Raw genomic sequence first — 276994 nt, 5'->3', positions numbered from 1 at the left:
CTGCTTTTATTATTTTTATAACCTAGTGTTTATATTACAGTGTGTAATATGAAAAGAAGAATGTACAGCCAAAGTTGATGACTCTTAAATTTCCTATTTGAAATACATGCTTCGACAGAAAACAAACACAGTGCTCAACTTGCTGTACATAATTCTCTAGATCTTACACAAACTTGACTAGAGTAACTAAGTGATATTCTTATCTGAAACTTTTCAATGAACTCATTGATCCATACACATTGTCATATCTCTGTAAACTAGTGTTTTTATACAGCGTGTATCCTAATAACTTGTCTCAAAACAGCTGTGCAAATTAATTGTCATTCCCAGACAGTCTCACCTCGTCCCACTTGACAAACTTCTCGCCATCCTGCAGCTGCTGTGATATTTCCACAGGCCTGGTCTGGACGGCATTTTCCGCTGACTTGGTGCCTGCCATTGCTCCGGAGGATTCTATTGGCACGCGGTGGAAAATCCAGAAGCATGAAGTTCACTAGTTGTCGATGGGGAGTCAGTTGCCTGCCCAAGTCCTAGATGAATCCCAGCTTGCCCAGTTGCAGCTCCTTGGCTGCTGGGAAGCAAGCACTGGACTCTTCCTCGCAGAACATGGACCGAACTCTAAAAAGCAGCACACTTTGCAATATCCCAAAGCAGCCAAACAACTTGGAGCACAAGATGAATACTCGAAATTTATGGATTTGAAATCTCTCTCTCTTTTTCTCTTTCTTATCGGTGCACTCTACTCTCCCAATTGTTTATCCCCAACAGTGATTCGTCTCGAGCCAGCATCAGCCAGAGAGATATATTCCAAAAGCCGTAAATCTCGAGAGTTTATCCCCAGCATCCCCGTGGGTGCGTGCAGAGCCAAGTATATAAAGCCGTCTAAAATAAAACGTAAGAGTGTAGGTATGTAATATATGTACGAGAGAGAGAGAGAGAGAGAGAGAGAGAGAGAGAGAGAGAGAGAGAGAGAGAAAGAGCCAGCAGTGGCAGCAGCAGTAGCCAGGCACGATTATAATTCGCGAGCTAGAGCCCTGGCGCGCGTAAATCAGCCTCTCCTGAGGGAGCGTTAAATGGACGATCAGGTGCTGCAGGTCAGTCGCAACAACGGAGCACTGACGTGACGTCCACTCCCTCCTGCTCCAAAATGATGGCAAAACCGGACGGAACCAGCCTCGCGCACGCACTGTCTCCCGGGAAAAAAAGCACGACCTGGTAATCAGGTGTTGCTTCCTTCTCTCTCCTTCGCTCACGTCGCTCGTTCAGCCGCAGCTTCTCCTGTCCCCCGCGCGCACTGTCAGACTATATTACTTATAGCGAGGGACACCGCTGCTGATGGCTGGACGGTGTTTTTCTCTCGCGCGCAGAGACACAGCCGTCACTGTGCGCGAATATATAGGTATACATATATACACAGACGATCTGCGCGCGCGAGCTCCTCCCCGAAAAAAAAAACACAGAGTCGCCGCAGGTGCGGGTGTATCCGCGATCGAACGGCTGCTGCTGCTGCGCGAGACTGATACAAGCTGCACGTAGGTATATAAGAAGGAAGGCGACACCACTGCTGCTATATCGCGTGTCTTGTGTGTTATGCCATACGTGTAATATACGAGACGGGTATACGTTATAAGTACACTCTGGTCCACAGCGCCCGTGTTGTTTTTTTCCTTTCCCGCTTCCGTGAACACCAGGAGGCGCGACGACGGCCGCCGCTGCTACTGCCGTGCCTACGTCGAGACCAGTAGACCACTGCGAGGCGCGAGCTCTCCCGTTTCGCAGCTCGGCGCAGTCTTCTGCTGTCGCCGCCGCCGCCGCCGATGTATATAGATATACGTGGAGCGTGTTATAGGACAATGTACGTGAGGCGCGAGTCCGACGCGTGCGCGCAGGGACGACGGACGGGAGTAGAAGAAGTCGAGAGAGGAAGATATAAACAGCGAGAGAGCTCCTACTGCTCTCGGGGCATCGCAGGATATGAGGGGGAGAAGGTAATAAGCAGCAAAGGCGGAATATTATCAGTGGGATAGAAGAGCTGCGTGTGTGTGCGTATACGTAGGTATACACGGAGTGTGCCAGCTGGAACTATACCTATACATCAGGATATGAAAGTCGAACGCGCGCGCGGGCGGATTAGCGCCCGGCTGCAATGGGAGGGTGTGTCGGAGGCGAGACACCTGCTGATCGTATATACGCACGAAGATTAGACATACGTGTCCGAATCGAGGTGTGTGCACGATCTGATCAGTATATGGAGAAACAATGACATGATGATGGATACAGCGGAAATCTGCGGACTCGAATTGAATTAAATTAATGAAGACGAGTCAGGGGGAAGGTGTATTAGAGTATTAGACAGACTGTATCTATACGCTACTGACGTGCGTTGCAGATCGAGCTGGAGATGCCCGGGTTTACGCACGCGGAAGTAGCGCGCGCGAGGTATGCGGGTGGGAGGGGTGAGAGAGCTGAGGGCTGGCGGCGAGAGAGAGAGAGAGAGAGAGAGAGAGAGAGAGAGAGAGATGCGGACTGACAGTCGGAAAATCTTTCTGGGGTGGATGGCGTTTTTGAATTTAATTTAGTGGAAACGCAGAGTTTTACTGCGCCCGAGGGGATGACAATATCGGTTTTGGGATCAGACCTATATAATAATACGTGCGGGTTATCGTCGGCCTGATGCGTATGCGAGGGAGAATTGTGTATTATGCGGTTTACTTCCTTGCTTTATCGTTATTACTTTTTTTTTACAATTTATCATTATATTATTGCACTTACCGTGTGAGCTGCGTCGAAAAAAATCACGTGTTCTGCTGATTCGAAAAAAAATTCTCTATTGCAGTAAAAAGACGCGCGAGCGCGAGCTTTATTATTGGAAATCGCAGGCCTACATTACAAGCGAAAAATGAAATTGGAAAAAAACGCACACACGCTCTATCCCGAGTAAAAATATAAAAGGTATACAACGGATGAAAAATAGGCGATCGAGCGTTACATTGACGGCGCGTATACGAATTGATGGGGAATCCCGTGTGGCCAGCATAAATTATTCGCAGAGAAGAATCCGAGGATTAGGTGAGAAGAAAATTCATCGATACTCTTCTATTGTATACATCCGAGCCAGTAGTACTGTACTGTGATCTTGGAAAGTTTTGTATTTCTTCCTATATTGGAACTTCTCGAAAGAGTGGCATTAAAGTTTGCGAGTTGAGACGTATAAGATATCTGTTCTGTTCCCTCGAAGAAACTGATGTGTAGTTTTTACGTAACGCGCGCGCGCTCGGATATAACTCTCGGATATAATTTGAAACTTGTTATTATATTCGACAACAATAACATTAGCTGCTGCTGCCTCTCCGAGTTATCCGTTGGGATTATATAATCGTAAACATCACGAGCGAATATACTCTACTTCGCGTGTAATAATTAGAAGCGCCTAAAGATAATTCACACCAATGTCAAAGTCATTCTTTTGGAAAAAGTAAAGATCACCTAAAAATACGCAGTTTTTTGCGACATTGCTTTTTATTCAAGCTCGCTTCAAATCGTTCGCTCAATTTTTTGTGATGCTATATATATATATATATATAGAGAGAGAGAGAGAGAGAGAGAGAGAGAGAGAGAGAGCATCACAAAAAATTGAGCGAACGATTTGAATATTTCGCGAGTTCGCTCTGTTATATATATATATATATATATATATATATATATATATATATAAAACAGAGCGAACTCGCGTTTTATTGCAGGCCGATGTATTATTAAAACTTACGCTTGCCTGATTGCAATTAAGAGATAATGATATAAATAAGACTCGCTAATTATGCGTTCGCATTTGAGCGTAGCTTCAAGCCAACTCTCGATTCCAATAATCTCGACTGATTCAAATCTGTAAATGAGCCGCTCGCTTAGACGCAATCGCCGAGGGGGAAGAAAGCCGAAATTAAAAATTCCCAAGTCACGAGGACCCTCGTTCATGCTCGTTATTTGTAATTTTTTATAGCCTATATAATACTTCTTCGAGCCGAGTATAAAAGAGAGAACCGAGATTAATTCCACCTTATAATACCTAGAGAGGAAAGTAGGCGATAAATCACGAACGATAATAACAACGGTTAATTTTCAGACAAAAAGAGCAGAAATCCGCGGGCCTGGAGTACGATTTAAAAATATATAGATATTGGTATAGCTCGCGTTCCACGAGAGAAAGAGAGAGAAAAACGAGATAATGAAAAAAAAAACAACAAGGGTGGAAATGAATGAGAAGATTAAAAAGAATAAGAGCGCGCTCGCCAGGGACAGAGAAAAAAGGAGCACACACAGAGCGCCGGCATTTACTCTTAAAAAATGTACGTACAAGTGTACCTTGTACAGCACGCGCATTACGCGGCATCAGAGCAGTCGAGGCATAACGCGAGAGTATATTCTATAGTAGACATCGTAGAAGAGAAGAAAACGCTTACAGGTGTACGTACGTGCGATTATACCTATATAGCACACACACGCACACACGCGTAGAGACGCGCGCAAGCGAGAGAGAGAGAGAGAGAGAGAGAGAGAGAGAGAGAGAGAGAGAGAGAGAGAGAGAGAGAGAGAGAGAGAGAGATTCATCGTATGTGAGCAGCGCAGCAGGTCGACTTGCGTACGTCGCTCCGGATTGATTTTATACGCTATACTATATAGCTGCTACAGTAGCGCGCGCCGTTCGAAAACACACTTGGCAAGCCTAAGAAAATATAATGAGTTCGCGAAGGTGCTAACCCGCCTTGGACCTATATACCCGCGCGTTTATTTATATATACAGGCCGACGGAGCGTCAAGAGGACTTTTCGCGCGCGCTTATTTAAATTTTTTATTTCCAGTACAGCCCCCCCCCCTCTCCGGTCTAAGTAATTATATTCCGATTCGGTTAGGCGGCAATCGCGCGCGCGCGAGAGGGTTTACGCTTTAATCGAGTGCGCGCTTTCACGAGTCGTTCTCTTATCGATCTCCACGGCTTCGCCTTGGAATGCTATTTTTTGAGGCGAGACGAGCTGCGAGTGCGAGAAAATTGGGCTTTAATGCGCGCTTTTGGACGTTACGCTCATTCTTCGCGTTGCGTTATACTATAGGTTTACAGTTGGTCGACACGGAACTCGAGTATTTGGAATTTTCGAAGAAATTTAATCACGCGCTGTGGCTTGAGTTATTTAATTAAAATGTGTTGCCGTGCGTACACGCCGAGATTTCTCCGCTCACTAAAACCGAATTAACGCGCAAGATGTATATAGGTAAAGTAATTACATAAATTAGCGAAAAATGCGTGCGGTAAACTTCAATTAACGCTGCTTGCGTAAAGTTAAAACATTAAAAATTAATTTGTTCATAACATTCAAACGTACGCAGCGTTAAATTTACGAGAGATATAAACCTCTTTCTGTGTATTACTACGATGTTTGATGTTCAACGTTTACACGTTCTGTAAAGTGCCGAAATTCATATATCGGTTGAAAGCAGGCCAATTTCGCCCCTCCTTTGCTCTCCGCCCGGTGTCTCGATTCCTATCTACCCCCTCTTATATATTAAGTTTTTATCAAATCACCCGCATCATTTCTTAGCCAAAATTTGTTCCCTCTTCGATCAGATTTATGGAAGAACAAGATTTCCGATAACGAAAAGTAATTATTGAAATAGTCTAGAGATCCGCACTTAGTATCCACGTAGTTGGATTCCTCATATCAAGATAAACCACGGCTCGCGTGTAACGAAATTTGGTGAGAGTATAATAAGTATATAAATAATAAAAAAGGTATATATGGGTGACCCCACAAACAATACACGAAGTATGTTTCAGTCGTAAAAAATGTCATCCCCGAGGAGAAGTTGAGCAAAATGCGGTCAAAGTCGACGAAATAATAATATGAGACATGAAAGACGCACATGCACGTCGCGCTCGAGCATTGTACGAGTAGTAACGGATGGAACTATTCAGACATTCACATTAAATTCTCATCTTGCTGTGAACGGGTGAATTTTTATTTTTAAATTAAACTTTTTTCTACGCTCTCGCAATACATGTAGCCATAGCCCGTTCGTCGCGCACACACATATATATAGATACAAGGTTTACTTTGAAAGTCAGAAACGTCCTGCTTCGTCATCGTTGTATTATACCTACACGTCTATGCGGTCTGATGGAAGAGCAATACTTATTAATATTTTATGTATCGGTTTTTCGATTGAAAATTTATTTTTCCTTTGTGAAAAACTTATTTAAATAAATCGATCATCGTAGACGGCCGATAGCGAAAGGAAACAAATAAATCATTTTCTAATATGTACAAAAAACTTTTTTGATTTAGAGATATCTATCTCTAAATTGAGTGATCCATTTTTAAACTAAAAATAAATGCCGTATGAGAGTATATTTTAAGAACTCGGATTATTGTAGATTTCTTCGAGTTAATCCGTAATCCTTTGAACTATCAAACTGAATATAAAAGTAAAACTAAAAATCTTTTAAAAATCGGGAAATACATTTCAAGTATTATATGTAGGAATTAAAGTGTTTGAAACGTCGGCATATTTTATAATAAAATAGTTTTATTATAATTTTTTGTGTATTCACATATTACATTACATTCGCATTACCAATGCCCGAAGTAAGCATGTAACTTGAGCTCATCTTAGAATTCTTAAATAGTCGAACAATAATTTTTGGCAGTTTAATTTTACTCTTATAATAATTCGTTCGCAGAGCTCATTATCGTTATTTACACGGTATTATGCTTGCTCGTTTGTTTAACGAAAGTAAGTTGCAATATTGATGTCCGAATGCACTGCCGTACATTATCAGATAGAAAAAAAAAGTTTTCGTGAGAGTAGGAGCATACGTGTTGCTGAAAGAAAAACGTATCTAGCAAGTATCTCTCCTGCTTTGATGCCCGTGAGCAAGAAAAAATGAATAAGCAATGAAGTCAAGCAGAAAAGAGAACTCAACAAGGTAAAGATAGCACAAAAGGTTCAAAAGTACCTGCGAGCATTTTTTCTCGTTTGAATTTCCGTTGTTAACTGAACAATAGCAGCGAGCTTCGTGTAACTTTGCTGTACTTGCAGTCGTCTATTTTTTTTTCATACATTTCAATTAATTTAATGGTTCGTTGATTTTTAAGCAACAATAGAATATTTTATTATGACTACAAAAAATATTGTTTAGCTGTAGAAACGCAATTGCAGTTCCATATAAAATAACTTGCAATATGCTAAATAGTAAATTCATTAATTGTTAAAGAAGATACCTGGACTAGAAACCAAATAAATTATAAGAATAATGTTAAGTGTTTCAGCCTTGTTAAATACGAAAAATATCTCAAGTTGATAGTTTTTCGTTTGCTTGTTTCAGAAATGAAGTTCTGCTTGAAATAAATAACTTAATGCAAAAATCACACCTTACATACCGACATACAAAATAGATGCACATACAAAATCACTGCATATAGTAATACGGTTCTTATTTCTTAGTAAGTCTAAAATTCCACATTATCATCTTCGTGTCGATTGATTGGATCTCCTTTGAGTAGTGAAACAATCAAACTGAAAAGAGAAAGTTAAAATTAATTTATAAGTACTCTTTCAATTTGATATATAGCAAATGATCCCATTATTCTTACCAATACAAGTAAATAAAGAAAAACACGAGATAATATCCAAGATAAATCATGCAATCTCTCATGTGCCTTTTCAATTGTCCTCGATTATGAATTTCTGTAGGATCATACACACCCATGTTGCCTCTGGGAGTTGTGAATATTTCATACAAAAGCCACATAGTCATTGGTGCGTTAACAAGACTTAATATCCACTGAGCGTTAATAAGTAAAAGTATTAATAGGATTGTATGTGCCAGCATCTTTGGAATGACCCACTGTTGAGAGTAAAAAAAAACATTGGCATTGAACTGAAGGAAATAAATAACAATGACAGTATATTTATAAAATATCAATCAATATCAATACAATACCGCATTCAGTCTTGAGCAGCATTGCTGAGCATTTAAATAATCACACTCCAAGTCTGAGAGCGTTATTACCTACAAATTACTAAAGTCAAGGTTGATACGCAGCTTTAAAAATAAAATCTTTAATTCAATAATTCAATGATATTAAAATTGATGTATCAAACATTTTTCTCATTCAGGCAAACAAATATGTTTAGAAATTCGTGGATAAGAATTCAAAACATACAAATTGTATTGATTTTTTTTTTCATATAGCTACTTAAATATTTATATTATATATTGAAAGCATATCTCTGATTAATCAAGTACAAGATATTCCGTGCATAACAAAAGTTCTCGATAATCAATGGGAAAAAATATGCTAATAAGAGAATGATTCACGTAAACTCAAAGACAAAAAGAACTTGCGTCATGTATATATACAAAACTTCATTCGAACATCCCGCGATCCACCAAACCTAACCTAACACTGCGCGTATACTTTCCAATCGAAATCCCCCAGACAGCACATATAGTTGCATTCCACTGCAAAAGAACAATCAACGCTATCTTCACAATAAAAAGATAACAAACACCCGCTCATTATCGCTCTTTCCAAGCAACAATAAAAAATCGATATTCAAAAGGATACAAAGTACACGAGCAGAAACAAAAGAGCGCCGGTGTCAAGCAGCGCGAACGCGAACAACAGCTCCGGTATGATATACGTCATCTTGGCGAATAAATTTTGAGATTTCTGGTCCTCTTAAAGCCGGTCGATTGTCCTGGGAAAATTTCACGGCATCTTCTTCTTATCACCTTTTGTGCTATCGTGCTGACGCAGTGTAGAGCTCGGAAAACGCAACAAATTATAGGTACGCCGAATATAAAAAAAAACACAACAATGATCGATAAGATTACGCAGACTTCAAGCCACTGCCAACATCTGCAACACTCGCAAAGCTCATCTACTTATATAGCCTTTCTGGCGAAGTCATTGAGCTCTACCTATCGACTGTATCGGATCTGGGGAGTTGGGAACGAATTGTTACTATAGAGATCGATGCTGCCAACAAAAGAAAGCGCCGTAAGAAGGGTAGACAATTTTTTTCCAAACCCAAAGCAAAACGTAAAATGATGAAAATAAATTTACCGTGTACTGAATTGTTTTTAAAAGTACGAACTTATCGTAGAAAATTTAGATTTATTACTTTCTTTCAACGAACGTTCTGCATTCGTTAAAAATTCTGTGCTCGGACATCACTTGGAAAATTCTCTAGGTTTGTTGTTGTCACGACGGCATAGCAGACGGCAACGGACAGTACATACGTATAGGCGCAGGTGGCCGCATAGTCGGCATACATCGACATACCCCTATCGGCAAACAAATTGATTTTACAATTTACTCCCACGCGTCAACAATAGGTTAGACCATTCGAATGTAAGTAAGAGACGGCGAGAGGAAATGTAAATCTAGTCCTTCAGTATAGCAGTATGTGCGCACACGCAGAGACTAGAGAGCAAATTCGATCCCATCGACTTGGCCGCAAGCAGATTGAATGAGAGGCAAGTTCTGAACATTATCCACTCTTTTTATTCCGTTTCTCGTGGCGCGCGACAATAGCCGGGCTTATCGCTGCCCCAGTTGTAAACTCCAGTCGTGAGAGCAAGAGACGAATAAACGTCAGAACGCTGAGCGGGTAACCTTTTCATTAATGTTGCGATTCACGTCGAGCTGCAGCCAGGGTATATAGAGAGGCAGTCACAGGAACAATCGACGCGGTCGGATAATGGATTTTCCCGCTAGCTGCTGCAGCTGAGAGGGTGAGTAGTAAATCTCCTTTCTAACGTCGCTACTAACCTTTGAATCTGATATAACTGGATGGATGCTTTTTATCGATCTTGGAAAAAGGAGCGTATATGCTCTCGCGGAACGCATGATGCCGTGTAAACAAACATTTTAGAACCGCTGAATTTCGAGTTTTCTGATTTTTATTTCAAGTTAAAAATACAGTAATAAAGTCGTGAAACAACGATCAAGTAAATTATGCATGTATAAATTTGTTTCAGATTTTCACACTTGAGGCAGTAAAATTTGAGAAATACAAGAATGTTTAGGGATACACAAAAAATTATTATTGAGGATGCGGCAGCTCCTTCTGCAGCCTTTGCTGCAAATATTCAGATGGAAGATTTGTTGGAAAAATTAAAAATACTCAATTATGACATTGAATTTGTGCAGGAATTAAAAATGAAGTATATAAGCAGGTAAATTTGTTATATCTCATTATAATATCATCAATCAGGTTAAATTTGTTATAATTGATATTCTTTGAACAGGCATTATTTTATGGTTCCAACAAATCCTGGAGATCAATTTTACATGTTTACATCATTAGCTGCATGGTTGATAAGAAAATCAGGAAAAAATTTTCCCCCACCGCAAGAATCAGATGATCCAAACTCAACAGTATCAGAAATATTAGAATACTTGAAAGAGATTGAGGTTCCTGTAGAATTTTCTCCAAATAAATTAAAGCAAGGGGTTGGCGAACATGCTGTGTATGTACTCGATAAATTTGCAGACTATGCTCTTAAGGTTTCAAAATTCAAATGGAAGAAGTAAGCTAATTATAACTGTAATCACACTATGTAAAACTGAGTCTGTACTTAAAAAATATAAATTTATCATTGTAGAGTTCAAATTCCACCAGATGAGACAGTACTTGAACCAGAAATAGAGGAAGATGATGCTGAATTAATTTTAGAAAAAGTTGAAGAAGAAATGTTAGCCGAGTATGATGACGATGACGATGATGTTATTCACGTTGATGATATTACAAAATTGTACAAAGAAGTTTCAGTAAGTTTAACTAAAAATAAATCGAGATAATTTTCACAAATAGTACAAACTAACTCAACAATGTGTCTTGCAGAGCAGTAGTCAAAAACCAGATAAAATCTTGGAATCTACTGTCGATGCTGAGGAATGGAAATTGGAGTTAGAACGTGTGGAGCCAATGTTGAAACTTAACACTAATGCAGGTTATTATGTCAAATATTTTAATAGTAATATATCTTTTATTGATCTAGGGAAGGTTGTTAATTAATAAATATATTTTATAAATAAAAAGATGATCGAGATTGGAGAGAACATCTAAATCAAATGAAAACCTTGCATTCAAGTATGACAGAAAACCTTTCTGGGACAAAAGGTCAACTGGCTAAACTATACACCGACATTGGAAGAGCACTAGATAAAATAAGTACAAGAGAGATTCACTTGAACCGTCAGTTGGACCCTCAACTTCAAGAATTAAGAGGTCTTCAGGTAAATTAAAAACAATGAATGTTGCTATTTTAGTTTAATTAATTAGATGACTTCTACTATGTGAAATTATAACTTTATCATCTAGGAAGAACTTTCTAAGGTCAAAGAACAGTACAGAGATATCAGTGGAGGAGTCACAGAGAGAACTAGAACTTTAAATAAACTTACAGAAGAATTAGAACAAGTCAAAAAGGAAATGGATGAAAGAGGTTCAAGTATGACAGATGGAAGTAAGTATTAAGTATTGATTCAAAGAAATATTTTAAAAAGCAATTCATAAATATTATGTTGAAACTGCTTTCAAGTGAACAATAACCATTTCATTCATCCTTGAATATGATAACACATTTCGCCATAGTCACCTTGAAATTCTTTCTGTGCAGAAGACATAAATATAGCTATAAAAGTTTCATAAAAAATCATCATTGTTATTATTATTTTAGCGCCACTGATAAACATTAAGAAGACTATTTCCAAGATGAAAAGTGAAATTTCCGAAATGAGCATAAGAATAGGCGTTTTGGAGTACAGCCTGATGTGCTCAAGAGTTCGAGACAGCGCCCAATTACAAGAAGACATGAACAGCACGACCAGTACCGTCTCGATTTAATAAGTAACTAGTGCAATTGTTTGTTGGGAGTGTGTTAAATTTGTGCTTTTCTAAGCCTCAAGTTCTAGTCAATACTTGTACACACGATTAAGTATTTTCATATCGAGATGATTCGCTAGCTGCGGCCTCGCTCAGATAAATCGCAGTATTATTCATTAGACAAAGTGAATCATAGTCCATGATTTTTGCATCGAATCCATATCGCGAGATATTTCATCGAGGCACAAGTCAGAGGTCGAAGATATATTGATAAAAAAAAAAAATAGCCGTTCGTTACGGACCCTGTAAATACAGCTGTCTATAAGCCTTTGAAATAGGCTTGGTCCACAAGCTTAAATAAAAAAAAAACGACTCTGCACTGAAAAAACAACTCTCTCAAAGGATGCTCGGCTTTATACAACGCGTTAATTATGCTCCTTTTCCACCTGCAGCTTTTGAAACGTACAAGAGCGTTTGCTCCCTGCAGCTCCGGGCGGGGTCGCCTAAAATACTCGCTTGGCATTATTTTTTGCGTCGCCCGCAGCTGCAGCCCGTCGAACTTGAACTCTGCATGCAGAGAGCGTGTCGTTTATAAAAACTCGCTGAATATTTAATAGTTTGCGTAATGAAAACAACGTCTTAAGAAATAAGTAATGTGTAGCGGACGTTCGAGCGTTATGTATACATGTAACAGACGTATACACGCGCACAGCAAAATGTCGAAACCAGTTTTATAATGCTGCGCCCGCCAAATCCGGAGAAAAAGAAGCGAATCTTCGTCATATAGGTATAGTGCGTACGTATAAACTGTCGATGTCCCCTTCCAGGCGTCCAAGTAGTTTACAACGCCTGCGAGAGAGGAAAGAACGCGCTGAACGGCGAATAGCGCGCCAATTGTAGCTCGAGAGAACAGTCTGTGCCCGCATACGCTGGCTTTCGCCAATAATTCTGACGCTCGTTCGATCGAGCATTCCTCGATCATCCTTGCCTGCTCTTAACGTACGTTGAATGTTTTTCTTTTGTTTTTAAGTAGTTTAAACGTTGAGGATTTGGCAATAGCCGGTGTAGCTTTAGTTTACGAATAGTTGTGCGATCGAGGTGCAGAATATAACGGAAATTTTTTACGGTGTTGATAGAAGACGCTCAGCAGTTCTCTCGCCGACAATCGTTCTATTTATAGCGAGTTTTATCTGGTACCAAGTGCGCAAAACACGATAAGAATTTTAGAAAATGTAAACATATTTGTTATTATCGCTATTTTTATTTTTATTTAATTTCTATTAGATCATATTTTTAGAAAGAATTGGTCACAAGCATTTATACTGTGCATATTAGGCGCAATATAATGTAACAACTGAAAAATGAGTTTCATTGCACGTAATACGCAGCGAAACCGGAAAAAGATACAAAATTGTCAATAAGTGTACCTTATCGCAAACTAAGTGCAATACTGTGTATAGTTAATTAGGATGGAACCAGTCTTCGACAATTTCTAACCACCAGTTTATATGAGCGTTGAAAAATGCAAAAGAGAAAAGTGTCTATGCATCAATAAAATTATTAAAAAACTTAACTGCAAACTTTCCTTTATTCAAATGCAAGTATTTATCGCGCATTGATTATCAATGAGCGCGAATGGATAACGCTTGCCACATATTATGCATGAATCAGCGACAATTGTGACAACGCGAAAAACTTGCTAGATAAAAATAAAGTATTTGTAATTCCTTTAAACTTTGCGTCGCAAAAAACCGCATTTTTGGCTTTATATTTTTCACGTTGCAAGAGCGCCACAACCTGCTCGACGGCTAGTAATCAAATTACGATATTGAAATTATTTTCCCTGAATAACAAAACGTTTTTTCTCCAGAACCATGTGACAACTCGGTCGACGCAAAAGTGAACACAGCGCAAGGCTTGCACGACTAATTCCTTGTATAAATCAGCCGCTGCATCGGTCGAGAATCAAGCGTTCGCACAAGCCTTGCAGTCAGTACATCTCCATCAGCAGAGTTTCCGCATATCAGCATCAGCACATAAACTCTCAGGTAATTCGCGCGCATAAGCATCTTAAAGCGCGCTCACCCGACTTTCCTTTTCCCGGATGGGATGAAAGCATCTAACGAGCCGTGCAGCTGGTTCCGTTTCGAGCGCCCGCGGACTTTCACCGCGGGTATAAGCACACAATATCAACGATACTTATACTTGCGTATATAGAAGCGAATTTCCTGCGCGCGAGTGATAAACGGGCTGCTAAAGACGATATCGCGCGCACAGCTGCGCGTTACTATAGATATCGTGCCGCGACAATGTCAGTACGCGCTGACGCGGCCATATAATATATCACGAGGGGAACACACAGGGAAGCAGCCAAAAATTTGCAAGCGCAATATAATATTGCGCGTGAAGGTAAGTGGGGTACCTGACGGATGATTGGGCATATGCGATTATAGCTATTAATTTTATTTTGGCGAATCGAGAGGTCTGCACACACAGATAAACATTGAAATCTCATTTCGGGCAATACAGGGTATACTGCTTACTTTGGCGAGCCGTATTTTCACGTAACCGTGTGCGAAATTGACAAATTACGTTGACAGTTTTTTCATATAAAAATACCAAGTGATTTGCCTGTGCTACGGTTATGAGTTCAGATTACCGGGCAGCGAAGCATCAATTATGAAAATATATAATTTTGCTTACATTAATGTACTGTGCATTTATTTTCTTCGGAATTCTTACTTTGTCGTGCCTCGATGTTTGTACAATTGTATACTATTTTATTAATTAATTTATTTTATTTTATTTATTAATTAATTTATTATGACTATAATGAAATAATATTCTATAACGAGTATAATATGCAAGCGTATTTCAAACTTGAGATGCGACTGTCAGTCGCTGATTCATGTGTGTTTTATTAATTTTTGTTGCAATAGCAAAAAAATCATTGTTTTACTAAGATTAATGTATCGAACTATGACTCAACGACAGTAAGAACATATCACGTGCATTTTTCTTCTACTTCAGTAAAATATATTTATTTATTTATTTATATATACGCCATTGCTTCTTATAATTGAATCGTTCAAGTTATCTGTAAGTGCGGCGTCAAAGCGCAAAATAATATAAGTATAGCAACTGTTGTAAACACCTTGCGTTATTACAATATGCCCACGATGGTTTGTGGGGATCGCAAAGACAAATAAGGCACTGTTCATGTCTGCATCTTTTGTTACTGTTAAAAACTCAATACATTTACGCTCATATCATAAGTGGCCTCTGATTTTTCATCGCGATATTCGGGTCAGACTGATTGGACTCCAAGACAGAAAAAGGCGAATCGTAATAACGATTTTTCTTTTTGATACCGAAGATTGGAGAATGAATCGACAGTCGGTTATTTGTTGCTGTAAGTAACGCTTGTGTATACGCGCAATACTGTTAAATGGTTGTGAATATACTTAAACAAACATAAGCTATACTGCTCGCGACGTAGTGACTGTAGATATACGTATAACGAGTTCGGTAAGCGGTGCGTTATAAGGACATTATATAATATAGAAAACACTCCATCGTAGGTTTAAATTGCAGAACAAGCACATGAATAAGAAAGAATCAATAAATTTTCTATGGCTTTTATGAAAAGTAACCGTACACATAGGAATAATTTTTAATCATTATGAGTACCTGATATAGAAGGAACTGAGAACAGGAATTCACATATGATTAAGATTGTTATTATAATGAAGAAAAGAAAGCTATTTCATCTTTACTAAGTAGCATATGGTTTAATCGCAATTGTAGATCAACATAAGTATAAATCTGATTTTATTTTGTTAGACAACTACAATAGATTTTTGTTCTACTTTCGGTATAATTATATAATTAAAATTCACCTAGATACATACACTAACACCCTAGCACGTCACAGTTTAAAATTCAAAGCAGTTTTTAGGCACGACCGCGACACGGAAGTGCCTTATATTTTCGTGTGCGAAAAATGTGTGAGATGCGATATCTCACGCAATTTTCGACCGATCGGGCTGAAATTTTAGGAAAAGTCTCCTTTTGCAAAAGCTAAAAAACTATTTTTTTTTGTATCCCGATCCTCTACGTCGATTTGAAATGCGGACACAATTTGTTCGATTTTTAGGCGTTTTTTTAATAACAATTTTCCTGTGATGCGATTATCTCGGAAAGACTTTAATCAATGGGGCTAAAAATTTGTGCGCGAACTCCCCTCGTAATACTAAGCTGACAGATTTATTTTGAGCTTGATCCTGCACGTGTCCGCAGAATGCGGTCACCTCCAAAAATCGCTAAAAAGGTTTTTTAGCTCTAAGTCGAATTCTAAGCATTCTACAAAAAAAGTTAAAAGGAAAAGTTATAGATCTTTGAAAAATACAACTTTTTCCCATTAACATCAAATCATGAAAATGCTGAGAACTCGAGTTTACAGCCCAAAATCGATTTTTTACAGCTAAAAAAACAATTATTTGCCATGAAACATTACGGATTTACGTTTTACATAAAAATATTAAATATAAAAGTTGTAGACATTTTTAAAATACAACTTTTTTCTATTGACATCAAATCATGAAAATGCTTATAACTCGAGTTTACAGCCCAAAATAGATTTTTTACAGCTAAAAACCAATTATTTGCCATAAAACATTATGGATTTACATTTTACATGAAAATGTTAAATATAAAAGTTGTAAACATTTTCAAAATACCACTTTTTACCGTATCAAACATTTTTTTTTAACACTTTTTGACATACACAACCCTAAAAGCGATTTTTTGATACATAAATTCAATAATAACTTCGGTGCAACATGCCCTATCCAACCCAATTATTTTCAGCAATTTTCCTATATTATTAAAAGCTGAAAGTTATATTTTTGCCTTTATCTCATACATATATACAAAATTAAACCACTTTTTTAATTAAATTATAAAAAATGCATAATTTAGGAAATACGTAATCGCCGAATACAATCCCTGTAACTTGGCATCATATAACGACGTACGTTATATTAATTAAATCTTTTAAGCTGAATCAGTACAATTCACTTTCAAAATTCAAGTGTATATACTGAACTAGAAAAACCTAAACTCAATAAAGAAAATTGCTTAGATTGAAGAAAAGCTCCAAGTAGCTTACTACATCCCTCTAAACTATGCTAAATACCTAAACAATCAATTTTCTAATATTCTAATTGAAATCCTACAAACGAAAACTGCGATACAAAAGTGTTGTATTATTTATCTGAAATTACAATAGAATAACATTAAAATAAGATATATTTTAAGAATATCTACAAACAAAAATAAATAATTGATACAAATACAAATAAGTTACTAATTTTCCAGTAGTTTTGATGATAGTGTCGATGACCCCCAGAAGAATACCAATCAAAACTTTGACAACAATATTGAAAAAAAAACAGGATAATACTGTATAAGCACCGACAGGCATTACGAACGCGAAGCGCGAGCGTCAGCGGTTGTGCCTTATGCGCCGTAAGGCCGCGCGTGGCGCGCTAGTTTCCTATACGCGTAAGACGCTACCAAAATTAGCATAAGCTGACACTTTACCAATTTTCACGTCTCATCATATCATTGGAAAAAAAAACTGAAATGACGAACTTAGAGTGCAATGATTCATCAACGCAGTTTGAGATGAATAATCAGGGATCGTAATTTCATTGATATTATAAATGCACATTTTTTTGTTTACTTCTTAGAAGCATTCGTATACATATATTTTTCTTGCCATTTATCTAATACTATGAATGGAAATCGTTTCAGAGAAGAACAATTTCTTCAATATAAGAAATCACAATATATAATCGTATTATATTGTTGAATGTTATTTTCGTTTATTTCTTTTAATATAACCTTCATTTATTTGTATGGGAAATAATAGCATCATAGGTTTATTTATGAGTATTTTCTTGGTTTTTTTTTCGTTACAAAAAAGCATGGACGATTTATTTTCCGTGCGCTTTCTGGAGAATTCCCTAACATTTTGAAACGTAGTTCCGAAGTGTTAACAACAGAAAAGAGGTAGAAATTGTTCTAAAAACTTTAGAGGTCTAGGCCAAACTTCATTCACGCGTTGACCGAGATAGACGTGTAAAATGAAGCAGTCTCTAACAATACGCGTTATAAGATCTATAGATATAGCGGAGTGTCGCTTCATTCCGAAAAGCATTATACAGTTCGTAATGTATTAATTTGTTGATATTTATAATTGCAACGATTTTGAATAATAATTCTCTAATATATTCTGTTTTCCACTCGTGTAACCGAATAATTCAGCTATGTCGACGCGTTATGAAGAAGTAATATTTATTATGCAATGGTCTTTACGTAATTATTCTGTAAATGGTAAATTCTGGCCAACGCTGATAAATATACAGTAGTCTTTTCATGAATTCTCAAAATACAGGAAATAATTTACTTTATTTCTTTATACTTGCAAATCTCTTATAAAACTTTCCCAGTCCTAACTTTCGCTATTTTTTTTTTTTATTTATCTCATTCAAGCATAACACTCGCCGCTATCTAATAAAGTTCCATCCGCATCACGATAGGTTATTCAATCACCCGAATAAAGTATACAAGCCTAAAAAGCTCGGAAACAACGTCAGTCAACGCTTTAAGAATTTGGTAACACTCAACGCTTTGCATGTTCGAATTCATAAATATGTATTCTCTTATTATAGCCCATAACAATAACACTTCCTGCTCGGCTTCAAAAGCCCCGTTGCTTTCCCTCCTGCAAATAATGTGTACACAAACACACTACTGTATCTCATAAAAATGATTTCCCTCCCACTCCATATCTGCCAGTGCAATCGACTTGACGATTTTATTTCCATCTACTTCGCTTCATTCATCATGTAAACACAGAAGATGTTTTGCCCTCCACGATGCGCTGCTGCTGCTGCTCCGTAGCGCATCAAAGAATACGTGCTCTCGGGATTATACGAAGCGGCTATCCGCCGATTCGTCATTTTTCGCGCGATTCTCTTTGTGTACTCGCAGCGTCGCCACTCGAAAACACTAACTTGGCGATTCTTCGGAGAATAGCAGAAAAAAAAGAAGCGACCGACGACACTTGCATTAGTCATTTCTTCTTCCGAAAAGCCACAATCTCTCAGCGAAGCCTCTCGGTATAGTACATCATACGTGAAATTCGTACAAGTAGCGACCGTTGCCTCAATCGAGACACATGCTCGAAAAACGTGGCCTGTCTCTCTCTCCCTCTTTCTCCTTCCGCCCGTCGCGCACTCCTCTCTTCTTCATTATCGAGAGCCTCGTCATTCACGGCGCTTCTTCATGCTGCGTGTATAGTTAGTATCAGTCGAATGCGCGCCGCCGCGAAATTTCCTCGTTCCTAGACGAGCGATAACCGCCGGCAGCGCTGGCGCATCAGTTTTATTGGCTCTTCTTCGGATTGCGCTTCACTTGTCGCGTTTGTGCTCCGTGCGTCGTACACACGTATATATAATACAACTTGTTCGCTTGCGGCGGGATCATGGCATCGGCAAACGAGGGTGTGGAACTGGAGAAGATCGAGAGGGACGAGTCGTCGAAGACGCCGGCCGGTACCAAAGAACACCTGTGAGAATATAACTATATGTCGCATTAAGATATAAGATATATATAAAGTGCGGGGGCCTTCATCGGTTTCAGCTGTGTTGCGCCGCTATGGTATATAATGTACAGTTTCTCGAAGTATATAGATGTACGTGCGCGGTATTATTTCAAACTTGTCGATCCGCGCGCGGCGTGATATTATGGCGCTTGAATTATTCAAGGGGCTTTAAAGCCACGTGCGCACAAATCAGCGAGCAAACAGGGGTATATTCAACATTTCAAGGGAATGAAATCGTACAGTGCGACGCCGGTTTTTATTCTACAGAGCTGATTATTTATCCGAGCCGAGAGAGATAATGATGCTTTTATAAATTGTTTGGACTGCCGCATAATTATTATGCGTATAGGGAAGAGAATTAATGAAATCGCCCGTTAAACTTATTTCGGTTTTCATGCCTAGATGGAAACTGCTCCGAGCCATTTTAAACATGCAAATCGTATTCAAGAAGTTAGTCCGCAAGCTACGTTAACTTGCTGCAAAGTGAGCGTCCACGCTCTGTTTTGCCAGGGATTTAAAAAGACGCCAAATTCATTGACAGTTTCCGATGTAAAATTCATGTCATTTCGCATGTATAACTGCATCATCTGTGCGGGTCGCGCGCGCGGCAGTTTATTACTTTCTCAAACAATGAATTGTAATCGGTTTACTACCGCGAGCATCTAATAATATTAACAAATTTATAAGTATGCAGAATATTCTTTTATTCGTTTTATGGAAGATGCCTCTTGTGAAACCTGTAGCAATGTACTCGATTAGACGTTGACACGGCTATTGGGTGCGCTCTTGAACTTCGTTAAGTTAAGATACTCAAATCACGATCAAAACGACAATAGTTAATTTTATCTTGAAAATTTGATTACCTGCATTATACACTGCGTGCACTTTAATTATGCATATTACATATTTCATTCACAAACATTTTAACACTCATGTTTGCTTACCTAATAATTTAACATGGAGATGGAAAGTTCAATGCCACCTTTTATACTTTACATTATTTCATTTAAGAATAATAATTTATGATTCGTCACCAACTCGCAAGAAACGAAAGAGGGACTAAAATAAAGTTATATCCACTTTATATTATAATCTATAAAAGCTCAAATCATATTCTACTATCGAACATCGAGATGTAGATAATCAAATTTGTGGAATAGATAAATTTCTTCTCATTGCATAATAAATTATTCTCAAACTTCACATTTTTGGAGGTATCACGACACGGCTCTGGCACATGCATATTGCATAAATCATATTACGTAAAGATATTATTTTAATCTGATTTATATAGTGAAAAATGTTAATCCTGCAATTAAACTATTACTTTTATGTATGTATCACGCTCTACCGCCCAGCCACTTGAACACAAGAGATTACCTCCACAAAGCTTTTCGATAAAGAATCTATATTCTTTTTCATTATAGTTGCAAAGTCAGTGCTTAATTAAAAAACACTTATATAAAACGCTAGCAATCTATTGATCTCTTATTGTATCACCATAATTATATAAAATGGAATTTTTTATGCTATTTTTAATGTCTGAAATAAAATCAGTTAAGGTGTATAAGTATATTGATAAAAATTTATATACATTGTCACCTGCCCACTCGTGTATGATATACAATGTGATTAAGACAAAACATTTAGATTCCAAGCATTTGTGACAATAAAAGATTTAATTTAATTAACACATTAAATTATAACCATGATATGACTTGCTTGATAGCGCACAGGTGGTTAGGATAAAGATAATATAAATCGTTTTCGCTTTTCAAGTTAAAATAAAATAAGACGTACGAAGTAATTTAACATTCTCGATTATTTCAATAATACAAATAGCGATATAGCATCTGAATCCATAAGGATGCCCGAAAAGGTTGCACCAGTTGACGATATTACAGTGCCAGATCCATACACAATGCCAGCAAATCCAAATGGGTAAGGATATAGAAGGTATCTCTATAGTGTACAAAGGCCATCTTTTAACGCGTTTGTAATTTCCCGCCACTGGTAGTATGCGCGCGCACCAATAAGATTCCCAAGAATCTAGAGCATCTCTAGTATGAGAGTCTACTAGCGCGCACCGCCATGTTCAGCACGGTTTCGCGTATGCAACATTGCAAATATATGGCTAAATCCTGGGAACTTGGTCTCTAGCAGACGATAATAAACAAGTCAGCTGGTATGCCTCCGCCAGGCCGACTGCTCGCAGACGAGTCTTTAGTTAATTATAATTAAAGCAGCCTACGGTTTTGCGAATTAAGTAGTGTCTTCGTCATCGTTGTACAAGAGATTTCAATGTTTCGAGACTCTGTGTGTATGTGTTTGTACCTACCTGTAAACTGTGCGAATTGAAAATACACTAATTGTAACCGTGCAAAGCCTAGCTTTTTTCAACGTGTATCCAAAGATATAAGAGTAGCTCAGAAATAAATTATTTAGTCACGCGTGCACACGATGCAGTAAAGGCTGTAAGATTCGCAATAATGGCAGAGCATCGCAAGGTTCTTTGTCTTGCTCAACTAGAGACTGGACGAATCAATCTCTTCGTTTGTTCTTCTTGAGGTTTAAATGAAATATCTTTTTCTATATTTTGCAACCTTGATCATGAATTGTTGCTTTTTGGAATAAAGTATGATTTTTTATCCATCAGAAGCAGTTGTTTATCGAACATTTTTCTTTTCAGATTTCGCAAGAAGAAGGAATCAGAAAAGATGGTTAGGCTAAAGAAGAAAATTGGGATTATGGTCCTAGTGGCTTTCTTTGCCATTGTTCTAGGAGGTACGGCAGGTTTTCTTTGGCCTTCTTTCTTTATGGATATTTTAAAGAAGGTAAGGAACGAATCAATCTTTTCGATTACTTAGATTATTAGTCTTATTGATTCTTCAAATTGCAGGAATTGATTTTAAGTCCGACTTCAACGAGTTTTAAAATGTGGCAACAAACTCCAGTACCAATGCATTTGAAAATTTACATGTATAATTGGACAAATTATGATCAGGTAGCAGAGTATCCGAGGATAAAACCAAATTTTGTTCAGATGGGGCCTTATGTCTTTAGGTAAGAACAAACACTTTTGTAAAGATTATAAAAGTTTACAAAATTCCGTAACTTACATAGCTTATCTTTCAACAGGGAGGTTGATACCAAAGTAAATAAAAAATGGAATGATAATGGCACTGTTACTTTCCAACAAAGACGTGTATGGCATTTTCTACCAGAACTGTCAAATGGTGCTTTAACAGACAAAGTTACAAATCTTAATCCTGTTGCTGCTGTAGGAAATTAATTGCATTTCATTTTCAAAACAGACACCATAGATTAGATTGTATTAACTAATTTTTCTAATTGTTTCAGACTGTTGCTTATACCTTTAGAAATTCGGGGAGCTTTAAGAGAACACTCATAGACAAAGTTCTCAAGAGAATGGAACAAATAGCGATAACTAAGACAGTAAATGAATTATTGTTTACTGGTTACGATGATCTGTTATTGAAATTGGCTGTGGAATTTAAATTAACTGATCTCCCTTATGAAAAGTTTGCCTTTTTTTATGCTGTAAATATTATTTTTACTTTATAACAATTTGCTAATATCAGAAACAGTATACGCATAACAATACTTTTTCCTTCACAGCGCAATGGCTCAGATTCCTATGATGGAACTTTCAATATGTTGACTGGTTCAAAAAATATTTATGATTTGGGAATGCTTAAGGAATGGAAATTTTCAGATACTTCAAAATATTATTCCAAAAGTTGTGGAGAGATAAAGGGTACTAATGGAGATTTGTGGCCTCCATTGAATAATAATAAAACTGTTTCAGTATTTTCTCCTGATGTATGCACGTAAGTTCACAGCTATACAAAATCGGTTGATATTATATTTATTTTATTTTTCTGTCAATTTATTTAATAACCTATTATTTTACGTCAGAACACTGTCTTTGAAAGCTGCTGGTACCGGCGAATGGATGGGTTTAACAGGAAGTAAATTTGTATCTGACGAAGATATGTTTGATAATGGAACAAATGTTGAAGCAAATAAGTGCCGATGTGAAGGAGTCGAATGCCAACCCAGCGGAACATTAAATGTTTCTTCATGTAAATACGGTGCACCCGCTTTTGTCAGTTTACCACACTTTTACTTGGCGGACGAAAGTTATAGACAAAATATTACTGGAATGAAACCAAACAAAGAAGATCATGAATTTTTATTAATCTTGGAGCCGGTAAAAATAATTCATATTAATTCCTAAAGTTAAATTTTAATCTGAACATAATAATTTATTTATCATGTGTTCATTTCAGAGCTCTGGTATTCCAATGCAGGTTCGAGCTTCTTTGCAAATCAATTTCTTAGTGCAACAAGAAAAAAAACTCCCGTACGTATTAACTTATCTATTAAAAGTTATCAGATTCATTTGAACTACTGATGAATAAATATAAATATCTTTCCAGTTACTTCAAAGATCTTCCAGGAATGTATGTACCGATGTTATGGTTTACACAAGAAGTCAATTTAACGGCTGAATATGCAAAGCAAGTCAAGCTCTTAATACTACTGCCTCCACTTGGAAGTGGAATCACGTTTGGTATTGCAGCCATCGGGGTACTTCTAGTTATTATTGCTATATTCTTGTTCGTTCGACAAAAGTTAGAAGATGGCGAAACCGAACTCTTAGTACCAAAAGACAACGTAAATGGAAACAAAGATACAGTGGTAATTAATAGTACTGACGAGTGATATCTGAAATATTTGCCATACTAATTAAACTTTTGCTGCCAATCGCTGCTTTGAGTTTACAATACAAGTTCAAAAGATTCATTGTAGCCTTTCAGAAGGTTTAAAAAAAAAAAACTTAAGTGCCTAGAGATTTATTTTACATGTACTTATGTATGTAGTTCTAAAATCTAAGGTATTGAAAAACAAACAGATTCAGATTTGTACAAAATTATACAGAAATTATATTTTTTAACGTCATCAAATCGGTTGCCTTTCCAGTCAATCACAAACCTTTTAAAATATTCGTCACATAACAACTTGTAAATTTCAAGAAATGTTTGTAATTTCATGTACCCAAGATTTTCAGAATTATATTAAACAACAGAACGTAAAATCATCTCAACATATAAAATAAAACAGATTTTTATAGATTGAAAGAAGCGCAATAAGCACTTATTTACATTGAACGATTAAAAGTTTAAGAAGAAAAGCGCCTCAAATGATATATTTATTAGTGCAGCGAAAGACAATTTAAAATGTATTGTCAGATGTGCATTCCCAAATTGTTCTTGCATACTTTTATTGTCAATGTACTATATCTTTTACACATATAGAGTATATATAATGTAAAAATATTATGGTTCATTATAGTCAAAAAGAAAAAGTAACTTAAATAATGCAGTCGTTTAGATATTGCTGAGAATCAAGTTAGGTAAGAGAAAACTGTGATAATGATACTATCTTTGTTGACAAAGGGAATATGCGGTATTTTATTTTAATATTACTTGTTTTCCAAATGAACTTCCACAGACTTTTTGTTAAACGTTGTTGTACTGCAGGTGTATCGAATAGTTTTACTAAATCGTTTTATTGCGAAACGGTAAATAGATTTTACTCGCCTTGTTATATCACATTTATTTTATACTTATAACAAGTGCTAGTACCGAAAACTGACTTAATATTGAAGTAATTTATTTGTAAATCACAAAAAAAGAGTTTTAAAAGTAATAAATTTACAAACTTAGGTTCCATTTTTTTTATTTTAGATATAAATAGTATATTCTAATATATAATTTCTTTTATTATAATAACGTACGTTTTCGATGATTTTTCTACCAGCTTCTATTCATTAATCCTAAAATTTTGTACTGCGTTAGCGTGTTACTCGTATATAATACAAAGGGTATATATTGTTAAAAATATTTTTCCAATAGAAATAAATGAAGCAAGACAAATGTAAATATTTTCATCTAATAAATAATTAATACGAAATAACGACTATTTATTTCATATGAATATACTCTGCTAAATTTATATAATTCAAGTTTTAAAGGACTATTAATGTGTGTACATGAATATTATACCAGGTAAAAATACATGAATGTACACTCAGCCGATTGAAAATTTTGCCTCACAAAAACCTAACTCCCAGCACACTATATAGCTGTGCATGTATCATTAATTTACACCACGAAAATACGCCTAATTCCCGTAACACGTGTTTCGCGCATGATGCAAGTCAGGAAATGCGCACTTTGTCTTGATACACATCAGGAATAGCTTGCAAATTTGCTTGACTCCAATATAATTTCCTATCTCTGTTCCGGGACTGGTGTGATGGATCATCGTGCACACGCTGAAGATTTGCCCCCGTCGTATGGGCGCGAGCTACTATACACTCCTCTCGAGTTCTCAACTTTCTAAAGTATGCCGGCGTAGATTAAAGTCAGCGAAAACCTCATATGATTGCTGTGCTTGCTGGCCGAGGCAAAATGATGTAACTATATGTATAAGTAGCTGCTCTTGAACGCTTTCATGCCAGATAGTTTCAATAGAAAACCATACGACGCTTATAGTGCGTATGTATAAAGAATTTTATACAAGTTTTAATTAGCATGATCATCCATTTCATCGAGCATGCATAATAATCTCGAGAATAAAAATATAAATATATGGTGCACACTTAAGGCTCTTGTTTTTTAAGGATGGTAGAATTAAGCGAGGATGGAATTTAATTTTAACGTGGCTTCCTGTCGATCCCCTTCTATATTATTTCCCCTCTCAAAGATGCTTAAAATTTAATACACGCGACGTGAATTAGAATTTCCAAGTACAAATTCTTTATTTATTTGCCGAAGGAATTATTAGAGACATATTTATCGTAATGAACGGACTAATGCTGATTATACTTATACAGGGAAACTGTCAAAGGACTACTATAAATCAAAATTTAATTAATTATGTATATCTCTATGTGAATAATTGTATCTTCATGATTATTATTGGAATTATTACCGTAAAATTTTGCTACACAATGAAATTGCGAGAACTGAACAAATGAAGTGGGACACGAAACGTTTCTTATGTAATATGTTTGAATCGAAGTCATTCTAAGTAGAAAATGTCGATTGCGGTCAGACGCGCCCATTTATCCTACAAGAGTCCCAACTGACGGGCTTATCATCTTCGAGCACAAATTACATCTGCTTATTGAAAGCCACGGAGCGCTTCTCTCATTTAATACCCGGATATTGCTTTTGAACGATCGATTTACAAAATAAGCTATCCGAAGCAAACGCTTCCAATAATAGACGAAATCAGTAGAATTTTTACCCGAGCGTTTGTTAAACCGTTGATGGCCAGCGTGATCCCATTTGGCTTATCAATGAAGGCAAACGGTTGACTTACGTTTCTATCAGGGAGTTGCGGTCTATTTTGCTCTTTGTCCAGAAAATCAAATAGTTGTGATTCGACGACGCAAGAATACTTACTTATACATAAAGCTCTTGAAGCTCATGAGGCTCGTCGCTTTGAAGAGCACATGCAGAACTGTTCTTAATCGCATTATCGTTTTGGATTAAAGCGATTTCGGGAGTTAAACGTATGAGAATCTCAAAGGACGCAAGCAGTATAACATATACAGATCGACAAACCTCAATAAGCACCGCACCGTCAATCAGTAATTTATCATCGTATGTACGAGGTTCGAATTGACAGGTTCAGTGCAGTGTGTACTGTGTATAATACATTACAAATTAGAACGGTTCGAAAGCGAATATTGAACGCTTCCAAATTCAAATGACCATTTTATCATTATTATTAATTAAATAGGTCGTTATATCATTTTAATAGATACAATTGTTATTCTTAAATTCATTTGATCAACACAGCGAGCAAGTAAAATATTTAAAGTGCAGAGCAGCAAATGTACAGCAATTTGATTTTATTTTCCCTGCTATCAGAAATTGCATCATTTCGTTGGTGAACGTGTGTTAATCAAGTTGAATTATTTTTAATAAAAGTGAAGATTTTAATTGTTTAAATGTTCAGTTATGTGTAATACATGTATGCTTACATTTTTGGTTGATTGTATTTTTCTGAATAAAAATCGAATAAATACGCTGTAACGTTAATTAACTTTGAAACTTCCGCGTTAATTTCCCAACCGATGACGAACATTTCTACCAGGGTTTCACTATATAACATATAGTCGGTGTATGATGCTGTTATGCAATCGTCGGTGTATGATGCTGTTTTTTCGTAATAAAACGTATACTACAACTGCTATCGAGGTATGTAAAGGATAATTATATAAAACTTTAAATTTAAATAATAAGGCTTTCCAAAGAGACAATGCAAGGGTTAAATTCGTTTTAAGAAGATAAAAAGGACTCAACCCACGCCTTTGCCACTACAATAAACTACAATTCAATTATCAAACTTCCGCAGTCTTTTTATTTTCCGTCGACTCTCACCTCCGCGGCAGTACTTATATAACTCCACGCGCAACTTCACTCTCGAAACTAACGAAATTACGTAATTATATGACAATAAAAAGATGCCAAATCAATAAACTCTCCGCAGCAGCCATCAAAACAACTTTCATTCCCGAGACGGTAAAAAAAAAGAGATAGCAGACAGAAGCACTCCGTGATCCTAGACCTTGTCTGTGTGTATATATGGCCACACATTAGCTCTATATACAATATATCTAGATACATCGCACGCTATAAAAGCGAGTCGAGTGCAGCACTCATCGATTTCCGCTGCACACACAGCAGCGGTATAGTGCATCATCGGCCGGCAGAAAAGAGAGAAAAGCGCGCTGTTATTGCTTGCGCCGCACGTACGCAAAGGAGTCGCGCTAATCCGTCATCGTGTGTATACACACACTCGCACATATATACGTATACCTGCGCAGAGAGTTATACGCTTTATATATTATATATTGTATATAGCTGGAAACGCGTCGAGCATGCGATACATGTATTAATATGAAAATGACGACGACAACGAATAAGGGATATCGATTGCTCGAGAGGTGAACTACTCCCTTGCGTGCAAGTTGGCTCGCGTGGCCGCGCGCATTGTTTTCTCGACTTATTCACTCTCGGCCATATAACAGCTTATCTCGAAGCAGTTTTCGACTTCGAGTTTACGACAGCGAGCGATCTGCTGCTCTTTTATATAGACACGCGCGGCCGCACCGATGCACCTGGAGATTCGAAGATTTTTACGAGGGCAGCCACACTACGAACGAGTTCTGTGAAGGGAATGCAAATTTCTGCGTGAAACTCGAAGAAAAAGAAAGAGGCAGAAAATTTAAACTGGTTTTATTAGCAGGGATGATAAGCGGAGCCTCGAGCGGAGAGAAGCTTGCATTTTTAATTTCAATTATGGCGCCAAGTACGCGTGTCGCCGCTACCCGCCGTATGTCAAATGTTTGAACTGGAGTTATGTGAACTTTCAGACTAATTTTGCGCTGTAATAACTCTATGTAACTCCTTAAAGCGAGCTGAAATTCTAATTTTTTTTAAAAGGTTCCTGCGCTTTGCGAATACCTTATAGATTTTTATTAAAAATGTAGATCAAACTTTCTCGCACGAATATACAATAAAAATATTTCATGGAACGTTGCAGTGCGCTGCTAAATTTGAAAAAGCCACAGTGATTTGAATCTCTTCTGCGAATACTAATTACAACGAATTTTTTGTTTTTGCTTAATACCAACACGAGGCGCTAGGAATATTGAAACAGATCATATAGAGCCGCCGTGACTTGAATATATTATGAATTGCCTCGCCTAGCAGCGAAATGCTTCGGTATCATTCTTATCAAAAAATTGAAATTGCATTTTTTCACAACAAAATCAATCTAATATACTAAACTCTTTTCAAGCCGAATCGCAGCGTTAATCGACTTCGTACAAAGTTTTGCATATGTATTGCACGAAGAATAATGAACATAAAAGACAAAATATTTCACGATTGAACTTAACTGCACACATGCAACTTCGTGTATTATAATTAAATAAAATAACTCAATAAGGAAAATTTACAAACAATTATATATGAAGGCGCAGAATATAAGCAAAATTACTTTATGCTTTATAATAGCAAAATTTATCATGTCAAATCCAGTTTTCTCTTAAGCTCCTGCTTTCGTGTAGCTTTTGAAACGAGCATTTAAACTTCTAAATTATTAAACTGCGCGCATAAAAAGTTTTGAATCTTGCGCTCACGCCCACCTCCAGCAAAGTCGCGACCTTGACTCACTGGGCGAAAAATCAATCATAAGAAAATCCATCAGGGACGCAAATGTTCCCCCGCTGCTCTCATAGCTCAATTATCGTCTCAATCTACTTTGCTCTCGAAATGAAATTCTCGAAACTATATATATATAGGGCCGCAAAGAATCGGCGGCGACCGCTTTGTAACCACTTATGCTTTATATTCCGTGAGTAAATTTTTGTCTCTTCTCCCCGGGTCATCACACGAGCGATAAATAACAGCCGCAGCCAGTCGTGTATGAGTGTGTTTTATTATTTCTCATCATCTTGGTGTAGATGAGGCGCGTCTCTGACGCAGCGGAGAGTATACGGCAGAGGAATGCCGGTGTCGCGATTGCGATAATAGGGCGCGTAGGGTGTCGGTACGTGACGCCAGATGATGTATTGTTAGACGCTACACACTTGCGATGAGCGATCGCCGCTTATATTGTGATGTTTGTATACCTTAGGAGTGCGTGGCGCGCTATGAACGATTCGTCTTGAGTGGGCCGGAGTCTTTTTCACTGTGTTACGCTCGTATTTAATTAAATTTCCTCGCTCGATTTATCGACGAGATTAGGAGGGTCACGGCTATTTCAATCCGGATGGAGCAGTTTCGCTCTTGATCGCGCCGTGTGCAATTTTGGCTTTGCGTGTTATTGTGGTATTGATTTTAAAAGGAAAAAATAGTACGTGCGGGATTCATATAGAAACTTTTGTATCAACTATACATGAATATTTGACATGTTTACCAAGCAGATTTTGAGTTTCCAGTTGCCACATGAAAAAAATTCACAAAAATAGCTGAAATGCGAGGATAATTTTTTTGGAAAATCGTTTGCTGAAACCATTAGTGATTCCTTGGGAAAATTCAGCTCAGCTGATGAACCGGGAAATATTTTTCTAAGACTTATTCATAATAGAATTATTATAACTTTTGAAATTAATTTCCTGCAGACGTCTCGTGTCAGGGATTGTCAATAATTAGTCTTCGATTCGCGATAATGATGGGTCCGTCAGTTATTATTGCTTCACTTGTAAAAGTTCCCTGTGCCATGGGCGTAACGTATATGATGAAGTTTGCATTTATCATCTCTAATCTTTAAAAATAGGATTCAACCTTCTCTCTTCCATTATTCCTTGAAGTTTCATCAACATCTTAATAAAAGATCCCGTACGCTATTGTGAGTATTTTCAACAGCAGAACAAAATCTCTCGCGTTCCATGTGTTCAGTGTTTGCATGATTTATTGGCGGAGCGGAAGATTCAAAGCTAAAAGCCTTTCCGTGTTCGGGTCAATTTTTATGCCATCTAAGCATCGTAATTATGTAAGTATCGAAAACGCATAAAACTTCGCGCTTTAGCAATGCTTTATATTTTAGAAAAAAAATATTCAGCTAACAGCTCACCTCTCGCGTCGGTATGCTTAAACATTGCATTGAGAGGCGTTTTCCCAAGTATTCAATGGCCCAGATTCCCCCTCACATTACACACACACACACACACACACACACACACACACACACACACACACAAGAGAAGAATAACAATATATACGCATTAAAGCTTCTCTTTCCAAAGACTTGATGACCCAGCCCGAACCTGCGTATATCTCCCCTGGACACGGGTCATCATCAAGTCAGTCCGAAGTCGCGCATAAAGAACGCGCGCGCGAGATTCCGTTCTTTTTTTCTCTCTCGCGCTGCATGCATACAACTGGCAATTTCGCCGGATTCATTGGACTTGCTAATACGCAGTCCGCGCTCCGCTAGGCTCATCGTTTATATCCTTTTTCTTTCATCTTGATAGCGCCGTTCGCTGTCTCGTGCATGACAAAAGCTCAGTGTGTCCGAGCCCGCGCGCGTTAAAAAAAGACGCGTTAAAGAAAGAATAGACTCAAGTCTATTTCTCGTCTCTGCGACAATGTGATTCCGCTTGGGAATCTCGGATCTCGTCCGCGCGAAGGATATTGTAGTAGGGCGAGCAACTTTTGTGCTTGGCGTATCCTCTCTGTCTTTCTCTCTCTCTCTCTCTCTCTCGCAGCGGTTAATGGGAAAATGAGAATGATCAGGCCCGCGCGTCCGTGTGTGAGTGTGTGTTTGTGCGAAGCTCGCGACTACCAATGTATTTCTCGGGTTCGAAAGAGCGGTGGATTTTTTGTCACTCTTCTCGTCGGGCGGCTTCTTCTGGCGTGCTCGGCGCCTAATGTAATTTGTTTTGGCACGAAACTCTCTCAGCGAGAAACTGACAAAAAGTCTAATTTAGACGACTTCCAGACAAGTTCAAGATTCATATTTAGCGCGTAATTTACGGTGTTAACGTGCCCGAATAGCCGATGGGGACACGAATCCACGGTGATCTTTATCGAATTCATCATAGTCACGCGTTGATTTCCCGGTGTGCAGAGTTATATATACATCTCACGTGAGAAATATTTCAACTGATATATTGCAACGATTTGCATTTCTATACTTCGTTGATATAAAAGCGAAGCTAATCGAGAAATTATCGATAGAATGCCACCAGATGTGAATTTTTGCTATATAACAACGTTGAAGGTCGGTATTTACAAATTCTGAATAGCAGCACGCAGTGCTTTTTGTGCACAACAGTTGGCGCAAGTTCAACTCTCCGCGAATGCTGAACTATTATCTAAGCCAAGAGCCGTCGAAACTTTTTTGCACAAAGACTATACCGCAACTTGTGCGAGAAAACCATAGGAGTATAAAGCCTGCGTTTTTTGCCTTGTTTGTTCATCGAATCGTCGACGCATAATGCTACAACGCTTCTTATATAAAATAAAGTAGGATAATGGAAAAGAAGTATTTTTGGAGAATTTTGGAGCTGCAGAGATTAAAGCAAGCATGAATGTGAACTAGTTCATAAATACATGAAAAAAATTTCCAGTTAACACCTTCGCGCTCATCCATTTGAGTCGATTAATTGTTTCATAAATCTACTAGAATGTAGCTCTGCACACCATGGTGTGTAAGTCATAATAAACCCTATCAATTTCATTAATTCGAATTCCTTTCAAGGATGCTCTAGATCAAGCTATATATCTTCTACGTCGCGGTACGGTCGTTTATATTGCACGTTAAAATGATACTGTTGGAGGACCCGTTTCCTCGTGACTGCAAAGTGACGTACTGCTGCTATCAAGTGCAGATATATAATAAAGGTTGAAGTTGTAACAGTATATTTGAAATTTGCCACTTCCCACGGCTTTCGTAAAACATAAAACCAATTTCATTGCGAAAATTTATCGTTTTTTGTCTTTATAAAATATTTGAGAGAAAACAAATGACCTAATTGCAATGTAAAGCCCTCTAAAATCAACTTTCTCATTTAGAGTATTGAAACACGCGAAATATTACGTCTATCATTCTTTAGTCTTTTATTATTTGCTTTTGAAACCGCATATATGACCGTAACGTACATTTATCCAAAATAAGCTGGCTTTACCTGCCGATATAAATAATAATACATCATAATGCGCGTTATATTTCTAGTGACCTTATACATAAAAGCTTTAAAAAAAGTCCGAGTCGATTGTATATGTTTATTGCTAAAAAGATATTTACTACGAAGTTAAATAAGGTAACTGATAAAAGTTTACATCCATGTAAATTCGAATTCGAATATTACACCTCACACGCAACATTATTACAAAATCGATATGTTTCGGGTGTTACATATACGTATATACCTAATATACTTATCCACCTATGGTGCAAATGTATCTATTCACGCTACTTCGATTTATATAGCTTCCACGGCGACTCAAGCACGCGCATGAATATAATATATACAGACGCTTCCAGCTGAGCACTTGCTCACTTGACGTATATCAGACGTGTCGCCGTTTAAAATTGGTATTGTATATAATAGAGCAAGTGCGCGGGCCGAACATAGAAGCGGAAATTCAAAATCAAGTATTAATGGAAAAACTCGCTCTCACGCGGTTCCGACGGCAAGCCAGAGCACAATGGTTACATGTAACCGCGTTCCCTTGAAAAAACAGCAGAGGAACATATGAATTATTCCCGGCGCGCCTTTGGCATCAGAAAACTAGAAGGGCGCCAATCTCGCGTTTTTTTTCCACCTACGTGAGCGCGCTAAATAAGCCACTCTAGCTCACCGCTGCGAACATTCTTTTTCATCCTGAGAACGACAGTTCCGAAATAATTGAATTTCCAGCGAAAATGATTTTGCTGCGTATAGAAAAGTGCGGCACTACGCGAGCTTCCGTTTGCTTGCAAAGTACAGTCGTTATACGCTGGAAAACGTGTTTAAAAGCCGCACGAGATTTAATTGGGTTACGAGTCGTGTGCGCGCCACTGTAATTTAATTTGGAATATCTCGCACTGCGCTCTTTTCGCACATTTTAAGGGAGAGATCGCGTTTTTAATCTTCGCGATGAGTTCAACGCACGGCTTTTGATATCAAAACTGAAAACCTTGTTTTTTTTTGACTTATTTATTACTTCTTTTTAGAAGCTTTTCAAAGTAATATTGCGCAAGAAGCAAAAAATACATTTGTGTCGTTTACCTTCGATTTCGATGTATCCACCGTAAAGAAAGATGATATGTTCACTGACGTACAAGGGGACTCTATAAATAAATATAAGATTGACAGTAAACAGTGTGGAGTGAAAAACGTACGATTGACGGATGGCGCCAATTAGGTCGCAGCGGTACCCTATACATATTATCGTTAAATTATTGAAACGTAAATATATAATTAGTTGAATTCATGCTGGTATGTTTATAATTAGATTCAAATAAGACGATCTTGCCATTGATGTTTCGACACAGGTACTTATAATTATTTCGTATATCGCATAAATCAGCAAGATCGCGGAATTATTATTGATACATATAGTATAATTGGACGGATATAAAATATGTAATAAAAATTATACCATGATCAACTCGAGTTACTGTTGTTATTCAAAATACTGCGATGCTACATAACGCACCATTTTGTTTATTATGCATCAATAAGAGATAACCGTATTATATATTCATACTTTGCTACCAGCTCTCTTCTCTGTTTAGTACATATGCATTAAAATTCGTATCCACAGCAACATACGGCTCATATATTTATATACATGAACTGCATCATTAGTGGAAGCAAGAAAACCTAAGTTTTTGAAAAAACCTACCTTTGTTACCGACAATCAAATCGGAACCACTAGTGCACCGATAAAGCTAAACAAACTATACGATATGGTATTAGTATCTTATATTATATCCTCTATTTTATTTATATATAACTGTAAAAACAGTTGAATTAGTTTAAATCATAAGTATTCGCGGCTTTCCTACAATACGCTTTAACTAATTACCTCATATATTGTCTATATGATAATGCCTTTTTGATCATTTAACTAAAAGCACCTCTTCTGCAAAAAGAAAAAACATCATATTTGTCCAAACAAAATTCATATTCATCTATGTTAGAATGTGAGAAATGCCCGATGATGCAAATTCGACAAATTTCAGCTATTCTCTTTCTTATATATGTCAAAAAACAATGATGTATATGTAAATGTTCAGTCCATAAAATAGTTTATACCTGCTCCTACGTTGGAACTTTACCATAGTTAATAAAGCATCCCAACGCGACGCAAAACTTGCTCGCGTCACCTCGCGCACACCCGCGTCCTCCAAGCCAGCGGCATTTCAACGCTCAAGAAATAATAAATAAAAGTCTCCCGCGAATCCCAGTGTATCAACGAGAACCGAAAGAAAAAAAGACACCTCGGCTTTAATGTCCCGGAACGCTACTGCGTTACACCCAAAATCGCCGCGTACGCACTCTCTCTCTCTCTCTCTCTCTCTCTCTCTCTCTCTCTCTCTCTCTCTCTCTTTCTCTCTTTCTCTCTCCCTCGACGGAGGACGGTGTGTATGCGCGCTCCTCTGCGGAGCAGCCGCAGCAGCAGCGGTTCCCGTGTCGGCGGCGCTTAGTTTTGCCGAGTCCGCCAACGTATCCGGACACCTTCCCGCACACACGCTCGCTTCGCGGGTTTCGTTATTGTGCGAATTGCTACAATTCTATCCATCAGAAAAATCATCCGAGTGCAATCTTCGTCGAATGCGTTTCGTGCTGGAGCTCATCAAAATAAAATCAAATTTTGAAAGGGATGGAGAGAGAACAGTGATTCGTTTTTTTCTTTACACAAAAGTGAATTTCTCATTCGCGAGTGTTGTTACGTGATTCGAACGAGTGCAAAAAAATGCAATTTTTTCGTTCGCCACTGTTGTAAAAAAAAGGAGATTTCGCGTTGCGTGTTTCGCGCCGATGAGCGACAGCGCGGCCGTGTTTTATTCGGCCAATTTGAAAGAAAAGACGATAAAGAAGCGTACACATGGATATTGTGGCCGACGAGGACGTGATGAAATGTAATAAAATTTTAAAAGAAGAGACGATACTAAATCGCGACACTGCATGATTTACCAGCGCTCGCTTTTCTCTAAGAGGCTTGCTCGCGTTTTAGTGCAAGAGACATGTGAGGCCGAGCGCAGAGAAACATTAAAAAATAAAAGGTCGAAAAAGCGCGACCCGGAAGCAACAATCTCCTGCGGTACATATCAGAGGGCACGTTGTCGAGTTATAATCTTCGATTTCGAAATCGTATATAACAATAAGAGGCAACGCGATAAGACGACGGTCTCAGCCACCGATTGTAATTCAAGAGACGAGCCTGAAATCCAAGATCAATCGAGGATATCTCATTGGAATATACAACACTGGCGAAGATCGAGCAAACAAAGGAAAAAGAAATAGCAGAAGGAGAAAAATGTCGAGGTAATGAAAAACACTTTATTTCTGAAATAAAACAAAAATTATAAGGAAAGAGAACAAAGTTTGTGCATAGCGTTCGCGCGAACAAGTTAAATATTTTTCTTACAAGCCGAGTGCAGGGGATACTCGAGGAATGCATTACATTTGTGCGAGCGTCGGGATTATATATAGCGAGCGCAGCCACTTTAGAATTAGCGTCGCCTGCTATCACATTTTTCACGCATCTCCTCGAGAGTCAGGTCTCGTTAACCGCGCGCGCGAGCGATAACAGCAGAGAAACGCGTTCGTGCGATCGCTGCTGCAGCAGCCGTTTCTGTTAGACTTCCTTTTCGAACCAGATGCCGCTGTAAAACTAATAATAAAATTGAGAATTTCATAGCTTATGGCGTAATTTTTTTTCAGTTATATTTATTCTCGTTGATTTTCATCGCCCGTGCGAGGATAATGATATAATTGAGATTGAATTCACTACAAATTGATGCATAGATAATAATATCCTCATAAGATTTTGATGAATAAAGGGTGACTATTTTTTTCTTTAAAACGGCAGTCCTCTATAGGTTAATCAATATTGAGAATATTCTTGTTGCCTAGCTATACCAAAAGAATGTTTTTCTGTTTGTATACATTTTAAAATGAACGTACTCTACTCTGGTTTTATAACATCCCATACACGAGAAAAAAAAACAAGATAAACATTTATCAAATAAAATTTCTAAGAAATACGTACGGATAACTAGAAATACAAATAAAGACTATATTAAAACAGATAGAATTAATATAGATAATCGTTTTTCGCTCGTAACTTTTTATGCTCACAGTGTAGATCATTGCTTTCGAAGATCTGTAATATTTTAGTATTTTTTTTAAATGGGTAATACAAAATTTTGTCATAAACTGTTAAATCTATGGATATAGATAAAGCTATAAAATCCAGATAAATTAATTTTATTGAATATAATAAGCGCGAGGTATAGCTACGAAATCGATTCAATATGACTTCAAAAAAATTTTCACCATATTTTTTATTCAATGCCCTTCGTAAAAAAATGTTTATAAATTGATCGTTATCGAGAATATATGTTTTTTGATAGAGAACAAAAAAGTTAATCAATTTGATCATTTTATATGAGGTTGTTTTTTGTTTACCAAAAAATGCCTTTTTAAATTTTGATATGCATGCGAGTTTAACAACAATATCTATAAAAACTAAGATGAGAAGGGTGAATGAAAGGGTGATAAAAAGAAAAAATATGACCCCTGAACATGTCTCAGTAAGAATGATTCAATATTCTAATAAAAACAGCGTTTGGACACATACTGACCCCTATAAATAATTCTGTCAAATAAAAATTAATGTAGATTTTCTTATATAAAATTAAAGACTAATTTCAAAGCATTTTATGTTCAAGCGTTACATGTTATCAGCGGACGGAATGCGCAGCATTGTATTTGATTTAGTTTCAATTGAAACACTATTCTGATACTTTTTAACGATTAATTTCCTTTGTATCGTTCCAAATAAAATGATCACTTCCATAACATTGCTCACAGTTCAGCATACAATACTCAACGGCAATTAATAGTTTCGTCTCGTATAACGAGTCAGAAAGCAGTTTCAGATGAAAAGAGAAAATTTCTAAATTCCAACGATCATTGCGAACACGCATCCGCATTAATTGACGAATTCCCGGATAGAGATGCGGAAAGGATTAATCCGCACCGTTCCCTCGACCCGAACTCGCGGGTCTTCCAGATACTTACACGCTTTTTTCCCCGATCGCCCAGAGCTTTCGCGTTCGTGATTTCGACTATTTCATTCGGCTAATTGGAGAAAAGGGAGGCTGGCTTACGCCCGATGGGGGAGAAAACGTAACTAAGGACTTTCCGCGGGGAGAAAAGTCTTAAACGAATCCCAAGGCTTTTCCATACTATATCTAAAGCAGGCTGTTGCTACTTTTTGTCACGCTCCGGTGAACTTAGTAGTACATGCGGACTCTAATGCGCATTATAAAAGTACATTTTCATTTTACGTACGTGTGTTGAGCTTGCGTTTCGCTATCGATCTTCGGGACTCTTTTTTACGATATGGCGCGAGTACAGCGCGTATGGACGCGAATCGATTGATTTCGATGGATTGTAAACAATGCCATTAATTCCCGCGATTTTATCGACTGCCTTGCATGCCTTCGCGCAGATGTTTGGAATCGTTCTTTTGAAATTCCTCGATCAAAGTGCGAAGTCTTCGTAAAAAGCGCAGGTATTTTTTGATCAATCTCAAAGGGAACTTCAATAAGGAATTACGTGGGTACGCGAGAAAGACATAATCGCTTCCGCTAATCAGAAGCTATCCGTTTAATTAATGCGCGATATGATGAATCATCATGTGGGGATTGTCGCAGTAATGCGGCTGAGCTGCAATCGTATAATATCTCGTCATAATGCCAAATCTCTTGAAGCGGTAATAATTCTTTCTCCGCGCGCGGCGCAGAGACGTATATTAATCATCGTCGACGCATATATAACTCTGATGCATAAAATAACGGATTCATATATGGTTCTGCGCTCGCCTATGCGATATCCGACGTGATGGAGCTTATAATTGGATTTCCTTGGAACGAGTGGAAAAAAGCATCGTTTGTTCTGAACCTCTTATACGATATATTTATACGAGCCCTTATTCTCTTTCTCAATTTCCTCGTCGAAGTAAAAAATATGAATCCCCCCTTTGATTTATATCCTTCGTGGCATCAGCGGTGGTACATAAAAATCCGTGAAATGCGAAAAACGTCGCCCTCGCTGTACGCGGCTCTAAAGTTGACAATTTATTTGCAGCTTGTAAAATTTTTATTCTCTCTCTCGCCCGCGACCAATACGTATACATTCAACTCTCGCCGCCTACGTAAATTCGCGAAGAAAACAACTGAGCATCAATTGCCGCGACTTTTCACTACGCAAGAATTCGAACATAAAATCGCTCGCCACCGAATAGATTCCATCAGACGAAATAAAACACCTCGGTAACAGCGGAATAGCTTCTAACGCGAATATATATAATCCCGTATACATCAGCATCGCCACAAATAGAGCGAAATGCATTGCGCCGAGTCAGACGTATACATATAAGTCTCTTGAAATGTCCGACCAAAAGGCGCGTGGTAGATTAAGGACTTCGGTTTGCGCGCGGCGCTCATTTTTGCTTGTGTACATCGTGGGGTTTGCGTTATTACTTTCCACTTTTGTTCCGTGTATACTATATACTGTTACGTGCGACCTATATTCTTCCGCGAAAATATGAGAACGATTTACGCCTAGCTATCTCTCGTGACGCAGATGATGTCTTGAAATGCGTCAAAATTTGCGCTGTATCGTTTGCAACAATGAGCTCTGTATCTCATCGACATTCCTCAGTTGTTCGATGATTTCTTTCGGATATTAATATATGTTTGTTCTCATTGCTTTCGCATTATTATACCAATTCACGCATGTTTCAAATTTCAATTGTTTTCAAATACTAAACAAATGTTCACAATTCAGCTAGTGTTTGCATTATTTAAATCCCGTGCGTTATGTATATAACCAGCTTCGATTCGCGAAATGCATTACGGTTATGAATGTGAATTGAATATTTTGGGAATCGCGCGGTTTAAACTTTCATATATAATAATTCACGCATCAGTGTTTCGATTGCGCTTACTTGCGCACTGCTGTATACCGAACGATCGTTTTTCTTAAGGAGAAATTACATTATAAGTTTCAAGTTTCACGAAATTTTATAAAATTATTCATCCTCGCACGATCCTCCTTCCTCTTCTCTATGCAGCAGCGCAACTTTCGTCGTGTCACACACTCCCCCACGAGGCTGCGACGATTCATTACAGGACACGTCGATCTCTCAATTCAAATTCAGACATCCGCAGTAGTCTGCACACGCAGGCTCTTTTCAATCAATCACCTGAAAAGGAAAATTTTTCAAGCCGATCCATTGAGTCCCGGGTACAGTAGAGGCGGTAAAAAAGCCGTGTATTATTAATATAACCGCGTCCAGCGCGTGGATGCATACGGTATATAGAGTAGACGACTCATCGCGCGCCAAAATATTTACGCTCGCGTCTCTTCGATAAATCCGTCGCGGGGTGATTTCCTTATCGGACATGCCGCTCCGGGAAAAGTCACGGCGAAGGGGGTCAATTAAATTCGTACCGGAGACAAGATTACGTCAAGTATGTCGCTATAAAGTGACGCGCGGTTCTCGAAACTTTTCCCTTTCTACTCGTCGGTCTCTTGTTTTTCTTTGTTTTTTTTTTATTATCGGACGGCATGACGATGAGAATAGGGCTTCTTCGGGATTGAGGCGGGGAAAACACGACGACAGTAAGATGAAAAGATAGTAGCCGAGTGGGAAAACGCCAAATTTACTTAAGAAAGTTACTATTCTACACGGAGAACAATTAGTTCGCGTATAGTGGAATGTTTACGTCGTGTTGCAATTCAAGGTAAAGCGTCAGTTCATTATTTTTTTTTATTTTCGAATTTCTAAAGCACGAAATGACACGCCTCGTCATGCGTCTTTCAAAACTTTTGAAAGCTGCAGGTGTGTGCGCCCACGATTAAGTCTCATCGCTTCAGCTTCGAGTAAAGTTTATTCTTCTCGTAAAGATGAAGCAATGAAACTTAGTTTCTTCGTCTGCGGATATAACGCGTAAGTATATGACCGAAAGATAAGCATCAGTAGGTCTTTGCACATAGCGACGGTTCTATATTGTATGCGTTCATCCTACCGAGCAGCTAAAATTTATATTAAATAAGCTATGCGTTAAATTTCAGTGAAGAGGTCGTAACCCTTCTTAACGTATACATAATTACCCGAGATACATAAACAAAGGGTTCTTAGAAAATTTTCCTCAACCCTACCCTTTAGCACTTCCACCTCCTTTTATCGCTCGTACACATTATTAATTTCTCCAAAACTATATAACCAGCCAAGAGAGTAAACGGCGTATTATACAATACAAGCCATCAGCGAGCAGCCCGAGTCTCAAGTGCTCAGCAGCAAAGGACACAAGACGTTGCCAGCCTACTTTAATTAATTACGCGAGAAAGCCGACTTACACGAGGTCAGCGCGGATGCGAAAATACAATGTTTAAGGAATAACGATGAACCGAGAGAGGCGCCGGAGTGAGGGTGGAACGCACACTTTCATTAATCACGCAGCTAATGCCGGCCACGCGTGCGACGAACACATAAGTTGGGCGTGAGACGGACGGAGTATATACTTTTAAATAGCAGTATACAAAACTGGACAAAAGTTCCAAAGAATAGACTCGATTGTGAAATGATTTTCTCGTTCTAATTAATCTTGTGCGATTGTGTTTTAAAAAAATTCTATAACTTTTAGAAAAGTATGATATCGAAAAGTAATTTGGTAGATAGGTACATGCATAAAAACTGACTTTTACTACATCTGGAGCTTTGAAAAATTGCTATTCCGAGTAATGAATTTATTTTGGAGTGTATTTTGTCCGGAAGTCTACAACTTTATTCTATAGTGTCAACACTGAACAGTAAAAGTAAAACCCAAGTACGTATAAAGCCTTGCGAGACTACAAAGCTGAATCGAATTCTTCCTCAAACCACAGGCGGTCTTCACAGGGCAAAACTCTGTGTGAAAGTAGTGGATAACGATATTAGAAAACCAATAACACGGTATAAGAAAAATCTTCTATGTTTCTCAAAGTTTGCCAATCGTGGAAATTCTTGGGAAACGACCAGCGTATAGTGGTCGGACTTGTATCTGTTCAAGGGACGAAAGCTATAAAGTGACATGAATGCGATTAATCTATTCGCGTTTTGAATGAAATTCGTTCGAACAGCATTTTTGATTCTCACTGACGGTTATAAATTTTCGATATACGAGTATCGAATATCATTTCAGGGATTAAACTAGTGTAGCTTTGGATAATCAAGTATTTCTCGCAGCGTATCTATAAACATAGATTCGACGAATAGTTTCGTTATATGATATATGATATAACATGATCTAATTGTAGCGTTGAAGTTCCACTAGTTAAATAATTCTCTATCACTGACAATCTTCACCTATTCTACATCTCGGCAACTGCAGGTTGTTGGATTATACCTCCACGTAACTCCAAATATTATAGACTCTTTCTGAAAAACACGACGAGGGTCTTCAAAGTAACTCTCACGGCTAAGTTTTCAATGAAGTAAAGTTCGTAAAAGCAAAAGCTTGTAAAATTTTAATATTATTATATGCATAATATTTATTTTTTAACTTATTAGATTTTTATCATTTTCATTTATCTTCCAAAGCTACTATTGACATGTGTACATCCCGTGTCTCCACAATGAAACAGCAATTCGTCACAATATATTTATTCAATAAAAAAGTATAGTTTTTGGAGCCGATGATTGGTACAAAAATATTCCTTTGTGGGTCACGCGAAAACAGGCTAACCAAAACAAAAAGCATCGAGTTCCACTCCAGCTAATCTATGTCCAACAAAGTTCACAGATCATCAGGTCTTGATTTCCCTAGCTACGCAGACGGCGCGCGCGCCCGCATTCGTCACTTTTTAGCGCTATTATTCGTCGTACCTTCGGGCTTGCGTCGCTTGTTCTTTTTCGTCCATTTTCTCCCTCTTCCCCTGAGATTTGTTGTGCGCCGTACCATATACCTACTCCGGCTGCGGTTACTCCTGCGTGGCCCAATTTATTTCTCTCTTGTTCGGACGCGTGAGGTGTAAGCGCGGAACGACACACTCTCTTGCCGTCCGCGCACTTCTCGTTATCCTTTTTACCTCATTCTTTCTTCTCCTTCTTTCTCGGCTACTCCTCCCCTTTTATACGCGGCGCCTAAATGGCCGGACGCGCACGGTTTCGGCTGTTATTTCCCTCTTGCTCTCGGCTGCAGCTTTATTTATCCGCCAACACACGGCGTGTCCCGTTGCTCGAGCCGACGAAAGTAGACAGGGAAAATGAATGGAAAATTTAAATCTATCCGTTCTCGACTCGTTGATGGGATGTATAGGCGACGCTCGGCATCGGCGATCGCTATCGTTGCCGGGAAATCTCATTAGTGGGTGATAAACGGCCCGTTAGAGACCCTTCGCAAGCTCTGTCTTTTCTCGCTTCCTTATTTTAATATTACCGCTCGCGCGATGCCCTTCTTTTCTTCTCTCTTTTGCCTCTCTGAGGTCGAAAGGAGATCCATCCTCCTCCGCACCCTTTTTCTTCTGTACCTGGCGCGCGCATGTATATATGTATAAAAGTATATGGATCGAACGGCTGCCTGCCGTTACACTGGGCCGAACTCGAGCCAACGCTACACGTCGAAAGGCATGAAAAAAGAAACAACGACGCACCGAATTTGCGCGGGTGGTCTCTGGGACAAAGTCGTTGGATCGTTATTTTCGAGGGTCGTATTATGGCACAGCTGAGGTTACGCGCCGCCGTATTGTTTATACGTATACCGTGTGTATATAGGCTCGCAGGCTTTGCAGAGGCTGAAATTTATTGGACAATAAGTAGATGAAACATTGGGAATATAAGAGAATTATTGGCCAGCAAAGAATACGCTCGTAAATCTAACGGAATGGAGCACGTTACGATTTATTAAATTTTATTTTGCAGCTTGAGACGCTACACGTATGGCTTTATGTAATTAAAAAAAAATTTGCGTACACCGTCAGCTATACATGTTTTTTACTACGGCGGGTCTTAAGAGCTTGAAATCGCTTTAAGTAACGCTATTATATTTTCTATTTTGTATAGGATTAAAGCAATTCATATATTTATCAGAATTTGTTGTGATCAGAAATTTTACCGCACCCGAAAATTACGGGTGGTATTATATGGAATCGCAGTAAAGTTTTTATATAGCATTACCAATATAACAAGAAAATAGTATTCCAAACGCAATTAAGATGCTATATTTTGCGCTTGGGAAGAATGTTTCGAAATCTAATGAATGTAACAGCACTATAGGTGATATAACGGCAAAACGATTGAGCTTGGCCTATATAGGGTTTTATGTGAAAAAACTTCGGTCCCTCTAACGAACATACATACCGCACACACAGAATTTTATGGTATTCTTTATACTCTTATTACCACCAACATTTGGAGCATAAGTATACAAGAAATAAACCTCATTTAGCACTTGTGCGCCATACAACGCACCCCATCTCGTGTTGCAACTAAACAGTATAATGAACATCTGCTCGGTAAATATTGTATCGAGTTCAACGGAAATGTCTTGCCGCACTGATGGCTTACGCGCACATATTCACTCTTACTCTTGCTTTTTTCGCGGCGGTGCGCGCGTAAATAAATACCCGCGAGGGATTTAGGTAGAGTATGAAGGCGCACGATCATCCCTATAGTAGGCGCACACTCGACTATTTTTAGCTATATCTAATTCATGCGAGCCTCGTCGCCGAGGCACTTAACTCATCGCTCGTATATTGGCCCTCGTATATTTGCACGGATTTTTCCCCGCTCGTAATTTCCACGCACGATTGGTTTTCGGCCAGTTAGTTTTCCCCTCTCCCTATACTGACGTTTGCTTTGGCGCCGACGAGAGCCATGCGAGAATCGCTTGCTTTGCTCTTGAATCCTTCAAGTGCTTTCATTATTACGCCCTTGTCTTTTTTCTGCAGTCCTTTCCGAAAGTATATGTATATCACTTTTGCGGTAAAGCTATTCGTGGCTGCTGATTCTTCTCTTGGAACATACGTTGTGTTTTCGGTTGTTTCCAGGATTTTCGCTGTTACATGGCTGCAGCTCCTCGTCTGTATATATGTTATTTAACGATCATGGGATTAGCCGTAAGCCACTTTCTGATTATGAATTATAAGAGTATAAAGAGGCTGTGAGAGTCAAGATTAAACCTTTATAAAAAGTATGCATAGCTAATACCTTCATTTCACTTCAAATTCGATATTAATTTAAAATTCTCCGCGTTATGGTTGTACTTAAATGCCTGCAATGGTTGTATTGATTGAATAATTTGTATCCTAAGCACTAAGTATAAGCTGGTCTGGATTGAAAAGATTGCAAATAGTTACTGTAATAAATAATGTAATGCTCTGATTCTCATAATAATTCATCAATCATGCTGAAAAAATCAACGTTTCTCTTTTGTGAAAATTAATTGACGCATTGATATTCGTTTTCAATAAAAAAGCGACTGTTTTTTCAATTGAAGTCAATCAATAACTCTATTTCACGAGATAGAAGTTTATGACAGGTATAATTGTTTTACGATAAAAATGTATTTTGTAGTGAATAAAATACATATTTTTACAGTGTATTCCCTGTAAATACATTGTATTCGAACAATACACTTGTAATATAGTGTATTCGCTGTATTCCCAGTATTCCGGGAAATACAGCGGAATCGACATCGATTACTTTGAAAACATAAAGAAAGGAATATCATTGCCTAACGTAACCTAACCGATCGATTTTTTCGGAATATACTGAACATCAAAGCAATGTAAATCTCTATGCGTCATTAAGCTGGTAACATCATGGCGAATGTGCGCCTCGCCGGCCGCAGCGAATTCTAATAAAGGCGGTTCTACGCGATAAAAGTTAATATTAGTAGGAGTCTCGTGCGCACCGACGTTTATTTTCGCGTGTCTTCCAAAAGCGCTCTCTCACACTTTCTCTCTTCCCAGCCAACTAATAAACGCCGGTTGCCGCATACTTAAGTACCGAACGAGCTGCTTTGGATATTGCAGTGTGCAGCAACAGCTGCTGCAAAATTCGAAGCACCATGGCGGAGTCTCTTATCGGTGCCCGTTATCGTACGGCCTCGTGTACAGCTCGGCTTGTTGGTGCAGCACACGGTGGACGCTGCGATCGCGCTACCGATGCTCTTCGCCGATGGCACGAAACGCACATGGTATAAAATGCCCCCAAGGCTCCTTTCGCATCGTATTTGTTTCTATCTGAAGTTTTTAAATCTTTTCCACCAGTGATTAATGTCGAACGGCAAGTTTTTTTACTAATATGGGAGAGGCCTTATTATAGAGTATCTGGGGTCTTCCGCATGTTATAAGGTGGGATTGAAACAGATTTAGATTTTAATAACTTAGTCTTTTACGACACACAAGTAGATAGAAAAATATTAAATTTGATGGTTATTAGTGCGGCAGCGATGGGTTGCTATGTAGAAACTTGTACTGAGCTTCTTTAATTACACGATAGTAGTTTGAAATTCAGAGAAAGTACCTTTTGATATTTTTTAATGAACCTTTTGAATATTTACAATTTTCCTTTTGGCAGACATGTGCTTCATAAATATTTATGAAGCTAACGCCCTGTCGACGAGTTAGACAAAATCGACAGAATCAGTCAGCAGTGAATTTTTAGTCAAGTCAATCAGCGCGACCTCGTTTCCAAACAATTTTTTTTCTCAACTTTTACTCTTCTTTTTTCATTGTCAAGCCAGATTGATCATATCCTTTTTACTTGCATCAAAATCCATGTCTAGTCGATCAAATTTGACTTCCTCCAAGCTAGAGGAAGCTTTGTATGTTTTTTCGGAATAAAAATGTTATAAATATTTAATTTCAAAGGTTGATCTTTAAGCAATCAACTTGCAACTAAGAAATTGTTCAGTTAGATTACGTAAAAAAATGAGATGTATTCTAGAAAAATTATCGTTTAGAGAGTAATAACGAATAATCGCGAGAGCTTCTCGGGAAAAAATTATCTGAAAACAACGCTGATGTCCATGAGGATTAGCTATTAAGCTCTCTACACACCAGTCTTTCCTACTAATTTTAATACATAAATTAACTTTCAGAATATCGGGTATTCCAGAGGATGCCCCAGCAGAGAAGAGAGAGCCTTGATAACTGCTCCTCTAAATCCCAACGGAATATCTCGGAAGTTCTCGATACCCTCGCAAGCGAGTCCTGATCTCGAAAGCCGATCAACTTTGCTCTGGGGTGGATAAGAGTTTCTCGAAACACCCGACATTAAAGCAAGGCTAGAAAAATAAAAATCTCGAATGTGAAGATGGAATCCCTAGTGGTCACGGCGCTGACGTTCCTGGCGACCTCGGCGAGCGGGGAAACGAGCGAAGCCGAGGACGACTCGGCGAACGACTCGCTCGACCCCGCCAGCAACTGCACGAACAACCTCTGCATATCCGAGGATGAGTATCTCGACGAGATGCACGCTTACATCTATCCGAAAAGCTACGAGTGGGTGCTCATCGTTCTCCACTGCATCGTCTTCATCGTGGGCCTGGTTGGCAATGCTCTAGTGTGCCTGGCAGTCTACAGAAACCACACGATGCGAACTGTCACTAATTACTTTATAGTTAATCTTGCGGTAGCTGACCTGCTCGTCATCATTATTTGCTTGCCACCGACGATACTCTGGGACATCACCGAAACCTGGTTCCTCGGACTCATGCCGTGCAAAATCGTACTTTACTTGCAGGTGAGTGATTCCTTTATTCATCGATTCGCGAAAACGTGTGACTTTACATTTGCTTCATTTGAACGGAAAGAAATCGATTTACGTAAATAGGTCTTCGTAGCAAACTGCAAGCAGGATTGGAGTATTAGATTTAACGAAAAACATCATTTTCAACGGAGCAGAAGTTAGAACGATAAAATCAAGGGTCTTGGTAATACAATTTTCAAGCTCTTTTCCTGGTATGACTGCACGAGCAAAACTAATCCTTTTGGCATATTCTTCTTGTACTTTAAGCTCTCAAAATGTAATATGGTTTTCAAAGACGAAAGCCCTTTTAGCAAGATTATAAATTCATTTTGTAGAAATCAAACCGATGGAGATTATTACAATATAATTACGGCAATGTACTGTGTAAATTGCAATGATTTCTCTGAATCGCTTATCTTTGTCCCATCAATTTGCTTTAGGTTCATAAAAAAACATTTTATGTTCATAAAATATTTCGGTCATCACTGAAGTCATTACGGTAGTTTTACATCAATGAATTTCATATTATGCTCTCATTCTATTAAGTCGACAGTAAATCTTGCTCAAACAAGTAATTGCAAAGTTCCTGCTACGTAAACAATAAAAGTGTGATCGAATATGCGAATTAGCATTTTAAATTGAGTAATCTGAATTTTAAATTAATCGTATCCAGTAGCACTATTTCTCTCGAGTGTCTTGACGGCGCTGTACGCTGCAATAAACCAAGTGCGCGATCAAAGTCTCGCTATTTTTACCGGTACTTCTAACATACTTTAATTACACTTGATGGATATTCACGCGATAGGAGTTCCATTTCGATTATTAAAATATACGGCAGAGCTTGCTGAATTTTTTTTCGGTCTCGCAGTTACAATGAAACCGTACGAAGTATTTTTACAAATGAATCAATGCACAACAATTGATTTTTCAACGTAAACGACAGCATAACAATATGTTATTGTTTCATCGCGCAATAAATTCAACTTTTATATACAATTATATAAGATCTCGTTATTTGCTCGTCGTATATGGCAGCGTGGATCCATAAACGCATTCCGCAGCAGTCATCAGGCATCGAATAACGCTAAATTAATATTTATCCAATCATTAACTAATAATTGTACATGGCAAGCTCGCATCAAGCCTACTATACTGAAATAATTTTCACTCAAAATTCCCCCGTATTAATTGAAAATAAAAACGTACAACTCGACTCTTCGCTTTTTCTTCGGCTCGGACACTCGCACACCGAAAATTGAACGCGCCATATCCCTCACGTACAAGGTACAGCGAAAAATCTCGCGTGAGTGTAACGCGGCCGCTAAAACAAATTGAAGCCTTAACCCGCAGACAATGTAGGAGATGAAAAACGTCCGCATGACGGTGAAATCGCTGGCTATAACTCCACGTTCCTGTAGCATCAGGCGAATAAAGCACCATCGCAGCTTTGCTGCTGCAATGCAAGCCTCTCGCGCAACGTCTCCTGAAGCTGCGGCACGTATGTGCGCTAAAAGTTATACGAGTAGTCGTTCGAACACGCGACCTTGAACGTGCCTCTGCAAATTCGAAAAGTGCTGCGCGTATGTATTAATCGATGATAGCGTCTGTCACGTGCGCCGTAACTTCGTTCGCGGCGCGATGACCGCTACGCGTTCTGAAATTCCTGCTGCTACTGCCACGTGTTGCTCGCACGGATGCGTTTATTGCACGCGAATATCGTCAGAGCAAACGAGGAGGGAAAGACTCGATAAAAGTACGACTTTTTGCTCCGCGATATTTCTTGAGATCCCTCGGTGCTTTACTGATGTGTCAAGCGCTTATATTTTCTTCTTTCGCGCGAGGCTCTGGGATTACTAGAAGTCAATCGCGAATTCTTTCCGGAAGTCGAATAAGACGCTTATGTTTGTTTTTGTCACAGCATTTTTTCAGATTACTATATTTTCTTCGGAATCCGCAATCATCCTTCCTGGTATACGATTTTAGGAAAAATTGAATACTTGCAACATAAACTACAGGAGCTTTATACATCGGGCTATACTTATGCGTGGACGCGTTGTACTATAACTCTTACGCATATAGTGATTGATAAATATTGAATTGTCGGAAATACTTTTATTTATTCGATGAAAAATTGAACGTTCCCCTGGTGTGTATACCACACGCTTATACTGCCAAGCTCAAAAATACATTTACTCGCTGTCTCTCTTTCTGCCTGAATACCATCCGTGCACTGTAACGATTCTAGATGCAGCACGTGGGAAGATCTCGAACGGCGTTTATTTTCGCACGCTTCGATGCTCAAAGTTTTCGAAATGAGATATTTTTCTTATATTGTGAACGCGTGTAAGCGGGTTATACATAATGCCAAGTCGCGTGTGACGCAGACTAAATTTTTCGGCTTATAGTCAACGGAGCTGTTTATACTCCATAAAAACGTGATATTATTTATGATTTTGAAAAAAGAATTACATGGTTTTCGCGCCAAGCGTCTATTTTTAACCCGAGTATTTGCTCGAAAAAATGTTTCTCATATATTTACGCATATTATTCAAGTGCGATTGACTGCACTCGACAATAAAACGAGAAATAGATTCGGTCATTGCTTTGTAGGTACGCACGTCGGTACGTGCCTTGGAACACGTATTATGATTCATTTAATCGGTATTACACGTTTTCTGCGCAGTTTGTTCAACGATAACTTTGCTTTGCGGATGTTGACCTCCGCCAATTTCGCTCGTTTTATATACATCGTAAAAGAACTTCATGCTATCGTGAATTTCACTTTGAGATGTCCCCAAAGTTATGTATATATGTGTTTAGATTTTAAAAAACTATGATTTTTCTTATTATTGTTATTTATTGTTATTTGCATTTTTTGCCTGTACAAAACCTTTCATCCAGCTTGCCAAGAAGACAACATTTTGTGCGTAACTATGCTTACGAATTTTATTACAAAAGTTAAGCCCTGAACGATAGTACTACATAATTAAACCATAAATCAAAACATTTTTTCGCTTTTTAACACTTAAGAGAAGCAATAAATTTGTATTTACGGCCCTGAGTTGGATGTGTCTGCAACGGTCATTTCCAGGAAATCAACGGAATAAAAGTTCTTTGCAATTTAAAGTTTGTTCACGCAATGCAATATTAATTATGCTCCAAATGCATGTTAAATGGCGATATTGTTGTATGAAAAGACGTCTCTTCCCGCATATACCGTTAAAAAAAACGTTACTAATCAAAGATGTGAAAAAAAATCTAATGACTGGTATACTTGAAACATGAAAAACATGAAACCTGATATATTTATCTTGGCTAATTTGCCCGAGAAAAAGACAATACTTTTATAGTACTTACAGTGCAAGGCTGATGAAACGAAAGCGTAGCATTTTTCTTCAGTTTGCAATTTTCGACAGAACGACGAGCGTCAAATCGCAATATATTGTTTATATTTTTTAGAGGCATATAATCTAAGTGATTTAAAAATTGACTTTTAGCAGAAGACGCGCGCTTTCAGGGAAAGGCTATAAAAAGGCCAATTGAAAGGGATGTACGAAGGAGAAACCAGAGTTCAAATCGCAGTTTGCTAGATTAAGCCCTGGGAAGAATGAAACGGCCGTATAGCGCTCGTAGTGGAATAAAATATGATAAAGCATAAAGAAAAACGATAAAAATGTGATTGGGATGTTGTACGAAATTACTTTCAACCTAATCATGTATCTTATTTCTTGTCTGCTGCAACTAGCTTTTATTTTATTTCATATAACAAACCGTCGCAGCACGCAAAGAGGATCAGCTTGTCTCACAATGAAATCAAATAAAAATGACTCTCGTTATTCCACCTTATCAAAGAATCCAGATATTGAATTGATGTGTCGAAACTTGGAAGATGAAAGCTCTCTCCTGAAAAGAGTTTCCGCGATAATATCCAGTGCTAAGTAGTTTGTTTGTGCATACGTCGTAAACTCTTACTCCCTAACGCTTAAACAGCCAACCGAATTATATAAATAAGCGCGTGAATAATCGCGTCCTCCGCGGGGATGCGCGCCCTCAGATGATGGAGCCATATAATTAACCTCAAGAACATCAAAGTCATCAACCGCGTGTGTATTATAATTTTGCGCTGCGGCGCTAGCGCGGCAAAGCCGTAATTTCCAGTCGCGCAAGTGCAAAGGCAAGCGATACGGAGATAATAAGGCGATGAGACTGGAGTAAATTGCCGAGGCAGAGCGTGAAGTATATTGCGAGATGGCAAGGAACGAGAGTCGCGAAGTCTTATCGGTGATCTGATCCACCTCCGAACTTGAGCGAAAGCGATTCGGGGTTAATATATCTATGTACATATGGGGAATTCTACAGGAAAAATGACATTTTCTGGTTGGAGAAACCGAAAAAAACAAATGTTGGGGCACACTCCCGCAACTTTTTTTTTCTTATTGTACATGTTCAGAACCATGCAAAACCACGTTCCAACATCGAAAAAGTGCTTTGTGACACTGTTTTCTAATCCCTTCAAATTCGTCGAAAAATAGCCATTGTTCAAGGACATGCACCTACTGCATAAGGGTAGAAACAGAAAATTGCGGGAGTGTGCCCCAACATTTGTTTTTTTTCGGTTTCTCCAATCAGAAAATGGCATTTTTCCCGTAGAATTCTCTCTCTCTCTATATATATATATATATATAATGCTGTAAGGTATATATATATATATATATATATATATATATATACCTTACAGCAGCGCGCGCCCACGATAGTCTCGGCTTTACAGACTATACATATATATATATACTACGCAGGAAAGCATCCCCTTTTCGCGCGTGTACGTTTATCGCGTGGGCCGTCGAGCCACTGTTTTTAATTTTCTATAGACCTGTTATCGCGCTCGCTTGGGAAAATTAAGATTAGCCCTCGAAGAGGAAAAACTTGTTTTTGGAGTAACCGAGCGGATTTAAATTTACATATTTTGAAATTCACTGTAAATATACGTTTGCGAAATATCCTGAGGAGACAAAGTTTCATTGAAGTATCCCATTCCAAATGGGTCGGTTTGGCAAAAATCGTGAAAATCCCTGATTCCTGAACCTCAGGTTGCGCCACGGTAGAGGTTATGAATTTCGTGTAACTCGAGAATTTCCATCTATAAAAGGGTGATTGCGATTAGTATTAGTATCGAATTGAAACCAAACATGGGCCAATTCAGAGCGTTATCATAAATTTCATTGGAATTAGTGAACAATTCCAGAGGGCACCTAAATCTTAGGCATGATAGAGGCTTAAGTAGTTCATTTATAACTGACGCTGATGAATGCTGTCGGTACGTGAATACAATACGAAATCTGTGGATTGTGGGTATGATATGTAATGTAAGCATTAGTCGAAATAAAAAAATCATGTTTGCAAAATGTTAGATTCTCGTTCCAAAAAGAATTTTAAAATGCTATGAAATTTTGTAAAATGCATAGGGTACAAAAAATCATTAGCCAAGAGAACCGATTCAAATGCTCAGTAGAAACAGTAGCGCGTTGATCAGACAACGCACGGCGTACAGCAGTGGCGTGTACTATCCTCTCTTACAAAAATGATGGACTTGGTTGTGAAGCCTTTAATACGTGATTCTGATTGGCTGCTATGGTCGGTTGCCTAGGTAACAGATGAGAACCCGCACGCTTTAAATTCATAACCCTCATAACAGTCATAACCCTGGTAGAAATTTTTCAGGTGTTTAAAATAAAATGAAATGAGGTTAAATAGTATGAAATCTGAATAGCGGATTCAGAAAAAAATATATGCAATATTACCAACAAGAAATCTTGATAAATTAATCATTACCAAAAGTGTAGTATTGAAACATGTGCATTGAAAAGTGTCACCCTAACCCTATTTGGAGTAGGTAATAATGTGTGTGTATGTTATTTAGTTTTTTTTTAAATATAAGTGAGAAGTGCAATTAAAAGAATAAAAAGTATAAAGATATATTGTGTCTCCGTGCCCAAAGTCGCCCACGGTGAGGTTTAAGAAGTGAATTTAAAGAAAAGTTCAGTATCCGAGTCAGTGAATTTGAGTTTATCACTACAATGCTCTTTAAATTTTAAAATATGTAATCTAGATAATTGAACTGTTTTCATTCATATTTTCACACCAACGGCAATGTGAATTTTTTAATTTAGCGGCTCACATTTTGCTTATAGACAGTCACGCAGTAACTACTATCTCTAGCACATTGTATTTCCGGTTTCCAGTGTATTTTTACCTGGAGAAAATGATAAATATTTTGGCTTTTTTGTTAAGGCATTAATGATAATATTTACTTTTAATAGTTGTGAGAGATTTTGAGATTTTTCCATTGCATTGCATTTGCTCTCATTTAAAAACTAATTTCTAGAGAGCTCATTTTTTGCATATATATTTCTGTTTTGGTTGTGAAAATATTTAAAGTTGAATTGACCTTAACTGAAATACTTTTGATTTCGACTTCAACACCCATGATAATTATTTAGTCGTATAAGTTATTCACATCAGTGTCGGAATCGAAATAAAAAGTATTTCAGTTAAGGTTAATTGAACTTTGTATATTGTTTCATTGACACAAAATAAATCTATATGTAAAATATGCGCTCTCTAGACCCGTTAGTTTTCGAATGAGAGCAAATGCAAAAATAGAGAAATAGGCATCGATCTCAAAATCTCTCACGACTGTTAAGAGTTAAAATTCTTATTAATGTCTTGACAAGAAAGGCAAAATATTTATCACTTTCTTCATGTAAAAATACACTGAAAACCAAAAATACAATGTGCTAGAGATAGTATTTACTGCGTAATTGCCTATAAGCAAAATGTGACCCGCCAAATTAAAAAATTCACATGTGCCTCAATGTGAAAATATGAATGAAAACAGTTAAATTAAAATCATCTGGATTACATGTTTTTATAGGTAGCATATCAAGTATCTGTGTAAAATTTCAATTGCCTGGCTTTTTTACAATGCAAATGAATAGGGTTGTAATAATAGGCTTATACTCACTGACTCTTCTACTGAACTTTTCTTCAAATTCACTTCTCAGACCTTAACGACAACGACTTTGGGCGTTGTTAATATATTTATATTAAAAGTATTACAGAATATGGTAACATATGGTAGGTAATATGGTAAAAATATTAGCAGAAATAAGTGTACCCAAAACTTATGTTGTTTTTTCTACGAGGGTTATTAGACATAGATAGAATAAGGAGCGCGCGAAGCGCGCCTTCATTCCTAGTAATACTATTAAAGAAACGTTATCTGCTGCAGCTGGATCTATATAATTAAAATCAGAAGTATCGCGGTGGTATAAAGCATTATTTATCGTGAGCATTATTAATTCGGCCCCCGGGGAGTCGTGATCTTCTTTTTACCGCAGCACAGGCTCAACAGCGCACGCTTGAAAGGCCTTTTAATCTCGGCATCGGGTTTAGCCCCCTGTTTCTATAAGCATTACCGCAGCCCGCATAAATCTAGGATCCGCGTCATGCTCGGCGTCGATAACATAATGCGCATCGTACACAAGCACACTTTCCCCATTAGAGGCCAGCAGTGCAAAAAGAAGAAATAATAGTCAATCCTCTGTCGAGATACGAGAATTCGACGCGTCTATACAATGGAGCGCACTGTGTTGCGTTAGCGAGTTTTCCCCTCCGGGGAGCGCACTGCGCGCTTCAAAGCAACGGCGTCGGAAAATCGTCCGTGCAAAGCCTCTTAGCGGCGCGCAGAGATGCTTGCGTGGGTATACATATATGTATAAGTCTCGACGATCGGACACATAAAGAAGGACGCGCATATGCCTTTGTTGCACGTTTATTAGGGTCCGAGACGAGCGACGCCTACACACGCGTCTATTGACCTGTTTACTCTGGGCCACTGTTATATACAGGCGTGCGCCCGGTATACCGACGCTTGATTTTGCTCCACGCCGAGAGAATCGACCATCAGATGATGAGGACGTTGATGCTACTCTATCGAAAGACGGCGATCGGGAATATAGAGTCTGATGTAGACACGCAGGATAATGCGTATGTAAATGGTTGGTCGTTGAGTTTTAGTACAGCTGTACTGTGTCGATTCAGGCGAGAAGGGCTACAGAGTTTTTTATTTTTCGTAAACGCATGCGGATATTGTTTTGATATAAGTGTACAGAAAAAGTTATGCTTCGCTTGTCGGCTACTTATTTTTGCAACTTTTGAAGGATGTAAAAGCAACCTACGCATTAAATATGCTTAAGTTTTCGTTTACAACGTCCCTGCCAATGCATAAATGAATCCAACGTTTTATGAGAAAAAAAAATTCTTAAATGGCTTGACGCCGAACTTTTGTCTCCTTACATTAACTTCTACCCTGGATGAGTAAAAAATGTTCAATTATATACGTTGTAAAGATTCTCCGAAAATTATAATGATCCACTCGGTCTGTTAATTACGCCGTAACTGAAAACAATTCTTAGTTCTATAGAACCATTTAAATATAAGTTTACGATTATATGGGTGTGCTTTTTTTAACACATTGGGCTTATAGCTACCTTTGATACGCGCTTCTGATTATAATGACCCATGTATTCGCACATTTTGGAATCGTGATAGCTGCGGGCTTACCCATAGAATTTAATTTGATAGTTATAAGGGTAATGAATATAGCGCGTTATTGCTTTATGACATCATTCAACGACCCCAGCTGACGCGTTTAGTGTTGCGTCATAATTGACCGTCAAAAGAAAATCATAATCGAACCTTACTATAAAATTAAACTACAAGATAATCAAAATAAATTATAAAATTATCAGCTTATAACGAATCGCTTCGACAAGCTTTGCATATACTTGTGTATACAACCATCAGACGCTTAAAAGTCGCAACGCATTTTCCCCAAACATGCAAATCATTTTCAGCCTGCTCTACCACAATTCCCATATCATTTAATTAGATCGAAAACAACGCCTTCGAAACTTTCCGCGCAAGGATCTCCGTTCGCCATCCTCACGCGGAGACAGCAGCGCCTTGCAAGCAGCGTTATTAACCTTGCCTCCTTGTATTTCCGCCCACACAATGCAGCTGCAAAGCAGTATTGACTTAATGACTTCCGACAGTAAAGTACTGTTTACCAAGGTGAGGATCTTCCGAGTCTTCGTCGAATAGGGATCGTTGATTTTTGCGAATACATTGTCGACCGCTTGGAACTTGACAATCGCAACTCCGAGAGTAGTTTTCGGCGGTGATTATCCCTCCCGGAGTTTCAGCGGTTTACGAGGCACACTATATAGACTCGGTCTTAGTTCGGGCCATTTGACGTTATGTACATACAATAGGCCCGGGATTGTGAATGGACTTTCACAGCGTTATGCAGTGCGATATATTCGGAAGATTATTTTGGTCTGGAGATACAGAAAAACGAAATTCCAATGATTGTGATTCCTAAACTGTATTAGCTCTTTAGGTGCAGTATGCACACGTTGTATATCTCATACGAAAGTATAATTTGTTTGTCGATATAAATTTTAATTTGCGCAAATTATGTTTGACTTACGCATAATCACAGGTTAAATCAATATCGATAATATTTAGCTATAGTTTCAGTAGATTTTTGCCGCTATTCTTCGAAGCTGATTTTTAAATTGAGTATAGCATTCACGTGCAAGATCTTCATCGCTAAAACGTCGTTTCAGTTTCGATTTCAGCTCTTGCACGGCTCGTGGAAATGTTAGAACCAGAAGCGCCTATTGGGAAAAGGTATATATCGTTTCCTTTATGTGCCAAGTTTTTGCTTCGCTAGCTCGCTTCTTGTCGTTGTAGACTTTTCAAGTATAAATTGAAAATCATTTACGCTTGAAAAACATTGATTAAAGAATTTTTCAGTAAAAAGTTGTATGTAACGTGAATTCCTTTTAAAATAATAAATCTTGTAAAAGTTTCAATTTTATTTGCTGAGAAATAGAAATCGCCGTTTGCAACGCTTCGCAAACATGAAAACGTTAAAGAAATAAAAATCTAAAGAAAGAAACAATCTCAATAGCGTAAAGGCATCGCAGGTACTCACAAGTGTGTATACGCAGTCTCCAAGCGCCGCCACTAATGTCCTTAGGTAATGACTAGAGGTCGACGCATATAAACATACATATACGTGGACATATTAGGCGTTGCGCGCGCGGCTTCAAAGAGAAGGTAGAAGGGAGAGGCACTGACTGCTCGGCCGGTCGTCACCTCACAGTGCGCAGCTTTGTGCTGGCCAATAATTGAAACACGTGCATGGGACAGCTTGTATAGGCTCGCTTTCTCGCGTACGCTCGTATGTTCATACTGCACCTGTATATATTGGCGACGGCCGACGCACTCTTCGTGGTCTCAAAGTGCGAGTTGGCGCAGCAATGCTTAAATATAGTTTTCGGCCGATTCACGTTGTGTATACTGACGAGACTTCAGTATTTTGCCGGAAATTTTACGGGACGGGATACAGATAAAAGCTTGCGAACGCAATTTTTTAAAGAAACTAGGAATGAAGGCGCGCTTCGCGCGCTTTTGATTCTATCTCTGTCTAATAACACTGGTAGAAAATCTACCATAAGTTTTGGGCGACACACTAACGTCTGCTAATATTTTATATGCATTTAACATGTTACTAAATCCCTCAAAACTATTTTTTAATGTCGTCATCATTGGTTTGAACAGTGAATTTGAAGAAAAGTTCAGTATAAGAATCAGTGGGTTTGTCTATCATTAAAATGCCATTTATTTGCATTATAAAAAAGCTATACAACTGAAATTTTACACAGATACTTACTATGCTACCTAGAGAACATGTAACCTACATGATTATGATTTAACTGTTTTCATTCATATTTTCACATCGAGGCCCATATGAATTTTTTAATTTAGCGTATCAAATTTTGCTTGTAGACAGTTACACAGAAACTGTCATCTCTAGCACATTGTATTTCTGGTTTCCAGTGTATTTTTACATGAAGAAAGTGATAAGTATTTTAGCTTTTTCATCAAGGCATTAATTAGAATTATAACTTTTAACAGTTGTAAGAGATTTTGAGACCGATACCTGTTTCTCCATTTTTGCATTTTTTTTTTCATTCGAAAACTAACAGGTCTAGAAGGCTCATATTTTGCATATAGATTTCTTTTGTGATTGTGGAAAGATACTTAAAGTTGAATCAACGTTAACTGAAATACTTTTGTGTTCGACTACAACACCCATGATAATTATTTAGTCGTATAGCATGAGGTTGCATTCACATCAGTGTCGGAGTCGAAATCAGAAGTTTTTCAGTTAACGTTGATTCAACTTTAAGTATCTTTCCACAATCACAAAAGAAATCTATATGCAAAATATGAGCCTTCTAGACCTGTTAGTTTTCGAATGAAAAAAAAAATGCAAAAATGGAGAAACAGGTATCGGTTTCAAAATCTCTTACAACTATTAAAAGTCAAAATTCATATTACCTAATACCTTGACAAAAAAGCCAAAACATTTATCACTTTCTCCGTGTAAAAATATGCTAGAAACCAGAAATACAATGTGCTAGAGATAGTAGTTTCTGTGTAACTGGCTATAAGTAAAATTTGACCTGCTCAATTAAAAATTCGCATGAGCCTGGATGTGAAAATATGAACGAAAACAGTTAAATCAGAATCATCTAGGTTACATATTTCTAGGTAACATAGGAAGTGGCAGTGTCATATTTTAGTTGTCTAGTAGTCTTTTTACAATTCAAAGAGCATTGTATAATGATAGACTTAAACTTACTGACTCGGATACTGAACTTTTCTTTAAATTCACCTCTAAAACCTCACCGAGGGCGACTTTGGGCACAGAGACACAGTATATCTTCAAACTCTTTATTCTTTTAATTGAACTTCTCACTGACATTTAAAAAAAAAACTAAATAATATTCACTTTTCAATACACTGGTAATGATTAATTTTTACTAAAATTTCTTGCTAGTTTAGAGGAATAAACCGAATTTTGAATTTAAAGAAAAAATTAATGTTTTTACGATTTTCAGACTTATTTTATTCCGAAAAATTAGGACGCGGCGCTGTTTTATCGTAATTATGAATGCAAAAGCAGAAGTAGAACAATTTTAAAATAGTCAGACAAAAACTTTTAGCATAATAATCCTATATAAAAATAGCAAGACTGTAGTAAGCCTCTGTCGTTGCTTTATAAAATCTTAGCAAGAATAAAAACGGAGGATTTATGCATGTTCTTTAAACTTGTAAATATAATGACCAGCTGAAAAAAATAGATGATTTCCGAAAACTGCGTAAATGCTCTTCCGGATTTATCCGCGGCTATTAAAAAAATGCATAAATATATGCGTTCATTGTTGTACGCGCGTGTATCAACTAGACGTGTACACATGGATGTAAGTCATGGATAACACGATGGTATTGTATACTCTTGCTACATACCACAGTTTTTAGGTCAACATCGTAAAAGTGCGAACCAAGTCCATAACCACTGACTCGGCATCAAAAGTCACTTTTTATGGTTCGCCCGTTAATGTGCCTACTCCTCGCTCGTATAAATTTAGCAAGCATGAGAAATTCAAAATTTTATTGGATTTTTGGTACATACAAATTAGATATCTCAAAACAAAGGGAAATTGATTAATTATAATTTATGTATGTTATAATTATAATCTCAGGTGTTGGTTTGCTTTTCATTTTTATCATAGCGATAATATATGTTTATACAAAATAAATGAATTTGTAACATAAAAGGTTTTGTACCCTAGAATTGCGTATTCCTTCTGACACGTAAAACTATCTTCAAAAATATATATTCCAAAAAGTGTTAGATTACTTGTATACAAAATATGTAGACATTTTCTTTCAATTGAATATCTTAACAATCAAACACCAAATTAAAGTTTTTAACATGTTTTCTTTTGCAAATCTCAAAAATGTACTATTAATTATAGTTTTCTTTGAAGAGAGGCAATAATACAATAAGTACATTAAACTGTCAACAAAATAATTTGCAAGGGTGTATTCTCTTTCATTTTTTAAACAAATGCGCAGTATAAAGGAAATAATCTTTGATCGTATGACAGAGATTGACTACGCACTGTTCAATAATATCAAGATTGATTAGCCATGACTTATAAATCATGCTGTCAACACTATGGACCTCGCAAAAAAAGGTACGCTAACCTCAGATAAGCCTTATCTTTTTGCTACAAGCTATTATTACTTATACTTCTTTTCAAAGAAAAATGGGAGAAATAAATATCGATAATTATTTGTAAATTAACGATAGAACAGTAGATATGAGCTTAATATCAATGTTTTTCAAATTCTTGAGCATTTAGAAAAATGTCTATGTCATTTAATAATTGCTTCACTATATTATTATTTGTAAACAAAATTGTGCTTGCCAAACTCTTCTATCAACAGTTATTAATTAGTTAATGAAGCACTCAAATTCTTATCAAAACTAAACGACCGCGCATTAAATACGTTGATATGTATCTTATTTATCAATGACAGCGTGATTAATAGCGTCAGAATCGCATTAAGTAATCAAACGTTTATTATGGGCGAATTAACTGAATTTCTCCCTTTCGCGTGCTATGCTCTTTCCCTGTGCGAGTACTCCGTAATAAACTTAACGTATCAGCATACTATGCTCAGCGTCGCACGTTACGTTGACTTTAATTATTACTCGTGATTCCAGCAAATGAAGATCTCGTAATGCAACTCGCGACGTACCTCTATAAACTGTGATAAAAGAATTATTTGGGCTCTATAAAATAAAATAAAAACATTAATTAAAATATAAAAAATATGCATAAAACTTTCTACTGCCAAATTTAAGTGATTTTACTGCAACAAAACTGTATTGAGTTTGTGTACTTATACAACAAGATTAATACCATAATCAACATTTAATGTACTGTAGGAAGGACAAAACTTAAAGGAGTACTATTATGAAGACAATATTATTCGCTGCGTATGGCCACCATTTTTCGCTTTTATTCCTCACTTTGTAAAAGATATAAAACTTTGCTATCTGAACAGATGCTCACCATCTGATAAAGAAAGTTTTCGTATCCAAAACTTTTAGTACAATGACTCGCGAAGAGTGTGTATCAAAAGGATAAAAAGGGGAAAAATTTCATTTAGTGGTATTTAGTGGTATCATCGTTTGTATACTGAAACGTTACTTTTTTATTTGTAAATAATAGAAAGTGTGAGAACTGAAAGTCTAAATAACACAATATTTGTGTAATAATATATCTATATAAATATATAAAATTTTTCGTTGTCACTAAAGTATAAAAAATTAAGTATAATTTTTTTACAATAGGAAAGTTGTGTTCAATCTTCAAAATGAGTGAGAATTTTTCCCCTTATCTCCGTAAACAAGATACTGCTTCGATCGAAAAAGGTTTCTTATGTAAAGCCATTACTTTAACCAGATATATTTTATCTACTCCGCTATGATATTGCTGAATAATGTATTAAAATTAATCATACGATAGAAATTTATTCAAATTCAATTTAGCTGTATATGATTGTACACCAGGTCTACAGCCAAGTATCATTAAATCGAGATCATGTACCTATAAGCAATGAATCAATCAATTTATAAGCAAAACAAACCAAACTATTTTTATCGAGTAATATCCATTTTGTTATACCTGCGAATTTGGTGGTAATGGGAGTAAAAGATGGAATTGATCGATTGCTGTAAATATACAGTCTGTCTTGATTCTTCAGAAACATAAACAAATATGATTTATTATAGCATGCGTATTATCAGTTTTTGCGTATTCCCGATTGTTCCAGAGTACGAAAGTGATAACATTAATCGTATAAGTTTGTCGACCTCTACAGCTTTTTCACCAATTTGCATTAATGTTGTACACAGTACATAAATATACCTACAATATATATACAACGATACGACAGAGTCACGATAGCAGCTCGTCACCAGCAGCAACGGCTCATTTACATAGGTAGTCAGAACAGGTCGGTCTGCATCGCCTATACGCTCGCTCGGCAATCAATCGAAAGTGTAAATGGACAGCCGCCGCGCAGATTCGAGAAATGCATCGCAACTATATACTGTTTCACTTTTACCAATGATTATTACAAGTGATGCCAGCGATCAGTTAAGACGAGATAGTACAGACGTGATTATGATAAATTGTAACCTTATTATTCTTTAAATTACACAAATATTTATCATTCGATGCAAACACGCACATTACAGTTTGAGCGAGTTTCCACCAGTAATTGTAGTATGTCTCTAATGGATGCAAGCCCTTTAATTGCGCGTATGGTAGAGCTGCGGGGTGGATGTTATTATTGCGACCGATTAACCGTATTTTAGAAGTTGAGGTCAAGAATTTCAAGATGATTAGGGTGAAGCTCGTTTTGATATGCTTGAATTGTCGTCGACGTCTACGTCGACGTATCAGCATAAGTAATTATATATATATATATATATATATATATATATATATATATATATATATATATATATATATATATATATATATATATATATATATATATATATATATATATATATATATATATATATATATATATATATATATATATATATATATATATATATATATATATATAATTACTTATGCTGATACGTCGACGGTTTTGAAAATGAAAGCCAATCTCTCGAACAACAGGAAAGCTTTTTTATGATAGCATATTTGGTTTTAAATTGCCAAACAGAAAACTTTTTATTGGTAAAACATTTCTAATATTTTATAAAAGCCAATATAAAATAATATAATATGATAATTAATGCCTTCGTCTATAATATAAATTCGATGCTGCATCTTTGGTATAGAGAAGCCACCGATGAGTTAGTTGGTCATCGGATACATATTATATATTTTATAAGAAAAACTCACAAGCAGATGATTGGATTCAATTAGCATGAAATGAGAATGCTTATTTGATACTAACGATTTAACAATTGAGGTCAGGATATACTGTCACAAGAAATTATTATCGGTCATGCTATATGAGAATTTTTTATTGTATATGATAATAAGACTAAAAACACATTAGAAGATGGATTAAAAATTGATTATCGTCGCGGCATAAAATTAATTCACAAATATTATAAAATAATGTACTAAAAAATATATATATAGGAGCTACATTAAAATTCAATTTTGTCTGTATAAGATACAGTAGAACTATGAAAGTGAAAAACGTAGTCTCATATTTATACAACTTTGTCAACAAAAGTATCTATAGCTATACTCGTGAGTAATATTTCGGAACGCTATGAAATATACTATTGAGATGTGGTTTGAATTCAAATGCACGCGTTGAACACTGTCACAAGAGCTGTCGTTTGTCTTGTTTTTAAGCAAATAAATAACTTGCTTAAACATAGAGTATGAAATACAAATAAATATATATTTTTTTATTATCTACATCTAGATACACAACGCATTAATATTTCTTAATCTGATCAGGCTTATTCAGTTCCCACAATAAGGAGTTCCTTTATTATACAAGAAAGAAACTTATATAGTTGAGGTTTGGCTGAGGTTGAGGTTGAGGTTGAGGTTTTCTTCGATTATTTGAATTACTTATGACCGCTCGACGGCAAACAAATTAAGTTTAGATACTCAGTATGATGAAGAAATGTTATTTGACATTAACTTAAAAAAGTCAAGTTCAAATAAAACGAGAATGTTTTAATAAATTTTAAATGAGAACTTTCCTTCATTTTAATGAACCTATAAGCTGAAGTATATTGCACCTGTACCAGTACTGTTTTTCAGTGAAACTCGTGTAACATAAAGTTTTTTACTCTCTATAATTATATAGCCATTGTGGGATCATAAAATCTTAACTGGTGGATACAGTATAAAAGAGTATACTTGATGGATCAAAAATGCTGGTAAATTTTTTAACATACAGATAAGGTCGTCTACAATTACTGAACCTTCGAAGCTAGCACTTGAGCCACAACTATAGTTGAAAGTTCATTTGAAAGACTTAATTAGTGTAGAAGTTGTAGACACGCTTAGTACAACTTCGGAGGTAAATTCTCATCTTTCATTATCTATCTATAATGATAAGTCTTTATTCTCTATGCTGCACAACTTAATAGTAATAATTTCACGTCTAGATCGATGTCGATTATAATAAAAAAACTGTCATTATATGCGTGAATTGAGCGTATATAAGAGAGTCCTTAATAACAACCTTCTATTGCATCATCTGTCGATGCGAAGAAAGGAGCACCCGCTCAGAAACCAAATGACATAACAAGACAAAATTTCGCATATAGTTTCATTCTTCTGCACTCTTTGCATTTTCGAGAAACAGTCAAACCTGTTCGAAAGAAAAGAAGAACACCGTGACATTGAAATCCATTAAAAGTCATTTCAAAATAAATTTCATGCAGAATCATTCAGATATTGTTAGTTCAAGGAAACAGCTTGAGCAGTTATCTGACGGCTAGACGGTTTCACACGGTATCAAGGCATCATCCGCCATGCGTCGGCTCGCCGCAACTTGCAGCTCGATCCAGCCGCCAGCGATCGGATTGCGAGGTCAATACACAAACACACGCACTCGCGCATACACACTGCGCTCCTGTAACGCCGCTGCACAGAGAGAAGGGGCAAGGGATGGAGAGGGAGGTGGTGAGAGTGATAGACGCTGATTCGAAGCCGAGGAATCGCGGCCGCGCGTATAATCGAACACAAGGGAGCGAGCGAGAGGATATTGCGCAGACATAGGCCAAACATCAAGAGTAGCGCGCCGCGATTCGGGGTTACAGCCACCACCACCGCCACTGCCTGTCAGTGGAAGAGCTCGGCTCTATTTGCTTTGCATTGTTAAGATGCTTACGAATTGCATGGTTGAGCGGATTAAAGGATAGAATTCTTCAGGAATGCCAGCAGATTGAGTACAGCCGCCGCTCGGGTGAAATGAAATCAGAATGAAAATTTCTTGAGAGATTGAATGGATTACATTGAAATTCTCGCAGGACACGATACTTTTATTGCTTATTTTTGCGGGCTGACGTTTGGAAATCTGTTAATGAAAAGCAGCTGCGCTTTTTCATACAGCAGTCGAGAGGAGAAGGACGGATTTCCGATTCAAACCCGCCGATCATGTTTGAAAGACGATAGAAAGAACGTCCAGCGAAATTTTCATTATCCGTTCTGAGCAATTTTCACGCTTTCTTTTGTACTCGCCTCAATTGCTCGCAATATGGATCATGCAGCTTGATGTGCAAGAAGTTTGCGTACATAAAAACTTTTTAACGATTACGTGACTTCAAAACGTTTCGCGTATGACTAACCGTTATATAGCGCTCTCTGTACGAGAAAAAAAATTCACAATTCCGTTTGTAAAGCCACCGACCCCACGTGGAAAAGATTTATCCAGTCTATATACATGTTATATACAGCCAATTGTATACATCAGACTTGGTTGCCATGGTAATGATTCTCGTTGATAAGTCGTTGCCAGGAGAACCGCACATCCGAATTTTTTTTCTATCCAGTCTGTATATAGACTGTATATAGACTGTATATAGTTTATATACAATCACTTTTGTATACAGCCGATTGTATATAGCCTGTATCTAACCTGTATACAGACTGGATAAATCTTTTCAACGTGGGATAAATCCCACGCGACAAAGGCAATAAAAAGATATAAAAGAAACACAAATATGCGTCAACCTGCATGTCCGACCGAAGCTCGTGCCCGACTACTTGTTTACTCAATCAAATCACGTTCTCCTTTTTTTCTCTTTCATAAAAGCGAAAATGCCGTGGCGCGCAATGCCCTTTGTACAAGCGATATCATATTTCCCTTTTGTATAATCGCGAGGTGCCCAGATCATTGTATATAAGCAGCCAGTGTTGTCCAAGAAATATCGGGATCGCATTCGGCAATATGTAAACTCGTAATTCATTCATATATATGACTTGAATACAAACGACACCGTCTAATCATCCCGTCGCTCGATCAAAGAATCCCCTCCGACGACTGTTCACAGCCGATACTCACACTATACTCATATAATATGTATATGTATACTCTCTGGTGAAATTGCACGTTAGAGCCGCAAATCTTGAAGTCCCGCGGTCGATAGACTCTGTATTTACACACGCAGCTCGAACAACGGTCAACAAAGCAGAAAATCTTAAATTCCAGCAGCTCCTCCTCGGTACCGCACGCGCGCAGCTCGTCAACTCCCAGAGGCATCCTTTCTTCCGTGACGATCCGAGGAATCCGCAGTCCCTCGAGACCAATGCCATTATATTAATATTTTTTTGGCTCTCCGTCAGAGGGGCAAGAGCCGCGGCCAGATCGAAAAAGAAGCTAGCCTCTATATATAGCCTCTATATATAACGCACCCTTACACTATTCCTCTGAATAAATGCCCGGAATTTTTTGGCGGTCGCGCCGGCTTACTATTTTCGTGCGCTGGCGCGTGTAGGCATATAGCTTGCCTCGCGGTGAAAGCGATAAAGCCGACGCGTATATAATCGCGGCCCACACGCAACAGGAGGTATTAACGCGGATAAAGACGCGGCGGATCTGATCCTGGGAAGGAAAAAAATAGCGCGCGTCAAGGGTTGATCGATCGCACGGGATTCGCGCGCGCAAAAAGTTTGACGGGGAATCTGTTGCGTGCGCATGGTAGTGTATAAAATCTACGTACGTCTCGCTTCCCTCTGTGCTGCCTTTGGCGGTTAGAAAAGTAATGCTTACACTTAAGTGATACTATGGGCGTGCGGTGATAGCTGCGTGCGCGGACTTTTTTGCGAGCGATCGCATGTTTATCTGATGGGCATCTTTTCGAAATATATAGACATACACGCCCCGGCTGACAACTTGCGGCTGTCAAGAGCAGAGCTTTTAGTAACGGATATGACGCTGTGATTTATATAAAACTTTTGATACTCCCTTTGAGCTACTATATGACATATGACTTTGAGCGCGTAAGTTTCGACTTTATTATACGTCAAGTTCTTCTGCAACTTTTTGCTTCGCAGCTGTGAAAGAAGTTTTGTCAGCGAAACATTTCAATCTGAATTTCGATTTTTTTGTACAATAATTACAGATAATTACATAACGAAATGCAACCACACGCCATACATGGTGAATTGCTTTCAAACATCAAATTTTCAATTGAATTTCGAATTCCCTTATATTCATCAAGCTTGAAATAATTACTCGTGAAAAGCTAGCTGCAAGCGATCGAACCCGGTATTAGATATTGAATATTTCGTCGATGTATTGTTCAAATTTGTTTCGGTATCGATTGAGTAATAAAATTACTATTAATAACGAAACAAACGTATATTTCACCAGCTCGTGGAATTTGGATCGCATAGATAAACACTCTGCTGCATCCAGCTTAATTCAAATAAAATGTTACTCGATAAATGCACGTACAAGCTAGAGAGTTAGATAAAATCAGAAGGTTGTCACGTCGTTCTATTTGATTAACCTGATAGAATGTCGCCGTCAATAAAACACCACACCGCAAAAACGATCTGCGACTACACGCGCGAAAGCCCATACGATACAATCTGCGATACGCAACACACAATGCAACATCCCAAAAATCGATCCCGAAATTGATGCCGTTGCAGCTTTTTCGTGACTTTATTCATCTATAAGGCGTATATCATAACGATCGATCAAAGATCTAAAAGCGAGAGATCGATGGCATTAAAGGGCTACTGGCCCTATAGTCGAATCTCGTTAGAATAGTGACGGGACACTGTCACAGAGCGAACGGATAAATTGAGAAGGACGCGTGCGCGTGCGCCAGACGCTAAGCCAAATAGACGCGTAGAAAGCAATGTTTCACAGGTAGATAGATAGTGAGAGAGTAAATACAGTGGTGGCGGATGTGTCAGCCAAGTTCTGAATAATGTATGGGGTGGGGGTCAATTTTCGCAGACGAACATGCAAATTACGTCCAATTAGACGGGAATCGGAGAGCGCAGACCCGGAACACCGGTTAACCAAGAGATTCGGCAAATTACAAAGGAACTTAATTTATTGAGGCGAGTGTGAAAATTTACCAAATTGATTTTAGCAGTTTAATTTTGTACCCTTATTACGTAGTTGAGATAATACGAGATTAGAGATAAGTATAGATGATGTCGAGGAAACTTTATTGGGGATTAAGCTTGGAGAAACTAAACCGGTTCGGATATATAGAACGGGATCTATACATAATGCAGCTGTTATATAGCCTACATAATTATTAATTTAATCAACGCATGAGTTTCGCTGGATTATCTAATGTTGTTTGCATTTGCTCAAAATGTAAACGTCTTATACTTCGTTTAATATCGTTTTTGTTATGCTATTCTCGTCAGTGAGTATTATGTGCTCGACTTAAGCATATAGCAATTTCGTGGGTTATAATAATTATACTGTGGCTTCATTCCAGTGCATCGCGCATACCACACGCGCCTCTGAGAGTATAATGAAATTATTAACTGAAATCATCGGCACGTAAAAATCTTTAGAATTTTCATAAATTAATAGCTGCGTCAACATATCAACCTCATTCATTATACCAACCAGATGGACGTTTATTGATTATACCATTACTGCAGAGCCGGAGAATAGAAAAGCTCCGATTTATATTGCATCATACTTCACTCTCCACGCAGCTATGAACTCGCCAAACAAAAGTAATATTTAACAACGTCGTAACCCAGATTTCTTTTAACGACGGCAAAAAAAATCAACGTTGCACGAGCGACTACTTGATGTATCACGACGGCCGGAAAGAAAAATGTGCGCGCGCGCGAGGTGACGGTCATTATTAAGAAAAGCTCTTAAAAATCGATGACGATTCCGGCTGTTTACGCACTGCACTGGCCGCGGATACTCGTAAAAGTGGTTTACGACTACTATACTTCAGTTTTTTTCTCCGCGCGGCGTCAGGTACAACGCACGGAGCGCATTTGATGTTTGCATCGGGGTGACAAACACACACACACACATATGTGTGTGTGTGTGTATGTGTATATATATAACACATTCGATCGCGACGCGGCGTCTGATCTGCCTGCAGCTGCAGCATGAATTTTGCAGGCTAGTACGTACCTAACTCTCGCTCGTCCCAAGTGTATTGCGTATGCGCCCGCGCGAACATACTCACACGCGATGATGACGTTATCGTAACCCGCACAATGCTGATCTGGAAAAACGAGGCGAGCCGTCGCTTCGTCGAAAGGATAGAATAGCTAGACATCGATCGGAATCCGACATTTTCAAAGTTCCTATTTCGTGCAAATTGCTTTTTCTGTAAAAAGCACTCCGTAGATATTGCCCGACGACCTGCACAGGGCGTTCCAGGAATTAAAGCGTTCTCTCCTTCCGCGCGCACGCACCTATTTTTTCATTAAGGCTTTTTCACGAAGAAGAATTATGCTTATTTAATCCGATAATACATTTGCAATAAATTTTCTTGATTGGCAAAACTAATACAAAAATAATTTTTTAAATCAAAATATAAGTACTTTGGAATTGATGATTATTGTTATTTTTTATAAAGGCTTCGACCTGAAAAATGTGTAGAGGAAGTGCTGTTGGTATGAAATTCTAATTACATAAATGGAGGTCTTCTCGATTGGTTAAATATTATTCTATGACATATACAGCATGGGGTCATAATATAGCTTTCAATTGGATGTACACCTGAGTAACGAGTAATGTTATATACAACACATCATAATTCGCAAATATCGATGGCAGGTATTATTTATTGCATATGGTAGTATATATATATATATATATATATATATATATATATAGCCCTTGGCATAATTACGATTGATTGATAATAGAAACGGAATATCCTACACGTAGTAGATGTTGGTATTTATAAACCATACAATTTATTTAAGTATGCCATTTATTATCCAAGTAAATACTTGCATTTTTTTCATGATGCCTATGTATATAATTTTCTTCTTTGAAAACTAGCGCTGTACGAGTAATCGCCATTCGTGATTTAAACCGAGTGATGCAAGATAATCGGCTAGCTACTGATAAATTATTAAAACTGTTACCTTTCTCTCTCGCCGTAATTTACTGATTTCAATCCCTTTATATAAATGTTTGATCTATGAAATACAATAAGAATGCACACGAAGAAAGGATTCATTTTACTTTTAGTATTTTAATTCTTATTATTTATATACTATACAATTTTTGTTCGTGCCCCCATAAGCATTTAGTATAAATCGTTGAGCCGCGGCTGTCTTTTTTATTAACCATCAGGCATATATAAGAGAATTAGAATCACGTTGTCATTGTTGTCGGTTTTTGAACACACCATTATTTTGAATGATTTTTATGGATTTACTCTAACGTAAAAAAATTTGAATCTCTATCCATATTAATGAAACTCGATTTTAAAATGTTGTTCTTACCAGTCGTTTTGGCGTATGATTTCTCTATTTTATGAGACTAGCTTCTACAGAACTGGCAGCTAGATGATATGTTCTTAAGATTGAGCAAGAAACGTAGTCCTGGGTATACCGAGGCGGAAAAATGCTATCTTTTATGGCTTAAATCGACAACTGGAATATTCGTACCTAAATCGTATTCCATATCAAGAATAGTGTGGTATTATATTTTCGCTGAATAATACAGTTAACTAAATTTCAATCAAAGTATTACTTCATTATCATCAAATAAATATAAAAGGATGAACAAAAAAATTGTTTTCCTAATGAAAGGTGCCTGATGGACCGAACTTGTAACATTATATGTACAGGAAAAAAAAGTTTAATGCATCAGGGGTGCAAATGACACACATACTAGATAAGCTTTACAGAACGAGAAAAGAATAATTGGATTCGCAAACTAGCAGAAAATAAAAATTTACTGTCAATATGTGCTCTGTTAAAAACTGCTTTTTCTATCCCTTTTTTTCAATGTTTGAGTGCTATATTGATACAGCACGCTCTGACGACAACTCGGAAAATAAAAATATTTAGTTCGCATTTCATGGTTTCTAGAAAAGTGTAATACTCTGATTCCATTACGAAATTCCATTTAAAGCCGCAAGTAATATGTATCATTGTACGCGCCCTAAGATGAAAATCGAATGAAAATACGTGAAAGCTGTTTATAACTTAAATCAGTGGAAACCGCACTCTGCTGCAGTAGACATACCTGACACATTGAACTGAACAACTGGAGGGCTCTTTTCTCGTTGCAAATTTTAAACCGACCGTAGCTAACAAAGACTAAGAAGCCCTTGAAACTGGATGCCCAACGCTTGCATCACTAATGAACTATAGTTAACGATTAAACCGGAGCTGCGCAGTTCAGCAATATATATTCCTCGACGGAATAATCTGTGGCTTGCGTTCTCCGAGTACTCAGTAAACGTGAGCTCGTATACGTTTATTTGATACGGAAAAATAAAATTCAGGTTCGTTGAATTTAAAGTGTTTCGGAAGATCGAAGTTTACGACGCTTTCCGGAATCGACCAGCGTCATTTCTTTGGATGAACAAAAAATTCCATCAACGTCAATGAAATATAAGTGATTTTCATTTTCGAGAATCAGATCTGCACGAATAAAGTCAATCGGCTACTCAGAAAGCGGGCACGCGATGGCCGAATTCCAATTATATCAGTGGACGATTTATGTATCTACGACTTCGCAGTAGCGATGGCGTATACTTCGGTGAAAAAAAAAACGACAAAGAAAAAAGGCCAACATTAGCGCGTCGTACGTACGACCGCCGTAAAACACTGCCAAATTCGTCGTTGACGCCAGTTACTTATTTACGGTCAAGCTCGTACAAAACGCGTGTTCTCGACAAGCAGCTCCGCAGCGCGACGAGCATCGTAACTCTTTAATAATATCCCGGCGATAATTTGTCGATTTCCGCGCATCGGCAATGGTCGTACGCGGTCCGTTTTGCGCCAACGCGCGAGAGTTATCGCCCTGCTCCCGAAACGTATCGTATGCGCGCGACGGAACGTCAGCAAATATATCATACCACATGTACAGGGTGTAAAACCGATCGCGAGCGAGCAGGGTCTGTCGTATATATCTACGGAAAATTTTCAGGGGAGTGAAAGTTTTCAAAATTTTCGCCCCTTACTTCCAAGGGAAATTCTCTCTCTCTCTCTCTCTCTCTCTCTCTCTCTCTCTCTCTCTCTCTCTCTCTCAACTTTGAGCCACTGTTTTGCACTTTACGTCGTTATGTGCCCGGGTCCCTGGAGATCGAGTGTTTATAGGTATATAGGATTCGTACGTCGCGGGAGAGAAGTTCAGGTCGATGGAAAGCGAGAGCGGAAAATATATAGAAACGAGAACAGAGCCGCACTCGAGATCGAACGGAGGGACAGGCGGGGGACCAGAAACTTTTGGCGTATTCCATCTATATTTATTTCTTACGTCTGAACGTGATTCTCTTTTGGTTCAGAGTTAATTGGCGGGAAATTCTTAGATCTCGAAGTGAATACCACGATGGGGGAAAAAGAGTAATACTGCTGATGGTGTATATGGGAGCTTTCCCGACAGCGCGCAAGGGTGTGCATTTTAAAAGGATACACTTGTGTGGGAAAGATATCCGCCGAGGGCTTGAAAGAACTGCGTCGTTTTGTGCTCGACCTCGTTTTCGCCAAAGTAGCTGAACGGCTGCTTCGCTTCGAGGGGATTGGTAGTCTCATAATTTTTTCGGGAACTTCACTGTTATGTTTTCCTCTTAGACTACTGTGTTCTGGATTGTGTCTAATGCATTAGATCAATTAAGACTTTGCTACTGAAGCAAGGGTATTACGCATTTGGCAGCGTTATTGAGCGTTTCTGTATTCACGTAGATATTGCAACAAAGAGAAACGATGATGGCAGGATTTACACGATTTGATCGTTATAATTTAATAATAATTATAAAGCACCTCTTTACACGCACTTCAGTTATAAATGCAACGAAAATGATATGAAGATTTGTTCGACTTGTAACGATACTTATGAAAGGAAACATTGTAAAATGAAATTAGACAGCTATATACGGCTACTTTTAATTAAATATTTTTCTCACTTTGGCCTAATGAACTATGATTAGTTTTTCGCTCTGAACTTTATGGAAATCGGACAAAGTTCGTCTGGGTTATAACCAGAGCGATGGAATGCCCTGGGGAGACAAGTGACGTCCAAATAACTTCTCGGGGTGTATACGGTTTGCCGTATGCGTTCGTCACTGAAATGCTCATCTTTGTGAAATGGCTTTGCGTTACGCATGCATAGCCATATCTTACTACTTAGGATTAACGTCCGAAAATTTGACAAATCTCTGCTCTACCGCCGGATTTGGTTCAGCTTTAACTGTAAATCGTTTGAAGTGGGATTCGCTCAGGATATTAATCTTAACGCTTTGCGTCCATCAAGTGCTAAATTTGATTAAAATGGTAGTCTACTACAATTTTTCAAATATTTTAATCACTTTTTCCGGTCTCTGTGATTACAGAGATTATTGAAACGTTTCAAATTTTTGAACGTAAATTCCAGAATCACTTTTACTGGGTCCAGATTATAAAATACTTGATGAAAAATTCAAGAGTTCTCGCTGCGTGGAAAAAGCGTTCTATAAAGCTACTTTGAGAAGCATGAACTTTGTGAAGTTTTTTAGCTTACTTTCCGTGGTCGTCGCACTTTTCGCGCCATTTAAATTATAATTCTCGAGATAAGAACAGAGCCTATACTTTCCTTTCTGATCGTTTTTGCAAATTATAGGATCAGCATTGCGTTTATTTTAAATTCTGATTGTATGTACAATAAGTTTAAGAAAATTTTAATACAGTTTACGACTCGACTCAGAGAATAACGAAACAATGCAGATCGTCAAAATTAGGAAATTTTATATTGTAAAATACCTTTCGTACGTCGAAGTATCGCTGTTATACAGGTTGCTGAATCAAGTCCTTACCTAGAACACAAAATAAAATGAGACATTAAACAAAATTAGAAACATCATGTGTGCATACATTAGAAAAAAAAATATATAGAATACGACATAAATATGGAAGATTTCACACGTTTTCGCGCGACAAAGTCGAAAGACTTATATGATATCTATACTGATAGAAAATGTTTTATTTATTTCAGACTGTATCCGTTTCTGTCAGCGTCTTGACTCTAACGTTTATTTCCATAGACAGGTGGTACGCGATTTGCTTTCCACTCAGATTTAAGTCCACGACTAGCCGCGCGAAAACGGCCATTATTATAATATGGGTGATGGCGCTACTCTTTGGTAAGTGCATTTTCTATCCTAACTATATATTTTTTCTAAATATGGACGCAAATGATTTTATTTAACATTTCCTATTATAAATTGAAGTTACTTTATTGTTGAGTCCAGAACATTTACTTGATTTGAGGTCAAATGTAAACGGAAACATTTGTTTTGAAAAGTTCCGTCTCTTCTATTAAAGTTCAGGTTAAGAAAACTTTCCAAAATCAATTTCAGTTTTATTCAATTAACTTGGTTACCTTATGGTCTTGTTTAAATACAATTCCATAGCAAAATTCATTTAATAGAACTTTCAGCGGGGAAAGTTCCATAAATAAATAGATGTAAGAATCATGTATACTCAAAACATTTTTACAATAAATAATGTGCCGCGTATCACATGATGGGCGAAATTAGTTCTTAGAAAAATAACTGTGTATTCAAAATCAAGACATGCAAGACCGCAGAATTTAAAAAAATATAATATATGTGTATTAAAATCGATAATTGTTATTACTATAGACATTCCGGATCTGCTGGTATTTTATACGCACCAGGATCGCAAACTTCATGGCAAAACAATACTGTTCACCCAATGTCTTCCGTCCTGGAGCAGAGAGAATCAAATAGCTTTTAACATTATCAAGCTTATACTCCTCTATACCGGACCCTTGATGTTTATGAGCTTTGCTTATTGCCAAATAGTTCGGGTACTTTGGAGGAATGACATTCCTGGCCACAACCGTAAGTTCGTATTACCTGCATTATTGTTTATGATTGGGAGTCCAAGTATTATGTATACGAGAAATCCTACGAGTAGTTTTGGTCCAAAAATAAAAGAATTGTTTTTTTTTCTTTGGTTTGTAAGGGCGTGTAAAATGTAAAACAGGGCAACAAGTCGAAATCATAGAATAATACAATACTTCTATTTATTGGCCGAGAAGTACTTGACTTTTCGTATCTTTAGATTCCAAAATAAAATAAACCCATGCCAGTGGATTGAATAAGTAAAAAGATCAAGAGCTATGTTAAAATTTTCAAAAAGTACATGCAGTGACAGTAAACTTTTACTGCACGGTGAAATAAATTATTTGATCCTAAACGAGCATTAAATAAATGGTCAAGAGATTCATCACGTAGACTTTACGTCCAATTTAAATTTCACGCGCGTATTTTTCTCATTTGCAATGCATGTACATTAAAGCTACTTTTAAAGTAGTACAACAGTATTTAATCCATTTATACTTTTCATACATAGCGTATAATGCAAATGAAAAGAATTTACAGTTGTATCTCTCTCAATCCAGGAAATCCAAACTTTTATACGATTGCTTCGCTTATCCTCATGCAAGCTCTCGAAAAGCTCTATGCTTCTAAGATTCATATAGGTATACATGCACGACTATTGAATGAGATTGTGTGGTTAGCATATAAAGTCAAATTTTCAACCTAAGATATTGTCTTCGATAATGCTTTTAAAGTTAAAACTAAAAAAGAACATTGATCTTCGGAACTTGATGCGAATGTAATTAAATGAAATCACTGGTGCGTATTTCAGTGTCAACCCGAATCATCAACGCGAACGATTTGAGCTCGCAATCAAACGTTGGAAACCCAGAGGGTCAATTAAAGTCCCGCAGAAAAGCGGCCAAGATGCTCGTCGCCGTCGTCCTTATGTTCGCCGTATGCTGCTTTCCGGTACACTTACTAAATATCCTGAGGTGAGATTAATAATCACAATGACATGTTATTGACATTATGAGATATTGGTTATACAAGCCAGAGCTGGAGAATTATTTACTGATTTAATTCGATATTGCTATAATATATCATGCTAATTCACCTTTTTTTCTCTTTCTATAGGAGCAGCATTGTAATACGATCCAGTGATCTAGTTAATATAACGAGTTGCCTCGTGCATTGGCTCTACTATGCCAACAGTGCAATCAACCCTCTTATATACAACTTTATGAGCGGTAAATATTTTTTAAATTTTTCGACATTGATATCACATTTATGAATTTTTTCCATTTTGTACACAATTCATATCACGCGCCAACCAATTCTACCTTTGTTACTGATGACCTGTAAAAGAAATATTTAGTTGACTTTTTTCATTGTATTATATATTCTCTTATTGCGTCATATCACAGGTAGCTATACGCGCATGGAACAATTCTGTTAATGAATCCAACCCCTGTTTATTTTTAATTAAAAACGGCGGAAGGAACAATGGGTGCGAGCTGGATTTGGAATAGGTAGAAAAATAATGAGAGTTCGTTATAAAAAAGCGAGCTTATACTGAGATAATAAATCTCACATTCCCATTGCTCATTGATCCTTCCCAACTTTGATTGTCATGCATACCCCCTCACAGTAGTCGGCAAGTAAATAGAGTACAAGAAAATGATGAACTATATATATTAATCTTAATAATATTATAAATTAATTTCAAAAACTCATAAGGGATCGAGTTTTAAAATACTGCGCATCAGTGATCGTATCTAGCTGAAATCGATAGCGACTGATCAGACAACTATATGAATCATCGATAACTTTCAATCGCAAAGTTTCAACTCTCTATTTTTAACGACTAGGAAATCTAAGTGCGCTTCGCGCACGCCTTATCATGTCATCAATTATATCTTTCCAGAAAGATTTTTAATTTTGCCGCCTGCTGAGTACTTTGAAGTTCAGAGTTTGAAGCGTTTATAGGTTATGTAATAAAATTCGCGATCCTTAATTCTTGTATTAGACGAGCAATCATTAATTAAATGCTTCATAACAAAGTCCATCACTTTTTTAAGAGAGGATTTCGCGGTAGCTATATACGCGCTTGGGAGTCTATATACATAATACACATAGTTCACAATTAAGCTCATCTCGCTTCTCATTTCCATCGCGATTGCAAAAGTTCAAAGGGACCCGCGAGAGGACGCGATTATGCACCAGTCGTCGCGTTTAATCGCGTTAAATTATTTGAAAATCGAAACTCATCAAGCTCGACTACCCCGAAAAAACGCTTTTGCAGTCGACACTATGAACTAAAAGTTCCAACTCGAGAGTTCTACTTTCGAGTGCGCTTTTTCGATTAAAATACTTCCACGAAACGTTCGTGCAGCGGGGTTAACAGGGGATTCATGTTACTTTCTACAAGTCGAAAGTATCGCGAAATTGAAAGAATGTCGAGCATGCGAGTTTTTCCGCGAATCGAGAGTCGCTTATGCGTGCTTCTTTGATTTTCCCGACGACCTAGCTGTAAGCGGAAACGTGGCTCTCAGAAAGCGCGCTGCAGGTGAAATATGTGTGAGAAATTGTGCGTGCGATTCAAAGCAGACATCCGATATCTGTGCCAGCTTGACACTTTCGTGACAGCGGGCCAAGTCGGCAGAAACTTTGTTATTATACGCTGTAATTTCGATACTTTTGCGAATATTAAAAATGCGCTGCATTTTCAGCAAAATAAAAGTCAAGAAATAATAGAGCATACGAGCAATTCATTTATGTATAACGTATATAATATGCATAATAGTGTGTATAGTATCGTCACCCGATAAAGATTTGACCTGGTATGCTTATTGAATTTGAAGGTAAATTTCGGAGGGAGTTCAAGCGGACGTTCTGCTGTCCGCGCGGCGGTGGCTCGCATAATCGGGCGGTCTACCGGATGGCAGGTATGTCGAAGAATCCGCTGTCGGGGGGCTGCAGGTCGCTGATGCTGGCCACGACGACCTGCGCCAACTACCACACGAGGTCGATCCACACGACATTCAATAACAATAACAATCTTCAACACTGCAGCACGGAAATCGTCCCACTCAGCGCCGTCTGCCAGGGGTCTCAGCAGTCGGGTTATCATCATACGAAGCAGCGATAAGGCCATCTGAGTGGGCGGACCCGCCGGCGACGGTGCTGGCCTCGACCTGGTTGCCCCAGGGAGTTGCAGCGTCGTCGCGCCGGACGGGGGCCAGGTCGTTGTTGACGAAAAGGAACAGGAGGAGGAGCGCCTCGAAGATGCCGGCCTCCTCTCCAGCGAGCTTTAGAGGTATATCTATAAATAAATATGGACTACGCGAATGACATTTTTTTGCAGTTACCTGGAAAAATTGAATTTCCGCTTGAAACGTGACGCGTCCTCGTCGCTTCATTAATCCGTGACGATTGAAGCTCGACAGCAAAAAGGTTTTGAAACTCGTTATTCATCGCCTGGGATCAGTAGAGATAATTGCTTTCCTTTTTGTCGCGATCGATAATAATTTTTATCGCGAATATTACGTTTCTTTTACACGTAGCTCGCTTTTCAATCATAAAGCTCGTTTTATGAATCCTAATTTCGTCGTTATTGCGCTTCTGCCGAAGAGTATTTTTGGACAAGAGTATATTCGTGCGATAAGCGCATTGCGGTTTACGGTCGGGAATAACTCAAGTACTAATGTAAATCGTCAGTATAAAGGCGCAGTGCTGGTAATAGGAGTAATGACGCGTAAACGACTTGATTATACCGCGAGTTGCTCTCGAATTTGAATTTGAAAGTTTCCGCCATTGTTTCAAATTTCATGCAAATATACTCTGTTCAACACGTTTCAGAGTTTCATTTAAATATGAAAAAAATCCATTTGTTAATTGTACCAAGTTGATGATACACATAATTCAGTTAAGCAGCAGTACTAACCGTCAATTTATCCTTGTTACGAGTTATGAACAAACGTTTGAAATTCTATATCCCATAAATCATATAATCTTAATTAAGATATTAACGTGTAATTTGGTTATAATTTTCTTTCTTATGCACAAAACTTTCTTTTCGTGAAGCTAAAAGGAAAAAAATGTGTAAATAAATAATTTTCTATTTTATTTTGAATGTATATATTCAGTGTAGTTGTATAATACGCACCTTCATAAGGAAATTCTTTGAAGCTCAATAATCAAATATGTTTCGTCCGTATGTATAGGAAGGTGACCTGGTATCACTGGTGCAGCTGTGACAGATCCCTCCATACTCCATTGCGTTACCATAAATCAACAAGTAAAATGCATCAAAGAAGAACAGGAAAACGTCAGATCCGAATTCACGCAAAATTTAACGTACATTTATGTAATAAAAATGGATTGCAGTGTACTTTGTATTACAATTCAAGCTTTCAGCACCATGAATACTTCAAAGATTTTAACGACCGAAGAATGATAACCACATTCGGACCAAGAACTCTTAACTTTTTAAACGCGCCATTTTCGGAAAAAGCACATCAAGATCGATAAGAAACCGCGTATGTGAGCAATTCCGACCAAAGCGTTTTTTTTTTCAATCGAATAAAAAAGACTGTTTTCTGATTAAGACTTATATAATATGTTATCCTTTGTTATGTCAAAGTGATAAATCGATATTATAAAAAAGCGTTAGAACTTTTTACCATTTATGTAAACAGTCTAAGAAATAAAATGAAAATAATGTTGAACTTATAATATAAAACGTGATGTAATGGTTCAAATTGAAAAAAAATTGTTGTTTAGAAAAAAGTAAAAATAAGTATATGTAGATACCAAGTTTTAGTGTGTAAGATAAAACCATGGTTAATGTATAAGATTTAAGAAATATGATGCAGCAAATATTCAAACAGCGAGTTCAAAAGAAAGCTAGCATTAATTCATATTAAAATAGGAAATAATCCGATTTTCTATTAGTATGTAAGAACATGTAAATATACATAAAGCGTAGACAGTCTTAGATTTTTACTTCATTTTCTATATTTTTGTTATTTACAATATACATTTTGAAATATTATTATTTTTGTTGTTATTTAGTTGCTTTGAAAGACACGAATCATAGTAAAGGTAAGGGGGACATTATTTTTTGTTTCATAAAAATAGTTTTAGTAGAAAGAAATAATATAAAGAAAAAATCAAGCGGTTTATCAGTATTAAAGACAAGCAGAATAATTTACAATAATTCAAATATTTTCCTAATTAATTAGCATCTTCGGACGCGAATCTTGATTACTTAAATCATTTTCAATGCCATGATTGAACAATAGACTACAAAATATAAAATAGTCATATATGACATTATTTCACTTTGTTTATAATAACGTATGAACATTAGTGCAATGTTCGCTTCTTTACATATAATGATGTATAGAATAATTCTTATAATGGTACACCTACGTACGCTAAGGCGACGTCTGCTATTGTGTAATTTGTTATTTCTCCCGCTATTGTTGCAAACAAAAGAGAAACAACGAATATGATAATAGTGAGAATTACGACGATAATATCAAAACGCAGTTTGTTCTTCGCTTATTATTTATCGAGCAGCTTAAATCTGACATCTTTATCGCCGCTGAATATACTTATTCCGCAGCATAATGCATTTAACGAAGCGCCTAGTTCAGGAGCAACGGAAATAGTTTGACGAAGCGAATTCGTATTAAACGCCTTATTCTTTTTAATATTACTCTTTTTTCCTTAAATTTTTTTTATCATAAAATTTCTGAACCTCACGCATTATAACAATTTTTTACGTTTTCTAAAGTCGCTCTTATACTTTAAGATCATGTAAAAGTAAAAATTTGTCGAAAAGCATCTATGAAGCTTGCTGTCACCCCTTTAAGATGTTATAAAACACTAAGTGCAGTAACAAAGCTCTTTCGTTCTTAATGTGAATTAAGCCACTATCGATATACAAATGTGTTTTTGTACAAATAAAAAAAAAAATATACGGAAAAAAGCCTTTACCGCTATTACGATCTGTCTGTCTCAAATTTTATTTACAGTTTCATCGGTATTACACCTATCGAATCAGAAAAAAAATCAAATCTAATAACAAAATAAAGATTCTTTTTTTAAACTAACAATATTAGTCTCTTAAAGAAAAAAAAATATACGTATTGTCCTTACGTCGATATCATGATCATAATAAAAAAACTTTGCTAATCGATCTTAACCTTCATTATTCCTTCTTTTAAATCGGCAAAAGCGATAAATTCTATTTTATAATCAGTTATTCATGAGATGCAAAGTAGTTATGTCAATTGCCTCGGCGTAATATAATAAGTCCATTGGTAACAGTGTTACAATAAAAAGGAGTAATTTCGAAGACATACAAGAACGCTCTCTATTTCGTTTATGTTTAGGCAGCTGCTTCTTCGATCACAGCACTTTCCTTAATACTACAGTCTGTTTCGCTCTTGCTGCTCACCAACTCCGCAGTCTTTGACGTAAGCTCTTCCGCTTTGTTACTGACGATTATCGCAGTGCCCTCCACGATGCAATTCGACACCGGGGTTTCCGTCTTCGCCTCCTCAACTACTGGCACTACTGCCGGTTCTTCTGTTACAACCGTTTCAACTGTACTATCTTCTACAGCATTGGGTACGACAACTTCTATTTTAGTCAATGTTTCCTTCTTTTCGACTTCAGCTTCAACAACGACTGGTGCTTGCACCTTCTCTTCCACTGTGACAGCAAGTTTCTCTACAGAAGGCAAGCAATTCAACTTTTCTTCCAGATCCATTTTTGCGTCGTTTGACACCTTTAATTCATCACTCTCAACAGGCTTAACTTCGTCTATCTTCTCGGCCGCTGCTATAACAGCTGGCTCCGCCACCTTCTGATTGCTACTATCATCAGATTGCTGCAATGGCTCCGCTACTTTTTGCTCTATATTTTGCTGTTCTTGTTTCCGTACTTCCAACTGTTGCTGCTGCTCTAACTGCTGCTGTAATAGCTGTTGTTGGTGCAACAAATGCTGATGCTGTAATTGCTGTTGCTGTTGTTGTAAGAGTTGTTCTTTTTGTTGTTGAAGTTCTTGCTGCTGCTGTAACTCCTGTTGCTGTTCTTGAATCAGCTGCTGCTGATGTTGTTGCAGCTGTTGTTGAACTAGCTGTTCTTGTTGTTGCTGCTGCTGTTGGAGCTGCTGCTGTTGAGGATCTTGCACTTGCTGCGGACCAATTCTACCCCTGGGCCGAGCACTTTGATTCTGAATATTATCAGGAGGTGGAAGTATGGGAATCGCTGCCTTCGGCCGTCTAAGGGGTACCTGCTGTTGCTGTTGTTGCGGTTGCTGTTGTGGATTATAGTAAGTGCAACCTTGCGGTTGATAGAGCCCAACTTCTTGAGGAGGTGGTGGTCCCGGCTAAGAGAAATGAAAATTTGATAGTCATAATTCCGAACGGAGTCTTCTCAGCTCTTACAAAACCGAACCGAACTTGCCTATTAAACTAATTAAAATTAAGTGCAAACATACCTGAACAGCAGCGGGATTATATCCCTGATAATTCGGCTGGAAAAGTGGACCATTAGGACCAGGTACGTAGTTAATAATGCTGGGCGGTGCTGTCTGCGGGGCTATGAACTGGGGGGTTGGTACAAGGAACGGTGGCGGCGCGTAGCTCGTCGGCTGGGCACCTGGGGGCATCGGAATCACTGGTTGCGGGCCTGCCATTGGCGCTGCCGGCGTTGGCACCGGAGTAGTTTGCTCGTAAGGGCCTGGAGGGTATCCTGAACAAACGGTACAGTTGGCAAAGTTGGCAAAGTTGGCTTTTAATTAAAGTTAAATGAAGATTTTACACGAAATCGTGCACACACAAACGAACATTGAGGGATTTGGTACAAAGCACACAAGCAGAATGATGTATTTTATATATATGACATTGTGAAGTTTTTAAGATTTATTATTTGAAAGTGTAGTTGGGTATGACTTAATACTGATTGTTTAGATTATCACGCTATCTATTGTGTGAACAATAGTTCGATTGAAGAATACTAGTAATTTTTTCCTAGGAGAATTTTTTCTGTTGCGCTTCTGCACACGTTTACACGAGATTCTTGAATAGAAATACAGGTACAGGTACATAAAAAAAATAAATAAATAAATAAATAAATAAACGTAGAACACAAAAAAAACACAGATAAGGGGCAATAATTTTGCTGGAAATGTACCGTGCAATAGTGATATGAAAAATGTCGCTAATAAACACTTTCATATTGATGACATTTATTGCACGCATCAAACGCAAGTTTTTGCCGAATTTTCAAAGAACATAATACGTTTGAATAACCCATGCAATAAACACTGAACAGCACATATATAATCCTTTTTCAGCTTTATAGCTTTTTCTTACCTGACGATTCTAAAACTGCTCTTGAACTTCCAGCTAATAGGTACATGTGAATATAGAACAGTTGTGTGTTAATTCAGTGTACAAGTTTACATAAAATTTGAATGCAGTAGGCATTATATTTAAAAAAAAATATTTTGATCGCCAACAATCGTAGTATTTTCTATATAAATGAGAGATATAACGAAAAATCTCGTTTCAATATGTCAAACATTAGTAAATGTTATATCATCGTACTAATTCATCAAGTGTAATAATACAAATGTAAACATTCTCTCTTACCTTGAGGAGGTGGGTAATAAGTATGTTGTGGAGCTGGTTGATAATTCGGCTGTGTTGGATTCGGCGGACCCTCAGCAATTGTGGGTCTTTGACGAAGACTTGAGTATCGTTTAGGTCTGTTTGAAGCAATATCCGGCTGAGGTTGAGTCTGTGGTGATTGCTGGGGTTGTTGCTGTTGTGGTGGCGGTGGCTGCTGTTGTTGCGGCTGTGGATGACTTGGTTGCATACGTGGAGGAACTACGGTCGAATGTTGTTGACTAGATGGCTGTGTATAAAAATGCTCTGCAACACAAAATTAAAAAATTGTAAATTTAAATTTTCCATAAACACAAAGGATAGGAAAAAAGGAAAAATCTTACTGTTTTGTCTTGCAGCATGATGGTATGACGAGCCTTCTGCAGATACATTCATGTGTTTCATGTCGTTGACAATTTGTTCATGTTCGTTACTTCTCCTATTATCTATAGTTACAGATATAGGTCCACGTCCTTTTGGTTTTACTTCTACCGTTCTACTACCAACCACGTTATTATTTGCATTAGCTTTAAAGCCTCGACCACGACCTTTACTAGCTGCGAGGCTAACGGATTCGTGTACTTGAGGCGGTCGTTTGTTTTCTCGTGGTGTGTTTTTAACAATCACAATTTTTTCTGTATCACCACTAGCTACATTCGTTTCGTTTACATTCTGAATATAAGAAGTATTTTTAGGTTCTCTCTTCCATGCTGAGTTATTTCGTTCGTTTGGTGCTTTATTTTCATTCCTAAAATTAAAATACAATGATTATTGCTGTTTGAATTTTTTTCAAAACACAAAAAATATGCAATAACTTACGCTTGACTATTTGTAAACGTCTTAGTTTTAGCCTTCTGATTTTCAGTCTGCTGAAGTGGAGGAAAATTCTGTGCTTTGTTGGGATGTACCTTATTCTTGTTACTGTACCAAGCAGAAGTGATAACTGGCTGTTCTTCTGTCTTTGAAGAAGCGTCCTATGTTTGAAAAAATTAAAAATATTAATTTGATTAAGATTAACCAAACTCGTTATACATTCAGTAAGTCTAGAAACTTACATTATCTACTGGATTCAATGATGGAAATTCTTCACCAGTGCGATTTGGTTTTCTTGTACTTTTTTGAATAGGCACACTACCTGCTACTTTACCATAAGCATCTTCATCTTCCCAATTGCGAGTATATTTGTTTGGGCCACGACTGGAAATTGCAAAAACATTTAGATTATTCATGTTAAATTATGCCTTTCAATACAAATTAATGGAAACCTACCCGTATCTTCTTCTCCTTCTGGCTCTTGGAGGTCCTTCTTCATTTCTAATATCATAACCATAAACTGCTATTAATTCAGCATGACTTTTTGGAGCTTGCTCTTCATCGTTATATCTGTCATGATCCCATCTGTCTTCCTTATCTTTCCATACTTTTTTATCTTTTACTTCTCGCTCTGGCTCCTTTTCTGCAGCTTCATTATTTATCTCATCAGCTGTCCTATCATCGTGTTCATAAAATGTTCCTCTTTTAGGAATATACTGTGGATTTCGTCTATCTTCATCGTCATCTAATTTCTTCTGAGGTTTTTCCTCTTCCTGACCATCTCCACTCTCACGTTGAGTCCTATCCTGAGAGTCAGTATCTGACTCACTGCCTGCAGTGTCATACTCGGAATCATGGTGCTCTTCTGTGTGTTCACTACTCTGTAATTTGCGAATAAAATTAAAAGTCATAACATATTTATATTGTAATTGTTTTTGTACTTAACCAACCAAGAGTTTTTTTAAGAATCAACCTGTTTATTTAAAAAGTAAAATTGAACAAAAGTAAGTTGTTTTCTTTTAGAAAGTATGACACAGTTTTCATGAAATAGCATTAGAAATATTGTGCATGTAGAGTTTTATTTTTTTTTTTAAAGAATAAAACAATTTTCATTAATAAAACTGATAAAAATAATTTTTTTATTCAAATTTTCAAATAAAAATGACTGGTTAATAATGATAAAAACCTGCAAAATTCATATCAATATTCAGTAATAACCTACATAGTTATAGGCCTTTGGAGTAGTGACAGGAAGTAGAAAGTAAAAGAAGAATAAATGGAACTTGCACCAGATCAATATCTTATAAGAAGCAGAATATTTAAGGTAAATGTGTAACATTCAGGGTTTATGGGTCATAGAGTATCTGATCTATGTATGCAATTAATGTAAACAAGAATAGTTCAATTTATAAGACTCTAGTCACCTTGATTATGCAAAATAAAAAAAATAATTACTCATTCGTATAGATTGTTACCAATTTAAAAATAACAATAATGCAAGATATTTCAAAAGACAGTTTTTAACGACAAAGTCAAGTAAAGTAAGAAAATATAATATTAAGAGATAAGTATTCCAACTGATAATTCAATCAACGAGTCATCTCCAGTCTAGTCATTTAGCATCAAGTGGACTAGGATCATTGAATCAATAGCAAAGATAGAGTTAGACAAAACAACTGCACACGAAGGAAAAGAGCATTGCAAATATTATTGAGTAAAAGAAGCAAAAACAGGAGATTTGTCATCTCAAAGTAAAACAGGTCATTGCTTTTTGGGTCATTCAAGATTTCACTTTGCTTGCATACTGCACTTCCAAATCGAAAAAATGAATATGAAAAACTTTGCTCTCTCCAAGAAGCAAAGCATCTGCAGCGAGTGATGCAATAGTCAAGTTTTAGATTCTGGAGAGTATATAATTGAAGAGAAGAGCCAGATCGTCTCGGCAAGCTATCAGTCTCGCAAGGGCAGAGTATCAATGTCAGCGTGCAACCTGCCTCGCGAGATCTCGCAAATAAACAGCGACGATAAGCGGCAAATCACACACCGTCCCTCTCTTTCTCTGCATCGGTCAAAATCGAATCCAAGCATTTGCCGCACGGCTAATACCTATACATCAGTTATCGTCGGCCAAATGCCCGCCCACACGACGTGTACGCACACAGAGACAGAGGGACTGCGCTGCGTTAACTTGGTCGTAGAAGGTCTCGTGTAATAGAGAGTGGAGCCGCGCAGATGTTGTTCCCGAAGCCAGGTTAGGAAGCGGTCACTCACCTGCGTTTCCTTCGTGGTGTTGAGCTCGTCGTACGAGTCCGAGAGGTCGTCGGACTGCTGGGACTTCCTGCGTCGGCGGTTGTCCGACATGTTCTCTCTCTTTCTCACGCGGAACAGGAGCACACACTTTGTCGGCTTGCCTCGCCGTGACTGAGTAAAGCGGTACGCAGTCTGCCTCTTCGGAGCAGAGACGAAAAAGAGTCGTCCTCGTAAAAGCGCCGCCTCCTCTTGGCTCTCCACTGGCGCGCGCGCACGCTGATGACGATGACGCTATCCTATCGCCTGCTGCTGCAGCCTGCTCTGACTTCGGAGTACTCTCTCTCTCTCTCTCGCTTGTCCTCTTGAAGCTTTCTGGCAGCTCTCTGGGTCTCGATGGAATGCGCTGCTTGACTTTTGCGAGTAACTCGGCAGAGACGATTAGTGCCTAGTGGCCTGCTGCTGCCTGCCTGCCTGCGTACGCAGAGAGGGCAGATTGAATCTGGAAATGCCGTGCGTGGATAAGTAGTACAGATGCGCGTGTGTCGCTATATGGTACGTGTATAGTATATAGCTATATAGCGAGGTGCCGTTATACCTAGACCAAACTGAGGCGTCCAAGTTAATTAGTTGGCAAGACTGGGCGTGCACTGGCATAGATCAGTCAGGTTAGGTTTTTGCCAGGTGCGCGAAAACTTGAATGTTGAAGGTTTACTTGGAAAACACTAAGTAGTCAAGACAACATTTCAAGCCATGCATTAGTAAGAAGAAAAAGAATAGTAAATAAATGTTATGTTAGGCACTAAAACTCAAGTTTGACGTACTCCAAAACTTGTATGTTCATCGTTGAACAAATTGAGTGAATACATTTTTTGTATTCAATTAAGCAACATATGAAATGTGACATCAAAATTATTCCTCTTTTTTTTTAATACAATTGAAGTTTAACAAAACAGTGAAATCAATTATTGCTCCATCATATTAACATCTTACCTGAATAAATCGATTAACCACACGAAGCCGAAAATGAACATACAGTCGCCACGACCGAGCTTACCAAGAAAAGCTCAAACATCCGCTCGATTAGGAATGTTAACATGGAAGCTCGGCCCAGAGGGCGTTTTGGTTCCCAGCTCCAAACCCGTGTTAAATTTATATCTATATATATGCTCACGGACCCGCTCTTGTGTTTGTGTGTGTGTGTGTGTGTGTGTGTGTGTATCACGTGACCTAACTCATATAGATATACATTTAACACGGGTTTGGGGCTGGGAACCAAGACGCCATCTGGGCCGAGCTTGCATCAACAAATATAGACTTGGTATAGAAGGACGGTCAGTATTGTCGCCGGGGTCCCATTTTGAAATACACGTAGAGCCTATACTACACTGTAGCTGTCCCCCAATTTTTCGTCCCTTCAATTTAACCCGTGACCGTTCTTCTATATTAAGTCTATATTCGTTGCTTGCATGTTAACATTCCTAATTCGTCGATTCCGTCGAAACGCACTCGCCCATTGGCCCAAGTCTCCCTCAAACGTCAACAATGACGCGCGAGACACGCCACTGGTGACGAAACACGTGGACTGTTTTTTTAACTATACCTATATATATTCACACCACCGCATATCGCGATTCGCGAGTTCCGACACTATACGGATTCTCGAAAGTCCGCAGATGAGCGATCTGTCAATGTGTTTTTTTCAGCCGTTCCACGCGCACTGTTCGCGTAGCGCAAAATCCCGCAGGTGTTCCGAGGAGACAGGGAAAGAAAGACGCAGACGAGGTGGAAAAAATATCTGAGGATCAGGAAAGACGACTATCACTAGAGAGCAAGTGCGCGAGATTAAACTTCAGCGAAGATGTCTTGGTTTTGCGTCTGTCGATTTTCCCTGCTTCTAGTCAATTTTCTCGTACTGACTTTCGGATACGATCTGAAGGCTTTCGACGACACTGTGCTATTCAAGATCAGCTGGCCAGGCAAAATTGGAGTCGATTTGCTTGTAAGTCTTTACCAACAAACGCTTTGTTGTGGTTTGTTGTTTCTTTGAGGTTAAGGGGATGTGGGAGCTGAAAACACTGTTTTTCTGTTCCATATAACTTTTTTAATAAAGCTTGCAATGAAAAACCAAGACCATACGCCATAGTATTGAGTTTAGTGAATCATTCTACCGAAAAAAAAATACCAATCGGACTTTTGGTTTTTGTAAAAGTTGTGAAATACAGGCGGGTGTTTACGCGTGTTTATGCGATTACAGCGCCAACCTCAAACACCAATTTCACTTATTAACTTTTTTTAATTTTAAACTTCATCAATATAATGAGCAGAGCGCCATAGGTTTGAGATAAGTAAATCATTCTACCGATAGAAAATGTCAATACGGCTTTTAATTCTTTTTTTTGGCATTTGAAATACTAAATACCCCGTGACGGATTTGCGAAGCTATAGCTCCCACCTCCCCTTAAACTGGCAATGTTTTGAATGGTCTTTTCCCGATGTTCAGGATTCGATTTTCAATAAACAGAAATAAACAGATGCCCTGTGGTATTTTCATACATGAATGTAGCACACTTGACAAGCAACAAAATTCTTAACGCTTTGAATCATAGCAAAACTGTTTTAATTTTTAATATTACGTTTTTAGGAGCAGCAAAATCATAAATTTATAATAAGCAATGTATGTGGTTTAAACATTTCAGGACTCTCAGGCTGGTGCAGAGCCTTACACGATAACAACAGCGAATAACGAAAAGTACCAATGCTTTATTCCAGAGACTGCAAAACAAGAAATTGCACAAGAAGAAGTATATACTGGCCCGAATCCAATAAAATTTTTAACTTTACTGTTTAACCAAAATACATGTTCTTACAGGGTATGTATACATATGTAACAAATATTAAAATTAAATTGGGTTGTTGAGCATACTTATTCATTGGCTACATATTGCAGATAGAGCCATATTGGACATATGAACTTTGTCATGGAAAATATGTGCAACAGTATCATGAAGAACGAGATGGCAAGAAAGTCAAAATTCAGAAATATGAATTAGGCAGATATGATGCAGCTCAGATTAAAAAATTATCAGCTGAGTATGATGAACATGCGAAAAATCCAAACAGGAAGACAGAGATACCTGTTAAAAAAATAGATGGAATCAATATGCCTTATGTAGAAATGGAAATGACAGATGGAACTATGTGTGATTTGAATAATAAACCAAGATCGATAAAAGTTTTATACGTGTGTTATCAACATGGAAAACAAGAAATTTATTCTATAAAAGAAACCGCAACCTGTGAATATGAAACTGTTGTTTTAACTCCTTTGCTCTGTCGTCATCCAGACTACAAACCTCATGATACTGGTGAAAACAAAATAAATTGCAGGCCTTTGGATAATGCTCCAAAGAAACCAAGATCTTTGATGGCCCTAGAAGCAGAAAGTGCAAAACTGAAGCATCAGAAAGTTACGGTAATTAATGAATTTATTAAAACTCTCACTGATATTTTTTATTTTCAGTTTTAAAGAATTTTTCTTTTGTTAGATTGCATTAATGACTTGGCATTTTGATTTAACTTTTGTTATTGTAATTTGCTTTCCTTTACCTGTATTCCTATACTGATTTGAAAAAGATAATTACGTTTTGTAATACTTAAATTCACAACAAATACCTAAAAAAGCTTCCTAATTTACAAAAGTTTTGCAAGAATGTGTGCTGATGATTTTTTCTTCAGGATGAGAAGCCTCAAAAAGTCAATGTGATCTTCCGTGTTGATAAGGATGGTCAGGTTAGAATATTTATGAATTTTTGGTTCGGGATATCTGCTTTCTATTGAATCTCTTCTACAAGCATACAATTGACTATTATCAATTGCTTTCAGTGTACTAAACTTATATTCATGTAGCATTTAAGCAGGGGCTATTCATTCTTTTAATAATGCTAAAGAAACAACTTTCCTAAATATACTTCAAATCCGCTTCAATAATGTACTATATAATTAAATGTTTCATCAGATTTTCCATTACTACTTACTCCCTACTATCTTATTACTTATACTACCTGATAAATGTTTTTATAGCACAGTGTAGCTAAAATACGCTGTTAAGTCACGCCTATCTGTGACTAAAGTAGTCCTTTTTTGCACCGTGTTTATCACACTCGCTACGCTCGTGCGCTAACCTCACGGTGCAAATAAGGACTACTTTAGTCACGAATAGGCGAGACTTGCGGATTTTAGCGGTCTGTGCTATAAAATTTTATACGATAATCTTGACTTAAATGGTTCAGTTTTACACGGCGCTTAGCGCTCTCGCTACGCTCGGGTGCTAACTGCGCCATGTAAAAAATAACCATTTAAGTCACAAGTATCGTAATGTACTATTTTTTATTCATACATAATATTTCATTACCTGCTAATTTAATCTATGTACATTTTTCCTTTCAAATCATCAATACATTCATATCACCTTTTTATTAGTATTTGCATTGTTTAACAATGATCTGATTATTTTAGGATGGACAACCTCAAGTGCAAGTCGAAATTCATCCTGTTGATTCAACCTGGAAACATTACAATCTTGATGATACCCTCAATCCTTTGATTGATCAAGGAAATAATTTGGCCAAGAGTAACTCAGTTGAAAACTTTTTAAGTGGGCATAATTGTTTGAACGGAGTGAGTATTATTCTTCTCAAATACAGAAAGAAATAGTATATTGTGTACCAAGGGCGTAAAGTGGGGTTTTTTAGGCCGAGTGTGGAATTCGCAGTACGAGTCAAGGCGAGTTAGCCCGAGCCGAAGGCAAGGATGTTTACGAGCCGCAGACGAGTACTGCAACCACACGAAGCTAAAAAGCCCGCTTAGTCCTTGGTGCACACCATATTTTTTGTAACGGATGTACTGATTTTCGCGTTTCAAACTGCACTTGTTGAATTTCATGTGAGTTTAGAAGATTTGCCAATGAATTGAGTAGCGGGCGCAAAAGTACTTTTGCGCCCGCTGCTGCATTTTTTCGCCCGCTGGTCGGAAAACGACTACTTTTGTCCCTAATTTTAAAAAACGCGAAAATCGTGCGTATGTTAAAAAAAAATATTGTGAAAGTTTAGCTTTAATTGGAAATTATGTTTAGGGAACTGGTTGGTGGAAATATGAATTCTGCTATGGACGTTCTGTGACCCAATATCACCTTGAAAGTAGTGGATCAAAAACAGTTGTGAGTCTTGGTGTATTCAACAAAGAAAAGCATATTGAATGGATTGATGCCAATCCTAATAAAAAACCTAAACCTATTGGACAAAGAAAGCAATTATCACACTTTTATAGTCATGGTACCATCTGTGATAAAACTGGAAAACCGCGACAAACTGAGGTAAATTTTTTTTTTCTTACAAAATAGGTCTTTGAATTTTGCTAATTTTTTCTTTTACAGGTAAAGTTAAAGTGTGTTACAAATCCTATGGGAAATCCGTCCAGCGTCTCATTGTACTTGTTGGAACCTAAAATGTGCGAGTACGTACTAGGTGTAGAATCGCCATTAATTTGCGATATTTTGGAGCACGCGGACGATACGTACGGCATTATTAGTGATAAAATCTTAGTGAATTTGGACGAATTAAAAACGAACTTACATGTGGAAGAAGATGATGAACGAATAGCCAACGGGGATGAGTAGGCTTATTTATGAAAACCAAGAACACTTAATTAATATTAAAATTTTAAAAGTGCGCGTATTGCATTGACTAAATTTGGCTTTACATATCTTAAGAGCTTGTTTCCAAAGTATGTGAAATAAAAAGAGAATATTGTACAAAAAAATATTGCGAAATTAATTGACGCAATCACTGCTAAATTCGACATAAGGTAACTAGCTTATTCTCTCCGAAATCATCGACCTCTCCAAGAAGAATCCTCTTCGTGAACTTTGGATTCTTCTCCACTATTAGCAGATTGAGAAGGTCTCGGAATGTTCTTCCGCGGAGCGTTTCAGATATTTCCGCACTGCCGCAATTCCGGTCAAAGCTGAAGAGCTTCGTCTTTAGCTTTTGACCTATCCGTATCTTAATTCTGTATTTCTCTTAGAACTTATGTAAATATTAAATAAATAAATAAATTATATGAATAAGTTACATAAGAAAAGACGAAACACTGTCAGTGCAATCATGTAAGAAATTAAAATAATTTGCATTTATAAAATTATTCTCATTTATAAGTACACTAGTTATTGTTTATACAAAACGACAAAGCTGTACAAATTTTAAGTTATTACATTATTGCAGCGGTAGCGTGTGGTATTTCACTATTTCATCTAAATTTTATTATACATCTACAATTTGTATTATAATAGGTACTATGTAATATTAAGTCCAATACCAACACTAACATTTTGTTTATTGTGGTCTATTAGCCCACTGAGGGCTAACGATGCCCGAGACAAGGGATATAGTTTCTTTTCAAGAACTGCTCCAACTCTCCAGTGTGTGTCCACAAATCCTTGACAAACTAAGTCAGCCAGTGGCAGATCTAACTGGTAGACAATTTTACATTCTGATTCAAGTGTTCTGAAGTTTGATTTAAATTCAACTCCCATTTGTAATTGTTGGCTTTGCTTGTGATGATAGCAAAGGCGAACGCCGGCTTGACCAAATGTAGACGAAAACGTACAGAAACCGGTACTGTAACGCAAAGCAAGAGCCAAATTTGCTTGTTGCCTTCCTGGCAATTTAGAATTCATTTCATAAGCAATTTCAGCTCCCAGCGTTACTCTTGATGTGATTGCTTGTAAAAATTGCAGAAGTAACAAACCTTCCTGTTTAAGAATATGTGGATTTACTAAAGAGGCTGTAATCGTGTAGTCGTCTGAACGATATTCTATAGCTGTTTTTGAATTTTTGAACTTGTTCCTCTTGACTTGCGTCGCAAATTTAAATCTTAGTCTACAGCCAATAGTCTGTATAAGGTTTGCTGTCAAATTACCACTTGGAGTAATATCACCATACAGTATTGGATACCTCTCTTTATATCCAACTCTTTTGATTCCTATATACGAACTTGCGAACTTGTATCCTTCTTTCTCTTCGCCTATTTGATTGGCTGATATATCAGAGTTTTGTGAGCATAAGGCAATTGTATGAGTCACGTTAAAACTGTTGCTCAAGATTTTTTTGACAATGATTCTCATACCATTAAATAAATTCGGATTCAAGTTATCAAACTTTTTATGAATTTCCTCAAATACACCAGGATTTCCTGGTTTGCTCCCTCTCGGACAATGCACGCATCCCGGAGGAAAATCTTTATACTCCTTGGATAGATTCTTAACTGTAGGATTCAGAAATTCCATACTTTGATACTATTTTTGACACATTTTGATGCTTCGATTCGATTGCTGATTTGATGTTTATAATAATGAATTGTTACTTCATCGTGCAATTTTTATTCTGAATCTCTTCGAAAATATGTTTCAAGTAGTATATAACAAAATTTCATGGTTATAAAGTGTCATAGTACTTTAAACGATTTGAACATTGTCGCGGATAGAAACTTAAAATTAGTAGACTCATATACCTATAAATGTTTAATATTAAAAAAGTAAAAATATATACATAATGAATAAAAAAGGTTCTCTCTAAGATATATTTTTGTCGTAAGTAAAAAATAAAAAAATAACGTTTCAGGACAACTTTACAGATTGAAGCGAGAGTTGAAGCGTTATTTAAAGATTCTCGAGGCAGTCTTACAAAATTTTCTATGATAATAAGAAAAATAAGTATACTTGTTACCTAAAAAAGTCTTTTAAAAACTTCAAAAAGAGAGACGTTTCGCGCTCGTTTAATCTTTGTGCTCTCCCACTAGATGGCTGCTAGCATAAAAAGCTGCTTTCCGAAACTCGCAAGTGCAGAAATTTGATAGAGGTTAGTATATAAGACCGCGAGTCGAGGAGTTATTTTGGAAGTGTGTGCTAGTGATGGCACAGCTGAACATTGATCGCTAACTAGTAGATATATGGCAGATCTGCTCAGTGGGTGTTGTCACGTGGTCGCTTCAAGTAGCTTGTGCTCGGCTCCCGATGCGCCTACAAACCGAGGCCTGTCTCGTGGCCCCTGGCACCTGTAGGCCCGCACGGTCGAGTCTTCACGTCGCTCCTCGAACTACCGCGATTTCCAAATTGGGGGGCAATCGAATAGGTCAGACGAGGTAATTGTCGCTTCCATATACAAGGCGCTGCAGTTCTGCAGTGTGCCCTTTTTGTCGTTGCACACGTAGTTTCTCTTTTTTGAGGCGATGATTGAGTATCGTGGTTTGCCTCAAAATCAAACAGTTTTTTTGTTCATAAAATTGATTTTACAGGTTAAAGAAGATACGATACATTTCATATAAATATATTTAATACTCCATTAAAAAATTGTACTCAGATTTATACACAATAAATACACTTATTTTAGAATTATTCCGTTTCATGGTACATAGAATAACAGTCATGACCATTGTTCTCTGGGTAACAGAAATAATTCACTAATTCTTTTCATCAGCTTTCGTTTGTGATTCACTGTTTATTTCCGAAGCTACTTGAGTAAATAAAGATTCCCAACTCCAAACTTCATCGGGTTCTTTAACTAGATGTTCTGGATATAACTTCTCTGTCAGTAGACTTAAATCGACGTCATCCAAGGTCAAAAGTAGTTGATTTTTAACGAGATCAGTATCTAGTTCCTTGTAAGCCGCTGCGGCTCGATTCAATCCAACCCTAAAGGAATGTATAAACATTTGCATTAATGGATATCTATGAATGAAGACAAAAATATAAAAAGCCTGAAAAACTTACGAGGGTGCATTAGAAATATCCAAGGCACCAGTGTCTTCAATAATTTCATCTAAGTCTGGTATAACGGGGATATCTGTAAACATATGTTAATTAATAATAATTATGGTAAAGAAATAGGTTTTCTTGTTTGGAAACCGCAGTTATGGTTTCGATTTCTTACCATCTTCTTTGGAATTTCTGTTATTGTTGGAAAATCGATCTCTGTAAAAAAAAATTTTAATATGTTTCATTGTATAGTTGGGTTTACTTTATAGCAAAAAGGTATATCTTACTGATCGATTGCCGCTGATACTCCTCTTTGTCTGAAATAATAAGAAAAGAAAACAATTAGGTCGAATGTTGGGCATCAAAGATCAAAATGAGCCTCTAAAAAGCAATCAATGTGGGTACTTTGCGCTTTTGAGATCATCACCCCATCCGGTCTTTCTGGCTCGAGGCGGCGCAACAGGTGCTGGCCCTTTAGTAGACGACTTTCCTGAAGACAATGACTCAGGACTGTCGAGTAGATCGTCTTCGTTCTTCTCTTCGTGTATACTGCCGTGACCTGCTCGTCGTCCTAATCTGGGTATTAACTGAAAATAATATATTTTCTATTTTCTTTCCTAGGATCGAATAGCGTCTATAGATGAAATGAACATCCGCAGAATTTAGCTGTATAAATAAAGAAGACAAGTGAAATTGATGCTGCTGTATAAACCATCGAAAAAGTTAAAACTTTTTAACTAGTGCTTGCAGAACAGCTATAAACTTTAACCTTCGAAGTTTATCAGAATAAATAAATGCTCTAAAATGTCGCGGGGTGCAATTCAATCAAATTTACTAAACATATTTACGTTGCTGCGATTTCACGGTATACGTTCAGTCAATAATCAGCAATTCTTTATAACTCACTGCTTCTTTTATATACAATTTTACATATATTTCAAAGCGAGCAATAAAATAATAAATTCGACATACCCTAAAAATACTACTTTTATCTTTGGAACTCATAGTTGTGATTGTACTGGCCGAAATGCACTCCCTAAACGTTTTCACGCGCTATGATGTTGTATTAAAAATTTTGCGATAAACTCTACATTTTATATCCATGGATTCTCACATGTCTTGTAACAAAAACGAACCGAGTCGAATCAAGTATTCGAACCGCTTCCACGATTACTATTTTCCCTGATGAAATTCATGACGTGCAGTTTTATCTTTCCAAACACCACCCGATCGGTACACGATTCCGGCACATCGCACCACACCGGACTGCAGTGTAGGACGTTAATTTTCGAAACTCAAAAACCGATCCGATGTCAGGAAAACAGTCGTCCGGAGCTCGCGCCTGGATTCATCGATACGCGCGACTACTCCTAGAGCGAATGAAGCGCATCCGATGCTCTATAGATCCTCTCGAGTCTCGCGCATATACGCGTGCGTGACTGCCCACATGCACACTCACCCATAGGCGGTCGCTTAGCCGTGTGTGCACATAATCGAACGCCCCTCGAGAGAACCTGTTCCCCGAGAGAGTGATTTCAAACTCGCCTAACGGTCGGCTTTCAAATCCCGCCGCTCTCACCTTCTTGCTCGTGACGTCGAGATCCGAGGCCCACGAGTCCACCATGGTCCAGAGAGACGTGCCGGGAAGACGGAAGGGAGTATTTTATTCGAGAAGAACGACGTTGGCACTGGGACGACGTCGCCGTGCGAGCAACAATGTCAGAGTTTGTTTGCAAACGGTATCCATGGAGATCGACGCGCGCAGCCTGCAGTAGTAGCGCAGTGCATTGTATATAGGATATACTCATGGGAGAGCACACGTGCTGTACAGTTTCTTTCCTTCCGTTGCGCGCGCCTTTTGCAGAGGTCGAGTCGCCTGGTTTTGCGAGTACAGAAAGGGCCTCGGCTGCACGTTAGGTGCAGGTAAAGACGCGATGCGGGAAGAGAGGATTACCTGCGTGCATTATACGCACAGCTCGCGCGCCGGCGATGATGACTCACGTGCGACTTCCTCTCTTTTACTCCGATTTCACACGCACGCACACACTCACGACGTGTGCTATATGTGGGATGCTCTTCTTTCTTCTTTTGCTTCCACACTCGAATAGGCCTTTTTACGCTCGCGTGCTTAATCTCTGCGAGTGTTTCGCATGCGGAATTAGAATTATTTCCGACAGAGAATGCAGGCACCAGAGAGTTGACCCTGAATTCCAGGATATTCCACCAATGTTTATTTTCTGTTTGGTCCGATGAACTGAAGTCAGTGTATAGGTTTCAGTGGTGACATGTTCTGCAAAATTGTTAATGATTTTAATTCTCAGACGATGAAATCACAAATAAAAATACCGTCGGATAGATTGAAAAATATTATATATTTCAAACTGTAAATGTAACACTTACTCGTCTTAAACCAGTCTATGGTTCTATAATTATACTGGACTTATCCATTGCGGTATACCATTTTTATGAAGCATCTCAGCAGCATTTCAACATTTTATATATCATATAGGCATCTTGCAGAATACAGCGGAATACGTATTGCAAACAATCGATTAATTCGAGTAAAACCCAACAAATTTATTTCGATCCGCAGTCTACCTTATAAAGTTGTAATGAATTTTTACCCGATGACACACAATTCTAACAATAACAAAGAAATACCGACGAGAGTTCGGCTATGTGTAACGATCCAAATTTTGCGTGGAATGCGGCGAAGCGTGGTCTCTCTGTGTTTATTTTTAATCGAATCTTTACTGCAATAAATCACAGGAGAATCAAAAATAGCGGTGAATCTCAAGAATGCAAAGGCGTCGCGGTGACGTCGATATACCAAGACGATCAGGCAAATCATGCCGTTAGCTATTGAACGGACCGGAGAAAGAAAAAGAAAAAGGAAACAAGGACGGGAGATTTCTGCGGCTCGTTTCGTCCAATTTACTTTAGTCTGCGTAATCGCGATCTCGTAATTTCTCGGATTAGTCTGATGATGAATGCGAACAAAAATTGCCTCTACTTTTCTCATACAGAAATATGATGCTACGATTTTCTTTCTTGAGTTGGAAAGAATGAAATTGAGGCAAATAAGAGGTAAATAAGAATCAGGCTTATCAAGGATGATCAGAGTGTACTTGTAATTGCTGTGAATATTAAAGCAATAAATAAATGCTTTTATTACGCATGATTATAGTGTTTATTACAATATACAGTCACACTTTTATGAAAATATGATCTTCTAAACTAGTTAAGACACTTATTTGAATAAAACTTTTCAATCTTTGTTTCCTTTATAAAAAATTCGAATTCACTGGCACAGTTCATCCATACTTGTTACATGCTCTAACGTCAATATAAATATATCATAAATAATATATACATTGAAGACGCGTTCTCATGAATTCCGAACGAATTCTTGATTAAAAATCACTTTTTGATTCATTACACACACACACACACACACACACACACACACACACACACACACACACACCCACATATATATATATATATATATATATATATATATATATATAATAATACCAATACAATAAATAATAAATAGTAGTTATTAGGAATGTTTTCTTTCACTTATACATACTCCTAATGTTTTGTTACGTAAACAATAATAAGTCTATCGACTCACGGCATCACAATCGTCATAAAAATTTTCGTTTACGAATAATAACGATGTACAATTTTTAAATATCACGGTATAAACGAGATATCATTCGATGCGAAATAAGCAACCCATTAATAGGTATACAGCAGACTCTAACGACAGCCACAACTTACAACTGCCATGTCCGTGTAACTTTTCAATACAACTCCGTCTCGTTCGTCATCGTTGTAGAGAATCGAGATACTCGACAAATTTACGGGAACGCAGCAAGGCATATTGACATCTTGATTAGGCGCTACATTCATTTTGTGCATGATTCCCTGAAAACAAATATTAATCGATTAACAATGGTGCATGTTTCAATATTCGAATAGAAAGAGCCAATTAACTCACCTGTATCGTCGCATGATTCGTAGGCTTCTGCTCCTGACTAAGGGGTGACTTACAATGTCCTCGGCACTGATATGCCGCGTAACCTTCAGGCGCAATGATCGACGTCAACCCAATATCCTTGAAATTCACATAGAGATCGCGCTTTGCGCAGGGCTCCGTTTCGACTTTCTTGCACTCGGTCGCAGCTTCGATGGTCGCTGCATCCCTCCTGATCCTAGACTCATCCACGCGAAACTGATGCGATACGGATCTCTTCTGACTAATTTTCGGAGTCGAGTGGGTCGATTCCTTGCGAGAATCAAGCTGTAGCTGTTCTCTCAGCATGGCTCGAGAGTAAACGTCCATGGAGGTGAGCGTCTGTTCGAGACTCTTGCGCTTCGATACGAAACCTGGGTAGAGTAATAAAAACGTTTTGGGTGAGATGTGATTAGAATGACGAAGTAGAGATCTAATCGCTCAATTCACATCAATTTGTTCCGATAATCAACGAGATTCTACGTCGTTACTCAATTTTTGGATTAGCGTATCGAATTTGATTTCCTCGATCGTTTAATGACAATAGACACAATTCGCCTTGAAAAAATTATCTTACGCTTGTAAAACAAGTTCTTACTAACCATGCCTCCTTCGTGGGAGCGCGATACCGTTCTCATCCCTCTGTCTCTGCCTGCGATCCTTCTTCTGCCTCTGAAATATCACCGGTCTGTTATCCTCGCCCAAATCTGGTACCTCCTCTGGCTGTCCTTTTCTTGAGCTCTCGTGCCGCTTGTTTCGTACTTTCCGAGCCTCCTCCGTCATCTCGTTTTCCAGCAAAGCCTCTTCGTTAACCAGTTCTTCCTCGTCGTTTTCATCTAGCTCATCAGCATTGTCGTACATTTGCAAAGTATTCGATGGACGAATGGTGAAGTCGTTGGTATCGGCATCGTCGTTGAATAGAACGAGAATAGGCTGCTTGTCGTGGCGATAATCGTCGCGGCGTGAGAACTCGACTGTTACCAAATCGCCGAATATTGTCGTCGCCGTGACGAGGAGGCCAAGATTCGGCGAACCGGACATCCAAGAGAGGACCGCTTGTTTCACGTTGAATATCTGATCGAGACAAAAAAATCATTTAAAATCAACTCTCTATCACAGTTTTATGTTGCTAAGGCCGAATATGGTTCGTCACTTACTTGCCATCCTGAAGCATAAGCACCGACATAATGGACGTTTAGCAGTCTATGAAGATCGGGTTCGTCTAAACTTCTGTCTGGCAAAACTTGGTAAACTCGGATCTGCAATTGATTTTAGAGTTTAAAATACTTTATTGAATGCTTCGGACGTTGAATTTTACAAGTCGTAAAAATTCAAAGGCTACGTGGTTATACTTACTAAATAATACGGCGATGACAGAACCGAAGGATGCATCGACTTCGGAGAGGAGCGTTTCCGGTATAAATGCAGCTCGGCTTCCAGGACTGACTCATTCGGCTCAAGAGCAGATACATTAAAAACGTAAAAATGGGAGGTCGAGCTATCTGCAATCGGACGAAGATAAGAGAAACGTGTAATAAGCTGCGTGAATAGTAACGAAACTGTATTTAAACTTAATTTCAGCTAATTGCCATTTCCTTTATTTATAGTATTTATAGCTTTGCAATCTGCAGAACAAAGGCGTTATTCGCTCATGTTTACCTTTTTCGGTAAAGCTACGCACGACTTTGGCGTTGTAAGGATTATTTACACGTGTCTTGCCATCCGCATCGGTCACGGTATTGTAGAGCTCCATCATAAACTGCGGCGGTACGCTTTTTCGGCTCTCCTCCTTCAGTTTGCCACGTATTCGTATTCCCAGAATCTTTTCGAAAATCAAAAGGCACTCGAGTGAGAATTCAGAATCTAAATTATAATTCCAACGAATCGATACTGGAGCTTTGCGCTCGAAACTATACCTCCTTCAATTTCTCCAAAGCTTCTTGCTTCCGCAGCTCGTTAAGCTCTCCTTGTACTTCTTCGACGTTCACTTGCACGTTCTGCGAATCCCAAGCTCGATTCAACTCCTCCTCTGTCTCGTCGTGTATGTCCATCGCACAAATTCCGCCAGCAGCCAGCAGCAGAAGTGCTACCGCGAACATCTTCGCTTTTCTCTCCTTCATCTCGATCTTTCGCACTTTTTTCCAAAGCTGATGTGATATGCCTGTAGCACTGTTTAACACTTTCGAAAAAAAATGTCTCTAAGGATTCACAGTACAGAGCAGCGCACAAAATTAAAAAATTTCTTCCTGATGATGTATCGTGCAAAGTAGAGAAAAGCTCGGCGCGGGAGAGAAGAGCCACGGTTCTAACGGGAAGTTCCGCGGCGTATGGGACAGGCTCGACGCGCCGAGTCACCTTTATGCGCGCGGCGTCGCGAAGACCGAAGGGGCTGCGCGATCGTCACCCCCTCTCGCTCGATGTACACTCAGTGGACTTGGGCTTCTGAGATGTAATGCGCTATAAGATGCTCGCGAGAAATAAATGAGAGATGCCCGAGAGACTTGCGAGTCATTCTGCGTTATGAGAGATGCACGACTTTGTTTCGTTATTTTTAGTTCTTAATTTTTGTAGCAGTATTCAGATAGTTGATAGATTTTTGTCGATTAGTAGGATTAAGGATATCTTGTAGAAAATAAATGACGTTTCTCAATTTTTACTATGATTCAATTTTTCATGCGAAAATAAGTGAAAGAATTTCAATTTTTTTTTTTTTTTATTGATGTATCGTGAACTCTACACAATTTTCTATGAGTTTTATTCTCATTTCACTTCAAATGGTCAGCTTTGACAAATCATTTAATCGTTAGCGACGCATTATAGTCTGTAAGTTAACAGTTGAGTGTTGTTTTTGAAATTTAAGACGACATTTATGGGACACTTTTATGTCTCTGAGACAAGAGCGGCGACGAGGAATTTTTTAGGAGACTGTGATTTTAAGATTTATTCACTCAACGGGTACGACATGTTATGTACCAAATATTTAAACTATCGTATTGTAATATAGTAATCATTTTTTTCATATAGCTTTTATTAAAAAAAAAATATCATTCGACGTCGCTAACATTTATATCCCAATACTTCTAAATCTAGCGTACACGTGCCGCGTTTTATGGCGGAAAAGCTCCGCGCAAGGGCATTTTAAAATTTAAGCTCGCTCGAGAGCTTCCCAAATAGGCCAGTGTTACCATTGGCACGGTTAGTAAGCGGCGAGAAATGCGCGCGAGCCAGCCGCGCCGAATTATTTACGACTATCGTTAATCCGCGCTACGTGTTTTGCCATCGAAAATCGGCGCCACCGGCCCACGCGATCGAACGTGGAATTCGGACTCTGCGGAATTCGAATTGCCGCTGCGTTTACCCGCAAGCTCTTTCTCTCGAGCGACGCACGACCACCAACCGCTCGACGATATACCGAGAGCGCTAGATATTTAACGGCCGTATACTTCCCGTTTTTTATTGATCAATTTAATTTTCGCTAATGTAAATAAATAATAGTACTCTTCATTTTTTAATCGCTCTTCGAAGAATCACGTTCGATTAGTGGAAGTGAAAAGAAAGGTTCATGGAAGAAATAGTCATATTCCAAAGTTAAGCCTGGAACATTGGATGATTCAGTGATATCTCAGAATTTTTGTGTCCCAAAAGGAATATGAAATACGTATCCGATTCCTTTTATAGTAACTGAAATGAAATTTGAGTACGTCTCTTCATTTGCTTATTGTTCACAAATTATGCGGTTATCCAATTATTCTACTGTTAAAATAAAATAACTGCACTTAAGTAGAAAATGTCGAGTATGGCAAGGCACACCGAAGTGCATAAAAATACATATTGGAAAATACAGGAATCATAACTCAGCATTACAAGATCATATACCGAGTGAGGTCCGTTACATTCATAAGATTCAGCGACCAAGCTCTCTCTTTCGCGAGTCGCTCGAAAAAAATACGAGCTGTTCCAGAAAGAGACGAATGGACTGAGAAAATGCGGGCGCCACGGCGCCACATGGCACGCGTGGCTTAAGCATATCTTTTTTCTCGCGAAACAAGATGACATTCTTCGCTTCGCTCGTACTTTCGCAAAGCCACCCTTTCGCTCTTCTTTATCGCTTCTTGAATGCATACAGCATGCACGAGAAACGGTCGACGAACCTAAATACTACTGTTGCTTAAAATTAGCAAGGGATTAATTTCTTATGCATTTCCCTTTACGATTTCCGATATACTCCTCGGTTCCTCGACGCGCCGCTCCGCAAATAGCGTATATTGCTTTTTCGGCGTTTATTTTTAAAAAAATACTTGGCATAACTTTCGAATTAGGTTGCTGGATTATTTTTTATAAACTTTCGCCTCGCGCGTTAAAAGTCGTGTTGTTGACTTGTCGGGAATGTTTTTTAAATAACAATGTATAAATTTACTCTCCTGATTAATATCGCAGGCACGCTATGTTTGTTTATTTATTTTGCTGCGGTTAAGTCTTTGTGCGTAAAAAGCCGAGGATTTCTTGATTTCGACTGTGTGTGGCTGCAGGTGTTTTATATCAATTTATTTTTAAGATACAGAACACACGGCTCTTATCTCTTTCGCAGCTGATACGATGCCGCGCAGTGTGTGACGCAGTAAATACGCGTATACACACGAAACACAATCGAGTCGAGAGCAATTGGTCAGTTTACGGCTTCCTACGGCTAACGAGACTATAGCTGCGAGCCCGTGCAGCGAATGCGTCTACCGTCAATTGCCCTAAACGAGCCCTGTGCCCGATCATCGCTGTGTCTATAGCAGCTGATCTCCTTGACGGCGCATCTCTTCTCTCTTGCACCAAACGCGTCTTCGAGGTTTCGCTGCGGAATCATTGTCGTGAAACGCGAGAAAATTCGCAACAGGGTCGCTCAAGGACTATAGTCGTAATTTCCGGGCTTATGAATGATTTTATAGGATTCGATGCGCTTACTTGAGAAATGGAGGTCTTAATAATTGTGATGAGGCCATGAACTTAAATCTCGATGTTTTTGACGCCGGAATTACTCAACGAGTATTTCGTTATATGGTGTTTTTACTAAGAACGATGGTAAACATTTGAAAACATATATTAACTTATTAATATATTTATCACAAAGCTGTGTTCGTAAAACTTATCATATACTATATCTTTAATGCAGCCTAAGGTGCACAGCTGATCTAAATACAGGCACATTGGGTGATTTGAATAATCTCCCTCTTCATTCCCCGTCGAGTTCTGCAAAGAAAATTTCGTCAAAATTGCGCCAGCGGTCGTTCAATTAAATCTATAAGTTTATTGCGTATACCTATATTCATAAACCTTGAATTTCGCCGGAGTGCAACTCTGATTCCCCGAATAAAGACCAGCCAGGCACTTCACGGGATTTACTCTATCCCTCAATAAGCACGTCTCTGTTGCATTGCCAGAACACGTTCCCACGCATTTTCCAACGTTGATTTGCTGAAGGTTCAAAATTAATAAGTATATGGTTGCACTATGATAAAGTTGCTGTATATACCTACTTTCACGACAGGCTTAACATCCGCTATTCTCATGTTTTCTTTTACTCCGATGCCACTAAAATCTAATATTGTCTCCATGTGATCCATTCTGTGGCAAATGCTGGCACAACGGCATTTCTCTATGACTTGGTAAACTTCGTCTCCTGCAGTGGACATAACTTAAATTATGAAACTTTTTCAAAACCATTGAAATTGTTTTTCAAAATACCACCGTTAGGTCCTCGCACACTGATCGTACTGTTCTTCGAAGGTCTGCAGCCATATTCTAGCATTGGACAGAAAACAAAGTCATCATTTAATATAACGCACGTGTGTGTTTCAGAATGTTTTCGCATAATACATACTCCTGCACGACCCGACGCAGGCGCCCACGTCTATTTCCACTTGGAAGGGCGTCCCCACGTGCAGAGCTTGCGAATAAAGCTCTCGGCGACACGCGTGTCCGGCCGAACAGTCGCACGTTTCCACGACTTCGACGGTTTTGACACCTTCGATTGTCGAGACTCGTTCCAGCCTCGCCGTTCTCGGCCGGCAGAGCATGTTCGGCGTGCATTTCTGTAAAGCGGGAGATTGCGCGAGCGTCAGAATATTGAAGAATTTTCAATTTCGTTCGTATCGCTCCTCCTGATGGCAGAGCTATTTCTACTGTACACGCGCTCTTTCGAGAAACTATGCTTGATTAATTGAACTAAATTTTGCTGCTACTTTGAGTCCAAATTGAATTATTACTAATTAATTGTCGAAGTACGATCAGGAAGCTTTTCCATAAACGAAATTTCTTCGTCTCCACTTTATATTTGCCTTATAAAACAGCACTATTCACGGGATATTAATAACCAAGAGTACGTTTATAAATAACCCGTCTTCTGAAAAAGTATTCGCGATATACCGCAAATACATGCCGGCTCGAGTTAAATTTGGAACCGCGCGAAAATAGCCCTCGCAAAGGGAGAGAAAGAGAGAAGCGAAGAAATTCGCGGCGGATAAAAAAATGTTTGCTTTATGCGAGTGCAAGAGAAAAAGAGCTGGTCAGCGAATTTCGAAGGAGGAAGTGATGTTATCCTGCTGGGCGAATTCTAAGAGACTGGTTTGCATTGAGATAGCGGATGATTTAAAGGGTTGCCCTCGTGATAGAATGTCAGTGAATAAATTTTACGGTTTTTTTTTCTTTGGGGATAAAAATATGCGCGCGTTTACACACCGATTTACAGTTATCGCTGTAGTTGTATTTTTTTATTTACGATCATAGCATAAATAAGAAAATGATTTAGCAATTTTCTTACTAAAAACAAAATAATTTTACTGATGCTGGAATCTCGAAATAAAGAGATTGTAAATTTTCATTTGCATTTTAGCGAAATCTAAGGCTTGAACTTGAAGGGTTTATCCCCACTATAGGTAGAACATCTACTTGGGAGAAATAAATTAAGCTTATGCGATCCGGATTTCTCAGTTCCGTCACGCAGGAACGGAGATTTGGGGTGCGCATGGTAGGCAGTACATGGAAATTTATAGCTGTCGCCAGAATTACGAAAAGCTGCATCAATCAATTTACGTTAGTTAACTAAAGGAATTATTTGCTAGTGAAATGTTTTAAATTACTTTTTAAATGCTCCATAAAATAATGATAATACCGTAATGTAATGTAATTTTCACCTGAACTGCCGGACGACTAAGATCTCCAGGATCGTCTACAAAATGTCGAGGACAAAAGCTCCTGCAGTAACCAACATCTATCGGTATTGGCTCGCCAGATATCCCTGAAACATATAAACAATTAAAACTAAAATATATTTATTTTTAATTAACAAACGCATGACCCAAACCCTCTGCCACGTCTTTTTGTGTAGCATTTCCTCTTGAATATTCCAAGGATCAGCCGTGTTGGCCAATAAAAACGCGGCAAATCCCACAAAATAGCCGACGAGTCGAATGCGCACGCGTATTTTTAGTCGCGTCGGTGGCGCTCGTGAGACCACGCAAAGAATGCGGTGGAGATTTATGCGCTTCCATCTCTATCGAAGCGCTCGTAAAATTACACTGTTTGTTTTTCGGAGTCACGGGCAGTGCATATCTCACTCCCGAATGTAGGTGCGACGCTTATTTTGACTTCCGAAAGGAACAATCTATGTGCGCTATATCGCCCGTATACACTTTGAGAGATTATTTTGTTTGCTGCGGTAATATCTATGCGTGCGTTATCAGGTTATCGCATTAAAAATGCTAATGACAAAGATATAATGTCGACCCCAGATAGTGCGGTTGTCGCACTGCTTTTGCGCTAAGAGAGTTATTAAGATAAAAACTACGGAGAACAACAAAGTATGTGACAGTTTTACAAAGAATCTGGTAGCATTACAGGACTGCACGAGATTGAAGAATATTCTTATAAAAGACAATGCATTGCAAAATCAACTCGATTATATCAAGACTATCAAAAGTTTACTATGTTATAAGTACAGCCATAATGAAAATGGTACATAAATGTCGTCGAAAATCCACATGAAATAAGTCAATCTTGGAATAGCACAACGGTTTTTCAGTTATTTTCTACAAGAACTGTACCAAGAAACATTTTAATCTCAACTAATAAGGCTAAAAGATGAAGTAAAACAAATATCTCTTAATTATATTTTGAGGAAATAGCTTATTATAATTCCAAGATTCACATTCATTAGTTTTGTGTTCAGAAGGTCGTACCAAACCTTGATTTAAAATTATTTTTTATCGAAATTTTAGTGTTTTAAACAAGACTTATACTCTCAAGATAAGGGATTTTTGGTACAAAGCATGCCTACTTCACGACCAATCCTTTTTTTAAGTGAGCACGCATGCACACGACTTAAAGGATTAACGCAATTTTCATCTGTTGGAATAAATAGTGCATACTTTAATACTTTAATCACTGCGCCAGTTTCGAATCATATCAAGCTATCAAGATATTCAAGATATAACGATTACTTACGGCGAATTTTAATCGGATTGAATAATGCACCAGACGTTGCATTGCATCAAGCTTGACATTGCCAATTGACCGATTCACTCGAATTCCTCAAAGATTTTTGTACCGCGCGAACAAGGACGTTCGTTCTTTTGGGCGTCTTTTTTATTTTAAAAAAGAACAGCACTCACCATGGCCAACGTTCATCATTCTCTGATATCTGGCGCAGCAGAGAGGTTTCTTTACCTCGGGTAATGTGGATGTTTCCGGTTTTTCCGTCTTCTTGTCCCCGTAAACTGCAGGGACGTTAACGGGATTTTTTTATTTATATTTTTTCAATGAGAATATTTAGCTGCTTATACGTGATTGCCACGAATTCAATTAAATAATTACCTTCGTGTAAGCTTTCTAAACTAATCACTAAAAACAGTCCGACTAAATGCATCCATTGTTTCTGCATAAATAACCGAGCCATTTTGAGATCGCACTGTTATAACGACTCAATTCGAGTTTAATAAAAGAAGAAACTGTTCATGACATCACAAATATATGCGCATTGCGATTCGTACGTTGTATTCTCACTAACAAACTATACCATAAGATCCGCGTAATCACATAATGCATTATTTTTTTAGATATTTATATTACAATGCGAGGTTTATCATTCTCGTTTGTCTTCGAAGTTGAGGCGCATTAAAGTATTTAGGGGATATTTGTTAATCTTCATTTCAGTTCATTCCGATATTGATCGATTATTTGTACAATCAAAATCCTTGAAATATTTACGAGATCTTCTTAATGAAAACATTATCCAAAAATGTTTAATCTTCAACATTGTGCCGACTTTGAAATATAGAACTAAATAATGGATGGAAATAGGCGATTCCAGTAAAATAACTTAACACAGATGTGACATTAACATATGCGCTTTACGCCCACGTAGACTGCGCTTCGCGAAAAGACTGACTCGTGTCGTAGTGCTTTGATTGTGTTAGGACGAATCAGAGCAGCATTCATTGACAGGCACACTCTCCGTTAATCTTCTTCTTTGACTCTAACAAGGGACACGTGCATTTCGAGTACGTCGCGCTGTGGGAGAACATGTTGATGGATTGATTCAAAAAGTATATACAATAGTAAAGTGTTTAGTTCGATTAATTAGTTCGACAATGCTATTATCGAATCGTGAGTTTTTGATCAATCGCCGAAAAAAATCGATTTTTTTACTAAAATGATATTTTATGCGAAGCAACAAAAGCAGTTTGTAAAAGTGCGGCATTGATTTTTCATAAACGTTGCTTATCATTGTCAAATAAAACTAGAATTCGTCGTCTACTATACAAAGGTCGAGAAGACCTTTCGAATTTTGGCGCCCAAAGCTCACTTCAGATTATCGAGCGACAAGTTCGATATTACCCGAAGCGCGACTCGGTCAATAACTCGCGCGAAAAGGCGTCTGCTACACTACAAGTTCTCCAATGAGCGGCCAGCTTCAGGCGTTAGACTTTAGTCATATGATCGACTCCTGACTCCGCGCTGCCGTGAGAAAATAGGGTGGACGCAAAACTGGGCGAGCCCCTTTTGACAGACAGCTTCTGACGTCCCGAGCTAAGATTCAGTGCGCAAGGTAGTTTCTCTTTCGTCTGGACCATCCGTACGAGACGCCAAGATGAAGGGTTGCATGTTCAACATCGACGGTGGTTATCTGGAGGCTCTCTGTCGCGGGTTCAAGTGCGGGATTCTCCAACAGACTGATTACCTCAATCTCGTGCAGTGCGAGACTCTCGAAGGTATTTATTTTGATCTAAATCGAGCTTTCAAATGGATTACGGAGTTACTCATGCTCGCGCATATGTTGTGCTCCCTTTACAGATCTCAAGCTGCACTTGGCTGGTACGGATTATGGCAGCTTCCTGGCCAATGAACCATCTCCCCTGTCGGTCAGTGTAATCGATGACAAACTGAGGGAAAAGCTTGTGATCGAATTCCAGCATATGCGTAACCACTCTGTGGAGCCGCTCTCCCAGTTCCTTGATTTCATCACTTACAGCTACATGATTGACAATATTATTCTTCTCATTACTGGAACGTTGCATCAACGTCCCATTTCTGAATTGATCCCCAAGTGCCATCCACTTGGCAGCTTTGAACAAATGGAAGCTATTCATGTTGCTGCTACGCCTGCTGAATTGTACAATGCTGTTTTGGTAGATACACCACTTGGTAAGTGTTGGTTTGCTTAAGCAAATATTATTCAATCTTTGTATACATAAGGATAAAGAATGACCTACTATGATTCTTGTTATTTGGCAGCTCCTTTCTTTGTCGATTGCATTTCGGAGCAGGATTTGGATGAGATGAACATTGAGATCATCAGGAACACACTTTACAAAGCTTACTTGGAAGCTTTTTACAAATTCTGCGAGGATATTGGTGGCACAACTGCTGACACTATGTGTGAAATTTTGGCTGTGAGTGTCATAGCATAGCATTAGTATATTTATTGCGAATAAATTTGAAAGTAAATTAATTATCCATTATTTTTCTTTAGTTTGAGGCAGACAGGAGAGCCATTATTATTACAATCAACTCATTTGGTACAGAATTAGGAAAAGATGATAGGGCCAAATTGTACCCACGTTGTGGACGCCTGAACCCTGATGGTTTGGCTGCTCTTGCTCGTGCTGATGACTATGAGCAAGTCAAAGCTGTTGCTGAATATTATGCGGTAAACTTTAATAATTGGGACTTTTTATGTTTACCATAATTGCAACTTGTTTCAAGCAATTGATTTTTCAAATTATAATATGTTTAAAGGAGTATGCTGCTCTTTTTGATGGAGCAGGAAACAATCCTGGAGACAAAACTTTGGAGGATAAATTCTTTGAACGTGAGGTAAGGCTTGGACAGTTGCAAACTTAGATTCTTGGTTACTGGTAATAAATAAGAATGCAACAATCTTTAATTACGCTACTCTGTTCCAGGTTCGTCTAAATGTTAATGCTTTCTTGCAACAATTCCACTTTGGAGTTTTCTACAGTTACTTGAAGCTCAAAGAACAAGAGTGCCGTAATATTGTGTGGATATCGGAATGCGTGGCTCAAAAACATCGCGCCAAGATCGATAACTATATATCCATTTTCTAAATGATTCGTTTTGTTGATTTTTTTTTAATTCGCATTGTAAAAAAAGTTAGACTTTTTAACTTGTATCACATGAATATAGAGGCCACATGTTTTATTGACAACTGCCAATGAAGTCTCTCCTGCAAATATCAATTGGAGCAAGTGTTTGAAATTATTATCATAAAAATCATCATATTCTACAGCAAAGAAAGAAAACATGTAAATAATGTATCTTGCTATTATTTCCAGTATCAAATTATTACAAAATCACGAAAAGTATTATATCCATGTTTTAATTGTTAATTTAATATATGTATAAATATACAAAAATGTACTAACATTTCAATGAATGGATCGTTGCATTCCACATCATAATAATTAAATGATGAAAAAATTACATGTACATTTCTGTAGCTACAAGATGTAAAATGATAAAGATAGATATATTATTGTGAATATTCAAAAATCGTTTTATTTTTTATTAATATGCCTTATTTCTTAAGAGTAAATACAAAAATATTATTGGTGGTTTTAACAAAAGTCATTATTTCAAAATGTTATATAAATAAATAAAACGAGACTTGTGAAGAAATCCTTATCAAGTATTTTCTTTAATTTTTATAAATAATTGATATTTCTAACAATTTTGCAAATAAATTAATTTCATGCAGCTTATTTTTTGAAGAAAACTGACAATGCTCTCAGGAACTACTTATACCAAATCAACCTTATTTATGTCTATCATTAAAAACAGATCTAAATTTACTTCTTCTGTTACAAAGTTTTAAAAAATATGTTATGTATTGAACAATATTAATTGAAAACTTTGTATAAAATTTCGTAATTATAGAATTTGCATGAAACAACAAAGTGAGAATATTAATCCTTTATTTGCCTATGAACAATTATGTAGCAAGCATCAGTTGTGAGCTGAAGACTTGATAATTTAGAAGAATAGAATTTCAATCTTTAAAAATGATTGGTTTTATGAATCTTAAATAATCAACTCATATCAACTTTTATGACTAATATATTCATAAATGCTTCAAAGTGTATCGTTTTTTTCTTATCAAAAAATTCCACTTTCTGAGTCCATTTGCAACAAATATATCAATTTCTGTTGTATATATGACAATATACTCTGTGTTTTAAAAATATAGAATACAGGCACATATTGAGTTGTTCAATATTTGCATATAAAAGTATTTTATATAAAAAGAAAACTAATTGTTGCCACTGGGATCACCATTTCTGTTTGGTTCTCGACTTGAGTCTTGTTTGTTGGAGTCATTGGGTGTGTTCTTCATGGGTGAGCAGTTGCTCATAGGCGGACCTTGAATGGCATTCCCTTGGTGCATTGGTTTATTGACAGGCATGACAGGTGGGTGAATTACCATAGAAGTAGGAATGTTGTTCATGGGCAATTGATAAGTTCCTAAACTTTTTAAACCAATCACTTCAGGATTCTCTTTCCAAAAGCGATCTCCAATAATGTCGTCTACTAGAGGCACTACAGTGGGTTTTAATCGACCATTTCCGTGAGCCACCAACTTTCTTAACAAAGTTGTTCCTTTCCTGTATACAGCTGGCTCATTATTGTAGTTGATACCAAACTCTTGGTAAAGCAGTTCATTTTTGTGCGAGGACAGTGTACCACTTAGTCTTTCCTCAGCCTAAAATACAAAAATATCAATCAACATTCTCTTGCTATACCTTTGCGATGCTATGTCTATTCTTCCAATTACCTGCTGTGGCGTTAAATGTTTCTTCAACACAAGACTCCAAAAACAAGTATTGTACAAATTATTAATGTGAACATCGGCTTGCCTCCAAGCCAAGTAGTCTCTCAGATTCTTGTCCGTAGGGTAAAGCACGACTCTAGCATCAAACGACGGTGGGTAGTGGAGTTCTCTATTCTTGAAGAAACGAGGCCAGTTGTAAACGTACGCAGAGGCAAACAGAGAGTTTACATTGGACATGAGCTTGGATGCTGCGAACAAACGTGGAGAGCAATTAGCATGATAGTAGAGCTATACAAAGCTCGAAAGCACGAGGAAATCAAGCTTGACATACCTCTGCGTTTGAACAGTTGTGTGTCCTTGCGGAAGACGAAGGAGTACTCGTCGCTCTGACCGTAGGCGATGACGATCTCTCGGAAGTCCTCCATGACGGTCATAGCGGCGCGATTCATGAGCTCGAGGGCCGCCAGGTCGTTCGGCTTGACGAACTGGTGAGAGTCGGCGAACTTGGAGAAGTTCCTGCCATCGATTCTAACCACAATCCAGCAGTTGGGCAGGCAGTTGTCCTCGTGCTCGAAGTCCTTAACATAATCATACTTGCTTTTCGCCATTTTCAAACTCGCGCTGAACGGCCGAGCCGATATCACTTGACCATTACTACGCGCTGCCAAGAAGTTGCTGCACGAGCGAAATACGAGCAGGTTTTGCCTCATTCAACGCGGCGCCTTATTGCTGCCCTCCGCAGCCTCCGCACGAGAGAGCCCGTCGTGAGAGTGACTGTTAGTTCGTTTCGGAGCGCACACCGTGCGTCGCTAATCTGAAACTCGCCGCCGCCGCGTGTAGGTACTCTGAAACGTCTGGTTTCCTCCCGCGTTCCGCGTCCGGGAATATAAGGTTGATTCGTTTCGTCTTTAGAACTTATAGTTCGATTTCAAGCGCGCGGTTATGATTTGTTAAATGAGGACGATTTTACAATTATTAACAACACTTTCTCATGCGGCCTATTGTCGGTCTCAAGCCGACAATAGGCCGCATTAAAAGTGTGTACGGGAAATAGTACTGGACAAGGTAGATCATTCCGGGTGGAGGCTTAGATAGTTAGATGTAGACTGAGATCCAGCAGCTTCATCGTTCATCCTCGTCTGCACGCCAAGTAGTTTTTGGGAGGGAGAGGGAAAGAGAGAGAGAGAGAGAGCGAGAGAGAAAGCGGGGGGGGGGGGGGGGTAAGGACCCAGGAGGGCTCGGGTGCTGAGGTCCTAAGGATTAGTGCGCTTGGGAAAATCCCTGCGCACGTTTTATGACGGGTGACAAAAAAGGATTGTAAAGGGAGTAAAAGTGCGTCTCTCGGATTCGTGCGGAAAAACATCGAGGAAAGATTGTCAGTTATATTAGAAACTAGATTTTATTCTTTTATTTTGAATATTCGCGCTTCTAGTATGGCGGACGGTATATTTACGTAACAACTCTTACCGCCTGAGCTAGAGAGACGGATATCTGGGGATGTCTGTCGGGTCGGGAGATCTACAGTAGGCTAGACACCCATAGGAATTATAATACTGTATTAGGACGAAAGACGAGAGGAGAGAGATAGAGAGAACCTGTTGACACTTTTTGCCGCTTCTCTCCGGCATAGTACCTATACGTAAATGCGGCGTATGTGTGCACGTGCTACATACGGTCTTGCGTATACGGACGGGCTGATGATCGAGCACCCCGTGGAGCCGGATATCTGTCTTGGTTAGATATTTTGCAGTCTATTATGGTATTTGAATTTCAAGGACTTGCTTATACTGAATCTTCCTAAAATTTCTTTCAGTATGATCAATAATTGACACGAAGGATTAAAAACTTTGGTCTGCTAGAATGGAGCTTCACAAACACTTTATGAGCATTGCTGAGTTAGAGTCATCAATCTTTGAAATCATTGGAAGTACTCCAATACTACAGGAATCCATAGATGTTATAGCAGCAAAATATATTGAAGATTGCTTTGAAGCATTAAAATCTACCGGCACCAGCAAGAAAAAATTGGAATTACTAAGGTTCTTATTGTGTCAACAATACAAGTTGAATTATGAACATCCCAGAGAGAGCAAGGCCAAATTTCAGACAAAATTAAATCACTTTTTGAAGTTCTTACTCAACAGTAAATTGTACACACAGAAAGAGAATCAATCTATCTTGAACGATGTCATGGTATTGCAGGTAGTACTTTTTGAGGACCAAAAATACTTTGTTAAGTTCTTTGAAGATTTTCGAGCTAGCTGCACTGCTGATAGAACAGAAACAGCAAACAAACTGTCAATAGATTGGTATTTAAAGATGTTGAACTGTTTTTTAAGTGCCTGGGAAGTACTTAACTTCTTGAATGATAAACTAAATGTTGGAGCTGCAAATAAGGCACATTTAGAATGTTGTAAAAAGGTTTTACTCTCTTCAGTCATGTATGATCTGCAAACTTGGATTCAATGCAATGAAAATAATGAATTACGTGCTTTGCACTCAGTTTTATCAAAGGTAGTTACCATTGCAAAAAATAATAGGATTTTAAGTCCATACTTACATGAAATTCTTGATAAACAGTTTGCCTTAACAATCATATGTATTTTATGTGATTTTGTATTTCCAATCGAATCATCAAATATGGATGTTGATTACAGTTTAATTCATCATGCCAACTTATGGTGTATGGTACAGAACAAACTTGTGTCCGAAATTTCGCAAGAACGAAAACAGGCTTTGTATCTGTTTAAAAGACTAATTGACTTTATAGATTTAAATGAAGAAAAAATCAAGAAAACAATATCTTTGAATTTAATGCCAAACAAAATCAATCCATTTATTTGTACTGAAAATGAATCTAGCAAATTAGGCATTAAACTTATAAGAACAAATTTTGTATTAATAATGGAAGCTTTAGAAGAGAAACAAAAACATTTAGTCATTCCATCTCTGTCACTTGTAGATTCTCTAATTGAGGGTTACAGGGAGCATGTTTCTTGTGGAAATTGCTTTGACTTTGGATGGCTCTACTGTATTTTTGCAAGAATACTAAAGCATAATAATAATGCTGTTGTTAAATGGGGATTGTTAAAATCACTAAAATTGAATAGAGAAGTATATTACTATGACCATTTTATTCTACTGGTGGTAAAAACTCTTAATAATACGTTTCTTTATGAAAAAAATTATGAAGAAGTACAACCAGAAATTGTAACTGCACTTACAACTTGGTTTAATCAATCTCAAAGTGAATATCTTCGTTTGATGGAAAAATTTATACTTACGTTTTATGAATCATCCTGGGCTCCAGTGCCTCTGTTTTATATTCTTCAATCATTGAGTTCTACATCGGATAAATTAAACAATATTGTAGATCTGCAGTATGAAGAATTAGATGTACTGAGAATAGTCTTGGATAGAAATATCAAATTGCACCCACCAATGCTTAGAACTATGTCTCAAGTTTTGCTGATCAAAATATTATCTCGTTTTTCTCAAAATCCAAAATTAATGGACATAACTAAATTATTATCAGTATTTTCTGAAAGAGATATAATTGAACCATGTTCTTGGCATGCATTAACATCTTGGCTTGCTAAAAGTCAGTACAACGATACAATCAGTTTTATTAATCAAGTTTGTGATGAATTGATGTTTGATGATAATACTGTTGGGATAAAAATGTCTACTTTTTCCATTATAATTCAAGCACTTTTTGAGGGTGGAATAATCTGCCAATCTGAACAGTGCTCTATAACTCAGAAATTAACAACTCTTTTCCTGTGCTTGGATAAAATTGATATAAGACCTTACGTGAAAGTTTCTCTTGTTGTAAAAATTATTGACCTTTTTACTAATTGGTTCAATTTGCAACATGAAGTTCCTGCATTTGTTTATAAAATATTAATCAATTACAAACAGACAATATTTAAATTTATTTTGAAGTTGTTTCATAATGACGATTTTGATTCTGATTATATTCTTATTTTTACAATGTTTCTACATAATATTGAATATTTTTCAAATGGAAAACTTAATACAATATGTATTGTAGATAGCAGCAATAGGAAAGAATTAGAAACAAAATGTTTGCAAGTTCTCAGTAATACCAATAAACATAATAAAGTTCAACTATTATTTGCTCTGGAAACTTTAAGTAATATATCCAACCATTACAAATATGATAATAAATTGTTGTTAGAAAATATAAAAGATTTGATACAAACTTGTAAATCTCAAGAGCGCAGTAATGAGATAACTGGAGAGATAGCTTCCAATTATTACTTTGCCTTAAGTGAACTAATTAAAAATCATGTGAAAACTCTAAACTTTGATGATTTAATGGCTAATGACGAATGGCTTAAAATATTGTCTTTGGTTGTTGATACAGCAGGAAATCAAGTATTGATCCATTTTTTTGATGTGATTCACCAGTTCAGTAGTGCTGTTGTTAATGACAGTGAAAAATTAGAAGAATTAACAGTTTTAACAAAAAGCTTATGGAACTGTAACTTTGGTAGCAAAAGGGATAAAGTATTTTGGTTGGTTTGTCAAAAACTTACAAAATGCATAAATAGCTCAAATTTTTTAAATTCCCCATGTCTTAAAGATGTTTCAGAAGAAGTAAGATTTATCAATATTTCTTTATCAAACTAATTTATATCTTTGCAATATTAAAATTCTTTATTTTTCTAGTTTACTTCAAGAATGTTAAGTGAAGGAGAATCATTACCAGTTCTTAAATATATTTTACTAATTTTTAGTGAAATAAAACAGAATTTCAGCTATTTTATTGATATAGTGTTGAATGGATTACTTCATGGGCAAGTAATGCGACGAGATCAGAGAATAAACATGCAAACATTTTTAGAGGCAAAGAAATATTTAAAAGCCTATACACTAAAAGATGAAACAATTGATAACTTGGAAGTCTATGAATTTATGAACAGGTATTTATGAATAACTTAATTAGTATAGCATGTAATTTTTAATTTCATTACTTTATGGTAGAATGTTTTCTCGATTATATAATTATAAACATCAATAAAAATTTAGGCAATGTAATATAGATGCAGCAATACGAGCTGCTGCTGTTCTGCAGTTAATTAAGGCCTTGCAAAATGATAATAAAAATGCTGCTTTACTTTTGCCATTAATACTGAAAAAACTATTGGCTGTACAAAAAAAGAGATATTTTGCTGATTCTCAGTTGCACAGATTAAAACATCGACTTATGCAAATCCTATTGATTTTGCAACCTTATCTAGATCAGGTGCATAATAAAATTTATTTTTGATATTATAGAGAATTGAAAAATATATTTTTTAGTATTGCTACTAATTTTTTTATTTAGCAATCAACTGTGATGTTATACCAAACCTTATGTGATTCAATAGTATACGATAGTGATCAGCATAGTGTGAGATTGATGAAAGAATGGTTGCTTGTAAGAATTTATTTATCAAATCGAGAATTGCTATCTGATCTATGGTCATTCTTTGAAAAGGTAAAAATAAGAAAATTCTCAATAATCTTGTTAAGAATAAATAAAACCATTTTTTTATAGATTTGCAATGAAAGACCAGGTAGTGCAAGTTCTATTATTGGCATAATATGGCACATTTCACTACAATTAGACAGAAACCATGTTTCTGAATTTATTAAAAAGGCTTTAGAAAAATTAGGAGTTTGTTGCATGGGACAACAATTTGGAATTCGTTTATTTGGGCAGGTACAAATATTTAAAATAATTAATAATCCTAGATGAAAATATACTCTTACTTATAAAATAATACTTTTAGGTGTTTTTTATCAAACTTTACGAATTATTAGATGAAAATAGTGATCTTAGACAGGAATATGCCAATTTTCATAAATCAGTATTAGCAAGTCTAAACTGTGGTAATTTTAAGAAAAATCCTATCAAGATAGATGAAGATTTTTTTTACTCTACCTTTAACCCTAAACAGCATTATACGTTGGAGGTAAAAAAGCTTATTTTTATATGTATATTAAAAAAAATTTTAAGCTAATATGCAAATATTATTAATCAGACAATATATCATCAACTGCCTCGATTATCTAATGTCAGTATTGAGGAGTGGATTACGAAAGAAAATTTTGAAGAACAATTACTTTTAGACAATGGAACCATTAATTTTGATATTAAAAATACAGATTGTTCTTTAAATGCAGCATCAATTCCTTACTCCATTTTGAAGTCTAGTAAGTCTTATATCTAGATATTTAATTTTAAGCCATTTTTCAAAACTATTAATCAACAAAACCGATCAAATGATTAAACAATATGAATTATATAGATGAGAATTGTAAACCAGAAGAAGTTGAGTGCTCTGAAAATATAACAGATATGCAAAAAAAGATTACTCCATGGAAAGCAATGTTACCAAATGAAGAGGAACTGTCTGAGATAGCAGATTTATCAAATTATAGAAAAGAGTGTAATAATAAACAAGATATTGTAGTTGTAGCTTCTCTTATAGAAAAATCTCAAAATTTAGGTGGAATCGCAAGAACATGTGAAATTTTTGGAGTCAAGCAACTTGTTGTTTCTAATCTTAAACAAATTGAAGATAAAGAATTTCAAGTGTTAAGTGTTTCAGCTGACAAATGGATAAAAATAATTGAGGTAATTAAATCACAGATTAAATAAGATAAATTTTCAATTTTATGTTAGATATAATATCTTTGCATTAGGTTAAATCATTTTCACTTGCCAATTATTTATTGGAGTTAAAAGACTGTGGCTGGACTTTAATTGGAGCAGAACAAACAGCAAATAGTGTGAATCTGTATGATTTGAAATATCCAAAACAAACTGTACTAGTCTTAGGGTAAGTTCTAAATTCTCTAAATCTTGTTTGTAGAATTTTAAATGATAAATTATTTTATTTTAGAAATGAAAAAAATGGAATTCCTGCAAATATTATACCACTACTAGATATGTGTGTGGAAATATCTCAATTTGGTGTCATACGTTCATTAAATGTTCATGTAACAAGTGCAATTTGTATATGGGAATATGTTAAACAATATCAATTTGAACCTTAAAAATTTTATAGTTTTCATAATAAAAAGAAATGTTGATTTTATTATATATTTCTTTAATTAAATTTCTTTAAATTAATGTAGATTTAATTTCATTAAATTTCATAGTATAGTATTTGAAATTTTTATTTGCTTCAGAGCATCGTAAGTTTATCTATATTTTACACATAAGTATCTATTGGAATTCAAAATGAATTTAAACATCATAACCAACAATGTGTCGCTTGCCAATGCATTCACCTATGAAGAACCAGCAGTAAACTTCAACGGCAACCAAGGTATTTAACCAGGCTTCTTTAACTGTAAGGTTCTTGTATGATCCGGTCTTGGCACTGTGCATCAGTTTGGAAATTCCAGAGCGAATAGCAGGGATGTCCTTTGGAGACGGAGGTGTCAATTCGACCATAGCATATCGCTGAATGATTTTGAGCTGTGGCGCAGCTGACTTGAGCGTGTCTATTAATTTTATAAAATTTATATTAAAAATTAAACAGTAAAAAACAGCTAATGTGAAATAAGTAAATCTATGACTCTTAATATTTTAAAGATACAGATATTAAATAAGAGCTCTCCGTATTAAAAGGTATAGAATAACCTTAAAATTAGTGATGATTTAATACAGCTAACTTTGATCATAACATCAATGGAATTTGACAAGTAAATCAAAGATAAATCAATTGGTATTACTCGACGTATCTAATATACCTAATAATTTTATAATTCAAGCACGATAGAGGATTTAAACAAGTTCAAAAGGTTACATAAGAATATGAATCAAAATAATGATTGGCAATCATATGCTAACTATGATATATTAATGGTGCGACTAATTTGGTCGCATTAAAAGTACACGTAAAAATACTTACTTTGCACAAGGCCGGTAAGAGACCCAACCAATTTTGCCATTTTTACTTTTTTCAAAGAACTACGGTTCTTGAAGAGTTCTCCTCCCGAGGTGGAATATGGCGCAGAGTGGTTCGGATTCGAATGTTCCGGGAAGATACACGATAATCGTGTCCGGATTTCAAAATGTTCCTATAATTCTAATATGTGCGAAAAAAGTATAGGTAAAGTATTTTAAGAAACGTACGAAACTTTTGTGCGGAATTACTTAGTGCAATTATCATTTCTAGAATTTAATATTGAATTGAAAATAATTAAAATGAATGATCTAAAGCATCGTTTCTATTAAATCAAGCACGAAAGAAAAAAAAATGTACAGTTTGGTATAATGTTTCATACAATTATTATTACAAAAATGACAACAAAGTCTGAATAATATAACACTTATCCTTTCATTTTAAGAATTAAAGCAGAAAGTTCATAATGCTTAAAATATGTGGTCTATAGAATTGAGAAAAGGTAAGTTTATAAAATAGGTTTTTAGAACTCACAAACACTACACAGTATATAAGCATAAAGTTTTATTAATTACCATGTAATAAACGAGTATGCAATATCGTTTCACTGTGTAAAAAGGAAATACATACATAATTAGTTTTCAAATTGAATGAATAGATTTCTCCAGTCTCGCATAAAATTAAAATTATAAAATTTGTAATATTTATTGTACAACCATGATCAATCCCATGATTTTACTCTCAATTCAGGTTCAAGAACTGACCAATTAGGAGAACTTTTTTCTTTTGACAGCCAGTTGAAGTCATCAATGGAATTCCAATTATTGATTTTGGGATCCAAGCCAGCTAATTTGAAGTGATTCATTTGATCTTCATATGCCCAGTTGTACGGTGCTACACGTATCTTTGTACAGTCCTCTATGATTGCTCTACTAGTTACATGCAAATATATTGTACAATTTGTAGAAGTATGCAATCTAAGCTGCTGACACGCAAAGGCAAAGTCACAATCACGGCAGTCATCCACAAATACAGAGGTTGTCACTGGTCCAATAAGAACAGTACATTGTACAAGACTAACCATGTGAAGCGTGTTTGGTGTCCCATATATTCGAACAGTACACCTTGTCAAATCAGACAATAACACGTCATTTTTATTCACATTTTCTGCATCCAGCACAATTTTCTCCCCCACTTTCTCTAATAACATGCACGTATTATCACCATATTTGCTGTAATTTTGCTTATTGTTCTGTTTTCCTACACCATTTGTTGCAATGCTTTCGGCAATCTTTAAGTCCTTTAAACCATCTGTCACATCACTTGGCTTATCAGCTGTTTTCTTAATAACTCTTCGATTTTTGAATCCAAACTTTTTCCTTGGTACAAGTTTAGCTTCCAGCTGAGCTGCATCATTCTCTAGAATTTGAAGGGTTTCTTGAGCTTTTCGAATGTCATAGACCTTCAGGAATATCTTTGATTCGAATAGATAATTTTTCAACATCATTATGTCTTTGTTTGCCTTGTCAAAAATTTCTGACAGCGTTGAAGCTGGTACAGATTCAGCGCTATCAAGTAAATCTCTGATGGTTTTACATGTTGAGTAGAAAGCATCTTTAAAGTAGCTAGCCTGTTCGGTCTCTACAATGAGGTGTTGCTTTTCTTCCTTACGCTTTTCTATCACATTTTTACGCTCCCTGTCCCTCTTGTTGATGCGCTCAGATAAACTTTCCTCGCTTGGAGTGTTGGATTCCATTATACTTCTATTTCTATGAATAGACAAAACTCATATCATGGTCAGATTTTACTTAATACAAAACAACAAGATCAAAGAATACTCACATAATAACTTCTACCTCAGAAATCGTTATCTATTCTGTTTATTTATGTTTCCTCTAAACATTATGTTGATATCTTCTAGCTGTAGATAATCTATCCTACTGTTGCATATCATGGAGAAAGGATATTGGAAAAACGCCATTGATCAATGAACATTTATATCAAATGGTTTTCACGCCAATAAGCCTTGTCACTAGCTTGCAAGTCGTAATTTTTATTGAAGGATTTTCCAAACGAGTAGAACTGATTGAGGATGAACGGCGCTCTCTTGTGCACAAACAACCTGAAATCTGTTGAGAAAAGATTTAATAAAAATGCTTCTTGCCACAGAAATGGCTTGTTTGAGGTTAGCTTCTAGAACGTATAAAAAAGGCATCACACAAGGATAAAGCCACTGATTGCACTGCGAGTAAACTAAATGAGCAATCTTCTAAAATGTGATAATAAAAAAAAAGAGACGGAGACAAGCTTGTACGTGAGTACAAAAAAGACGACTTTTACTTGAACGAATTTACTTCTCCAGAACTCAGCCAGCCAATTGTTTGCACATTCGTGCGCAAATCCAGTCTGCAGACGCGAAACTTTTCTCTACAATACTTACATTTTTTTTTGCACGTAATACATCTACCCCCACGGTGCTCGTCGTCGGGAGATTCAAACAAAGATCAGCTCGGAATTCGGACAGTTCCGTCATACAAATAGCGAGACTTTAAAGGACTCGCTAATAGGTGGGCGATGGCGAGTGAGCGGATCGCGCACGAGAGAGAGAGAGAATTAAGTACTGCGGCGACGATGGTATGCGTGTGCGGGGAGAATGCGATTACCGAGAGCTAACCTAAAAGCCGCGAGTGCGTGTACCGGAGGCAAAAAATTTTCGATTCTCTGCAGTGCACAAGGAGGGTGGGTCGAAGGGCATGACTCACCACGCGACGTGTTCATTTGCTTCCAGATGACGTAGCTGCCAGCGAAAAGGACGACTTCCACGCCGATGATCACTTTTATCGACTTGAAAAAGTAGTTTCTCTTCGGCCTCTTCACCAACATATCTCCTGTGAATCAGTGTGAATGTGTCCGATCTCCTAATATGGAAACCATCAATACTCGCTTATGCAGCGAGAGGAGAACTATAGTCTCTCTTATACTAGAGTCTACTGCTGTACTGGTACACACGCACGGAGCACTGCACCGCCACTCCGTTTTGCACGGAGAGATGTGGAGTCACACTCGCGGATTTGATCTGCGATGCGGCTGACCAACTCCCACTACACGACGCGGAGGGGGCGGCCCCCGCGAGGAAACAGCTGCGCGGCGCTGCTGCAAACTATATTGCGATATACTTATAATTTTCGACCGAAACGGGAATCGGTGATCGTTGCGTGACCAAATCTGACGATCCGTTCGATGCAGAATCAGCTGTTGACGCGACTTAGGAGGGGGGGGGGGGAGATCGTAGACGAAGCAACGGAGTTGAAGGGAAATTTTTTTTTAGTACTTTTTAGTAGTAAGTGGTACTTATAGGTAGGTAAAATATAGAAAAGTGACGGCCGAGTGCGAGGGTCGTCTTGCCGGGTCTGACTGTGACTACTGAGAATGGAAAGAGAACCGCGCGGTCTTGTCGCAGTCTCCGCTGTTACTACTTCTTGCACAACGAGCGCATTGTATTTCTCAAGAGTAAGAAACTGGTGCGTTTGATTTTTTATTTTTGCAAAATAAATGGTTCAATTTTTTTTTTCAGGAAGATGCGAAATCGTTGAAAGCAAAAATATAATTAAAATTGAACTTGAAATTGGGGAACATGTAGAAGGGTATTGCTAACAAAAATGAATAGTAGATCGAAAGAGATTTTAATTAGTTTTACTACAAAAGATCAATGAATAATCCAGGAAATTTTTATTAAAAACTATAATAACATAAACCGAAAGTTGATCCTTATAACTGTTCGCAATTCATTTCTCACACGTTTTAGCCGTTCAAGATCTTCGGCGCGTGTATTGTATGCTCGGAAAACTTCTTTTAGCCCGTATAATCGTAAATTAATAATTACTGTTTGATTTTCGTGATATATCTCGTATGCATGTGCATGCAATTAGATGTGCGTAATTTCGGAGCGTCTTGATATTCGCTTTTTGTTTTTACTCTTTTTATATTATTTTCTGGCAGTCATCCTCGAAGAGAATTGCGCGCAAACGCCACTTATTGACTCACTGCACCCATCATCATCATCATCGTCTACAGCGAATACTTACGCGCAATTCTGTCGCGAGAAAGTAAATAAACAACTATTTTCGTTATAACGACGAGAGACGAACGAGACGTAATCTAACGTATATATATCTGCGTTAATCAAAATCGAGAATCCAAACAAACGTATCATTACTCGCATATGTTTCACCAATCTATCGAAGATGCATGTAATATGTACTTATGTATAGGCAGATAAACGCTGTACTCTAAGCGCTTCACACATTATCATTTTGTTGTTTTTATCTATGATACAAATACAAATACATTCAAGTTGTTTTACTTTTATTTCAACTATCTATATAATATACGGTACTGATCATATATGATTAATCCAAGTTTTACAAAATGCTGCTCAACTCGCGCACTATTATACGGTTATATTTTTTGACATACATAAACGTCGCGGTCATTTACAAAGCGAAATACATAAGGCCATTAATAATCGTCTGGGCCAAAGATTATATATAGTACAGAACCATCATAGGAGTCGTATGTAATACGTCTTTACAGAATCGATTTATATTTTTTATCATTTTTGCTAACTCCGCTCTCACGCTATATAGTTAGGTGGTGCATCATAATATAGTAATAATTATATACCCTTGTAACATTGCACGAAAATGAAAAGTTGAATTCGCTGATTTTGCTCTCTTAGTCGATGATTTTTTTCGGCTCTGTGTATTGAAATGTATAAATATATAATGTTATATTGGTAATATAGCCCCACTGTTTGGATTCTCTCGCTATGTTAATTGCATAGAGATTACACATGCCATTGTCGTATAAGCTATAGTTTAACACTGCGTATATATCAACGTGAAACGATCGGTGCTATACAATATCTCTTTACTATACTCTCCATCTTTCTCTCTCGAATAATCCTCGTATGAATCAGCAATAGAATACGGAGACGCTGTATAAATATCGAGGAAGAGCCACGGTTGAAGTATTCTGTACGCTTCTCTTTCTCAAACTCCGGTGATATACATGACAAAATATTCACTCGCGATGATCACACGCGCACACACACACACACACACACACACACACACACACACATTATATATAGCATATACTATGCGTACGGAGGTTGGCAGTTTTGATGTATTTATATTTTCAATTGCGTATACTCGTATATGGGAAAGAAAGGATGCCAGCAAGATGTCAAGACAGTTGTACATAAAACGATGAACTTTCGTCCCGTAATTTCTATTTTAGAAGAATAGACAACATAACGGTTACGATTTTTTATAAAAGTATACTTTTCACAGTCCTGCAACACGTGACCTTTTCTACTTATGGTACGGATACTTATGATAGTGGAAAAGGTAAAATACCGCAAGACTTCTACTGATTTTCCATTGTATACACGCGACTATAGTTTCGAGATATGATTTTGTAAAAAAGATAAATTGTCCAACATCCAGACAGCATCGATCTTTTGACTATGTTTAAAAGTACTTGTCCGGTCATATTTGTAATAAGTACGGATGAAGTTTGATTTTGACGCGAGTATGCGAGTGTCGATAAAAAATCATTATTACCTTACGTATATATGAGAGATCACAGCTTTTGAAATCAAGTTAAAGACTGCCCACCTCTTATAGCGTACCGATTATAATAACAATAGATTTTTTATTTCTTATATATTGCAGGATATTAGAATTTTTACTCATAACGTTTATATAATATTTTTTTAGAGGGGCTTTGTGCACACGCCTGACTTATTTTTAGCATCAAGATGATAGTGTGACTTGTTGAAAAATGTTCGAAAATATGTATACCCAGAATGTGAGTGGCACTCAGAAACTTGGAAAGAATATGTTTATAGTTTCGAAGGCCTAGTAGTGTTTGACTTTCCGAAAAAACAATGCAAAACACGCGACTTGCATTAATACAGATTCGACTCAGATTTATTCGTATGATTTTACCCGTTTTGATACCCGAAATTTATGTGTATCATGATCTTAGTTATTATATGCTTACGTAGGTTTATCCTAAAAAACGCTGCTTAAGATTTACAATTTTCAAAGTTTCTGAATGCCCTCGAGATTTTAATGAATTTAGCATGGCACAGGGGTTTCTCAATTGGTTGTACCAGTGACAAAAATATAATTTCTACAATTTTCATTTCCCGCTTATACTTTTTATGTTTATATATAATATATATTTTTTCTATCTAGTTTAATAATTAGAGTTGCATTGGATAGCTGTACAAACGACATTCGTATAATATATACTTGTGATCTTGTGCCGTATTAAAAACATACATTTGCAATCGACTAGCTTTTCAACAATGAAGCTTTTTTTTACAAATTTCAATCTGAAAGACAAGGTTCGTGAATTGATTTACAAATCAATCGCTTATACAAAGTAATAATGCAATCAATATGGTTGGATTTTTTTTTCACGTGCAACGATACAAATTTTTCGGCATTTCGATATTAACGTCATTTTTTTATGTCATCGATGTATATTGCTTCATGTAAGTCAAATATGTTGCAATTATCGTTATATATAATATACAATAGTTTGTCAGTCTACGATGAATTTACAATTAAAAGAACTCACTCGATGCTTAAAACTCGTGTCGTGTTAAAAATAAGTGTACCTGCATATAAGGGATATAATAAAAATGAAAATTAGCAGAGAGCGATTAAAATGCGATAAACTGGTCGTTTGTTTTGTTTGGGCAAAAAGTGGTCGATTTGATTTAAATCTGTTATTAATTATGGAACTTCCAAGTGCTAAGGCACTCAAAGTACATCCAGCAGTCGATGACTATTGCATCGTGTACGTGTTACATATACAATCATGATTGAACGGTACATTCTTGAAAGTTAAACAGCTATAATATATCATAACCTTCTTGTTAATTATTGATAAGTATTTCTTTTGTCTACATCTACAACTTATTACGAAAACTTTTTTCTGTACAATTTCCCTCTCAGTTTCGGTCGCTTCAAGCTCACAGCTTTAATTGTTGTGAGCCGATAAGTGAGACAAGAAAATTATATGTTGATGTACCCACGTCGATGTCTATATTATATATGTATATTTACTTAAGCATTGCAATTGTCTCAGTGATTATCGCACTCGACAACATGCCATTTTGTGTTTATAACTCTGCTTGATCTTTGAAATTCTGCAATATTTATACACGTGAAGATTGGAAATTCAACGCAAGATATTTTTATCCTTCCGTTGGGCACAACGCAGTACACACGGTCGACGACTTGATTTCAGATAGTAACGAAAAGTGTCTCTGATTAAATAACTGCAAGTCTCGTGAAATTGCGATAACTCTGAGTTTCATCAGAATAACAGTTGTCGAGCGAAAAAAATGTAAACAAAACATTGTAGAGCTTAAGTCTTTATTTTTACTGGAATTTTTCCTGAAAGTAAAAAAAAAATGCAATTGCGCAATAAATTAAAAAATTTAATCAGCATATCGTTTGATTAGAATTTGCTTATATGTTTTTACATAAGAGTTATACTCATTGAGTAGATTTGCGGATTAAGAGTTCGAAAAGTAATACGCCAGTTAAACAAAAGTATCTTATGTTACAAACGACATTGTGTGATGTTGCTCGAAGACTGACGCACCCGACGGAAGTCATCGTTATAATGATGTCCAACATTGCAACAATATGGGCTGCGGATCAATCATTGAAACAAATGCAAAGTTAGCAACTACTAGATGTCAAACTATATTTATCCCATACGTTATATAAAATCATCCCTTCAAATATAAATAGTTTAAGAATCTTACCATTTTTTTACTTGAATTGCAATCGCTCATCTGATTGCTGAACTATGAATAGTTAGCTAGTCTATATATTCACTAGATTATCAAGGTGATTGGATTTGTCTATGAACTCGTCGAGTGTCTATCGACTACATGATTATATGACTCCCGTTACTATTATTATTTTATTTTATTGTAAACCTACCATACAGAATTTTATTTCGATGATGAAGAATTCCTCGCTCTATCTGTCCCTCTTGAATGCATTACGAAATAGCTTTCCCATTTTGAGATCACTCTTAAATATACACAATTTAAAAAATACTTCTTCAATAAAGAGTTTTGGAAATATAAAGCTTCTATCGATGAATAGCGTCTATATATTGTAAGTATACATTACTAAATATACAAAAATTTGTCAACTTTACGTGAATTATTTTGAAACCAACGATTGATGAAATCGATACCAAGTTTTTCCAAATTAATTAATAATACTTCGAATTCATTAGGTCTGAGATTATTACATATTCTTTATTGTATGCATAAGAATGGCGCATTTATATTATATGTTTGTACTGCAAAACAATCTTCATATTAGCCGTAACTTTAAGTGTTCGGTATACATTATTGACCTTTAACCGTTGTTTTTGCCTATAAGACCTGGATTATTTTAATTCTAACAAAATAAGTAAATCAGAAATTTTGCTTTCTCCGGTCATGCGTTGCGATACTATTACGTGATCGAAGGTTTAATAAAATGTTGTATTTACGATGGATTACAGACTTTTATTGACAAAGCATATGCAAAATATATTTTATTTCCACATCCAATAATTCAAGGCATTTTTTATACTTGGAATTTGGTGTTTTTAAAATCTGGTATTGGCACAATGTAGAATTTAATGCCAAGCTTCCTAATGCTTATAACTAAATCATTTTAATATATAAACGTGAAATTTAAATATTTGACAAATTGAATAATATCTAGAAAAAATTATCATATCATGTGAATCATTACATGATATCTTAATCCTACTTTTTTTTATATTTTGTCAACGTGTTCCGTATTCCATCTTCAATAATCACGTATTTATAGCAGTCTAATAAATATCCTGGCAAAAGAATTTTCTCCTATTACATATGAAAAATAAATTTTATTTAAAAACCTTTAATCTATAATGACTTCGAAATTTAAAAAAGATAAAATAAAATTTTTTTGCCAGGAGATGAGTAAGTTAATTTAGTATATTTTATATAGAATTGCGACTCACATAAGCGAGAAGAGTGAAATCACAATATTCAAGAATATCACTTGACTGCTCTATTATTTTTCAGTTCTTATTTCGATCGATTTTAATTGGACAACTGAATCCTCGAACATACTTCTTGATCGGGCCACTTTCTGATACGCGAAGATTCGTGATCAAATCTTGAAAGCAGCTATGAGGTATAATGAAATTATTAAAGGGCAGGAGAACTCGAGTGATAGTCAACACGACAGTCTTTTGAACACCATAGGGTTGTGAGAACATGATTGGGACCATGTTTGCTACGATACCATTTCATGCCATCCACCACCATTTGAAGTGTTGCTCTCTGATGCTAGAATAGCGTCGAAATGTTTATTCTCTTTTTGTTCAATTAAATGTATGCCTTAGCGATGGTTTAAAGCATTTAAATTATATTTTACATACTTTCTGCACATGATGATTTCGGTCCCCATATTCTTATTGTACAATCATCCGAAACAGAAGCCATCATCTGATGATAAACGGGATTCCAGGAAACGCAATTGACTGTCCTGCTGTGTCCTGTTAATGTGGCTATAGGTAACTCTTTTTTTATGTGCCATACATAAACTTTATTATCTAAAATTTAATGAAGGTAAAATTATTGTACTGCTTTATTTTCATGAAACGTAAAATTTCAAACATTTTTTTATACCTTCACTGCCCGAAGCAATAAAATCTTGATTAACGCCACCAAAACAACTATGAATAGTAAAATGCCCTTGAGTAACTCCCTGGAAACGTCTAATTAAACTCCTATCCTGCAAATCCCACAAGTGAACACCTTGATGAGCAACGTTAAGCAGAGCTTGACGATCTGCCTTATTTACGCTAAACGACATGATAGGATGATCCTCTTGCAATCTAAAGTGATAAATGATTATTACGAATATTTCTTAGCATATAACACATTGATACGTTGTGTTGTAGTTACATTGTAAATTCGCTCAATTCATCGAAATTATAGCCACGAATGCGGTGATGAGAGTCTGCAGCTAATACCGTTTTGCCGTCGCTTCGACACCAAAGACTCTTTACTCTGACTCCTTCCCACGAATCCAATACGTTTCCATCTATATCCTGAGATACATTGACATTTTATAATCAGTCGGCGATGTCCAAGATACAGAGAATAATAAACAAACGAACAGTACTTACGCATTGGTAAAATTGACCACGTAATCCACCAGTGACAAATTTATTAGAATCGCGATGCCAAGCGCAGGCAGTTAAAGAGTCCTCAGTGCTCTGGTTCAGTTTGACGCGCAGTTCACAGTCCGGTGTATCAACACTCCACAACCACAACTCGGGACAATCCTCTGGACCACAAGCAATCAAATGACTGCTGTCCGGACTCCAGGCGATCAGTGCCACGCCGTAAGTGTGTCCTTCCAAGGTCTTTCTGTGCGTCACACGCAGTGTTTCCTGTTTGCGATAATGATTATACGAATGAGATTCACAAAACGATTCTTTATATGTTTTTTGCGTATTTGTTTTTTCACTTACGGGATCTACATCCCAAATAATGACGGACATATCTTTTGAGCCTGTGGCAAGTTTAAGTCCATCTGGTGAGAATTTGCAGTACCAGACTTCATCACAATGATCATTGAGTATTTGCGTGGTATGACACGGAAATTGCTCCTTACTGCAGCTATGATCGACTAGTAGCGAGACATTTTCGAGGTTTGTCTGAAAGGCAAAGTTTTTATATGTAACTGGCGGATAAATGCGGTATGATGTATGATTGATGGTGTTGAGAATGACCAATACCTGTGTTTGAGTGATGTGGTATGTGCACTGTTGATTCTGCATTTCAACAGCTTGACAAAGAAGGGAATGAAGACGACGCGGCGGCAGCATAATGGATGGAGGAAGATACTTCTGCAATCTGTCCATCAGAGCAGCTCTTGATTCTAGGCCCTTTCCTTCCCAACCAGCACGAGACTGTGATGAACAAGGGAGTTTCAGTTATCTGTACAATTATGGAAGCACACAATTGATTTTGTCATGGTGTAATCAAGGTCATACCTGCAGCTCATCTCTACCACTGCACATCATGAAAGCAGACAGTTGATGAACACGACCTGTGTTGTGACCCAAAGGTGTAAGTTCATTCCTCAAAACTTGAAGTGCTTCCAGAACCAATCCATCCTCCAGATGTTCCAAATATTTCTGCTCTAGCAGCAAGAATTTCATTTCCTGCCATCATAAATAATCCATTAATTTCCTACCAATGCAGCATAGCTCTCAATTAGGCGAAACAAGATCCTTACAACAAGACTCTGATTGGCACTGTTCAAAAAGCTTTTGAGCTCATCAAGATCATGGTCAGCCTTTGTCCAGTCTCCATCCATGACATGCTGACGAAACTTGGCTGCAGCTGGATGGTCCAAGCGGCATCCAGACTCTTGCATCAGGAGATCAGCAGTGCGACTGAAAAGAAGTCAGGAAAATTCCAATTCTCATTCTTCTATTTATACCCCAGCACAACAGACTTATAAAAAGAACAGCAAGCACGAAGAGAGTCATTCCGGTCAGCTGTTGATAGAACAAAGAAACATAGTCACTCACTGGAGTCCCACAGTCTTGAGGTGCTGGCCAATGAGTCTGACAATGTCCTGATTAGTCTTGTCCATGGCCTTGGCAGGCATGCTCTCGGTCTCCTCTCCGTTCAGCTCCCCGGCATCCCCATCCGTCTCTGTGGCAATGTTCCCATTGGTGTGGGCTCCACCAGAGTCTGATGCAGTCCCATTCTGCTGGGCTCCGGGAGACACCGGAGCACCATTGGCGCCCTGCTGCTGCTGTTGCTGCATCATGCTGCTCCGCAGAAGAGAGGTCAGTCTCGCGACCACAAAGACCACAACAACAACAACGGCTCCCCAGGAAACCCCATTACATAATACAAAAGTCAGAGAATCCGCGGAGAGCCGTCGTGCGCGTATACCAACGTCGCGGAGAGCGCGCGATGGCAAAAGGAGAAAGAAGAAAGCTAATTATAGATAAAAAGGAGCGCAGAGGAGAGCGAAAGCGACAAAGAGAGAGAGAGAGAGAGAGAGAGAGAGAGAGAGAGAGAGAGAGAGAGAGAGAGAGAGAACGATAAGGCGCTGCGCTGCTGCGTGTCTACACGCAAGCAGAGCGCAGTTAGGGGATCTGACAAGAGTGTAAAAACAATGCGAGGAGTAGCTGCATCAGCGCGTCGGGGAGTGTGCGTGCGTGCGTATGTGCTGTGTGTGGAGAGCAGCATAAAAAACAACAAAGATGGAGAGAGAAAGAGCGTGTGTGGGTGGGAGTGCGTGTGTGTGCGTTCGGATGTGTGTATGTGTGTGCGATCGCGCGCGTGTGTATACATGCATAACGATTAACGAGCGATGTACTGACCGATAATTGTCCATATCTTTAGGGCTCGCCTGACCGTCCTGGTGGTGTTCGTGGTCGTCGTCGTCGTGGTCACGGTGGGCCTGCTCCGCGCACTGCTGCTCCTGGCTGGAGGAGTGTGTGAGCAGCGGCAGCTCCGCCGCGGCAGCTGGCCTCTGAGTAGTCGGCAGGGAACTACGGGACCTTTTGCGCGGTGGCGGAGCGAGCCCACCGTCGTCCGACTCGCCGCTCGAGGCCAGGCTTGTGCCGCCCCGTTTTTTTCGCCACAAGTTTATCGTCCTCCCCGAAATTCACTCTGTCCCGCTGCTTCCCACCGCTGCACAGCCTCCTCCTCGTCTTGCCCTCTTTCTTTCTCCTCTTCCTCCTCCTTCGTCGTCTTCTTCTTCTCCTACTCGCTTTTCACACGCGCGCTGCACTCGCCGTCACCGCCGTCACCGCTGCTGCTGCTGCTGCTGCTGACGAAGACGTCGCGAGCGAGCTGGTGGGGAAACGATTCCGTTTTAAGCTCGTGCACTCACTTTCTTCCTCGCTCTCGGCGGCCACTCTCCGCAAGCTTGCGGGATATTCTCCGCCTCGCGGCAGTCGCTTGTTTCTCCCACAGCTGCTTGGACTGCTCAGGACTGCTGGTGAACTGCTGCTGCAGTGGCGTCGTCTCGCGCTCGTCGTGGCATGGGCAGCAGCATCCTCCTGTTCCTCGTCGTCGTCGCAGTCGCAGTTGTCAAGGCCAGACTCGGGGCGAAGAGAGACGGAGCCAGTCGCGACTCGCGAGCGAACAATGACTACTGCGCTCCTCGTTCTCGCTATACACACAGCTGATGCTTGTTTGGATCGTCGTCGTCGCTGCTGCTGCTGCTGCGCTACACTGCCTGGCCTGTGCTCCTATGGCCTATAGCAGAGCAGGGACAAGAGCGCACACGCACACAGCCAGAGGCAGAGACTGTGTGAGTGCCTTTTCCAGGCAGTCGCGAACTCGCAACTCGTATACTCGGCCTGTGCGCAGATGTAGGAGAGCAGTGGAGAGTAGGTAGCGCGAGCTCCTTTGTCAGCAGCGCACGGACGAGCTCACGGCCATCGGTTCACGCGCAGCCTCGGACTACTGCACATGTGTTGCCGAGGGCCGCCGCAGTCGCTTTCGGAGCGCGCTGTCCGTGAAATGTAGTATCGCTGTGTATCAGTGTATTTACTGACTCTGGCTGGTTGGCCGTGCTACCGGTTGGTGGCGCCATCGGTACCGTCGCCGTGATTTCTTACGGCCGTTCTCCACTAGCCTCGATCGCACTACGCTCTTACGAAATCGCTCGGAAATCTTTGTCCGTCAAAGTTCCTTATTGAACGACTTGAAATTTTGGTGTCACATTTGCGTCACTCGCTCACTGCGAACGACGGCTGAAAATGTGAAAATTGGAGAAGCGCCACAAGGCAAACGCGCGAAATTGCCTATACTCACGGAGCGAGCGAGCGAGAGAGAGAAAGAGAGAGAGAGAGAGAGAGAGAGAGAGAGAGAGAGAGAGAGAGAGAGAGAGAGAGAGAGAGAGAGAGAGCAGGTGCGTAGCTCGACATTCCCGCGATGCACTCCAGTGTGTGCATCGGCCTCCCTCGCTACATCACGCTGCTCCAAAACGCATGACCGTCCCAATATACCGATCACGTGGAATTTCAAAAGAGGATTCGAATTTACCGGCGGCGTAGTAGGTACAGCAGTCTCCGCAGTACACTGTGTGTAAACGGTGGGCCCCACCATTCAGCGTACACATATAGAGTAGAACCGCGCTCTCTTGGCGGCAGCGGCGGAGAGAGAAGAGAGCGAGCAAAGGAAGAGCAGAGAGAGAGAGAGAGAGAGAGAGAGAGAGAGAGAGAGAGAGAGAGAGAAAGAGAGAGAAGGAGAAGCACAGCGCTCGAGAGTCCGAGAGAAGCAGCGGCTCGGCAGTCGTTCGCCGCCGGTACTCGCGCTCTCACGACTGCGTTCCGCTGCACTCGTGGACGAGCATCGCCAACAGCGAGAGAGTGAGAACTGCTGCAGCACTCCGGTGCAGAGAGTGTGCGATCGAGAACATCAGTGCGCGGATGAGTGTCGAAGAGTCGCGGGCGCGTGGCGCGTGTATGCACTGAGATCTCTCTCTCTCTCTCTCTCTCTCTCTCTCTCTCTCTCTCTCTCTCTCGGCCACCTGTTGCGCGTTGCAGGTGAAAATTCGCTGCACGGGTATACAGTGCGCGCGGTGCAGTACGGGAGCAGCGGTCGATATCGCTTGTTTTGGAGCATATAATACAGAAGTGAATTTCGCCGCATCAGGATGTGCCGCGGTTACGGCGCTTACGCGCCGACGATGCCGAGGACTGGCCACAACTGATGACAGCTCGGTGTCTCCCATGAGCGCGTCTGTGCGTCGTACGCGAGTGTGATCGCGAGTATTACAGCCACATACATGTACCACGACGTCCGCAGACTAAGTTCCGAGCAACGGCACCACGGAATTCCTCGAGCAGCCCGGTCCCGCGAGGCGCATTCGGGTAAGCATATACTCGCGCGCATATCCATTCGCGAGCGCTCTCTTATTTTTACTCGCGCGCGCGAGCGCGGGCACTTTTTTGTAATTCAACTGCCCAGGGCGGCTCTCCGGGAATTCGAGATAATCATATAATATACAACGGGCAAGCCGAGTGCCTTCCTGGCCTTCTCTCTCTCTCTCTCTCTCTCTCTCTCTCTCTCTCTCTCTCTCTCTCTCTCTCTCTCTCGCTCGCTCGCTCGCGCGCGCGGAGGACAGCGCGTATATAGCTATATACATACACACGCCATACACGCCAGGTATGCTGGAAGCGAGTGAGCGAGCGAGAGAGAGAGAGAGAGAGAGAGAGAGAGAGAGAGAGAGAGAGAGGAGAGGACGGACGGAGGTGGGAGGAAACGCATTCCAGAGCCTCTGACTCGACGAGAGTACTACTATACAGGTAGACACGGGGCGCATGCGCGCGTCGTGCCAGCGCTCGCCTCCGGGCGAAACCGCGCGCGCGATCGCGGGAGAGCTGCCTGTATACTGCTGCAGAGAGTCCGCGATATATATTTTCTTTTCCCCCGCGTGGAATTTCCTTCGTCGGACGGAGTCGCGCGCGGTTGATGCTGCGGTCGCCGAGAGCTGGGATCATTTTTCGCTCTGTCTTTCTTTCTCTCTCTCTCTCTCTCTCTCTCTCTCTCTCTCTCTCTCTCTCTCTCTCTCTCTATCTCTCGGCGTGCACACCGACCGATATCGCTCCGTTTTCGAGACGATTTTCTCGAATGCCGATCCGCGCGCGTTTGTTTATACGCCCACGCACTCGGTGAACATACATCGTCGACGATGCACGCGCGGCGAGTCCGTAAACCGAAGTAATACTCGCTGCGGCATAAAGTGCAGCCTTTACAGCCGCTCGCGCACGCATATGCGCTTGTACCGCTGCAGCAGCGCGGAGAGAGAGACGCGCGGTATATAATGACTGAAAGCGCGAGTACAGCCTAGGTATTTCTTAACAAGTCCGAGAGTTTCCATCCGCATTCCTATTGACAGCGATTAAGCCCGGCCAGTGCCACCGCCTCGCCCACTCCGCTCTCTCAGGGCAAATACACACGCGCGCGTTATGCAGCCTGTGTGTGTATATAGCTTCGCGGACGCCTCTCCGATAACGAAATCGCGTATAATTCGCGTGCGTTTATTTACACCTGACACGCGAAGCGAATAGCCCGAGGAGGCACGTATATGGCTCTCAGATTAGATCGACGATTCGAGATCTCTGTGCGCGGGGAGGAAAGCTGCAGCGCCGGGAGAATGGAATTCGGTTTTTCTTCGCCGAAACGCGCGCGCTGCAGGGGAATGTATAAAAACGAGCGGTTTTTGGACCCGTGCAGCGCGCGCGCAACTCCGCGATACTATCTGAGGCTGTGGAACATCTCGTGTTATGAATGACAGATGCGAACGTGACCGGATTCACCGAGAGCCGCGCGTATACTCGGAGTTAACTATCTTAGAGTTAGCTTCGAAAATTGCCCGCTTTTGTTTTATCGCCGCTCTCTGGTCCTTTTTGTTTCTGGAGCCGTGAGTGAGAGGTGGCGAGCGAGAGCCAAGGTAGAGGATATAGGTATTTCGAGTGCGGCCGAGCTGGAATGAGTGCTGTGGGATTGAATTATCATACAAAGGACACGTACACGCGAGAATTCTTCACTTTCTCCTTGAGTCGATACAGCGTATAATACGGCGGAGAAGCCGATATCGGAGTCAAGTTTAGCCGATGTGGGAGTGACAAAGTTTGTTTGTTTGTTTGCTTATGTATGTAGGCGAAGGATAAGTTCCTGTGAACGTCAACCGGAGTATATTATATGCGCGAGAGATTGCGTTCGGATATGCGCGCTCGCGCGCGGGCATACATTTGCATGCAGAGCACGATGGAAAATGACTATTCATTAGATAAAAGAGTGTAAACACGCTATGCTTTCAATCATCCCCGATGCGCACGTCCATTCTTCCGACTCGGCGTGTTTACACTGTGTTAGGATTCGAACGAATCGATTAATCGCGAAACAATTGATTGAAGAGAAGGAATGTTTGTACTTACCTTCGATTGTCAAGGCGTCCAAAAAGTTCTATTCTCTTGCTCGAGGATATTTTTTTTCTCGATAACGATGCTCGCTATAGAACGTGTTTGTCACACGATACTAAACGGAACGATTGCTGAAAAACGAACGCACTCGACAATTATAAGGTGATCCACGATCTAGAGATGTTACATCAGCCGCTATGATCGGCTTTTTATTATTATTGACAATGTGTAAAAAGAGCCAGGATTGTAATTTATGAATGAAAAATTCCATAAACCATATCATCGAGATCATCCGCGCGTCCACAAGCAGAATAAAAAAAACCTAAATCGTTTTGCGCTGCTACAGAGCGATTCCGAAACTATTCCACACCATCCATCTCGGAACCATCGCTCATTTCGAAAAACCTCGAGCACCTTATCCTCCAGAAGGTCCGAGACAAGATCGCCGCATCCCGAATTTTGTCAGCAGCAGCGTCGCCATATCGTTTCTGCGAAGCTCGCGCGCGATCGTCCCGTTCGTTTTTTGTGCCTCTCGGCCTCCCCCTCCATTCGTCCATCTCCATTCAGCCGTCCGTCGATTTTAACAGTTCTGTTTACGCCGGGGCCTTTCGCCGGCAAAAATTCGCCCTGGGCCCCCCCTTGGAACGCGCTCGCGCGCGCGCGTCTCTCATCCCGATCATCATCAGCCAAAAGAGAAAGAGAGAATATCCCGGCACGATCAAGAGCTGCTGCAGTCGGAGCGATCGAGCACCCGCCGTTTATAAATATGTATGTATATATATATATATATATATATATATATATATATATATATATATATATATATATATATAATACAGAAAGCCAGGTATACGTATATACAGACTGCGAGAGGGGATTAGCGCGCGCGTACCGCGGTAGCTCGCTATTATATTCACATTATAATCCCATCAGACGACCACCCCGGCTTTATACGCGAAACCCCCGCGCGATAAGGATGCGTTGCCACATCTCCTCGCATCTGCACACTGCGGATCGCCGAAATAATAATAAACGCGGCTCTGCTCGACCATCGGGGGGAAAAAATGGGAAAAAAGGAAACGAGAGCACACACTTTGATAAACGCTTACACATACACACACGTATAGAGTCTCCTCTCCGGAGAGCGAGGTGTAAAGCTCGCTCGCGTCTTTCTGGCACACAGAGCGAGAGAGCCGAGAGCGCGAGAGCGATTCCCAGTATTATACCAGGTTGCGGCTCGAGGAATGCGGGCGTCCTTCGCGCGCAGCAACCGTCGCGAGCGCGCGCAAGAGCGAGAGAGCCGCCCGCCGCCGATGAGCATCAAGCGGCGGTTCTGCCATGCTTCGAGAGAGCTGATGCCGCTGCCGCTGCTGCTCTAGCCGGCTACTTTTGCTCTACACACACATGTGCTGTGCGTCGAGGAGGGAAAATTTAGTGCCCCGTGATGCCCCTTTGCTCGTGTGTGATCGGTACTTCCTGACTCTTCGCGCGGCTCTCGGGAGAGAGAGCTGCCTATCCTTGGGATGCGTGGGTGGAGGCTTATCGCGGGGAAAGATACCGCCGATCGGCTGCAATAGCCGACGCTTTGTAATTAATGCGCCGAGAGGAGCGGTTTGGATTTTCCGGAGAAACGGGGATATACTTACCGCGTTTATTTACACTCTGTTTCAACAATTTCATAATCGATATATCTCGGTTATTGATACGAGCGTTCGTTGAGAAACTCCGCGTAGGCGCATATACACACACCGCAACGTTTCGTATTATCGAAGAAACGCTCTTAACGATCTCCCATGAACGTCATACCGTAGCAATGAGTACGATATGTAATTGCGATTTACATAATGCTTTTTAATATCGAAAACTTGAACGCGCGCACCTCTCGACCAGGCAAGATTAGCGAAAACACTCTTACCTAAACGCAGATCTTTTCGGTGTGTAAACGAAATGAACGTCCAATCGCAATCGATCATCCGAACTTACCTGAAACAGAGAAAGAGGAGAATATTAGAAAAAAGCAATAAATGTGTTTGAAATATATTGAAACAATAGTATAATAGGCTTGAGTAACATTAAGATAAACAAAATAGTCAAAGACAGAATTGTCAATTTGCATCGTCATTTCGTTTTCAGTGAGGACGCTAGGCGTATCGGCGACGAAATGAAGCATGCAGCATGCGTGGTAGCAGTGTCACGGCTGCGCGGTCCTGCCTTCAACCCCTGGTTTCCGCCAGCCGCTACCTCGCCGTACACGCTCTACCCGGTGATCCTCTCTACTTCATCGTTGACGTAAGTACATCTATATACTTTATAAAAGTCTCGATATCAGCGAGACAGGTTTTCAGAAACGGATTCACTGTACAGCCCATCGGGAAAACCGCTGGGTTCCTAGTCAGAAACTGGTTGCGATTTCTACGTAGTATACCGGAGTATAAAGTCGCCTGACCCGACAACTTTTTCCTCGCCAAGAGCGCGACAGGAATTAGTTTAATAATGCGATTACCTAACAAATAAATGGGTTACAACATTCCGTAACGCGCGCGTTAGCCGCAATCTTGTATGCTATGGGAAATTTATTTTGAACGGCGCGCGCGTGGTACCGCTTACAGGTATGTGTTTATTTTCTTATTGTATATAGCTCCCGGGCTATAACGTATAATAAAAGTATAGGGAGATAAGTTTTTGGAAACTCTCGTGAATAGAGAGAGAGAGAGAGAGAGAGAGAGAGAGAGAGAGAGAGAGAGAGCCACGGGCAGGTATTTTACACGCGGGGTATTATGTTTAGGGGGGTTCGTGCGCGCGCAACAATAAAGCGGTTTTCGCGTTCGGAAAAAAGTGGCGCCGATTGTGTAGTCCCTGCGGTATCAGCCGTTGAAATCTCTCGAAATAGAGCGGAGCCGCCGGAGCTCCGGCGAGCTTTAACGATCGATGGATACATTAGGAAGGATAATCTTCCGGCTGTAAAACCCTTCATAATCGTTTTACCGTGCGACGACTGGTGCGCCGCGCGCGCAGTAATACTCGGCGCGCGGGGCTTCGAGCGCTATACACCGTCCGCGCGCATCTACATACAGCTTAAATTATTTGCGTTGTTTCGAGATAAACACTGGGTTATTATACTTTTTTTCGCACAGCTGGCCACGCAAGACCTGCCCGGCAATTAGGGACATTTTTGAGAAACCTCCGACTCGCGCATACATATATACATATATATGCCTACGGTCTTGTGGTCGCGTGTGCAACTCATTCTGAGATTTTTCATATCAACATATTCAATTATCCATTCAATCTCGCTCGCATTCATCCTAATGCAGACAGTGAAAGTTGCGCGTTGCCGCGCGGCACGTGCATAATATAAATCGTAGCCATGCATAACGAGATTTCACAATGAAATCGAATTTTTTTAAATTCTTCATTCTTCAACGGACATTCGTCAACTGCGGCAGTCCACGCCTTTTTCTTTTGATGATTTTGTAATCGGTGAACTTAAAAAATAACCGTAGCATCTTTGTGAACAATTGCGGATAAAAATCGCACTGAAAAGTAGAATAGGTGATGTGATCTACGGCGAGAGCAGCAGCTCATTTATCTGCAGCAATGTGTACACAGTGTGTACTACTACGCCACACACACACACACACACATACACGCACATACACACACACGCTTACACCAAATGAAGCATCAACGTATAGTATAGTGCAGAACTCGCGCGCGCTCGCGAGTCGTGGCTCTGGTATGTAGTACGCTTTCACCGTCTGCAATATTCATACGTACGCTCGTTGCGCTATTATACTGCATACGTTCACGTGCAATGATTGTCACGTACGTATGTACGTATCGTACGTAGTACAATACTGCTGCCGCCGCGCGTACACGTTCTGCAGCCGGAGAGAGAGAGAGAGAGAGAGAGAGAGAGAGAGAGACGCAGAGCGCGCGCGCAAATAAACAATAGCAGTTTGCTTTCTATTCCCGCTAATTTCAGATTTAACGACTTTATTTTTCTTCCGAACGTTGAATACGCGCACTAGTTGTAGTCAGCTTTGTGTTAGCGTGCGCGTGTGCGTAGGTGTGGGTATAATACTCCCTGGCGCGGAAGTAGTTTGGAATTGAATTTACCAAGTCGTTTCAAAAGAATGCACGAACATATGCGCGGCGCTTACTCTACTATTTAGCGTAACCGGTAACAAACGTCCAGAAAAGTTACGTCCGCCAAGAGTTAAGGAGTAGAGAGCAACACACCTCTGTTACTTTTGCTCGCGGGGAGACACGGAAAGTTACATAAAAACATTTATTTGACTGCATTGCGGCAGTACGTTATATAGTAATGCTATATTGGAGATATAGCGCGCCGCTGTGAGCCGTAACACATATTAACTTTGCGAGTCGAGTTTATGATAAACATGAATCGGGCCTATCAGTGGAAATGTAGTTTTATTAGCATATTTATTAAATCCGCGTGTGCTTTACGTGTTGTTTATGTTGTAAACTAATGAAATCGAATTTCTCGCAGGCTAAATCAAAGGTAAAGGAGGTCTACGCGCAGACATGCCAGCTTCTTGGTCAGCAGGGTATGCAAGATTGCGAACTCTTTGGTCTGGCAATCCTGTCCGGTAAGTGCACTTCTCATTCTCGATCCACGTATCCTACTTTTGTTAGAACCGAATAACTGATGAAGCAGGCGATTAACATTTTATTCGTGTTTATCTCATTGACTCTGACGCATCGGCACTCGTCATTCAAAAATTCGATGACTCCATTCTATACATATTTCCCGGACGACTCGATGAAACGGTGCACCGACGATTACATTCTTCGAATACTTCGTCCGACAACGGATTCTACCGACGTCACCTAATCACCATCCCTAAGCCTCAAATTCTGTCCTGTCCCGCATAAACAAATATTCGAAAAATGTTCCGACCTCGAAAAAATAATACGCAGCCATATTTCGCCGGACTAGAAATCCTCGTGATCCCGTGTCGCACGCGCGCGCGCGAGTACGTAAACACCCGGAGCCGGCATGCCGCGGCATCTCCTGCATCGCAGGGGCCTTACGTTACTCGCGCGGGCCCAAAGGAACGCTAGAGTATACTACAAGTGTATATAGGTATATAGCCTCGCGGTTCTCGCGGCATGCTGCAGCGCTCGGTCGTACCGTCGTGCTAGCGGCTAGCCGGTCCGACGGGTCGGTCCCCCTGCCCCCTCCCCCTCCGACTCTCAACGCTGCCTCTTAGTCGGGGCCCGCACGGCTCCCCCCTCCCCGCGCCGCCGCTCGGCGTGCATTCCACGAGGCCCATCTCCGAGAGAGAGAGAGAGAGAGAGCGCGCTCTCGAGCACGCGCTCGCCAAAAAAATGCACCTGAAAAACCAGAACAAGTACAAAAAGACCAGCGCGAGCCTCCGCACGCTTGCGGGAGAGAGAGACGAAGCGCAACACGTCGTGAATGCCTCTCTCTCTCTCTCTCTCTCTCTCTCTCTCTCTCTCTCTCTCTCTTGCTCGCGCGAGCAGTGTACGTGTACGCTCGGCCACTCCGCAGCCTCTCTTCTATACACGTATAGTCGCTCTCTCTTTCTCTCGCGCGCGCTACACGCGCTAACGGAAAGCTAACCCGAGAAAGAGAGATTCTCTCTCCGCGCGCGAGCTCGCTGCAGGAGTAATCGTAGCGCGGCGTATCTTCTTTTTGAATTATATCCCCGCTCTCTATGTCTCCTGGTCCGCGCGAGTGACATACACACAGAGGCCGATCGCGCGAACACGCGGGGCCTCACTGGCCGCGAGACGCTGCGCAGCTCGAGCAGCGGTGATTTCGTAATCCGAGTCGCGCGGCTAAAAATAAAGGATTCCCTGCGAGCAGCTCCAGATTCATGCCATTACCCCCTTTCGTCTGCTTAACGTGGCACACGTGGTGGCTCGCATGCATCACACACCCACACACACACATACACACACACACACACGCGCCGACAACGGCCATATTTGGGCCCGCGGGGGTCTTCATCCCGACGTTTCGGAACAACTCCCGAGTTCCCGGCGCGCATGCCAGGGCTGCTACGGCTCGTCACGCGCGCGCACGCGGGGACGCGCGCATCGCGATTAGCGCTCTTAATTTCGGGGGCGAACCGTCAAAAATATATTCCGCGCTCGGGGCCTGAGGCCCAGAGCAGAGTCCGAGCCGCGCAGCGATCGCGCGCGCGCGATTATGTCGGGGGCCCCGCTGGAATGCACGGGCTTGGTGGGCTCGGCTCGTTTAGCCAGCAGCAGCGGCAGCAGTACAGGCCAGCCATCTCCTCCCCCCACCAGCGCCGCCGCAGTACCACCACCTCCTCCTCCTGCTTTATGTCCACCCCCTCTCCCGTTGCGCGCAGCCGCGTAACGCGGTAGCTCGGTCATTTGTATAAGGCCCCTGGAAAGCTGGGCCTTGCCGCCGCTCCGCGGGCCCTATACTATGCTACATCGGAATGTGGCTCTCGGGAGAGTGAGTGAGCGTGCGGCTAAAACGCCGAGCAGCACCAAAACCCGACGCTTTTTTCTGCTCGCACTCTCTCTCCCTCTCTCTCTCTCTCTCTCTCTCTCTCTCTCTCTCTCTCTCTCTCGCTCATTCTCCCTTGCTCTTTTTCTGTATCTCTCTCCGTTTTTCCTTTTATATCTCTTCCTTTTGCTCCTTCTCTCCCGCTCTTTCACTCTGGCAACAATCAGCCCAAACTCGTTGAAATTTCTATATAGACGCGCGCGGGCCTCTCGCCGCCCGATGTAGAAGCCAAGGCTTTCAACGACGCTCGCAACGCATCTCCGATATACAAGTAACTCGCACAGTCAAGAGCGAGACAGAAGGGCTCGGTTATATATGGGCTCCTGAATTATGTGATTAAACAGATAGGATATTCCGCTTTGGGGCGAGAAAATAGCTCGCCAGAGAGAGAGAGAGAGAGAGAGAGAGAGAGAGAGAGAGAGAGAGAGAGAGAGAGAGAGGGAGAAAGAGAAGAGCGCGGGTTTGGGCTTATAAGTCGAGCGAAGCGCGCGCGAGATCGAGAGAGAAGGAGTGAAAGAGAAAGAGAGATATAGGAGAGGCTCGGGGAGCCCGAGAGGCCCCGGAGCAGCAGCATTCCCCGATAATGGCCGAGTTATATTCGCCCGGGTAACACAGGTGCCTCTTTCTCCGCTCTCGGTCCCCCCATACTCCTCCTCCTCCTCCTCCGGCTCGTCTTCTCTCTTCCTCGAGTCGGATCCGCGGACTGCAGCTGAGTTTCTTTCGCTTGCTTTTCTTTCTTTTTGCACCTCGTCCCGCCGCCGATAGCGCTCTCGATGCCCGCCTGTGTGTGTGTGTGTGTGTGTATATATATATATACACACACACACACAAACGGGCAGAAAGACGCGTTATGAATATATATACATGCACGCGTGTATACGGGGGACTAATTATTTTCTTGCACTCGGCGATGCGAGATGATGTGCTCTCCTGCGGGGCTATCGCGCGTTTTTTACGATCTTAACAGGTGTGGGATGGCTGGAATTCGGTCTCTTCCTTTTTCTTCATATATGTATATACGATTTTCATTGAGAGACGTGGTCTCTTTACTCTTGTGTTGCAGACGGAGAGTACCTGTTTGTAGACCAAGAGAGTAAACTCAGCAAATACGCACCGAAGAACTGGAGAAGTTCGCATACCTACGTGAGTATTATTGCACGCATTTTCGTGTGCGTGTGTGTGCATGTGTGTGTGTGTTATATATATATATAATACACGATCATCATATCCAATATAATCATATGCATCGAGCGAGGAATTTCGATTCGAAGCCGAAAGCGAGCCGATCAATCTTCGGCGTCTGAAAGAGGTGTAAAAAAATGCAGCTCTCTCGTGCGTCCATTTTCTAATGCATACGCGACCCACAAAGCCCGAAAATTATCGGCTCGCCTTCGATTCCGATGATCTCTCCTCGGCTTTTATTTTTTAACCTCGAGCGCGACGCAACACAGCAGCAGCAGCAGCAGCCCAGTCTCGAAGCTGCGTTTTTGATTGCCGAGAATCAGCGCAAGCGTGTATATAGTATGTGCAGCACAGAAAGGGCGCGAGCAAAAAGAGGTGTGCGCGCGCAAGGGCCTTCATTAATATTTATGCTTCGTAGAAAACACGATCTCCGCAGCGCGGCGAATAATCTCCTAATTTGCCACTGCAAATCATCAAAGACCTCAATTTCGGTCTCTCGGCGGTAGCGGCCGGGGAATCGACCTTTCTAATCGGTATAAAAAGCCCGGACTAACGAGACGATTGAGAACCCCTTGCTTATATGCTTATGCGCACGTGTGCGTTTGTGAGTGTGTGTGCGCGCAGTGTTATTCGTCTGCCGCGAAGAAGGATTTGAGAAAAGGAGGAGATGGCGAGGAAGGGCTGCGCGCAGGTGATACGTCAGGAGTCGAAACGGTCTTTTGAGTTCTCTCTCCCTCCCTCTCTCCCTCTCTCTCTCCTTCAGAGCGAGAGGCAATTTTGAGGAGGTTGATGGTAAAATAATTACGTTTTGCCGGAGATGGGCAAGGTTTTTTTCGAGAGACGGGAAACGCGCGGCCTGGGAAGGCTGTGTTGTAAACAAAATTAGAGAAGTAGTTATTGCTAGGGAATATCGTGAGCCCATCAGTCCATATACTGAAATAGATACTCGCGCGCAGGTATAACCCAATTAATTCCTCGTCTTTACAATCTCCTTTTGGCATGCTTTTTTTAATTAGCTGCCTTGTCTAATCTCCGCTCATTCCGGACGCGCGTATGTGATTCTTTCTGGAATGTGTGGAGTCATTCCGATCCATCCTACTCGCTCGAGCTCTCGTCTGGAGAATCTGAAATATTTGACGAATTCCATTTATCAACTCGACAAAGAGCCTGATGCGCGCAATCGTTAATATAAAAAATAAAACTGAAAAATTCGGCGACTTCGATGTATAGTATACCTTTTGCTCTTTTCTCTCAATTTGCTTGGTCCTCTCAGCTCGCAACCTTCGCGTCTCGGGCAGAACAAATCAAAGTGCTGTATAAGCTTTTGGGCGCGTGAATAGCCGGAATGTAGATGATGGTCTGTGGCTTTTTAGGCCTTAGGGTATGCGAGCGAGCGTAGAACAGTAGCATGATATTTCTTTTTTTCCGATGATTCGTCACGCTTCGGAACGAATCGTATTATTTTCGAGGCATAAAATTTATAGCGTGTAGGAGCCGCTCTGATGCGCTATGTGTGAATATGTGTGTGCGTGCGCCGAAGGAATTCGGTATTATGTGCTCGGAGGTTTTATCATGCAAATCGCGCCGTACGGAAAAAAGCCATTAGTTATTTTAATTCGTTTTTAACAATTTGTCAAATCTATATCTCATTGAATACGCTGAGGAATTCTCGATGATAGATCGATCCCCTGGATTACGTTGAGAGCTATATGGGGAACAAAATAACCAAACACGAATTCATGATATTTCAGGGCTTGGACAGCAGCGGACGTCCGGCATTCGTTCTTTACTTTCGTGTTCGCTACTACGTGGACACACCGTTACTATTAAGGTGAGCAATTCTCGAGACAGCCCGAAAGAGCATAAAGCGGTGAGCACAATTTGACGAGAAGAATATGTTTACAGCGATGAAACGACAAGACACCACTACTACCTGCAGCTGCGCGACAACGTCGTCCGTCACGGGGGCGGCGTGGAGAGCTGGCAGGGCCAAAAGTCCCAGCATCCCCTGCAGACGGGCAGCGTTTATGGGCCGCTGCTCAGCCTCGCGGGACTGGCCCTTCAGGCCGATCTCGGTGACTACACGGAGGAGCGGCACCGACGACAGGGATACTGCAAGCCCTCCGACTACCTTCCCGCCCACGTAAGTTTCTATAGATTTGCAGCGGGACCATGCGGTCGACGAGTGCGAGGCTTTTGGAGAATATTTTCAAATATAAAGTGAAAGTAGAAAGTGTAAACTGAAATTTGAGCCCGCTGGACCACCGGAACCTTTTCGGTTTTTGGGAGACTCGCGCTTGTATACGCTCTATACGAAAACATAGACGATCGGGACACTTCTGGAAAATCGTGTTATTTTCTGAATTGCTTAACAATTTTTGTTTTGTCGCAAACGGTTACGAAATTCGCTGAGCGGCCGCACAGGTTTATGTACATTAATCACGCTGGAAGTATTTCGGAAATGGTTGTTATCCGCCGCAGTATATAAGTATATAGCTCGAAGATGATTCACGGGGCATGACGCAAAAAAATTGACCGTGGAAAAGGCGTTCCACGGATTCGGCTGCGTGAATCAGAGAGCAAAAATCCATCGAGCGCGCGCACGAGTTGGAGCCACTTTTTTCCCTCGATCGTTCGCGTGACCCCGATAGTTTTTCGAGCGTCGTCGACCTTCCGAAATTTCAACAACAGGTCGGCAAGAAAAACAACGCGCTGACTTACACAACGATCCTTGCGTTCTCAGATGTGCCACGAGGATAACGCACTGTCGGTGCTCGCGGCTCAACACAGGGACAATCGAGGCCTGTCCCGGGAGGAGGCTGAGCTCTCGTACATCCGAGAGGCGGTGCTCCTGGAGGCGCCGCTCAACGCTCACCTCTACCGGCTTCGGCGCAGCAAGAGCGAACAGGGACCAGGACGAGTGCTGCTGGCGATCTGCGCCCGTGGCGTCCGCGTCTACGGCGACGAGGAGACGCCGCAGGTCTTCACCTGGAACAACATCGGCAAGCTCGGCTTTGACGTAAGTATAGCTTATTTGACTACCACGTTTGCTGGTAGAATAAGGAATATAACAAACTGACTCACTTGCAGCGCAAGAAGTTCGAGATTCGCGCGGTCGATCAGCCGGGTAAGCTCACACTGTTCAGTGGCTGTGACGACAAGAGCAAGCTCCTGCTAGCGCTCTGTCGGGACACCCACCAGTTCTTCATGGCCATAGCGCCGCGTGTCAGCGAGGCTAAGCGTCGCGAAGAAGAAGGTAAGCATATCACACCTCACAGGTCCAACCTACAAAAGCCCAAACAAAATCATCACGAACTTTCGTTCCCCTCAACGCAGAGCGCAAGGTCCTGCGAGACTGCTACATGTACCCGGCGCGCTGCAAGCTGAGCCTGACGACCCGAGGCTCGCGCGCGGACCAGCGCATCTCGCTCATCTCTACCACCTCGTCTAACACGACATCGGGCATCGTGAGCGACCGTGTGCACAGCGAGGACGAGCCGGACGCCGGTCCGGTGTCCACGGGCTCGACCGGATCCACCGAGGACTCGTCCAATGGAGCTGCTAGCGCGACAGCCGTGACTAACGGAGCGACGGCGACGGCGTCGGTCGACGGTAACGAGTCTCCGATTCCGCCGCCGCTGCGACCGAGTCTCCTCGCTGATGCCGACGCTGGTGCGACCAACATCTCCGGTGCGGCCCTCGGCTCTCAGTGCAGCAGTACCTGTAGCACCGTCGTCGTCAACGCCACCTCGGAGACCGGCAACAGGGGCAGCAGTATCGCTGGATCGGCGACCTCGGCATTGCTGAAAGCAGCGGCCGCCGCCAGCGGGAGAAGGAGGACCTCAGCAAGCTCGAGCTTGGAGCTAGGCTACTCGCACACCGCGCAGAACTCGGCGCTATCGGGCGAGCCCATCTACGATAGGTGCAATAAGACTGTCAAGTATGCTGGTGCGTATATGTTCGATTTGTCTTAGACTGTCGAGTTTGTTCACGTCATTACTGTGTATCGAATTGAGAACCTTGTCGGAAAGCGAATGGTGCAAATTCATTATTGTGAGTTGATGTAACGTACGTTTTACCAATTTCCTCTTTTAGGCACGGACATCGCCAGCGAGACGAGCGGCGTCTACACGCTGCGCAGCAGCGAGATGCTAGACGAGCCTATGGCCAACGACTCGTCGGTGCAGTCGACGACGGACGAAGCGTCGGTCACCTCGGGCTTCTACACCATCCACAGCGGCCTGCGCTCCGAAACAAGTGGCTCCTGCTACAGCCAGGGCACGGGCCACGACGAGCAGGATCCGATCTACAGTCTCTGCCAGGGCGAGGAACCCACGCGAAAACTCGGCCAGCCAGACGTTTCCAAGCAAAGCAACGAAGCGGCTGCCGTGGAAGAGGACGACGAAAACGAGGGACGCTCGCGCAGCAACAGCATCCTCAGTGCCGGCAGTTTCCGCGGTGACGGTAGTGATCCTTCGGGACAGGGACCCCTGCTCTCGGCGGACGAGCTGTCCGATCTGATCGTCGGCCGTTATCCGCCCCGCAAGAGCATCGGAGCCTCCATGGACTCGGACTGCGACTACGTGAGGATGCCTCCGCCGCCTCCGCCTCCGGCGCCTCCACCGCGAAGCGATAGCGAGAGGCAGCTGCCACCACCACCGCCTTACCCGGGCCTGGGAGTGTCGCAGCCACCCGTCGTTCCCGGACCTCCACCACCGGGATACGGCTGTCCGAGAGAGCGCTTCGAGATCCCGCCGCCGACTCCTCCCCGCAACGATGCCATCACACCCAGGTAACTAATGGAAATGCATTTAATCAAGCTATTGTAGCGCTGTGAACGTATTCCTCATTGATTATGTTGAATTGCCTCAGGGAACCACCTCCGCCGCCTCCTCCACCAGCGCGAATCCAGCCACCGACGTACCCGGGCGACAAGATGAAACCTACACCCGTGCACGCGCCGGTGGCAGCTCTGGTCGTCGGACCCAACAACTATCTGGACGTGCACGCGACACGCACGGGCCCGGTCCTGCTGCCCTACCTGACGCCGCCTCATCCACCGCACCCGCAGGTCCAACAGCGGCAACCTCCTCCTCCACCTCCTCCACCGCAGACGGCCAACGCCAGCGCCAACTCTGCGAATGCCGGAGCAGCAGTGGCAGCCCAGGGCATGCTCGCCACGGTGTACACGAGCCAGGTCGCCCGCTCGCAGATCGAGCAGTACAAGCAGCAGCTCTACTCCGACGTGGACTACGTCATGTTCCCGCTCAAGGACCCGGCCCTCTCCAAGCAAGAGTACATCGATGCGAAGACGGGCTCGCACATGGCCGCGATGGCTGCCATGGCCGCCTATCCACCGCCACCCCCGTATCCTCTTCAAGCAGCCAACAAGTCTTCTCTGATGTACAGGAGCACGCCGTACTTGCCGTACACAGGTGGCTCGTACTCCTCGCTCTCCAACAAGTACGCCTCGAACCAAAACCTCGCGAGCAGCCTCAGCGACACCAACAGCTCCGTCGGAAACAACTACTTGCTCTACGGTAACGCGAGCAGTCAGTACGCGGCTAGCACCAGCTCCCTGTACAGCGGGCTCACCTGCTCAAGCGGTGGAGGCGGTGCAGGCAGCCAGACCTTCAGAAAAGAAGGCACGTATGCCTCCCCTCCGCCCCCACTGCCGCCCCCGGCTAGTGCCAGGCATCACCCCCACACGCTGCAGCACGGATTCTCGAGGACGAGGAGCCACGAGAACATACTCAAGAGCTACGATGCTGCATCTGCTTCTTTGTCCTCGCTATCCTTGTCGCATGGAGGGCTTAAGAGCCCGGTTCAAATGGGCTCGCTGCCACAGCCGCAGACCAAGCACAGAAGACTACCGCCTCCGCCTCCACCGCCGCCGTACGATATCCAGGTAGGGCTTGATTGTCGTGATCACTTTTCATTACCTGTTTTCAATTTCGTGAAAACCACGGCATAACTAATAATTTTTCCATTTCTGTTTCACGCAGAGCCTTGCTCCAAGTCAGCCGGCGTGTCTGGGTATCAGCGAAGGCAAACTGACGCAGCAGCCACAGGCACAGCAGCAGCAGCCGCAACACCAGCAGCAACAGTCCCAGAGCCAGCAGAACGGGATGCTGGACATCAAGACTCTGCGCGAGAAGAGTCGAAACCTCGACCTACCTCTGATTTCCGCCCTCTGCAACGACCGCTATCTTCTCAAGCAGACCAAGGCCTTCGTATTGCCCAAGCATCCGAGCGAGAGCTCATCCACGGGAGCTTCCAAGTCTGGCGCCCGCAACGGAAGCAGCAGCAATGGTGGTAGCAGTTCCAGTAGGCAAAAGTATCCCGTCAGCGGGCTTTCGACGACGCAAATAACGAAACCACCAAGAAAATCGTCCAATAGCACACACAAGCACCCGTCCACGTCGACGGCTTCGCTGCTGACGAAGAGCTTTATTGGAAATGCATACCAAGTGAACAGCTCGACGAATGTCGCGGCTAACGATAAGAACCTATCGCGAGCTTCGCATTCGTAGGCTGGTGGAAGAAGATAATATGATGTAAGAGGATGTTTAATAGTTTTTGCTTAGGACCTTATTGAAGAAATGTTTGAGTTGCGCTCTGTTTCTTGTGAATCAACTAATTGTAACATTGCTCAGTTTAGGATGCACTTCTTAATGAACTTGTTTCATCACTTGTACAAAGTTACAAACAAGTATTTTAAGAAAAGATTCAAGTGCTGCGGACTCTGCAATGCTACATTAGTAGAGCACGTCAAAAAGCAGATATTCAAAATCAAAGGACCTACAGCTTTTACATTCCCTCAAAGATAACGATGTTAACATGCCGTTCATCCTGACTTTAAAATTAATCATGTAGCTTTTTGCCAAGTTTGCCTCACCGTCATTGTGTGAGAAGTGAATAAATGTAAAAGTAGAACGACTGAATGACAGACTCCAGTATGTTTATAACTGTAGTTGTAATTTGTATCTAGTTATTCACTTAGCTGTTAATAATATTAATTTCTTTGTTTTTCTTGCGTGATTAGACATGCGACGATACTCTGTTCGGAGTCGTTTAACAAGGACTAAGAACAAATTTAAGAATGTACAGATGCTAGATCATAGTGACGATAATCTATGAATTTTCATTCACTCACTTCGTTTTGTACAAAGAAATTACAAAGCTAAGAGTTACTTCAACGATGTTTTTCTCTTTCTTACACAAACTTTACGCGGAAGTTAAAAGTTATCGAATTGTCTCTTTCCAGGGCTAGAGCGATTGCACATATTCCTTTTAGGTACAATTATTTTTTAGTAGTTTGAAGACTGCAGAATTTATGAAATTGAAAAGCTCTTTATTGCAGTAATTTTACCAATTCAAGATAATCTTATACAATTTACAATTTTGAATCATAATCACCATACGTTCCATTTTTAGCATTTACTACAGACACTATTACGTTTCAAAAATATACCGTGTTTCTTCAACTAAGAGTGCCATTTCCTTCTATTACACCCTTTGCCAAGAATGTCGTCACTACTTAGTAAATTTGTATACAAATATGTTTTATGTTTTCATTTATCGCCATACTTTGTTTAAACCTAATGACAAATTTGTAAGTATTAGTTTTCCATGAACTAGTTTCAGTATCTTAAGATGCATCACATCATGAAAGTATAATTTATTGTAATCTTGAAATGGTATAAAAGATCTGTAAAGATTTGTTTAACAAAATAGCTTTGTGAAAAATGACGTTAGAAGTGTAAAAGATTTTAAATATCATCTTTAAAACATCGATATACATACTGGATACTAATGGTGTTAAATCCACTGTTTATTGTCGACACATTTATGTCTGGCATTCCTTTATTTAACGGTATATTTTAAAAAGCTTTCATGCTCGGTTTTAAACATCAGAGCTCTATTAATTTATTTTCATAAATCGAGCTAAAATGCGCTTGATATCATTTCATGCGTACCTGGTGACTAACAAGTTGAATCTCATTGTACAATCTCGTTAAAGCTCAAAACTTGCCTCCAGGTAGTTTTTTTTTATTTGCTATAAATTTTGCACACAACACTCATGTCCTACGATTATTATAAATAAAAAGCAAAAGATAAACTGTACGTATTTATATAATAATAAGCAAAATAGAATTGATCTTCATTTTAAATGGGTACCAGAAAACATTTTTAACTCTAAAAATAGAACTAAAAAGTTGCAGTGAATAATCATTTATTCGTATTGCAGAATATATTTGTTTTACTGTATTAGGTATATTACATTAATTTTTACAATATTGAACATCAAATGCATTGAATTTGTTTTAAATGTAGGATTAAAAATGTTTTCTCAGATCAAACGGGTGTTTGACAAATATTTTATTAGGAAAAAGTAGACTTCATTAGTAGGATTAAATTATCAGAAAATAGAATCGAATCTACGATTTTAAAATTATTAGGTAGATCATTCAACGTTATTTTTGTATATAAATGGCGTTTTTACTATCATTCCATCCATCACTCATATAGTGTAAAGGGATCAATCATTTTTTAAAGGAAATTCACATTCGATTATCGCTATTACACAGAAATGCGCAATATCGCTAATATATTGCATAAAAAAGGTAACGAAGATGTTTGTATATACACGTACCCACGCGCGCGCACAACAATTATATAAATGTATACACATTCGCATTCGCATACACGCAACAAACAAATACATTTTTATGTATACATCAAAAAGTAAATCATCTAAAATTTTACGAGACTTCGTTGCAAGCTATATTGTTAAGTTTGTCAAAACTTTAATTTCTATTAACATTTATTATGAGCGATTTAAAAGAACTTTCCCAACTATTCGGGAAAAATGTTCCATAGTAGAATTATTAAAGTATTGAAAAATTTATAGTAAACCATGCATTTTTTTACCGAAAGTATTGTAAATCGTAAGACAACCATTATAAACGTTTTATATATGCATTAGAAACTTAGACATAAATTTGTACGAATTTCAATACACAATATCAAAAAATCGCAAGCACATCGTAGGGTTTTGAAAAAGAACTTAAGGTGACAATTTGACACGACATATTGTATAAAATATTACTATAAGTTGTACCGAAAAAGATATGTTTGAAACGTATGTTCTTATCAGTAGAAAGATGATTGTTTTTGCTTATTCTTTTTTTTATTTTCAGTAGTCAACGAAAAACAAGTGTAAACTGAATAGTTATTCCGAACACAGGAAAACTGTATATGAACGCAGGTTAATTATATGATATTATATTTGTATGGAAAGATTTTACATAAATGGCTATCGGTTATGCGAGATTTTTCTCCGTCGTCCAACGTAAATGTAAACTTGACGGAACGAACATCTACGGAAATAATTTTTAATTTTCCCAATAATTTTGATTAAACTATAAAGTTTGCAATGAGATTGGACTGTTTGATATCATCACGTTAGATGCCATTTCCGTCGAGTGTACGTAAATATGTGTATGTACATACATATACTTTATATATAAATATATTGTAATCGCGTCAGATGCAATACCTAGACTTTTTGTAGTGCGAAAATCTCATGTATGAAATATACACAATCACTTCACCTGAAAATAATAAACATACTTTTTGTAATGAACCCAGTGTTGTTACTTAAATACATATACCACACGTTCATTATTACAAGCAGTACGATGAGTATTACTTTCAGTAATTATTCTACTCAAAAATTAAAATGAAGTAACAAAGCGTTGATTGACAAATAGCTTTCGCGATTGTCGATTTTAGAAAGAAAATATGTGCTGATAGGCAAGAGCGACCAGCGCCCTGATAAAAAAATAAATTTCAAACGATATTCCTCAAAACTGATAAGTAGCCCAAAGATGATTTTAAAACCTATAAAATATGTTTACAAATAATGAAAAATATTTTATGGGACACATAACCATGAATTAAATAGTATACCTCTGAAAACAATTGAATAGAAAATGTTCCTAAACTTCCAGCAGTAAAACGAATTGGACGCTGACTCCTTAACAAATTTAGGATTATGAGCTTTCGATCTTGCAGTGGCATTGTGTACCATTTGCATTCGTAAAACGCTGCTTGAACGGCCCGGCTCTGTGATTATAGAAAAACAAATAATTATTATTTTTGTCAAATTATAAACTTATATATTTCAACAATATAATGCCTCTTGTATTAGGAATTCTCCAACGCAGCAATGGGAATATAGCCTCACAATATTGAGAAATAGCAAAATGACAGTATTAATAAGATGGATCCTTTTTCCTGGTCTCAAGCACTTTAATAATAGTGAGAAATTCAAAATTATTCTCTGCATTTGTCAAAAGATTTTTGTTAGAACAAATGAGAAATGCATTCTTACAATCAATGTTTTATACAGTACAATGCACATCAAAATACTGGCGACAAGTATGTGACATAGCATCAAACTGCTTAATGAATCTTCTATCATTTCTGCAATTCTACTTTTATCAAAACAAAAAAGAATATATTAAATTAGCATATCATATAAGTTTACCTTAATGGATTAAGAAAGGCTAAAATCATGCATGTGTGGTTACGCAAATATAATTTCGATTATCGTGCTCAAAAAAATAAACATATATAGTTGATGATGGTAGATAGTACCGCAAAACTTGTTGATGCAATCGAATGACAGCTTTGAACTCCTGGCTCCCGTTGCGAAAATTTACATTTCGAATTCTATGAGACAACGCAGCCAATCTGCCACTTAAATGACAACCAAGGGTGAGAACCAAACAATCCGTTGCGCAACTAATTATCCCAGTTAGAATAGAAAATGGAAATTCGCTCACATAGTGCATTGCATACACGTTTATAGTCGTAATCTTGTGAAATTTGTAAAAGTAGGTGTTCCAAAAAAACGGAGCCGTTACGTTTCTGTGCGCTTTGCGTATAGCACCTAGATATGTTTTCAATGTGTGAAATTGAGAAAATCAAATATGGAGAGTTGACCAGTATGATTCGTCATAGCTATTTACGTAATGTTTTATTAGCGCGATAAATTTAAACTTTAAATGCGGTATCGGATTACCCATGCAAAAATGCAGAGGGTTGTTCATACTAGGCAACCCTCCTCCATATAATGAGTTAAAATATTTAAAAATGTATAATATGCGTATACTCACGATGAACAAAGTAGGTCGTCAGAAATGGCCTCACATAGAAGACAACGCCAAAAAAGGTTGAGCAGATAAAAAGCAACTTGATCATCGTTTTTGCTGGTCTGTTGTACTTCAGAAACATTCTTAACTCTTGATCGGACTCGAAATTTCGAAGCTCGTAGTCCTGCTTTATTTCAGTGAATAAAATGCCAAAGGTTTTGTTGTGTCGACGCAGTAGTAGTAGTCGAGCGCTAATATGCCCGTAGGCGAGGAGTTGGATAAAAATTGAAACATTAAGGATTTTTTTCCTGAGAAACAGGACGAAGGAGACAAAGTCCAGACCGAGGTAAAATATGTAATAAACGGCGCTAGCGCAAAAGAGAAAGTCCATGGGAGACTCCGGCCAAAGTCCGAGAAGGAGAAGTAAGCGTTTATTCCATGTAAGTATCTTTGACGCATTTTTAAGATCATCCTTACACTTTGTTAAAGATTTTTGGTTTACATCAGATTCGTAAAGGTTCATGATAAAGTTTCTCTTTGGACTACGTGCTTAGGATAGCCGATAGGTGAGTCAAAGGAATAGCTGAGCTTATCGTGAGATACTAAACTGAGGATGCGGATAGTACTAAAGAAAAGTGGATAATTTGTATGTTTTATATTTATAATACACAGTTCGTTAAAGTTTTGATTGCGTAGGTTACGTAATCGCGTATACTTTATGAAAAAAGTATGAAAAAAGTGTATAATTTTTATGTGAATTAGTGATGAGCTTATGGGAACCGTTCTGCGCAAGCTTAAAGCTGGCTTCAGTTGCCTTATGCTTGATCAAAATGAGTAGACGTGATGCTATTGCTTAGAAAACTTTTACGTTATCTTTAATATTTCAACTTGTATGATATATTTCAACCGTAAATTAGTACTTTCATACAGTACAAACTGAAAAATAAGCGATATGGCCTGTTTAATGGACTTAAGATTTCGTATACAAAATTTTGAGACAAGGTTATGTCTTTTACAACAAAATTTAAGGTTGGTTTAGCTTTAAAATTTTTTTATTTAATTTAGACTGATACAAATCCATTTTTTTAAATTTAATATTGTTATTGACGGTGCATTCATTTCTCAAATGATTGTCCTAAAGAAGATAACTTGTTGTTTTATCAATTGCTCATTTGCTATTAAAAAAATCAATTTTACTTGAACGTCGTTACCCTGATGGTTTCATACTATCAACAATAAAAGTAAAAGTAACTAATAGTTATATTAGAAACTATATTTTATAAAAAAATATATTCATAGCTTAAAAACAAAGTGTATAAGCAATCATCTTTTTACATACATATACATATACCAAGTTTGTAATAAGAATACAAACAATTTTCCATAACTTACTTATATGCGTACATAAGTATATAATTTTGCTTTAAGTTATTGAAACTGAATAGAAAAAAGTCTATAATTTATCATGTGTTGCACATAAATGACAATGAATGTACATCGGAATCTTCAGAAATAAAAATGTTTTTGCCTTTAAAATTAGCTCGTTCTCGTATTTATTGATAGAATAGTTAAGTTCGATGTCTTCCGCAAGGTCAGCAACATTTTTGCGGTTAATAAGCTGACGAAGCAAAAATTTAGTCATGATTGTTATAATTTATATTGGATATATTTATAGCGTAGTTGATATTGTTTGAATTATTAATATTTTGGGGCTCAACTTCGCACATCTCGGAAAGACTTACGCGATTGTACAGAAGCAAACGATTAAAATAAAAAATACACGTATTTTTTGTAGCAAAATCGGTTCTGTTATCTACATACAACTTAATTATTCTAAGCAATAAAACATGCATTGATTTCAACAGTTATATCTTACATACATATAAAGGAATATAAATAACACAACATTTTCTACTAACCTTCATGATTTTTTATTACAAGTAAATTCTCTCGTAGTTAAGTAAAACGACGTTCCTCAAAATTGATAAGTATAGCGCAGTTATGATCCTAATACCAAATATATATATATATATATATATATATATATATATATATATATATATATATATATATATATATATATACACACACACATTTCTAAGAAAATTCAGTAGAAAACATCCTTAATTCCTCCAGTAGCAAAATGAATTGGGCTCGTAACTTCTTAATTTTAAAGACAATATGAGCTCACGATTTTATAGTAGCATTGTATACTATTTGCATTAGTAAAATGCTGTTTCAACAGTTCGGTGGCTCTAAAAAAATTAATATTATTATCTTTGCTAAATAATAAACATGTATTTCAATAATATAATGTTGTATGAAAAGTTTTCCGACGCAGCAAGCCGCACAATAATAAGAGATAGTAGAATAACAGTGTTGGTATTAGATCAATTCTTTGTCCTGATCTCAAGCACATGTACAATATTGAATAACTAAAAATTATTCAACATTTATCCGAAGGTTTCTGATAGAGCAGATAAGATGTATATTCTTCCTGAATACAGTTAATGTTTTGTACAGTACACAATATAAATTAAAACACCTGCAATAGGTAAGTGAGCTAACATTAAACTGATTAAGAAACTGTAAGAATCTTCGACGCTCTTGTTGATCATCCTTGTACTATGCCAGAGATGTTTGGTCTAATTTTGAAAGGTTTATTATAAAAGCTTTTAGTTAATAAGGAATCGCTGAAAGTGGTCGGGACGGAGAATGCCAAAGAATAACTGTGTTTGCGACACGATACTAAACTGTGCATAAGAAGTACAAAGAGAAAGGTGGATAATATGCATCTATTATACTAATAATACAGTTTATCAAAGTTTTGATTGCGTAAAGTGAGGTGATCGCATATGTATTATAACGGAATAAAGGTAGCAAAAGAAATGTATGATTTTGATGTGAATTAGTAATGAGCTTTCAGGAATCGCTCTGCGCATGCCTGAATCTTTCGACGTGGCTCGTTCCAAAGTATTTATGCAGCAACTCAACTTGAGTTGCCCAGTATCACAATATTTGTATGCTCGAAACTCCTGAGCGCCCTACGTTTCCTGGTGTGACGTCGTGGCGAGAGGTTCTCCTAGTAAACGGTGACTTCACGTAGTACTGCGTCATCTTAGGTATAAGAAAGCTTTTGCTAGTTCAAGTATCGACACTCTTCGCGTTCAATTCTGCGCTTAGTATCTCATATGGCTATCAAACTTTAATCACCCCGTGTCGCTTAGGAGCTTATAAACGCAGTTTTGTAAAGGGCTATTCATTTCAAATTTGAACTGCAGATTCGATTGTGTGTATAATGAAGCTACTTTTTTATAGCATATTTATTGGAGACTAATTAATGTTTACAATTGAAAGCAATCGTCAAAACTTTTGAAATAAACCAAATGTCAGCTTACTTAACAAAGAGCAACGAGTTTGCACATTTTGATCGAGCACAATGCAACTGAAGCCTACGCTAAGCTTGCGAAGAGCGTTTGCCGTAAGCTCATTACTAAGTTATACAGCAATATCATATACTTTATGATCATAAGCAATCAAAACTTTGACAAACTGTATTATTAGTATAGAACATACATATTATCCATCTTTCCTTCAGTACTAAGTTTCCAGTTTATTATTAAACACAGCTTTTCTTCGGCAATCATTGTATTGAAGACTTTGAGCAATTCGTTATTTTCGTAAAACCACCAGAATGAACATCTCAGGATCAGAACAAACAATCCTGGCAAAGTACAAGAATGATCTTCAAAAAGCGTCGAAAATCCTAACATGGAATAGGCGCTTACTTTCCCTTCTGGGGCTTTGGCCAGAGTCTCCCATGGACCTTCTCTTTTGCGCTAGCGCAGTTTATTACATATTTTACCTCGGCTTGATCTTCGTTTCATTCGTTTTGTATCTTAAAAAAAAGATACTTAATGTCTCGATCTTCATCGCTCTACTTTCCTACGGTCATATCAGCGCTCGACTACTACTACTGCGTCGACACAACAGAACCTTTGGCGTTTTATTCGCTGAAATGAAGCAGGACTATGAACTTCGAAACTACAAGTCTGATCAAGAGTTAAGAGTGTTCCTGAAGTATAATATATTGGCAAAATCCATGATTAAGTTCCTTCTTTTCTGCTCAACTTTTTTTGCTATTGTCTTCTATGTGAAGCCACTTCTGATGACGTACAATATTCATCGTGAGTATTCATTTTATGCATTTTAAAACATTTTAACCAATAATATCAAGGAGTATGAACAGTATGGTTGCGTTTTCGTTCCAAAACGATACTATAGCAATATACAGTTCAACTTTATACGTGATTTGATATTTTCATATAATTTATCGAATTTAAAGTATAATTGAATATATTTTTAGAGTTCAGAAAGAGATTTACTGAATTACCTTTTTTTTTTATTTTGTGAATTGATTCTTGATGCTGATGGACATCGACTTTTTGAAACATTGTTAAGTGTTCGATTCACGTTTACACAGATAAGATTTTTAATTGATCTTTCTGCCACAAAAGTTGATTGAAGAATTTCAATGTAAATATAGAAAACATTTTTCATAGCGACAATAAAATATAACATCTAAAGAAACGATAGGGGACAAAACCATACTGGCCAAATCTCCTTTATTTGATTTTCTCTATCTCATATTGAAAACATGTATAGGTGCTATTCGCAAATCACACAGAAACGCAACAGCTCCTTTCGTATTAGCACAAAACAGCTTTTACCAATTTTACAAGATTACGACCGTAAAGAAGTATGCGATAAACTATGTGAGCATGTTACCATTCTCTGTTCTGACTGGCTTCATTAATTGTGCAACGGATTGCTTGGTTCTCACCATTGGTTGTCATTTAAGTGGCAGGTTGGCTGCGTTGTCTCATAGAATTCGAAATGTAGAATTTTGCAACGGGAGCCAGGAGTTCAAAGCTGTCATTCGATTGCATCAACAAGTTTTGCGGTATATTCTACTGTCTTTAATGCCATTAACTATATATCTGCTTTTTAAACTCAAATTATATATGTTAGTAAAATTTTGTTTTTATAACACTGCATGAAAAGGCTTTTTCTCGCCCTTTATGCACAATATACTATAAATCAAAATGCTTCTTTTGCATTCGAATACAAGAATAGGATCGGAGATATGGTGGAGAATTCGTTGAACACTTTAATGACGTGTCATATACTGACCGCCGGTGTTATAATGTGTTTTATACTCTACAAAACGTTGATTGTAAGTAAGAATACATTATCGCTTGCTTTGACGGAAATCTTCTAAAAATGTTATAGATAATTTTAAATTGCTCACTCTTGTTAAAGTACTTGAGGCCAGGAAAACGGATACATCTTATTCACATTGTTATTCTACTATCTCTTAATATTGTGCGGCTATATTTTCATTGCTGTGTGGGAGAATTTCTAATGCAAGAGGTATTATATTATTTTTTTTTCCATAAATAACGCATTTATGAGTTTGAAAAAAGTATATTTAAATGTTTTGATTTTTATAGAGTCGAGTCGTTCACGAAGCGTTTTTCGAATGCAAATGGTACACAATGTTGTTGCAAGATCGAAAGCTCATAGTCTTAAATTTATTAAGAAGTCAGCGTCCAATTCGTTTTGCTGCTAGAGGGTTGGGAACATTCTCTATTGAACTATTCTCCGAGGTACACTATTCAACCTATAATCATATGTGTTCTAAAAAGTATTTGTCAATTTTTCCAACCATGATTTTTGTAGGTACTAAAATCATCACTAGGCTACTTATCAGTTCTGAGGAACGTTATTTAAAATGTATGGCTCTAACCAAACGCTGGTCACTCTTGAATAATAGACAATTTTCTTGTAATCAAAAATCACAAATGTTAGTAGATGATATTTTTTTATTTTGTTTTCTCAATAAAATAACTGCTGCCATCAATACATATTTTATTGTTTAGAGTAATTAAATAGTATGGTTTAAGGTAACAACAACGATTATGTTTATTGTTTACGTTGCTTTCTATACGATCTGGCACATTTCAAAAAGGTCCAGAATAACATAATTTTATCCAAGTTCTGATTCGCTTAATATATAAAACACGGATGGAATCACAAATTTAAGGGATCTTATGGATATGTTTAAACTCTTTTTAAATGACCTACAACATCTTGTTTTTTAATCTTTTTTTCCTGTTTAATCGTGGATATCTCATGTTCATTGCATGAAGTGCATCTCTGCCACAGACAATGAATGCTCGTGATTTTAGTATACATTCATTATGCAGGTATGTTTTATAAATTATAGACTTGTCGGCACGTAATATTATCCGTAATAAAATGTAATCAGTTAGAGATTCTTTCTTCTTAGGGATAAAAAGCAACTATATAATTTTCTGTGCCGATAATAAAATTCTGTTAAAAAAATATTCCTACGTGTGAACCTACGATTAACCAAAAATATCATAATGAATTCTTAATTGGTTTTTCAAATATTTAATTTTATCTAAATAAACAAACGAATATCATGTTGCGATTATGATTTAATTATTATTTCAAAGTATCGAAGAAGTACACAAGTGTATACAGTACTATTAGTTATTAAGAGCTGTAATACATAAGAAAATTATAGGGATATGAAAACAGTGTACAAGTAATTATTTTGATACTAAATTTATATGAAGAAAGAGTAAAAAAAATTCTACTAGAACTTACTTCTTTCTGTGTACATGTCATGCGATTCTTGAATCGTAAGTGTTCATCCATACACTGTAATTAAGTATTATTATACTGTAGTTCTTTTGCAGTGTAAAGCTTTGAATTACGGTTCAAGTTTAAACTTTTTATGAAACTGAATAACAAATTAGCCTATAATTATTGTTTATTCGCATGTACAAATTATATTTAATACACGTATACTTCTCGTACTTTTGAAGTTTGCCCCCCTCCCCTGCCCCGCGCCTTCTCATGTATAAATAAAACATCGCTATGTATATGTACAACATCGCTAGGCTCATTGACCCTCAATGTAAATTGTAAGAAATATATTCGACTAAAAAAGATTTAATGACAAAATATTGCCGGTTCATTATTCTTATTTAGACTTTTGTTGAGAATGCAATTTTGAAATATTCTATTCGATTCTTTTTCTGCGGTATATTTTGTATTCACGCACGTATAGAACATACTTTTAAATCAACGTTCGTAAAACGGACAAATAGGCCATTGCAGATTTCATCACCTGAAAAAAAACACGAAAAGTAAGAAAATTGAAAACCTTTCCCCCTTAATGTACGTAGTTCAGAATTTAACTTACAGCAAGAAAGCTGCTGAGTGAATATATGTAGAATCTACCACCAGTAATCACGAGTGGTTTTTGTGTTCGTTTCATGAAAATAATATAATTTTTCACATTTGAGGGTTCCAGTTTGTACCATGTACTAGTATACAGTGCGTTGCCTAAAAAAGTACTCTAAAACAAATGGTTTGCCCTTAAGTCTCAGCTGTTTTTTTAACTGCTGTGAAATAGTAAGATGACGTACCAAGCCCGATAGAGTATTGGCCAGCCCATAGCACGTGCAAATTGACATGCTAGACGAAGCCGAGAACGTCAAATACATGCTTTGGGCTTACCGATACATCGGCCATGGTGCGCACTTTTTTTCGCCAAACGAGACCGAGCTTAGGAATTTATTGACGAAGTCACGACGAGATTTCCTACTTTCGGGCCGCTGAGAGACAAATGTTTTAATTTAATAGTTTACCTCATCAATGAGACATTGACCTGCATAGCAATAGGCAAAAAGCAGAAATGACATCGAAACCATACACACCAAGAAGGTTAGTATGAGTGCACTTTCCCGCTGACTCCAGTTCTACGTAAAAACTGCATATTTGAAATTGTTTACTCACTATTTTCATACATATTCAAAGCATGAGGTTTTCTTACTATCAGCATGCTGTAGCTAACAAAACAGATGAAAAACGTTACACTTAAAACTTGTTGTAGCATTAGTAAATTGAAGACGGAGTCGAGAGTCTTGGCCATTCTACAGTTGAAGAAAATGCAGAAGAAAAAGTTGTTATGAATACTTCCATAGCTGATATTTAGTCTACAGTGAAGCTATTATTAGCGCTTACCTGATGAGGCGCTGATGCTGCCTAATAGTCTTCGCCAATTTTTGCTGAAATGAGGTACCGTCCTTAGCGAAATGCAATAGACTTCTGGACAGCACCGATAGTTGCCCACAAATGTGTGCCGCAATGGCTAGCATCAAATTGGCATCTGCTACTAAGCCAAAGGCCGTTATAGGAATTACCGGAATCAAATAGAAGAGAGCGCCCAAATATCCGCTCAGTTCTGTGATAGGGTAGAAGAAGATCATGCGGTATGGCAATACAAACGTAGTTAAGTTAGCTGAGTCTAGGTACAAATCAAAATACATTCGATTAAATATCAATTGCATATTTTATATAGAATATGGTACGCACCATAACTAATTTCCTTTATAGATAGAGCGTACAAACAATCTCAAAGAAAATTTAAAAGTAATATGATATACCTGTTTTTAAGGGGATACCAAATCCACCCATTGCGAAAGGTCTGAAAAAATACATAACCGCCGAAGCAATGGACACTGGAACTGTAAGCTGAAAAAAAGCTTTAGCTTTAAAAACATAATCAATAAACATACGTACTTCGAGCTCGTTTTCGTATTTATCAATAGAATAGTCTTTTTCTATGTCCACCAAAAGACCAGCAAGACTTTTACGATTGATCCGATAAAGCACAAACTTAGCCAAGATTGTTATCATCGAGCCAACTTCAGTGATAGCATCTATCATGTTGTTTAGATTATGCAAGTTCTGCGGCAGAGCCGCACAGCTCAGAATGAAATGCATGGTTGAATAGAAGAGACAGAATAAATAAAGGAGGCTGTTGAATTGCAGAGGGTTTACTCCAAATGCAGCAAAAAGTTTTTTGTTCCATACAAACACCAGTTCTGCTGAGTATAACTCTTGCTATACATAAAGTTGTGATGCATTTTTTAAAAACAATTAATAAAAATAGACACAACTAAGAGCAATTTAATGAAACCTTCAAGATATCGTGATTAATCTCTAATTTCTCGGTCATTGTGCATTAACTTTTTGTATACATCAGTTTTATCACATTACAAACAAGTACATTGCTCGTCGGGTGCTCAGAAGCGACTGACAAAGAATGCGCTTTCCACGTTCATAAAAAGTATTTTCTTAATTTATTGATGCTTAATGCACAATGTATCACCCTTTTTGTGGGAAAAGCGCATTAATATTCGCTTTAATAATTTACCTATAACGCTGCGCAGTTTTTACAAGAACCTTACATAGCATCTAGCGCATGCATAATGCAAAAACGTTCAAAGAGCTCTTTGTCCGCGATTCTTCATTTCAACATTAGCAGTACAGTGAGACAGACACTAAATAAAAATTTGTAGATTTGCAAAATAAAAGGTCTTTATTTGAATTTTTTAAAAATAGAATTCATAATAAATTACAATAAAATCCTGTCATTTTTCTAACAATGTATGAATAACAATTTTTTACATGACAGTTCTCAAAACTGACAAGTATCCCATCGAAGCTTTGATGCTCTGAAAAATTCATAAGACTCGATGAGTGTAAACGGAAATAAGGCTACGAACAGTAAACGTAGTAACTCACGTCTGTAAGCGTTTGAAGACAAAACATGCTGAATTTACCAGCAGTCAGCTGCAATGGTTTTTGTGAACGAGCCATGCACAAGATAATTATCCTAGCGTTTTCCTTCGACATATTGTACCACTCGCAATCGTAATAAGCTTGGGATACTCGTTCGCTCTATAAATATAAGCGATGGATATCATTGATTTTAACTAGAAACATATTCACTAATCAAAAATCACAGTGGCTCATTACTTCTGTTATCAAGCTTTCGCCGACGGTACAATGGGCATAGAGCACCAGCAGTACTAGGAATATAAATGCAAAAAACGAAATCAAAATAGCTCTTTCTCCGTTGGCCAGGCTCTGAGTACGAATGCAAAATCGTTAAACGAAAAAAAACTAATTGTTACATCTTTTTCAGATTCAGCGCTTACCGTTAAAATTTGATACCCAAGGATACAAACGAGAGAAGTAGCACCCACGAGATGTCCGAGAAGTGTGGCACTGAAGGTTCTCTGAATAACTTTTCCCATTCTAAGCCATTGTAGGGCATTGGTAAGTTTTATTTTATAAGAACAGCTGTACGGAATAACAATAATATAATTGACAAAAGTATAGGCAAATTCACCGAAGTAGCCTGATGTGAGCCTTGACGATTTTCTGCACCTCCTGGGTACACTTGGAAGGATGAGTGTCGATGCTGGCGATGCGCAGCGCGAGCACGGCCATCTGTCCGGAAACGTGGTAGACCAGAGTGACCATGAGGCAGTCGGCCGCGCTCTGCCCGAAACCGCTAATGAAGACGAAGGGCAGCTGCGAGCCGTAAGTCCAGAAGTACGTCTGGGCATCATTCAGTTCGTAGAACGTGTAGAAGCGGTAGGGTAGCATAAAGATGAACGTCGAGTTTTCGCCGTTCGAGTTTGCGTATTCCATTACTGCGTGGAGCATATAATATCACGTGTTACGATGAATCACGATGGAAATTATTAGGCTTGTGCGTTGAGTTATAGATACGATTGCACCTCGATCTTTCATAAAAGGCAATTTCCTACAGAAGCCGATAAAAAAACTCGATGTCGATTAAAAAGCTAGCTATACATTACGTTCTCCCATCTGCCCCAGCAGTGGCTTGACATAGTACGATGACGCGGTCAACGCGGTGTTCGTGATCAGCAGTTTCATAAAGGTTCTCGACTTGACGTGGTAAGCCACGAACGTCTTCCTCTCCTCCTCCGTGTAATTCTTAGCATCGAAATCCTTCTTGGCGTCGCCGATGATTTCTCCGAGTTCGCTGTTGTAGATTCTCAGCATGAGCATTCTGATAAAGATCTGTGAGAAGGCCATGTTTTCGGTGAGGTTCATCAGGACGTTCTCGAAGTTGTCGATAAAGAGAAACAGGTCGAGGTACTCGAGCAGCATTTCGTAGCAGAAGTAGCCGAAATTCAGGAAGAAACGCACGTCGCTCAGACTTGCAGGCCAGAGGCCCAGAGTCGTCAGGAGGATATAGTTGTAGCGAAAAACTTGCGAGCTGTCGTCGAGCTCCGCTTGGCCCTGAAGCTGATGGTTTTGCATCATTAAACGTGTACTTACAATCTTTTGTACGATTTGGGCTCACTGCATCATTTGGTGCGAAAGATTTCTGTGATAAACTAAGCTAGAAAGTGAGATTACGCACGATTTGCTGTGAGTGAAAATTTCGAGTGGATGCCTACTTGCAGCGCATTGGTAGCCATGACTCGATGCTAGCCGTGGTATCGTCAAACGCAGAATGCTGCCTTTTCCTCAAAGGTTACGGTTTTTTTTCCAAAGCAATCAAACACACTATACAATGTATACACAGCTATTATCTTCCAGACGGGTCACGTAAAAGCTGCGTTTGATCATCGGGCTCTGCCTTAATTATAGGTCTCCGATATGCAGAAGGCGAATCGATATCAGCACACGATTATTATTTCATCGCGCGTGTATACATCTCATGCAGTCTGGTGCGGGCAATTTGCTCAAAATCGCGCGCTCAGGATTTTTTGCCGAAGCTTTTCTCTGAATTTTCTTATGGCCGTGTATAACGCGTATGTACACCTTGTAAGTATATATATATATATATATACACACACACACGCACACGCACACACACACACACGGAGTCCGAGAACGAATGTACAATTGCCCAATTATCCAGCGCTTAAAACTTCGCGAACGTGAAATTTGATGGAATAGAATAATTCGACTTTATTGCACATAATTGTTATTCGCGAGAGCGCAAGGCGTTTTTGCCGAAGCGCTTTCAGTTCGCTCGTCGACGCTGCATGGGCTTCGCAAAGGTGAAGATAAATCGGAGGGCCGCAAATTTCAATGTACACTGTCTACACGGCGTATACTCGTTCTCTGTACGTGTAACGCAAGTCTTTGAAAATATAAAATACGCCGCGGAAGTGGTGAAAGTATCTCACTGGGACTCAAAGAGCCAGACTCAAAAAAAAAGAACTTTCTAAAAGCTATACACTTTTTGCTCGCAGTACCGGCTGCATGCACCCATACGTTTCATCAGACCATAGAGAAGAAGAGCGCAGTGTCACGCTGCACGTCCGAACTCGTAATAAATCCTCGAATGCCTAAAAATATACACTCGTGCAGGAGAACATCGCGACATAAGGCTCGTTGCATAATCGCGTTCAGTGTATCGCATATATTCGGTTAATAAGTCACCCGGCGGCGAACCGATAAATCCGGCGAGCGTCCGCGTGACTGCACCGCTATCGCGATGCAAAAACTGGATTTCGTATATTTTAATCCCCGTCCGCGCCTCCGAGAAATCCGAGTGACTAATATGTATAATGCGCGCACTCGGCCGCGACGTCGCTCTTTTTCTCTTCCCCTCTTTTTCGATCCCGCTCTTTTTTCTCTCTCCCTCTCTCGCTCCTTCCCCTGATGCTCTCGCGGAGCAAAAGATCCTTTGTGCCACGGAAACATTATGATTTCGCGCAACGACGAATTCGCGCTTCTCTCAGGGGCATGCACGTACTAGCGCGGGAGGCGACACGTGCATCTCGCGCTGCATCGAAGACTCGCTCGAGCGCGAGAAGAAGGCCTGCGCGCCTGTCCGTGTGTGCGAGAGCGCGTCGGTATTCAAGAAATCTGCCGGTTTATGCTAATAACAGCATATGGCAAGGCGAACAGTGGGCGAAGAAACTGGCGCGACAGCAGAGGCCAGTTCGCAATAGACCCCGGCGTGCGGCGCGCTTCATTGTATAAGAAAGGCCGCGCCGCGTCGCGATCGCGAAAAGTCTGTCTGTCTGTCTGTCTGTCTGTCTGTCTCTCTCTCTCTCTCTCTCTCTCTCTCTCTCTCTCTCTCTCTCTCTCGGCTCTTTCTTTCCTGAACGTCGAGAGGATATCTCTCGCGCAAAAAGTCGCACACGCGCACTCTCGGCGTGAAGCGACACACACGCACAGCTGTACGGTCGCGCTGTTCCGATTTTTTTCGGAGCTCTATTTTCGGTGTCCTCCGGTACCCCTCGCCGCTATCGTTTTCATTTAGAATTATCGCCGAGACGCGCGCTGAGTCGAGAGTTTATCTCTGTGTGTATTAAAAAGCGCCGAGCTCTGCGCGCGCGGCAAACTTCATCAGTGCGAACTCAGCTCCGCGTGTGCCGTTCGGCAGTTGAGAGAGAGAGAGAGAGAGAGAGAGAGAGAGAGAGAGAGAGAGAGAACTCGTTGCTCGATTTGATCTTATCGTCGAGTTCGTACATGTCCAGCGCGAGATCTGGCCAGTTCGAGGGAATGATCCAGCCGAGCAGAGTCAAGTGATTTCGGGATCGACAGAAGGAGCGTGTAACTGGTAACACACATGCCCGTGAGCACTAAGCATGGACGAAGGCGAACAGAAGAGAGAAGAAAATCCCAGACAAGGCGCTAGTCGATTGTCTGTCATCACATTCGCGTAAGGTCTAGATAGATTCAAACTCAGCCAAATGCACCGAGAACGTTCGCGGAACGTTGAACCGGGGGAAAAAATCCCATTCTTCTCGCGAGGAGTGTTGTCTCATGCTTTCGGTTCTCTCTAACGGATGATGCATTATCGGTCTAATGTTGCACGTGAGCGTGTAAAGTTCAAAATGCCGTTAATCGTTAGTTACTTTCTATCATTCGGCCACCTCCGCACAAGGTGCATTGAAAAACCTGTTTCCGATGTATCGCTAGATAAACGGCTGGCGAGAGAAAACGTTAAGTTACTTAAGCTCCGAGTTGATCGTATTCCCCTTTTTATTCCTTCGCGGAATAAAAATTGATGACCCCGCAACATTATGCGCAAAAAAGTTTCGGCAAGCAACTTTATCGCTTTCTCGTGCTCGTTATATACCGCTCATTTTATTAGACCGTCCGGCTTCATTGGAATTGAAAAAAAAAGCATAGAGAAGAGATTCCTCATAAGTGGTTTACGCGAATACCGTGGCGTAGGTGGCTACGCTGCTTTGTCTGTGTACACATTTTTGCTTGAATAATACATGCCAAGTCGAACGAGGAAACGGAGATTCCGATAACTTATGGTCGAACGTGTAGAAATACTCATTGTCGGGTGAGGTCTATTAAGTACTTCGACGCACGTGATCGACGAATCCTTGATAAAATTGTATTAAAAAACCCTGCGCCTATAATGCTTTCTCTGTCGGTCACCGGGATATATAACTATAGATACCGACACGAGCCGAAAAAATAATCGAAAATAAAAAAGTCCTGCGAGTGTTGCGTAAAAAACTTTTCGAAAATCCTCTCGACTGTATGCCGGGAATGGTTCGAAATTCAGTATATTATTAATGTCGTAACTTATGAGCTTCGACTGGTTGGGTCGTTGTGGAGCGACAAAGAGTATATAGTTTCAAAATCGCGTTTAAAAAAAGACGAATCCTTTTTTTAGGTGGCTCTTCAAAACGTTTCGCACTGGGTTCCGGCGCGAATTGGATCTATCGGATCTTTATTACCCATTAAACGAGCATTCGAGTCATAATGTCGGCGAGCGAATTTCTGCCGAATGGAAGAGGGAACAAGCGAGATGTAAAGATTTGAATAAAGGCCTCTCTCCTAATTTGATGAGAGTCCTCTTCAGATGCTTCGGCAAAGACATCATGCTGGCTGGCCTCGTGCAGGCCATGCTGGAATTTTTCATAAGGTAAATACACGTTTTTATCATGTGCTTCGCAGGGAAGTTTAGATGAGCGAAATCGTACACATTATTTTTGTTCGTCGAAAAAATGAAAGGTCGATTCAATCAAAATTTCGATTTCGCCGTCCGCAGCACTTCCCAGAGCGTAAAATGAAAAATCGCTTCGTAATGATATTCACGAGGTTGGTATACTCCAGATTATCTAGGCCGTACATTTTATTGCAATTGTTGCACTACTCGAGCGAGAGATCAGACATGGCCAAGATTGAAGCATACGGCTGGTCAGCGGTACTAGTTACCGGTGTTTTCATTGACTGCGTCGTCTGTCATCTATGCGTTCAAAATCTCATGCACACAGGAATGAAGATTAGAGTCGCCTGCTCCTCGCTGCTCTACAGAAAGATCCTCAGTGTGCCAATTACTTTGACGGAGAATGAGACCAGCGTTGGCCAGGTTAATCAAGCTTTATTGATTCTTTTTTTATACGATATACTCACAGCACGAGACCAATTTGTATGGCCGCGCACGACAATGACTAATCCTCTGCTCGAGAGTAAGATTATATATAACGAATGAATTCCAGGTGCTCAATCTCCTGAGCAACGACGTGAGCAGGCTCGACCACGCGGTCTTCTATCTGCATTACATCTGGATGGCGCCCCTGCAGGCCATCCTGGTCTTTTACTTTTTGTACAGGGAGGTCGAACTGGCCGCGGGCAGCGGCATTTTGCTCCAGCTGCTCTTCATTCCTATACTCGGTAAGTACGCACAACTAATAACACGTACAACGCACAGAGAGGAAACTAAATGCCGGCACAATATGCCGCACGAGCGAGCGAGCGCGCACGTATTTGCACATACACACGTATACGTATAAATATCTTATCGCGCACTTCAATCGTAACGTGGCGCACGCAACAAACATAATGAGTTCGGCATTAGTCGACGTTAACGATGCAACTGCATAATGCGTGCACTCCTCCCCCACTACTCCTCATCGCGTTCTTCGATTTGTCTTGTTATACATATATGCAGGAATCGCAGCTGTTTGCGCGCTATAACACATTATTTTCCTCTCCGCGCGATTGTCCGTGAGCTTTCGAGTAATAAGCCAACACAGCGAGTCACGATGTAATATATTAGAGAAAAATCGCAATGACGCGAGAATTTAGGACTTTTTGGAAGATTAACGAATCGCCTGAGTAGCAAATACGCGACGAGAACCGACGAGCGGCTCAGATTGACCAATGAAATTATCAAGGGCATAAAAGCCATCAAGATGTACGCCTGGGAAAAGCCGTTTTCAGCGCTCGTTGACCGAGCTCGAAAGTGAGCATCGTTTTATTACATATAATATTCACATCAGAGTTCAATTCAAAATGTCATGTGATGCGTCTATAATTAAAACAATTTATCACTGCTTGTTTTGAAAGCGAACTCTCGGTACGCATCTTTCGCGGAAGGGAATGAACGAAAATGCTGATTCCAGAAAAGAAGTACAAATAGTGAAACAGGACTCCATAATGACGGACATGAGCTTGGCTTCGGAGTTCTACATTCCCAGACTCTGCATTTTCATAACAGTGCTGTCGTACGTTCTTCTGGGAAGCAGCGTCAACGCCGAGAAGGTCTACGTCATTACCGCGCTCTACGACGTTCTCCGCATGAGCATGTACACGCTCTTCCCCATGTGTACGTAGCGCGCAAAACCAATATTAACATCGAGCCACCCAAAAATATCCCTCCCCTTCGTTCCAGGTCTGCACGACGCGGCGGAGGCTCTGGTTTCGGTGAGGCGCATCCAGAAGTTCATGCTCATCGAGGAGATCCCTTACCTGCCCACCACCTCGAACCACGTGAACAACGCCGAGCCGATCATCCCCAAGGACCCGGCGATACACCTGAAGAACCTCAGCGGCCAGTGGACCTCCAAAGTCAAGGTCCTCAAGAACATCAGTCTGCAGATTCATCCGATGACCCTCACCGCAGTCGTGGGCCAGGTCGGCTCCGGCAAGACCAGCCTCCTCCATGCCATTATCGGCGAACTGCCCCACGTCAGCGGGGAAAGTCTGACGAGGGGTCGAGTATCCTACGCCTCCCAGGAGGCCTGGATCTTCGCCTCGACCGTCCGGCAGAACATCCTATTCGGTCGGCCGCTGGACGAGGCACGATACGCTCGAGTCATCGATGTTTGCCAGTTGAGGCGAGACCTCGACATCTTTCCGCACGGCGACGCGACGATCGTCGGTGAAAAGGGAATAAACTTGAGTGGCGGACAATGCGCTCGATTGAATCTAGCGCGGGCAATTTATCGCGACACTGACATATATCTCCTCGACGATCCGCTTTCGGCGGTGGACGCCGCGGTCGGCCGGAAAATCTTTCAAGACTGCATCAAGACTCACTTGAAGGACAAGACTGTCGTGCTGGTCACGCACCAGTTCCAGTACCTCGAGGAGGTGAACAGGGTGCTGGTTTTGAAGGATGGAACGATCGAGGCGGACGGGACACTCGCCGAGTTGCAGAACGCCGGAGTCAACCTGGTCAAGGTTATGCAGGTCAGCAACGAGTTCGATGAGGTGAAGCTGCCGCAGAAGCCAGCGACCGAGCTGGCTTCCAGCGAGAACTTGTCCGACGGCCTCGAGGAGAAGAGCGACAAGCTGACGGAGAAGAAGATAGATGGCAGCATCACGTTTAGGACTTACGTGTCCTACTTCCTGGCAAGCAGGAACGTGCCCCTGGTGGTGCTGGTTGTCTTCACGAGTTTCCTGCACCAACTGGCAGCCAGTGGAGGAGACTACTTCCTGGCCTACTGGGTCAACGCGGAGGAAAACGCAACGACGCACAAAAACGAAAGCTGCCCGGAGCACATTTGCGACGCTCGAGACTGGTACATCTACCTCTACGGGGGAATCACCACTGCCACTATAGTCATGTGCCTCTTGCAGTCTTGGACCTTCTTCGAGATGAGCATGAGGATAGCCAACAACCTTCATGCCAAGATGTTCGCCAGCGTGATATGCGCGACGATGGAGTTCTTCAGCACCAACCCTCTGGGTCGAATCATGAACAGGTAAGCAAAACCGCATATCGACGACGTCCGACCCGCTTGATTATGATTGATTAACGCTTAGCTTCTCTGGGTGCAGGTTCTCGAAAGACATGAGCATCGTCGACACCGAGGTGTCGCGGGCGATGATTGATGTCATTCAAAACGCCATACACATATTCGCGGCCTTCGTCGTGGTGACTACCGTCAATCCTTGGCTTATTATTCCAGCTATTTTCGTCGGCTTCGTCTTCTATTTCTTCTCGCTGTTTTTCATAAAGACCAGTCGCAGCATCAAGCGCTTGGAGGCGATAAGTGAGTCAGCCGGATTAAATTTAACATTCCCGCATCGAATCGGCGGTCCTCGTCCTCTAATTTCGACGATCAATTTCAGCGAGATCTCCGGTCTTCGGCCACGTGAGCGACAGTCTTCAAGGCCTGACGACGATCCGCGCCCTGCGCGCCAGGGAGATTCTGATCGACGAGTTCGACGAACACCAGGACCTGCACTCGTCCGCCTGGTTCATCTTCTTCTCGGGTTCCCGCGGCCTGGGCATGTACCTCGATCTCTTCTGCGCGTTCTTCCTCACCTGCGTCATCCTCACTCTGATGTCCGTGGACAAGACCACACTGGCCGGCGACATCGGCCTCGCGATAACGCAGTGCATGCTGCTGATCAACACGCTTCAGTGGGGCGTGCGCCAGTTCGCCGAACTCGAGAATCAGATGACGTCGGTCGAGCGCGTCTTGGAGTATTCCAAGCTGCCGAGCGAGCCGTACGATAGATCATCGGCGGAACGAAGGCTGGAGGAAGTGACGGAGGCCAGTCCGCTGACCGACGCCAAGTTGGAGATCCAAACGCCCACGAACGCCGTTGCTGCTGTTGGCGCCTGGCCAACCGACGGCCGGATCGAATTTAGGAACGTGTATCTCAGATACGACAAGCAGGGGCCACCGGTTCTCCGGGGATTGAACTTCTCGATCGAGCCGCGGGAGAAGATCGGAATCGTCGGGAGGACCGGCGCTGGAAAGTCTTCTTTGATCAACTCGCTGTTTAGGCTGGCCTACTTAGACGGAGAAATACTCATTGACGGGGTGTCTACGAGCCAACTTGGTTTACACAAACTGAGATCGCATGTAAATAATTTTATCTTGAACGCTCTCCTCTTGTCTTGAGAAACTTTGCTGGCCGGATTTTAGCTCGAGAAACGTATTAGCAAACGCAATTAGCCATTCTGTTTGAAAAAAATTATAAGAAAAAATGTGCTATACCGATATTCATAACTGATTTGAATCACACTTTGTTTTCACTTTTTATGTAGCTTCGGCAAAAATAATGCGATTTACGATAACCACTTTTTATTCAATAAAAGATTAGCATCATTCCGCAAGAGCCCATCCTCTTCACGGGCAGCCTGCGCAAGAACCTGGACCCGTTTGGCGAGTTCTCGGACAACGACCTCTGGCAGACGCTTGACGACATCGGCGTCAAGAGCAGCCTGGATCCCAACACAGGTCTAAACACCCGAGTCGCCGAGGCTGGCTCGAACTTTAGTGTCGGTCAGCGCCAACTGCTGTGCCTAGCACGCGCTCTCGCGCGCAAGAATCGCATCCTGGTCCTGGACGAGGCGACGGCCAACGTAGATCCCTGCACTGACGAGCTGATCCAGAGGGCCGTCAAGAGAAAGTTCGAAGACTGCACGGTGCTGACCATCGCCCACAGGCTACACACTGTTATCGACAGCGACAGAATGCTCGTCATGGACTCCGGAACTATTGCGGTGAGACCCCGTCGGTCTTTATTATCTATAAATGCGATTTCCTTGTAAATCTGAATTTCAATTTTGAGATGTTACATTACTTTTGTTAGGAGTTTGATCATCCATATATTTTGCTAACTGAAAAGAAGGGACTCCTGTACGATATTGTTCAGCAATCTGGAAGTGGTGCGGCGCAGCTTCTCCTACAAATTGCAAAATTAGTAAGCGATATAACGATCTTCTCGCTAAAGTTATGGTTTAACATCATGTTAATCCCAATGTGTCATTTCAGAGTTACGATAAAAAAACAAGCAAGGTATGAGGTCCACATTCCAATTGTCAACCATTTTGAGAGAAATCGAAGGACTGCTGAAAAAGGACATTCCAATGATACAAAATATATGCGTTTGCATAAAAATTGTCTCACAAACTATTAAAAGCGTTGTAATATTCACAATTAATTTTTTTACTCCAATAATGTCCTAAGCATACCTATTATGTTGAAGCATTAATAGTACGATTGTGTACACCTGAATCTAAATTTAATTACAAAATATAAGTATTAAATAAAAAAATAAAAGAATGTATTCAAGTACAAATTATCTCAGTTTCATAAATTAATCATCAAAAAGTAAATAAAAATAGCAGTTACATAAAGGAAAGTGTGGATGGATCGATTATAATGCAGTTTTACGAAACATTTATTTTGTAAAAATAATTTCATAACATTTTTAGAATCTTGCAATAGCAGTACATTATCACCTTACATTAAACAACTCGTTCGCGTTTTTTTTATAGAAAAAAATAATACAGGAACGAATTTTAGGGTTAGTAAAATACAAATCCATCCAAATACGTTTTATTCATTGCAAAAACCTGCAATCAGTCGGAAATTTTAATACTTTTTTCAAGCACTAACAATTTTTTTCTTTCTGGGTTCATTTATATTTGTAATACGATACTCCTGTCACAACTAGTCCTTCATAGCATGGCGTTTAGCACACACACACACACACACCGTGCTCCAAGGGACTACTTATATTATGCCACTCGTATCGTTATGTACTGTAGCTTACAACCAACATTCATTCATTATCTGAAAATACCTTTAACATACGTGCTATACTTAGATACGCATCGCTGCATTCATATGATGAAAATAATAACTTTCATTGTTATTTTCTTCGTAAAATAGATAAAAAAGGATTTGAGGTATCTTATATCAAATTCATAAAATGATGTTACACGTGAAAGTTCAAACCGCAAATATGCGAATACATAATTTTACATAGGTAAATGACTGTTGTTTACTCATTATTTGTCTTCGAAAATTTGATTTTTGTATAATAATTAAAATTAGTCGTAAGTTTTCAAAGTAAAAAAATTCTCTTTTTCGGTGTTTAAATATTTTATACAATTTGGGGTCAATATTTGCGTGAATTAACTTTTACGATTATAAAATATACATAAAAAAGTGTACAAAATTTAACAATCTTATCCTCATAATACTCAATTAACATTAACAAATTGATCGATGCCCAAAGAGTTGCATTATTGCTACTGATGTAAAGTAATAACGTGACAATATATCAATGTAATATAAACCATATTATAATTTATCTGTTTATACACTTCATCTATGTTCTTATTGAAATAAAAAAAAAACCCACTTTTTATAATAGGAGTTTGTAAATCTCAAATATATATATATATATATATATATATATATATATATATATATATATATATATAGCACGGATACGATCTTCTCTATTACCAGGATAGTGCTTTTGATCCATTGGCTATGCTAACAAAGTATCAGAATTCACTTTGATCGAATAATCTCGTACATTTAATCAACGACGTATGACCTATACTAAACTATTAAATAATTAATAACTATGTACACAAATAATCGAACTGACTCATACATTAACAATATTATTACATCGAAGTAAAGTGGAAAAATGCAGATAAAAAAATATGCATTTGTAAGTCTTTGTGTGCCAGAGCTTGGACTTGCTTGCTGATTAAAATGATATAAGAACAGGTAAATCAAGAACAGTACCAGCAGCATAAAAACGTACGTATATAGGATTTTTGCGCCAGAGATTCATTTTTATACGACAATCCTCGAAATTTTTATATTTTAGCATTGAAACATATAGATATAAGAAAATAATAGGTCAGTCAAGCCACTGGTAACTAGTGTTTCCCATACTTCTTATATCGACAGAGCAGAATTTAAAGTTAGAGTTGTTTCATAAAATTGGTACCATATAATTACACATTTCGATACGATAACATTATACACCTTTGTAAATGAAAAAAAACTTCCGATTTCTTTAACGACTGTTCAAAATCCATACTTACGTGCATAATAAAATTTGTACAATACGTCCGTCATGTGAGTGAGGAATATTCTTTAAAAAGGAAATGAACACATAAAAACACATTATTCCCGTATTTCTTCTCAAATTAGATTTCCGCTCGTGCACGAAAGAAAATTGGGTTGCTTGGTTGATATTATAAATAAACGGCAGTTCTAAAGAAGTGTAAATTAGAGTATCTGAGTTCGAAACATCATCGTCTTTTTGCAAGCCTTTACTTGTCAAGTTTGATGACGAAAGCTTCGCCAGGAGGAATGGTCAATTCCTTAAAGTATATATTTCGGTTGAGTTTGTGCTCGGGTCCGACTACTACGTGGCCTCCATAGTAGAGAGATGATAGATCCTTCGTCTGGCTGTGCATACCGAGATTCGCGACAAAAACGTACGTGTTCCTTCGCGGATACCACCTTTCGATGACGATCATGTCGTCCATCGTATACCTGTAAACGTCAAAAATATTGGTTTATATTTCTTTTTTTAGAGCGAGGAACTAACGCCATGTGAATTTAGTGAATTACTAACCGAACTTTGCCATTAGCCGTTGACACTTTATTTTTAATCACAACTTTAATGTGTATGGGCATTGTTTCATTTCTCAGTTTAGACATCTCCGGCAAAAGGCCAGTTAAATTTGTAGCCGCTGGTTTCGCAGATTCTGGCATCCAGGGCGCTGCGGTGGGCTTGGAAAAAGTTTCATCGTTACTGTTTTGATTGTCCCAACGCATGGGTACTAACTGATACAAATGGTTGAGGTCCTGGTGCTCTTTACTTTCTGAATTCAGCATTCCAATCTACAATGAATAATTTATATTTGTTGCACTTTATATGTTCTAATTTTGCAGAACCGTTTGTACATTATCTACTTACCTCGTCCCCGTAAAAAATACTAGGCGTACCGGGTAGCATCATGCCCATCATTGCAATCGCTACACTCGCATTTGCAACTTTCAAAGTCGAGGCCAATCTGGGTTTATCAACACTGCCAGTAGACCAGTGTATCCACGGATATCCTGCTTCCTGGAACAATAGACCCTTCAATGTTTCGGACACCTCATCCATAATCTTCTTCGTGCCGTTGACTACATCGAGTGTTACATCCACCAGGTCCATCCTGCCCAAAATCACATCTCTCACGTCATCGGGAACGTTGAGCAGCGCATTCTCACTGCACATCATTATCCTTTTTGAGCCGAGGATTGTCTTCCAAAGCCTCAGAGCGCCGACAAAATTCTTTTCGTTTGTGTAGTGTTCCAGGCCTTTTAGATAGAAGCCGTCGACACCCAGATCGGACCAATGCCTGATAGACTTTGTTACCGGGTGTTCCTCTAGAAAACTTGGAACTGTTGGTCTGACAGTGGAACTGGAAACGTCCACGCTTGGATTAACTGGTGCTGATAAAAGAGATTCCATAGTTTCGCTACGGGAAGGTAAATCTGTTGCAGCAATTGCTTCGTTTCGTTTGTGACGAACAAATTGGTCGTTAGAACTGAGATTCGCTGAACCTCCAAAGTCTTTTACAAAAGGAAAGAGCAGGAGATCCAGAATAAGAGTCATGTTTCTTTGATGAATAGCCGAAACCATTTTAGTAAAGTCGGCTGTATCACCGAGGATAGGATCAGCTTCTGTTAAGCTTTCAATGTCCATGTAGTGCTGAGGATATTGCTGAGATCGAAATATCGAGTTCAATCGTATCCCCTTCACTCCGAGATTCTGTAGGTAGTCCAGTCGCTTTGTTATACCGCGAAAATCTCCGATTCCATCGTTATTGTAAGAATCTTGAAATGAGGCTGGGAAAATCTCGTAAAAGAGACTACCTTGCCACCATTCTACTCGTGGATCGCACCTGAAAAATGATCAAAGACCTTTAGTACCGATCATTTATGATTATTTTTTTAATAAAATTTCAATACTTTTTTGGCATGGTAGCAATGATGCCAATAGCAATCGCAATGCATCCCGTAAACAATGACATCAATGACCAAAAGCATACTTTGCGGATGACTGGCCAATTCCAACTCATAAATCCATAATTTTTCGGTGGTTTAGGTACAACTAGTTGAATTCCTGTGAGCGGAGGTTTTCCCCCGTTATCTTGGTTGTAAAACTAGGCAAAATCAAATAAGATTAATTTTTCTATTTTTCGATTAACACGCATTCTTATTCACGACGCAAACACAATTTTACAACTAAACGAAATTGAAATTTTGAACAGAAAAATGGAGCATAAAATTTGTATGTTCGATTCAGCGTACTGTAGATGAAAACGGGCTACAAAATGCGTAGTAACTCATGTATTAATGTCAATTTAGCGTATCCAATATCACTCCTTAAGCTCGTGCTTGTTCAGCAAACTATGATTGTGATGCTCTCGGCGTGCTAGCGACACTTAAACTTTTATGAAGCTGCCAAGTTTTGTACAAATGAACATGAAAAATGGTGAGAATATTGTTAAACTCTGCCGTGAAGTAGAGGGTCTGCTAATTTATTAAATAACCAGTTATGCGAAAGGTAAATACAGAAAATTTTTATATTAAAGAAAAAGAAAAATTTCATCAAACATTTTTAATAAACCAAGTCAAAAAAATAAATTTCTGAAATTTGAAAATTTTGAAACGTGTTGTATGTTGCAGTAAATTGCTATTGACTAAAAATAAATAAGTAAGTGATCGACCGTGAGTTGACTAGCGAATATACTCAATTACAAGGAAAAGACATAAATAAATTGTCAAGACAGTCCGCTTTGGCAGCACCTCTATCTCTTCCCTGGCAAAGGTTAATTCAATTAGTCTTTGGATTGTTTATCGATCGTAGTCCAAATAGAGTTGTGTCTAACGCGATTTTCTCTAGTCTGTTGTGCATTTGTAAAACATCGCATGAAAATAAAATAGAAAAAACATGACGTCCTTACCAACGCTTGTGCATCCGGAGCTAAATGATTGTACGCGGTGTTTAATTGGGTAAGTAGTTGCGTGCAAACTGGTTCATTTGTGTCGCTACTGCTGCCGCTGTTGCTGCTCGTTTCGACCATCGGATCTCGCGAACTCGGTTCTGTAAATATAGTTGTTTTTGTAGAAAACACAATTATTGACATTCATAAAAAGCCGGAAAAATAAAAGATATTTCTCGGAACAAAAGTTCTCTAATCAATAGTTCTCGGAATCGAACAAATTAAAACGACAGCATATTTTTATTAACTCGAACACGCTTACTATTAAGTGCTATTAAAGAATCGGTTGGTAGGGTCAATTGATGAACTGACGAAAGATGGCTTGGCGATGTCAGCATGCCACCTATAGTCTCACGTTATTTCATTACTTTATATTAATTATACATCTGCTCGTGCGATTGGCGCTTCTTTTAGGCAATAAAAGCGTCGAGCAAGCTAATAAAAGTGGCCACAAATTTTTCATTTATTATTTCACAGTATTTACGATCGTAATTTCGCAAAAGAGAATGGAATTTATTTATAGTTTATTCAATTTAAAAATAGAAAGTACATGTGATATGGAAGCGCAAAGAGCCTGACATTCGAGCACGTCTGATGAGATAGCTTCGTAGCGGTCTGCTGAGCTCTAATTACAATCTCATGCAATTCTCACCGTGAAAATGCTTTTATGCATATGAATGACTTCTGCGTATTTTTTATTATTTAAATTTTGATAAACGCGATTAAACCTCGACTACATAACTTTCACATAATTTGATTCACGGACACTAAAACGTTTCAATGCAAAAACTCTAATGCGTCGTTTTCTCCTGCTTTGCATAACTACGTGTCACAATAATAGCGCGAACACATAAGACTGCTGACACCCACAAAAACTGTGGAGTTCGTTCCGTGTACCGGAGAAAACACAAAAAAATTAACTACTACCCAAGGCTCAATTGAATATAATATTGATCGCGAAAAAATGATTGAACAAAAGCAAGCTATCGCAAAGCTATAAGAGAAAAAAGGCGACTCACCATCGTTCAGCTGCTTGCAAGAGCTATTGACGATGTTAAGGAAGGCGAGGCCGTCCTCGGAATTGATGTTGTTGCAGAGCGTCTGGTCCAGTGTCGTGGGCGGCTCGCCGTGGGGCTTGAAGCCGGTCGCGATTACGCCGCCACCGCCGCCATCCAAGGGATTATTCGATGACGGTTCAGGCGGCGGACTCGGCGTTAACAGAGGACAGTCAGATGTTTCCTCGTCCTACGTTCGATTAAGTATTTTTATCAGATTCGCAGTACAACTCTTGTATAACCGAGAAAAATATTTTCAGTGGATATAAAGAAGTATATTAGGAAGTCTTTCAAGCACTTGCATTGATTGAGACGTGGCGTACAAGTATAGAAAATAATAAACCAACCTGTTGATCCCTGTGTATGAGCCTCTGCGAGCTTGGCGACGTTAAAATTTCATTGGCAATGACCACCGATAGGCGGCCGTCTGGCTTCGGTATACTCATCTCAATCGATCGCGCGTCAACGCGCGACGGACGATCGAATCCGATCTAGTCTCTTGACGCACTAACAAAGGCTACAAGTAAAATCAAACACTTTGTAGGACTGAGTCATGCAGTCGGTGGTAAGTATGCACTACGAACGACGAGCTTTATTCCAATCGATGCCGGAGAATTAATTGGGGCACGTCGGCCAAACAATTCGCACTTTTACTATCTTCCTTGAAATACCACATGGAAAGTTAAGAGTCTTGGCGTGGTTCCAATAACGCGCCGCAAGTGTATAATTATTCGCGTTTTTCAAATATTTATATAAAAGCGAGTTCTTTTTGGCTCGGCGCCGTTATAAATAGATTTCGCGCTTGTTACGAAATTTTTTAAAAGCGCTAAGCAGAAGGAAAACGCAGAAGGTGCGTCAGTGTTTGAGGTGAATTATCGGGTGCTAAGCTAACAGACTCTGCGTGCGAAGATTATCGATCATGCATATCGTGTACCTGTGATAAATGAAATGAATTTGCGAACGGCTACTTGCGATGAAAAAATTAAACGCGTTTTTAGTATTTTAGTGGGTCTAAGGAATTACAATTGGATACGGCATTACGTTCTTTTGATTAGATTACTTACGCACTTTTGCTATATGCTTATCGCAAATGTTTACGCAGCTCCACGTGCAAGAATGTTTCTGGCGAATATATATCACGCCTCAGCGCGCATTCAACAGGACACCCTCCACCTGCGCAATCGCGTGCAATATCTTGGCGCTTGGCAGCGCGCACCACTGACTTTTGCCGCGCGTTTCTCTCGGAAACTCTTATATTATTACACGCACACCCCGCGAGAGCGAATAAAATCGTTTCCTGCGCATCCGCGAAAACCGACTGCCAAATATCAACGAAAGAGATACTACTTACACACTCTTAAATCAGCTCGCGCAAGCCGCGGCACGTAGCTTATGCACATATATAGAGGCAACGTTACAGGCGCGCGCACACGACCACGTGACTTCGAGCAGCACAGCGCGCAGCAAGCACGTGAGGCTCGGCGCTGACGAAAAGCTGCCAAAGTTGTTGCAGCAGAGGGAATCACCTCGTCTCGTGCATCGTATATGCGACGGACGAGACTCGCTCGCACACACTCGAACACCCGAAGGTGAGGGACTGTTAGAAGATCGGGTAGAAGCACCGGACGTACCTGCAGAGGCGAAAGCTTGGCTCTGGAGCGAGAACAGCTTAAAAGCTGCGAGTCCTCGGCACGAAAGAGCTCTCGTCGTTAAAAGAGCCGCTGGAATGTGTTCCTCTCGTCGGTGAACTACTCGAGGGACTAACGAACGGGAAAAGCTCGCAAGCTCCGGCCTACGGCTAACTGCTGCTGCTGCTGCTACCGAGGACGCGTGTGCAGCCGCTGTTATATATTTAGAGTTGTATCCAGCTGACGAGCCGTGCCTGCTGTTTCTGCTGCCTGCTTGACTCTCCCTCGCGGTGGTTCTGCGCCGCCGACGCGAGTCTGCGCGCGGCTAACTCTCGTCGGCGCCCCTACTCTTCCCTACCTCGCTCGAACACTTCGCTGCTCCCATGTATGCTTCTTTTATAGACTCTAGCTCGTTGGGCTGACTGACTGGCTGATGACACCTCGACTGTAACTGCCAGCTCGGAGCTTTTTTCGTTTCGCTTTTTTCGTCGCGAGTTCTCTCGGAAGTATAGCTACGCGAACACAGATGCAGTTTGTATTTACGGAAACTCAATATTCGGGGTGGGGCGGTTCGACGAGGTCAGCGCGGGAAAAAATCAATAGGTCGCGCGCGATTTATCAACGGCCAAGTTGAACTTGCGCGCGCGCGCTCGCGCATTAAGCTATTGTCGTCGGACGATGGTACGTAGGGAGCGACTTGACCGGTGGCGATCGTAAATCGTGCCGGTCACATAACTCCATCTGGTAGTTCGACTGCCGAACTCGATGTGATACAGCGCTCTCGAAGAGCAATTTGATAAGAATATGCTCTTGCGCGGGCAATTTATAGGCGTTTGAGTATTACGTTGCTGAACGTTCATTCAAGAAAATTCGAGGGAAAGATACTGTCTTTAGGTTGCCGGGGCGCTGAAAAAAGCGTCGATGAAGCAGCGATCGAGCTTTTGTAAGGGTCTCGCTTGCCTTATCTCAGCTTTGAATTATGGTTGTTGAGGCTACTTGGATGGCTCGTAAATCAATGACTTGAGTTATGGCAATTAATTGTTTTATGCCATGCTGCTATTGAGAGCTGCTAATAAAGTAATCCTCAAATCGTACACTTGGTATACATATCGTTATCTTTGATTAAAAAGCGTTGTTCAAGCTTTAAGGGAATAATACCTCGACAGCTGCTCATGAAGATAATGATTATTTAAGATCTCATTACTTTTAGAGGGAAATGTCACGTTGTAGCAATCAATTAAGAGACGAATTATTTTCGCAAGATATGAAACGATTACAGTGCGTTTCCATTATTTGTGATAATTGTTTACGCACACGCACTCGGAGATTGGAATATCTCACCGAGAAAGAAAATTTAGCGGATAAAACTGTCTACAAATATAAACATGAGCATACAGTTGTAGTTTATAAATACAAAATATGCATCTAAATCCGGAACCCAAAACAGTAGATGCAGTGCTGATATTAATTATTGTTCACTTTACAGTAGTAATCAGTGCTGTGTAAAAATAAAACATTAATGTACACAATGATTGTCCCCTGTTATTAGCTCTCCTCTTTGTTTCGATAACGTATTTTCATCTAAGTTTTTAGTATTCCACTCTTGACGTAACGTGATTATTCTTATCCGTCGCAGAATACTTAGACGCAGATTATTCGTAGCAACACAAAACAACACCGAGCAATGTATTCTCTACATACGCAATTAGATTACAGACTCATATGGCAGTTATTGTTTCATATCGTTCATCTCGCGAAAAACGCAAAATTCATTCAACAGCTTGCACACAATTATTTATACGCTTATGACATAATCCAACTATCGCTCATAGTGAACTTGGAATAAAAAGCGCTATCGTCGCGGCTCTGACGAAATAATATATAGAAAAGAAATATACACGCAGCATCCCCTTTTCCTCGTGCCTCGCCGTGAGTATAGCTGCACAATCAGAGATCAAAGCGAGAAAATAAACGCGCTCTTCCCTTATCAACTCTCGTAGTTTGACCCGCGTCCCATCCCCACCCCAGCACTAGGTCATGGTAACGTACTTCCATGGCACAGCTCACAGACGCACACAAATACACGAGTCTCGAAATTACAATATGTAACAACAATCTGGCCCGTTCCTCGCCCCTCTCCTGCCTCGACTGTCTTTCGTGTTTGTGTGATTTCACTTGGAAGAGACGGCCCTCCGAGCAACGACGTTCGCGCATAGATAATAACTCACGAGCCAAGATGATCTTTGCTCCAGCCGCATCAAGTCCGACGCCACCGCCGTCTTCGTCGGACACGAGCTCGAAGATCCGCGATCGGGGAGTTTCTGTGTTCCCGTAGTTTTTTTGCCATTGGTGCTTACTTAACGCTGACTCACTATTTTGAAAAAAGTGCGCTTTCGAGGGTAAACGTTTAAATCAATCTTTCGTACTGCGGAGATGTAGCCGAAACTTCATCCGGTAAGTAAATCGCAATCATCGGTTTGCAACTTAACGAGCGATGCTCTTGTAATTCAATGTCTCCCTCTTTCTGTTCAAAGTACGAAAAGTCATCAAAAACTTTCGACTCGCTAAAAAGAGAAGCTTGCAAAGCTCGACTGGAAGTCTTCCCATAAGACAGTAAACGACTCTTTCGCGCATCGAATTCCGGAAGCGAGGAAAGCAAGATCGGCGGTGTGAGTGCGCATTTTACATGGATTCCGAGCTGACGAGGAGAAGAAACAGTGCAACTCTCGGAGCAGTCGACCGGAGACGAGGAGCCGCGGATCTGCAGCCCGAGCTCTTTCGAAACGAACGGCCCGTTGACGCGATCCAACAGATATGGCTCTCGACTTCTTGGCTGGCTGCCTCGGAGGTAAGTTTGAAATTTTCCGAAAACTGACCTCCGAGCTCTCTATTATCGCTCGTGGAGCATTATCTGTCGGAGATTGGGAGATGCCAGATTATCGCGCATCGTCATGCGTAGCGTGTATTCAAGCTGACAACGAGAGATTTCGGAAAAACGTTTCTTTCCGTTAGGAGATTTCGGATAACGGTGTGTATGAATGCGTGAACACATATCGCGATCGCGCACTGAGTCAGGCGAAAAAAAATCCATAGCTGGCCGGCAGCATCGAGCGAGTCGGAGTTTTCGCTCGCGATAGTCTGTTTTTTCCTGTGCATTATCTGCGCTCGTGATTTTGTGCAACTGCACGAGTTGTGTGTACACACCGTATATACTTATGTTATATGTACGCGCTCGCGTTCGATCGACGAGCGAGCTTTCGTGATGCTCAAGGTCAGAGATTTTTTTTAATCTTCAATAACGATGCCTTTGTTTTTGTCTCGGTGCAGGCTGCGCAGGTATTGTGGTTGGATATCCTCTTGATACCATCAAGGTTCACATTCAGACGCAAGACCACAGGAATCCCAAGTACAAGGGGACATGGCACTGCTTTCGTACCCTGATCAAGCAGGACTCGGTGGGTTGATCGATGATTTTTGGAAATTTAATCACTGAAATTATGATTTGATGGAAAATATTTTTCTCGTGCGACAGGTGTCGGGTCTCTACCGTGGGATGTCGTCGCCGATGGCAGGCGTTGCGGCGATCAACGCCATTGTCTTTGGCGTCTACGGCCAGACGCAAAAGTTCCTGAACGATGGGCTCCCGCCCAACAGCGACCACCAGCTCGGCGGTCACTTCCTTGCCGGTGCCTCGGCCGGCATAGCCCAGGCCCCAGTCTGCAGTCCCATGGAGCTAGCCAAGACTCGGCTGCAGCTTCAGGACCACGACTCTGCGCCTCGCAACGGCAACCAGCCTCGTTTCTCCAGTCCGGTGCAATGTCTGCGCCACATTCACCGGACGGAGGGGCTCCGAGGCGTCTTCAGCGGCCTGGGAATCACCCTGATGAGAGAAGCTCCGAGCTACGGGGTGTACTTCGTGACCTACGAGGCACTGACGCGCTCCGAGCATCCGATCTCGACCTGGCACATGCTGCTGGCCGGTGGTCTCGCCGGTACCGCCTCCTGGGTAGTGTCCTACCCTCTGGACGTCGTCAAGTCAAGACTGCAAGCCGACGCCACGGCCAAGTACAACGGAGCTCTTGACTGCTTCAGAAAGTCAGTGAGGAACGAGGGATACGGCTGTCTCTTCCGGGGACTGAACTCGACGATCATCCGGGCGTTCCCGACGAACGCCGCGACCTTCGCCGTGGTCACCTGGACCATGAGGCTACTCGGAGAAGACCAGCCTCAGAAGGCACCAGCGACGCAGCCGAAGAAGGAAGAGCACGAGGTGTTCAAGCCGAGCTCCAGGTCCTGGAACGCGTTCGATCGTTACGGGGAGTCCAGCTGCCAGTCGCTGCACAAGATTGGAGACGCCACTAACGGTTATCTGCACCAGCTGGTGAGTGCGAGCCTCGTTCTGATGCCACATGCGTCTGCGACGGCGGGTAACGAAGTCGCCGCGGTCGCCAAAACTGCGAGTGTTAAACAGTTCGACGAAGCTCGCCACTTTGAATGGGCTAGGGAGATGGTTCACTACTAAGGATTTTTAATGCAGACGGTGTACTGTGCTTCAACGGTCGACTACGACAAAGAGTGCTTTAAGAATACTCTTATTTATAGCGTAATTTTATAACGACTGTTGTCGAATTTTTTATATGTTTTATATACGAGATAAAACTTTATTTTTATGCTCCATTATTCGTTTTATGTTACTTAACCTAGGTTTATGATTATTTTACATAAACATTGTTATAATATGCATAAGTTATTTAGAAGTGTGTAGATTTGATAATATTGTATTTTAATTCATCGTCATCAGAATATTGTCTTCCATTAAACTATTCATACGAATAAGAGAGTACTGCTTTTTTCTTCATTTCGATCCAAAAGCTATACATAACAAGTTTATATAACAATCGAGTGAAGTGAGTAGTCGATCGATACACAATCCCTCAGATCAGCGGTATGCATCGTGACAGCATGTCGATGTGCTGTCGCTCGCGGTTCTTTCTCGGCTTGGTTAAACTTGAGTTTTTCGGATGCAAAATTATAATTTATCTCGGTTATACTGGCATGATTTGAGCCGACCGACTACGCTTTTTTCAACGTCCGCGGTGTTGCGTCCATGGTCTTTAATTGAACGGAAAAAATCAGCAACAGAGGCGCTTACGGACTGTAAAAGGCGGTATTTGTTTATTGTTCAAATTTAAATCAGTACATCAGAGCACTAGACTTTAATAGCTTTTCCATACACTTCATCTGAATCGAAAATTTATAAGAATATTCATAACCTCGCTACGCGATCCTTGAAGGTTAGAAACGAAGTTTTTAAAAATGATCGTCGTGATCGATTGAAATTGCTACTCGACTACAAGTTCACTTTCAGGAACTCGAAACGAAGACCTCAAAATTCAAATGTTGCATCCATAAATATCGAACCTCGGACAAAAAAAAAACCTCCAGGCCAGATAAATCAGCAGTCATGGACGCAAACAACAACAATACCAGCAGCAGAAGCAACGACCAGACCAGTTTGAGCAACTCGAGTAGCAATGTCGACATGTCGGAAAACGTGGTCAAGTGCTGCGGCGCGAACTCGAAGCATCTAATGATGAGTGACGGGCCGAGCACTTGTGCCAACAGTGACTATCGCTGTGTCAGTACTCAGGGGCTGCAGTCGCTGAACGACCTGAGGCAAAACAATTTGCTGTGCGATGCGGTGCTTAAACTCGAGGATGGCGGAGTGTTTCCAGTGCACCGGGCCATTCTGTCGGCTTGCAGCACCTATTTCAGGTTTGTCAAACGGTTACGCGGCAACGTTTTACTCCGCGAATTTTCCTAAAAAATTTCGTCAACGCATCAGAACCCTGTTCACGACGACCCTGAACCCGAAGAACAACACCGAATTCCTGGTCTCGAACGTCAGCAGTAAAATAATGAACCTACTGCTAGAGTACGCGTACTTGCGCACCATCGACATCAAGCAGGAGGACGTCTGCGAGCTGCTCATCACCGCAGACTATCTTGTAATCGACGGAGTCCTCGAGCTCTGCTGCGACTTTCTTCGACGCTCTCTCACTGTGAAGAACTGTATCGGGATCATGATTTTTGCGAGGGAGCATTTCTGCAAGGATCTCGAGAAGGAAGCGCGCCGATATCTGCTCCGGTACTTCGTGCAGGTCTAACATAACTTGCAAATGTTTTTTGTTCGATATATTGCTTTAATTTTCATTATAGATAGTAGATTATTTGGTTGAATAGCTTTCCTTAACTGTTTAAGTAAATTTCGCATTTAAAATAGTGAGACGATATAAAAGTTTAGTTTAGTTATTTGATACGTTCTTTACGTATTTATGCTATCAAACAGAATAATTTTTTACCATAATTTGAGAACACGTTGACGAATTATATACTATTGAATGTATACCAGCCAAGCTAACGACATTTCTAGTATTTTTCAAAGTGTTTTCTTTTAAAATTTTCTAATATGGTGAAAGCCCTCTATTTTAAAATTGATTAACCTTCATGTGAGTGATTAAATTGTGGTAAAAAAGGCTTGATTTATATGACATTATGTATAGGTGAAGAACCTTCTTAAGAATATTTCTCAAAGTAGAGATCTAGTGGCTAAGATTCTCAAAAATATTTAGTTAAAGTTTGAGTAAATAATTTCCAACGATCAGGAATAGTGCAAAATTAAAGATATTTGATCGACTTGGATTGAAAAATGCAAAAAATTCCGGTACCGGGAATCGAACCCGAGCCTCCTGGGTGAGAGCCAGGTATCCTAGCCACTAGACCATACCGGAGATGTTGAACGAAAGCATAATTTGGTGGGTCATGAAGTCTTCAAACGCTCTTAATTGCTAAAAATAACAAAAATACATACAAACCATTACGAGAATGATTTTTGCATTTTTATAAAAATAATATATTTTTAAGTAATAAGGTAGAAATCTACTATCAATCTCGCCTTGATCAGGCGAAAAATAAGTCATCCAAATTAGCATAATTAAATTATTTTAAAAATTAATAAATAAACAACCTATAAATAAGATTATTTATTTAGAGAAATATAGTTTTAAACATATAATTTACATTTTTCAAATTAATGATTTCACTGAGATTTACCTACTTGAAACAGTAGTTCCCTGTTTTATCGACAACCGCGTCCAATTGATTTGCTTGTATGCATATGCATGTTATAAAAGCTTGACCACTCATACACGGCGAAATTCGGTCACGTGCTGTGAAAAATCTTTGAACTATTGATACTATAAATAAATTTAGCTATTGATAAATCACACTTTTCAATACCTTATTTTCACTTTCGCAATTAAACGGTTTACCTTCAACTCAAAGAAACGAGGGTGGGAATTTTTTCAAACGCAAATGAAATAACGAGAACACATAGTTAGTATTGTGATCTTTATAGTCTCATGCAGATATAGCATGAACGATCACAGCAGCAGGCCAAACAAGGTAGTTTTAGCATCATTTATACAATTATGTTTAGATATTTTTTGGAACAGGATAATAATAATATGAATAAGCATAGTTGATAGGTATATGTAACATAATAAGAGCCAGTCACTTTCATCTCTCTGATTATATAAAAGTCTGGTTTCGACGAACGCGCGTGTGTTTCCAGTAGTCTCTTTTCCGTGACATGTACTTTTCCGAAATTCTGGATTCTCCAAAATGAAACATCTGAATTTTGCTATACAAAAACCAATAAACCCGTGCAGGTGGCTGAGCAAAGCAGCGAGATCCTGGAGCTTCCGATCGACGAGCTGACGGCACTGATCGCCGAGGACGAGCTGAACGTTACAAACGAGGAAACCGCCTGGGAGTTGGCCCTGCGCTGGATCGGCCGCGAGCCGGAGACTCGCAAGGTTCACATCGTCGAGCTGATGCGCAACATTCGCCTCGGCCTCATGGACACGTACTACTTCCTGGAGAACGTCAAGAACCACCACTACGTCGCGGGCAACGAGGCCTGCCGGCCCATCGTCATCGAGACCCTCAAGTTCCTCTACGACCCGGAGATGATCAAGCAGAAGGACGGCGAGCTCGAGATCGCGACACCCCGCGTCCCGCACGACATCCTCTTCGCGATCGGCGGCTGGCAGGGCGTATCGGCCGTCGATCTCATAGAGACCTACGACACCAGGGCGGATCGTTGGGTCAAGGTATCCGTTGACGCGGAGGCTATAAGCGCGATCGAACGCCGACTTACGTCGGCGCTTTGACCTTTCGCTGGACTCTTTATACTCATCGCAACGATTTCGCAACGCACCAGGTCGAGCAGATCGATCCGCTGGGACCACGGGGCTACCACGGGATGGCGGTGATCGGCTACAAGATCTACGTGATCGGCGGGCTGAACGGCGTCGAGTTCTTCAACAGCTGTCGCTGCTTCAACCCCGTGCGCAAGACCTGGCGCGAAGTCGCGCCCATGAATGCCAAAAGGTTGTTGTGCAACTCGTTCATCGCACCTCCGAAGACAAATTGTACGAATCCCCCGGTGCTTTCAGGGCGTACGTGAGCGTGGCGCTGCTGAACGACATCATATACGCGATGGGCGGCTACGACGGCTACTTTCGGCAGAACAGCGCCGAACGATACGACTACCGGCGCAATCAGTGGTCCCTCATCGCGCCCATGCACATGCAACGATCGGATGCCTCGGCCACCGCTTTGAACGGTATACCTCATGCCCATACGGTCACGACCGTCCGATTCCCCTATATACGAGGCTTACGTTCACGCGAGGTGGCGCACCGCAGGTAAAATCTACATAACGGGAGGATTCAACGGACGCGAGTGCATGAGCTCCGCCGAGGTCTACGATCCGGACACCAACCAGTGGACCATGATCGCGCACATGCGACTGAGGAGGAGCGGCGTGTCTTGCATCGCTTATCACGGATTAGTATACGCCTTAGGTTGGAGATGACGCACATAATTTTATTTTCACAAACAACATTATCCATGCAATCGTTCCTCTTCGAAAGGCGGCTTCAACGGCGTGTCGAGAATGTGCTGTGGCGAGAAGTACAACCCTGAGACCAACACCTGGACGGCCATCCCCGACATGTACAACTCGCGCAGCAACTTCGCGATCGAGATAATCGACGACATGATCTTCGCGATCGGCGGCTTCAACGGCTTCAGCACCACCTTCCACGTCGAGTGCTTCTCCGACAGCACCAACGAATGGTATAACCAGCGAGTACACTTCATCCCCGCGAAACAGCACTCTACAAAAAAGTCACCCTCGTTCTCACGCAGGTACGAGGCGACGGACATGAACACGTACCGCTCGGGTCTGGCCGCTTGCGTGGTCAAGGTGCTGCCCAACGTGCACGACTACACGCACAAGCATCGCGAGCGTCTCATGGAGGAGAAGCGGCAGAAGCTCCTGGACATCGAAGCCCTCCAGAGAGCCGGCAGTGCACCGCAACAGCAGAATCACGTCGCCACCAGCCGCAGCACCCACAACTCGCTCGGACATCATCGCCAGCAGCAGAGATAGTGGAGGGAACTTTTTTTTCGAAAGAGAAATTCGAAGTGGATTGCGTTAAGCGCGAGCTTGCGAAACGCGGCTTTGGTCAGTTTTTTACGGGATTCAAACGCCGCTTTCCATAACACCGCGCGCGGGTTTGTAAATTTCGACGAATACACGTTTTTTATTTATACACCGCATGCATGTGCATTTTTATACGCGCTCGCATTTTCCAGTCGGAGGACTGGCAATAAAAACCGTAAAAGTCTAAGAATTTTCTCTGCGCTTCTCTCGTCCCACAATTCGCGCTTTTTAGCAAAGTCGATAAAGACATCGAACGCTGGCTCGCGCGCGCGTTTTAATAAAATACCAGTAATTGAAATTGCTAAAGTAGGTCGCGGAAGCCTTCGCCGCGTGTACGCGCGCGCGATGGCATTGCAGCGCGATATTTGAATGCGCTCGCGTTCAGTGTTTTATATAATAGAACGATTGGTTTCTCCTCCGTTATTCAAGTGTGACGCGTTTACGTGAAAAATTAGCGCCGTGTCGAGCTTCACAGATATACCCACGAGAGAGAGAGAGAGAGCCTCTAACGTGTATGAAAATGATATATATATATATATATATATATATATATATATATATATATATATATATATCAGCGGACGCTATAATTGCTCTTATCGGCCAACTCGGCGTTCATATGCAATAATAAGACTGCCGATGCGAATTTCGACTGGCAAACAGTGCGGAGTCGTTTTATTTTCTTACTCATATATCGCCGCGCAGCTTTGTTTGTCCTATGCGTGTGTAATCAGCCGACGAGTTTAACGAGGTCTATTAAGCGCGACATCGGCGTGATCACGCATACACAGATCCCGCGCCTTGTAGAATAATTAGGCCGGCTACTACCGCGCGCGGGTGACGTCATCGGCCCCAGCGACTGCAGGTATAATTCGCCTGTGTATAAGGTGTAACTATAAAGAAAACACAATAAGCGACGGAGAAAACTTGGCAGCGCGTATCTGTATGCACAGGCGCGCGTTGTATCGCAGTGTGCACAGGTAGGTATAGCGAGCGCCGGAGACATGTAGTACACATAACAAACTAGTGCTGTGTAACGTGCGCGATATCGCCACTTGGCGAGGCAAGGCCTATACACTATACAGCAGGCGAGCAGTCGACGTCGCTACGTCAGCGGTCAGGTGGCGGAGCATCGGTGCGGAATTGATATACACTTAAGTATAGTCGCGAGGTCAACCTGACGGTGCTGCAGGCTGCAGTGGTGCGATCATGCCGAGCTGCGCGGATCATCAGCAGCGGAGCCCGGCGGAGTCGAGCTCGTTGTTCGAGTAACGAGCGGCGCAGCCCGAGTGCCGAGAGGGAGGAGGCGCGCGAACAGCTGGACACTTGGTCGGAAAATGGCAAGGATCCTCCCGCCAGAAGCCGTCGCGACGATACTGCCCTGCGAGCACTGCGCTAACCTCACCTTCAAGCACATCCAGGATTTCATCAGGTGATTGCTCTCACACATGTCCTCCTTCGTATGAGCTCCAATCTCCTATCTCATCTCTCTGTTCTATATCTCCGGGTGTGTGCGTGTGTGTGTTCCCTTGTGTGAATTGTACTACATGTACGAGATATCTCCGCTGAGCCCCTCCTTCGGGAGCTCCTTCGGGCGAGTCACTCGCGCGTGTCGCAATTCGAAACGCGTACGAGGAAAGTTTTTGCGCTGATTTTTTGGATACTTAGCCCCGGCAGTCCGCGCGCGGGATCCGGGCCTCGGTGCGAACGCTCAAGCGACTTAACCTCCACCTCGGCTCCTGTGACAGGCTTGGAATGCTTGCAGGCACCTGCGAGAGCGGCACTGCAGCCAGGAGGGTGGCTCCTTCGTCTGTCGATATGGTTACAACGGAGTCTGCTCCAGTCTGCCGGTGGAGGGAGTCTCGGACAAGGATTACGTAGCCCATGCTGTCAAGCACGCCAGCATGCAGCAGCAACAGCAGCAGCAGAAGAAGAGCAACGGCCAGGTGGCAGGAGCCTCAGGATCCTCCTGGTCCGTCTACTCTGCTGCCCAGAACTTGCCTGCTGTGCTCAACGATCCCAACAAGGGAAAGCAGAGCAACTTTCTCACCAAAACCTGGGGAGACTCTTTTGTGGAAAAAGTCGAGATACCCAAGTGCCCCTACTTGCCAGAGATCACTATACAGCATCTGGAGTCTTACTTGAAGAAGATTGCACGGGTGAGTTTGCTTGGATGCTCTTGCTGTCCAGTGTTTATGTGATGAAAGTGAGTCTTCTGTTTACAGAGGTACCGTAAGCACACACGCTTGAACTCCAGTGCGAATCAAGCTCCCCCGTCGCCTCATGAACTGTTGCAAAATTTTCCCAATCTCAGGAAAGTAAAGAACTTCAATGCCACTGCTAATGGACCAATAGGTAAGGCTTTTTTTGTTTACATTGAAACTTGTGAAAGCCTTGTGTAACTCCAAACTTCTTGCAGACCGTTCGCAGTTTGATTTGAGCAGCATACCAAAAATCTTTCTCAATCCCCATCTGGATCTTTCTAAGAAGAAAAACTTTGATGATGTCTTCTCCTTCTCAAAAGATGGACTTCTCGGAGAAGGAAAGAACATCAGCACCAATGTCAAGCAAATGCAGGAGAAGGTATGAAGCGTCACATATTGTTCTTCTTATGATATCATACTGTCAACAGCCTAATGCACAATTTTGTACTCAGCTCACTCACTATCTGGATATTGTGGAGGTGAGAATCGCAGAGCAAGTAGCATCAAAATCTCAAGCCTTCTTCCATGCTATGACCTCACACGATGTGCTGATGGAACAGTTGACACAAACCATCACAGTCTTGAAAGCTCTTCGAAAAAACATACACGAAATTGACAGAAATTTGGTGAAAAACTCCCTGCAAGTCTTGAGGTATGACTTCATTCGACTTGTAGATACTGTATTGTTTTATCTTGGGGATACCAGGCCTATAAAACATTGTAATGCAGGTTAGAGAGGGCCCGTTCTAATCACTTGGTAGTGCAAGAAAAGTTAAAGCTTATAGCGACAGTCCATCAAAGTCAACCAATGATCCAGTCCCTCTTATCAACACCGGACTACGTTGCTGCCTTAGACGTCATTTCTACTACTCAAGAAATACTGTTACAAGAGTTAAATGGCATCCATAGTTTTAGGTACTCATTAGTTTACCAAAATATTTCTTATCACAAATATTTGTACACGTCTAAGTGCATTATTATTTTGCTCCTCACAGGCATTTGGGTTCGCAGTTGTCAGAAATGGAGAAGCTTATAAACAAAATGTTGCACACTGAATTTGAAAGATACGCAACAGCAGATTTGAACAGGCCATTGGTTAGTGGTGATAGTGCTGTCTTAGATGGGGTAAGGATTCAATGACATTAAAAATAACTGATATTTTCGACACTATCATTGAAACTTAAACTATTGTCTGCAGGACAAGCTAGTTTCTATCATATCTGGTCTGTTACGCCAAAAACATTTCCAATTCATAGACACGTATAAAGAAGAGGCGATGACAACAGTGAGAGCGGTAACGAAACAGCGAGTTATTGAGGCATTAGCTGATAGCGATTGTTGCAGTGATCAACAAGCAGCTGCTCTCGAAGTCGGTGGCCTTTCTCTTACCGAGCGATTAAAACTCTTAGATAACACGATACATTCTTTAACTTCGCTTTTGTATCGTATTAAGGTCAGTAAAATTGTCTTTTGAATGCGTTTTTAAGTATTGACATATTTTTCTCTAACATGATGTTTGAAATTTCCAGGCGGTTCACAATGTTATGCGAGATACGGCAGACTTAGCAGCCGGTAAATCGTTGCCTGAGAGATCGAACGAGTCCTTGATGGACCGTCTCTTATCCGACGAAGATCACACGCGTGTGACCACAAAGTTAGCGGACATGCTGACTGCGATATGCGATTATTGCCATGAAAGATTAGGAAGTTTAGTTTCCGCAAGTCCGAGCGAAATCGAAAAAGAAAAAAATACGAGCGACAGTTCGTCCAATAAAACTGTTGATAAAGATACAACGACCTGGAACGATAAATCTTGGTTGAGCGAACGAGCGACTACTGCTCAAGTTTGTAAGTTGGCGAGCGTCGTTGAAAATTTTACGGAAACTTGTGAGAAATTGTGCGGGAAACAGTGTATAGCTCTTCGTTCTGCTTTTAAGGTATGCAATACGGCGATCATAATAATCGATTTGATTTACTTCATCATTGATACATGTTTTTTTGTCCATCTATTTCCAGGCTCAAGCGAGCAAATTTGTACAGAAATTTCACACGGAACGAAAAACCAAGTTGAGCCACGTACTTGACTCAGAAAGATGGAAGCAAGCCGATGTGCCTCCAGAATTCCAAGCACTGGTGACTTATATTCACAAAAACGAATGCTTTCCTTATGAGCTGTGCAAATCGGATATTGATAAAATCGATAAAATTTCCAACGTTTTATACGTTGGTGAGGAGAAATATGCAGTCGTGGGTACTGTTCTTATACTTATTCAAATCATTCACGAATACTGCAGGTAAATAGCTCTCGTCAAGTCTATCTTGCGGTTCAAAAATAAGTCGCAATACATCGTACGAGTATCAACTATTTCGATTGCATAATTGCAGAACCGCGAGTGAACTGTCAGCCTTGTCTGGTATGATTGGACGTCAGCTGGCTGAGGTTTTGCGTCACTACAATTCTCGATGCTGTCAACTTGTATTAGGCGCTGGCGCCATGCAGGTGGCAGGACTCAAGACTATTACCAGCACAATACTTGTTTTAGCGGGTCGAAGTCTGAAGCTAGTTCTCTGGTTAATGCCTTTTGTTAAAGCACATTTTCAAGGTACAGTGCATTTTACAAATAACAAGAAAAAATTTTAAAATAAATTGTACTAACCTTGATAAATTTTAATTTTGTTTTCTAGCTCTTGCAGAACAGAGTTCTAACCCCAGCGTCGTAGGTGTGTCGGCAATGAGCGGCGGAGTTGCCTTACTTGACACGGTGGAACGAGATATTCGATCCCACATTCGGGAAATCGAAGGAAAAATATTAACAATTGTAGATATTCTTTTGGGCGGTCAGATCAATAGTTGGACGGCGAAACCACCCGTGCCATCGCAATCTTTCAGAAATATATCTAGGTTGGTAAATCATTCTCGTTTCAAATAATTATAATTATCAAGAATAAATCTGATAGCGTTAACTGTCTGATAGTGTTCGCGGAATTAAATTTAAACTACTTTTATAGGCACTTGGTAAAACTTCACGAAGCTGTGTCTGGCATTCTTCCAAACGATGAGGTGCAGGCGCTCTACAGAACGGTCAACACGTCATTCAAGGAAAAGTTGAGGGAGCAATTGGTGAAGATGAATATCGTGAACAACGGAGGTCCGCAGCATGGAGTCGTTACTTCCGAACTGACATTTTACGTCGAAACGCTACGGAATCTGAAAATCTTACCGGCGGATGAATTGAGCAACGATTGCCTAGACGACGTATGGACTAGATAACATGCAGAGCGTATTGTGTACTGTATTATTGATGCAATCAATCATCACAGAAACAGATGACCATTGACATTTTTTTGTGGTGAGCCCGGGTTACGCGGCGCTGCGAAAGGAATTGTACAAGCATGTTGTGTGTTCCAATACAATGGGATGGTTGTAATTTTATTCATATTGTATATGCCTATAAAACAGAAAAAGATGATGTTATACGAATTGAGAATTTTTGCCTACAATGTACTTGGGCGTTACGAATGTGATGCCGCAAGCCCTAAATGAAATCAGACTGAACAGTGTAGGATTTAAAAACAAAAACGATATGCAATGAGGTAATAGTTGGACCAAAAAAGTATAAATGGCAAATTCAAAATGCTTCTCATATTGCGTTAGACACTTATAGTAAGTCGAGATTGAAGTTGTCGATAACAGCAATCTCGAAACACAAAGGTCCCCAATTCACTGCCATTGGGTGATAGCGTTAATAGTTCTTTATGCAATATTTCTATTTCATTAACCGTGTACTTTTTTAAATTTCTCTGTTAATTTGTACGAAGCGCAAATACACAACTAATCCGTTGCATAATTTAGGCACACTTAGAACGCGGTGGAGAACGCATTAGAAGAGGTATCGTGTAATTTACTGGGGTAGTTTTAAACACAGTTGTCGAGCATTCCGACTATACTTTCTAATATTTTTTCATGCCCTCTAGTCTGCGTTGTAAATAACATGTGAAACGTTTGGATTTTAATCGATAGCAGAAACAAGTGATATTAGACCAATTCGATGCACGAAGTGGCATAAAAACAAATTGTTTAGTCGACAAAGTTATTCAAGTGTACTAAAATGTAAAATAGAGTTTTCTGAAATGCATACATAGCTTATATTATTATTAGTAATCAGTGATTGTCTCGCAATTGTTTTAAATCTGTTTTGGAATCTCGACAGAGATTCTTTTTCAAGACTGATAACCTTATCGTACCACTGTCGTGCTAATCAAGGCACGTCGAAAATAGAAAAAAGAAGTTATGTAGAAAGCAGAAAGTTACGCGAACATGCTACTGTATAATAATGCCTCTTACATCATAGTATCATACTAGATACCGTATCGTATGTAAATGATTACACCATACTTGCGTGGTATGCATACAGACATCACATTATTATTATAATACTACACTTTGGTTCGAGTTTGATGAATTAACGTTAATGAAAAATCTAGTCAAATTTTTCATATTTTACAAAAAGAAAATCTTTTGATAATATTTATCCGTTTGTTTTTTTGTGGTATAAAACAATCGTACTTGTTTATTGTACATGTACACAAGCATGTAGATAAAGAACATGGGAAGTTAGTAATAACGTTCGAACTGTTTGTCTCTTGGCGTTTTGTAAATGAATGCATATTGGTTGCGCGTTTCCATGACTACGGGCTCGAAAACAGAACATAGCGCATCGAAAAGTCGCGAGTTTACATGGAATGTAGACTTCATTGTTGATTCGGAACTTGGGTTTGCCTTCTTTTTTAGTATGACTGGTAAAGCAACGTAAGTATTTCAATAAAGTAAACCATAAACAATCACCGAAAAGTGTCTTTTCTTCATTCTTCGTCGAATACCGCTTACATTCGGAAAATTGCATTACCGACAGAAATCAAGATAATGCCAGGGAGCTGGCCTTACAGGCTTCCATACAAGAAGATACGCAGAGGAAAACTGATCCGGAGGAAAGCCATGAAAAATCTTTAATTATTCTCGGAAGCAGAGAGGTGGTACGTACGACAACAAACGAAATGACTTTTTCGCGCTGAACCATCGAGTATCCTTTGTGCACATTTAATCAAACGCATACACCGCAGGGAAAAACCACGATGATATACAGATTTCTAGAAAAGGAGGATACGCCAAAACCGACTCTCGCGATGGACTACTCGTACGGGCGAAAAGCAGGAAAGAGTTTGGTGAGCCAATAAAGCATAAATTCCGGCCGGCACGATACAAGTGTAAAAAAAGCACTCGAGCGTCCGCGATAAACGAGGCGATAAATCGCGAATTTAAAACCGCAGGTGAAAGACGTGGTGCACGTGTGGGAGGTAGGACACTTAGCCCCGTCCCTGATATCCGGCTCGATGAGGGGCTGCACCCTCAGTCACTCGGCCCATCACACAACCGTCCTGATAATGCTCGACCTCGGCAAGCCGGACGTGCTCTGGAATTCCCTCGAGGAATGCCTTGTGGCCGTAAGGTACTTATTGCACGTAATAATGCTCTCTGATGCAGCTTTTATTGATTCAGACCTGTGTTGTGCGGCGTCGATCCGACCGTTTGATTGATCGCGGCAGTTATTGATTCTGAAAAGTGCTTCTCTTCAAATATCGGTTTTATAAAAGCTGCAGTTCTGGTTGATTGCCAGTGTGTGTACGTTTTAAAAAAATACTATTTTCAGAGGAAAAAATACAGCTTCGTTTATGTTTGGATTAACGAAAACGTATACGAGTGCATTTTCAGATTTCATATAAAAAAGTGCGCGTATGGAAAAATAAATAATTTTTTTTTTACATTAAAACATCGGCAGAGCCGCGATGATGATGAGTTACCAGCAGGAGTTGGTTCACGACTTGCGTGAGCGCAAGATCCGGTATCTGAGAGAACGAGCCAAGCCCGGGACGGAGGACGAGCCGCCAGTGGACGACCCGTTTCCGATGAGGCTCTGCCTCATAGGCGGCAAGTATGACGAGTTTCGCGAGTTGCACAGCGGCGACGACAAAGAGTCGATCGGGCAAGCGCTTAGGGCGGCGGCGCACGTACTGGGTGCCGGACTACATTATCACTCGGCCAAGGACTCGCACCTGCTCAGAAGGACTAAGGAGCTGCTCTCGCATTATGGATTCAAGGGACAGTCCACGTAAGGCTTTAAACTTCGAATGGACATATTAGTTTCTGTGTAGGACTAGTCGGGCCGGAAATCGAGCTGGTGTTCCTTTTGTTGAATGAAAATTAAATTATATGGCGATGTCTGCTGTCCGACAGTTTTCGATTGCGCAATCGTCGTGTACAAAAATAAGAAGAGCATATTATTCGTAATAAAGTTTTTAGGGACATGACGCAATCAACGTGGTGTTTTTAAATAACACTGACGTCTGCGGAATATTCGATCATTTTTATCAAAGAGCTCTCGCCGCAAAGTCTTCGATCGATAAAGCTAATGGCATTTAATTAAACCATGTCGAACCCGATTCACAGTACAGCCCTAAGGTCCTAATATCGAGTGCAACTACGTCGTACGGGAAATCGAGCCTTTCAGCTGCGTCGCATGGTCTGCACCTATATGAACAGATAATCGAGTTTCGCATCTATCGTGCGTTACGATACCCCGTAACCTCCTTATACCGCACACTTTTACCGAGGCTGCCATTCACGTCGCTCGATCCTGTATGCGTAAAAAGAGATTTTACGAGGTGTTTGAATGGCACGGCACGCGTGACCGCAGTTTAGTAAATCAAGCGAACGTTATTGGAATGACTTTTAATTTCCATGTACATATACATTCAGCTCGCCTTGGTATGAAATTCGTGCATGTCCGACTGCAAATTAGGACTCTCTCCGACGTGTTCACTCTTCTATTGATTCAAGCAAAGCTCGCATCGCGCGCGCACATAAACCCTCGATTCTATATATGTGTATGAATTTGCTGCTCTGCTTTCGATGTACATACAAACGTCGATCCAATTACTTGGTTCGTGAATAAACTTTGCGAAGCTGATGCATGCAATTCACCGGTACATACTCGTATGGAAATTGCTGGTCGTTAAAAATTAATGCCCGCGAATTTATAACTCCAAAAACCGCGGTTTTCTGGAAACTCACGCCCACGACTGATCTCCGTCAAACGAGGCGCAAAAAGCGTCGACCTTGATCCCCGAATCCTTTACCCACACCTACTAAGCTATACAAAGCTCGAGCCGGAGACAATACAGGCGCATAAATCTCCTCTTCGCAGGAAGGCGAGCGTCACCGACTACGACAAGCCGCTATCCGTAGCCGCCGGTAGCGACTCCTTCTCCGCGATCGACCTGAAAATTTCGCGGAACGATTACGCCGTGACCTTGGACGAGATCAAGCAAATCTACGTGAGGCGGTTCCCGCAGGTGCCCAAGAACCAGGACGTCTTGCCCGGCGACATGGACGACCCGGCCAACGATCCAAACTTCAACGAGCCCATCGTCGACCGACTTCGACTTCAACGGGAACAGGTAACTTGCATATACTTATTTAATTTTTCCTCGACTTTCCGCGCGTTCCTATCGCGGCATAAATGCGCCTGTAACCCGCTGTGCTCTTTTCTTATCGGACACGACCGCGAACTACTTTCTTTCAATATACTGCGCTATTGTCATACCCATTTTGAACGCACTTTCTGATCCTCGATAATTTGAACGCGCTCGTTTTTTTTTTCATACGCACGACGAAAACAGGTCCATTAAGTCCACGCACAGCTTACGTAAAAAATCTCGCTTTCACTGCAGCCGTCGAGCGATAAATCAGTGCCGCCGAAAACGAGAACGGGCAAAGTGCATGTGCATATGAAATAAAAGAATATTATACCAAGAGCTCTTTTCGTTTTTCAGGAAATCAGCGTGCTCCTGCGAGACATGCTCGAGGCACCGCTGGCCAACATTCCCATTCCGGAGCCTTACTAGGACGCGTCTGCAGGACTTCATGTGAATATCTCGCTCATCGTGCTGCAGTCGTCGATAATATCGATTAGGCATCCGTCAGAGTCGCATTTTGTTTATATAGCGTTGGTGGGAAGTTGAATAATTAAGAATACTGTACATATGAAAGAATAAAAGTTTATACAATGCATACTCTTCCAACGGAAGCGAACGTCATTCAAGATCGTATCAGCGCTTAAATAATGTATTTCGTTCCTCGGAGCGTCAAGTGAAATTTGCAAAAACTGGTTATCCTTCCACGCGTTTATTTTAGCCAGCTCCTCTCGTCTCAGCCTTATCCGCCCCGCATCGCAGCGGCTCTCGGCCGGAATCCTCCGCGCTGCGAAACGACAATCGTGCCGCAAAAAGTCAGAGTCCTCCTCGCGGCGAAAAAAAGAGTACACAGGATCATCAGGCATATGGCTTCGCGGGGGAGAGGCAGGAGGCCGAAAATACGCGTGCGCGGCGCGCGCGGTTCGAAGGTCCGAACGCATGCGCGCTTGTATTCGTGGGAGTGAGAGCAGCCGCGCTCCCGACTCGGTAGTTTTATCGCGAACGCCGTGTGCGGAGTATTGAGCATATCGTGTGCGGTGTGTCTCGGCGCAGGATTCGCTGAAAGAGAGACGGAAGAGAGGCGAAAAACGAGGGGATATCCGATAAGAGCAGGTTGAAGGATGATGACGAGCGGCGTCGTGGGATAGGTCAGCTGTCCCAGGCGCAGCGGCTGCTCCGGGAGGTGAGTCACAATTATCGATTCGAGCCGTCTGCTCCGTGTACGCGCGATCTATAGGTAGCCATCGGTCGGATAGGGAAGCTCGTGTGTGCTTGACTCCGCAGCCCAGTGGTATAGGGCCTGCCTATATCGATTCCACGCCGCCCGCCCGAAAGTAGCTAGCGAGTTTTTTTCTATTCGTCGACGTAACGCGGACGACGCTGCGGTGGATAGGTTCTCGCTCGACAATAACGTAAGTCCAGGGACTTTTTCTCACACAGCGAGAGGGGAAGTGACTCGGCGGTGTGAACGTACGTGTCCATGCAGACATAACAACGCGCGCGGCGTTCCACTTTGCTGGTAGCGGCAGCTCTGCTGCGGCATCGACGACCTTGATCCTGCGGACGTAGCTCTCCGCTCTGCTTTCCTTGCCTCTCGCTCCTATGTACGCGCGTTTGTGTGTATAGCTGATACCATATACTTATATACCTGTGCCCACACACACAAGCGCGCGCACGCGAGCGAAAACTCGTCGGGCGGTATTTTCGCGCTGACGTCAGGACACGACGAAAAAATACCTATAACCAGCTCTCTCTCTTCCTCTCTCTCTCCTCGAGTTTTGCTATGCTGCGCGCGGACGTCGGCGAGAGGAGGAACCGCTTAGATATGCGCGAGGCGGACCGTTTCCAGGAATAACCTGCGACCAGCTCTCCCATCGATTCTTTCGCTCGGCGGCTAGTTAGTATAGTACACATCGAGGGCCTGCGCTCGCAGCGCGCGAAATCAACGCTCGCTCCGAAAATCCTCGCCGTCTCTAATTGCCCGAGTGTGTTATATACACATATACAGCACTTGCGAACGCGACACTGTACGAGCCAAAGTCCGACGCGTGTCGAAAGCGACGTAAGCGTATATAAGTGTGTACCTGCTCGGCCGCCCACGTCATATTTCGCGTGCATCGACAGCAGCAGCACGTGTGTGCACATATGCAGCAGACCCACTCGTTTCCCGACAATGAAGTGAAAGCCGTGGCCGCACAGAGGAAGCGTTGGCGGCTAGTTGCATTACGCCTATAGGCGTATGGCTACTCGTCGAATTTTATCCGGACTGAAGCGAGAGGCTTATACGTAGCGGAGAAGGGCTCAAAGCGCGCCGGTGATAAATAGAGCGTGAGCTGCCTCTCTGAACTTTCTACGATGTAAAAATACAACGACGATGACGACGTCTAAACGCTCGGCTGAGGCCCTTCCTCTGACTCCCTCTCGAGCTTTATAGATTCTGCGCGGCGTATGGGTACTGATGGCGATCTATAGAGCTGCTTATCTTGGAGGCACTCCCTTGTATCCGCTCGCTCGTCGGCCTTTCATCCCGGCGGCGACGGCGAGAGCTTCTCGTCCTGTAATTGCTTTTTCTGCCAGGCGCGGGCTCTGCTTGCGCGGGGAATGGTTCTGGCGGCTACTGTCGAGAGCTGCTGCCGCTGTCTGTTAACTTCTTCTCTAGTACACCCAATGCTGTTTTACTCTTCGTGGTTTTCGCCTTTTTCTTTCTTCTTTCTTCCGAGGCCGCTGATGGAAAGCCAAGGAGTCGTTTGTTTGTTTATCCCTTCGCTATTAGCTCTGATGGCCACAAGTGGGAGTTTGAATGACGGAAACGATTAGTATTGCATCAGCTGAAAAGTATACGCGCCGGGCATCGATCCGCTCACTTCTGTAGTAAAAAATGACGCCGTCTTCATTATTCACGCTATATCAGAGTTATAGTGGATGGCGTTTCGATTACATCGCTCGCGCTGGTTTTACCGTAGCTTTCACTTAATCGCTCGGCGCGTTATGACTAAAACAACAGCTCCGTTTCCACAATTGATTTCTCTATCCCCAACGGCGCAGAGGTTCCCCCATACAGACTTAAACATCGATGATATCGAAAAGCCCCTGACGCCAGTGGAAAAATAAAGAATCTTATCGACGCTTTCGAGCGCTGAGCTGCTCGCTGAAAATCCCTTCCGAATTTTTACGTCGGTCTCGAAAGCACCGCGCGCACATCAGCGCGGTACGTACGTTCGCGGATAAAAATAGCTCGGATTCAGCGAGTCAGCATACGTGCGATCCGCTCGCGGAAAGCCGATCTTGCGTTCCACGGCGCGGTTATCGGGAAACGCCGATCAGCGGTTTGATACTCCGCACCGTCCTACGTACATGTCTGGTCTGGGTGCCGAGTCGCCTCTCGCAGATACGAAAACTAATTTCAGGCTTTATTCCAGAGAGCTACTTGCGAAATCGGGTTGCACATTAGCGAGAGTGACCCCGTTGGCATGAGACGAACAAAAGCGCGAGGCGCGAGAGAGAGAAAATCAAGTTTACCTATATCTCGAGTTTCCCTCTCGGTCTACAACTGCGTAGTATAGTGCGGCTGTGTCTTGAACGCGCGGATCCCTCGGGGAATCTTCTCCCGAACTTATACACGACACTTCTCTGCCGTCGGGGGAGAAACGAGAGGGCTTTTTACTGCCATTGCTGCCGACGCAGCGTTGCCGTTGCCATTTTTCCAGAATCCGAGAAGAAAACTTTCGCGGCAACGCAGTCTCGGTACTCCTTTCGTGACGCCGCGGCGCTCGCTCCGCTGAAAAGGTGTCGTAGCCAAGTCTCTAATATCGCCGCGCGCAATTAAGCCTCGTTAGATTCCAAAAGAAATAGAAGTAACAAAAGCAATTTCACGGTAGGGAACAAGGAGTCCCATCAATCTCGGGATTTAAATCCATTCAACGTTTCCATTTCCACGCAATCAGCACACGAGTACAGCTCGCGCGAGCGACGACGAGTCTGCACCTAACCATGAATTACGAGCAGCTGTCCGATCGTCGTTTGTTTAAATTAACAGCGCCGGCTGGAGGAATTTTGCATTTTGCAAAGCCAGCCGCTAGGGTTCGCCGATTGTTTTTTACGAGCTTTTTTGCCTCCCCTAAACAAATCGGCGAGCGGAAGTGGATAAAAGCGAGCGCGACGCAAGCTGCCGGCATAACTTACTTGGCGCGGAGGATACCGTGATCAGGAAGGCGGCTCCTCCTGGGGGAGGCCCGACCATTGCACCTGAGGCTCGGGTTGAACCTTGCGAATACTCCCCAGCGGGTATATCGAGCGCATAATTTTTGGTAGTCGGGATCAGCGTTCGCGCGATCCTGGGTATTGCAATGAAAACAAAGCGTCTTTTTTTTCACCTCATCGAGCTTTTATCGATCGTTCGATTATAAAAATAGCGGAGTGCACGTTACCTCCGCACCGTTTAAATTTCTCGGTTATATATATAAAGTTGCACGGCTGTGAGGCTTTTGAAGTTCAGCGCAGAAGGAAAGTAAAAGCGACAACGAACGGACGTATATAGCGAGAGATTAATCGCGCGCGATTACGTCCCAAAAGCGCCGCCCGATAGTTCCGACATTTATTGCACGTACCATCCCAACTTCTGCCAAATGGAGCAGCTTTCTATGTATATAAGGCACACCCGGGGATCCGTGAATCTACAAATCACCAGCTGAAAAGGCTTCGCGCGAATCAATAGGTGCTTATTACATAAAGGATTACTTATTACATTAGGAACTTCTTCTTCGCGCGAAAGTTTCGCACATTGTCATCGCTAGCCGTACGACGACGTCGACGACGTTATTAATAAAATCGATCGTGTAAACTGACCTGAAACTTCATCGAGATTCAGTCGCTTATCACGCGTAACCTGCAAACTCGATTAAAATGCTAATTGCGTCTTGCTGATGAAACTCGGCATTGTTATGAGCGCCGCAAATCCATCAACAACCCCTCGAGATTTATGGACCGAGAGAATATAGAAACAGTTATGTGTGAGCACAATACAATACACTGGCCCGTTCATCTATACCTATATCGAAAAATAAATCTAATCAGAAGTCACAAATCAGAGGACGCATCTCGTTAATTGCTTGAAAAACAAACAGCGAGATCGATGGAACGAGTACAGGGCGGCATGTGCTTCGCGTCTTCTTGCACGCGCGCCGCGATGTGTATAGAAGCCAGGTATTGATCCACAAGTAGCGACGACGCCGGCTCTGGCACAGCCAGCATCACCAGCAGCAGCAGATGTATATAGCTCGCGGATGCTGCGCGATAATGCCGGCGCCGCACATATACGGGTACATGTGTTTTCTTATATGTATACACGCGCATCGCGAGGTCAGCCGAGATTTTTATATTCCCTCCCCCTCGCCGCGTGCACTTTTTTCTTTCGCTCGTTCTGAGCACCGCTGATGCAATATATATATATATATATATATATATATCGGCGATCAGTTTGGGTTTGTTTTGACAAAGCGAGTTGGCACACGCGACTGTGCGGGACGAACAAGAGTGCACAGCGTAAAAGTTAAATGGAGATGCACATTTCACGAGGGGATCGCTGACGTTTACAGCTTTATTACAAAGGGTTTATTATTACGCGGTGTAATTTATATACGCATCAACTCGCCGTTGACGCAAACGAACTAATTATACACACGCGCGCGCGCTTCTCTCCGAATTGAAATGACCGTGTGCGGCGACACTGAAATCCACGGGAAAAATATCTCGACCCGCACAATCAAAGTTGATAACAAACCTGGCCTGGCCCTGAGCGCAGCCAGCGGTCCGACGCAAACAAAAACACGCTCGGAATTTTAATTAATTATATACAGGTCGGCCGGGACGAGTTATAGTGAATCCTGCTCTCCGCGTAGCAAATATAGCACGGAGATCCGTGTAGGTGGGTCCCCCGAGTCTCAACTTGGGACGATTCTCATCAAACGAGTACCTAGGATTTCTACGGCGACCTTAAGCGTCGTCCCGATTCCAGAAAGTAGGCCGGATGCCGAGGGAATAGCTCGCGGGGCTGCTATAGGATGCGAAATGCAGTTTCGAGGATATGGAAAATTCACAAAAAGCGCGAGCTTCGATCCCGAGCAGTGTGTATACATCCTGGCATTGTGACGACGCACACGAGTCAGCAAGCTCGTTAACATTTATTTACCCCGGGAAATTCGACAGGTAATTACTGCAGGGCCGCTCTCACTCGTTATTTTCTCGCATGACGAGGCCTCTATGCGCCTTCTCTCTCTCGCTCGCTCTCTCTCTCTCTCTCTCTCTCTCTCTCCCTCTTTCTCTCTCTCTCTCTCTCTCTCTCTCTCTCTCTCTCTCTCTCTCTCTCTCTATAATTTCCGCGCCGCCGACCCTCTTCGTCGAGCATCAGGGCTTCGTTTCGCGCGAAAATCGAATGACGCGACGACTCCCTTATTCTCGCAAAACGGGCGAGACGGCCAGACAAATTAAATTCCTTGCCCATTCGTTTGGAGCTTCGATTCGCTCCCTCATAGTGTATATGTCTATATCTCTAGGAAGAGGCGGAAGAGAGAGGCGGCGGCAGTTTAATGGAATCACGAGAGCGCGTGTGCGCGAGTCCGTGACGACAAACGCGATTTCGCTAATTGCCGATGTTTGACCTTTTTAATCGGGTACCCCTCGCTACCTGCTGTGCCCACAGGGGGATGAAATTTTCAAGGCACACATATATGTAACGAGATTACACCGCGTAAAGTCGTTATGCATACGTAGTGTTAGCTTTTGTGAAAAAAGGCCGACTCCCTCTCGCGCAGGAGCATGTAAAATTCGTTATACGCGCCTGCTGTCTCTCTTTGCTTTACCGACTAAAAATAATCCCATCGAGAGCTTGCTCGTTACTTTCGTGCGTGTAATAGCACCGAATTTCGCACGCGTACGTTCGCGATAATCGGAAACTCGTTCGAATCGGAGCAGAGGGAGTTAATAAAGCGAGACGCTTGCGCGAGCTATTTTAAACCCCCTTTTCTCACACCCTCTTCGTTACACTCCCAATTCGCCCCTAATTTCTCCGCTACAGTACACTCCGACCATTAGCCTCTTATCCCCGATCAAGCGTGACGCCGATGCGCGTACTCCGTCTTCTGAATCACTGCGCGAATATCTTCGGGAATCAATTTCATGCCGCGTAAACTCTCGAGAGGTGGGTATTAAAATACCCCGGCGAGTAATTTGTACGCGTGCCTCGATTCCCGCAACCGAGTCTATAATAAAGTTCGAGTCTGATGCCTTACTCTTTAAACAATGAAGCTCCGCACGAGGCTTCTTGCCGACGGCTCTGCAAACAACAAGTTCCCGGGAAACTTTCCGCGGCTCCGCGAGTTTTAAAATTTCCGCGCGTTTACATAAACAGCAATATGCAGCGCGTGCGACAATAAATTTCAATCAGGCGGAGAATTTTCGCAAAACTCGCAAGCGAGGTATCCCGCAGATAACGAGATATGGAGCATCGGTATTCGACAAATACAAGCTCGGCTTTCCTCGTTAACGTCCCGCGGGCGCACATACACATGCACATATCAACGCGATTTGCGGTCTGACGCGCGGGAGATTGTCCTGCGGTCGGACGTATTTAAAAATTGCTCCTTTTCCATGGGTGTACCCTCGACCCCGCACACGTGTACGTGCCGAACGAGATCTTCCGGCTTTCTAGAGCGCGAAGCTCTCTCTCTCTCCGGTGCGGGCAGCCCGGTCGTCATGGTGATCGATTTTCCAACTGCGACATGCGCGCACCGGTTGAAAATTGTATTGTTCCGTCGTCTCTCTCTCTCTCTCTCTCTCTATCTCTAGCTCCGCTGTAATACTTTTCGCGTTCTCTCGGTACATTACGGCGTACCTATAGCATACCTGCAATGGCTCTTCGTGACATTTTTATCGAATACCTGGCGGGCTTATCGCGCGGGGGACTGAAATAGAATTTTCCGCCCGGACGACTCTTTGAAATCAACGACGACCTTAAAGAAGACGTATTGCGGAGAGAGAGAGAGAGAGACTCGTTATTAAAACATCGGCTCGTACGCTTGAAGACGTTGATATAGGTAGTGCGCAAACACGGGACGCCGTGCTGGCGGCGCATCGATCGCTCTCCGACAAAAAGAGAGCCGAGAAAAGGAGCCGCAGTTAAGAGCCAGAAGCGAAACAGGGATATCGCGAAGGAAATAACAAGCGCGCACAAAGTACGTAAGACGGAGCGAGACTGTATATACATCAGAGACGCCAGCAAGAATGGGAGTAATACACAATGCGCGCGGCGGAAAACGCGCCGAGTGAGCGAAAGTGCCGAACGCCGCGCGCTGCTCCGACTAAACGAGGCCGTGCTCGCGATTTTCATATCGATCGACGAAGCTGCCTGCTCTCTGAGTGTATGTGTACGTGTCTGTGCATGCACATCTGTAATTCATATTTGCATACGCGCGACTCTGTGTGTGTGTGTGTGTGTGGTGCACGCGTAGCCTATAGAAAAGAAGGAGCCGCAGGAGCAGCTGCCGATAAGAGTCGAGGCGTGGTTTACTCACTCTCTGTGTGCGCGCACTTAAACTCTTCGTATATATACTTTACTATCCGGCTTGCCATTATGTTTTGAATAAAAGGATCACACTTGTGCCATTTTTTCATACCGTGCACACAATGCATCCGCAATCTTCCTCTCGAAAGGCGGAGTTCTATTACGAAGTTTACATAAAAAGCGCCGCCGGATTCTGAAAGCTCGCGCTCTCGAGGAGAAGCAGCACGCGTCAGCGCTCATTAAGTTTTTTCGCCGCGCGGCTTTTCTGCACCGCCCTGATGGTCCGCGAAGGATGTGATCGGGAAAATCGAAAGTCAACGGAGATAATTGTCCGCGCGGTGACAGTGTTATAAAAAGCTCCTTACGTAACGCGAGGTGATTAAGGCGGATAGTACGAAACTTGTTATTTATACAACTGACCTTCACTCTTGACTGAAATATACGCCTTTAATTTGCCCGCGTGTGTCGGCTATGTATATGCCCGCGAATCCCATTTTTAACCGCTGTCGATAACAGGGATTATTTTTAACGTTCCGCGACGCGTGGAAATCCGCGTATACGCTTCGCGGATTTAAGACAGTTTATTTAACACGTCGCGCGATTTATTATTTCGAATCGCGCTACGCTTCGACTTGTTTTTGCGACTTTCGATCATTTCGGCGTATTGGCATTTCCACAATAAACAGCCAAGAACAGTGGAGAGAACTTTTTCCGTCGACTATACAGACCAAGCATTGATCTCCGATACGCCGCGGAGGGACGAAGCGAATTCGAAAAAAAAAACGAGCTCGGCTCCCATCTCTGTGCAAAAAGCGGCTTACAATAGTGCACCATGCAGACGTTTTTCGCTCTCCAGGTCTACAGCAAGTACTCTCTGTGTGTTTAAATAAACAAACTGACGCGCGACGGCTGTCTTATTTTCTCTTTGTTAGACAGCAGCAGCGCAGTGCCCCAAGCTCGGAGTGTAGTATTCTGCAGGCGCCGAGCGCGTCCCTGAAGTTCGCCGGCTCGCACGTCGAGCATTTTAATCACGAGTTTTTCGAGTAAATTAGCCCGGGCTTCTGCCGCGAGGCGGGAATTCCGCTAATTGCATCATCGCTCTCCGGACGCCGCGGCTCTTGGGATTAATCGGGTTGGCCTTCTCGGGGCATCTTGCTCGCTGTCGATGAGGAAGGGATATAGTTTGGCGGGGGTTTGGGAAAGAAAACTCTGGTTTACTGATAACTTTTTATATAGAAAAACAATTGAAAAATCATCGAAAGAGAGTTGAGAGTGCTCGTCTAGTCCAGGACCTTCTCAAACTCGGGAACCTCGGGGAATTCGGGTACCTCTGTGGTCTGGTGGGGGAATTCGGGTACCTCTGTGGTCTGGTGGGGGAATTCGGGTACCTCTGTGGTCTGGTGGGGGAATTCGGGTACCTCTGTGGTCTGGTGGGGGAATTCGGGTACCTCTGTGGTCTGGTGGGGGAATTCGGGTACCTCTGTGGTCTGGTGGGGGAATTCGGGGAACTCGACCTCGGGAAGCTCGGAGACGAACTCGGGAAGCTCGGGGATCTGCTCCTTAGCCTCGGTGAACTTCTCGTTGACGCATTTCTTGATGCTACTGAAGACCTGGTTGGACTGCTGGTAGAAGGTCACGATGGAGTTCTTGGACATGCAGAAGGCCATGGACGGCGGTAGTGTGGATATGAGGTAGGTGATCTTGGTGACGTCGAGGGCGACTCCCGGAACCATCTTGACCAGCGCCCAGTAGGCCTTGGCTCCAGCCTGCGAGGGTAGTGAAACGTTAATTTCGATTATGGCCAAACGACTAGATAAGCGCGGTAGGGGATATCCGAGGGCCATCTACTCGTTTTATGAGGACGAGGCGTGTATAAGTGAGTTATCGGCCAGGCCTCTAATGAGCTATCGATCGATCCGAAGAAGCCTCTTCGACTTATGCATTACAGCCGGCGAAGATTAATGGCATTTAATTTGGGCGTTTAATCAAACTTTTCTTATTCGCGCAGCTGTACTAACGAGTTATAGGCTGTCTGATTAATGCGGTACCTGGCTTAGTTAGCTAATGACGCGGAAGACGTTAAAGTTGATTCTTCTGTACAGATGCGGGCAAACAATCGCGTAATGGTTTCCAGCAACTCGTTCAAAGGACTCGAGTCCGACGACGTGTATTATCAGGAGGGAAAAAAACTTACGACGGTGACGCAGCCGGCAGCACTGGCTGCAGCCTTGATGCCGTCGATGTTCTGCAGGCACTCGGAGGCGTTATCCTTGATGTCCACAATATCGAACAGGGCCTTCTCGTACTTAGAGGACATATCGATGAGCAGGACTTGGCCCTTATCGAGCTTGTCGTCGAGGCAGTCACTGGTGTTGGAGATGATGGCGGAGGCGGCCTTGCGAATGGTCTGTGTCATGGCGGTGCACTCGCTGATGTCAATACCCTCGGATCTGGCGTACCGCTCCAGCTTCTCAACATTGCCGTTGAACTTGAGAAGGGAAATTTGTTCGATTTAGATACAATTACATAAGAAGCTTTGGGTGATCACAGATCTCGTCACAAGTTCGACGAAAGCTCTCTGCAGTCTTATCTTCGATGAGATAATGCTACGTAATGATTTTTGCGAACGCAGAAATTGCACGTCTGTTTGCTCGCTTCGGTCTGCAAATAGCGCATGATTTATGCGCACTTGCACGATGTTTTTCACAAATTGTCAAAGTATTGAAATTTTCACCAAACTCGAAAATAGCCCGAATTAGCAAGTCGAGTGAAAGAAGAACAATCGAGAGCAAAAAGGTAGTCGGTACAGAGGTGATGTGCATAGCAGTGTGAAATGACAGCATTGAAATTCTCTTTTATTAATTATATATAAGCTTGACCGCATCTTATCTATAATCAATCAATAACAACAGTAAATTAACCAGCAATAACTTAATCTAGAAACTTATTCGTTCAACAAGAATTGAGTATTATAGTCATCAGGCAAAGAGTATTCGTCGCAACGGGTATTTTCAAATTTAGCGATTATGAGAGAAGAAAAATTCTGATCGTCGGTATGTCCGTCTGTTTATCGTTGTAGAGTCTTTAGTATAGTCGTCGAAAATGAAAGAAGAAAATAAGGTCGTCCATTAACGTGTCGTGAACTCTAGTCGAAAGATGCGTGCGTTATGTCTATTGGTTTTTGGCAATGGCGCGTTCGCGAAGCTCGTGCTCGTAGTTGCCGAGCTGCTCAGCAGCCTTCTTGGTCTCGCTAATGACGAGCTCCTCGAGTCGACTTACGGTATCCAGGACCTTCTTGATGGACTCGTAGACTTTGTCGCTGACTTTGCTAGCTCCATTCTTCAGCTTCTCGGTCAGCTCCTCTGCCTTCTCTTTGGCCTGGCCGATCTTCTCCTTCAGGACGCTCGAGGCCTTCTCGATCAGTTCGTCGATCTTCTTCTTGGCTGCCTCGAGCTTGGCCTTGGCGTTCTCGACGAAGGCGCTGCGCGCCTTGTCGGAGGCCTCCACGTCCGTCTGCGCATAAGCGGCCTGTAGGGATCCGATTGAATGTCGTTGAAGTATATTTTAGACTCAATTTAGAAGATTACTGTCCTTGGATAATTTATTTAATGCAAGATTTGAGAAAAGAGTGCAGTTTCAAAATGATTCCTATTATTTTTACTCATTTTCAGATTTTTAGAACATTTTGAGTTCTCGTTTCCAATAATTATATAAGGAGATGCATTAGAATTATATTTTTCCTAGACACTCTTTTCTCATCTTTCAATGGTGAGACGAAGTTGATCCTCTGAAATTACTGAATAATATTTTTTCTCCGGACGCAATTTTTTTCTTCAGTTAAAAAGATCTCGTGTACTTACGCAAGCGAAGGCGACAATGCAGAAGAGGATAGCGAACTTCATGTTGCTGTAGGTACTCGTGGAAAGTTAATCGTAACAACGTCGGGCAGAAGCTTTTATAGACCGAACTCTCATTAAAATTTATTCCCGATTGCGAGCAGATTTTACAGAAGATAATCGCAGCTGTGTCAATTTTCCATGACGATTCTTCACTCGCTTGCTGCCTTGTTTTTTGCATGATGAAAGTGTACTTCGAGTCGGTTACAGTTCGATTGCGTGCAAAAACATCCGTAAAAATCATCCACAACATTACTTGCCGCCTACTCGTGGTCACCATTGTCATCACAGTTTTCGTATTTTGTTAAAATTACGACATAAACGATTCGATCCTTGCTGGTTTGCCGATGAGCTTCTTATCGCCCACACTTACGAATATATTGTAACCAAAAATGTATGACTTTTTATGATACGAGCAAACGTTGTAAAAAGCCCAAATGTACATGCCCCAAATGGTATTACAAAGGCAAGATGTATATTTAATGGCAAACAAGCGCCTGCCGTATTCATTAGTGTCATAATGAATTATACAAATCAGGCACATAAAAATGTTAATCCCTGCCGAGGAGATTATACCCGCTCCGCAAATAAAGACACAACACCTATGACGCTCAAAGCTCTCCCGATCGAGCAGTACACAAATGCAGGCGTACAAATTATCCTCATAAATAGTTCAATTATTATACTACGGGGAATCTCACAAGAGGAAAAAGCGCGTTCCTCAAAGCTTTAAAAAATGCGCTTAAAGAATCTTTTGACGGCAAGTAGCATGAATCTACCTAACACCTCTGTTCATTAGAATGCAAAGACACGGGTGAACGTTTCTATTTATAAAGTCATTCCTCTCGACGTAGAGTCTGAAAGGGATACGTCTAGCCAGCATCGCTTTACGCTTTTCTTCAAGTCCTCCGTTGCTTGCCTCTAGCAATGCTCTGTGTAAATAAACTTCTAATTAAACCAAACAAAAAGCGCACAACAGACGACGTCGTATCTGGATCCGCATCGATCCGTGTTTGATGCAATTGGATTCAAACGTGAAACAGCAGGTTTCAATCTTCATTTGAATTTTAATTGCAACGCGCCGAGCCCATTCCTCATGCAGATGAAATTTTCCTGAAGCGAAAACTTTTCCGTCGCAACTGATGGTTATTTGCTTTTCGGCAGAGTAACTGCCGGTTCATGCAAAAAATCAACAAAAGCTCCTTCGATTCAAATTGTATGTGCATATAATAACGCATGTATAATGTGTGCCGTCGAATTTCCTGGATTTTCGTCAGTCGCTTGCGAGACACGGTACATACCTTATACGTGTGCGGATACATCCTCTTCGACATTACATAAATTTTAATATACGATACATCATATCTTAATACACATAAAATAGTCACGAGTCTCGCTCGCGTGAAGAACCATCGCAAGAAAGGCGTCGATCTATTAGAAGCTTATTGACCTCCGTGAAACTCATTACTATGAGCTCGTCCTCGGTATCCGAATAAGTGGTATTTGCGTTAGCACGAGTAACGGATCAGGCCTCGACCCCGAGTGTGTGCCCACTTACACACAAAGACGCGCGCACTTGTGCTGCACGTATAGCGCACACACGTACACACATCAGGTTCGAGGTTCGAGCGCGACACCGTCGTGTACGAAAGTTCACCCCTATATTGCGGCGTTCCCATGTATAGGAGCGCGCTGCGGCGATGGGGTGTCGTGGGAACCGTCTCGCTCGATATAAAGCGCCGTGCACTACTCGCCGCGCTTATATTCCTTTTTTTTTATATAACGCGGGGCGCCAGCCAACTCTCGCGCGGGCCGGTACATCGCCGAGGTATTCAGCCTTGGATCGCTTATTGTAACGAATCAAAGCCGATCCTTTTCTCTCTTGTATATACTTTTTCCATATAGTGGAACGCGCGAGACCGAAGACGGTCGCTTCGGTAAAATGTAGTCGCGATGGCCATTCCGTTACTCCATTGTGATCGCGGGATGTGCGTCGAGATTTTTCGCTTTTTTGTTATAGTCTCAGGTGGAGGGCTTCAAGCGTGAGAGGCTTATCGATTGCGTAAGATGTTGTTTTCGAGCAGTCTTCGTATCGCCAGCAGCTTTTGAATTTTCTTTTAATCGCGATTTTATTGTTGCTGTATATAAAGGAAACACTGCGCCTATTTCAGCTATTCACGAACTAAATTACATACTCCCTGGTGTATGTAGAGAAGAGAAGTCAATTTCCCGAGAAAATGCCAGCCTAGCACACAAATGGTCTAGTTAGGGCCGGAAAGGAGACTGTATGCATGGTCTTGAAGCCTAAACGCCGCTTCGATTTTTCGTCGACATGACTCGATCGTTATATTACATAATTTTTCCTTACACCACTGTTTTGCTTTGTGTGTTACAGATTTGGAGCGCACGCGAGATCATTCGCTGATACGGCGGTTTGAATTCTTCGGTAAGTGCTACCTTGCTGTTCAGCACACGAGGCTCTCTCGTTAAGGGTCGCGAGGCGCACCGAGCCGTTGAGAGGACTCAGCGCTTTCTTTCGAATCAACAATGCGGGTCAGGAGCGAAACGACGTTGTGCAAGTCCACTGCACCTTTGATTGTTCGCTCTCAATGTGCAGTGTGTAACGCGAATCTCCGAGCGTAATTATCATTTCACGGTTGATTAATAACCCATTTTCCTCGTCGGCGCCGCGGTCGATGCGAAATTTTGGTTTGCGATGAGATTAATGTAAATTGATGCTCATGAGATTCCGATGATGAAATTAGCGAGCTCGGTGCCATGAGAAAATTCAGATGAGGCTTAGGCGGTTCCCGGCGCTGCTGCACCGAACAAACTTTTGATAGATGAAAGTAAGCTCGTATATTCTCCGATCGATCGATCGGGTACACAAAGACTTACCTGAAATTCACCGGCTTCCGCGACAACCCCTCCTGCGCGTGAAGGAGGGGAAACTCGGAAGTTCCTGAACCTTTCTTATGCAGCCTCTACTGCGTCCAGCAGCATTTCCCCACATTAATCAATCGAGTTGCACAGTTCGTTATGCTCATTCGTACATACGAGGTATCCTTTTATCTTCGACGCAGCTCTGCCTTTATGCTCGGCCCTGGAAAACGATCATAAGGAAAAGCCTTCGATGCGTTTTTTATTACTCGTAGTAGCAGACTTTTTATTATCCGCCACGCACGGCAGTATAACGCCGCGTAAAACTAAAAAAAAAAAAAATTATAGTAGCAGCAGCCCTTCAATAAGCGCAATTAAAACCTCGGGTGGATCCCCAGCAAAGTCTGGCCCAGACAAACACGAGCATTTCATCCACACAGAGTAGATGATGTGTCGTTCCTGTTTGAGAAAACTATAGACTAGAGACGGTATACACACAGAGAGGCAGAGAGAGAAAAGCAGCGCTGCAAGTTGCAGCAGAGCACCGTGCAGTTTTTCATCATCACAGACAGAGAGCCGCATACACACCTCGACGCGCGCGTCTCTTCTCGTTTCCTTTCTTTCGGCCTCTCAGTCTTTTCTCTCTTTCTCTCTCTCTCTCTCTCTCTCTCTCTCTCTCTCTCTCTCTCTCTCTCTGCGGGGAGAACAGAGCAAGAGCGAGAGCATAATATAAAGCTGCAGCGTGTCTCTCAGCAGATGTACGGGCATTCAGCGGCAGAGGGGCAGCTGCACGCGTCCCCCCACTCAGCTCCGCATAGCTATACACGGAGAAGAGCCTGCATAGCCTTCGCTCCTCGGCTGCACGATGTCCTTTATAGCCGCGAGCGTATCTTCCGCATCCTGCCCCTTGGTCCTCGCGCATCCTCCGAATATTTTCCAATGAAAAAATAATTTTTTGTCTGCGGAAGCTGCGTTGATCGCTGCACGGGAAGGAGAATTAAAATTCCAGCTCCGAAATCTCGACCGCCCCCGATCCTCCCCTCGGCGAAAAAAGATCAACCCGAGAAACAATCGACCGACCGCGACGGCCTCGCTCGCGCCTCTTGAGCGTATATGTAATACGCAAAGCGAGCGGCTGCTGCCATAAAGCAGTGAAAAAGGAAGCCGAAGGCAGCAGCGCGCAGAAAGAAACGATCGGCTCTCTGGTCTCTCTCTTTCTTGCGGACAGGTATAGAGCGCGAGAGGCGCGGTGGTGGGGCTGGAAGTAGGCCGCGTGGACGGGGCTCCGGGGATCGAGGTCTACGCCCCTGCGGCGTCGGCTCGGAGCTCGCTCGCTCTCGGGGCCCGCCGCAGTCGGATCACGAGCAGGGATCGGGGCCGTATCTCTTCTCCTCTCTTCGTTGCCCGCAGCTTCGGGCCCGCGCGTTCGCGTCTCCTCTCCGCGTCCGTTCTTTCTACTCTGCGTACTCTTCATCCGTCGCGTCTTCGGCGCCTTCGAAGATTTTTCTGGTCTCGGTTGCCCCGTAGTGTCGTGGGGTTTTTAAAAAAGTGCAGCAGATTCCAGCGGAGACAGACACACAGCAGCAGCGGAGTGCATCGCACCGACAGATGGCACGTGGATCGCAGCGCAGCAGCAGCGGCATACCTGTGCAGCAATAATCGTCCATTCGTGTTGTGCAGCGTGTACTCGTTTCGGAGCAGCGCGATCTCGAGTGGCTTTCGGCTCTTCTACATCAAACACTCGAGCGAGCTGTGCGGAGTGTCATCGAGTTCGCTCCTCTACCATCCTCGCGGGAGCTTGACAGTTCGGAAACGCCAGAGCAGAGCGGCGACAGCAGCCGAGCGTAACGGCTCTAACGGAAAAACGTGGGAACGACGGTTCCTCCTGTGCCACGGGAGCGCCCCTGCATCGGTGCGCGCAAGCGCGGCGTTTAAAAAATACGCGCGCTCAGGTGCAGCCATTCACGAGTAGTAAGCTACGTGTAGCGAAATCCGGACGACGTCTTTCCACGACCGTGTGTGTAGCAAGCAGTAGCGAGACTACGGCTACCCACCGTCGGCTGGCGTGACGTCAGAGCTGCCTGGAGGCACAGAGAGTGAGAGAGTGAGAGAGAGAGAGAGAGAGAGAGAGAGAGTCGCATGACCAGTTCTCGGGCTACTCGCGCGCTGCAGTCGGAGCTTGCCGGCCGGCCGATCATGGATCTGCGGACGAGTCCGCCCTTCGTCCTCGAAGAATCATCCTGCGCGTCGCAGCAGCAGCAGCATCTCAGTGTGATAGCGTCGTAGTCGAGCAAGTGCAATGTGTCGTAACTAAATTTCGTCGCGCGTCGATCGGGGAAGCCTGCCAAGAGCGCGAGTTCTCCACCTCCAGCTCTGTAGCAGCAGCAGCATCAGTGTGTTCTTGTTGTTATTGTTGTTACGTGTGCAGTGTGCGCGTACTCTCGGCACTTTCGCCCCTACACTGCAGAGCCGAGCAAGAAGTGAAATCCAAAAAGGAAAAGAGCCTGCATATCAGAGGAGGGCCGATGATCGCTCGGGGCAGATACTGCGCGTCCTGAAAACGTCCGGCAGCCCTGCGTGTGAATATACTCGCGCGACGAGTGTGTCTCTATACGTACGTATGTGTGAGTGCCAGTGAGAGCGGCGGAGTAGCAGCAGAGCCAGAAGAAACACGCAGAGAGAAAAATGGGAAACCACCCGTCCGCCCACCAGCCGCTCGAGCGAGCCACGAGCCATGGAAACGGCCTTCGACTCTCGGTATATATACCTATATCTCTCTTGCTCACGTCGCTCTCTGCAGCTATTACATCGTCGGGCTTTTTAAAGAGAGAATACCTGATACTGGCGATTTCGCACCGCTTTTTCGATCGTACACCACGCGCGAACGCGATATCTCGGGAGAGTCAATATTGGAACGCGGCAACGTGGATCCGCTTATCGCCGACGCCTCTACATAATGAGTACGATATACATAGACCCACACCGCGCGCGCGCGAGCTAGTCTCCCGAAAATTACGAGCGCGTATAGGTGTACCGTTACGCGAGTATCCGCCGGGCGACGCACTCACGGGAGATTTCGGAGCGTGATTCTCGCTCTCTCGGAGTCCCGTGAATAACAGCACATACTCCACGCCCCCCCCCCCCCCTCCTGCGATGGCAGTCGTTGATGCCTATAGTATGGGACATGGCACGCGGGGCCGTTGCCCGTCAGGTACATCGTGGTATATACATATACAAGCGAGGCAACGAAATTCCCGCACTTGACTGTCGGTCTGCCTCCCCCTCCCCTATATATCGTATCTACACCATTATGTACGTGCCATTGTGTAGCGGGATTGTGGGATGGATTATGTAAAGATCGGTGAAACTCGGCCGGTGCGAATGGCAACTCAGCTCCCATATCGATATTGCCTCAGGGACGGCCAATTAAGCGGGGGAATCAAAAATTTCCTATACAAAGTCATTAACCCGCGGGATCCCACGACGAATCCGTACAGAGACGAGGATATCCCCGGGGATACGCGTACTTAAATACTCGGACGGCTATCGGTGCCTCTCTCGCTATAGCGGCGGGAGAGGAAAAGAAAAGCAAGAAAAGTCCGCAGCTGTCGCCCTCGGCACACGTGCTCCTGATACTCCTGATCCTCCCGGATTCGCAGCTGTCGGAAACTCACTTCCTCCCCTGCATCTCGCCTCTCCCGAGAAAATTTCAAGCCCGAGTCTAAAACTTGTTTTTCAGTCTCCCTTTCTCTCTCTCTCTCTCTCTCTCTCTCTCTCTCTCTCTCTCTCTCTCTCTCTCTTTGATTATTCCAACTCCGCGCAAGAGCGTACAGTCGATACTGGTTCAATCAAACCCTCTGTTTACCAGTCGAAACTCTGCACAGTGTTCCGGGCCGTCGACGGTATCGTCGTCTGTCATTCCGCGCACGTGCTCCGCGCGATAAAGCGCCGAGCGAGATGATCGCGCGCGCCCTGAATAGCTCGCATTTTCAGCTGAACGTGTCCATTGAAAAGCCAAGATGATTAATTTCGATGTTTACTTTCCGTTTCTCGAGCAACATCGCCGCGCGATACATCCAGGAGTTTTTGTTCGCGACGCCTGCCCGATAAATATTTATGCTCGTATACTCGCGGTGCATTTTTATTTTCGAGATTTTATAGCTTCGTCATACCGCGGAGCAGCACAGGAGAGTCACAAGGTGGATTCCCTCGCGATTAGTTGGTGCGATTCCAGCGAAAAATCGTCAGACTCCCGCATTACTCTACATAGAGAGATAATTTGCATCCGGTCGCGACGCTGTACCAAGAAGCGATTTTCAGAAATCCCCATCGCGCGAAGCGACTTGCGCAATCGGGGCTCGCGCAAAAATGACGTATTCAAAGTCGCGCCTATATTCGAGCGAAGTGCGACTCCTGTTTCTTTAATGAGCTACCGAATGGCTGAGCGCGTCAGGCACTAAACTTAGCTTACGGTGTAACGTGGCGGAAGTGAATATAAGTGCTGCGCAGACCGTGTGTGCCGTGTACTGTTCGAAGAGGTGCACAAGTCATATTGTAATTGTGGCAGAAATGAGGCGCATTGTTGTTTCGTCTCTCGAACGCGCGGGAGTGGAGAGCTTATGCAACTTTTCCGAGCGATTATGGAATGGCCGAGAGTTAGTTGCTTCGAACGATAATTGAATATAATTCGAACGTCTTGATTTTTTGCTCGAGTCAAGGCTCCGCGCGCGGTGTAATATGTGGCTTATGCGCGTGCGTGGATGATAAAAGAGACGGGATTTAATTTTTGGTAAAAGAGCACCGGCAAGGGCTACAATAAATCTTCTTGAAATACGCTCCTATTACTCGCGGCCGGGCCTTAAATTTATCGCGCATGTTTCGCTAAACTTGTTTGTTTATCGTTATGCGACAAAAATAAATATATAGTGCACGGACGTTCGTACGCCGGATTAACTGTCACTATAAACCGCTGCGATACTGCCAACGATTATCACTGATACGTTCTTTTTTCATTTAACTACGATAATTATTTTCGATAAGTTAAAATCAATCGAAAAAAAACAGCTGCTGGAATCCGACTGAGTGTATCGCGGTATCGAGGCTTTATCCGCTCTATAACGTACGCTATCTTATCTCGACTGCAGTGATTTTTGGCGAGCGGATTCCCATAAGGTCGAGCTGCGCTATAGTGTCTCGGCTATAAATCGAGCGAACGCGTTATTGGCCTAAATCGCGATCAACCTTGCGCCCGTATCCACCGAAAAAATCGAACTCCTTGAGATCGAATTTTCAAACAAGATGTCTATTTACATATTGCAACAGCAATCCTTTGTCTCAGTCGTCGCGCTGTTGGTGCAGCTTAGAGTACAAACAGGCAAAACAAAACAGTCGTGTTGTGCGAAGGTATACTCTCTCTTGCTCAGTCCGCGTCTCCTGCATACGCGACGAGTATTAAGTTGCCGCTGCAGCTCCTATACTTGTAAAACGAGCCAAACGAGTTTTTTTGCAGAACTAAACCCGTGGGTCATCTACCCTGTTTTCTCCCGGGAAGCTTTTACCCATTGCAGTAGAAACTCGATCTCGCTTCTAAGCTGCAGCAGCTACATACACTGCGATGACTTGCCCATGATAATAAGAACGAAATCTCTTTTTGTTTATTTTCCTCTTGCGGTGAAGATACGAAAATGCAAAAAAATTCTCGCACCGAATACGCGGCGTTTCCTCAAAAGAAAATCGAGAAGAGAGACGGAGCATCCCACGACGCATACTAATCGACCTTTCGCATTAAAATTTCATCGGCGTGTGTATACTGTATACGTTGGCGATACCTATAGACGCGGAGAATATTGTGAAGTGGCACCTTTACATGCCACCGTCGACGAGAGAGCCGAGCGCAGGGGATCGAACTCAAGGCTAACCGGCATACCTTGCATCGAGATCTGCAGCGCTGTGCATAGAGGGTATAGCTATAAACGCGCGCGAGAAACAGGAGAGAGAAATTTACTGGAAGACACTCGACGCACACTTAAATACTCTCTTTTAAAGGGCTATACGGGCTCATTCGATTCGGCTCTCGATCTGAATAATTGAGACAAGGGATATGGAATTTGACGACTCTGCGCCGCGATTGATTATTCAATGTTTTGTGTATATAACGAGGAGGGCCGTCGAGGAGAGAGAAGAGTCACCGCGCCGGATGCCGGCGATCGTGAATAAAACATGCGTTTACTTTTTATTTTCACGAGTATAGCTTCAATATAGCTTCTCACCGGGAGGATGCATAAACCGCGCGCACACCCCGCACGACGACGGACACAATTCCGACGCATCGAATACTCAAAGCCAACGCGGTGTATCTGGAACGAGAGACCTCTCGACGAAAATTTTCAAATTGCGCAACGAACTTTCACGCGCGAGACGCTTTCCAAAATATTTTCCCCATAAAGCTGCGTCGATCCACTCGGCCCCTCGAGCGACGATCAAAGAGAGCTCGATCAATCGCGCGCGCGCACTCTCATTACCCCCATTGAGCGAGAACGCCGTAGTAGAGTAGCGGCAGCAAGTGCCAGCCGATCATTACTCTCGCACATTCATTTGCGCGTTGTGCAACGCTCCCGAGCAGCGAGGGCCATTGTGCCTGCAGTCTCTGTAGCGAGAGGAAGACTATAGCTGCAGGACTCGCTCATAGTCCATTCAAAGGCTAAACAGTGCGCGCTCGAGCGTTCATTACACGCGACTATAAAACTGCTCTGACCTTTTCACGAGCGGACGTTGTCGGTTTTTGCCAAGAATTTTCCGCGCGAGTTTGATCTGCCGTCCGCGATATGCGCGCGCGCGCGACAATTTTCGCGGAATTGCTCGGATGACCGTTTCCCCCACTGCAGCAGCAGCAGTCGTCGGCGCACTCGGCGTTCGTGAAAAATTGAACAGGGTCTCCCGACTCTGAATTGCAAATGAGGCCGTTTATAGGTTTGCGAGTACGCGGAAAGAAAAGCTGGCTGATGCCACTTTTCAACTGGATTCTGCGGAGCCGCACGCGACAACTAGACGCGCGCACATTTAATACCTGTTACACACGTACGTAGCTGCAGCTCTCGCGAGTGCATGTAAGCGCGTTATACTAACTTTCCCGCACGCGCTGCACCTGCTCTGCTGCTGTACCACTGCAGTTGCGACTCTGTGTGAGTGAAAGGATTACAACGACTATCCGCGCAGCTCGGATAATACTTTCGCGCCGCCACGACGCGCTTGTATGTATGGCGTAGGGACGAAGCGAGCTACTCGAGTGCCCCGTTTCCGACGCGCTTTTTTTTCGAAAAGATGAAAAACGAAAAGAAAATAAGACTTTAGCATGGGCTGATCAGAGAACCCGTATTATCTGGCTGATGTCATCGCACTCTCGAGAAGCGTGACATCACGATATCGCTATTTCCGAACTTGTGCACGTTCCCCTTCGATTTTACACTCGAAAGCGTTCGAATATTGTTTTTATTAGCTGCTCTTAAGCGAGTCATGAGACGTCTTCACCTGCGCAATTAACCGAAGGTCATTCTCCTCGTGAGTCATCCGCTTAAAAGTCATCGTCCCGTTGAAAACAAAAGCGGGACCGGCATGCGCGAAAATGCATAACGCGCGAGATGTATCTTCCGGATGGCTGATCTCGCGCTCACGCTGCGCTTATGCTGTGCGGAAGCGGTAGCTCGAAAAATCGCACGCGGGAATTCCTGGCAGGTTACGCACGTGTTATACGTGAGCTGGTATTTTTCGAGGGAGAGAGGAAAAGAAAGCGGACGATCTCGCGGACTTGTAGAATTTGTCATCGGGCGATACAGTCATTATAGGCGCGGTGAGTCATCGCATCGATGCCGCGATTGAACTCGTCGATCTGCTATATGTTTTATACGGAGGAAACTCGATGAAAATTTCATTACGATCCGTGCATAGCGCGATGGGAGGCTGCGTATCGCTGAAATCATCTTACGAAGTAAATATTCGCAATCTCGGCGGCGTATTAAAGAGATAAGGCTATAGGCGCGATCTAGTTCAGGCAATAAAGCCTCGCACACAATACGGTGTTTCGGATCGAGGCTACACTCTCTCGATATCGCGTTTCTAAATCAGCAATTATATACCTCCGATACACAGACAGCACCTAATGAAAACAGTATTCCAACTAATACAACTCCCGCGCGTTCCACAAAGAAACAAACCTCTATGCCTATCGCCGCATAAATTTGAATGCGTCACGAGCAGCTTGCGCGTCTAGGGCCATAAACCTCGCGCAGAGCGAACGAAAGTGCGTCGGCGTTAACGGGTCAAGTGGACATCAGACTCGAACGCGCGCATTTTCATCCGTCGTCCGTCCGTCCGCGCATCTGTCTAATCGAGTTGCGCGCGTGCTCTCAACTGCTTTTTATCGGCGATGTGATTCCTCTCTGTATATAAATACCCTCCGAGTGTCGGCGTCAGCGGCTCGACGAGGAGAAAAAAGTACCGGCTAAATTGAGTAATTTCGTTATGCGATTAACGGGCCGTATACATATAAGTTCGAGCGAGCGCTATAGCACGGCGAGGTTCTCTGTTGCAAACACTGTGGTAATCCGATTGCGTCGAGTGTGCTTACTTTCGCACGTTTAAACCATTAGCGATCGGTCTTGGCTCTATACTCGCGCTATAAAGTGTGTCTTTGTATATGGGATCCTGTTAGTGGAAACCATATGGCCGTGGCGCGTATGGCGTCGGATGCCCCGTATACAGCCAGGTGTTTTATCAGGGATTACATGCGGACTTTGGGAAGCTCCGCGAGAAAGAATACACGACGCGAGAGATTCCCATCGGAATTGCCGCCTCTGAATTTGAATTTTAGAAAACGAAGCATAATTGCGCTCCGTCCCACATTCATTCCCACATACCCCCTTGCAGCAATTAAGCGATTCTCTCACGGAATGTTAATCCCTCTTTTGACACAGACGCATAATCCTTCACCCACGAAACAATTTCTCCGACGCTTTTTTCTACTCCTCGCGCGCTAGGCGAGAAACGGCGGCCCACGCGTGGTGCAAAAACTATCAACACCTTACGCAACGCGCCCCAGCTCGCGCGCATGTCATTTCGCGACTACACGCTGTTATTTACACCGCGGGCGCGTTGACAATGCCGGGCGTATATGTGTGCAGTGCGCGCCGGAGGAAAAAAGAAACGGGAACGCGCGACGGAGGCTATTGTGCTCTCGGCGCGCGAGTCAACTAACCGGAACGCGTTAGGGCTCTTATTGCGATCGTTATTACAATGCGCCGCGCGCGGCAATTACGATCCGTTTCTTCGAGACGCGCGAGGCTTATCCTTTGTGTCGATCGGCGGAGTTTTTCCCAAAAGTCTGTAGTGTATGCTCTTCAGGGTCGCCGCAGTCTCGGAATCTGGGCTGTGAGAACGCCTACTTTTTTTCTTCAGCGTACAATAATTATAAACGTGTATGTACAGCGTTCCCGCCAGCCCGAAAAATCAATGGAAAAAAGCGACTCAATCGCACCCTCTGTGACGAAATTACGACAACGAGCAATTAACTCGATATAAGCGCGCGAGAGATCGATCGGACCGATGTATAGAAAATTACACGCGCGAAGCGTGCACGAGAGATAAGCGATAAGCATCGGCGCAGCAGCATCGCCTATATCACGTGACCTGGCACTTACAAAAGGCAATAGTTTGAAAAGCGCACGTCCCTCGAAGAAAGTAATAATAACAGGGCTCGAGAGGACTGTGCGTGTCTCGATACACACGCGGCTCTATATGTATGTATTTACGGGGGGCAGATAGATCCGCGTGCGGTATATACAGACGTGTGTGAGGGGGGCCTCCGCTGGGGTGCCGACGAGTCTTTGGGAACTCGGCCGAAGATTCGATCACAGGACACGCTGTGGACCTTATATTATTATATACGCACGCGGAAGGAGATGCTGCTGCTCTCTCTCCCTGTTTCTCGCGCAGTGTTCTTCCCCTCGGTTTTTTCGTATACGGCTTCCGCAGCCGGTTTTGTCTTCGGCGACCCCTCGATTCTCCGGTTTCTTAACTTTCTCGCGCAGTGACGATGGAAATTAATGATTCTCCGGATTATTTTAGACTCGTGAATGCGTATGTGTGTGTGTGTGTGTGTGTGTGTGTGTGTGTGTGTATGCGGGGTGATAATGCAGAGCCGGTGTCGCGCGCGGTTTAATCGATGAGTCGCACGTTTCTCAGTTTAGGAGATTATAAAGAGATGCGTCAACGGGATCAGGCGTGTCGCTTTATTTACTTCGCGGAGATGTCATAAGCTACGGGTATTTTCGTATTCTGGATGCGATGTATTGCGCGAAAAAGGCAAACTGTATGACGATGGCTTAATCAACGAGTTTGCTGTGCGACAAAGTTTTTTAAAACAGCGGTAAATCCAATTCTGCAACTTTTTTACACGCCGCTGCCGAGAGCATTGTTTGAGCTGCGTGTAATATGGTGTTCTGATTTATGGGAGTCGCTTTTACCGTCTCTTTTCTCCTGGATATAAACTTTCGTGTTTTCCAACAATGTGGCAGTAAACTTTCCTCGCTTTTATGAAAGTAAACAGGCGCGAAACGATGAAAACCCAACAATATTTACTGAACGAATCATTGTCATCGAGATGGAGCCCACGAAATAACCAATGCCCCAATCACCCCTGCGATCATCCTAAATTCGTGGCTGCTTTTTATGCCCACTACGGGCTCGAGGGAAAAGAAAAGCTCCCGGCGGGGATGTAAGCAGGTGCGCACGCGTCTGTCAAGAACAGATGCAGCGGCCAATAACACCTCCTACCCACAAGTCGCTCGGCCCCGCGTTTTAAATTCCCAGTATCGCGCTCGTCTCGCTTACCTCTACATCGCGTTGTGTGCTTCCTTCTCCTCTATATATAAGTGCTCAGCCACGGAAGTTTAAAAAAACCCATCCATGTAACGTAAGACGGTAAGACACTCGGCACACCCGACCGCATCAGTCTTTCCCCAGAAAAACAAACACTCGGTCGACCTAACCTCCAAACGCGACTACTTGACGCGCTCTCGGCGATTGTTCTTGCGGGCCTGTGCTAACTTGTGCCGGTGCGCTGTCTTTGTGTTGCAGAAACGGGAAAGATCGCCGGGTAAGAGGATGGACCGTCTGCGGAGAAGCTTCCGAGACAGCTTCCGCCGACGGAAAGACGCGCCAGAGTCCAGCAAACCGCATCAATGGCACGCCGACGAGTGCGCGGTGCGCTCGTCGACCTGCGCCTTTCATGTCAAGGTGAGTCGTTTTGCTTGTTTTCTTTGTTGCCCTCGGCGGCTTCTTTTTATGGGTAATTATACACTCTGCCTAGTTCATGTCTGCTTTATTGATTGCGCGACTGCAGAAGCTTTGAGTTCTATATATGGCTCCCAGCAGTAGCTTGCGTATTGACTTTGCTGATTTTGGTAAACATTATTAAGATAATTTTGGGGATTCGTGTAACAGCAATGTCTAGAAAGTTTGGCAGAACTAGCTAAATGTCTGTCGAAGAAGTTTAATTTTCTTCCCCAAGCTAAAGAAAACTTTGTTCCGAGTTTGCTGAACAATCTAAAGCTCAGAAGTTCATTGAGAATTTTACTTTCAGTATTTGGGATGTGTCGAGGTGTACGAATGCAGGGGAATGCAAGTTTGCGAGGAAGCTTTGAAAGTACTCAGGGTAAGTATCTCACTGAATTTTTTTGGAATCTTGGATTCTTCATTAAGACTTTCCTCATTGAAAATCAAAAGGTTTTAGCCAATGAGCTTGCTCCTATGCATCCATTTTCACTAATTAGCTATGTCTGTTCTTTCAGAATTCAAGGAGGAGACCAGTTCGAGCAATCCTCCATGTCTCTGGTGATGGTCTTCGTGTAGTTGAAGATGAAACAAAAGGGCTGATTGTCGATCAAACCATTGAGAAAGTATCTTTCTGCGCTCCAGACAGAAATCATGAAAAAGGGTTTAGCTACATCTGCAGAGATGGTACCACAAAGCGATGGATGTGCCATGGATTCTTGGCTTTGAAGGAATCTGTAAGTAGACTAAACACTTTTTCCAATCTTTTTATCGTGTAACAGAAGAGACTTTAGCTTTTATTTCTGAGCACTTCCATCTGTTTCAAACAAAGCTAAAAATAACATGGATAAAAATAACGTTTTTCATATTATTCTCTGTTCCAGGGAGAAAGACTAAGTCATGCAGTCGGATGTGCTTTTGCTGCTTGTCTGGAAAGAAAGCAACGCAGAGAAAAGGATTGTGGGGTGACCATGACAATTGATCAAAGAAATTCGACGTTCACGAGAATCGGCAGCTTTCGGCAACCCAGTCTCACGGAACGACAGCAGGATAGTCGGGAACGAGCAGTCGGTCAGCTAACAATCTTGCACTAGTTTTTCAGAGAAAAAGTTTTTCTGCAGCGAGTGTACACAATCTAAAAATATGTTCTTTCGAATTCCAGACGTTCCACCAGCGCGACAGGTATACAATCCTTTTGCGATTGAGAGGCCGCACGCAACGCCGTCGATGCTCGAACGTCAGGGCTCCTTCCGGGGCTTCAATCAACTCAATCAGGCCTCGCCTTTCAAGCGCCAGCTGAGCTTGCGCGTCAGCGATCTCCCCAGCAATCTCGAGCGCACTCGCAGTCACAGCCTCGAGCCCACGGATCTCTCGCGAATGCCGCCGACGCTGCCTCATCAAATACCTGTCAAGCCACCCGGTGAGCATTACACCATCGACCCACCGCGTATATTCCCAAGATTCTAGAGCTTACGTTCTCAATTTTTAAAATGGTTTCGCTAGAATCTCTGAGCGCTTCGCATACTGACTTGAACTTGCGCTTTTTTTTGGAAACCACGCGGAGAATTGAGAATAAGCTCTAACTTAGATCTATAATCTGTGTGCTTTAAGCACAAGATGTTACAAAGTCTCTGAAGAGCTGTGAAAAATAATAAATTATTATCTTTATTCTTTTTCCTTGGCAACAGAGTACGAAGGATATGATGAAGGTCGTTATAAATTCCATTTGTTCTAATCATGATAATACACATTGTTACACGATCTTTCATGTCTTAACCCTTTGAATACTCTCCATTCATTGCCATCTTAAAAACTGCAAGAAAGTTCTTACGTAGATAAAGCTGTTGCAGTAGAAGCTCTTTACTCACTTGTGTTATGTTACGCATCTGTTTTTACTACCAGTTACTTATCAGATCATGTTCGTTAGTACGTACAGTAGTTTTCCCCCTCAACGCCGTCAAGAAACGAAGAGTGCTCTTGTGTTCGTGTTCAGTGAAAATATTTCATACATTTTTTAAACCCCTACATCACTAAAAAATCGAGAATACCTTCCTCTTTGAAACTAGAATAGATATTTTGTAGATCTAGACTAGATGGATTATATTAATTTAGAAAATTTTATAAAATACACGTGCAAACTGTGACAATCAGTGAAGGTCGCAAAATCTACATCGCGTGCTTGGATGTTGACTACTGTTTTTCTGACCAAACGCATGAGTTCTGTCTCTCATAGTAGTTTGTGACGACAACACATTTATATCCCTGCACACAAAAACGCTCCTAGGCAAGAGCAATCCAGCCTGTACTAATTAGACATTTTTTGTCCACCAGTGAGTCCCATTCCAGAGATATCGCCGAGTGGCCACGACAGCGTGTCGGCGATGTGTCAGCAACTCTCGCGTGGCCTCTCGCTGCTATCCAGTAGCGACGACTTTGGCCCGGTAATCACACAAACCACCGCTAGCACCGTAGTGAAGAAGCTTTTCAGTAATACGACCACGACGACTTCCTTGCCCGGTGGTAAGTATCCAAGCAGAATTCACGCATCGAAGTTCGAAATGTTTAAAGATCTAACACGAAGTAATGCTCTTTTCAGTAACCAACAGCAGTTCGCTGGACGATCTGAAGCTGCAGAATGGCCAGAATCTGGGCGACATGGTACTGAGCGGCAGCAAAAATAACAACAACAACATCAACAATATCGACGAGAACAACCCGTTGGGCAGTGACGGCATGAGCTGGCAGGACAGCTCGTCGAGTGTGCTTTCCTCGACCAACCAGCGACTGACCCCCATCCTGAAGCAGTGCTCGCTGAGCCCAGTGCTGCCACGCAGTAGCGTCAATAGCACCTCCGCGATGAACGCGATCGCCTCGATCTTCGAGACTCCAGCTGCGAGCCCAGCTTTCAGCACGGCATCAACTTCCTCGCTGAGCAGCAACGCCAACACTGCTTACCAGATGATCAACAGGTCGCCGCTACCCCAGCAGACGGCCGGCCTGAGTACCGCGCTCTCGGACTCGCCGAACGCCAGCCTCGCCTCGGCTTCCCCTACGCCCGCAGCGACGGCGCCTACGCCGACGCCGATGACCGGTACTTCGACGGTGAGCAGCAACGCCAGCGGATTGACGGATCCCAATGCGGCCACGACGGCCTCCCAATCGATTCCCCTCTCAGTGGTAAGAATTCATAATACTGAAGATGTATCTTTGTCGTCTTTTTGTAGAACATAGCGGATGAAATAAAAACTAATATCATTCTAATATTACAGGCACCAGGAATGCCAAGTACCACTAATTTGCCGAAACCCGACCAATGGCTGGGCAGCGTGACAACGCAGGCAACGTCCGCAACCCCGCCAGTATTCTCGACCAGTCCCCGGCGAGCGCCCCCACTGCACGCGCGTGCCCTGAGCTTGGGTTCTGCTGCGATGCCTCCTACCACCGCTAGGACCGGAGCCGCCGACCCGTTCGACGCCGAGTGGGCTGAGATCGCCGCGCGCAACCTCAGGCAGGCCTCCACCACCAACCCCTTCATCATGCCCAATACTACCCAAGCTTTCCAGGTTAGCCACGAAACTTTTGTTTAATCGCCTTTTCAGTGCAAATTTGAAATCATGTAATTCAAGCGAAAATAGACCTTTACTAAGTGATTTTTCCTTTCGTAGGTGCAGTTGTAGCGCGAGGAATTGCTAAAGGAAGCGCAAGAACTCATAGCCCTCTACTATCGCAACAACACATAGAAGGGAAAGCTGCTTAATAGAAAACAACCTCTTTAGTCAACACTAGAGAAGATTTGCAATAAAAAGGAAAAGGTGATAAAGGGAAGGCTTCGATGTCTTCGACGCGCAAGTCGGGAGGTGCTTCTCGGCGTGAAATGCATCCACTTGCACTGCGAAACCCGGTCAAACGGACGTGAAACAGTTGTTGAATACATAGCGGCTCAAAAACAAAGTTCATGATGCTCAAAAAAAAAAAAAACAAAGTTACTATTGCGACGTCAGTTTCGTTTCTCCGAAATTCGATCCCTCGGGGACTCCCGGGTATATATATATATATACATATATTGTGTGCAAGAACGAGAGCGTATATACAAACTTGTTATATTTGTAAAAAGTTTAGGTTACCGAGGTCGTAACCACATATTGGCATAATTTCTGTGTAATTTATACATATATAGTATTATATAATTCTTGTAAATTTTCGGAGAGAAGCTATCGGAGAAGAGTGTGCCATTACAAGTGGATTTCTGTAAATATTGTTTGCGTCTATTTGAAAATTTTACTTTAACGGGTATCCCCACTCTCAGGAATTTCGCAGGTACAGAGCTGATGTCGCGGTCGTTCTCGTGTTTTTTCCCCGCGAGAACTTGAAAATAAGAAAGATTGCCACAAATCTATCAAAGAAAAATGATACTTCTAAGCTGCAATAAAATTTTAAAGAATAATATATACTTAGGCTCGAAAGCCGAGCGGTTATCGTCGTTCTTTGCATGATGCGCAAAATTCACACGCACCGATGAACTTTTACTGCACCAACTCTATATAAAGTTAAAGCTATACGGCAAACCAATACACAAAATAATTAAAAAAGGAGACGATTATCCTTGCTATGGTGAACTTGAATAAACAAAAAGAAGTTAGTGAGAAAGAGAGAACGATAGATGATGCGCAAAAAGTATGAAATTATTTGTTGAGATATCGGACAAGATCTGTGATATGCTGAATTGGTCAGTACTTATAATTCGCGGGGTTTCGACAATTTGTATTTGTATAAAAAAAGAAAAGAAAAAAGATTGAAGCGAAAAGGAAGAACGAGGCGATATCGCCTTGTCGTTTTGTCGACCAACCCCGGAATTTATTAGGCTATTAAAAAACACGAGTCGGAGTACAAAGTTTCTTTTTGTTTCGACGCAAATTGAATAACGGTCTTTTTTCAAGTTGATCGATGAACAAATTGATAAATTTTCACAAGCCCGAAAAATGTTTAATACTGAACAACTAGATTCGAACAGAATTTAAAGAACCAGTTTCAAGTACTACAATATGCCTTTGAACGAAAAAAAAACAAGTAAGCAAACGGATAGCATCATATATTTAGTTACACTCCGAAAAAGTAAATTCAGTCGTTGCTTAATTGTCGAGAGCTCCGCACTATATCATTATTATAGCGAGTAGATGTTGATCTTAGAAAGAGATAAGTATGATGTCCTATCACACTATAATTGTTGTCTATTATTAAACATAACCCTCTTGAGATGCATATATTATATGAATATACCGTAAACGGTAATGACTGCAACTATCAAAATAAAGTTTTCGTGTAGTACTTGCGGATAGTTTGAGGATTGGGAGATTGACGGTCTCGGTGACTAGAGCTCGATACATAATCGATTTTTCGATTTTTCTACGAAAAGTTCTTGAACGGTACTTAACGAAAGCATTTCAACGATTGGGATTCAATGTCAGACCTTCAAAGTGAATGCTAGTTTATTTTTGCAATTTGTTTAAACAGAAGCATAAAGTTATTATTGACTGTCTTTATCGATTCATCGTCTTACTGTTTTCAACTTTACTCGATGAACCTCTACATAAAAAAACTGTATATTTGCGTTATGAATCCTTTCACTGTGTGTACTCAGTGTTTCAAATGCTCATGAACAAAAGACAAAGCAAAGTCTTGGGGTACATCGATTCATATTCAGGTTTGAAGATTATTAACTCTCGTATGCATTGCACATTTACATAACAAACTGCAGATTTGTATTCTACATATGTGAAAAAGACCAAGAGCTTGAGTTTTTCTTTACGTTTTACTTATGTTTAAACTACCAGTTGCATAGAGTTTAAAAGTCACGTGTTTTAAGTCCAGCTCGCAACGCGAATCGCTCGTCTTTCATTTTTTTACTGTGTAATTTTTTACTTAAAACGAGACAGGTACTTACACAAAATTATCTCGCCGATCACATCAGCGACATGCGAAACGAAACATGGAAAGATGGAAATGTGAATTTTACTTTTATATAATGCGATGCTATTACGTGACACAAAGTTGTTAAGCGGCTAATTATTTGCTGTGCACGACGAACAAAAAGCGAGGAGAATCTGAATAAAATGAAAAACAAACATAAAAAAAATAGTATACGTCAAACGCGACGGAGTTTGGCTAAGGCTGCGAGAGCTCGATAGTTGAAAAACAGACACGCCTTTCGTCCGTCCCGAAAAAATCGAAAAATACTAAGCTAGAGCTACGTCGCCAAGCACAAGGAACAAAAAAAATGAGTAAATTAAAAATAAAGCCGAGTACTTATGACGGTACTTATATACATACACGCATATGATATATATGAATCGTTGATATTCGATGTACTTAATCATTTGTTTTATTATTCTCTAATTTCGTTAACAGAAGGTTTTTTATATTTTGTACCAAGCTCAGATAAAGACGGCCTTCGGAAGCCTGTGTACTTATTATATACTTAATAAAAACGCTGTCTCTATTGAACTTGTTACAAAAACTTGCGCTTGTTTTACGAGAGGTGAAACACGGGCAAATAATATTATATGTGGATTGTAAATAATCTTGTGAAACGATTGCGTTTAAGCATTGTAGCAATTATTATTATTATTATTATTATTATTATTACATTATTATATTATATATTATTACGAAGTTTTATTACATCTAACACCTAGCATATCGATAATGGAAAAAAAATGAAAATAAATATTTCCTCGTGTTTATGCAACAATCGTGTAAAAGCTAGGCAATTTCATTCGACAACGATTTGCATTTATGAATGGAAATAATGAAATTTCAAGTGGGACGAAGAACGAGAAGATCGAAAAACAGTGAAAACGTAAAGTTATAGAGCGTACGATACTTGCTGATTATTCCACAAAATGCTTTTACTGCGGATTCTTTCTCGCCGACGTATTACCATTACTATACAAACGCTCGGCTATTATTCCGTTCACAAAGGACAGATATTAATAATGATATACATACCTATATATTTATATATTTTTAATTGGAGAAATTATTTTTTGCTGTAAGGCCGTTACTTCCTTCCTTCCTTCAGAGCACTGTAAGCGTTATGATCTACACACAATTAATGAAAAAAAATTCTGGAAGTAAGCGCGTGCCAAAATTCCAAATCTGCACAGACGTGTGCGTATATAGACTCGTAGCTTCGGCCCGGCCATCAAACTGACGAGTAAAAAATTGCTTAACAAGCGCAGCAGCTGCCGTAAAATACAAAAACGTTTCCGAGTTGTATAATCTATCTCTGATATTTGTAAATAAAAAGCCTCTTGCGCAAGAGTCGGAGCGCCAGATTCCTCCGAGATTTGTCGCGCGAGTCTAAGCAGACGCCTGTATATTTCATAAATAAGATTTTTTGTTCGATTTTATTTCTCGCAATGTATCAGCCTCTGTAAAGATACGGTTTATTATATCTGTTGCGATTACAAAAAAAGCTTTAAGTTGTTTTCTTACCCATGCCCTGTACTTTAACATTATCTAACAAATCAATGTCATACTGCCAATTCAAATTAAATTACCGACTTCATTACCATATTTATCTCGGAGTTAATAATGCCAATATAACGCTTATTTTTAAATATTTAATTGAATTCGAGTTTTGGATTAAAGTTCGATAAATAAGTGGACTGCCTGCATTCATGCAAATATTCTATATTCTTCATATGAATTAAGCTTTGGATTTTACTCGCTTACGATTCAAACGACGGTGCAATAATGTAGGTATTTTGCATGAAAATCCAATTCCAGATCATTTAATTCGCGCATCGTGACGTCCATATTTGAAATTAGCCATATACCGGGATTTAAAATGTAATCAGTGTTTAAAGGAGCACAGTTTATTTTACGCGTGTATAGCCGCCAATAATCTGGAATTGCTCTGTTAAACAAGGGGCGTTTCGTGCAATATTCAATAGCGGAGAATCGTGCTCGTGTAATGTGCTCGTATATAGGTTTTTAAAGCGGATTCTGTAAAACGCGAAAAATACTGTTCGAGCCAGGTAAAGTTAATTACGGAAAAGAGCAGTAAATCTACGCTTGTTACTCTCAGAACTAAATTTGCGAAACGTAAACAAAATTCTGTGCTCACCTATACTAATATCGCGGTAAAATTAGGCCGTAAAACTCTTCACCTTTCCGATACTTTCATTTACTATACACAAACTCATGCTACTATATTATAAATAAGCTCTACGGCTGCGATAATGTCTTGTAAGTACATATTATGTTATACTCATATTAATTACACTAACTGCATCGCTATTGTACGTACTGCAGCAAGCGGATACCTAAATTTAAGAGTACCTATTATATAGAGGCCAGATTTGAAAGTCAACTCGACGCAGCATGTTTTTTCTTCTTATCTAATGAAAAGATCGCATAAATATCTCGAAGTTTGAATCACACTGTCAAAACTGTGGCACTAATCAGCGAGCCGAAAGCACCTGTAAAATTACCATAGATAGCTGAATTTTAACACGACGAATATCTTGTAACACTCATGAGCTTCGCGTTATAATGAGAAATGAATCGCCGCGAGAAAGACGTTACATTAAAATCTATAAATGACTACCCCAAAACTCATGTTAATTTACGAGCTCATCGGTATCCAAATGAATGGTTTTTGTAAGCACGAGTAACGGATCGGGCCGTATATGTATATAATGCACACACGTACACACATCAGGTTCGAGGTTCGAGCGCGACACGAGTACGAAAGTTCACCCCTACTTAGTTTCCCATGTATATAGGAGCGCTGAGGCGATGGGGTGCCGTGGGAATCGTCTCGCTCGGCATATATAAAGTACCGTGCACTTCTCGTAGCGCTTATTCCTTTTTTTTATAACGCAGGGCGCCAGCGAATTCTCGCGCGAGTTGGTACATCTCGGTATTCAGTCTTCAGGTCTTTTGTGACAAATCAAAGCTGATCCTTTTGTCTCTAACTTGGGACCCACTTTTTCCATACATGAGAACTCACGGGACTAAAGACGGGGTTTGGTAAAGTGCAGTCGCGATGGACAATCCATTACTCCATTGTGACTGGGATGTGCATCGAGATTTTTTGCTTCTTTTGTATAAGTAGTGTTATCGAGAGTGAGATGCTATTTTGGGAAAGAAGAGAATCTGTAATTTCTCGAGAAAATGCTAGCCTAACGTGCAGTTGATCTAGTTAGGGACAGAAAGGGAGCTATGGTTTTGAATGATGAACGTCGGTTTTTCGTTGGTCTCCCCTGCAGCGCGGACGACTCGATCGTTATCAAGTAATTATTTTTCTCACCACTGTTATGTTTTACGTGTTACAGATTTGGTGCGCACGCGAGATCATTCGCTGATACGGTGGTTTAAATTCTTCGACGAGTGCTTCTTTGCTGTTTAGCGCATGAACCTTGGTAGCAGGTTTTGCGGTACACATATTTACGATGTTAAAGAGAAACTTTTAATGTAAAACTTTTAAACAACGGCAGACATTTATTATATATAAAAATGAATACAATAGTTGACCATTAAAAAATTTTCACGACAGTCTAAACGAACCCAAGCATTTCATTCACGTAGAACAGATGCCGCATTTCTGCAACATATGTTTTAAGTGAAGAAGGATCAGCTTCACTTTTGACTAGACTGCGAGAGTACCCTTCGACCAACTTGGGCCTAGCTCCATTGCTTAATTTCTGATTACTTATACCAGCGGAAACTTTATCGTCCACTTGTTTTCATAAAATTAAAATTAAACAGAGTAATACAACTAAACGCGCGTCTATTCTCTTAGTTTCTTTTTTTCGGTCTCTAGCTACCTATACGGAGAAAAGAGTGATATAGAAAGTGTATAGCTGCAGCGTGTCTCAGCAGATGTACGGGTATTTCAGCGGCAGAGGGGCAGCTGCACGCGTCTCCCCACTCTTCGCATCACTATACACACATAAGAGCGGCAGTGTGCACAGCCTTCGCTCCTTGGCTGATGCGAGGGTTCGCCGCAGTCGAATAACGAACATCGGGGATCGGGGACGTATCACTTCTCTCGTCGTTGCCCGCAGCCTCGGGTCCGCGCGCGCGTCTCTTCGTCCTTTCTTCTTCATCCTCGGCGGGTTGTCCTGGTGAAGATTTTCCAAATTTTGTTCATTTCTCGGTGTCGTCGTGTTTTTAAAAAAGTGCATATTCGTGTGGAGTGCATCGCAGACAGGTGGATCACAGTAATAATCATCCACTTGCTGTATGCAGCGAACACGTTACTCAGTGCTTCGAGATTTAACTTAAGAGCTATCTCAAGTGCTTTACAGTTCTTCTAGATACTTGAGCGTGTTGTGCTCAGTGTCATCGGGTTCGCTACTTCGCTCCTCTCGCGGGAGCTTGACAGTTCGGAAACGGCCCAGCGGCAGCGACGACAGCAGTCGAGCGTAACGGCTCTCAACGGAAAAACGTGGGAACGACGGTTTCTCATTTCACGAGGGCACCCCTCTGCACCAGTGCGCAAGCGCGGTGTTTAAAAAATACGCGCGCGCTCAGGTGCAGCCATTCACATCGTCGTATCTGGTGTACAGCGAGATTGCGCCTCCCCACCTTCGGCTACCGTGACGTCAGATTTAGAGGCACATAGGGGGAGAGTCGCGTGTGCAGTTTTTCGGTTATACTCGCGTGGTGCAGTCGGAACTTGCCGGCCGGCCGATCATGGATCTGAGAATGAGTTTGATTCTCCGCCGCTTCGTCCTCGAGGAATCATTCTGTGCGTCGTATAGCAGCATAGTGTGATATCGTCGCAATTTATACGACCGAGGAGTGTGTTGTTATTATTGTTGTTGTTGTGGTTGTTAACGTATAGAGTGTGTGTTCTCAGTGCCTTCGCATATTCATCTGAGGGAAAAGTGATAACAAAGAAAGGAGATCCGGCGAGTAAAAGAGAAAGATATCCCTAGAGGATTATCAAAGCTAGAAGAAACGCATAAAAAAAATGGGAAACCAACCGTCCGCCGACCAACCGTTTAAGCGGGCCACGAGCTATGGAAACAACATACGACTCTCGGTAATTAATAACACCACTTCTTTCTCTTACTCTATCACTTGTTGCTTGCTATTGTCGCTACGGGTGTTAAAAAAATCTTATGGTAATTTTGCACCGGTGTCATTGTCGATCGAACTTATAAATACTCGTTGTTTCAAGAGCATTATAGTCATTCCGCATCCTCTGAAAACAGCTTTTGCACGATAAAAAATTTTAGCAATCAAAAGATCCTCGTTTACATTCGCCCGCAAATCGTACAAGTCTTACCACAATCATTAGATCAATAGGACCTACGAAATAACCAATGCTTTCACCCCTGCAATTATCTTAAATTTATGGCTTTTTATGCGACGAGTCCTATACACCCTACTATTGTCAGGGCTCGGGGGAAAAGAAAAGACAGCTCCGGGGGTGAGGAGACAAGCGCACACGCGCCTGTCAGAAAAACAGCTGATGCGGCATTCGGCTCCGCGTTTTAAATTCTCAGTACTTATCGCAATCGTCTTGTTTAACGCCATATTGTGTCGTGCGTTTCATTCTCATATTCATCCAATAAAGCTTTAAAATATATTTATGCAACGTAAGACTCGCTTTACCCAACCAGACTTACCTCAGTAAAACAAACACCTAATCCTTCTAACCTCGAAACGCGACTACTTGACGAGTTCGGAGATATTTTTGCAGCTTGTACTGATTGTGTCGGTGTATCTTTTTTTGTTTTAGAAACGGGAGAAATCGCCGGGTAAGCGGATGGACCGGCTGCGGAGAAGCTTTCGAGACAGCTTTCGGCGACGGAAGGACACGCCAGAGTCCAACAAACCGCATCAGTGGCAGGCTGACGAATACGCGGTTCGCTCGTCGACCTGCGCTTTCGATGTAAAGGTGAGTTATTTTGCTTCTTTTCTTTGTGTCCTTTAGTACCTTTTTTCACGTGTGTACAATTTGGTTTACTTATATCTTTTCGTTACTGCGAAAAGATGTATGTAACAGTAATACATAGAAAGTTTGGCAGAACTTATAGCTAAATGTCTGCTAATGAAATTTGGTTCACTTTTACAAATAGGGGAAAACTTTGTTTGCGTATGTGGATCAATTTATAACTAAAATTTCATTAAAAATGTTGTTTTCAGTATTTGGGGTGTGTTGAGGTGAACAATCAAAAGGGAATACAAACTTGCGAGGAAGCTTTAAAAATACTCAGGGTAAGTATCTTAGTATTTTTCTGAAAATAATCCTTCATTAAAATTCTCATTAGTAGTTTTACTCAGTTCAAACTTACCTTACTTTTCTCTCATTGGAAATTTAAAAGCCTGTACTAATGAGGTGATTTTTATATTTTGATCTTTACTCATTACTCGCAACTCTTTTTTTAGAATTCAAGAAGAAGACCAATTCGCGCAGAACTTCATATCTCTGGAGATGGCCTTCGTGTGGTTGAACATAAAACAAAGGGACTGATTGTCGATCAAATCATCGAAGGGGTATCTTTCTGTGCTTTTGACAGAAATCATGAAAAAGGGTTCAGCTACATTTGCAGGGATAGTACGGCGACGCGTTGGATGTGCCATGGGTTTTTGGCTTTGAAGGAATCTGTAAGTATAGGCTCAAAAATGTATGCTTTTACGTTGGATAAAACTAACGTTTGTCCAATTTTTCTCTGTTTCAGGGAAAAAGACTGAATCACGCAGTCGGGTGTGCCTTTTACGCTTCCCAGGAAAGAAAACAACGCAGAGAAAAAGATTACGCAGTGACGGTCAAATTTGATCAAAGAACATCGGCGTTCACGAGGACCGGCAGTTTTCGACAACCCAGTCTTGCGGAACGGCAGCCGGACAGTCGGGAACGAGCGATTGGTTAGCTAGCATAATATAAAACAAGTTATTCGGTTAAACGTCTTTCTGCGTATAAATTCTAAAAATACAATCCAAATTTCAGATGTTTTACCTGCGCGGCAAGTGCACAATCCGTTTGCGATTGAGAGGCCGCACGCGTCGCCGTTGCTGCTCGAACGACAGGGCTCCTTCCGGGGCTTCAATCAACTCAATCAGGCCTCGCCTTTCAAGCGCCAGCTGAGCTTGCGCGTCAGCGATCTCCCCAGCAATCTCGAGCGCACTCGCAGTTACAGCCTCGAGCCTTCAGATTTTTCGCGAATTCCGAAACAGCCTACTCAAATGCTCGCAAATCTTCCCGGTAAGCATTACATTATTGGTCCGCTGCGTACATCAGGTATCTAAACATTCTTAACTTTGCGATTCTTTGAATGGCTTTGATCGACTCCCTAAGCGCGCTATATTCATACTAATTACACATTTTTGCCCACCAGTACGTCCTGCTCCAGAGCTGCCAAGTAGCCAGAACAACGTGTCGGCGATATGTCAGCAAATTGTGCGCGGCCCCCCGCTATTCTCCAGCAGCGACGATTTTGGTCCAGGCATCTCGCGAACTACTACTAGCACCGTCGTCAGGAAGCTTTTTACTAATACGACCACGACAACTTACTTGCCCGGTCGTAAGTATCTATAATGCAAAATTCACGCGTTTAGATTAAAAATACTTAAAGATCTAAAATAAAGTAATGTCCTGTTCAGTGACTAACAGCAGATCGCTGGACGACCTGAAGCTGCAGAGCGACCAGAGCCTCGGCGTCGTTGTACTGAGCGACAGCAAAAATAACAACAACGACGAGAACAAGCCGCTGGGTAACGACGGTATCAACTGTTCACTGAGGCCGACACCGCCGCGCAAAAGTGTTAATAGCCCGCCTGCGATGAACGCGGTCACCTCGATCTTTGAAACCCCAACAGCGAGCCCGGTCGTCAGCATGAAATCGACCTCCTCACTCAGCAGAAACCCCAACGCTGCTTACCAGCAAGAAACCGCCACGAGTAACACGCTCTCGGAATCACAGAACGCCAACCTCGCCCCGGCTTCCCTTACGCCCGCAGCAACGATACCTACGCCGATAACCGCTATCGTGGGTAGCAGTGTTAACGGACTGACGGATCCCAATGCGGTTGTCACAACTACGCGGCCGATTCCCCCTTCAGTGGTAAGGACCGTTATCATCATTCTAAATAACATCACCAATTGCAAAACCTAACATTATCCTAATATCACAGGCGCAAGGAATACCTAACACCACGAATTTGCAACAACCCGACCCATGGTTGGACAACATGATGACGCAGGCGATGTCCACAGTTCCGCCAGTCTTCTCAGCCAATCCTCAACAAGCACCACCGCAGCATGCGCGTGCCCTAAGCTTAGATTCTGCAGCTATACCTCCAACTTCTGCCAGGACAAGCGTCGTCGATCCCTTTGACGCCAAGTGGGCCGAAATTGCCGCGCGTAATCTCAGACAGGCCACTAACACAAACCCCTTTCTCGAGCCGAACACAGCTCAAGCTTCCCAGGTGAGCTGTGAAGCTTCTCTTTAATCGTTTGCTTATTGTGGCGATCAAAAATTATATAATTTAAGTAAAAATAATGTAACTCTTTGCTGAATTGAATAACTTTTTTGTCGTAGGCGCAACAGTGGCACGAGGAGTTACAAAAGAGCATAGCCGACTACTATCGAAATGGTGTCTAGAAGAAAAAGTTGCTGAAATCGAAACAATCTTTTCAGGAAAATAGTAAAAAAGATTTGCAATAAAAGAAAAAAAAGCAGATGCTTTGATGTTTTCTGCGCACAAGAAATTCATTCGCTGCTCTGAGAAAAATGTACTCATCCGAACAGTAAAAGTCAGTCACCGGACTCGGTACAATTAATAAATCCATAGCGGTTAATGACAGATAAAAGCAAAGTGTATAAAGAGAACGAGAGTGTATATATTAACTTGTTATATTTGTACTAAGTTAAGGTTATCAAGAGCATAACCACATTTGTATAATTTCCATGTAATTCATACATATAGCTATAATATATAGTATTATTATTTTTCTAATGTTTGAAGATAAGACGTCGGAGGAGAAAGTGTTATAATAAGTGGATCTGTAAATAGTGTAAAAATTGATTATATTGTACAAACAACTAGATATATTTAGTTTTTATTCTCGTTAATATAAAAAAAGCAATAATAAGCATAACATACATAATAATTTGAATTCAATGAGATGCAAAGGATTTACTTTACAATTGTTCCAATTAGAGTCAACATCTTTCTTAGTACAAAGGATATAGATAATCACAAGAACAGCTACAAAATCAATATGGTAAATAAAAAGATTAGAAGAAACGAATATTCGTAAAAGAAGGGGGTAATGAACGGCTACTAATCGGCTACAAATGTGTTCAATATGCTGATAAATGATCTCATCTATAATAAAGAAATGACTACGAAAAAATTAAAAGTTTTATAATCACATAATTTATCGTTACAGTATAACCATTTTTTTATATTGAGTACTTGAGTCTTTATTAAAAATTATTAATTAAGTAATTTAACTAACATCTACACGCACTATTTACGGATTCTTTAGCGCGTGTTAAAATTCCAAATCTATATTCACACAGTTATAAACAGGTATGTTCGACCCGACCACCAAATTACCAGTAAAAAAATGTCTTAATAAACGTAACTGCTGTCGTAAATATGCGAGAAATTAAACGTTTTCGAAATGTGCATCTATAATTCTCTTTGTAAATGAAAAGTGTAAATTTCAGGAATTTTATTTTCGATTTTATTTCTTGCAATCACTGTACTAGCCTTTGTATAGATGCTGTTCATGATATCCGTTGCAATTACAATAAAATCTTGAAGTTTCACTTTTTTTACCTGTTGTATTTTGTATTTTACTCTATTTCTTATAAAGCGAGTTTGATTACTGTATGGTTTGACAAGTAATGTCATTTTATTTATTTGAATGATATGTCTGAGTTATAATTATATTTATTTCCGAATGAATGATTTAAATCTCATGATCGTTCCAAAGCATTTTATATTTATTGAGTGCACGAAGTCGAGACGTTGTTCTTCTTATTTTAATTTAACTCATGAAAAATATAAATATCATCGAGTTTATAATATTTTATACAGATTTGTATATTTTAAAAGCAAACAATTTTAAAAACGGTGCAATATTCTGCATGGAAACCTTCTTCCAAATCATTTGATCGGCGCATCATGATACCCACAATAGAAATAAGCTATTGGAAATTAAAATTTAATCAGCATTCAAACCGAATATAGTCATTTTACGCGTATACGCGTACATAAACGGAAATTGCTCTGTTTACCATGGCGCGTTACACGCAATATTCAATAACGTAAAATCACACTTTTCTAAAGCGAATTCTGTGAATTCAGCAACTATAATAATAAAGTAAACGCGAAGAATGATGCTTGGGTCGTTTAGAAGTTAATAGCAAAGAACAGCAATAAAACCACGCTTATTAATCACGGGGCTAAATAATGCGAGTCGTAAAAAAATTATGTCTTGACCTACTACCGCGCGTAATCATGATTACACGCGCGTCGCATCGAAGGGTGCAAATCCCCCCCCCCCCCCATGAAAGTAAATCAGGCCGTAAAAGTCATCACTCCTCCGATACTTTCATTTATTATGCACCGACTATAACTCAGCTATACATATATACGCATACGCCGCGATTTTACACGTTGGAATTCAGGATGAAATCTTAACAAGACGAATATGTGGACGCATATCTACATGACGATGTAACAATTTAACGGGACGTGCAAAAGGCCGATAGAAACATCATACAGACGGTGTAGCAGCACCGTTTCCCGTGAAACGTCGATCACGGGTAATTTGTTTGCCGGCGTTAAGCCGATTAATTCAGTCGCCCGTACGGCCCGTTTCGAGCGCATTGGAATCGATGAGCAGCGGCACATCAACGGCTCTGCGATGTATACGTATATACATATACACAGCTACGGCTCTATGCGCGGTGGCATTATCTGCCATTAAGAGAGGCTTTCGGTCAATGACGACGGTTTACTGCTGGGATGTTCATTTTTTGCGAGAGATTATTCAGTGACGCGGATAAAAGTTTCGGAAAATTGGCAACGCGATGTTGGATACATTTTAAATTTTACTAACAGCCACCGCAGCCAAAGAACACCATAAAAATGGCAGATAGCTCCGCGGTCCATCGGAGCGATCGTCTCGAAACCGTACGTCTCTCGTTTCTTTATTTTATTTTTGCTCCCCCTCAAAGAACAAGTCGCGTAACGAGGAAGAGAGGCCGCGGCGGTGGCGGCAGAGAGAGCTTAACCTTTTTGGCGTCGAGTCCGCGCAGCCATAGCCGACTAACTTTTCCGCGCGCGTAGAGAGAGAGAGAGAGAGAGAGAGAGAGAGAGAGAGAGAGAGAGAGAGAGAGAGCGAAAGAGAGAGGGAGAGAGTCCAGTTAATCGGAAACAGAGACAATTTAAAGCGAGAGACTCGCCGAGCCAGCTTGTTTCCTTCTTCCGGGCGTGCTTTCCTGCCGCCGCTGCCCCCGGACCAAATAGCTCTGCAAGCTCCGCCGCTACTTTAAAATAACTCTCCACTGGTCAGCCCCATTATCAGCTCCGAATGCAGCCCTGCTTTCGTGCGCGGGTTGCTCTTTTTCTCTCGGGAGTTAGAGAAGGAAGGACCGCACCGATGCCAGCCGGGAGAAACACAGGAAAGCCTGATGTAGAGAGGCTTTCTAAATTTCGTACTTCGAGCTTTTAGCGCGAGTTAATAAATTTCCCACCACGTCATAGCAGCTGTACACGCGCGTCTGTTTGCGAGAAACGCGATTCGAAGACGGAGCTGTTCAAAGGATGAAAAGTCAATAGACTCGCCGCGCGCACAATGGATCTCGAAAATCGGAAAAACACGCCTCTCGGCCCTTTCGGGGCTTTATCGGAGAAAATGCGATACAAAAGGCGCTTCCTCCGACGGTATATAAGACGTGGGCGCGCGCGCAGACACGGGCGATCGTCGTCGCGCGAGAGAAGATCCGCACAGTCGACTAGCCTTATATTTCCGAGCCAGCGCCTCTAAGAGAGAAAGCTATAGAGCTTACAGCTAAACTCCCACGTGGATCGGGCCACGTCGTGCGGAAAGTGTAACTCGTTGTCGAACGTCCGTTACTGTCTGCGAGATCGACAGGTTGCCTGCTCGGGCTCTTTGCTTCTTGCGGTAGCGGCTGCCTCCCCTTTATTCGCACACGTCTTTCCCGCGCGCGAGTCTCGCTGACTTTTATATCTCTCTTTATACTTAGTTACACTGAGTTGCTTCGAAAATCGAGAGAGCTTTTACCGTTATCGCGTCTGCCGATTCGAATATTCGTAAATTAATTGGACCCCAGAGAACCAATTTATAGATCCGCTCGAAGCGTTAACGACACGCCTAATTCAGGCACTTGAAAGAGAGAGAGAGAGAGAGAGAGAGAGAGAGAGAGAGAGAGAGAGAGAGAGAGAGAGAGCGAACAAGTCATTAAAGGAAATGCGCCTTGCGTAATACAATAATTCACGCGCGCCCCCGCCCCTTCCATCGGCCGCTATGTACGTCTATGTACAGTAGCTGCCACGTGAGTCCGCTACACTGCCGCAGCCACTGCGTAATTGTTACGCGCCTCTCTCGACTTACGTAATACCCGATATAATTCCCAAAGTACCTCATTAGAGTTCTCAGCCCCGAGTGGGGAGTAAAAAACGCACCTGCGCTGTGTACGGGGGAGTACAAGTCTCAGGCAGGAGTACCTATATACAGCGCACAACGACGGAGAGAGAGAGAGAGAGAGAGAGAGAGAGAGAGAGAGAGAGAGAGAGAGAGAGAGAGAGAGAGAGAGAGAGAGAGAGAGAGAGTAGCTCAATGGCAGAAAAGGAGCTGCAGACGCATTATCGATATTACACGAGGCGGCAAGATGTGCAGCAAGCAGCAGACGGGAAAAAGCTCGGAAAGAGGCAGAGGCTCCTCTCGCGCTTGCAAATTGAAATGCAGCTCCTTTGCACGAGTCTTCTTTCGCGCGACGTCGCGAAATTATTTGTGCGAGCTGTGCGTTGTCGCGGATGTCACTGCGAGGGACTATGTAATTTGGAGATTAGAGCCGAGTGATGAGCGGGGTTCTTTTCTTTTTTTTACACACGGCGGAGGAATTAGGCGTGATGGCCTCGGAAAGAGAGCTATTTCAATTTGCGATTCTCGGATTTTGGTTTCGCGCTTTTTTAGCTGATGAGCTTTTCCATACGTCGTTTCCAAGCCTGATGACAAATATCGCTAAAGACACGGCGAGCTGTATTCACCGCACGCGGTACCTGTTGATGCGAGTTCGAGCATCATCCTCGTCTGTTATTACGGCAACTCTCGTGCGCTGCGAGGTCACTCTTCGGTTTCCTAATGAGCTGGTGAGCCAGGTGAAGCGCGAGCGCCCGGGAATCAAACGTATACAACCCACTCGATGCATCGTGTACCCGGCGAGGCCCAATTAACGACCATACAACACAATAGGCCTAGAACGCCGCTTTTGTTTTCTGATCCGTTAAAATCCTAAAAATATTTAAAAGGCTAAAACGAGAGCTGCAGGAGTAGGCTCGCGGCAAAGGTAATTTTTGTTTAATCCACACCTCGAGCGCTCGGCTCGAGGCGAACTGAATCTAATAAGCGCGCGCATCCTCTCGTCGCTGCGCTGGATTCACAAGGCTCTTTTGAAGGCCCGGGCACATAATCCTAAAAGCACGTTATTATACTTCCAGGCTCGCGTAGATGAGACAAAACAACGGTAAACTAAGTAAGTAAAGCGAAACGCGAGTATTTTGAAAAAGAAAGCTCGTGTTTTCGCAGCTCCGCCGCCGGTGCAGGATGTATAAAAGAGGGCAATAATTGAATTTCGCGACTGCTATACTCGCGGGGGATGACCAAGGACAAGGGGGAGAGAGGGCTGCATTCGCAGCGGAAAATAGGTGGGCAGAAGTCTCAGCCCTGCCGCAAGAGCTGATAATTGGGTCGTATGCTTCACAGAGAGACGAGCAGCAGCAGCAGGCTGCAGCTGCGCAGCATGAGGGAGTGGGCGAAGCGACTCTCGCCTTAGAGCACTTAATGCAATTCCGCCGGGGCTTTCCGTCTGATGCTTGCCTACCTATACCATTCGTTGGTAACGCAATGTCGTTTACCTTCTCTCTCTTCCTTCCTTCCTTCCTCGCCCCGGAGACTCTATACGTATAGTGTACGCACACTCCGGATAACTGTATATAGATGCGTTACGTAGAGGCATAAGCATATAGGCGCGTATACTCCGACGAGGGCAAACAACATTCGGAATAATAAGGAGGCTAAAAACGCGCACGCGAGGCGAATCAAGTAGGAACAGTCGAGAGGGTAGTTGCTTCGGCAAATACTCGGGGGCGGCTGACGTTTAATACTCGCTACTACTGTGCGATCCAGTACGGGCGCGAGGAAATTGGAACGTTGTTCTCGAGCCTGCATAATTGTTTCTTCAAGTATGCAAAGCAATTTTCGGGATATGGCGAGAGCTCGAAACCTTGTGCAGCCACTGCGATATTTCAAAACAGAGTGAGCGAGCTAGACGAGGGATCGACTCGGCTTCTATCGCACATCGGCTCGCAAATGTGGAAGGAGCAACAGGTTATAACACGAACGGGAAAAAATCATCACCATATTCTTATATATAAGCGTCTCCTAATAACGAAAATATATGTGGAAAAGGGGTGAGGAACGCGTCGACGAAACGTATATAGCGGTGTACATAGCCGGAGAAGCTCGGATGTAATCAGAAACGAGCGAGAGGGGCGGCGCGCCGAGGGGGGAAAGCAATTGCTGCGGAGGAAAGAATTCCAAGTAGCAGTTACAATACTATGTACAATACTTCGTGAATTCAGCTGCTCCGCGGCAATACTCGATGAAAAATTCTATGCATATCTGAGCGTATAAAGGCGCGCTCGCTGCTCGCGCGATATCAGACGCCGCGAACGTTCCTAGATATTAATGCGTTATTTTCGCTCGAGCGCCCGTTGTTTTCGCGTGCGCGCGGCTGGTGGTGAAAAAATGTTGCCGAGAATTCTTTTTCGGCGGGGCCGAAATTACACCGATGTTTGATAAAACCCGCGGCTACGGCGGCAAGTGGTTTTATTTCATTAGGAGTCTGGGCTGCGATGCAGACGTTATCAAAGATGCAGAGTCGACGCGCGCGAGTGTATAGCAACTATACTATCCTTTTTCTGCTCGGTTGTGCTCGTAATAATAAATGCATGGATTTTAGATCTTACGATATTTTCGTTATTCGCGAGTAAAACCCGAGCAATACTCGTTGCGCGTTGAATAATTGAACGCGGAGATCGAGTTTCTTTTCGATTTTTTTGTATTCGTAATTCAATGACGGTCGCGCTTTGAAAATAGTTGCTCGTCGACGTATCTATATTTCGAGCCTTTAAAACGTACTGTAAAATGATCATCGCAAATACAACATAAGACGAGAACAATCAAACGCTGAGCGATCCCGAACATCCGACGCAATAATACGAGCCCTCCTCGCGTCCATTATCCAAATTTTTGCGCAGCTGAATCATAATTCGATTGCCGAAGCCTCTGTCTCTCGGCAGCGTAGGCGGCGGCGGCGGCGCGCGACAGGCCTCGTCGACTTGATGGATGGATCGGCGACGAGGCTCGGAGAACAGCAGCTGCCTCTCGGAGACGCGAGTATAGGCGAGATATGTCGCCCGAGCTGCAGCTCCGGAATTTAATCAACTATGCGCGAACCCGTACGCGCGCGCGCTCTCTCCTCTATATTAGCTGCAATCTCAATTACGCATAAAACGCGAATTTAATGCAGCGTCGTCTATATATAATAGTATACGCGTAGAAGACGGCGCGACTCGACTAAATAGGCACGTATCGCTCGGCGCGACGTCGGCCTTGTACGGAATACACATAAGTGCGATATGCGAGCTGCGGATGAGGTATATAGCTTAGAGAACCCATGAATAGTCCACGGCTCTGTGAATGGAAGCGTGTGTATGTGCTGCGGGATACCGTGGCGCGCATACAGGTATACAGTACATACGGGGCGAATTATTCGCGTTCCCTCGGGGCTGGCCACTTAGTCGATATTCTATGGCTGCTGAGCATTGTTTCTCCAATTATTTCACGCATAGTCAAAGGGATACACGCGCCGCGGCGGTCTCTCTCGCTATCCTCGCTCTCCGTACTTACGCGCATAATTATCCCAGATTCCTTGGGGTGGTGTGAATTTCGCTGCTCTGTATGGGGCGCACGCTGTATAATAGTAGCTTGCGCTGCCTAGCAGATTCTGTTTGTTTAATTAAGGGGTATTATGCTCGTTTATCAAGATTTCCCTTCGTTTGGGAAATTGATCGTTCGGCCCTTGTGCCTAGCTAACATCGCCGTTGCATTATTACCCCGCGAAGAAAAAAGATACGTCGGCATCCTTGTATAGGGTTCGAGAATGCGAAATTGGTCAGAGTGGAGACGCTTTTGGACTTACCTCGTTATCTTACCGCATTTCGACTATTTAGCTCTCTATAGTCTTTGACTAGCGAAGATAGGTGGCGCATCGGCACTTTTCCGTTTCCCTCATCAGAATTTTCGCGCAGAATACATATAACGTATAAGGCTGTATCACTTATGCCAAATTGATTTGTCGGACCTAGCGCTTGGGCCGCTCATACTATAACTGATTTTATTTAACGAACATCTTTTTTGTCATTTATATTTTGATTCAGCAAATATGCATGCCTAAACTTTTGAGAAAAACTTTTGTAATCATTTACTCTATATAAGACCATTGGAGTTCTGTTTCTACACGTCAATATAACCGAATCTGCACTGGCAAAATTTAGATCTTCTTGTATAGATTTGGGACAAGTGACTGATAAACTCCGTGTATATCAGTATACTCGAGTATACATGCAGAAAGTCGTTAATTGAATGACCTCTAAAAATAAGCATCAACGTCGAGAGAGTTAGTGAGATCCGAAAACAAGAGAAAATCCATTTTCCGGCTTGAATCGCACAATGCGGCCGTAAATAGCAGAGCGCGCGGCATTAATTCGCAATTTGCGGGCTGAAAAGGAGCCAGCCGCTCGCTCGCGCGCAAGCATTCGGGCATATCACACGGCTCAGCAGTTTCGGAAGGCAGTAGTCCCGCGCGGTATACACAAAGCGAGCGAGAGCCGCACGAGCGCGAATGATGTAGAGTAAGGGTTTGCGCGGCCTGCGGATTTAGCTCCATATCCGGCGTGATTAATAATGCGCCAAGACGCGATAGACGTCGGCCGGCTACTGGCTTATGCTTCATTAAATCGCGCGCCCGAACCCTTGGCGCGCCTCGTCGATTTGATAGGCAGTTGCCCCGGCGAATTTCGCAAGGAGGAGAGACACGACTTTTGCTATGTACCGATGCTGCTGCTACTGGAGAGCGACGTCTCGTTAAGATGACGCAGCATTATAACAATGTGCCGAGGCCGAGCTTGACAATGCTGCTGATGCTAGTCCGCAGTAGGATGCTCTGTATAGCCATTATACAAGCCAAGGGGGCGAACGTTACACCGTCCGCAGCTAAATGCGCTCTCGCCGCTAGCTGACTCCTGCAGATTGACCTCTGTGCTGATACTCCGACTTTGAAGCGCGCCGCGCGGTCTTCTTGAATATCTTATGTCGGCGCATTTCGAGCGTTTTCGTCTAGACCAACCCGTTAATTGGCTCCCCGCCGACGTGCGATATTTCAATATGCACCGTGTGCGCGAGCGCTGCATCCATCTGCAGCGGGAATACATAAGACGGCGCGCTCGAGTCCGGTCTATTATGCAAATCGTCGCTGTATTCGATTGTCGTTCTCGGGGCACGAGGTATAACAGGATTAAGCGCGAATGCGAGTTTACAGCGGGGTCGAGGGATCGATCAATCGGCGATTCCTCGTCCCGATGATATTGCCCGTATAACAAAGAGCCTGCAGCCCCGGCACGTCTCGGCGCTGGAAATTTTTCGCCCCGACGACGGTTAAACGAAGAACGGCTGGATAATTAACGAAGGCAGCCCCGAAAATACTCTTCATCGTTCGTCGTCGGCTCCCAACGGCGAAAAATGTTATTAACGAGATATTCGCGTCGCAATTAAGACGACGAGGATTTTCGGAGCAGCCGCTAATGGCGTCTCGAATTATCGATCGCTCTTCGTCTTGCTCGCTCGCGTATACACATCTTGTTCAAAATCGACGATGCGAAATGCCGCTCGATTGAGGGAAGGAGAGAGAAGCGGGAATCGATCGAGGCGCGCTTCGCTGAAGGCATAGAGAGAGAGAGAGAGAGGGGGGGGGGGGCGGAATTGCATCGGTTTCAGTGGCTGGCTTCGAAGCTATATGTACAGGGTTCCGATGCCACAGGGTGTGAGTAGTGCGAGTGTTTGGGTGCGACCGCCTCGTAATGACGGCAATGCCGGCGAGCCGTTTTCCTTTCATTGCCTCGCACGCGCTCTCGCGGTGAGACTAATGTGCGTATTGTATTTCTTGGGGAATTCGATGGATTTTGCTTTTGTCGCCGTGAGGGCTTTGTTTAACGGCCAGGCGATATGTGGGTCGCGGTATTGAAATTCTCACCTGGAAGCCATTGGCTTGGTCGTTTTTTTTTGCAAAGCTCACTGTGCGTTAATTGCCATGAAAGTTAGGGATTTTACTTTATTTTTCTAAAATTCAGAATAGTAGAATGGAGATCGTGGATAAGATTGGGTAATATTGAGGCTCGATAAACACGAAATAAATTGATGGATTCATTTTCTCAAGCTGTTTCGCGCTAATATATTTCTCAGAACTATAGTTCTCGGAATTTAACGATGCCTATTATTCGATAATGGCGCGTGCGTCTGAATTGCTGCAGTAGGAAGGAAGTACTAACTTATACATCGAAATACTCTTCAGCATTCTCCAGAAATTTTAATAGAAACGTTGAAATTTCACTCGCGCATATCAGGTCAACGTACGTATACGACAAAGTGACAAGATTATATCTATATGGATTTTTCGCGTGATGTCTGGCAAAGCGTGTGCATCCACAGCAACAGCAGCGGGGCCGGATGGCTGTAGCTCGTTTATCTTCAGGTAGTTTACAACAGTCTGGAGAGAAAGTTCTCCGAACTTGCCGACGCCGACGGGGGGGATAGTTTCGTAGTAAGGAGTTATGCCGACACGTCGTCCCGCATTCTTAAGTCGCTGGCTGCAAGAGACCGCCGAGGAATGGGGGAGGACCTTTTGCCATAATTTCCAGCGTAACTCGCACGCCTCCTCTCGCCTAATGTCTTTATCTCGAGCTGCGCGCGACTTTGGACGATTTTCTCGATCGCGCGAGACTCTTTCCTGCGCGTAGATGCCCCCAAGGCGCGAGAGCAGCTAGTCAAACAACGACGCTGAATAAATCGGTGCGAGTCTCTCGTAGGCGCGGTACGCTTTTACTTGTCGAGCGCGGGGGACAGAAGTGTTACGAGCCAGACAGTTTTGCAAACGCTCGGCATTTGTCTTCGCGCGCAAACACGACTTTGCGATATTAAAGTTCTGAGCTTTGTTTTCTCGTGCAGACTAGTGAATCGCTTGGATAGTCTTCATATCCTGCCGAGCTTGCGCGCCTAAGAAAAAACTCTGTCGACTGTTTCGGTTTTATGCTTTCTAAAAGAGATGTTTTATCGTAAAAATTAAAATAGAACTGTAGACAAACAAAGTAGACCATTTTTTACGACAACGATCAAAAACATAGGTATGTGACAATGCACGCGCACACACCTAATAGAATAACCAATCCTTTTATGGCAAAAAACACGAAATTTAACGATCTAAAGCTTTTACTCTGAAAACGCAAACAAAGGCGATAACAATGTTTTTTTCAAGAGATCTGTATATTCAAGAATATTGTAGCTTCGACAAACGCGAGATTAACAAAGTTACTGAACTGTCAAATTTCATAAATAATTAATGCGCGACTTAATGAAAAGTAAAGATTCAAATATTATTTATATAAATTTCAAACTAAATTTTAAGAAGGAACGGGGAGAATCCAGTTTCTCAGTAGAATACTTTTTTCAGAAATGAGATAATACTACGATGATATATTCTGGATTTTCTCTTGTTTTCAAGCATACGATAACATTTTAGATTAAACAAGTAAACTGAGGCTATATAAAGAGGACTACAAAATCGCGTAGCGTCAGTGTAAGCTCGCTTATATAGACGGAACGAAATCTACTGATGCGGCCGAACAAAACTGAACGTGAGTACTGCAGTTATAAGATCAATCTGATAAATTCAAACTACCCAACACATTGCGTTATTTTTTCAATTATTTTTCAGACGTCATGCCAACTTTGAGAAAAATCGCGTGCATCGCGATTCTCTGCTTGGTTTTTGGAGCCAATAATGCGGAAATAAAAACTGTGTGGGAGAAAAGACTAATGTTTCCGGATACCCAATTATATTTCCCACTTGAAAATTTAATGAAAGACAACAGCGAGCATTTTGATAGTTTCACGTACGCTCTATGCGAAACTAATGAAGATAAAAGCGAGAAGATATGCAAAGTTGTTCTTGAGACCAAAGATCATACTGAACGGTTTTGCAATGTCACTTTAAAAGTTAGTAAGGGAAAAGACTACAAAATCTTTGAAGAAATGAAGATGACTCAGTACGGTCCAGAAAATATTATGCTTCTCTGGGAAGAACATGATGAAGGGAATGGAAACATTAAAGCCACCGTCGTTGATATGAGTAACTGTCAAACAGAAGAAGTTATGATTTACGCATCAGCAAAAAAGTATCATATCAGACGGATTAATACGATCGCTTACAACGACACCACTATTGACCTTGTGATGCAATGTGGCGAATATGCACAATTATGCAAAACGAACATCAACGCACAAGGCAAAATAGTCACTTTTACGAAACCATGGACTATGGATATAATCAGTGAAGCTTACGTCAATTCCGCGATACACCATTCAAAATCTAAAGGGTATCTCATGTATTCCAAAGGAGCTTACAAGTACCATGAACTGTATTCAGTCAAGGACAATGGTGAGTTAATAAATATAGAAACGAGTAGTGATTCATAGAAATGAAGCATGAGACTTGACACTCACATAAATTTATTATTTAACAGGTAAATGGAAACTGCTGAAACAATCTAAAGATCGATTAGGTCCAAGCCTATTGTCAACTGGCCACGGGATGATTAGCAGTGTAGCAACATATACTGACTTTCGGATACTCGGAAACAACAAAGTCTTCATCTGGCGTTTCGATGTTGAGGGAAACTTTAAATTGGACAAGACTGTGGAATTTTCAAACTTCATACTTTATTCCGATATCCAGAATCTCGCTGATGGAGGATTTTTGTTACTCACGGTGGAGTGTCAGGGAACAGTATCTTCAGACTGTAAGCTAATAAACGATATGACATATCGTGTTACGAAATTCGGAGCCGACGGAAACCGGACTGGATCGTTAGAATTCCCGGAAACTAGAAAACTGTTTTCAAATAATGTCACCACGCCTAGCTTTGGTTTAGTGCGAGTATTCGAAAAGGAGGCAAAGGAATATTGTTTGTCGTTTGTAACCGGATGCGTCGCCTGCACTAGAGGCCAGAGAGGACCGAGTCATCTAGAAATAATAGTTAAGTGTTTTTCCGACGGCGATTTTTCTGTTTGAGTACCACAGTATCTTGATATTTTTATATTGAAATTACAATCAGAAGGATGAAATAAATTGCGAGTGAAGTGCTTTTTTGGAATACATAGTTAATAAAGCTACAGTCTAAGAAGTGAACATGGGATACAAACTTGTGTGAGATAATGTTTCAATTATAAGTCCATGCTTTTTTACACCGCGATAACATATCAAGTTTGACCTACAACCCAATCCAAAGCAACACGCAGAGTCGTTCTCCGTCCAATCAGCTGATTTAATTATAACCGAGTATCTATTACGTTAAAATACTTTCGCGGACAAAGCTACGACAAAAATCAGAGAAAAAACAATGCACCAGCCCGTTACCATTACAAACTAAAAGTTAATAAACAAATAGTCATCGCAAGCCTTCATTATCGTCCCAAGTCTTGCAATATGCAGACCCGAGATGCTGAGCCCTGCATCACACCAGTTGCGCATTAGCCATTCGGCAAACATCCACTCGGCGGTATCAAGCAGCAGGCCCCGCATAAATCGTGGCCGCGCGAATACTCGACTGACTGCGCGGCTCATAATTCAGCGGCGCTATGTGCGCTCTCGCGGGGCCTCCCTAAACGCACGACGGTTCCCGCCACCGCGACTTACAAATTCAGCAGCGGCGTCCCGCCAATCGATCCCAGCAGACCCCCATCATTTATTTCGCCATATATGCATATTCCGCCGGCAACCGCGGCTCATCGCATCTCGCCGCCGACGTAGCGCACAAAGGCGAGTGCGCGAGTTTTTCGTTTGTTCGGCGAAATTAAAAGCTCGCCCGCATGATGCGCGCAACTTTCTCCGATAATTGTTTTGCTCGTTTCTAGCTCTGCCGGCGGCTGTCAACATATTGCGGGCTCGCGGCTTTGTGAATGTACAGAAAGAGGACTGGGGCGAGAGGTATTTCGCTGCTGCTACTGGTCCAATCGCCGGACGGCTAAGTATTTCGAATATCCGAGCGCTCGCGACTTCGTTAATTTCAAGTATTTCTCTGTACGCAGAAATATGCGAAAAATGCTGATGCTGATGGATTAACGTACGGGAACGAGGTCGCTATTTTGACCAATGATTTCTCCGATGCGTTTCGTTATATTGTACAAAATAAATGAAAAAAGGTAAAATAGCGTGTTTATAGCGATAGCGCAACGAGTTCAAAACTCACGGCTACAAATTGCAAATCAAACGCAGTCGCGCTCCAAATTACAGCAATTTCAAATATTTGTCGCGGAGCAATAGTACACGTCACTTCCGCGTATATGATATAGCTACGTCGAGCAAACATGCTGCTGCTGCTGCTGCTGCTGTATACGCGATATGAAATTTTTCTTTTGATCAGGCGACGCGCACAAAGTCGATTGCGAGAGTGATTTCCCATGTGTCTCTCCTGAGCAGTAGTAGCAGCGCACGATACAGAGGGAACCACATAGGGATACGCGATATCAAACATACATGGGCTGCATATACAGGTAGCCGGAATCGAGTCGATCGGTTGCGCTTTTGGATGCGTGTGTGTGTCAATAATACGGGCCTCGAGAGCGCATCAGGATTTGTAATAAATTAACGGAAGCTGCGCTCGGCGCTAATTACCCATTCTGACGTGAGCCGGCCGAGTGTGCGATTATTACACATGCACGTTTTACGAACCGAAAATACTTATGCAAGTGAAGCACTTTTTCCGGCTGTATACGCTTCGTTGTGCTTAATATGCGCGCGCGAGCGCGTGTTTTATTGTGCGGAATTTGGCGAGCGATAACAGCCCTTGTAAAAGCTTTAATTACCGGACCGCGCGCGGACGCGCTAGAGCGAAATCACATTCGTATAATCGCTCGGGAAGCGTCTGCTGCAGCAAAGCGCGAAATCCGTGCGTAAATTTTGTAAAAGTTATTATGCCTTCCCGAGCCGTGAAACGGCGCCGAATTACGCCGGCCATTTACTTTGTGGACGACGGTTAGTCGGCCCCCCGATTATCGAACGCTACAACAACAACAACGAGTCTTTTATTCCCCACACGAATAGTATTCACGCCGATACGCTGCGGGGCTATCCGTCCGATAATTGGAAAGCTCGACCGGCGGATTATGACCCTTGAGAGGCTGCATCGAACGAGCACACACGCGCTTCTTCCACGATAAAGACGCGCGGAGAGAGGTGGATCCGTAAGCTCCTGCGCTGCGCCTTGGGCACGAAAAATCAACAGACGCTCGGTACAGCGCGGGGCGAGCGTGTATCGTTATTACGCGAGTGCGGTGTGCGAGTGTCTCTGTGACACCGGGACGGATCAGTCTGGTTTTTTGGTCGGGATTTTTCGGGCAAACAATGACGCTTATCTCTTCGGCTGTGGCAATTTCGGTTACAATTTCAAGTTCACACAGCTGTTCTATTCAAATTTCTTGAAAGTAAAGTTTCATTTAAAACACCATACCTCGAGAGCGCTTCGTTAGGATTCGAAAAATCACGAGTCAGGAAAGCCATTAAAGGCGCATTTTAGTATTCTCAAAATGCAAAGCGAAATTTTAAGAGCACGAGAGAGTAGCCCGCGAGAATTAGCATGGCAACTTTCTTAATTTTTTAAAAGGGCTACCTCCCGAGCTTTTTTAGCCATCAGCATCAGCGGTGTCGTCGGAAACAACTCCGACAAAATGAAACGTAAATATTGACCAAGCTTCGCGCGGCGAACTTAAAAAACTCAACTCGCTGCAGCAGTGTACGCGTATTAATAAAGATGAGCGCGGCGGGCATTTCGCGCAGCTGTTGTGTGTGTGTGTGCGTGTGTATCTAGTACGCGCTTCAATCTCGCTCGCGTAAAACGCTTCTTTAATGTATACAATAGAGTCGAGAGCGGGGCTGGGACTGTGTCGATTTCAAACGGTCGCGGCAATCCGTATAAAAATGAACAATTTGCGGATAGTACAGTCGGCTCGCGACGATGTATGGAATAAACTAGAGCCTCGTGAAAAAGGAAATTAAACGCTGCAAATGAACTGTTGCGGCTATCGAGTTCGCGGGCAAAGGAAATACAAAATGCAACGGGATTGCGGCTGCGAAGGATACAGAGTAAATGCGAATTTTCGCGTATGCCGCGCGCTTGCTCGTAAAGACAGCGCAGTAGCAGCGCGCGCCTAGTGAGCGTCGATTCGGCGCGACTATAAAGCCTCTCCGGTTTCTTACGTTTACATTTAAATCGGTACATTAGCGAATGCAATTTAATTCCAATTTACAACTCCGCAATCCCGGACAAATTGCAATGGATCTCGCTCTCTCCTATATACGCCGCGCCGTCGGCAGCCCTCTCCCTCTCTCTAGTGTATATCTATAGCTCCATCGGATCGCTGAAAAACTCACTGCAGCGGTATCAGCAGTTTTTTACGCTCTTGCGCAGTTGCAGTCCTTCTCTCTTTTCCGATGTTAAGGATCGTGTCGATACTCGTAAATCCAGCGAGAGAGAGAGAGAGAGAGAGAGAGAGAGAGAGAGAGAGAGAGAGAGGCCTCCCGCGCGGCTATGCGGACTTTCAACAATGCGTCTTTTTCTTATGTGCCTTCTGCGAGCGATGCTTTTTTGCGATTTACTCTCTCCGCGCTCAGCTAAATTGTTTCTTTTTTATACGTTTTTTTTTGAGCCACGGAAATGAAGCTATCTCCCGACGGTTTGGACGTAACTTTTGACTGCCGAAATTTTACTCCCCTTCTATTTCGAAACCGATGAGTCGAAAAGAGCCAGCATAGTCAAAAAGGAGCTATGAAATTACGATCACCGCGAAGCGCGTCGTCTCATAGAAACAGCAAAAGTCGCGGCGTCAAAATGCTCACGTGGCGCTGCAGGTGGCCGTCCGGCGACAAAAGCACGTCAAATATTTGCTCAAGTTTGGCAAGACTGCGGCAGCTCTCGAGACGTTTCCCCACGTCTATATATACCCGGCCGTCTCCCCTTCTCTCTCATAAGAAGCGCGACGAGGCGCAGTTCTGCTGACTGTGGCCGTCGGAGACTCCCGCCCTCCCCCGGAATCCCTCTCAACGACGTCGCGCGTAACAAAAGTACTTATTCATCCGTCGCGACGAGAGAGAGAACATGCGCCATTTCCAGCCGAGCGCCGCTCGACAAATACGACTGTTTTTCCAGAACAGAGAATATGAATTTTTGCTTCAATTTACATTGCGAATCGTCCCCGCGTGAGATATAGCAGCGGAATCTTTGTTACACCGCCGCGATGTAAACCCTCACACACACACACACACACACACACACACACACACACACACACACACACATATATATATATATATATATATATATCGATCGGCCCGACTGCACATTCGCGGTCTCGCGGCAAGTGTGTCTATATAGTTGCGAAGCGCCGGCACGCGAAAAAGGACATCGCGCTTCCCGCGTCAACTTGTGTAAGCTGCTTACGATATACCAGCGCTGAACCTTCTATATGCACTTAATCACATCCAGCGCCGGGGCTACACCGCTGTGCACACACATGCAGAGGGGGAGAGGAGGGCCGCTGCTCACGGCCCAATGGAGTTGGAACTCTCCGGTAAGAGGATTTCTACGGCGCGCGTGCGGTCACTTCGGCGGATTGGACGGACAGATGCTGCTGCAGCGACGACTTTCCCTCCCGCTTATCCACGTCGGCCGCGCGCGGTTTTCTTTTTGGCCTACTCCGCGCACTACTGCGCGCGACGTTTATTATTCATCTTTCGCGAGTGGACTTTGCACTCGCCAAGTTTTTTCGCCCGGAGGGACATTGTGAAAGCCCGCTTCGGAATGTGTCGCACACGCGGCTAAGCTCGAGCGAGCGCGAGTGGATTATTCATCGCTGGACGGCCGCTAACGACCAAGAAAAACACGCGCGCGGACTCTTTCTTCCCGGCGAATCGCGCGTATGCATATGGCTGTAACGTTGTATAGCCGCGAATTCGACGAGGATTCTCGCGGCGTTCGACGCCGGCAAGGGCTATGGGCGGAGGAGAATCTGCTTATCTTTTTCCACGCCTCGCTTGGCGCAAACTTTGCGCGAGCTCTACCCCCGCGGGATTCGGCTCTGACACTCGTCAAAGGCGAGACGCGACGCCGGCGCAGACAAAAAGTAGATTCGAGAAAGAGCGGAAGCCTCACGCACTATATAACCATACGACGACGTTGTACGTTGCGGGAAGGAGAGACGAAAAGTCACTGCAGAGCAGGCTGTTTCAATTTTCGCGCCGGAGCCGAATATGAAAATCGAATTTTCCCGCGCAATCGACGTGTAAACTCGCAAGGCTCTCTCTGAAGCGAGCAGAGTAATGAAAAAGTGTAGCGCCGCGATCCGGAAAAATAATAAATCCCGAACAGAAGCCGCCGCCGACGCAGTGTTGCGCGATAAACTTCCGACGAGAGCCGACGCGAGCGAGAGGGCTGCGGGAGAAGAAAGATTAATTAAACTGTCATTCAACAGGCTGACTGTTAATTTCATTTTCAGAACGCCGGGACTTAAGGCTGACGCCTGCGTCAAACGCGCGGTGCACATTTCATTTCGCGATTTTTCGCTCGAACTGCCCCGCGCACCTCCGCGCGCGCGAGGGAGAGCGGCCTTTGTCGGAAAAGCCGCCGCACGAAGAGGAATGAGCTTTTGACGCCGCGGCGCGAGAACTGCTCAGGTATAGCGGTCGACGAGAGATCGAGAGGTGCTTGCTTAGAGGTATAACTCGTTCGAATGACGCGGGAAATTTAAATTCCACATAAAATGGGTAAAATGCCTTTTAGGTAAAATGCCCAATACTTGGACGAAATGAAAATTTCGACCTATACTTGGACACTCGAATATTTGCTATTGTGATAAAATAAAACCGTAACCTCAAAAACTAAACTGGATCAGCATTGCAAACATCATTACTAATAATATACTAATGATTTTGATAACATTTTAACAAAAATCAATTCTCAAGGATGATTTGAAAGACTGCTCTCGAGTCCCAACTTTACCGAAAACGCGATTTCCATAAAGCAGTAGTTGGACACGTTTAATTTAAACGCCCAACTACTGGGGCTAAGACCGCATCCAAGTACTGGTTCAACCGTGTCAAATGATGTCCAACTATACCGTGTTTTTATGCCGCTCTTTAATATTTATTTTTATTGTAAAAACTGATTGTTTGAGGTTACGTTTTTTTTTTTAGATTGAAAGTTAATTATGTCGGCTAAACGTTGGTATTAAAAGATTTTGATACTTCGCAATTTTCCGTGCGAAATAAATGAGCTTCTAAAATGTCCTCAAAATCTGTCCATGTACTGGGCATTTTTGCCGCCGAACCAGCGGCGCACTCGGTGTAACATCGGCCTTACACGGATACACATCAAACCCCTGCACACTTCGTCCGTGTATACGTACGGCTGCACGTGAAAAGCATCTAATTGTGACTAAATGACGAAGTGACGGCGGCGGAAGTTGCGCGAATGCCCGAGGCGCGTAAGTGTGACGCTTTCGATTCACGTCGGCGATACTGCGGCAGCCAGCCGCCCCAGAATTGCCAGTCGACGTCTCATTGAGTCCTGTGAACGCGCGATAATTCTCGAGTCGCGAGCGGGGCTGCATAGATAGCGCGGACACTTTCCCCTCATTAACTCGCTCGCTGTACAGTGCAAGGGGGGGGGGGGGGCAAGAGAAAGTAATTACCCGGGCTGAAGACACGTTGCGCGATATAGGCGCGACTTTCTTTGTTTGTGCCGGAGGGCTGTCTGAGATTCGGAGATTCTACGTTGTAGTAAAAGCAAAAGATATAGTTTATTTTTCCCCGTTTCAAAAGCGCAACTTTTCACCCGCGCGGTAATTCCTATCAATATTTGTGCCAAATGAAGCTCTTTAATTCGAGCAATAAACGCTACTCAAAAGGGATTAATAGTTTGAAAGCTAAATTGCGTTAGTGCTCTCTGCGATTGGTATATCAATTTCCAAAACGCAGGGTCCATGCATCATGGCAATCATATACTAATATATTATTTGGGCAGCGCGCGCTTTCGACTCTGCGCAGCCTCCATCAATGAATGAAACCATACACATACGTCTGAATACGCGATCCTCCAATGAAAAACAGCTCACACACACGCGCTCCGTCCTAACCGCACATCGCGCTATTTATTTGCCCAATTAAAGAGCATTAGCTTGATAAATTCCCGTTTCGATTATTCGGACGCTTTGGCACTCTGTACGGCGCGTATACGCACAGCGAGGCGAGTATAGTGCGTGCGGCTAAGCCTATCGAGAGGTCTCTCTGTCATCTGCGTGCAGAGATCCGGCTCAATCCGGGCCTACGCTATAACGTATAGTGCTCGAGCTGCCCGAGGCCTTTAGCAATGCTCTGACATCAAACGCATCACTTGGCCAGCAGACAGAGAGGCCTTGGAAGAGTGAGTACAGGATAATAATAACAACAATACCGTGAACATACGCGCCGGGCAAAGGATGAGCCGCGTGTGCATTGATGTGATGAGGCCGAGTGAATATTGACTAAATTGTAATGGAGTATGCTGCGAAAATTAGTCAAAGGTGTATGTACGACGATATTTTTGTTAGTTTTCGTGCGATCAATATAAACGTCAAATTTTCAAAATGCTAACATATCTTTCTTAGACATCAAAATTTATTGAAAATTAATCTCAATTCCATACCAATTAATTCCCGGCGAATCTTAGCTCACGCGCGCGATAATTGTTGGCAAAGCGCGCGCTCTAAACAACGGAGACAGCGTGTGCACACACGGCCCATTGAAACGAATTTGAAGCTGTTGGCGCAGCTGAGCCGCGCGCGGGCGATACACTTAGACGTCCTCGAGGATCCACACACACACATACACACACACAGGCACTGCACACTTGGCATTAGAGGCTGCCTCCGTGACTAGTCGTCGGCAACAACAAATTTCCAAACTTATTCGAAGACTGGGGGGGGGGATAGAGGAAAGTGCAGCTCGTGCGCGCGGCGCGAGCGTCGAGTTATTCGGAAGAGCTCAAGCCGAAGCCAATATGCCCGAGGCGGAAGTTGTTAGTCTCGTCTCCCTATGCGCGGCGCAGACAGAGAGTTTCGCGCATAACGCCGTGTATCGCGAGAGTAGCTTCGAGCGAACGATTCAAATTTCAATGTCGAGCAAGCCCTTTCACGCGCGCGCAGCTCACATGCGCGCCGCAGCGTAAAAATGTCCTCATCGGTTATACGATGCGCGGAAATTATTATTCGCTCGATGTACCACATTTCAGCGCTCGGCCCTTTATTGCCTTTTAAAATCTACTGGACGCATATTTCGGGGAGTAGTGAAAGTGGGAGAAACACCCCCGCACACATCTCAGCAGCAACGACGACGACGAGCAAAGGTCCTCCTTTCCTCAACTCACCTCCCTCGAGGGTGGCGCCGACTGCGTAAACAGCCGGCGCAATTTCCCGCCTCGCTCCTTCCGGCACAGCCGCGGCTTTAACTCTCCCTATACAGACATACACCGCAGCCGCACGACAGCCGAAATAAAGTTTACCCGAAGAACCTCCTCCTCGCTATCCCTATCCCCTTCTGTTGCGTCTTACTCGCGATGTACGCATTATGTGTACACGGAAAACTGCGCTTGTGTATCGGCAGCAGGAAGAATAAGGGGATGCGCGCGGCTCTTTGATCTTCCGCCGCGAATCTTTTTCTGCGGCGCGCGATTTTATGGAGTCTGATCCTGAATTGCCTGGGAAAACACGCGGCTGAATGAGAATAAGAATAAGAAGGTTAAGAGTATTAACCTCGTCGTTAGGGTATATCCTCGCAACTTATTGTTCTCTCTGGGACTGTGATTGGCTCTTATTTTTCCAAAGGGCTGCTTTGATGCAATTTTCAGAAAGTCTCCACTTACCTTCATTGCTCGCATTAGGAGGATATGCTGTAGGTGCGTCATATTCAAACGCAAATAAGGGATGTAATTTTAGCACACAATAATACGATGTATAAATGTTGATAAGTAGGCAATAGTGACAAACCTGAAAGCAGAAGAAAAAAACAGCTGTCAGATACAATAATGCACGTTACACGTAGGTATAGAAACACATAAAAGTTACAAGTACCAGGTACATATATCTAACATTAATTAATCGAATCAATGGGTCAGCGGAAATGAAATTTCCTGCGGACGTCATGGCGCTCTGTTTACACACTCCAATAGCGCGCGGCATTAAACAATAACTCAACGGCCGGCGATGCGGGTCGAGCCTGCGATTGACATCCGCTCGAAAAGTACAGACGCGCAAATAATTATTCGCGAGCTTGACCATTCTCACATCGCAGCGTCACGAAGGCAGCGGACCCGGCGCTCGCAGGGGTGGTAGGTAAATGGGCTTTCGAGTGAGAGAGAAGCAGCGCGCGTTATTAACGGCGACATTGGTCGTTCTCTCGCTTTCTCTGTCTCGCAGTGCGAGATTGGCTATTACGAGGCCGGTGACCGCAGTTCAATTAAACAATATTTTTGCACTCGCCTTGGACTGACGTTTCATTAACTTTCCGTCCCTGCGCCGCCTACGTCCGATTCACCCGCGCGACGCCGTTTATACGTATCTAATTAGGCCTTGCCGTGCATTACGCTGGGGCGTGTATAAATATAAAGCGAGTACAAAACGTAAATCTAGAGCAAAATATACAAGTATCAGAAAGTCAGCATCGATTCCATATTCCATAATGTCCGGTGCAGCGAAATAGCATATACACGTTAATACCGCGGAATCGAATTTATTGCATCGATCCGACAGGACAATCGCCTATACGGTGTAGCATCAGGTGCAGCGGCAGCAGCAGCCGCAGCAAGAAAGCCCCATCGAAGCGGCGACGTCTCGACGGTATTACTTAGCCGCGAGGCAAAGGCAAAGCCGATGAAAGACATCGAGTGTAGAAGGTGTTCACGGGGCGCTCGCGCGCGCTGGAGCGTGATTCAATCGTAAGAGCTTGCGCGACCGCCCCCAAGTACGAGCTTCACACAAACTCGCCGAGGGATTAGTATATAGTCAAAGAAGGGAAGGAAGGGCGCTCGACGAAACTGCAATCGACCTCTCTCTCTCTCTCTCCCTCGAGCCGAACAATTGGACCGCCGGCGCAAAAGCGAGCGAGAGCGAGAGCGAGTCAACGGATGTGACATCAGCAGGTGCAATTTCCCGCGCAAATAGCAGAAACCACTAAACCCAAAATTGTCCGGAATTACGGGCTCCTACCGACGGGATGAGAGAGCGAGCGAGAGAGACTTATTTAGCACATAATATCCGTGGACTTCTAATCTTCTCTCCGGTGGCTCTCTCGCTCGCGAGCGCGGAGAGAATTTGAATTCCAATTGCAATCGCGAGCCGAGGAAATGAAAGAACGTACACTTTTGTACTACGCGAGAGCTGCCGCAACGACGAGCTAAGAAGCGATTGCCGCTGCTGCTGCTGAGGTATGAAAAACTCGCGCGAGTTTCTCGGATTATGGGACTGCTGAGGAGTATAGAGGACGTTACTGTACGGGCTACGTCTCTCTCGCTTAATTAAATCATTCCGAGCGCTTCGACGTTGATCCAGAATTAAAGAATCCGGGCCGAGGCGCGAGGAATCCGCGGATTGAAAAAACTTTTCTGAAATGCGACTCCTTACTTCAACGATTATTCGCCAGAGAGAGAGAGAGAGAGAGAGAGAGAGAGAGAGAGAGAGAGAGAGAGAGAGAGAGAGAGAGAGAGAGAGAGAGAGAGAGAGAGAGAGAGAGAGAGAGAGAGAGAGAGAGAGAGAGAGAGAGAGAGAGAGAGAGAGAGAGAGAGAGAGAGAGAGAGAGAGAGAGAGAGAGGAAAAACCGAGTCGAAGGATTTACGATTTTTCGAAACTCGAGCGCTAAAACTGTGCCACTTTGCCGATGGATCCACCATCGCGAGTCCATAGTTCAAAATAAATTTCTCCGCGCTCCAGATACACACTGACTTATACAGGAAAAACACGCTGCACACTCGGAGCTCGCTCTTCGGAACTTCCCTATGCGCGAGCTCGAATTTATCCGCGAGTAAGTAGGCGGCGCGTGTCTATATGCCGCGCGCTTGAAAATAACGCGCGCAGTTGACTTCGATTGATAGCGTAATCCGATATTATAAATGGAAGCCTCTCTCTCTCTCTCTCTCTCTCTCTCTCTCTCTCTCTCTCTCTCTCGCTGCTCTCGCGCGGCGGGGAAATGAAGGAGGCGAGCAATTTATCAAAGGAAGCTCCGGCCCGACTTGTCCTCCTTTATGAGAGTTAATCCCTCTTCTTATATTGCCGATTTATTCGTCAGACTCACGCGAGCGCGTCTCTGATTAATCGGCGCCGAGCGAGCTTCGGAGAAGCTTTTATGGCTGCGACGCCCTCGCGCTAGATGTCGCTACAGATGCCCGGATTAAAAAGCGTATCAAGGCGAGCGAGAGCGAGGAATCGCGCGTTTTTCGGCTTCCTGTTGCTTCTGTTTGAAGATATCCTGCGGAGAGGAATGAGCCTTTTAGTATCGTGATGCGTCTTTATATTTCAAGACAGCCGGTGCTCTTTGCTTCCGTCACACTGGAGCTTTCTCTGACTATTATGAAATTTTGAATTTTATCGATCTCTTCGAAAATTATCTAGAAAGGATCAGCCGTCTAAGTCTCGTGTGACGGCGGGTAATTCACTCGGCTGAAAGGTTATAATCGAAAATATATCCATCGCCGATATCTCCTCTGATTGACACGTTCGACGAGCGCTTATTTCCCCAAGACAAGTCGGCCACTCAACCGACTCGGAGTTAATCACTCGCGCGCATATATAGCATAGAGAGTCGACCAACGACCTCAGCGACCGAGAACATCGAAAAGAGAGTAGACGCACACACGTATACATCTGATCTTTCATTAAAACGGTGTTAATTTTCTCTTACTCTTGCGCGCGCGAGAGAGAGTGGCCTTTGTTATTTTTTCCGTTAAGCGCCGCTTCCTCTGCATTATTCATGTATACGGCCGATCTTCTTCATCCCCACCGTGCGTCGCGCTGCATCTCTTCTGCAGCGAAAAGGGGCCAGAAGCGGCCTCAAAAGCGGGACAGCGAAGATAACCGCGTCGCGCGTCGTGTGTATACGTATACAGGGAGTTTGAGGGAAACAATTTCACCGCAGCTTTTGCGAGCCGCGCCGCATGCAAATGCGATCGAGAAGGAGCGCGGGGGGAGATATTTTTGAGGGAAAAATCTTTTGTTTCGAGGGAGTAAACAGTCTGTCTGTTCGTGACGTGCGGCTGAAATATTGTGCAACGTTTGTACATTGCGTAGATGCACAACTAATGCATTTTGTGCATGTACGCTCACACACACACGCATACACACACATCAGGCCTTCGGCCAATGCTCCCGAAGCTCGGCATTCGTCATTCAAGCCCCGCATCGAACGCACGAGCAAGCGTGCCGCTCGGCGCAAGAAACTGTGCCACCGCACAGATCGCGAATCAAGAGATGGAATAGAGGAGAGAGAGAGAGAGAGAGAGAGAGAGAGAGAGAGAGAGAGAGAGCCGGAGGCAGAGAGAATTCAATTCCACGCTCGATTATGCAGAGCGCTGCGAATCCCCCTTTTAGCCGTCCCTCAGTGCGCTGGCTTCCTTTTCGGATTACGCATTATACATTACGCAATGGTTCTGGGTGTATGTCTCTCTGTCTCTCTCTCTCCCTCACTCTCCGCTGTTTCCATTTGGACGGATAAGCGCGAGCGGGGCCTCCGTCGGCTGCGCGGGTTACAGGCTGCTGCGGTCGCCCTGTAGCGCGCCGGCCTTTCTGCGGCATCTTTAATGACGTCGGCCCATTATCCCCGCTCGCGGTAATCGCTCGACGCTGCGCTCGCGGACGTGTGCATCGTACTTGCGTAAAACTTAATAATTCCTTGGATATCTGCATCCGTGTGCCATTGTTTAGCTGGTAAGAGAGGCGGTTTTATTCTCGATCGAAACTAATGCGTTACTCGCGGAAATTGCGCGGACACGCTATATTGCACTATGTTATTGTGGATATACCTATATGTACACGTAGTAGAGTTAATAGGCGATTTAATACAGCTCATCGATGTAATGACAAGCTCTTTATTGATTTAATGAGGGCGGACTATCCGCGCGTAATACGTAAATGCTTTGTGACTATACATATACATATACTCTGCGCATATTATATATGTATAGAAATGCTTTGTGAATCTATATATTATGACGGTGGAACGCTATATGCAACCCCCGTACATATTATATTATGTACTATTGTTTGTTCTCTTGAACCGTATTATGCCGCATATAGCGTATTATATTCGCATTTCCTATGAAAGGATTTTGTATATACGTTTTGTCGGCAGGATGAACACGAAATAGCAGCTACACTCGAAATAATAATTGGAAATTCATTTCCAATCGGAATTTCGATTTTCGATGTGGATATAATTCGATAGCTTACTCGTAACCGGAATTTCCACGTAGCGATCCGATCACGCACTCGTTAACGTCCACATATATTCGTTCTAATTTCCAAAGCAAGAATCGCCCGGCTCCATCAGTAGTCAAGAGCAATCGCCGAACAAATCATCCCCGATAAACGATAACGGCAATGACAATGACGATGATTTTCACAGCCGAAATACATCAGAGACTAATTATTAAAAGTTTGATTAACGCACCGCTGCCGCCGCCTGCCAGATAACGAAATTGTTGTATTGTAAATTACGGCGACAATGCGCGATCATTACCGCGAGATAACGATGTCGCTTATGTGTGCGCCGCGTGCCGGGATCGCGTACGTGTACACACCAACCCAGTTCGAGTCGTCGAGCAAAAAGGGAACGTTAAAAAACAGAACCAATAGTCTCTGCAGCAGAGGAGGACACGCACACGAATAATTTTACCGCCCGGCGGCCGCGAATTTATCGTAATACAAACGAGTCCATTCATTGTCCGATTTCCAGTCGTATAATGCAGCAGAGCAGCCACGACGCTGCAGTATATAGAAATGGCGAATTGCCAATTGCAGAAGTATGATTTGTCGGTGCGAGTTCGACCTGATAAACGGATTATTAGCCCAGCCGGTCGACAGCTAATGCGGTCGCGTTTTGTTTACCCAGTATTTATTTTTAAATCTATTTATATTCGCGGGCGAGGCGATAAAGCTCGGCCGTTTAACGAGGAGCGCGTAATCCCCCCGACAGCGATTCCGCGCGCGCGCGCGAGTGAGTGATTAATCGCCAGAAAGCAACTCGAATTCTATTATTTCGAGGAGCGAACGCGTTTTCTATACCCCCGCAGGCCGATACTCGCGATAAACTTTCACGCTGCGTTAGCTCGCTCCTTCTTTTTTATAAGAACCGGCGTAAAAGAAAGCTCTTTGCGAGGCGTTGGCGGCGAGCTTTAACGAGCTGTCTCGGGAGAACTTTATTTTTCCGAGCGCGGCCGCGCGTTCCCTCGTGTTTTCCAGGCTAGTTCGCCGGCGAATCGGTCATTCCGTGCTCGCTCGCGCGCGCGAGACGACGTCCAGTAATTAAAACTGCATTAGGTCGATTCTCTGTCGTTAGCCGATTTATACTGTAGTAGAGAGCTCTTATGAGTCGTCTCTCTGCCTCGAGATGCCTGTTTAAACATTGTGTCTAATGGAGCGCTCGTAATGTGGCTTTTCAGGCGATTAATGCTTCTTTGTTGAAACCTCGAATTTGGAGTGTGCAAAAAGATAATCCGATCGCGAGTAAATAATTAAAAGCAACAGATGTTGTACAATCGCGTACCGAACGCGGATAAACTCGAAGGAAGTGCACCATCGATATAAGATAATTTATTGGACGGGTTAATTTATTCCGCGAGGAGCCGCGAGAAAGAGAGGCAGACGGCCGGAAGTGAGTACATCCGCGGCCCGCTCGCAGTTTTGCTCTCCGATTCGCGGAATTATCCGGCAATTTTGACGTTCGTTTAACTTTATTAAGGCCCAATTACGAAGTATAAATATTATCGCGCGGGGGACGTACTTCGTTCTCCCGCTTTCTGAGCGTTACTCGATTGAACTTTCATTGGCGGTGCAGTAATCAAATTTTATCCACGCGCGCCGGCGTATAAAGATAAAACTTAACGAAGTATGTATACATATATATTCCAGTTGAAATAAATGAGCTCCGAAACGCTGAAAAATTGTGCTCGCGTCCGAGGAGATAGCGGCGAGCGTGCAGTATAAAGCTCAAAGCAGCCATCGATACGGGAAATTGCGACGAGTAGCATATTTCTTAATCGAGTAAAATGCAGCGGCGGATACGCGTGTATACGTATACGACAGCAATATGTGCTGTATAGAGGCTCGTCGAGGGCTAACGAACGAAAGAGGTCAATTCGCAGACAAGTACGTACGGCGTGTATATCGATTCACAACCAATTACAATCGCGACTTGCACGAGAATAGAGGAGAAAAAGTTTACAACTCGCGTATCCTGTCCCGCGCGCGGCCCGATGTTTTATAGATGCGCCAATAATCATATCGTCGATAATCCCTCCGCGCAATCGCGCTGGCTTATAGCAGGCCTCCGCTTATAGACCTCTCGTGTGTAGGCGGGGCGAAAAGAAATTCCGTATCCAGCACGACAGCGAAATTGCCGGGTAATAGCGGATACCTCCGGGGAATATGAATTATCGAAGTTTCGTGTATTACCTCGAAAAAAAGTCGCGTACAAACAGAGCCCGGGTATTTCTGCAACACCGTCCACGTGAATAGTTAACGCGCGGCGAGTATTTTTAAAAATCGTTAAAAAGCATCATCATAGCCTTTAGACACAGGCGACAGTCGGTCGCGTCCGGCAGCAATAAGACGACGATTCGTCGGCGCGCACGTGCACCGCGACGCGCTCTTATTCAGTGGGTCGACCGGTGGAGTCGCGCGCGCGCGCGCCTATAGCCGCTAGTTTTTCACCGGCACTCGTCGCGGCCAAATAAAAGCAAAGGAGATTCGCTGCGTAAATTTAGCTCCGCGCGCGCGTGCCACTGCACCGAGAATTACTGCCGCCGCCGCCGCTGCTGCTGTCTTGTCACCTGTTGCTGTCGGCAATTAACGAGAGCTGCGCCGCTGCTGCGATCCCCTAGTGCGAGACGCGAGTGCGGTGTGTACTCAGAAGTGCTACCGAAGCCGATCGGTGACGTTTGCGCTGTGTGTGTGTGTTTGTGTCTTTGGTGCGGGCTTGTGCTCTGCGACGTGCAACGGCGGATATAGTAACTCGTCGCGCAAGGTAATTGTTTTTCTTTTAATACGCGACTAAAGTAAATAAATGCCGACCTTGCACGTGCTATATGCGGATCACGCAGTTACCGACCGAAGCGATGTTATATTCATCGGGCAGTGTGTCAGGCAGTGGCTCGCCCGATTCATAGCCGCGATATACGAAGCGCTCCGGCCATTTGCAATTCCTCGGCTAATTGGTGACAAGGTTTTCGTGATACGGACCGCAGCCTTGAACTTTGGCGAAAATCGAAGCCCCCAGCCACGTAAGCTCCCGGACGCTGCTCTCTCTCTCTCTCTCTCTCTCTCTCTCTCTCTCTCTCTCTCCCTCTCTCTCTCTCTCACTCTCTTTCTGTCTCTATATATCTCCTCCTACACGGCGGCGACCCGAAGTGTATATATAGAGTCTCGCGAGCTATAGGCCAGAGGATGACGTGTCGAAGACTAGACACACGTCAGCGGTCAGTGTTTCAGAGTCGGGGGTTGGTTGTGACGCCGACTCGACTAAGGCTTCGATTTTCTATTTAGACCACCATCAGTCGTGAAAATGTACATTAGCATTTTGTCTGTACAGTGATCGATGCCCGGCTGTTGATACGAACTCCACTACGCTATGCAGCCAACAAAAAAGAGACAAAAAAAAGATTCATTCAAGCAAAAAGAAAAAACTGTCGGCGCGAGCGGAATTTCGTTTCGAGACTACAGCGCCGCTGCACAGTCAGCCAGAAAGCCGCAGGCATCTCGAAAGTGCGCGACGATCCTCCTCGAGTTCGGCTCGTATTCGCCGCGCGCTCGGCCGCTCGGAAGTTTACGGTCGTCACACGATCCGATAACGCTGATACGCTCTCCTCGTGACGGCAATAATCGGCATTTTTCGACTCGCGCCTATCGTCGCCTCGCAGCTCTCCCGTGAATGTCACTTCTCACGGCTGCAGCTTCGCGCCTCCGGTCTCTTTTCCCGCGCGATTTGCATCCAGCTTAATTTCCTGTCCTGTCGTCGGCCCATATTTTCGCCGCGGCGTACTTTTACCCTTCGCGCGCAGTAGAGCTCGTTCATTTGCGTACACATATATAGCAAAATCCCTGCATTATTCACGCGCGGATTGCTATCGATGCTGACCACAGGTGTGCGCCGCCTGGCAGAGAGGATGATTATCGCGGCGTTTGCTGCAGCTCTCACTCATGAATGTGCAATGCGCCCGATAAAAGTGTCCATATGCGTACACGCCGGCGATTGATACTTTTGCCCGAACGCGCTGCAGCGCGAATTTCATTAATCGTCATAACGCGAAAGCGGATATTTTTTCCTGATCATTCGAAAATCGATGAGCGCATGCGAATGCGGCACGCGGCTTGCGGAGTGAAAGACGTCTTTGATATGCGCCGAGCGGAAAATGGATACTTATAATTAATGCAACGAAGACGAGTACACGGCGCGCGGATCGATTCTTCGGCGTGACTTATACTCCGACGAGCTGTGCGCGTCGTTTTTATATACTTACTCCGGAAACTTT

The 276994-nt window shown here is 41.7% G+C and overlaps 32 protein-coding genes, 2 long non-coding RNA genes, 2 other non-coding genes and 1 pseudogene across 70 annotated transcripts in view; 20 read left to right on the top strand and 17 right to left on the bottom strand.

The window, feature by feature from the left end:
• The window catches only part of LOC100120894 (1-phosphatidylinositol 4,5-bisphosphate phosphodiesterase classes I and II), an 18097-nt gene extending 16203 nt beyond the window's left edge, over positions 1-1894 (bottom strand). Inside the window, exons 1-3 of one of the 12 annotated variants that reach the window (XM_031924949.2) lie at positions 1600-1891; positions 684-882; positions 341-618 (exon numbers count right to left, since the gene is read on the bottom strand). In XM_031924949.2, the coding sequence (XP_031780809.1) occupies positions 341-439 (99 nt within the window). In that variant the 5' untranslated portion in view covers positions 440-618; positions 684-882; positions 1600-1891. Of the gene's footprint in view, positions 1-340; positions 883-1212; positions 1513-1599 lie in introns of those variants that run through there. The other 11 variants (XM_016982258.3, XM_032596938.1, XM_032596939.1 and 8 more) reach the window with 11 other exon arrangements.
• A 1860-nt stretch (positions 1895-3754) lies between these two features.
• On the top strand, positions 3755-6921 carry LOC116416418. The gene is made up of 2 exons (XR_004226855.2): positions 3755-5747; positions 5828-6921. It is a non-coding gene; the product is annotated as an uncharacterized LOC116416418 (long non-coding RNA).
• On the bottom strand, positions 6557-14163 carry LOC100120920 (protein cornichon homolog 4). The gene is made up of 4 exons (XM_001604464.5): positions 8622-14163; positions 7994-8062; positions 7644-7897; positions 6557-7566 (listed from the first exon to the last, which is right to left on the bottom strand). The coding sequence occupies exons 1-4, from the start codon at positions 8700-8702 to the stop codon at positions 7500-7502; spliced, it is 471 nt and encodes a 156-aa protein (XP_001604514.1). The 5' UTR covers positions 8703-14163; the 3' UTR covers positions 6557-7499.
• On the top strand, positions 9292-13462 carry LOC100120944 (intraflagellar transport protein 57 homolog). Of its 2 annotated transcripts, none has more exons than XR_004226854.2 (9): positions 9292-9793; positions 10040-10237; positions 10310-10591; positions 10667-10832; positions 10906-11014; positions 11104-11300; positions 11386-11530; positions 11744-13121; positions 13187-13462. XR_004226854.2 is itself a non-coding variant. In XM_008219483.4 (9 exons), exons 3-9 carry the CDS (start codon positions 10080-10082, stop codon positions 11908-11910), a joined length of 1224 nt encoding a protein of 407 aa, XP_008217705.1. In that variant the 5' UTR covers positions 9328-9535; positions 9711-9793; positions 10040-10079; the 3' UTR covers positions 11911-12280. The 2 variants fall into 2 exon arrangements, 1 of the variants encoding a protein (XP_008217705.1); XM_008219483.4 differs by lacking the exon at positions 13187-13462 and having other exon boundaries at positions 9328-9535; positions 9711-9793; positions 11744-12280.
• Positions 12727-25561, top strand: LOC100120969 (protein croquemort). Of its 5 annotated transcripts, none has more exons than XM_031925069.2 (10): positions 12727-12888; positions 13760-13937; positions 22251-22395; positions 22461-22624; positions 22700-22841; positions 22922-23122; positions 23201-23412; positions 23501-23795; positions 23875-23948; positions 24025-25561. In XM_031925069.2, exons 3-10 carry the CDS (start codon positions 22279-22281, stop codon positions 24308-24310), a joined length of 1491 nt encoding a protein of 496 aa, XP_031780929.1. In that variant the 5' UTR covers positions 12727-12888; positions 13760-13937; positions 22251-22278; the 3' UTR covers positions 24311-25561. The 5 variants fall into 5 exon arrangements, with proteins under 5 accessions (XP_031780929.1, XP_032452964.1, XP_001604561.2 ...); XM_032597073.1 differs by having other exon boundaries at positions 12756-12888; positions 13760-14298; XM_016982260.3 differs by lacking the exons at positions 12727-12888; positions 13760-13937 and adding exons at positions 19265-19527; positions 21404-21502.
• Positions 25562-35769: 10208 nt separating this feature from the next.
• LOC100120994 (orexin receptor type 2) lies at positions 35770-82138 on the top strand. Of its 2 annotated transcripts, XM_008219488.4 has the most exons (9): positions 35770-36653; positions 47489-48132; positions 75301-75448; positions 75950-76171; positions 76986-77148; positions 77291-77403; positions 79018-79101; positions 79229-79472; positions 80380-82138. In XM_008219488.4, the coding sequence occupies exons 2-8, from the start codon at positions 47704-47706 to the stop codon at positions 79312-79314; spliced, it is 1245 nt and encodes a 414-aa protein (XP_008217710.1). In that variant the 5' UTR covers positions 35770-36653; positions 47489-47703; the 3' UTR covers positions 79315-79472; positions 80380-82138. The 2 variants fall into 2 exon arrangements, with proteins under 2 accessions (XP_008217710.1, XP_001604582.2); XM_001604532.6 differs by having other exon boundaries at positions 79018-79472.
• Positions 81143-88980, bottom strand: LOC100121042 (protein CASC3). 2 transcript variants are annotated; one of them, XM_016982771.3, is made up of 10 exons: positions 88894-88980; positions 87925-88402; positions 86110-86534; positions 85896-86037; positions 85660-85814; positions 85185-85588; positions 84826-85107; positions 84547-84579; positions 83670-83923; positions 81143-83558 (listed from the first exon to the last, which is right to left on the bottom strand). In XM_016982771.3, exons 2-10 carry the CDS (start codon positions 88012-88014, stop codon positions 82554-82556), a joined length of 2790 nt encoding a protein of 929 aa, XP_016838260.1. In that variant the 5' UTR covers positions 88015-88402; positions 88894-88980; the 3' UTR covers positions 81143-82553. The 2 variants fall into 2 exon arrangements, with proteins under 2 accessions (XP_016838260.1, XP_016838261.1); XM_016982772.3 differs by lacking the exons at positions 84547-84579; positions 88894-88980 and having other exon boundaries at positions 87925-88460.
• Positions 88981-89242: 262 nt separating this feature from the next.
• Positions 89243-94036, top strand: LOC100121066 (endoplasmic reticulum lectin 1). Of its 2 annotated transcripts, XM_031924120.2 has the most exons (7): positions 89243-89902; positions 90600-90773; positions 90851-91375; positions 91639-91692; positions 92419-92580; positions 93035-93274; positions 93335-94036. In XM_031924120.2, exons 1-7 carry the CDS (start codon positions 89762-89764, stop codon positions 93575-93577), a joined length of 1539 nt encoding a protein of 512 aa, XP_031779980.1. In that variant the 5' UTR covers positions 89243-89761; the 3' UTR covers positions 93578-94036. The 2 variants fall into 2 exon arrangements, with proteins under 2 accessions (XP_031779980.1, XP_031779981.1); XM_031924121.2 differs by lacking the exon at positions 91639-91692.
• Positions 94037-94196: 160 nt separating this feature from the next.
• On the bottom strand, positions 94197-95431 carry LOC100121090 (mitochondrial import receptor subunit TOM40 homolog 1-like). Its single transcript, XM_008219491.3, has 2 exons — positions 95086-95431; positions 94197-94995 (listed from the first exon to the last, which is right to left on the bottom strand). The coding sequence occupies exons 1-2, from the start codon at positions 95243-95245 to the stop codon at positions 94253-94255; spliced, it is 903 nt and encodes a 300-aa protein (XP_008217713.1). The 5' UTR covers positions 95246-95431; the 3' UTR covers positions 94197-94252.
• A 3-nt stretch (positions 95432-95434) lies between these two features.
• On the top strand, positions 95435-97692 carry LOC116738508. The gene is made up of 3 exons (XR_004344611.1): positions 95435-95523; positions 95593-95816; positions 97334-97692. It is a non-coding gene; the product is annotated as an uncharacterized LOC116738508 (long non-coding RNA).
• Positions 96273-99030, bottom strand: LOC100121116 (intraflagellar transport protein 43 homolog). Of its 2 annotated transcripts, none has more exons than XM_008219490.4 (6): positions 97685-98138; positions 97118-97299; positions 97000-97029; positions 96888-96928; positions 96728-96800; positions 96273-96649 (listed from the first exon to the last, which is right to left on the bottom strand). In XM_008219490.4, the coding sequence occupies exons 1-6, from the start codon at positions 97715-97717 to the stop codon at positions 96418-96420; spliced, it is 591 nt and encodes a 196-aa protein (XP_008217712.1). In that variant the 5' UTR covers positions 97718-98138; the 3' UTR covers positions 96273-96417. The 2 variants fall into 2 exon arrangements, with proteins under 2 accessions (XP_008217712.1, XP_001604702.1); XM_001604652.5 differs by lacking the exon at positions 97685-98138 and adding an exon at positions 98292-99030 and having other exon boundaries at positions 96305-96649.
• A 1410-nt stretch (positions 99031-100440) lies between these two features.
• On the bottom strand, positions 100441-103057 carry Admp (anti-dorsalizing morphogenic protein). The gene is made up of 7 exons (NM_001301363.1): positions 102653-103057; positions 102396-102558; positions 102093-102238; positions 101894-101995; positions 101339-101810; positions 100722-101110; positions 100441-100648 (listed from the first exon to the last, which is right to left on the bottom strand). Exons 1-7 carry the CDS (start codon positions 102854-102856, stop codon positions 100481-100483), a joined length of 1644 nt encoding a protein of 547 aa, NP_001288292.1. The 5' UTR covers positions 102857-103057; the 3' UTR covers positions 100441-100480.
• A 2716-nt stretch (positions 103058-105773) lies between these two features.
• Positions 105774-110171, bottom strand: LOC100121163 (uncharacterized). Of its 2 annotated transcripts, none has more exons than NM_001301362.1 (8): positions 109596-109808; positions 109394-109498; positions 107918-108021; positions 106606-106816; positions 106473-106526; positions 106262-106404; positions 106045-106199; positions 105774-105974 (listed from the first exon to the last, which is right to left on the bottom strand). In NM_001301362.1, the coding sequence occupies exons 1-8, from the start codon at positions 109675-109677 to the stop codon at positions 105917-105919; spliced, it is 912 nt and encodes a 303-aa protein (NP_001288291.1). In that variant the 5' UTR covers positions 109678-109808; the 3' UTR covers positions 105774-105916. The 2 variants fall into 2 exon arrangements, with proteins under 2 accessions (NP_001288291.1, XP_031779943.1); XM_031924083.2 differs by having other exon boundaries at positions 105810-105974; positions 106470-106526; positions 109596-110171.
• A 12-nt stretch (positions 110172-110183) lies between these two features.
• On the top strand, positions 110184-112912 carry LOC100117789 (V-type proton ATPase subunit d). Its single transcript, XM_001605341.6, has 6 exons — positions 110184-110992; positions 111075-111425; positions 111516-111673; positions 111754-111930; positions 112020-112097; positions 112187-112912. The coding sequence occupies exons 1-6, from the start codon at positions 110872-110874 to the stop codon at positions 112346-112348; spliced, it is 1047 nt and encodes a 348-aa protein (XP_001605391.1). The 5' UTR covers positions 110184-110871; the 3' UTR covers positions 112349-112912.
• Positions 112913-112919: 7 nt separating this feature from the next.
• Positions 112920-115140, bottom strand: LOC100117826 (probable tRNA(His) guanylyltransferase). The gene is made up of 3 exons (XM_001605363.6): positions 114401-115140; positions 114073-114317; positions 112920-114000 (listed from the first exon to the last, which is right to left on the bottom strand). The coding sequence occupies exons 1-3, from the start codon at positions 114777-114779 to the stop codon at positions 113551-113553; spliced, it is 1074 nt and encodes a 357-aa protein (XP_001605413.2). The 5' UTR covers positions 114780-115140; the 3' UTR covers positions 112920-113550.
• A 242-nt stretch (positions 115141-115382) lies between these two features.
• Positions 115383-121184, top strand: LOC100121184. The gene is made up of 11 exons (XM_016982703.2): positions 115383-115803; positions 115883-118692; positions 118765-119018; positions 119125-119341; positions 119423-119575; positions 119636-119800; positions 119871-120053; positions 120123-120294; positions 120390-120718; positions 120787-120923; positions 120987-121184. The coding sequence occupies exons 2-11, from the start codon at positions 115930-115932 to the stop codon at positions 121138-121140; spliced, it is 4527 nt and encodes a 1508-aa protein (XP_016838192.1). The 5' UTR covers positions 115383-115803; positions 115883-115929; the 3' UTR covers positions 121141-121184.
• Positions 121148-122111, bottom strand: Atp5l (ATP synthase, H+ transporting, mitochondrial F0 complex, subunit G). The gene is made up of 2 exons (NM_001172350.1): positions 122004-122111; positions 121148-121593 (listed from the first exon to the last, which is right to left on the bottom strand). Exons 1-2 carry the CDS (start codon positions 122041-122043, stop codon positions 121334-121336), a joined length of 300 nt encoding a protein of 99 aa, NP_001165821.1. The 5' UTR covers positions 122044-122111; the 3' UTR covers positions 121148-121333.
• A 435-nt stretch (positions 122112-122546) lies between these two features.
• On the bottom strand, positions 122547-125466 carry LOC100121230 (tubulin-specific chaperone C). Of its 2 annotated transcripts, none has more exons than XM_001604775.6 (3): positions 124760-125466; positions 123840-124126; positions 122547-123766 (listed from the first exon to the last, which is right to left on the bottom strand). In XM_001604775.6, the coding sequence occupies exon 3, from the start codon at positions 123751-123753 to the stop codon at positions 122719-122721; it is 1035 nt and encodes a 344-aa protein (XP_001604825.1). In that variant the 5' UTR covers positions 123754-123766; positions 123840-124126; positions 124760-125466; the 3' UTR covers positions 122547-122718. The 2 variants fall into 2 exon arrangements, with proteins under 2 accessions (XP_001604825.1, XP_003425165.1); XM_003425117.5 differs by lacking the exon at positions 124760-125466 and adding an exon at positions 124438-124752.
• Positions 125467-125674: 208 nt separating this feature from the next.
• On the bottom strand, positions 125675-136288 carry LOC100121270 (WD repeat-containing protein 26). Its single transcript, XM_031924119.2, has 11 exons — positions 134499-136288; positions 133692-133937; positions 133394-133553; positions 133149-133319; positions 132891-133064; positions 132624-132809; positions 132276-132542; positions 132052-132197; positions 131773-131981; positions 131523-131696; positions 125675-131430 (listed from the first exon to the last, which is right to left on the bottom strand). Exons 1-11 carry the CDS (start codon positions 134510-134512, stop codon positions 131378-131380), a joined length of 1800 nt encoding a protein of 599 aa, XP_031779979.1. The 5' UTR covers positions 134513-136288; the 3' UTR covers positions 125675-131377.
• Positions 136289-141192: 4904 nt separating this feature from the next.
• LOC100121293 (protein expanded) lies at positions 141193-156421 on the top strand. The gene is given in 12 exon segments (XM_001604846.6): positions 141193-141270; positions 141273-141347; positions 143572-143671; positions 146654-146733; positions 148524-148603; positions 148678-148915; positions 149516-149791; positions 149863-150028; positions 150109-150720; positions 150868-151564; positions 151645-152680; positions 152778-156421. Coding segments are annotated over 12 exon segments (3939 nt in total). The 5' UTR covers positions 141193-141219; the 3' UTR covers positions 153306-156421.
• A 206-nt stretch (positions 156422-156627) lies between these two features.
• Or292 (odorant receptor 292) lies at positions 156628-158457 on the bottom strand. Its single transcript, NM_001190692.1, has 6 exons — positions 157959-158457; positions 157438-157732; positions 157172-157271; positions 156977-157087; positions 156748-156903; positions 156628-156678 (listed from the first exon to the last, which is right to left on the bottom strand). Exons 1-6 carry the CDS (start codon positions 158455-158457, stop codon positions 156628-156630), a joined length of 1212 nt encoding a protein of 403 aa, NP_001177621.1.
• A 3171-nt stretch (positions 158458-161628) lies between these two features.
• Positions 161629-163727, top strand: Or291 (odorant receptor 291). Its single transcript, NM_001190691.1, has 6 exons — positions 161629-162121; positions 162600-162897; positions 163071-163170; positions 163257-163367; positions 163448-163603; positions 163677-163727. Exons 1-6 carry the CDS (start codon positions 161629-161631, stop codon positions 163725-163727), a joined length of 1209 nt encoding a protein of 402 aa, NP_001177620.1.
• Positions 165106-166925, bottom strand: Or290PSE (odorant receptor 290 pseudogene; annotated as a pseudogene).
• Or289 (odorant receptor 289) lies at positions 167501-169178 on the bottom strand. The gene is made up of 6 exons (NM_001190781.1): positions 168707-169178; positions 168232-168538; positions 168038-168137; positions 167856-167966; positions 167622-167777; positions 167501-167551 (listed from the first exon to the last, which is right to left on the bottom strand). The coding sequence occupies exons 1-6, from the start codon at positions 169176-169178 to the stop codon at positions 167501-167503; spliced, it is 1197 nt and encodes a 398-aa protein (NP_001177710.1).
• Positions 169179-170874: 1696 nt separating this feature from the next.
• On the top strand, positions 170875-178027 carry LOC100121349 (multidrug resistance-associated protein 4). Of its 2 annotated transcripts, XM_031924110.2 has the most exons (13): positions 170875-170890; positions 171356-171540; positions 172516-172767; positions 172959-173214; positions 173345-173519; positions 173934-174090; positions 174251-174453; positions 174520-175834; positions 175896-176125; positions 176205-176947; positions 177184-177591; positions 177681-177791; positions 177863-178027. In XM_031924110.2, the coding sequence occupies exons 2-13, from the start codon at positions 171467-171469 to the stop codon at positions 177890-177892; spliced, it is 3954 nt and encodes a 1317-aa protein (XP_031779970.1). In that variant the 5' UTR covers positions 170875-170890; positions 171356-171466; the 3' UTR covers positions 177893-178027. The 2 variants fall into 2 exon arrangements, with proteins under 2 accessions (XP_031779970.1, XP_031779971.1); XM_031924111.2 differs by lacking the exon at positions 170875-170890 and having other exon boundaries at positions 171338-171540; positions 175911-176125; positions 177863-177941.
• A 2134-nt stretch (positions 178028-180161) lies between these two features.
• LOC100121369 (neutral and basic amino acid transport protein rBAT) lies at positions 180162-186108 on the bottom strand. 4 transcript variants are annotated; one of them, XM_008219493.4, is made up of 8 exons: positions 185594-186108; positions 184310-184479; positions 183927-184152; positions 182869-183008; positions 181871-182064; positions 180828-181803; positions 180483-180751; positions 180162-180400 (listed from the first exon to the last, which is right to left on the bottom strand). In XM_008219493.4, exons 2-8 carry the CDS (start codon positions 184406-184408, stop codon positions 180175-180177), a joined length of 2130 nt encoding a protein of 709 aa, XP_008217715.1. In that variant the 5' UTR covers positions 184409-184479; positions 185594-186108; the 3' UTR covers positions 180162-180174. The 4 variants fall into 4 exon arrangements, with proteins under 4 accessions (XP_008217715.1, XP_001604982.1, XP_016837856.1 ...); XM_001604932.6 differs by lacking the exon at positions 185594-186108 and adding an exon at positions 185027-185302; XM_016982367.3 differs by lacking the exon at positions 185594-186108 and adding an exon at positions 185031-185302.
• Positions 186109-187502: 1394 nt separating this feature from the next.
• On the top strand, positions 187503-190420 carry LOC100117866 (mitochondrial basic amino acids transporter). The gene is made up of 4 exons (XM_001605837.6): positions 187503-188044; positions 188125-188438; positions 188918-189045; positions 189123-190420. The coding sequence occupies exons 2-4, from the start codon at positions 188405-188407 to the stop codon at positions 190110-190112; spliced, it is 1152 nt and encodes a 383-aa protein (XP_001605887.1). The 5' UTR covers positions 187503-188044; positions 188125-188404; the 3' UTR covers positions 190113-190420.
• Positions 190421-190504: 84 nt separating this feature from the next.
• On the top strand, positions 190505-195354 carry LOC100121388 (kelch-like protein 10). Of its 2 annotated transcripts, none has more exons than XM_031924115.2 (9): positions 190505-190884; positions 190959-191365; positions 191436-191751; positions 193321-193764; positions 193875-194044; positions 194110-194279; positions 194362-194520; positions 194590-194794; positions 194867-195354. In XM_031924115.2, exons 2-9 carry the CDS (start codon positions 191055-191057, stop codon positions 195108-195110), a joined length of 2019 nt encoding a protein of 672 aa, XP_031779975.1. In that variant the 5' UTR covers positions 190505-190884; positions 190959-191054; the 3' UTR covers positions 195111-195354. The 2 variants fall into 2 exon arrangements, with proteins under 2 accessions (XP_031779975.1, XP_031779976.1); XM_031924116.2 differs by having other exon boundaries at positions 190948-191365.
• TRNAE-CUC lies at positions 192310-192381 on the bottom strand. Its single transcript has one exon. It is a non-coding gene; the product is annotated as a tRNA-Glu (tRNA).
• A 609-nt stretch (positions 195355-195963) lies between the features above and the next one.
• On the top strand, positions 195964-202220 carry LOC100121405 (vacuolar protein sorting-associated protein 54). The gene is made up of 13 exons (XM_016982704.3): positions 195964-196596; positions 196930-197323; positions 197390-197519; positions 197584-197747; positions 197821-198020; positions 198098-198283; positions 198364-198493; positions 198567-198821; positions 198898-199305; positions 199385-199662; positions 199754-199971; positions 200054-200270; positions 200378-202220. Exons 1-13 carry the CDS (start codon positions 196502-196504, stop codon positions 200637-200639), a joined length of 2937 nt encoding a protein of 978 aa, XP_016838193.1. The 5' UTR covers positions 195964-196501; the 3' UTR covers positions 200640-202220.
• LOC100121423 (cytoplasmic dynein 2 light intermediate chain 1) lies at positions 201343-205498 on the top strand. The gene is made up of 7 exons (XM_001604987.5): positions 201343-202178; positions 202282-202402; positions 202490-202591; positions 202697-202875; positions 203206-203535; positions 204631-204883; positions 205259-205498. Exons 1-7 carry the CDS (start codon positions 202027-202029, stop codon positions 205328-205330), a joined length of 1209 nt encoding a protein of 402 aa, XP_001605037.2. The 5' UTR covers positions 201343-202026; the 3' UTR covers positions 205331-205498.
• A 381-nt stretch (positions 205499-205879) lies between these two features.
• LOC100121461 (protein numb) lies at positions 205880-236620 on the top strand. 5 transcript variants are annotated; one of them, XM_031924113.2, is made up of 12 exons: positions 205880-206081; positions 219747-219797; positions 231362-231520; positions 231867-231938; positions 232075-232293; positions 232441-232627; positions 232719-232976; positions 233245-233265; positions 233888-234076; positions 234153-234733; positions 234826-235119; positions 235222-236620. In XM_031924113.2, the coding sequence occupies exons 3-12, from the start codon at positions 231389-231391 to the stop codon at positions 235231-235233; spliced, it is 1965 nt and encodes a 654-aa protein (XP_031779973.1). In that variant the 5' UTR covers positions 205880-206081; positions 219747-219797; positions 231362-231388; the 3' UTR covers positions 235234-236620. The 5 variants fall into 5 exon arrangements, with proteins under 5 accessions (XP_031779973.1, XP_032452959.1, XP_016838194.1 ...); XM_032597068.1 differs by lacking the exon at positions 233245-233265 and having other exon boundaries at positions 205881-206081; XM_016982705.3 differs by lacking the exons at positions 205880-206081; positions 219747-219797 and adding an exon at positions 221583-222988.
• On the top strand, positions 209073-209236 carry LOC116416424. Its single transcript, XR_004226861.1, has one exon. It is a non-coding gene; the product is annotated as a U1 spliceosomal RNA (small nuclear RNA).
• Positions 214669-217443, bottom strand: LOC103318133. The gene is made up of 4 exons (XM_008219664.4): positions 217316-217443; positions 216735-216983; positions 215650-215943; positions 214669-215221 (listed from the first exon to the last, which is right to left on the bottom strand). Exons 1-4 carry the CDS (start codon positions 217355-217357, stop codon positions 214736-214738), a joined length of 1071 nt encoding a protein of 356 aa, XP_008217886.1. The 5' UTR covers positions 217358-217443; the 3' UTR covers positions 214669-214735.
• A 5339-nt stretch (positions 236621-241959) lies between the features above and the next one.
• LOC100121479 (protein numb) lies at positions 241960-247213 on the top strand. 2 transcript variants are annotated; one of them, XM_031924117.2, is made up of 10 exons: positions 241960-242612; positions 243315-243473; positions 243722-243793; positions 243965-244183; positions 244258-244444; positions 244527-244781; positions 244915-245100; positions 245180-245640; positions 245711-246004; positions 246118-247213. In XM_031924117.2, the coding sequence occupies exons 1-10, from the start codon at positions 242541-242543 to the stop codon at positions 246178-246180; spliced, it is 1968 nt and encodes a 655-aa protein (XP_031779977.1). In that variant the 5' UTR covers positions 241960-242540; the 3' UTR covers positions 246181-247213. The 2 variants fall into 2 exon arrangements, with proteins under 2 accessions (XP_031779977.1, XP_031779978.1); XM_031924118.2 differs by having other exon boundaries at positions 241960-243171.
• Positions 247214-257703: 10490 nt separating this feature from the next.
• LOC100121499 lies at positions 257704-259375 on the top strand. The gene is made up of 3 exons (XM_001605060.3): positions 257704-257809; positions 257890-258612; positions 258698-259375. Exons 1-3 carry the CDS (start codon positions 257788-257790, stop codon positions 259243-259245), a joined length of 1293 nt encoding a protein of 430 aa, XP_001605110.1. The 5' UTR covers positions 257704-257787; the 3' UTR covers positions 259246-259375.
• Positions 259376-275116: 15741 nt separating this feature from the next.
• Positions 275117-276994, top strand: part of LOC100121536 (arrest) — a 296681-nt gene continuing 294803 nt past the window's right edge. For 2 of the 3 annotated variants that reach the window (XM_032596764.1, XM_031924661.2), the window contains exon 1: positions 275127-275490. The gene's annotated coding sequence lies outside the window, so the exon portion shown is untranslated. Of the gene's footprint in view, positions 275491-276994 lie in introns of all 3 variants that reach the window. The other variant, XM_032596765.1, reaches the window with a different exon arrangement.

Source organism: Nasonia vitripennis, chromosome 2, assembly GCF_009193385.2.
Source record: "Nasonia vitripennis strain AsymCx chromosome 2, Nvit_psr_1.1, whole genome shotgun sequence".
In the NCBI taxonomy this organism is placed as follows: domain Eukaryota; kingdom Metazoa; phylum Arthropoda; class Insecta; order Hymenoptera; family Pteromalidae; genus Nasonia; species Nasonia vitripennis.
Note: the sequence above shows the minus strand (reverse complement) of the source record. Positions and strands in the feature narration are given on the sequence as shown.

Excerpts from the sequence above, each read along its gene's own strand:
- LOC100120920 (XM_001604464.5), bottom strand. The coding sequence starts at position 8,702 with ATGACGTATATCATACCGGAGCTGTTGTTCGCGTTCGCGCTGCTTGAC. Across the intron at positions 8,063-8,621 it reads TGTTTCTGCTCGTGTACTTT|GTAATAACGCTCTCAGACTT; the intron begins GTATCCTTTTGA and ends AGTAATTTGTAG. Across the intron at positions 7,567-7,643 it reads TTCTTTATTTACTTGTATTG|TTTGATTGTTTCACTACTCA; the intron begins GTAAGAATAATG and ends TTCTCTTTTCAG.
- LOC100120944 (XM_008219483.4), top strand. The coding sequence starts at position 10,080 with ATGTTTAGGGATACACAAAAAATTATTATTGAGGATGCGGCAGCTCCT. Across the intron at positions 10,592-10,666 it reads TCAAAATTCAAATGGAAGAA|AGTTCAAATTCCACCAGATG; the intron begins GTAAGCTAATTA and ends TTATCATTGTAG. Across the intron at positions 11,301-11,385 it reads AAGAATTAAGAGGTCTTCAG|GAAGAACTTTCTAAGGTCAA; the intron begins GTAAATTAAAAA and ends TTTATCATCTAG.
- LOC100120969 (XM_016982260.3), top strand. The coding sequence starts at position 19,442 with ATGGCATCGGCAAACGAGGGTGTGGAACTGGAGAAGATCGAGAGGGAC. Across the intron at positions 21,503-22,250 it reads ATGCCAGCAAATCCAAATGG|ATTTCGCAAGAAGAAGGAAT; the intron begins GTAAGGATATAG and ends TTTTCTTTTCAG. Across the intron at positions 23,796-23,874 it reads TTTTATTAATCTTGGAGCCG|AGCTCTGGTATTCCAATGCA; the intron begins GTAAAAATAATT and ends TGTTCATTTCAG.
- LOC100120994 (XM_001604532.6), top strand. The coding sequence starts at position 47,704 with ATGGAATCCCTAGTGGTCACGGCGCTGACGTTCCTGGCGACCTCGGCG. Across the intron at positions 48,133-75,300 it reads AAATCGTACTTTACTTGCAG|ACTGTATCCGTTTCTGTCAG; the intron begins GTGAGTGATTCC and ends TATTTATTTCAG. Across the intron at positions 76,172-76,985 it reads TGACATTCCTGGCCACAACC|TGTCAACCCGAATCATCAAC; the intron begins GTAAGTTCGTAT and ends TGCGTATTTCAG.
- LOC100121042 (XM_016982771.3), bottom strand. The coding sequence starts at position 88,014 with ATGTCGGACAACCGCCGACGCAGGAAGTCCCAGCAGTCCGACGACCTC. Across the intron at positions 85,108-85,184 it reads TCATGCTGCAAGACAAAACA|AGCATTTTTATACACAGCCA; the intron begins GTAAGATTTTTC and ends TTTGTGTTGCAG. Across the intron at positions 83,924-84,546 it reads AGCAGTTTTAGAATCGTCAG|GATACCCTCCAGGCCCTTAC; the intron begins GTAAGAAAAAGC and ends CCGTTTGTTCAG.
- LOC100121066 (XM_031924120.2), top strand. The coding sequence starts at position 89,762 with ATGTCTTGGTTTTGCGTCTGTCGATTTTCCCTGCTTCTAGTCAATTTT. Across the intron at positions 89,903-90,599 it reads AAATTGGAGTCGATTTGCTT|GACTCTCAGGCTGGTGCAGA; the intron begins GTAAGTCTTTAC and ends TAAACATTTCAG. Across the intron at positions 93,275-93,334 it reads GAAAACCGCGACAAACTGAG|GTAAAGTTAAAGTGTGTTAC; the intron begins GTAAATTTTTTT and ends TTTCTTTTACAG.
- LOC100121090 (XM_008219491.3), bottom strand. The coding sequence starts at position 95,245 with ATGGAATTTCTGAATCCTACAGTTAAGAATCTATCCAAGGAGTATAAA. Across the intron at positions 94,996-95,085 it reads GAATCCGAATTTATTTAATG|CCAATCAAATAGGCGAAGAG; the intron begins GTATGAGAATCA and ends CTGATATATCAG.
- LOC100121116 (XM_001604652.5), bottom strand. The coding sequence starts at position 98,336 with ATGGTGGACTCGTGGGCCTCGGATCTCGACGTCACGAGCAAGAAG. Across the intron at positions 97,300-98,291 it reads TCGACGTCACGAGCAAGAAG|TTAATACCCAGATTAGGACG; the intron begins GTGAGAGCGGCG and ends TATTATTTTCAG. Across the intron at positions 96,801-96,887 it reads CAGAAATTCCAAAGAAGATG|ATATCCCCGTTATACCAGAC; the intron begins GTAAGAAATCGA and ends ATATGTTTACAG.
- Admp (NM_001301363.1), bottom strand. The coding sequence starts at position 102,856 with ATGAAGGAGAGAAAAGCGAAGATGTTCGCGGTAGCACTTCTGCTGCTG. Across the intron at positions 101,811-101,893 it reads CTTATGCTTCAGGATGGCAA|ATATTCAACGTGAAACAAGC; the intron begins GTAAGTGACGAA and ends TGTCTCGATCAG. Across the intron at positions 101,111-101,338 it reads GCTCCCACGAAGGAGGCATG|GTTTCGTATCGAAGCGCAAG; the intron begins GTTAGTAAGAAC and ends TACTCTACCCAG.
- LOC100121163 (XM_031924083.2), bottom strand. The coding sequence starts at position 109,677 with ATGGCTCGGTTATTTATGCAGAAACAATGGATGCATTTAGTCGGACTG. Across the intron at positions 106,527-106,605 it reads CTGCGTCGGGTCGTGCAGGA|AATATGGCTGCAGACCTTCG; the intron begins GTATGTATTATG and ends GTCCAATGCTAG. Across the intron at positions 106,405-106,469 it reads TGTGCGAGGACCTAACGGTG|GAGACGAAGTTTACCAAGTC; the intron begins GTATTTTGAAAA and ends TGTCCACTGCAG.
- LOC100117789 (XM_001605341.6), top strand. The coding sequence starts at position 110,872 with ATGAAGGGTTGCATGTTCAACATCGACGGTGGTTATCTGGAGGCTCTC. Across the intron at positions 111,674-111,753 it reads CTATGTGTGAAATTTTGGCT|TTTGAGGCAGACAGGAGAGC; the intron begins GTGAGTGTCATA and ends ATTTTTCTTTAG. Across the intron at positions 111,931-112,019 it reads CTGTTGCTGAATATTATGCG|GAGTATGCTGCTCTTTTTGA; the intron begins GTAAACTTTAAT and ends ATATGTTTAAAG.
- LOC100117826 (XM_001605363.6), bottom strand. The coding sequence starts at position 114,779 with ATGAGGCAAAACCTGCTCGTATTTCGCTCGTGCAGCAACTTCTTGGCA. Across the intron at positions 114,318-114,400 it reads ACAACTGTTCAAACGCAGAG|CATCCAAGCTCATGTCCAAT; the intron begins GTATGTCAAGCT and ends GTTTGTTCGCAG. Across the intron at positions 114,001-114,072 it reads AACATTTAACGCCACAGCAG|GCTGAGGAAAGACTAAGTGG; the intron begins GTAATTGGAAGA and ends TTTGTATTTTAG.
- LOC100121184 (XM_016982703.2), top strand. The coding sequence starts at position 115,930 with ATGGAGCTTCACAAACACTTTATGAGCATTGCTGAGTTAGAGTCATCA. Across the intron at positions 119,342-119,422 it reads TGCAACCTTATCTAGATCAG|CAATCAACTGTGATGTTATA; the intron begins GTGCATAATAAA and ends TTTTTTATTTAG. Across the intron at positions 120,295-120,389 it reads TTACTCCATTTTGAAGTCTA|ATGAGAATTGTAAACCAGAA; the intron begins GTAAGTCTTATA and ends TGAATTATATAG.
- Atp5l (NM_001172350.1), bottom strand. The coding sequence starts at position 122,043 with ATGGCAAAATTGGTTGGGTCTCTTACCGGCCTTGTGCAAA. Across the intron at positions 121,594-122,003 it reads TCTTACCGGCCTTGTGCAAA|ACACGCTCAAGTCAGCTGCG; the intron begins GTAAGTATTTTT and ends TAAAATTAATAG.
- LOC100121230 (XM_001604775.6), bottom strand. The coding sequence starts at position 123,753 with ATGGAATCCAACACTCCAAGCGAGGAAAGTTTATCTGAGCGCATCAAC.
- LOC100121270 (XM_031924119.2), bottom strand. Across the intron at positions 132,810-132,890 it reads ACCACATCACTCAAACACAG|ACAAACCTCGAAAATGTCTC; the intron begins GTATTGGTCATT and ends TTTGCCTTTCAG. Across the intron at positions 132,198-132,275 it reads GTGGTCAATTTTACCAATGC|GATATAGATGGAAACGTATT; the intron begins GTAAGTACTGTT and ends AATGTATCTCAG.
- Or292 (NM_001190692.1), bottom strand. The coding sequence starts at position 158,457 with ATGAACCTTTACGAATCTGATGTAAACCAAAAATCTTTAACAAAGTGT. Across the intron at positions 157,088-157,171 it reads TACTGTATAAAACATTGATT|TGCTTGAGACCAGGAAAAAG; the intron begins GTAAGAATGCAT and ends CTATTATTAAAG. Across the intron at positions 156,904-156,976 it reads GAGAATTCCTAATACAAGAG|AGCCGGGCCGTTCAAGCAGC; the intron begins GCATTATATTGT and ends CTATAATCACAG.
- Or291 (NM_001190691.1), top strand. The coding sequence starts at position 161,629 with ATGAACATCTCAGGATCAGAACAAACAATCCTGGCAAAGTACAAGAAT. Across the intron at positions 162,898-163,070 it reads TTGCATCAACAAGTTTTGCG|GATCGGAGATATGGTGGAGA; the intron begins GTATATTCTACT and ends ATACAAGAATAG. Across the intron at positions 163,171-163,256 it reads TACTCTACAAAACGTTGATT|TACTTGAGGCCAGGAAAACG; the intron begins GTAAGTAAGAAT and ends CTCTTGTTAAAG.
- Or289 (NM_001190781.1), bottom strand. The coding sequence starts at position 169,178 with ATGATGCAAAACCATCAGCTTCAGGGCCAAGCGGAGCTCGACGACAGC. Across the intron at positions 168,539-168,706 it reads GCTGGGGCAGATGGGAGAAC|TAATGGAATACGCAAACTCG; the intron begins GTAATGTATAGC and ends TGCTCCACGCAG. Across the intron at positions 167,552-167,621 it reads GTCTTCAAACGCTTACAGAC|AGCATCAAAGCTTCGATGGG; the intron begins GTGAGTTACTAC and ends TGAATTTTTCAG.
- LOC100121349 (XM_031924110.2), top strand. The coding sequence starts at position 171,467 with ATGGACGAAGGCGAACAGAAGAGAGAAGAAAATCCCAGACAAGGCGCT. Across the intron at positions 171,541-172,515 it reads TTGTCTGTCATCACATTCGC|GTGGCTCTTCAAAACGTTTC; the intron begins GTAAGGTCTAGA and ends TCCTTTTTTTAG. Across the intron at positions 177,592-177,680 it reads TGGACTCCGGAACTATTGCG|GAGTTTGATCATCCATATAT; the intron begins GTGAGACCCCGT and ends TACTTTTGTTAG.
- LOC100121369 (XM_008219493.4), bottom strand. The coding sequence starts at position 184,408 with ATGAGTATACCGAAGCCAGACGGCCGCCTATCGGTGGTCATTGCCAAT. Across the intron at positions 181,804-181,870 it reads ATTGCTACCATGCCAAAAAA|GTGCGATCCACGAGTAGAAT; the intron begins GTATTGAAATTT and ends ATCATTTTTCAG. Across the intron at positions 180,401-180,482 it reads ACGGCTAATGGCAAAGTTCG|GTATACGATGGACGACATGA; the intron begins GTTAGTAATTCA and ends TGACGTTTACAG.
- LOC100117866 (XM_001605837.6), top strand. The coding sequence starts at position 188,405 with ATGGCTCTCGACTTCTTGGCTGGCTGCCTCGGAG. Across the intron at positions 188,439-188,917 it reads CTTGGCTGGCTGCCTCGGAG|GCTGCGCAGGTATTGTGGTT; the intron begins GTAAGTTTGAAA and ends GTCTCGGTGCAG. Across the intron at positions 189,046-189,122 it reads CCCTGATCAAGCAGGACTCG|GTGTCGGGTCTCTACCGTGG; the intron begins GTGGGTTGATCG and ends CTCGTGCGACAG.
- LOC100121388 (XM_031924115.2), top strand. The coding sequence starts at position 191,055 with ATGGACGCAAACAACAACAATACCAGCAGCAGAAGCAACGACCAGACC. Across the intron at positions 193,765-193,874 it reads GGGCGGATCGTTGGGTCAAG|GTCGAGCAGATCGATCCGCT; the intron begins GTATCCGTTGAC and ends GCAACGCACCAG. Across the intron at positions 194,795-194,866 it reads TCCGACAGCACCAACGAATG|GTACGAGGCGACGGACATGA; the intron begins GTATAACCAGCG and ends GTTCTCACGCAG.
- LOC100121405 (XM_016982704.3), top strand. The coding sequence starts at position 196,502 with ATGGCAAGGATCCTCCCGCCAGAAGCCGTCGCGACGATACTGCCCTGC. Across the intron at positions 198,494-198,566 it reads ATAGTGCTGTCTTAGATGGG|GACAAGCTAGTTTCTATCAT; the intron begins GTAAGGATTCAA and ends TATTGTCTGCAG. Across the intron at positions 199,972-200,053 it reads TGTTAAAGCACATTTTCAAG|CTCTTGCAGAACAGAGTTCT; the intron begins GTACAGTGCATT and ends TTTGTTTTCTAG.
- LOC100121423 (XM_001604987.5), top strand. The coding sequence starts at position 202,027 with ATGAATGCATATTGGTTGCGCGTTTCCATGACTACGGGCTCGAAAACA. Across the intron at positions 202,592-202,696 it reads GAAAAGCAGGAAAGAGTTTG|GTGAAAGACGTGGTGCACGT; the intron begins GTGAGCCAATAA and ends TTAAAACCGCAG. Across the intron at positions 202,876-203,205 it reads GAATGCCTTGTGGCCGTAAG|AGCCGCGATGATGATGAGTT; the intron begins GTACTTATTGCA and ends AAACATCGGCAG.
- LOC103318133 (XM_008219664.4), bottom strand. The coding sequence starts at position 217,357 with ATGAAGTTCGCTATCCTCTTCTGCATTGTCGCCTTCGCTTGC. Across the intron at positions 216,984-217,315 it reads GCATTGTCGCCTTCGCTTGC|GCCGCTTATGCGCAGACGGA; the intron begins GTAAGTACACGA and ends GGATCCCTACAG. Across the intron at positions 215,222-215,649 it reads CTGCCGGCTGCGTCACCGTC|GCTGGAGCCAAGGCCTACTG; the intron begins GTAAGTTTTTTT and ends CTACCCTCGCAG.
- LOC100121461 (XM_016982705.3), top strand. The coding sequence starts at position 222,917 with ATGGGAAACCACCCGTCCGCCCACCAGCCGCTCGAGCGAGCCACGAGC. Across the intron at positions 231,521-231,866 it reads CCTGCGCCTTTCATGTCAAG|TATTTGGGATGTGTCGAGGT; the intron begins GTGAGTCGTTTT and ends TTTTACTTTCAG. Across the intron at positions 232,294-232,440 it reads TCTTGGCTTTGAAGGAATCT|GGAGAAAGACTAAGTCATGC; the intron begins GTAAGTAGACTA and ends TCTCTGTTCCAG.
- LOC100121479 (XM_031924117.2), top strand. The coding sequence starts at position 242,541 with ATGGGAAACCAACCGTCCGCCGACCAACCGTTTAAGCGGGCCACGAGC. Across the intron at positions 244,445-244,526 it reads CAGTCGGGAACGAGCGATTG|ATGTTTTACCTGCGCGGCAA; the intron begins GTTAGCTAGCAT and ends TCCAAATTTCAG. Across the intron at positions 244,782-244,914 it reads AATGCTCGCAAATCTTCCCG|TACGTCCTGCTCCAGAGCTG; the intron begins GTAAGCATTACA and ends TTTGCCCACCAG.
- LOC100121499 (XM_001605060.3), top strand. The coding sequence starts at position 257,788 with ATGCGGCCGAACAAAACTGAAC. Across the intron at positions 257,810-257,889 it reads GCGGCCGAACAAAACTGAAC|ACGTCATGCCAACTTTGAGA; the intron begins GTGAGTACTGCA and ends ATTATTTTTCAG. Across the intron at positions 258,613-258,697 it reads GTATTCAGTCAAGGACAATG|GTAAATGGAAACTGCTGAAA; the intron begins GTGAGTTAATAA and ends ATTATTTAACAG.